At 34.1% G+C, this 288,358-nt stretch overlaps 3 protein-coding genes across 6 annotated transcripts in view; all 3 read right to left on the reverse strand.

Annotated features, from left to right (window-relative positions):
* Window positions 1-6,438: 6,438 nt before the first annotated feature.
* ZNF622 (zinc finger protein 622) lies at window positions 6,439-40,135 on the reverse strand. Its single transcript, XM_031946139.1, has 6 exons — window positions 39,376-40,135; window positions 36,886-37,125; window positions 36,461-36,623; window positions 27,548-27,660; window positions 17,639-17,782; window positions 6,439-8,334 (listed from the first exon to the last, which is right to left on the reverse strand). The coding sequence occupies exons 1-6, from the start codon at window positions 39,989-39,991 to the stop codon at window positions 8,207-8,209; spliced, it is 1,404 nt and encodes a 467-aa protein (XP_031801999.1). The 5' UTR covers window positions 39,992-40,135; the 3' UTR covers window positions 6,439-8,206.
* Window positions 40,136-60,733: 20,598 nt separating this feature from the next.
* RETREG1 (reticulophagy regulator 1) lies at window positions 60,734-234,169 on the reverse strand. Of its 4 annotated transcripts, none has more exons than XM_031946140.1 (10): window positions 233,564-234,169; window positions 192,381-192,487; window positions 188,528-188,558; window positions 109,229-109,270; window positions 70,307-70,433; window positions 67,295-67,379; window positions 66,267-66,404; window positions 65,513-65,577; window positions 65,174-65,300; window positions 60,734-61,481 (listed from the first exon to the last, which is right to left on the reverse strand). In XM_031946140.1, exons 1-10 carry the CDS (start codon window positions 233,899-233,901, stop codon window positions 60,982-60,984), a joined length of 1,560 nt encoding a protein of 519 aa, XP_031802000.1. In that variant the 5' UTR covers window positions 233,902-234,169; the 3' UTR covers window positions 60,734-60,981. The 4 variants fall into 4 exon arrangements, with proteins under 4 accessions (XP_031802000.1, XP_031802002.1, XP_031802003.1 ...); XM_031946142.1 differs by lacking the exon at window positions 233,564-234,169 and adding an exon at window positions 233,147-233,455; XM_031946141.1 differs by lacking the exon at window positions 109,229-109,270 and having other exon boundaries at window positions 60,982-61,481; window positions 233,564-233,901.
* Window positions 234,170-266,346: 32,177 nt separating this feature from the next.
* The window catches only part of MYO10 (myosin X), a 220,568-nt gene continuing 198,556 nt past the window's right edge, over window positions 266,347-288,358 (reverse strand). The window contains exons 29-41 of the mRNA XM_003759635.4: window positions 288,186-288,279; window positions 287,483-287,538; window positions 284,649-284,791; window positions 284,195-284,389; window positions 282,795-282,952; window positions 280,721-280,844; window positions 279,101-279,398; window positions 277,907-278,114; window positions 274,221-274,357; window positions 272,385-272,505; window positions 271,029-271,481; window positions 268,870-269,061; window positions 266,347-267,843 (exon numbers count right to left, since the gene is read on the reverse strand). Coding sequence (XP_003759683.1) covers window positions 267,733-267,843; window positions 268,870-269,061; window positions 271,029-271,481; window positions 272,385-272,505; window positions 274,221-274,357; window positions 277,907-278,114; window positions 279,101-279,398; window positions 280,721-280,844; window positions 282,795-282,952; window positions 284,195-284,389; window positions 284,649-284,791; window positions 287,483-287,538; window positions 288,186-288,279 — 2,290 coding nt within the window. The 3' untranslated portion in view covers window positions 266,347-267,732. The remainder of the gene's footprint in view (window positions 267,844-268,869; window positions 269,062-271,028; window positions 271,482-272,384; window positions 272,506-274,220; window positions 274,358-277,906; window positions 278,115-279,100; window positions 279,399-280,720; window positions 280,845-282,794; window positions 282,953-284,194; window positions 284,390-284,648; window positions 284,792-287,482; window positions 287,539-288,185; window positions 288,280-288,358) is intronic.

Raw genomic sequence — 288,358 nt, forward strand, 5'->3', positions numbered from 1 at the left:
CCGCAACATATACTTCATTGAAAATTATAAACAAATTAGTTATTTTCATCTTTAAACAAAAGAATTCATTGCATCCAAATGATAATCCTTTGATAGAAACATCTACAGACCTTTTTTTTTTTTTTGCCAAAAGCTTTACTCTACAACACAATTATTAAAGGATAATAAAAATGGCTTCATTTGAGGATGCTTAGACAGCTAATCTACCAAAGTGATTTAGATGCCTGATCAATGAGATATTTTCAAATAGCACCCAACACCTACCCTTTTGTCCCAAAGGAATGATGATTTATAACCTTGTCAAATAGAAATTTTATTTTACTTCCTGGTTTTATTGCTGTTCTTTCAGCTATCAAGACACAGCTTAGAGGTCATCCCTTGGGAAAAGGGAGGGAGAAATCTTGGGCCCTCAGAGACCTTTGCTGAAACCAGGAAACACTCAGTATTGACCAGTTTTATTGAAATCAATATGAGGTAGACAGAAAATGGTAGCAGCTGAGAGGAGTAAATTCCAGTCCACATTTTCCTTTAAAATACAATTTGCAAAAAATTTGGTCAAAGCAAAAATTGAGCACGAGAGGTATGAAGACAATTTGTGTTTAATCATAACTTAAATGAATTTCAATTTGCACTATTGAAGTCAAAGGCTGTATAGGAGAGATAGAAGATTGTGGTAATGAAATGCCATACTTTTCTTTCCTTTTGTATCAATGTGACTAGTAAGGACAGAGAATAAAGAAGCCAAAAGGGGGGAAAAAATCTCACTAAAGACCAACTGTGATCATTGTTTAGTGGCTCTTCACTGATTTGAGGGTCTGTTTTCTAGATAGAACCAATCCAAGTATTTTCAGATAGGTTCTGACATGTATGATTAAAAATGCACTTTTGACAAAAATCTAGAGTTATTGGTGGTACCCAACTGATGCTCCTACACATTGAAATACCACACTCCTATTAGAGAGTAGGGTAGTAGTGTAAGGTGGTCTTTAGTCAGGCCAAGGTTTTTTCACTGTTATTTTGAAGGCTAATGATCTATCACAGGTTACCTCCCTCAATGCCCTTTCAGAGGAGGCAACACAAATTATCAACCCGAAATATAGAATAGTTAAAGACCTTGCCAAAAACTTAGATTTCCTTCTATCCAGAACCACTTTAATGTGAAGGGGAACCATAACTCCTGAAAATCAACTACTGCTTAGAACCCTATAACTGGGAAGTTTAAGGTAACTTACCAAAATTAAAATAAAATCTGACAACGTGGTTCACAAAGTATGTTTGAATGGAGCTGAGAAAAATAAGCATTGTTGATAGAATTTACCTATCTGGATCAGGTTAAATAGGATGGGACTTTTTCAGAAGTTAAAAATAAGTCTATCTAATACACTCCAAACCCACATTCCTTAGGAAGGTAGGTGGAGATCTAATTTAAAAGAGGTACTCCATTTTGAAATTACATCAAAAGCCACTATCTAAACAGGGATCAGAACTTGATTAAAAAATAAATAATTGAAGCAACAGAAACTCAGACTTGCATATTGGGCAAACAAGTTCTCTCTATAGGGAAAAAAAAAAAGCAACTCATTTTTTGTAGGTTAGGCAAGATTTTCTTCTCAATTTGACACATTAAAAATTCAGTTAGAGAGATCATTTATAAGTCATAGATGGCTGGAGTTTTTAAGCTGTTGTTTTTGAAACATTGGATGGTCTTATATTCATTCTAGGTAAAAGAAAAGTATTTTTAAAAGGAATTTGGACTAGAATGCCTATTAAATAATTGGTACTAAGTCCCTAAGGGGAAGGCAATCTTTGAGCAAAACACTTCACCTTTGGGGGGGAGGGAAAGTCTTCAGTTTCTTCACATGTAAAATGGTATAATTGACCTAGATGATCTAAGTAAGATCTCTGAAACCCGTAGACCTAGTTCAAAAAGAACTTTTCCCCCTATCCCTGTTGCTAGACATGAAGAACTGTGTGTACTAAGAATGCAATCTCAAGAAATCCCATCCTCTTTCAGAGCTCCAAATAAAAAGAGATGGGTAAGGGATGTTAGCCAGTAGAGAATCATTTCTAGCTTATGAAGGCAAAATCACTTGAGTGTCAAAGGTCTGAAGACTCCCATGGATGATGTAAAGGTGCATATTCAACAATGGCTTGCCAGCAAAGGCATTATTAGATATTAGTGGTAATAGAAAAATGTTAGCACTCTTCAGGTGCTCTTAGCTTGTCCTCTTGCCCTCATCAAACTTACCAGATGTGATAGTCAGTGCCAGGTAGTGCTCTACACATATTAAAATTTCCATTTGCACTAAGGAACCTCCCTTCTTGTGACTTAAAAAGGGGGTTCCAAGTAAATGGTCATGTGCAAAGGGGACTTATCTTTCAGGATGGTCCCTAGTGATATTCACCCCATGTAGATCTTTTTCTTTAGTGGGGACAAGTACCAGACATATTTCCAAGGCTTAAAGTGATATATTAAGGTCTGGATAAGCTATAATGGTACTTTGCCTATACAATTTTATTCTACAAATTTCTACAAAAATGTAGCATATAGGTAGTACAGTGAATTATCATGTTACACTTAAGAGGCTGAATAAAGAGTTCAAATTCTTTCTTGCACATTTAACTGCCTACATGTCCCTGGGCAAGTCATTCAATTTCCTTTAGTTTCATCTACAAAATGACTGTAAAATGTATATATGTGTATATACACATACACATACTATACATGTAATAGCTAGTATTATTAAAAATGGACCAAGTTCCCTCCACAAGCTATCTTTCAGGCTGATGGCAACAATCCCACCTCTCTCTTTTGCTGCTTTGACTTACAACTTGGTCTGACAATCTTGAGTCCACCTGTGGGAAACCAAGCTTTCTACCTTGCTGAACTTGAAAACAGTGCTGATTCTCCTCTTCAGCATTATTTTACACAGGAGATTTTTGGGATACTGTAATGTGGAACTAATTTCAATAGTAGATTTGAGACTATTTCTCATTTTCTTTTCATGAACAGACCAAAACAATGGTATTCCCGGGTACTTGGATGAAGATATGAATTCATTTTGTTGAATTTTTGTAGAAAGGAAGTTTTCTGTTGCAAGGTAAGGTTTCAAGTAAAATATTTCAAACCCCGTCACATACCTGTGTAGACTTGAATCATGGCACCTTGATCCTGTTCTCAGTCCTGTACAATCCTTCAGTCCTCCAATTTTTTGTTTTGTGCCATACTGTATAAGCCCTTTTGTCCTGCGTTTCAGCATTTTTTTATGGCTAGTAATTCTTGCCCTCAACATTTTAAAAATTTGGTTCTATTTTCTCATGGAATTCAAAAAGAGTAGATTGTAGGCACCAAGCAAGGAGAGTATGGGCTCTTAGAAATTTATAACATAGAAACATAATTTATATGCACATCACCTTATGAAACATTGGACTCTACTAATATTAAAAAGCTACCATCTCTTTATCTTAATTATTCAGCAAAGTATGCTACTAGCTAAACTGAGCTAATTATCTGATTTATTTGGATTCACAATATACCTTACTTGGTTTAGTTGTTTATGACTAAGCTTAAATACAACAAGGCTAACAGCAATAATAAAATCCAGTGTTTTTAGTTACTGTAGTACTCCTAATTCCTCTAGGTATATTTTGGTATCATCCTTACCCTGCCACTTTATTTGAATAAAATCTTGGATCAAAGGGTATTGGTGCAGCAGCAGGGAAGGGACAAAATTGAAGGGTGAAACACCAAGGAAATAAGTATGCAAAAATAGTCTGGAGGCAGGAAAAACTGTTGGAGATTTGGGTCTCAGATGTGGATTTAGCTACAGGTAATTGGATTTTCCAATTGTTCAAGGGAAGAAGGGCCTCCCTCCTACTCTTTTTCTCTTAATATTCAATCCAATACTTCAAGGACTTGCGACTTTATCAGAGTACACGCTCTAAAAACACAGATCGCATCTATAACTTAGGCAATCTTGAATAGTTGATTTGGTTATGACCCCACAGCTAAAATGAACTGAACTTAAGCTAGGTTGGCTCTTAAAAGACATACATACATTTTATCAGTGGATCTACGCTTGAAGTCTTTCTAGTTTAGCATGACTTACTAGAGATTATGTTCCACTGCCATGATCTTCTAGAACTTGGCCAGGTTCACCTCCATTGCAACAAGATGTCAGTCAAAGATTTTTGATGAAACTAATAAAAATAATCGCTCCCATTTACATACTTTCAAATTTACCAAATTCCTTCTACAACAATCCTTTGAAATAGGTAAAACAAGCATTATTTTTCTTATAGTTAAGTAAAAATGTGTCCCTTTTGCTCTTCATATTTTCTTCTTTTTTGTAACCCTGGCCACATACTCTCCTTGCTAAGTCTACATTGGCTGATATTTTGTTAACATAACATAACATAACATAACATGTCATGTTATGCAGGATATACTTTTAAGATAGTTCTTTCATCTTTCATTAAGCATCCTTTTATACCAAGAAATATGGTATCAAGGAAAATTTTCTTCATGTTTAACTCAAAAATAAATGTATAAATAGATGAATAAATAAAATGCCCTATTTAATGCCTATGGCCAAATACCTATCAACCATTCTAGGAATACTAAGACAAAAATATAGGTCCTACTCTGAAGAAGTTTATAAAAAGATATGAAGTAACAGAAAAGACTTTACTAGAAGAGCACAAAATCCAAATGCAGCTAGTTTTGATATGTGGAATTTAGGATAGCAATGATGCTAAAATTACTAGATTTCATTTCTCAGTAATAAGTTCAAACTGCACATGTGTCTTGTTATTTTCAGGCCTGAGCAGTGATATGGTTTATTTCCCCTTAAAAGATAGAAGTTGTAATTAGTAAATAACTTGTATGAAGTCATTTCAAAAGTGAAAACAATTTTCTCATTGCAGTTCAAAATGTGATGAACACAGGAGAAAATTAGGAGATAAAATTGAATTCTCTTAACTTTGCTACAAACACTGTGTGTGGTCTTGGACTATTAAAACTACTTTTTCATCTAAATAATGGGAATGGCCTAGATTAACACTTAGATCCCTTGTTCCTCTAAAAAAATTTTTGAAATAAAACTTTCCCCTTTCCCATTTTGTTTAAGATAGTGTGCTTTAACATTTACAAAAACTTTTCGTGATATGTCTGAGGCTAGTATTCCAAATATGATCCATTAGAAATCTCATCAATTTCCCTACCCAATACTGCAAAAGTTCATTTAAATGAGGTGTATAAATACCACATTAATTACAAGTTATTCTTTTGGAATCATTAAGCATTTATAAAATTTTCTCCAGTTGAATACCATCTCCTTAACTTACTTGGAATATTTAGTGTTTTACTATCTGACAGAAAAGCCACTCTGATTATTTTCTTACTCAAAAATGTACACGTTATTGTTAAATTCCATATTGCTGATGACCAAATTTGTAAGATTTTATTGTGCTAAACATAAGAATTCAGGGTGGCTAGGGGGAAGGAAATGGCAAGTTAGGAAAAATAATAGACATTATAGTAAAAGAGAGAGCCATTTCTTTGTATTTGGTAAATGATTTAAGGGTAACATTTGTTTTTATTTACATGATGCAAACTGTAATTTTTTAAAGCTTTATTTACCTAGGATTTCATTAAAACTTTGGGAGATAGGTGATGCAAGGTAAGGAAACTGAGGCGCATGCTTACATAACTTGTCCATGATCACATTAACTAGTATTAATACTAGTATTATTATGGGCCCGGTATTAATACTGATACTAAAGCCTATGTCTTCTGACTTAAAACAAGTCCTCAAAATTCATTATGCCTCATTTGTTTCAACTTAGTAACTAGATTTCCCAGACTTCTATTTTCAGAAACAAACTATGACATCCTTAAAGTGATTTTATTGAGATTTTCAATTTTAGTCAAACCCATGAGCAACAACAGCTAAATGTTCCAAAAGGTCAGCAAAAACGACAAGGAAATCTTAAAAAAAAAAAAAAAAAAAAAAAAATACTGCCAATATTGTTGGCCTCTCCCTTTAAAGCATAAAAGGTCAAGTCAACATTTACTTATGAATGCATTCCTAAAAAAATTTAATTTTCCAAAGCATTCCCTTCTTCTGTTTGGCTCCTACATACAAAGTAAGGTACCTGAGAATTATTATGCAAAGCAGAACATCTTATCCAAAGCTGCTGAAATTTTCCTTCCAGCTTAAGTCCACTCCTGATAGCTGAAACTGTATAGAAGCACTGGGCTTCTTTGGCATGCATGGAAGAAAGCAAAATAATATTCTCACTTCTGATCCTAGTCATGATGTCTCCTGCTAAATGACTGCTGCACTAGCACACCAGGGCCATCTGGTCCCATCCTCAACCCCACCAAAAGAAATGTCACACAATTTATTTTCAGCCAGCTGCAGCAGACAACACTAATTTGGTATTGTCAAAGAATACCTTTTATTGCTACTCCGATATCCAGAGTTTAAATCATTTCTCTCTGCCAATAGATCCAACAGTTTAGTTTTTTTGTTTTCTTTTCTTTTTGGGGGGGAAAAGTGAGGGTAGTGAGGAGGGAAGGAGGAACAACAACAGCAAATATGTTGTATCCAAAGTACATAAGAAAGAAATATAGAAAAATATAATTTCATAATTTCAAAATCAGTTACGTAGTTCTTCAGGTTAAATAATTTAAGAATTGAAAACAAAGCACCTGTAGAAAAGTGAGGTCTAAAGGCAAAATATCAAAATATGAAAAGACAAAGATTTTGGATTTTAAGCACTGAAATAGCTTGTTTATATAATTCTAAGTCCTGAGAAGAGTTTTATCTCCTTTGAATTGCCTGTTGTTCACAAGGCTTCATTTTTCTGTGCAAACATAAGCCCAGGATGAGAGCCTAGGAACTAAAAACAATGCAGAACTTCTCTCAAGCCAAGGAGGTGAAAGTGTTGGGAATCAAAAAAAACAAGAACATATCGACAGAAAAATCTAGTGAGACAAAGAGATATAGAGTCTCCATTCTTCTCCTTTTTACAGTTGAAAAAAAACAAAGTCTAAAAAATCAGTAAGCCAATGAAACTAACACCATCGCCAGTAGTCATTTCCCAGGTTGTTCATTCACTTTTAAGTAGGCAGTACCAATCCACAAAGAGTTATATACTTAGGGTCCTGCCCTCCACAAGAGTGGAACAGGCTAAAAACAGACAGACTCAAGAGAGATTTCAATATAAACATGAACAACAATCATGCTGGAATAACAAAGAAAGTAGGAGAGGCTGGGATACATAATTAACTTTCTGATTTTTAAATCTTGGTACCTCTTGGGTAAGTTTTAGCACTGATTTGTGTGATTCAATTTGGCATTTTCTATATTCCATGAATTGTCTGAATTAAGATTTTGGTTGAAGACAACCACACCTATTTTCTGAAGCAAAGATTTCTTTCGAAAATAAAAATTAGAAATGATACATGTACTTTCCACTTGGGATGTACCACATTAGTGAAAGTTTGAGGGAAAAACCGTCGTTAGCTCCCAATGTTCAAAAGGCTTTGGTACATAGCATTGTCACCTATTTTAAGATGAGCTATAGAAATGAAAACTCTGTAAGCAAAAAAGTTTGAAATGCCTCCTGAAAGATGTTCTAGTTTAATGAAACTACACAGTGCAGTTTTATCTCAGCACCAGCAGAGATAGTCATACAAACTTTATGGAGAGGTGAAAAGTCCAATTCTCTTCATAGAAATTATAAGTCTCAAAACTGCCGTAGATGGCACACAGGTAATTCCACCACACCATGATGTGAAAAACTGTTGTTTTAGAAGTTAAACTAAGATTGGATTTGACAAGTCATCTTGAAAGTCTCTCAATCATTTCTTTCATTGGATATACTGCTCTCTGATACACAAAGTTATCTAAAAGCATAAGCAAACTGCCAAACTAATACATACATGTTACTGAGTACAGTGATCACTCGAGCACATTTCGTTCTGTACATATAAAGCTTTTAGAATTTGACAGAGATGACATTTGAAAACTGGATGATTTTCAGTATTATGATAGGTAAAAGTGGTGGGGGGAATAGTGCAATAGCAGTTGAGGAGGTTTTATCACACTATCAGACATCAAGATTCTCAGAGAAATCAGGAACTTCTGAAGTGATGAGATTGCACTGAACCCTACCCTCCAACACTGCCAAAGGCCACTTAAAACCTCACTTGAGCCCTATAATGCATCTGTTTTGTGGCATTGTTGCTCATTCCTGTCTTTAACATCCATTTTGACTTCATCCTCTGGACATACTGCATGTCACGCTCCCGCAAAAGAGTGGCTCCTGTGAATAAAAACACAAAGCAAAGAAAGAATAACTAAGTATTATCAGTTGCAAAGAAAAACTGTTCTGTACAAAATTCAGTTCTTATGATGCTTATAAAAGCAGTCATACCCTTAAAGATACAAAGAAGGCACAGAAAGTGCCTACTAGAAGAATGAGGAAGAGATGAAATCAGTCTTTGCCATAAACAAATGATTTTGTAACTTATGAATTCCAGCAGAAGAGGAAAACTGCATGTATGTTAGTAGTTTGATATTTTAAAACTGATTTTAATTGCCCAGAGCTTTCTAAGCAATCAAAAAGGTTACTCCTCACTTAGCCTTTTCACTTGCTTGAAATTTTCACTCAATAACTAAAGACAACTAATTTTGCAAAACGGACAAATCAGCAGAACTCTTAAAAAAAAAAAAAAAACAATTTCAAGCAGATAATTTGGCAACTTCTGTTGTTGGCTTTGTCCTGATCTCTTAGAAAATTAAGAAGACTCACAAAAACAAGAGGGACTTTTATCATATAACCTTCAAGAGCAGGACTTACATTTTTTTTTTAAACACAAATGAGCATATGATAGTATCATTAAAAAATTTAAAGGCTATTTGTGCATTTCCATAAGGTGAAAGACAGTTCTAAGCACCTTAAAGTTTACCCTGGTGCTTTAAACAGTCTCTCACTGTCTATTTTTCTCTCTCCATCACCTGAGACATCTCAAGGAAAGTCACTAGGCAAAATAAATTTAAGATGGTGATCTCTGTTAGAAAATAAGACTTAAAAGGAAGTAGGTAAAGCAAATTTTAATCCCTTGCTCATATGGTACCAAACACTTTATACATTAATCAAAGTGTAACACATTCCAAGATCCCCAGACATAAATATCTACACTAACACACACACACACACACACGTATGCACTCACATGCACATGCACATACACACACATACACACACTCACACCCATTGAGTAAAGCTGTAGGTATGCCAGATTAAAAAAAAGACAAATTAGAAATTCAGAGTAGGAGGTTCTCTCCACATTCTATAACTGAATAAAATATAACAAAAAAACTAACTTTTCAAGAAGTGATGCTTCAATATAATTCCCTTTCATCAGTTTTTTAGGGTTAAAAAAATGCATTGTGTTGTAACATACCTTTATCTTTTCAACCAACTAGGAGAAAATGACCCACTTCTCTTACATACAAGTGTCAACTTTTTTCCTTATGTCACTTTTTCCCATCCCCTCTCTACTTCTTCAGGGGTCTCTCACTTAAACCTTAATTACCCCCTTTCTCTCTATCCTTCCCTACAAACACACACACACACACTCAACATTCCTAAAAACAAAACAAACCTGTGAGTTAGGCTATCTCTTTTCAGATGAGCAACATTGAGATGGGAAATGGAATGATTTGTGGGAGAAACAGTAAAGTGAGACTGATTAGACTGCATGAAAAAAAGGAATGTATAGTGAGCTAGAAAGGCAGAACAGAGTCAAGATTTTAAAGATTTAAATCTCAAAGAGGGGGTTTATATTTGATCCTACAGATACAATTAACTGAATAGGGAAATACTATTTATAGTCATATCCTGCTTTAGGACAATCCTTTGGAAGTTGTGTGTAGGATGTACTAGACAGACCAAAGACCAACCTAGAGGCCCTGCAACAGTCCAGGTGAGAGATGAGGAGGAGGGACTGAATGAGGACTGTCACTATGTGAGATGTAAGATAATGAAGAGATGAATGTGAAAGATATTGTGGAGGGAGAAGCAAGATGTCGGGTGATTATATTTACAAGCTTAAAAGAAGAATTAGAAGATGACACCCACAGTGGTTCCTCTGACAATATGAGAGACAGATACTTTATAGAGCCAAACAAAATAGAAAAGTTCATACTAAAGCACAAAAGTTGAAGAATTTCAAGAGAAATAATGGCCAAAAAAAAAAAAAAAAAAGTTGAGAGGCAAAAGGATACCGTTCCAAGATCTCATGTTACAAAGCAGTAATTATCAAAATTATTTAGTGCTGGTTAAAAAAAAAAAACCCTGATACATCAGTGTACACAGATTAGAAAAGGAAAAAAAAACTTAAAGCAAATGAATATAACATTATTTGACAGGAACTGCTAGGTAATTTAGAAAGTTTTTATTTTATAAAATAAGAAAACTGGTTTTAGTCCATTTTATACTATTTAAATGACAAATATAAAAAGTCACATAAAAAATTAAGAAAATAATGACAAGTCATCTCTTTCACAACAATGGCTAAGAGAAGAAGTTATAATCAGAAAAGAGAATAGCGGAAATTAAAAGACAACTGCATTTTTATATAATTTAAGTCTTCTTACACACACATTTGTAGCTAGAATAAGAAAAATATAGATTGGAGGAAAAAAATCTTTGCATCAAACACATCTCACACCACACTTACCATGTATCACGTGCTGTGCTAAATAAATACTTTACAATAATTATCTCGTTTATTCTTCCCAACAAACCCTAGGAGTTAAGAGGTAATTTTCTCATTTTTCAGATGAGGAAACTGAGACAGAGATTAAGTGACTTGCTTAGAGTTACACATCTACTAAGTGCCTAAAACTGGATTTGTGCTTGAATCTTCCTGACTCTAGGTCCAATACTATAGTCACTTCACCTTCTAGATGGCTGATGTCCAAAATCTACTGAAAACTGACTAAAGTTCAACAAGTTTGAGTTGTTCCTCAATGGTAAGTAAGGGATCAGAAGAAATGAATCAACAGTTTTCAAAATAATGAAAATATCAAACACCATATGCAAATTTTATCTCAGGTATATCCATATGTTAAACTAGCAAAGATAATTAGAAAAAAATGAAACTATTCAATACCGAAGGGGCTATGAACAGACCAGCACTAAAATACTGTCAGTGAAGCCAACTGTTCTAAAAAGGAATTTCTAATTGTGGGAGAAAAGTTTTACCTAACATCTTCACTACTGGATCTATATTTCAAGGAAGTCTTCAACATATTTAAAGGGCCCATTTGTACCAAAATATACCAAACTGAACTATAAGCCTATATGAATTATCATCAACAGGTACTTTCATCTGCCCTACCTACTCATAATTTGCACTGTGATGACACCCTCTACTATTTTCAATTTTCTCAGAGGTTCCTGTCAAATCTTTACCCAATAGTTTAACAGTTTTAATAGTTTAATAGTTTTCCCTTGGCATCATCTAACCTATTGATGCTCCTTGAAGACCCTTAGGTCTCTCCATCCTCCCTAAATCAGAGCCCTCTTTTTTTATGTGCTATGTGCATCCTGACAGCAGCAACCATCTTACTTTTCTATTTGTATCCCTAAAGATTACAATAGTGCTTGGCATATGCTAAACACTTAAACGCCTTTTCATACATTTCATTCATTCATCCATCTGTGATCTCATCAACTCCCACAGATTCAGTTATCACCTTTCTGCAGTTTATTCACAGATACATAGTTCCAGCCCTAATCTCGTTCTAAGGAAGAAATCACTGCCTGCCTATCTTACATTTCCAAATAAATGTTTTCTGGAACCTCCAGTTGAATGTATTGAAAATAAAATTCATGATTTTCCCCACAATAGCAGTTTCTTTCTTCCTAAGTTCTCTATTTTTGCTGAGGTTACCATCAACCTCATAATCACCCAAATTTGCAGTCTCAGAGCCATTTGAAATCTCCACTATCTACAGCATATGCAATAAGTTAGTTGAAAAATCTTTTCAATTCCACCTCCAAAATCATCTCTTGCCTTCTCTACAATCTTCAAAATAAACAATCAAGTCTTCTCTTTTTAAAATTGATTTCTATTCCACTATTTTCCTTGCCTTATGGCTATCGTTAGTATTTTGAATATTTTATTAAAAAATAACAATAATAATAATAATGGTGCAGCTAGATGAGAGTGGATAAAATACCAGCCCTAATTCAAATCCAGCTTCAGAAACTAACTAGGTGCATGATCCTTGGCAAGTCACTTAACATCTGCTTCAAGTTTGCTCCTCTGAAAAGTGAAAATAATAATAGTAGCACCAATCTCCCACAGGGTTGTTGTGAAAATCAAATGAGATAAGAATTATAATATGTTTAGCATAATGTATGGCACACAGTAAGTGCTATATAAATTTAGCTACTGTTAGCAACAACTAATTAGTTATTCATGAAGAAAACATGGTTATTAATAATTAATAACAGCAATAATAACAATAAAAGAAAGGACACCTATTACTTCACTTCTTATACAAAAAAATTCTAGTTTTTTGTTTTAGGTACAAGCTTTTGATCATATTTACCAAAAGCCTTACTCTTCCTATTATCATTTTAGCCTTTTAATTAAAAAAAAAAAAAAAGAAAGAAAAAAAATGCGACATTTTTTGGAATGCTGCTTCTGCTTCTACTGATTATAATCACATGTGTTATGTTATTTATAAGATCAATTATGCCAAGGGTTTTCCTAAAATTGAACTATCATCCATGTATCCCTTGGCATAAATCCAACTAGGTCATAAAGAATAATTTTAAGAATATATTGCTGCAAAATAACGTTTTGGTCATGTATACTTATTGTGTATCTAATTTATATTTTAATATATTTAACATCTACTGGTCATCCTGCCATCTAGGGGAAGGGGTGGGGGGGGGGGGGTAAGAGGTGAAAAATTGGAACAAGAGGTTTGGCAATTGTTAATGCTGTAAAGTTACCCATGCATATATCCTGTAAATAAAAGGCTATTAAATTAAAAAAAAAAAAAAGAATATATTGCTGCAGTCTGCCAAATTTTAAAATAACTTTGCATCAAGTGAAAATTTAGTAATATTAGACTTTAATTTTCTTTCCTTGCTTCAGCCTCTGGTTTTAATATTAAAACCATATTTTCTCATGATAAGAAAGTGGTACCCGAATTTTCTATCCTAAATACATGAAGTTTGTTTATAGGATATATATATATATATATACACACGCACCACTGTATTAATACACATTCTAAAACACAATAGCAGACTTTTAAGACCCTGATAAAATATTTGATCACAAAAGTCAATAGGGAAGTTCTGGAGTTTAATGAGTAAAGAAGAAACATGGTCAAACTTGTGCATTAGCAAAATTCATCCATATTTGTTCATGCCAGGCAACTAAAAATGAAAGACAGTGAACAGAGATTTTGTTAGGCCCCTGCCAGGGTATCTGTTGTAGGATACACTAGGATACAAAGGAGGGGGAGATTTGTTTTTTGTTTTGCCTGCACAGACATTGCTGCAGATGTCCTGGTTATATTACAATATAACAACCCTGAAGGAAGTTTGTTTATTAATAGAAAGCCAGAGATCAGAAGAGTACTGATAACCTTAAATGAAGACAGAGTTGCAATTGTATTGATGACATTTTCTTATCCTTTGGCTCATTACAATTTCCTGGGATTATGCCTTAGACCTGATGCCCTAGCTAACAGACCACTGTAATAGAGACTTCTCAAAATTTTGAGAACAATGTACATGGTTTTCAATGATCTAGTTTAGATTTATTAAATTCTTATATTATCTTTTAGTCTTTTAGTTAGCTTTAGATATTAATGCCACTTGGAGAACATACATTTGTGGAGAAGGGAATAAGTATTTTTACAGCACTTACTATTGCAAGACACAGTATTTAATAAGCACATTACAATAATTATCTCATTTGATCTTCACAACCAACCTGTGAGGTAGGTGCTATTATCATTCCCATTTTACAGATGAGGAAACTAAGACAAAAATAAGTTAAGTGACTTGCCAAGACTCAACAATAGTATCTAAAGGCCACATCTGAATTCAGATCTTCCAGAATCCAGGCCCAGTGTTATTTCCACTGCATCATCTAATTGCATCAACAAATATTTAATAATAATGCCATTAGCAAAGGACCTTTAACCATAAAATAGTTTCCATATTTTTAACTCTTGATAGTATCTATTTTTCCATTTTTATACTGCGTCATTTGAAATCATGAATAACTATCCAACTAATTAAAAAAAAGGAATATATAAAATTTTATCCTAGTTCTTCAATTTAATTATGTGCCTTTATGTTTTATATAGGTTTCCTTATATATAAAATCTTCAGGTTCTGTGTTCTGATCCATCCTGTCATTTCATGGGCAATTTAAAGCTATTTTCTGTAAAGACATATTTTTCACCTTTAAAACCAGTACAAGGGTCCCTGAAATTTTACCTTTACCAATTTGATTCCAGTTTCCTTTCACAGGCTACTTCTTTCAAGTATAGATACCCTGAATGCACTTTTTTATTGTTATTCTCTAAGTCTCTAGGGAAACACAGTGATTAAAGCAGCTATCTTGGAGTCAGAGAGACCTGAGAAATAACCTTGCCTCAGACATTTACTAGCTGTGTGTTTCAGGATGTCACTTAATATTTCTCAGACCCACTTCCTCATCTGTAAAATGGTGACAATAAGAACAAACCAGAAAGTACTGTACATATAAATGCTAGCTAGCATCATCCCTTTTTTTGTTTTAATCCTTTTCTTGCCCAGTTTCAGAAGTTAAACCTCACCTCTTTTGTTAGAAAGCCATTGAACTCAGTATCCAACCCAAAAAATGTTTTTCTTCTTTTCTACTCATCACCTCTTCTAGGATGCCCTAAAATATGACTGATCCATTGACTTTGCACATAAATTTATTTCTTAATGATCCAATCAAAGTTGTCGAGACTTCCAAGAAAATGGTTTTTGTTTTCTTATTTATTCAGCCTAGATAAGTTTGTAATACTGAATAATTAATCACCTCCAACCTCAGCCCACCTCAACTCACCCTTTTCTTGGCTTGAGATGTTAAGATCCCATTCCAGGGATATTAATTAAGAAGGCGGTGTAGTAAAAAGAAGTTTTGGATCCAGAACCAGAGCACTAAGGATGAATCCTGCTGTAAGTCCTGAAGGCAAAGAATCTACTCCTCCAGATCTCAGTCCTGATTCCTAAAATGTGGGGATTGAACTAGAAAACCTCCAAAGTCCTCATCCTTGCCTCTTCCTGACTCTTTTCAACCTTTAGAGAAATTCCCTTTTTTAGCAGATAGCATCAAATGTCCTCTTAAGGATCTATAGACACATTTAGATAAAAAGGAAACTGCCCTCAGAGATGAGTATGATCCTGGATGCCCCATATCTTCCCTATGTGACTATGAATGACCTTCAAAGGGCCTTCCAAGAAATAATTCTATTCTTTCTTCTAATTCCTCCTCTAGTGTATTTTTATCCAGCTTCCCATTGTAAGCTCCCCTCATAAATACTCATGTTATTCTATCAGTCCACATAAATCAATGTTTGGCCTTTTTATCCCAAATGACCTAGTTTAACTTTTTAAACATTTCTTTTAATTGATGAATTACCGGCCAAATGTCCTGTCTCTAGTTTATATTTGATGGGATCATGAATATATTTTCCCTTTAGTGAAAATTTATTTTCTTCACCAATGGTTAAAGCTAAGTTTTACAGGATTTGTCATAATATGTTAAGCAAGCCAATTTCAATTATACCCTTCTTTTTTTTCTACCCTTTTTTTCCATTACTCACAGTCAAGGAAAAACTTAAAAGATTTAGCTTGGTACATAAAAGGCCTCCTCTTGGGTATCTGCAAGATTAGCTGTTTATTGGTCTTCCAGAGTTTGACTTTTGAGTGAATTGGGCCTAGAGGTTACTATCTTTGAGCAATGCTATTAATCTGTACTTTTAGATTTCCTCCGTTACACTATTTAGGCTTTCTATTTCACGTTGTCCTAAAAAAACAATAATTCCATCCTCAAGGTAAGATGCTTTAGCTTTGCAGAGGTCTCAGGTGTTCTTTTCATCTTATTGACTTTTGGTTTTATTTTGAGATTTCATTGAGGCCAATCATTTTTCAAAGTCTACTATTTTAGATAGTTTTTCTACCTGTTCTCAACTATCCAAATCTTTTAAAAGAAATCTTAATTTCCTTTGTTTTTTTTCCTCCAGTAAGTCTTAGGGTCTTCTTGAGTATTTTGCCTTTTGGGGTTTTAGCATAATTATTTTTAAAAAACAAAAACAAAATTTGACAGTACAGATTCACTGTACCAGGGACTATTTTTGATTATTCAATTTTTTTGGTCTTCTAGCACCCCACACCCCAGTTCAATTTTCCCTGGGATTGGTTCTTTCCTTTCCACCAAGTGTTTTGTTTTCAATATTTTATTTGATTTTCTTTTTTGAAAGAAAATCTGTTTTGAAATGGGAAGGGTTATCTTACTAGAAGTCAATCATATGCTTTTGAATAAGATTACAAAAATCCTATTTATGGTAATTTTATGATTTATGTATTTTTTTTTTTTTGTATATATATTGTATCACAGATCCCCACAGCAAACCTAGCAAATTGGTATACAATTCAGAATTTCAATGTTCTACCTCTAGCTGCACAAGTTATCAAATGGCAAAGATAGGACTGAACTCAGATCCTCTCACCTCTATTTTCCAAGTCCATTTCTCCTTCTACAGAAAAGAATGCACCGGCTGCTAAAACTACCTGACTCTGTGTTTCAATCAGAATCAACTTCACAGATGGAAACCAGGTTAGAGGTCCTTCTACAAGACTTGATGAATTAAAACCTTTCTACCCTGAGGACAGGGACCAGAGTTTTAAAATTCAGTAGCTGTTACTCAGTTTGTTACTGCCAAAAACAGAGTAAGGGACCTCTGTAATTGAGATTCATCTGTAAACAAAACTCATTTTATTTATACTATGCTAATTAAGGTTGTTTCTATCATAACCTATGTCTTCAGTAACATGGATATAAAGGCAATGGTATGCATTCAGATATTTATACTGACTCAGATATATGGCTTGCGTTATTTTTTCAATGCATGATGAATTCCAGTTTCTTACCTGGGTCTCCTTACAACCAGTAATTCACCCTTAGGAGATAGCTAACTAGGAATAAAGTTATAATTATTTCTCTATAGAATCATTTTTCTCTGTTCAAAGGAAATACATGGAGGACAACTAATAACGTTCTCTATAGGGTTTAAAGCTATTTAGTTATATACAGAATGTATACCAAAAATGCCTGTCCTTAATCCTGCTGGATCTGAAGCTGAATTTTCCTCCGAAATAAAACGTTCTTTGCTAGCTTTTAATAAACTCAGCCTAAAATGCTATCGATGATGACATATTTTTCCCTAAGGAAATTCTAGTACCATACTATGAAAAGAATTAACCAATGACCCTTCCCTTCCCAGGACCCAAAGTCCTCTTCACATTTTTTAATTTTTATCACACCACATACCTGTGCTTCCTGTCCATCCCAGTGCTCTGTATTGCTGGAGCACCTTGACCACTGCTTTCTGATTTTTGGCAGTAGTAATGGCTCTTGACAAACCAAACCGTTGTTTGTAATACCTCATCAAGGAGCGATGACCGACTCTGGCACCTGTAGATTAAGAAGCATTTTATAATCGCAGAGCTGAGGACAGCAATACAATCTCTTAAAGCAATACAGCATAAAGCAATGGAACAAAGCTTAAACAAGCCAGGCTTAGAAGTCTATATGGATGGAAAAGAGATAAGAGTTCTATATCTGCTGAACAAAAGAGGAAGGAGTATGCAAAATAAAAGCAGGACCTCAGAAAGCCAAAGAAAATATACACACACACACACACACACACACACACACACACACACACAAAACCTAGTATCAGAAGTCACTGAGTAAATGAAAAAAACAATTGGTAATATAGAAGAAGTTAACTGTTCCAAAAAAATTCTCACAGCCACTAACTAGTTAAACCTAATGAAATCTCAAGGAAATGAGAATGAGGCAAGTAAATTACTGCCTTATTTTAAAAATGGAAAAAAAGCATAAAGAAAATATTCAGTTAATGTCAAAGATGAAAAATCACCTCCTAAATAAAGGAAACTAACACTGGACCAGAATAAAAGATGACTGATCTTTTAATCACTGGTCTGGTCTTTAATATGGAATCCTGTCACTTTCAGTACACCTTGTGACAGGCAAGTGTATTTGAGGTGGTGGGGTCTTGGAGGAGGGGAGGACCGGAAGAACCACCCAGTGACTGATGTTAGAAGACCTGAGTTTAAATCCTAATGTGAAGTTCATTTTCAATGTGACCTTGAGTAAATCCCTTACCTGGCCTGGGCCTAAATTTCCTTATCTGTAAAATGAACTAGGTTATATGACCTCTTAGACTCCTGGCTCTAGACTGCTAATCAAAAAAAGTTCTAAATATGTACCAGCGTCCATCAGTACACTGATAAACATGTAACCCAACAAACAGCCCTACAAATTACAAAGAAGGAATCTAAGGAATAAGGGCAGGGCTTATACCATCTTGCTCATTCTACTGAAAAATTTAAAATGTGGATATTTAATGAAGAAATTACATTAAAACGATTTTAAAATAAACTAAACGTAATTAAGCATTTGATATAACAATTTAAAGTAATCATATACATAGGAAGAATTAGGAAAAAAACCTGCTTACCACAGAAACATAAGCACATATATGTTGATTATTTCTGTGATCATATTCAGGTAGACTAAATTATAAATTTGAAGTCAGAGATTAGTTCATGTTTAGCACATAGTAGGTGCTTAATAGATTTTTGATGACAATATTCATAGCACTACTACTTTGAGCATACAGCATAGAAGCTTAAAGACAGATGCTGCAATTTAATGTTAAACTTAGATAGTTATTTTTTTAAAATCTTATCACTTATTAAAGAAGGGAAAGGGACCTGTATGTGCAAAAATGTTTGCGGCAGCCCTGTTCATAGTGGCTAGAAACTGGAAATTGAATGGATGCCCATCAATTGGAGAATGGTTGGGTAAATTGTGATATATGAATGTTATGGAATATTATTGTTCTGTAAGTAATGACCAGCAGGATGAATACAGAGAGGCCTGGAGAGATTTACATGAACTGATGCTAAGTGAAATGAGCAGAACCAGGAGATCATTTATACACTTCAACAACAATACTATATGAGGACCAATTCTGATGCAAGTGGCCGTCTTCAACAAGGAGAGGATCCAAATTAGTTCCAATTGATCTGTAATGAACAGAACCAACTACACCCAGCAAAAGAAATGAGTGTGAACCACAACAAAGCATCTCTACTCTTTCTGTTATTGTTTGCTTGCATTTTTGTTTTTCTTCCCAGGTTATTTTTACCTTCTTTCTAAATCCGATTTTTCTTGTGCAGCAAGATAACTGTATAAATATGTATAATTGTATTTATTTAACATGTATGGGACTACCTGCCAGCTAGGGGAGAAGGTGGAGGGAAGAAAGGGAAAAGTTGGAGCAGAAGTTTTTGCAAAGGTCAATGTTGAAAAACTACTCATGCATATGTTTTGTCAATAAAATGCTATAATAAAAAACATATAAATAAATAAACAAAAATTATGGTCCTTACAAAAAAAAAAAAATCTTATCACTGAATTCTTAATCCCAACACAAAGCAGACATTTGGTTTTTTGATGACAATAAGCACGGAAGTATGTTTCACTGATTTTTAGCTACAGAAACAAGAAAAGGGTTAAATAGCAAAGCTGTAAGATCTAAGATGTAATTGACAAGCTATGAAATGAAACCTGAAGAAGGCTTTAGCAGGAAATCCCAGGACTATATGCTGTGGTTTTCATTTCCGATATTCTGTCAGGATGTACTGAGTTTGCTCAGGTGATTATATCCAGATCATTAAGCAGTAAATCGTTAGTATAGTGAATCAATGTATTTCTATTTCAATCAATATTCTGACCTGATATTTGAAAGTAATTTATTAAAAATATATTTAAATTTCTAAAAAACTTCACCAAAAGGTTTTTATTACTCTAGGCCAATGTCTTAAAATACTGTTTTTATTCTTACTGGTTACTGGTTCTGAATGACTATCAAAAAACTTTTAAGATTTCATGACAACCAATTCTATACTACTGCTATAAGAATGGATTCTCTAAAGATAGTAATATCTAAATTTTTACTATTCAAGGTATAATATTCAAAAATCAAATGGCACAGCTTTCAGAGCCTGTTCAAAACATATTAAACATATTATTTTGATGATTTCTTCTGATCAGACAGGACTACAATCTCAGTCTTATCTCTTTCCTTTTCTTCATACCTTTATCCAACTAAATGTCAATTCTAGTTCTACCATATCTCAGATTTGTCCCATTCTCTCTACTCATAAAACTCTCATCACTTTTCAAGTGATCCACATTATCTATTACATCCACGATTTGCAAAATATTCCTAAATCACAAATCTGACCATGCCACCCTCCTACTAAAAATTGTCACTGATACACTATTACTTATAATATAAAATATAAACTCCTAAGGCTGATATTTAAAGCCCTATACAAAATGGCTCCTGCTTACGTCTCCAAGTACATTTCATACTACTTCCTTTCAAATTAGGTTTAATTCATATTACTCCCTTTTAAATTAATCTAGTAGTTATTCTTCATAAACACTGATTTTCTCTTCATCCCTGCCTTCGGAGAGGACATTACTAGAATTAACTCCTTCTCATACCTGAATCTTTTTATAAAGTTTTACTAATGCAATTTATTTTTACAATGCAAACATTTACAGATTACTCCCACTTTGAGAGAGGTCTCATAATAAAAGTAAGTTAAGAAAAAATAATTGAGTGAACTCTTCTGAAAATATATATAACATTTCATATATTTAGTGTTCCTCTCAACTTTTCTTGAAAAAAAAAAGCAAAAAACCAGAAATATTTCTCCAACGCCACTGGGGGGAAAAAAGAATAGAAAAATTACTCATAATAAATATGCACATTCAAAGCAAAAAAAATTCCCTCAATGGCTATATACAAAAATTTGTATTTAGTTCTTTATCTTAAATTCATCTATCTATAAAGGGTAGCATAAATTTCATCATTAGTACAATGGAATCACAAATAGCCATTGCATTGATCTTTGTTCTTAAGAGTTTTCAAAGCTGTTTGTTTTTATACATCTGTTGTTATTGTTGAAATTATCCTCTGGTTCTGCTTGTTTCACTCTTCATCAGTTTATAAACTGTCTTCAAGATTGTTCATTTTTATATTGATGTTATAGTATAAATTGTTCTAGTTTTGTTTACTTCATGCTGTATCAATTAATTTCCATGTCCTTTTTGTATCATCTTTTTCTTTACATAATGGCAATCTCTCTAATTCTAAATATGACCAATGTCACTGGGTGAGAAAATCACGTAAATAAGTATATATGGGTACACACGCATGTGCACACACATATATCCCCTCTTGACAAAGAAGCTGCAGATAACCATTGATTACTTGTAACTACTTCCTCAAGGGAATATCTATATAAATTGTGAGCCTAACTATAATACTAATTTTCAAAAGAACCTTTGAACCTTTCTAATCTCTCCTACCAGCCTAGAAGTTCTTTGTGGGCAACGACCATGGTTTTTATCTTCACAGTTCTCTGTGTTAAGAGCAGACATTTCACTAGTGCTTACTAAATGAATTAGAAGAAAATATTTATATATTATGATGTTCATAAAAAATGAAACCATTGATATTCTGAATCTGTTATTTCATCTGCCTAGTCAATAACTTTAACTCATTAAAGTGTGTGAGCAACAGCAAAATCAAAAAAATTACAAAACTTTTAGATTCAAGACACAGGATTTTACAGAACCTTTCAAAGTGAAGAAATAGCACCATCTGCTGGATATCCTAAAGCAATGACAAGATTATATTATTCCAAAAGCAAATGGCTTTAGCAAAAGTAAAAGCTACTACTGGTTTTCAATACTCCTAGACTACCCAAATCAACAAGCCTGTTACTGTTATTCTATATACTTACTACTTTTCAGATTAGTTTGCATTTGCAAAGTTTCTGATATCCTGAATTTTTTCAGAAACAAGTTAATTCATTCAAGCAGATTCATTATAACACTGAGTACCTGTATGCTAAAGTCAATTTCCCATGTGAAGGTGTTCATTAGGTCCCAGCACAGTAACCAAATGACCCATAATCAGATCCACTTATATGTCCAACTACCATTTAGTAACTAGCTGAATAAATAAATTCTACATAGAAAGCAAATTAATAATATAAGGTAAAGAACGAACCAGTAGAATATAACAGTCATCTCTCATGCTACATATTTTTAACATCAGTTTTTAAAATCTTATGGTTTTCATAGTAAAATGATAAAGGCAAAATAGCTGGTAAAACCACAATGCTTCAGGCTAGCCAACAGCAATCTCAGAATGCTGACAGAATCATTCCCACTGTAAATTACTGTTGTGAGTTTTAGTTTTTCTTACTATGAATTTTAAATAATTCAAAAGTTTACAGAAAAAAAATTTTGAAAATGAAAAAACCCCAAATATACATTGCTTTACCAAGTAATAATGAAGGATGACAATAAGTATATGCCAGTGGAATGGTCAAACAAATTAACTTACTTCCAAATGGAGTTTATAGAATGGCAAAAAGCCAAAAGTGGAATTTAAAAGGTCATCCAAAGGGTAACCATTAAAGTGGTCAAACTATGAGCATTCATTAAATGAACAAAAGGCATATGCAACAACTGTGCTTTATCTCCAGGCAGTGCTTATGAAATTGAGTCTAAGAGTGGAATCTAAAAGTGCACAAGTGACATTCAAATGAATCCAACCAAAAATTAAATTCATGAAGAAAATGAGTAATGTAGATTTGATTCAGGTCATTTCCACTAGAAATTACAGAAAGGATTTTATTTATTTATTATTTTATTTTTTGATTATTTGTTTTATTTATTGATTAATGATGATTAAGATTAATTAACATTAAGTTAATGTTAATTAATTTAATTAAAGTTAAATATTGATTAATGATTAATAATGAAATGATACAAACAGAAAAGATCTCACTGAAGGATAAAAACAATTTTAGCATCTACAAAACAGCTCAAGTCTAGAAGTTCAAAATGGGCAACAAATCCCCACACTTTAAATTAAAGTTCTCAAATGTTTGTTAGAAAGTAACAAAAAAAACCTGCACTGGAAGCTGTGTAGTAAGACAGAATTGTCGCCCTCTGCTGGCCAATACTTCTATTGGGAGTACAGCTTAAAGGTACTGAAGCTGGAAAAGGAAGTTCTTACCATTAAAGTCCTTGGCACTATTAAAAACAACATTTGAATCAAACTGGAAACTAATATGACTTCTGCAAATGATAGATTGATTGAAATGACATTTTAATATGTACTTTCTCACTGTACCATAAGATCACCAGATCTTTCCCTATTATCTCCATTAGATTTCTTTTCTTTAATAAAGGTATTACTTTCAAGATCTAAAAGGAACTGACGTAAATGTGTAAGAGTCATTAGCCATTACCCAAATAATAATGATGAGAAGGCTATAAAAGGCAGTTTTCAAGGGAAGAAATCCAAGCCACCTCTAGTCATATGTTAAACTGCTTCAAATGACTAAAAATTTGAGAAATATAAAGTAAAACAACTATTAGATTGACAAACTTGAGAAAAAATTGAACTGACATCCTGGAGCATGTAGAAACAGTGCATGTAATGCACTGTTGGTGAAACTATGAACTGGTTAAGCCATTCTGAAAAGTAATTTTTAACTGTGCCTCAAAGGTTCCTAAAATGTTACTTAAAAAAAAACTCCTAACCTGAAATACTTTTGCCAAAGAAGAAAAGGACTCAAATGTACAAAAATATTTATGGCAATTTTTTAATAAATATTTATTTATTATATGAATTAATATTATATTATTATTAATATTAATTAATATGTTATTATAAATGTTATATAAATAATATTTATTATATTTATAAATATAAATAAAAATAAAAAAATATTTTAATGACAAAGGACTGGAAACTCAAAGTAAGCCAACAACTGAAGAATGACTGAACAAATTATGGTACATGAAAGCAAAAGACTATTGCCAAAGAAGAAATGATGAAGGAGATGATTTGAGAGAAACTTAAGAAAACACTTATGAACTGATGCAGAGTGAATTTCTGTTCAAAAAAAAAAAAAAAAAAATGACAAAAAAGAGGTGTGATAATAAATATCTTAAGAGGTGTGATAATAAATATCTTACAACCTGTATGAAACATCCATTTTGATTAAAATGGCCCTAAACGGCCTGTTATGGATCTTTTATGTCGTAATGGGCCAAAGATTTTACCTGAGGGGCAAAGTTATCATAATTATTCCTAGCAAAAGACACCTAATTTGCTAATCTGCTTTTACTGACAAATAACTTTTTTTTTTTTTTTTTAATCTAAGAGATAAACCTGTTTGATTTAATGGCATGGAGGATCCTAAAGTGAAAAATGCTAGATATGGAAAGACAAGAGAGGTCCAGATTCTGAGCCTGCTGCTTATTTCCTGGCTGACTGTGGCCAAGACACTAAACCTCTCTAGGCCTCAGCTACCTCATTTGTAAAATGAGTTTTGAACTAAATATCACTAAGCTCCTTTTCAGAAAAGCTTGAAGTCTAGGAATCAATATCAATTATAAAAATCCCACTCATAATATACTTTTGTCAGTATAACCAATGATCTTCAGTCTGAAACACTAACTCTTATTGTTTTAATTCATAAGGAATGGTTTATCTCAGATCACACAGATGGCAAATAGCAGGGCCCATTTCTAACACAGACCTCAATTCCTTTTCAACCCAAGACTCTCTGTGCCACAATGCCTCACAACATTATGCCATTTGAAAATAGACCTTGTAAAGTACTAAATTAGTAAAAGAATTAAGTTTATCAAAAGGTATTCAAAAAACCCCAGAGACAAATTTCAAGGAAAATTTCTACAATTGGGCTTTTCATGTCTAAGCTATTTTAAGATTGACTTCTACTAGGACTTGAATAATTTTCCTATTTTAAATTCCGCCTGAAATAAACTCATACTCATCACTACACAAACACAGATAAACTAATCACATAGCTATTTATGATTTTCTTCCTTAGAGAGAAAGAGAATAAATTTCTTTCTACATACCAAAAAGGATAGATGCCAGGCCATTTAGAGCAGGGTTGTTTTGTTTTGTTTTAAATACCTATACTAGAGGCAACTAGATGGTTCAGTAGATAGAGCACCACCCCTGAAGTCAACAGGACCTGAGTTCAAATTTGTCCTCAGATATTTAATATTTACTAGCTGTCCTGGACAAATCACTTAACTCTAACTGCACTCCACCCCCCCAAAAAAACAAAACAAAACAAAATAACTGTAAACTTTTGAAAAACAGCCACAATTTTCTTCATTTATTCTTAAATCTAATATTTAAAATAATCTAATGTACAAAGTAAAAATGCTGGTTCACACTGGAAATATACATGAGTGTAATAAGATATCTGTGATGCTTTCGACCATTAATATATTTTGGGGGTAATGTATACTTTGTTTCTTTGGAGATACACTGACTATGTAAGAAATTTTACTGTTTTTAGGGATAATTACATCTTAAAGTACCTGTGAAATATAAGATTTTAGGTCAGTTCTTCCATTCTAGGAAGAAAATGGTGGCTATTTTTCAAAAGTATACAGTTGTTCAAAGAGAAGATCTAATTCAGTTCCAATTGATCAATGATGGACAGAAGCAGCTACATCCAAAGAAAGAACACTGGGAAATGAATGCAAACTGTTTGCATTTTTGTTTTTCTTCCCAGGTTATTTTTACCTTCTGAATCCAATTCTTCCTGTGCAACAAGAGAATTGTTCGGTTCTGCACACGTATATTGTATCTAGGATATACTGTGACATATTTAACATGTATAGGACTGCTTGCCATCTGGGGGAGGGGGTGGAAGGAAGGAGGGGAAAAGTCAGAACAGAAGTGAGTGCAAGGGATAATGTTGTAAAAAAATTACCCAGGCATGTGTTCTGTCAATAAAAAGTTTTAATTATTTTAAAAAAAAAGTATACAGTTGTCAAAATAGCAAATATACTCTAAATAGTTTGGTATCTATCTTAGACTTAATACCCAATTAAAAAAAAAAAGAAACTAGTAGACAAAAAAAAAAAAAAAAGGAAAGAAAAAGAAACTAGTCTGTTCAAGTCCATTTAAAAAAAAATACTGTTGTTGTTCAGTCATTTTCAGTCATGTCCATCTCTTCATAAACTCATTTGGGGCTTTTTTGGCAAAGACACTGGAATGGGTTGCCATTTCCTTTTCTAGATTATTTTACAGATAAGGAAACTGAGGCAAACAGGAGCAAGGTTCACACAATTAGCATGTTTCTAAGGGACAGGTGTGAACTCAGTAGGATCAATCTTCTTGACTTCAGGCCCTGCACTCTATCCACTGTGTCATCTAGCTACATACTACACTCAATAGTATATTAGTTAGAGCACTATTTTGGGAGCTGAAGAAACAACAATTAAAAAGGCATAGCCCTTTCCTCTGAATTTAACAAGCACATTCAAACAAACAAAAAAAATGTTTTATGTATATGTACATATTCACATATGTATGCAAGTATGTTTATGTGTACACTACAGGCACTAAGGCAGGTAACAGGTTTACAAAGAAAAGAAGCAAAAATTCCCTGACCTCAAGGAGTCTACATTATATTGGAGGAAAAAACAGAAAAATTAAATACAAGTTCATTTTAGGGAGAAGGACAGCAGTGGTAAGGAATTTGGGAAAGTTTCATGTAAATAGTGGCACTTAAGTTGGATTTCAAAGGAAAAAAAGGATTCTGGGGCAAAAGGGAAGTGAGTGGGCACTCCACAGGTATAAGAAATATCAAAGCAGAGGCATGGAAATGTGGAAGGGAACATACTATGAGAAACAGTAGGAAGATCAGTTTCACTGAACTGAACCAAACTAGCAAGTGAGGAAGTGAAATTATGTATAATAATCAATTCTAAAAATAAAGTACATGGCTGAAATAAAAAGAAGAAAATCAACAAGAAAGGATGCAGCAGAAAATAAGGATAACAGAAATATTACTTAAAGGATCCCCACCATAAAACAGGAAGATATAAAAGAAACAAGCTTTTTCTTTTAAATTTAGCTAGAAGCTTCAGAAGTTAAGAAAATGTAAGTGACATTTACATGTGTTCCTTTTTTTTTTTTTGGAAAAAAAAAAAACCTACTTATGTACTATGTTTGTTAGACCAACATTTAAGATTTTTTTTGAAATATGTATTTACCCGAAGGGAGAATCAGCTCCATGGTTTCATCATCATATTCTAAATTCTTTTCTGAAGGTAACTCCTCAGACACGTCAATGTCCTCACCTTCCTTGTGATCTGGGTAGCTACTCCTATAAATGAACATATTTTAAGAACATTTTGAATTTTTAGAAGTCACACAATTTAATCTAGTTATGTGTCATAGAAAATAGCAAAAGTACACAATTCTTCAAAGTTTTTGTTTTGTTGGTTTTGGTTGGGGTGTTAGGTAATAGGGATGAATGGGAGAAGAAATACAACTTGCTAGCATGAAAAGTAACAGTCAAAGCAATATAGAAGCAGGCCTGAAAACCAAGATATGAATTCTGATATGTGGCAAGTCACATAACCTTCTCAGTGCTCTCAGCAACTTTCTAAGACTTAAGCTGCACAAAGAAATCATTTCTTTTCCTGGTAGTTCTATATGTAAATGTATTCTTAAATCTAGTCCTTCTTCTAATTTTTTATTAGGATTATTATTGGCAGCATGGTATAGTGGAGTTGTCCTGGATAAGAAGTCAGAGGTCTTGAGTTCAATTCCTATCTATCACTTAAAATCTATGTAACTTTAGGCAAATCACTTAAATTCTTGGGATGTGATTTTTCTTTGTAAAATAAAGAAGTTGGAGTGAAAGTCCACCGAGGTCCTTTTCACCTTTAAATCTACGATTCTATCATCTCCTACAGTAAGATAACTATCAGTAGGTCTCTGGGTACACCTGAGGAACTTGGAGCAAAAAGGAAAGAGGCAGGAAGTTGGAGATAGAGAAAAATACTTTAAAAACAACCCTCCCCCCCACAAAAAAAAGAAAAGAGAAACAAAACCTAAGTGCCAGATTTATCACTACCTTCCATGGGAACTCAAGTCTTATTTTTTTAAACTACTTTAGTTTTATTGGCTCTGCAGCATAAGCCAGATTCAATTTTGGAAAATTATTTGCAGTAATCATGTTGGTAAAATATTAAGTGATGAAGTCATCAAAGAACTCATACCCTGTCCTTCATAAAGCAAGGGCTTACAGTGTATGGAAAATTCAACATTAAGGTAAGAATGATATGATATCTGGGGGTGAGGTGGGAAGGGAAGGTGGGAAAAGATCCAAGATGATGAAGAGAAGCCAAGAAAAGTTGCCTGAGCTCTCCCCAGTTTCCCTTAGAAAAAATGTTAAATCAAGCCTCTGAACAGATTCTGGAGCAACAAAACCTACCAAAAAATAATCAATTTTCCAGCCTCAGAAAGCTTGGAAGGACTTCAGGAAAAGTTAGCTTCACTAAGGTAAAAGGAGAGAGTAAGTCCAGCATATTAAATGTCTGAGTAAACCAGTGGAACTGTTAGCTACAGCACAGATCAGCAAAGGACTCCCTGGTCGTGACTTCCCCCCTGACAGTGTCACAGGAGGTTATCAGTGGAAAAGCAGCCCCAGTACAGAAGGCATATTGCCAGCTCCAGAAACCAGGCAACAAGAAGTGTGAATTGGTTGGACTACTTCATAGCACTGATCAAAGAAAGCTACAACTAAAGGACAAAATGCCTACATGTGAAACCTTAAAGGAGGATATAAATTGATCTCAAACCCAAAATACGCTCTTGAAAAATCTCAAAAAAATTTTCAAAAGTTAAACAAGAGGGAGAAGAAAAACTGAGAAAAGAAATCAGATATGAGAGAGTGAACAGCTTGAAAAAGAAAGGATGAAAACTGAAGAAAACAATTCCTTAAAAAATGCAATTGGCCAAATTAGAAGAAAAAAGTTGAAAAAAAAATCTTTTAAAAATACAATTCGCTAAATGGAAAAGGAAGAAACTAATTAAAGAAAATCATTCCTTAAAAATCAGAATTGGGTAATGGGAGCTAATGACTTTATGAGGCATCAAAAATGAGACAAAATCAAAACAATGAAAAAATATAGGTAAATACATCATTGGAAAAACAACCAACCTGGAAAAAGATCCAGAAGAGATTATTTAAGAATCAATGGACCACCTGAAAGCAACTGGACTCCCTGATCAAAAAAGGATCCTAGAAAGCATCTTTCTTTTCTCTGCTGAAGCAATTGGGGTTAATTAAGTGACTTGCCTAGGGTCACACAGCCAGGAAGTGTTAAGTGTCTCAGACCAGATTTGAATTCAGTTTCTCCTGACTTCAGGTCTGGCACTCTATCTATTGCATCACCTAGCTGCTCCCTGGAAAGCATCTTTTAAGAAATTATCAAGGAAAACTGCCCTGATATCCTAGAACTAGAAGGTTAAATTGTCATTGAAAGAATACACAATTATCACCTGAAAGAGATTTCAAAATGTACACTCCAAGGAAATGTATCATAACCAAATCTCAAAATTACCCAGGTCAAGGAAAAAACACTGCAAGCAGCCAGAAAAAAAAAGAAAGAGAGGAAAGAAAGAGAGGAAAGAAAGAGAGGAAAGAAAGAAAGAGAGGAAAGAAAGAAAGAGAGGAAAGAAAGAAAGAGAGGAAAGAAAGAAAGAGAGGAAAGAAAGAAAGAGAGGAAAGAAAGAAAGAGAGGAAAGAAAGAAAGAGGAAAGAAAGAAAGAGAGGAAAGAAAGAAAGAGAGGAAAGAAAGAAAGAAAGAAAGAAAGAAAGAAAGAAAGAAAGAAAGAAAGAAAGAAAGAAAGAAAGAAAGAAAGAAAAAGAAAAACAATCTAAATATTGAGAAAGCCACAATCAGGATTACCCAGACCTTAGCAGCTTCTACATTAAAAAATTGGAGGGCCTGAAATAGGCTATTTCAGAAGGGAAAGGAGCTTGGACCACAACCAAGAATCAACTATCTAGCAAAACTGAGCATAATCTTTGAGGGGAGAAGATTCATTACCATTCATTAAAATTGGGAACTTTCATTCAATCACTTCTGATGAAAATTCCAGAACTAAACAAGAAATTAGATCTTCAAATATAAGACTCAAAAGAAACATTAAAAAAAGTATACAGCAAAGGGAGAAAAAAAAAAAAAAGTTAATCCAAGTTAAACTGTTTACATCTCTCCAGGGAAGATGGTGCTTGTAACTCAGAAGAAAAGTATCTTTTAAAAGGTCAAGAATATGAAGGGAACTAATGGGGAAAAAAAATGCAAATGATAGTACCTTAGCAGTACCAGACCTCAAACTCCATTATAAAGCAACAGTCATCAAAACCATCTGGTACTGCCTAAGAAATAAGAGTGGTGGATCAATGGAACAGGTTAGGCACACAAGATACAATAATTAATGACAATAGTAATCTACTGTTTGGAAAGCTCAAAGATTTTATAGTTTCTGAGATAAGAACTCAATTACTTGACAAAAATTTCCGGGAACACTGGAAAATAGGGTCAGAAACTGCCCAAACAGCCCTTTTTGTAGTGGCTAGAAACTGGAAACTGAATGGATGCCCATCAGTTGGAGAATGGCTGAATAAATTGTGGTATATGAATATTATGGAATATTATTGTTCTGTAAGAAATGACCAACAGGATGATTTCAGAAAGGCCTGGAGAGACTTACACGAACTGATGCTGAATGAAATGAGCAGGACCAGGAGATCATTATATACTTCAACAACAATACTATATGAGGACCAGTTCTGATGGACCTGGCCATCCTCAGCAAGGAGATCAACCAAATCATTTCCAATGGATCAGTAATGAACTGAACCAGCTACGCCCAGAGAAAGAACTCTGGGTGATGACTAAAAACCATTACATTGAACTCCCAATCCCTATATTTATGCCCACCTGCATTTTTGATTTCCTTCACAAGCTAATTGTACAATATTTCAGAGTCTGATTCTTTTTGTACAGCAAAATAACGGTTTGGTCATGTATACTTATTGTGTATCTAATTTATATTTTAATATATTTAACATCTACTGGTCATCCTGCCATCTGGGGGAGGGGGTGGGGAGTAAGAGGTAAAAAATTGGAATAAGAGGTTTGGCAATTGTTAATGCTGTAAAGTTAGCCATGCATATAACCTGTAAATAAAAGGCTATTAAATAAATAAATTAATAATAATAATAAAAAAGAAACTGCCCAAAGACCAACATTTCACACCTCATACATAGCAAGATAATCTCAAAATGGGTTCATGATTTAGACATAAAGGGCAACACTAAAGCAAATTATAAGAACAAGAGATAGTTTACCTGTCAGATCAGTAGGAAAGGAGGAATTTATCACCAAACAAAAAATAGAGGATATTATGAAATGCAAAATGGATAATTTTGATTACATTAAATTTGAAAGGTTTTGCACAAACAAAACCAATGCAACCAAGAACAGAAGGGAGGCAGAAAGCTGGGAAACAATTTTTATAGCTAGTGTTTATGATAAACAGTTCTAAAATTTAAGGAGAACAAAGTCAAATTTATAAGAATGCAGGTCATTCCCCAAATGATAAATGGTCAAAGAATATCAATAAACAATTTTCAGATGAAAACATCTATAGTCAGTCACACAAAAAATATTCTAAGTCACTACTGATCAGAGAAATGCAAAATAAGAAAACATCTGAGATATCATTTCATTCCTCTCAGATTGGCTAAGATGATAGGAAAATCTAATGATAAATCACGGAGGGGATATGGGAAAACTGAGACACTGATACATTGTTGGTGAAGTTGTGAACTGATCCAACCATTCTGGAGAGCAATTTGGAACCAGGCTTAAAGGGCCATCATACTATGTATCCAGTTTAACCTAACAGTACCACTACTGGGTCTTGTATCCCAAAGAAAGAATAAAGAGAAAAAAAGAACCCACGTGTACAAAAATGTTTGTATCAGTTCTTTTTGTGGTGGTAAATAACTGGAAAATGAGTGGAGGCCCAGCAATTGAGGAATGGCTGAAAAAGTTATGGTACATAAAAGTAATGAAACATTACTGTATTATAAAAATTGATAAACAGGCTGACTTTAGAAAAACCTGAAAAGATTTACCCTATATGAAAGCACTGTATATAACAACAGCAAGATTGTGTGAACAATTATGATAAATTTGGATCTTCTTAGCAATTCAGTGATCCAAGGCAATTCCAATAAACTTTGAATGGAAAATGCCATCTGTATTCAGAGAGAGAACTATGGAAATGGAATGTAGATCAAAGCATATTATTTTCACATCTTTTTCTCACGTTTTTTTTTTTTTTCTTTTTGTTCTGATTTTTATTCCCTAATATGATTCATATGGAAATAAATTAAAAATGAATGTACATGCACAATCTTAAAAATAACAAAATAAAAGTAAAGGGGAAAAAAACTGAAAAAGAAATATACCTTTATTAGAGCAGGTAGAAGGGTGTGGGCATAAATTGACTTTGATGTGATGACCTAAAAAAGAAATTAAAGGGTAGAAAATGGATTGTATGGGAGAAAAGAAAAGGGGAGGAAAAAGTGGAGTCATTTATACCACAAAGAGGCACAAAAGACTACAATAGAGGGAAAGAAGGGAAGGGAATGAGCATTGTTTAAACTTTAATTTCATCAGATTTGGCTCAAAGAGTAAATAACATGCATATTTTCATCATTTGGGTATAGAAATTTATCTTACCTGATAGGGAAGTAAGAAGAGAAAGGGGAAAGAAAAGGGAAGGGCTGGATACATAAGGAAGGGCAGATAGAGGGAGAAGGAAAAAAAAATGCTTTTCAATCTTCCAGGGGCAGCCAAACTAACTTATGCATAGCAGTCTAACTCAATACCACCTACCACTGAAACCACATTCCCTAATTCAATGTATAGCTAATTAAAAAACACAAAGGAAAAGGATAACAGGAAGCTTTATAACTGTTCATAGATTCAAAAGGTCATAAACCTGAAGCTGGATGGGGATTCAGAAGCCACTGGATCTAAATCCTTTATTTTTCAGATGAGGAAACTAAGTCCAGAGAAAATAAGTGATTTATCTATGGTCAGGTATGCAGTTAGCATCAAAAGAGGAGGGTGAATGTGATTCTTCTGACTGTAGCTTATTACCTCCTAACACACATCCTTCTTTTCAAGATTCTAATGAGAGGTCAAAACAAGTGATCTTCTTTAATGCATGTAACTTTTATAATTCAAGCTTTTTATGACCATCTCAAATTACCCTTTTAAAAACAACTATCTTAATTGTAGTAGCAACAACACCAAATAAATAAATAAACAAAAATAAAAAACAACAACAAAAAATTGAACAAAACTGTAGTCATAAATAGAATGGATTAAAACTGCCACAAATGTTATTTTTCTATAACCAGTAGGATAAGTGAGAAGAACCAAAAGAACATTGTACACAAGAAGATTATGTGAGCAATTCTGATGATGGATGTGGCTCTTTTCAACAATGAGATGATTCAGGTTAGTTCCAAAGATCTTGTGATGAAGAGAACCATTCATATCCAGAGAGAGGACTATGGGAATTGAGTGTGAATCATAACAAAGCCTTTTCACTCTTTTTGTTGTTGTTTGCTTGCATTTTGTTTTCTTTCTCATTCTTTTTCCTTTTTGATCTGATTTTTCTTGTGTAGCATGATAAATGTGTTAATGTGTATAGAAAAACTTCATATGTTTAACATATATTGGATTGCTTGCAGTCTAGGAGAGGGGATTGGCAGAAAGGAGGGAGAAAAATTTGGAACATTAGGTTTTGCAAGGATTAATGTTGAAAACTATCTGCATATTTTGAAAATAAAAAGCTATTATTAAATTAAAAAAAAAAACAAAAAAGAAAAAACTGTGCCAAAAGAAATTATAAATATTGAAAATTCAAAAAGTTATATGATATAGAATGAAGTATACATAATTAGACTATACCCGACAATAATGTAACAAGAAACAACAATAAAAGTTTCCTAATTGTAATGTCTATACAAACAATGTATATAACATAAGTTCCTTCCCTTAGAAAAAAAGAGTAGTATTTTGAACACAGAATATTATAAAAGTGTCTGATTAATTGTTTTTCTTTTAAAAGCAAAGATTCAATGGGTTGGGAGGGAATGAGAAGTGGAAAAGAGGAACTGATTGTAATGTAACCACAAAAGGGATCAATTTTTAAGAAGTTCTATTGGGAGATATGTTCTAAATCTTTTTTTGTTTGTTTTATTAAAACTTTTTATTTTTCAAAACATATGCATGGACAATTCTTCAACATTAGCCCTTGCAAAACCTTGTGTTCCAATTTTCTCCCCTTCTCCCATGCCCTCCCCTAGATGGCAAGTAGTGCAATATATTTTGAACATGGTAGAAATAAATATATGTTAAATCCAATATATGCATACATATTTATACAATTATTGTGCTTCAATAAGAAAAATCAAATCACACCAGTTTAAAAAAAAAAAAAAAGAAAATGCAAGCAAACAACAACAAAAAGAATGAAAATACTATGTTGTCAACCACACTCAGTTCCCATAGTCCTCTCTTTGGGTGTAGATGGTTCTCTTCGTCACTGAACAATTGGAACTGGTTTGAATCATCTCATTGTTGAAGAGAGCCACATCCATCAGAACTGATCATCCTATTATCTTCTTGTTGCCATGTATAATCTCCTGGTTCTGCTCATTTCACTTGGCATCAGTTCATGTAAGTCTCTCCAGTCCTCTCTGAAATCATCCTGTTGGTCGTTTCTTTTGTCTAAATCTTTTAAATTTGTTGATGAAGCTAACACATTTCAACGTTTTTGTATATGACAAAATCTAAATGAACTTGACAGTGTTACAACTTAACCCATAAAATTGACAGTATAATCAAAGAAATGGTCCCTTTATCAATTTTCTACACAACCCAATCCCATCTCTCTCTACCCTCTCCTACACACAACAGAAAAAGAATCTGAATACATAATATTTCAGCAACTCAACTGATATGAAAATTTTACTTGGAGCACTAGGATTGATTACTGCTAACTCCTCTATTTATCATAATTCCTCCTCATTTATACATATAACCTTTGATATTCCTCTCTTCTCTTTCATTGTATGGATGTTTTCTTAGATAGATGTTTCAATTCTATCCAGCTTAGAATCTGGGACCTAAGCTTCCCAGAAGCCTTTCCACTCCCCTCCACCTCTGCCCATCATTTCCTCTTTTAGACCCTTCTGCTTACTTTCATTTACTATGTACACACTCCTGGAGACAAAAAGACCAAAAAACATTTCCAAAGACCTGCTCTACATTTCCACTGCTACTAACTTAGCTTGGGGACAAATTCTCTGGTCTGGCTACTGTAATCTCTGAACTAATTTCCCCATCTTAAGCTCTTTCCTACTTCCCCTAGGCCCCAACATGATTCATTTTACACACTAAAAACCAGGTAAATATCCCACAAGCAGTTTTGATTATATTATTCCTTGCTTAGAAGGCTTTATATAGCTCCCCACCATCTAATGAATAAAGTTCAAAAAGCTTAAAATTCAAGGCACTCTATCATCTACTTTTCTTATTTCCTATGACTGCTATCCCTCCAGCCAAATTATATTTGTCATTTCTAACTAAACTTTGTGCTTTCCCATTTCCAAACCTTTTCTCATACAGCTCATTCTATCTGCAATGTACTTCTACAACTTTTTTCATAAAGGACAGTCTAATTTTCCCAGCTGAAAATGTTTCCAAGATAGTTTGCTGGCCAGAAGTTACAAAAAGGCACATTCAGGGTTAATGGTATGAAAAACTTCCTAACAAAACTTTTCTAAACTGGATTGAGCTGCCAAGAATTGATGAATTCCCAATCTTATTTTTTCTGGTATTATATTTGTGTACACATTTTATTTCTCCAACAAAGTTTTAAGACTACTGAGGGTAAGAAACATGTTTGATTTTTCTTTGTATCCTCTCCTCAGCATTGTAGATTGCTCGCACACACAAGACCCTCCAAAAATATGTACTTAGTCTAATCTCACAATCCCATATGAGAGCTTTTCCTACCTAAAATCATAGAAGTCTGCAAATTCCAGGGCAGCATCTCCTTCGGTGAAGAGTTTACAATGGCTTTTGTCATTCATATGAGCCTGCACAGCTTCCGTAGAGTAGAAGGATTTCCCTTTCTCATTGCACCACAAACAAATCTTCCCTACACCAACTTTCTCCCCTGGAAAAGAAAAAATGTTTGGGAAGAAAAGTAAAAAGGACCTTTTGGGGCAAACATTTTGATATTTAACTGCCTCAAAGATAACAATCATGTTTGTGGTATCGACAAACAATACATATTAAAAAGCTTGGTAATAGAGAATTAAAAATCTATGTAAAACAAGAGTTAAGTCTGATGCATGTGAAAACAGATCATCCTACTTCCCTACCATCCAGCCCCACACAAGTTATTTTCTTTTTCAAGAAAAAATGATTGAACTTACCCAAATATTTAATCAGTCCCCTAAGATCAGAAAGGTATTCTATATCAGGGATAAAAAAACTATGAAACTTTGTCATGTGAGCCACATTCTTCATGAGTGAGCTCGAGTGATGAGAACAAAACAAGCAGTCTGTTACAAGAATAGCCCCAGGAGGTGGGTTTTCAGTAACGTCATCAACTTCATCTTGTTCTTCAGCACCTTCAGAGTCCATCTCTTCATCTGAATCAATATCTTCCCAATCTTCAAATCAGAATAAAAACAAAGCCAATTTTAGAAATGCAGTAATGAAAACCATAGCTATTGTCTCTATCATTCACAAAAGTAACTTAACATAATACATGTTTTTTCAGGCAGCCAGTAGACCTGTGTTCAAATACCCACCTCTAACATTTATTATCTTTGAAGCTTAGAACAAACCTGGCAAGACCTAATGGATCACAGATCATTCTCTTCCCCAAATAGATGAAACCAGTTCCTTTATTATACTCCAAGAAACTGAGTGCACACAAAGTATATTCACTGAGGCAACTTATTTTATAAAGAAAGAATGGTATTTTATTGTAGTGGCTAGAAACTGGAAAATGAATGGATGCCCATCAATTGGAGAATGGTTGAGTAAATTGTGGTATATGAATGTTATGGAATATTATTGTTCTGTAAGAAATGACCAACAGGACGAATACAGAGAGGATTGGCGAGACTCACATGATCTGATGCTGAGTGAAATGAGCAGAACCAGGAGATCATTATGTACCTCAACAACGATACTGTATGAGGATGTAATCTGATGGAAGTGGATTTCTTCAACAAAGACAAGATCTAACTCAGTTCCAATTGATCAAAGATGGACAGAAGCAGCTACACCCAAAGAAAGAACACTAGGAAATGAATGTAAACTGCTTGCATTTTTGTTCTTCTTTCTGGGTTATTTATACCTTCTAAATCCAATTCTCCCTGAGCAACAAGAGAACTGTTCGGTTCTGCACACATATATTGTATCCAAGATCTACTGTAACCTATTTAACATGCATAGGACTGCTTGCTGTCTGGGGGAGGGGGTGGAGGGAGGGAGAGGAAAAATCGGAACATAAGTGAGTGCAAGGGATAATGTTGTAAAAAATTACCCTGGCATGGGTTCTGTCAATAAAAAGGTATTCAAAATAAATAAATAAATAAAAATAAAGAGCGGTATCATAATTATCATCAAACCACAAAAAAAAAAAAATGGTATTTTATCTCCCAATTTAAAGTTATATATGTATGGCATAATATCTATGAGAAATAACAGCATCTCATAGAGAACTTATCTATCCTGTTTTCTATTAAGAAGCCATCTGTATTGCAAACTTAAAGACCCTGATTTATGATTTACTTTCATTAATTCATTCTTGATTAATTCACAAATTCAAACTATCAGTTCCTTTGCACATCTGAGAACTTGGCATGGTAGGCCACCAACAAATATTTAAGTTAATCTACATATGTAAAAGTCCTTGGGACACCTCAAAAAAAAAAAAAGGTATAGAATCACTTAGTACTTTACAAATGTCAATCCATGAAAAAGTCATAGCAGCTTTCATTTGCATAGTACCTTCAGATCATTTCATGGTCTGAACATTACAAATTTTATAATCCACCCTTCTCCCCAACCAAATCGGAATGTTAGCTTATAAAAATTAACAAGTAGAAGGCTCAAATTCCATTTGGAATAATCAGATTTGCAGAAAGAAGAATTTTGAATGCCTAACTTCATGACTTGGATAAAATGAACATTATTTCCCTGGCACATGCCACTCACAATGAAGTGGCCCAGGCTCAGATGAAACTTGCCACAAATGGGGGAAAATATTAAAAGTACAGGTATCACTGAAGTAATTAGCAACAGCAGTCTCGTGATTACACAGGAAAATTTTGTTGAGTCACTTCAAAATGTCCAACTCTCCCTGACTTCGTTTGGTAAAAAAAAAACCCTTCTCCTGCTCATTTTACAGATTTCTAGGAGCTGAAACAAAACGGAGTAAGTGACTTGCCCAGAGTCGTTCAGCTCCTAGGTATGTGAGATCCAAATTTCATGAACTCAAGTCCTCCTGACTCCAGGCCAGGCAATCTACTCACTGCACCACCTAAAAGCCCAATCATTTAAATGCTAAGGACCATGCAAGCTCAGCTTACCATTTCTGAAAAAGTCAATCAGCGTTAACATATTTTGCATCTTGTACCACTCTGGCAGTCCAGTGAAGCCTATGTGGCCTTTTTCATAATAACGCCCTTAAATGCATAAGTAGAATCACAAAAGAAATCTACTACATAAAAGGTTATCAAAATGTTCTTTGAAAAAAAAACAACGTTACAGACTCCAGGTTAAGCACTCGGTTTTTTTCTGTCCTCTACTCCCACAAACAGAAATGTTGCTACCATTACAAAACTCTGAATTCTGAAAGTTAAACCAAAGGCACAGGAACCGTACAAGTTTTTTTAAAAGCTCATTACCATCCCCTTCCACGTCCTCATCTTCCTCCTCACTCCCTCCCTGCTGCTTGGCGAACTTCTTTGCCTGCTGTTCAAACCACTGTAGTCGGGGCGCCTTCTCAGCGGGGTCCCTGTCCTGGAACTGAGGTCCGCCTGCAGCTGACGCCCGGCTCTTGGACACCCCGGGAACCGGTCCTACTTTTCGCGGGGACATAGAAGGCTGGGCTTTGATGGCCTGCTGGATGGCCGAGTTCATGGCATCCTTGTCTAGGCCGTCGGGGGCCAGCCCCTTCTCCAAGTTCTTCTCGTTTAACATCTCGACTTTCCTGCTCACGGCCTGGACAGCCTTCTTTTCCAGATCCAAGTGCCTGCGGGACTTGAGGTGGTTCTCGTAGGCATTGAAGGTGGCAAACTTTTTGCTGCAAACGGTGCAGTAGGTGGCGGTGCCTTTGCTCTCTTCCTCCGCCACGGCCCGCTGCGCCAGGACCCGCTCCTGGAAGTTCTCGGCCGTAACCGGGGCCATGTCGGCCACCTTCCGCTTCAGGTTGTAGCGGTGCCAGTCGCTCTTGTAGTGGGCGCGCTGAATGTCCGCGTCCTTGAACGCCACCCGGCAGGTGATGCACGTATACGACGCCATCGCGAGACCGACTCGGAGGGCTCCGGTGCCACGGCTCCGCCCCAGTCCGAAGCGGCCACCAACCTAACCACGCTAAGGCCGGGGAGCCGGCCAGCCGAACTCACCACGGGCCTGAGGTTGAAACTTCCTGCTTCCGCCGGAAGCCGGCGATCCTTGTCAGGAAGTTTCACCTAAAACGGAAATATTCAGGGCCAGCTTGTAGCGGATTGGGTGGATTCGGTGGCAGTCAGTGGCTGTAGCTCCGTCCCCTGACACGTGTTTCCAGGACGCTGAGGACGTTTCCTGCCTCTGCTTCTCCAGCCTTTACAAACTTTTTCTGTTTTCTCTGCTCGATTTTTCGGCCTTAGGTGACTAATACAGCGTCTACATGGAACTGATGGAGGCCCACGTAAAGGACAATATTATGTCAATGCATAGAGGAAGGAACTTAAGGGGATATGATGAAGACTCTGAAGCGGGAGAAGATAGAGAGGAAATTTAATAGGGGCAAATGTAAAAAAAAAAAAAAAAGTCAATAAACATTACACATCTATCCTGTACCTGTGCTAAACGCTGGAGATACAAAGACGCCTGATAAGGGAGAAACAAACTCTCAGCGTGGGTCGCTGCTGATGTAGAAGCGCCGAGGGCCGCGAGATAGCGTTGGAGTGGTGCCACAAACCTAATGGCTGGCTAATTTATCACCAGTCAGGCCTTTTTGTGTTGCCTTCGTTTTGTTTCACTTAGAAGGCATTTATTTTCTTTTGCAATTGTTACACTAACGAAAAAAAAGTCTTGCCAAATCATTGCAACGAATATTGCCTAGTCAAGCAAAGCAGAATCTACAATTCAAGGTGTCCAGAAATGTTTCAGTCTTCATATTGGGTCCGGTAGCATTGGAAGATGCTCTAGTGATAGTGTTCTATAATTCCTCTCTGACTTTCTGTACTATCTAGCGGCAAAGAGAAAGAGCTATTTCCTACTCATCTTCATCAGCAAATAAATAAATAAATAAGAAAGATGCTCTAGTGATAGTGTTCTATAATTCCTCTCTGACTTTCTGTACTATCTAGCGGCAAAGAGAAAGAGCTATTTCCTACTCATCTTCATCAATAAATAAATAAATAAATAAGAAAGATGCTCTAGTGATAGTGTTCTATAATTCCTCTCTGACTTTCTGTACTATCTAGCGGCAAAGAGAAAGAGCTATTTCCTACTCATCTTCATCACTAAATAAATAAATAAATAAGAAAGATGCTCTAGTGATAGTGTTCTATAATTCCTCTCTGACTTTCTGTACTATCTAGCGGCAAAGAGAAAGAGCTATTTCCTACTCATCTTCATCACTAAATAAATAAATAAATAAGAAAGATGCTCTAGTGATAGTGTTCTATAATTCCTCTCTGACTTTCTGTACTATCTAGCGGCAAAGAGAAAGAGCTATTTCCTACTCATCTTCATCACTAAATAAATAAATAAAAAAGAAAGATGCTCTAGTGATAGTGTTCTATAATTCCTCTCTGACTTTCTGTAACTATCTAGTGGCAAAGAGAAAGAGCTATTTCCTACTCATCTTCATCACTAAATAAATAAATAAATAAGAAAGATGCTCTAGTGATAGTGTTCTATAATTCCTCTCTGACTTTCTGTACTATCTAGCGGCAAAGAGAAAGAGCTATTTCCTACTCATCTTCATCACTAAATAAATAAGAAAGATGCTCTAGTGATAGTGTTCTATAATTCCTCTCTGACTTTCTGTACTATCTAGCGGCAAAGAGAAAGAGCTATTTCCTACTCATCTTCATCAGCAAATAAATAAATAAATAAGGAAGATGCTCTAGTGATAGTGTTCTATAATTCCTCTCTGACTTTCTGTACTATCTAGTGGCAAAGAGAAAGAGCTATTTCCTACTCATCTTCATCACTAAATAAATAAATAAATAAGAAAGATGCTCTAGTGATAGTGTTCTATAATTCCTCTGACTTTCTATACTATCTAGTGGCAAAGAGAAAGAGCTATTTCCTACTCATCTTCATCACTAAATAAATAAATAAAAAGGAAGATGCTCTACGATAGTGTTCTATAATTCCTCTCTGACTTTCTATACTACCTAGTGGCAAAGAGAAAGAGCTATTTCCTACTCATCTTCATCACTAAATAAATAATAAGGAAGATGCTCTAGTGATAGTGTTCTATAATTCCTCTCTGACTTTCTATACTATCTAGTGGCAAAGAGAAAGAGCTATTTCCTACTCATCTTCATCACTAAATAAATAAATAAATAAGAAAGATGCTCTAGTGATAGTGTTCTATAATTCCTCTCTGACTTTCTGTACTATCTAGCGGCAAAGAGAAAGAGCTATTTCTACCATCTTCATCACTAAATAAATAAATAAATAAGAAAGATGCTCTAAGGATAGTGTTCTATAATTCCTCTCTGACTTTCTGTACTATCTAGTGGCAAAGAGAAAGAGCTATTTCCTACTCATCTTCATCACTAAATAAATAAATAAATAAGAAAGATGCTCTAGTGATAGTGTTCTATAATTCCTCTCTGACTTTCTGTACTATCTAGCGGCAAAGAGAAAGAGCTATTTCCTACTCATCTTCATCACTAAATAAATAATAAGGAAGATGCTCTAGTGATAGTGTTCTATAATTCCTCTCTGACTTTCTGTACTATCTAGCGGCAAAGAGAAAGAGCTATTTCCTACTCATCTTCATCACTAAATAAATAAATAAAAAAGGAAGATGCTCTAGTGATAGTGTTCTATAATTCCTCTCTGACTTTCTATACTATCTAGTGGCAAAGAGAAAGAGCTATTTCCTACTCATCTTCATCACTAAATAAATAAATAAAAAAGGAAGATGCTCTACTGATAGTGTTCTATAATTCCTCTGACTTTCTATACTATCTAGTGGCAAAGAGAAAGAACTATTTCCTACTCATCTTCATCACTAAATAAATAAATAAAGGAAGATGCTCTACTGATAGTGTTCTATAATTCCTCTCTGACTTTCTATACTATCTAGTGGCAAAGAGAAAGAGCTATTTCCTACTCATCTTCATCACTAAATAAATAAATAAAAAAGGAAGATGCTCTAGTGATAGTGTTCTATAATTCCTCTCTGACTTTCTATACTATCTAGTGGCAAAGAGAAAGAGCTATTTCCTACTCATCTTCATCACTAAATAAATAAATAAAAAAGGAAGATGCTCTAGTGATAATGTTCTATAATTCCTCTCTGACTTTCTGTACTATCTAGTGGCAAAGAGAAAGAGCTATTTCCTTCTCATCTTCATCACTAAATAAATAAAGGAAGATGCTCTACTGATAGTGTTCTATAATTCCTCTCTGACTTTCTATACTATCTAGTGGCAAAGAGAAAGAGCTATTTCCTACTCATCTTCATCACTAAATAAATAAATAAATAAGAAAGATGCTCTAGTGATAGTGTTCTATAATTCCTCTCTGACTTTCTGTACTATCTAGCGGCAAAGAGAAAGAGCTATTTTCTACTCATCTTCATCACTAAATAAAGAAAAAAAAAAAGGAAGATGCTCTAGTGAGAGTGTTTTTAGGCCCCCAAAGAAAGAGGAAAAGTTGTATCTCTGCTTCTCCTCTCCCTGATTCTTGGACAAATTTTATCTTCTCCCCGGCTCATTCTCCTTTGCAAAGTGAGTATACTATTTATGCCATAGAATTGTTCTGAGAAAATTGTTTTGTTCATTCAAACAAACATTTCATTATTGATTCGATTTGTGATTTCAAAGGTTTCGATTATAAAACTCCTATCTATGCATGTTGGGCACCCTCCAGTCTGCTTTAGTTTCCAAAGCATTTTGCTTACATCAACCAAGTGATGTGTGTATTCTAAGCAGCATTTATTTCCATTTTACTGGGAATTTGCAAATAGAACATCAACTTATTTATTTGAAGTCATTACTCAATCTGCCGCCATCAAAATCATCAACATTTTGGGCTTTGATTTCACTGATGACAGTAAATCAGGCTGGACTCTTTTTTCCCACATAGGCAAGTATAGAATCTATAGAAAAATATCCTGCATCTACATGAAATGATAACGTTAATGGCCAGAATTTGTGTAGTTTAGGGCCACTAGGCGGCGCAGTGGATAGTGGTGGACAAGACTCAACTTCTTGAGTTCCAACGTAGCCTCAGGCGTGTAATAGGCCCAGGATAGTCAAATAGAGTTGTCCAGGGCTGAAAAACGGATTGATAAACTATCTATCCCCAGTACTTAGTGGTGTCTGGGACTTATAAGCACTTTATGATTGTTGAGTAGCTCTGTAACCTCTCATCTTAGTTTCCACACTTAAAACAGGCTAATAACAGCATCTATTTTAGAACATTACTAGTGGATATTGAATTTAACTATTTATCAGATTAATGATTTATGTTTTACAATCATGTTATGTGAATATTTTGTGTCTGTATTATTTAATTATATTTGCAATTATTGATACTTAAATCCAACACGCAAAATATTAGGGAAAAGTTGAATAAATTGTGATACCATCATGTAAAACAAACAAACAAAAAAAAGCACCTATTTTGCAAAGTTTGAGGGATCCAATGAGATGCCTGTGTTCTCCAAATCCAAAAGCACTATATAAATGCTGGCTATTATAATAGGACTAATACACAGGGCTCCACCCAATCTCCCCATACTTAGAATGCATTTTCTCTTCACCTTTGCTGTTTAGAATCTTTTCCCTAAATGTGGTGTTCTTTTCTTTTCTATAACATATGAGCGCTCTCTGGGAGCAGGTTTCCTCGGGGGCGGTTTTCTGGAGGCAGCCTTAGTTTCGGTTCAGAGTAATAACCACTCCAAATGTAGCCAGGTGTTAAAGTAGTTCTTTATTGTTTCTTCCAAAATAGCCCAGTTAGCTTTCTTTGGTTCCAAGCACTCTTCAGCCTCTCTCTGAATCTTGGTTCTGCCCAACTGCCCATTAGCTTCTCAATCTCCGTGTCAATCTTGGGAAGTGACTTCTGGCTCTAGCTCAACTCCAACTTGTGGCTTCTTCTGAATTGACTAACTGAAGCTCTAAGAGCTGCTTCTATATGATCTCTTAAAGGGGTGAACACAAAGGTTGACTCCTCCTCTGAGAGAGTGGGATTGTGGGTTTCTGATTTGTGAATCTCCCAAACTTGTGAACCCCAACATGTGAGCCAATGTGTGAACTCTCAAAGGTACAAACACAAGCATTGTTTCTATCAATATTAGTGACTTAACACCTTGTAAGGATTTGCTCTAAGGTGTAAATCAATAAGCATTGTATCAATTCCATTGAGTTAACACTAGGATTCTAACACCTCAAAGCTCAACTCACTGCTGTCTTCCAAGCAACAGAAAGCACTTGAACTAGTATCTGTCTACCCCAAGCCACACCATCACTTTATATTTTGAATTTCATTATGTATATTTTGTATTTCTTCCAATTGAATGTTAGGTCCTTGAGCAGAAGGGACTGTTAATTTTTTTTTTTTATTTTTATTTTTTTTTGCTTTTCTAATCCTAGTAAGGTGCCTGACACATTATTGGTATTTTTAATAAATGCTTGGTGGCAGCTAGGTGGCATAATGGATAAAGCTTTCAATTTAGAGTCAGGAAGACCTGATTTTGGACCCTGCCTCAGATACTAGTTAATTGACCATTCGTGTGTCAGCCTTTCAGCTTCAGTTTCCATGTCTAACATTGGAAAATATTTCCTCCCTTATAGGATTATATAAAAGACTTTGCAAATCTTAAAGCTCTTTATGAATGCTCATTATTTTATAATAAAATGAGGATAATAGCACCTTCTTTGCAAGGTTGTTGTGAAGATCAAAAGTGGTGATTTATATGCCAAGCGTTTTGCATAATTTAAAACTATTTAAAAATTAGTTATAGTTTATTGAATTGAGTTCCAAAAAATTCTTGACAAGAGTTGTAATTTTGACATATCTTACCAAATGTATTCTTAGGGGTACTGATCCAGTTTCCATTGCCTTGCACAAAAAGGTCTTATCCAAAAAAGGGAGTGGTAAAAGTTCCTGTTGACATTTAAGAGATTAGTTTGTTTTCTTATCTGCTTATATCTGCCAGAAACAGTCTCTATTTAAAATGGGAACAAGTTACATGAGTAACTTATTAGTAAGGATAAGTATCAGGTCTACCAAAATATCTGCAAGCTGATGTTTGTAGCTAGCAGTGGTCACTAGATTTAAAATGGAGAGGATCAGGTTTATAGCCCCGTACTGCTTCTTATTTTGGAACCTTGAAAAAAAAAATCAGTTCATCTCTCAAAGCCTGTTTCCTAATGAGGGAATGAATTAAAATCTCTAACTATTCCATTCCATTCCTCACTCCTCTGACTCCTTTGTATACATTTGTATGCTCACAATGAAATAAAATGTGTCTTGAATAGGATAGTACAAAGAAGCATGCAGAGGAAGCATATTAAAATTCACGTGGGGAGAGAAATGTTTTCTTACATAGGAGATTCTAAATTCAGTTTCCTCCAAAACGCCAGTAATGTTTAGGGAAAAAAACATCTTGTGAGTTAGCATAGTTCCAAGAGGAGGAGGAAAAGAGGTTTATCTTCAGATAAAGCCCAAGTTTACAGCCTTCCTGATTTTTTCATAAAAGGTCTTAACATCAGGAAACAAAGGAATGGTTGTGTCCTGACTCTAGATTTATGAATCTTTTATGACATGGTTTTGAGTTGTCTCACTTTTCTGGTTGTCCTTTTCTGGATTTGCTCTAGTATATCAACATGCTCTTAATTTGGCACCCAGAACTGGATACCATACTCTGGATGTGATCTGACTAAGGGATAAATGACTCATTCTAGGTAATGTAATGCTATTAATGCAGCTTAATTCAAGAAATGTTCAACAGGGAAAAAAAAAGAAAAATGTTTCTCAGGCACCTCCTATGTTCAAAGCACTATTGTATAAGTACTATTAGAGGCAGCTATAGTGATTGGGGTTAGGAAGATCCAAGTTGGCAAATCATGTTTGCCTCAGTCTTCTAAACTGTACAATTGAAGATATAATAGCACCTACCTTGCAGGATTTGTTGCAGCTCAAATAAGATATTTATAAAGAAATTAGCACAGTGCTTGGCACTAAGTACATGCTACATAAACGCATATTCCTTCCCCTCATCTATTCTAGAAATAAGAGAACTATTTATCTCTTTTTAATGAACTTGCCATTTACAAACTTGATTGTATTAACTTTTGACTGGCAAGTTTGTTTTGACATGTTGGGTTACAATTTACCAAAAAATCCTAGATGCAGTTTGCATAAATTATTGTTCAGCTGTGTTTTCTTTATCCTATGTCAGTAATTTCTTTTTAGTGTGGTATACTACTAATGGTTTGCCTACTTCCTTTTCCTACACTAATGCTTCTTCCATTCAGCTTCAAAATGACTTCCCTGAAGTGCAAGTTCATCCATTGTCATTCTGCTAATAAACTCTAGTCATTCCCTATCACCTCTGGGATTAAATGTAAAATACTATGCTTGATATTCAAAGCCATTCATAAACCTCTCCTTTCCCCTCTTACCATGTTCTCTTTGATCCAATAGCAATGACATCCTTGTTATTCCAAGACTCAGCTCTGGGAATTTTTTCTGGCTGTGCTCCACTTCTGGAAGGCTCTCCTTCCTCATCTCTCTCTCGTGGTTTCCCTGGCTTCCCAAATAAAATCCTATCTTCTAAACCATTTCCAACCTCTCCTACTTTTACTGTTTTTCCTTCATTAATTATTTTCCATGTCTTTTGCCTCTTTGTATCCCCAGTGTTTAGCACAGGTACAGAATTATGGTTATGTTTAAACATAAACAGGTGTGTAATATTTATTGACTTTTTTTTTTTACATTTGCCCCTATTAAATTTCCTCTCTATCTTCTTCCTCTTCAGAATCTTTATCATATCCCCTTAAGTTCCTTCCTCTATGCATTGACATAATATTGTCCTTGGTATTCCTTTTGGGCTGTCACTTTTGCTCTACCTTCACTATCAAAACTTAAAATTTTGGCCCACACTTAAGTGCCATACATTCCTAAAACCATGTAAAATAGGCTTTTTGTCCAAATGCCAGGCCATATAAACTAAAATGTATTAGCTAAATTTAATTTAGCCCTCAATCTTATTTTCAGTTATAATAAATAACTCACCCCTTCCCATGTTTTTCTGACTTTCAAGCAATCCTGGTTCTCTGTCACATTGCTCTAATTGTTTTTTGTCCATCTTGTATTTCCTTAGTTCTTCAGTGATTCAGTTGTTTTCTTGGGTAGAACATTTAGTTTGCATCACACAATTTGGCATCTAATTATACTGCATTCTTCAATTGTTTCTGAAACTTATTTTGCATTTATTTTGTACCATATTTAATATTTTTACTTCACATGTTAGAGAAGCCTAGAGATTTATTTTTGGTCAAATAGAATAATGCATATAAAGCACTTTGTAAACACCTAAGTACTCTACAAATAAGAAAACTCATACTCTTGTTTTTCCCAGTACCCAACAGTGTAAAGTTCTTAATATTCATTAAATTAAGTTTTCAAGAGCATAGTATATCATAAACCCCCCCCCCACTGTATTATACAGCACAAAGTAGTATTCAAATGCTGATTGATCAAAGTAGTATTGTGATCAAACAACTTTGCAATACAACAAGAATAACACTGGGATGCTCAATTCGGTGTTCATTCATGATCGCTGAGACTACTGTTAAAGGCACCTCATTATTTATGAATGATATGGGAATATGCCTGCTGACAAGAGTTTAAATTGACTTTTAAATCATTTTATAAAAGAAAACACAATTTCTTCAGATGTGAATAGGTGGATAAGAACTGTTTTTTTTTTTTGTGATATTCCTTGAGTTATCCTTCATTTTAATAATTTAAGTTGGAATTAGAATATATCTCAATTCCATAAAGAGATAGCATATACAAAGTACTGGCTTCTCACTGTTGCCATATACCAAAGGGAAAGACTGTCAACATTTGACAATGAAAGAATCCAAAATATAAAAACAGAATTCTTAAGAAGTTTACTGTTATCAACTGAATATATCAGAAAATTTAATAAGTAAATCTTTTTTTATAACTTTTTATTGACAAAACATATGCATGGGTAATTTTTTTTTACATTATCCCTTGCACTCACTTCTGTTCTGACTTTTCCCTTCCCTCCCCCTCCACCCCATCCCTTAGATGGCAGGCAGTCTTATACATGTTAAATATGTTATAGTATATCCTAGATACAATATATGTGTGCAAAACCATACAATTCTCTTGTTGCACAAGAGTTGGATTCAGAAGGTAAAAATAACCTGGAAAGAAAAAACAAAAATGCAAGTAAATAGTCCACATTCATTTCCCAGTGTTCCTTCTCTGGGTATAGCTGATTCTGTCAATCATTAATCAATTGGAACTGAATTAGATCTTCTCTTTGTTGAAAATATCCACTTCTATCAGAATACAACCTCCTATATAGTATTGTTGTTGAAGCGTATAATGATCTGCTCATTTCACTCAGCATCAGTTCATGTAAGTCTTTCCAAGCCTCTCTGTATTCATCCTGCTGGTCATTTCTTACAGAACAATAATATTCCATAACATTCATATACCACAATTTATCCAATCATTCTCCAATTGATAGGCATCCATTCATTTTCCAGTTTCTAGCCACTACAAAAAGGGCTGCCACAAACATTTTGGCACATACAGTTCCCTGTTCCCTTTCCCTTCTTTAAGATTTCTTTAAAAGCCCTGTAACACTGCTGGTCAAATTTACTTTATAACTTTTTCAAATTCCAATTCTCTCCAAATGGATGGATTCATTCACAATCCACCAACAAGTTACACTTCCAGTTTTCCCATCCCCCTCAAATTTCTTTTTTTCCCTTTGTAAGTGCGGGGTTGGATTAAAGGGGCATTTCATTTTCTCTTTCAAATGTTTGGAACATTTCAATAAAAATATTTCTTTTTCATCTAAATTTCTTTTTCCTTTGACCATTTACAGGAGAAGTTGTTCTTAAAATTTCAATTTCATTTTTTTAAATGATTTACAAACCTTTGATGTAAAAAGAAATTTTTTTGAAATCGCCATTCTCCAATCAATTTAAAGGCAAATTTCTAATAAATAAACTTTCTTTTGAAAAGGGTTTAACCTTTGATGAAAAAATGAAAATTAATTTGAATACCACTAATCAATAAATGAGAAAAAAATAAGATATTTTAGAAAAAACTGGAAAAACTTGTTGGTGGGAATTAATTAAATTTGGGAGCAATTAAAACTATCTCAAAAGTTATCCAAAGGAACCCTTTGATCCAGCATTTACTGGGCTTTATCAGAGAATAAAGAAGGAAAGGGCCTTATGTGAAAAGTTTGGGCATTTATTAAAAATAAATGGATGCCCATCAGTGGAGAATGGCTGAATAAATTGTGGTATATGAATATTTTTTCTGTGAAATGGCCAACAGGATGATTTCGAAAGGCCTGGAGACCAACAAACTGATTATGAAATGGCAAGGACCAGGGAGATCATTATCTTCACAACGTACTTATGATGACCAGTTCTGATGGACCTGGCCATCCTCGCAATGAGATCAACCAAATCATTTCCAATAGACAACCATAAGAAAGAACGGGTGATTAAAAACCATTACATTGATTCCCAATCCTATATTTATGACCACCTGCATTTTTGATTTCTTTCAACTAATTGCAAATTTCGAGTCTGATTCTTTTGTACAGCAAAATAACGGTTTGGTCATTATACTTTTTTTTATCTAATTTATTTTTAATATATTTAACATCTACGGTTATCCTGCCATCTGGGGGAGGGGTGGAAGGGTAAAAAAAATTGGAACAAGAGGTTTGGCAATTGTTAATGCTGTAAAGTTACCCATGCATATAACCTGTAAATAAAAGGCTATTAAATTAAAAAAAAAATGTTTTCCCAGTTTGTTGCTTCCCTTCTAATCTTGTCTGTATTAGTTTTGTTTGTACAGAAGCTTTTCAATTTGATATAATCAAAATTTTCTATTTTGTGATCAATAATGATCTCTAGTTCTTTTTGGTCACAAATTCCTTCCTCCTCCACAAGTCTGAGAGGTAAACTACCCTATGTTCCTCTAATTTATTTATAATCTCCTTCTTTATGTCTAAATTATGAACCCATTTTGATCTGATCTTGCTGTACAGTGTTAAGTGTGGTCCATGCCTAATTTCTGCCATACTAATTTCTAGTTTTCCCAGCAGTTATTCTCAAATAGTGAATTCTTACCCCAAAAGTTGGGATCTTTGGGTTTTAAACCCAACAATTATATTTTGGAAAACTAACCTATTCCACTGATCAACTAATCTATTTCTTAGCCAATACCAAATGTTTTGGTGACTGTTGCTTTATAATATAGTTTTAGTCAGGTCGCTCCATTATTTTTTTTTTTTTCATTAGTTCCCCTCAAAATTCTTGACCTTTTGTTCTTCCTATAATTTTTTTATTTTCTAGTTCCTTAAAATAGTTCTTGGGGTCTGTTGGTATAACTAAATAAATAAATTAGTCTAAGGGGTATTTATCTTTATTATTTTGCTCAGCCTATCCAAGAGCATTAATTTTTCAATTTTAAATCTGACTTTTTTGTGTAAAGGGAAACTTTTGTAATTTTTCATATAATTCCACCCTTTGGTAGATAGTTAAATATTTTACTATCAAGTTATTTTTTTTTTTTTTTTTAATTTTATTTTTTATTTTATTTTTATTTACAGGATTATACATGGTCTTTGCATTAACTTGCCAAACCTCTTGTTCCAATTTTTCACCTCTTCCCACCTCCCCAGATGGCAGGATGACCATGATGTTAAATATATTAAAATATAAATTAGATACAAAAATATACCCACCAAAACGTTATTTTGCTGTGAAAAGAATCAGACTTAAATATTGTACAATTCGGAAAAATAAAAAGGGTTCATAAATGGTTAAATTCAAGAAAGTCATCTCCCGAGTTTTTTTGGGGGCATAGCTAGTTCAGATTTGTCCATTAGAAAGGTTTTGGTTGTCCTGTTGCTGAATGGCCATCCATCGCTGGTCTCATCTGTTTTTGAAGTATATTGTCCTTCCCATTTCACTAACTATTCATATGTTTAGGCCTTTTGAAATTTTTTCCTGTTGGATTTTTTTACAAAAACAGAATATTATATTTTATTCAATTTATTCAAATTCTAACTGATGGACTCCTTGTTTATCAATTATTTTAAGATTTTTTTGTTTATTTCTTGCTTTGTTTTTTTGGTGCATTAAAAATTTGAAAATTTATGTGGATTTTTTTATCCTGCCCTTTTAAAGTTGAATTATTTTAATGGTTTTAATTTGGGACTTTTGGGTTCTTATCCTATTACTCTCAAAGGTGATTTATTTTCATTCCTACTTAAATCTAAAATTTTTTAATTTTTTGCTAGGGTACATTTCAATACAATTTGAAAATAATTGTATAAATTTTTCCTTGGTCTTTGGGAATTTCCAGTTTTCCCCTTAATTTGCTTTATTTTTAAAGATTTTACTATTTTAGGGAAAAGCCATTTTTCCTTCTTCAATGTTTTATTAGAATGGATGTTGGATTTTATCAAATGTTTTTGCATTTTAATGCATATATTTTTTTAATTTGGTTATTGTCTAAATTATGTAGATTTTCCTATTGAAACCCTGGTTCCTGGGGTTAAATTACTTGGTCTTTTTTTTCCCTGGGGATGATTTTTCTTTCTTTTTGTAATATTTTTTAAGTTTCATCAATATTCATTAGGGGAATTGGCTAATTTTTTCTCTTTTCCCTATTGGTTTGGATCTCCTTTTCATAAAAAATTTGGATCCTTTCCCTTTTTAAATGGTTTTATAGTTATTAAATGTTTTTATAAACCCACATTATTAATTTTCTTTAAAATTTTAAATTCCATTAAATCCATTGGTCCTGGGGTTTTTTTTGGGGTTTTAAAACTTTTTTCTATTTCTTTTTTCTATTGGGACTGTTTCCAATTTACTTCTTCCCTTTTTGGAAGCTATATTTTTTGGGTATTTTATTTTTTTTAAATTTCAAATTTATTGGGAAAGTTAAAAGTTCCAATTTTTTGTCAATTTCCTCTTTTATTAGAGAATTTTTTCATTTTGATTAAAATTTATTTTCCTCTTTTTTTTTTAAATTTTCTAAGGTTTATTTTTTTTGGTTTTCATAGGAAAACTTGGTTTTTATTTTTCTTACTTTCAATTTTACTAATCTCTCCTTTTATTTTTAGAATTTCAAGTTTAGTGTTTGACTGGGGGTTTTTAATTTGTTCCTTTTCTAAAGCATTTTTGGTTGCAAGCCCAATTCACTGACCTTCTCTTCCTCTATTTTATGCAAGTAGACCTCTAGTGATATAAAATTTCCCCTTATTACCACTTTGGCTGCATCCCACACATTTTGGTATGATGTCTCATTGTCATTTTCTTGGGTGAAGTTATTATGTTTATGATTTGCTGTTTCACCCAATCATTCTTTAGTATAAGATTATTTAGTTTCCAAGTATTTTTTGGTCCATTTTTCCCTGGCTTTTTTATTGAATGTAATTTTCATTGCATCGTGATCTGAAAAGGATATTAACTATTTCTGCCTTTCTGCATTTAAATTTGAAGTTTTTATGTTCTAATATATGGTCAATTTTTGTATAACAGGTTCCATGAACTGTGAGAAGTGTACTCCTGTCTCCATTTAGTTTTCTCCAAAGATCTATCATATCTAACTTTGCTAGAATTCTATTTACCTCTGACTTATTTATTTTATGGTTTGATTTATCTAATAATGAGAGTCCAAGGTTGAGATCTCCCACTATTATAGTTTTGCTGTCTATTTCTTCTTGCAGCTCTCTTAATTTCTCTTTTAAGAATTTAGATACTACACCACTTGGTGCATATATGTTTAATATTGATATTTCTTCATTATCTATGCTACCCTTTAGCAAGATATAGTGCCCTTCTTTATCTCTTTTAATTAGATCAGTTTTTGCTTTTGCTTGATCTGAGATCACCTGAAGCATAGTAGATTCTGCTCCAACCTTTTACCTTTACTCTGTATGTATGGCCGTGCTTCAATTGTGTTTCATGTAAACACATTCTGGCTTTCAATCCACTCTGCTGCTTCCTCTTTATGGGGGAGTTTACCCCAATCACATTTATGGTTAAAATTACTAATTCTGTATTACTTGTCATCTTGTTAACCCTTGCTTATGCTTTTCACCTTTCCTTCCTCCTTACCACCCTCCTCCCCAGTATTAAGCTTGTGAGCACCACTTGCTTCTCACAGCCCTCTTTTTAGTATCTCTCCCCCATCTTAAGAGTTTCTCCCCCTTTCTTACTCCTTTTCCTCACAGTTTCTGTATTCCCCTCTGCTTAGCTTACTCCTTCCCTTTTCACTTTTCCCCTTCCACTTTTCAATGCAGTGGGAGAATTTTCACCGTAAATCACATATGTCTAATATTTTTTCTCTTTAAGCCAATTCTGATGAGACTAAGATACACACTCTGTTCATCCCCCTCCATTCTTTCTCTCAGATATAATAGGTTTCCTTTGCCTCTTTGTGAGATGTAGTACCCTCACTTTATCCTTTTTCTGGTACAATTTCCTTCCCCCATCTCTAGTTTCTAGAACAAATTATACATGTATTCTTTATATATCTCTATAATAGAAATATAGTTCTCAAGATTTCTTTTTACCTTTTTAGGTTTCTCTTAAGTCTTATATTTGAAGATCAAACTTTGTTTAGTTCAGGTTTTTTCATCAGAAATAGATGAAATTCACCTATTTATTGAATATCCATCTCCTTCCTTGGAAAAAAATGCTCATTTTGGCTGGGTAAAGTTATTCTTGGCTGCATACCAAGTTCCTTAGCCTTTCGGAATATCAGATCCAGGCCCTTCGATCCTTTAATGTGGATGCTGCTAGATCTGAGTAATCCTTATTTTGGCTCCTCTATATTTGAATTGATTTTTTTCTAGCAACTATTTTTTCCTTGTTCTGATAGTTCTGGAATTTAGTCGCTAAATTTCTTAGGAGTTTTGATTTTAGGGTCCCTTTCAGTAGGTGATCAGTGAATTCTTTCAATGTCTACTTTACCCTCTTTCTATAACCTCTGGGCAGTTCTCTTTGATAATTTCCTGAAAAATAGTGTCCAGGCTCTTTTTTTCATCATATTTTTTCAGGAAGTCCAATAATTCTCAGATTCTCTCTCCTAGATCTATTTTCCAGGTCTGTTTTTTTCCCAAGAAGATATTTGACATTTTTTCCATTTTCATTTTTTTGGTTTTTCTTGACTGATTCTTGGTGTCACCTCAAGTCATTCAATTCCATTTGTTTAATTGATTTTTAATGAATTATTTTCTTCTCTTTTTTTATATCTTTTTCTAATTGTCCAATTGAGTTTTTAAGTGAGTTATTTTGTTCTATGGAATTTTTTTCCCATTTCGTCAATTTTATTTTTTAGAGAGCTATTTTTTTTTTCCAATTCACTGATTCTGTTTTCCTTGGAATTGTGTACCTTTTCCAATTCACTAATTCTGTTTTTCAAGGATTTGATTTCTTTATCCACTTTGTCTTTGAACGAGTGGGATGTCATATCCAGAATCCTCTTGCCAAGCTTCCCTTTCCTTTTCCCATTTTTCTTCTAGCTCTTCTTGTGAGCACCTTTTTAATTTCTTCTATGAGAGTTTTGTGTGTTGAGGACCAATTCATATCCCTTTTTTGGGATTCATCTGGAGATGGTCTATTTTTAGTCTCCTCAGGATTTAAAGTCTGCTCTCTATCCATATAGAAGCTATCAATGTTTAAAGCCCGTTTTAATTTTTTGCTCATTTTGCCAAAGAAGAATCAACTAACAAACAAACAAACAAAAAAAAACAAATGCAGTCTGCTATTTGGGGGGAGGGCAGGGCTGGATGGTATTGCCAAGCTTCCTCTCCAGACTGCAGGGAGCAGCAGTGAGGCACTAGCAGGACAGCAATGGCTGTGCTGCACCTGCACTCTGAGAACATGCTGAAACACTGTGGGTGGGGGTGGCCAGGTCCCAAGAGACCCTAGCTTTTCGGGGTTATAGTCTTTACCCCCTGGGTTTATAGCTTCTTTGCTGATCTATTGGCTTGCTGCCAGGGCAAAGTAGCTACACTATTTCTCCCTGCAACAACAAATGAGATCACACCCCACCCCTCTCAGGTCTGCTCAGTGTGAGCTCCCTGCCATACTCTCACTTCCTGTTGTGCTCTTACTGCCTCAGGCTGCGCCCAATCTAACCATTCCTGCCTGTGAACAAAAACAGACCTTTTCTGGTGAATTTTGAGGATATCTTCTGTTATAATTTGTGGGTTTTTTCAGTCAAGTACTAATACTGAGACCTTGTCATGAAATAAAGTATTCTGACAGCAAAGACGGAGCTTATATAGATGTGTGTCCTGTCTGCCAACTTGGCCGGAAGTCAAAAATCTTAATAAGTAAATCTTGACAAAATCCAAATAAATGTTAGTTCTGTAGAGTAGTTAAAAATAATTTTTTCATAAATACCTATCAGCCATTCTGAGTTTAACAGATGGGCAATATATTGGTTACAGTTTATTTTTGAGGATTTAAAAAAAAAAAAAACACCCATGTGTTGAAAGGTTGAAACTAACAGACATTTATTAAATGGTTTACAAACAATTGCTATCAATTATTCCATGTTTATAAAACATTCATGTTAAGTAAAGTGCTGCAAATGATACTTCCATAAACAGTTTTAAGACATTTTGCAACCTCCAAAATTTCTGGTTATCTGGATATATGAAGTCTACAGGTGATTAGTACGGTACATTCACATTAAACTTAAATTGACACTAAGGTATCTGTCACAGTGTTTGGTTCATAGAGTTTAGTCTGAATGCTCAATTTACATCTGGGGGATTCTTCTTATACCAAGGTTTTTCTCATTCAGTTATGAGTGAATAATGAATCCAAATTAAATAAAAATTTATTTTAACATTTCATATAATTCTACTCAATTATAATAAATTGTCATTTATCCTTCCTTCATAAACATTTAAAAATCAAAACCAAATCAGTATATGAAAGTATGCATTTGTGCAAAGCCATGAAAATCTTATCAGAGTTTTCATTTGAGTAGGCACTTGCATGTTTTGCCTTTATTCTAATTCTCAAAGGAAGACTTCATAAATTATGTTGTGAAATAATAATGAATACCTTGGTTTTACACAGTGCCTTTATCCAAGGAATTAATTTTCTTGTTCTCACAATATCATGGTGAGGTAGAGTGGAAATAAATACTAGAATGCTCATTTTATAGAAGGAGAAACTGAGGCACGTGAGCTGTTAATTGATTTACTTCAAGCCATCATAATAGAACCAGAATCCCAACTTGTTTATTCCCATCTAGCTTAGGTCAGATTTACACAGTAGTGGAAAGAAGAGATAGGAATGCATAAATATCTAATTCTTGGACCTTCTAATATTATCCCTATCATTAATGGTAATTTAGTCAAATATCTCAGAATAATTTTACTTCTACACTAACTAGGTAATTTGAATGGTTCAAATCAGAAATGTTATTTAAAAATCCCAGCCTGAATGTTAAATGTGACAGTAAACTGCATGAAGGGCAGACACTATTCCTAATCTGGTTGGTTTATTCTACAATGCCAAGCACAGTAGTTTTGCAAAAATGTTGGAAAAATGTTAACATTAAGCACTAATTTCTTAAACAAATAATGCTTAATATGAATGTTGACGTTGCTTAGTTTGTTTTACTTCTCTTAGACAAATATTTTTAAAACAATACAAATTTAACATTATTCTTGTGGGTGTGTGGTTTTTTTCCCTCTCAAATGAAGCAAATGGAATTATTTCAACAAAATAAGATTCCTAAAATTTTTTTAATACTAAAAGTTTAATTTCAATAAAGAGCATTGCTTTTCCCCCTCCTCTTATTACACGGCTGTAAAATAGATGTTTCTTTATTAATTCAATTGAATCAGCATTTGTTAAGTGCCTAAAACATTGAAGACACTGTGCTAGGCACTGGGGGGGGGGGAGGAGGGGGGGAGGACAAAGACCAAAAGGAAAAAACAAAACAAAACTCAATGGTCCTGCCCTCAAAGGAGCTTATATTCTGCTTTCTGAGCCTCAGTTTCCTTAACTATAAAATGATAGGCCTGAATTAGAGGACTTTTAAGGTCTCTTTCAGCTTTAATAGTATGATTCTAAAAAAGGTCCTTAGTGTAAAGATTTTATTTTTTAAGCTAACAGAAAAAGGGAGAAACAAAGGTTTTTCAAAAAGGGAAAATAGTCTTTTCTTCAAAGTCCAAATTGATATACCAACATAGAAAACTTCCACTTCTCTAGAATTATTTTGTTATTAAAAAAAAAACATAGTACATAATCACCTAGACTATATTATTACATATTGTTACTCAGAATGGTCTATGTGAAATTAGAGAACAATTACTCTAATATATTTAGTATCAAAAAGGTACACCTGGTTCACTTTGACTGAATATTTTTTGACTTGATAGGAGATTTTAAATCATTTTAAAAGAGATACAGGGGAGAGATACAATGCCATAGTATGTTCTTGTGATACAGCACGTGTAGCAAGATGACTACAGGGAAACTTTTTTTTTAATGTGCCAGATGACACAAATTCTCAAACACAAAGGCAAATGCACAACTGATTTACACCTATATCTCAAAACCAGAAAAAAAAGATTATATACAAAAAGCCTTGACAACTACTCCTTTCATTATATGTTGCTTGGTTTAATTAACGTTTTGAAAAGAGTTCTGTTTTGTTGGATACATAATAATCACATTTATTTTTGAGCAAATAGCATTAAAGTGCACACTTGCTTACAATGCCACTGTTTAAGGAAAGCTAGTGTATATCTGAACTACTGTACTTCCAATCCTGGTTAACACCTTTTCCCAAGCCAACTCCCACCCCACCCCAAGCCCATTTTATTTATTTATTTTTTTAATATTTGACCCTCTAACATTCATTGTTTATCCATCATACATCTCAACTGTTGACAATCTTCTGTTAGGCTTGTCCTTTTTATACTTTTATGACTACCTGGATTGTCTTAAAGGTACACTAAGGGGGGGGGAGGGGAAACCTATACTTTTTCTCAACTGAGAAATTGAAATGGCTTTTACATATGTTTGGACTTCCTGGATAAGAATGTTTTTATGAGGAAGCTCATATGAATAAAGAACCTGTAAACTATTTATTACAATAGTGATATATAACTTTTTCTTCATGTCCAGAAACTTTCATTGAATGGAATTAGGACATATTTCCCCAAGACCACACAATTTGTCCAACAAATAGTTTTCCTTTGTTCCAGAATAGGCAAGATAACAAAGGCACAGACTCACTTTGTACCAAAAGGGACAAGCAAACAATAACCACTAGGCACCTACTGATACAAAAGCACAGCAACCACAAATAGGAAATGTCAAAAGTCTTATGTAACTTTTCTCCCTACAATATTTGGCAAATTCAGTCTAGATTTTTAATACCTCAGAAAGAAAAATAAATAAATAAGGTACACCACATTAAAATGTAGAATTACCTATAATTTTTCTTTAGGAAGATAAGGCAGGTAAACAAAAGGAGAGAAAAATAGGCTTCCTATTTGCTGGGATTATCCTTCCTTTCTGAGGGTTCCAGGTGACCATGTTCATCTTTTAAAATGCCAGCTATATTAGCTGTTTTTGTAATAGCTGACATGGTCCCTCAACCCTTCTCAAAGTTTCACATTAATAAATTGGTTTCATGTCTTCCTTTGTTCCTTAATAACAAATCTGTTCCTTATAACAATTTGAGTTATTTAAAGATTTTCAAAAAAAAGTTTTTGTGATATTTTGATAGTTAAAATCTATTCCAGAACCCAAATCATCAAGAGATTACCATGTGTAGACTTAAAATGACAAATAAATACATTTCCAAACGAAGTGAATTCCTCTTTTACTTAAATTACCCAGACCAGGGGTATAGGACTAAATAATTCTGCTAGGCAGCTGATGTTCACAAATGACAGCAAAGACTAGAGAACTCCACAATTTTAGGGGCTACTGTTTCATCAACTAATGTAGGAGATAAATCAGCCTGTGAAGGAAAAAGGCTTGTTTATGTTAAACGTCAGCACTCACAAAATCCCTATTCACAAGCTTTTGACAAACAGGGAACAAACTACAACAGAAATTTTGTCTGTTTACATCACGATCAGCATCTGCATGACATAGCAATACTTGCTTTTTGATGGCAATCGATTTAGGAGCAGGCCACTTAACACATCTATAAGCCTACTACTGCAGAAATAACCTGGAAATGTATCAGCCTATCCAAAGAGTTTAAAATAATGATTTATGTAAAATCATTTTATTTTCCTAGTTAATTCCTTTTGATAGTGCTGTCCAAGTCCTTAAATTTTAAAAAAATGATGCAAGGATTCTTTAACATCAAAATTTTAAAACTATTTCAAAATACTGAGGGGAAGGATAGCATAAAGCTACACACATATATATTGCAACACCTTTCTCACTGTGTCACAATAAACTGCAGACTTGAAAGATGAAGTATAATGAAAAGGATAGAGAATACTTCGAAGGTTGTATCACTCTCTAACATTTGACCTTTTCCTTTAAAAAAAAAATCTGTAACGTTCTTCTCTGTGGATATAGAATTCGTTTCCATGCTTACTAAGCCTAGGTATAATGATCAGAAATATTAAATTTTCATTTTCAGCTGATATATATCCAGTTAATTCACTGCAGAAGGGAAAATAGGACAACAAATCTAAAGTAATAGTTAAAGCTCACAGCTCATATAATTTTCTATTTTTTTCTTTTTGTTTGTTTTAAATTTTTTTGTGGTTTATTTCTGCTCTGTTGCAAGCTCTGATTCCCAAGTTAATGGCCTCCCAGCAGATTTGAAAGGAAGCCTGAAGATTTCTTTTGCTGTGGTTCTGCTTCCTGGTCTTGTGTAAGTCCCAGTTCACTCTCGATCTGATCGAGCTCTGACTGGTCCAGTAGTTCAAAATCATCACCTTCTTCTGTATCTGTGTCATCCCCTGGGCTAGGTGCAGACTGGGAAGATGCTTTCTGCACTCCCTGCTGCAACTGGTCTTTGATGGCAGCAGACATTGCAGCTACAATGACATCACCAGCCAGATTACCCATCAAGTGAATGGTTTGGTCACTGCTCAGAGGAAGGGAAAGACCAGCTGCTGAATGCCTCTCTTTACTCTGTCTGTGACCACTATCCAGCTGTTCTTTTTTTCTTTTGTACTGGATAGGCAAGCCAAGGCTCAACTCATCTTCATCATTTGTTCCCATGCCATTTTCTAGAGATGGAAATTCTGAAAGATCTCTGGAGAAAGCTTCTTCCTGTTCACTGGGTCGATCGAGATCTATGAGATAATTGAAATATGCAATAAGGAATCTGAAATAAAGTTCTTCAATATAAAGGATGACTTAATTTAGTCTGAACCCTCAAGTTAGTCTACAAAACTGACTCAGCTTTTTCTGCATCATATTGAAGCAGCAGAGCTCTGAGACTGAAATGGATTTCCTAGCTAAATTACAGATTGAATGCTCCTCCTCTACAAATTTTCCAAAATCTGCCGACTCAGAGGGCCTAGGACAGCACAAAATCAGTAACGCTAAGCAACAGGACATGTGCTTAACTTATAATCAACTACATATGTTATAGAACACATCAAACAACTAGCCAATGTTCAATATTTTCTTGAGGGACTGTTTAACATTTAATTTTCAATGCAAATCAGAGCAAGTTCTCTTCTTTATGGTATGAACCACATATACCAATGTCAAACTGGAAATAATTAAAAGTGTTTTCACATGTCAAATAGTTCTGCTTTTCACTGATATCTATGTATTATTAGCCCCTAAGGCAAATATGGCCCTTTGGCCTGTGGCTGAATGTTAATTATGATATACATGAGAAATTTTGAATATCCTCATGTGTGCTTGCTTCTATAGAGAGAAAGATAACAGAGGCCATATCTAACTCAGTTCCATATTCAATATAAAAATCTGTAGAGATATACCTGATACCTAGCTCTCTGACTTTCCACAAAATAAAATTAATCTTATTTTCTTAATCTTAGCTCCTTGCCTACAGGAATACCATATATTTTAAAAAATCCTTTTTCATTAAGCACATAGTAATTACTTAATATTTATATCTTTAGACACATAGTGACTTAATTACTCTTTTGTTAACATAATAAGTCGCTACTAGTATTTAAAAGTCTTTAATTCATTTTAGTATACAGTGGGGACTGGAGACACCAAATGCCATAAAAGTGAACTGAGATGTGGTTAAACTAGTATTTCTATTAAAGTCCTAATCTCATGCTTTACCAAGCATGATTACATGATAGCATAGAAGTGAAGCTGAATTCTCATAAGACTATAGATTTAGAGCTAAAAAGAAATCTTTAAGGATATAAAGGCCAACTTTCTCATTTAACTGAGGAAATTTAGGCAACTCTCCCTCCATCTGACTAAAAAAGGTGGAGGGTGGATATTGAAGAAATCCTCCCTGATCCTCCACATCTAAGAAGGGCTCTCATTTTCCACTCAACTACTTTCCTGGACTTTATTATTATTATTATTATTATATTATTATTATTATTATTATTATTATTATTATTATTATTATTATTATCATCGTCCAAAAAGTCTTCATTCTGCAAGATTAAATCAACTCCAAAACTCTTACCTCCTCAGACCAACTGCTTTCCTGGCTATAGGATTTTATCACAGCCCCTATGCTCCCAGTCTATCAGATTCTATGTGTTGTCCTCCCCTGTTAAATCATGAACTACTTGTGGGCAGGGACTATCTTATAAAACTATCTAAGGATTAACCAGGAGATGATAACTATTTTTAGCTGTAACAACTCAAGACAACTAGATGACTCAAGTGGCCAGTGAGGAAGAGCTGAGTTCAAAACCTTTATCTGACATTGACTAGTTGTGTGACCTATGGCAAGTGACTGAACCTGCTTGCCTCAGTTTCCTCATCTGTAAAATGAGAATAATAATGGCATCTCCCTCCATGTTTGTTATGAGAATAAAATAGTTAAGGCTCTATAAAAGTGCTCAATTATTAGTGTTATTATTATTACTATTACTACCAAGGTGTATAAGGATTTTCATCTGCAATCAGGGAAGAGATTAATTACACTGATAAAAGGATTAAAATAAATGTTACTTGAGATGAGTTTTCTATCAAGTTTTCTGCATCTCTCCAATAAATAATTACTATAAGTGGTACAAGCAGATTGAGTATTTGGGATTTAGGAAGACTTTAGTGTGAATCCTGTTCCAAGTGCTTGTTAGTTATATATTCCTGAGCAAGTCACTTAACCTTTCTCAACTTCAGCTTCCTGATCTGTAAATATAACTTAAATTCTTACAAGGTTATTAAGGAGATCAAATGGGATAATGTGTACAAAATGCTTTACAAACATTGAAGTGCTAAATAAATACTTATTTTTATTGATATTATTTGTTCCCTAACCCCTACCTGAGTGCTGCTACTACCATTCATTTTTGCAAGTATTATTAAGTCTCCAAAGACCTTTTCCCTCTTTCCTTAGTACAGTACCTTAGAGTGAAAAGTTACTTTATTTTGTACTTCAAAATATGACCTCAGTCCTTGAAGATTTGTGGTTATTCCACAATCCATCTCATAGATTAGCAATCATTTGATTACTTTGCATTTCACATATGACAAAGGCTTTGACGCCCAGAAGATGGTGAAATGAGTGACCAGCTTGAGATCATGCAAACAGCAGCCCTCCTGACAGAAGATAGTGATTATTGTGAGGGCTATGCTTATGTTTATCTTGGATTTGTAATTTCTAACAGAAATGGATATTACTCCCTCCTATTGACAGTGATCACAGCCTCTCTCTCTAATTGGGTAGGTCATCTTCAGTAACTGCTGTAGTTTAAAAAAAAAATCAGTTCATGGTCCTGCAGCCACCAAGTAATGAACTTCTCCAAACTTGGTGAGACTATAGGCCTGTACTCAAAACTTTTCTAGTTTGCTGAGATCTAACAAAGCCCTTGCTGCTTTTAAACAGCCATCGTCTTAGAAAAATCTAAGGGTCATACCCATGCCTTGAAATCCAATGAAATATCAAAGCACATACAGTGAAGCAGAGTCCAATGAAGCAAGGACTAATAGTGAAAAGATTCTCCTCTAAGTTTTACTAATAGTCTTAGAGGATAAATATTAAAGAAAACTGTGCTACAGTACTCCAAGTTGATTTATCCAAAATTTATACAATTTATTGTACAATTTGTCACGCTGAATTTATACAAAAACAATTAAAATTTTCATATATTATATAAGGATATGCAAAAAAGGGAGGGGGAAGGAAGGAGTTACCATAACTCATTATATTCAACTATCTTTCTCAAGGATTAAGGGAAAATTGTTCCTGAAAATAGGCAGTGTGGTATATAGAATAGGGACAACTTGATATAAAAGTATTAGGATTTAAAGTCAAAAGGAGCTAATTTCAAATCCCACCTGTCACTTGCATCCTGTATCACTTTGGGGAAATCTAGACTTCACCTTCCCCATCTGTAAAATGAAGAGGTTAAACTGAATGGATTGATGTTCTCTTCTAGCTCTAAATGTATGATCCTATAAGAAAATCGTTGTATCTCCATATATCCACCCCATATACAAAAGATTAATCATTTTGCATGATATATTAATAATAATTTAGACTGTCAAAAGCAATGACATACATTACATTAAAAGACAGCTAAGTGACCCAATGGATATAATGCCAGACCTGCAGCCAGAAAAACCTGAGTTCAAATCCAGCCTCAGATACCAACTAGCTGTGTGATTCTGGGCAAGTCACTTAAAATCTGTTTCATTTTAGTTTCCTCAACAGTAAACTGGGAATAATAATAGTACCTACCCTCCCCAGGTTGTTGTTGCAAGGATCAAATGAGATATTTATAAAGAATTTAGTACAGTGCCTGCAGTAGGCATTATATAAATGCTAATTATTATCATTACCAACATCATCATCATCATCGTTACATACCATCAGAAGTGTCTGTCTGTGGAGTACATCCTTCAGATAGATTGAAGGTCCCATTATCAGTCCAAGATACTTCTGATATATCTGTGTCAGACACAGATAGCTCTTTGGCAACAGTTGTAAGGCTAACCTATGACAAATTAGAAAAGTCAAATATTAATTCCAATCATCTTTTCTTGTGAAAATACTAAGACAAGTAGTTGTGAGATAAAAATGAAAAATAATTTAACAAATGTGCTGAAATGCTGAAATTCCACCATAATGAACATCCAGCTTTGTTGCAGGCAAGTGAATTTACAGTCAAACTCAAAAGACAACAACCAAAAATTAAACACAAAGTACCTTAGGACAAAGGGCTGAAAAGTCTAATTCACTGTCATCTTTGTGATTTTTTTCTTTATCTGCCTCTGTGTAAAAAGAAAATGTACATATGAGTTTTTAGTTTCCTAGCTTTCCTATAAGTATTACATCTTGCCTACCATGGCTTCTTCTTCATGCTCATCCTACATTTCTCAAGTTCTCAAACATTTCCAAATCTTGAATGCTTTCACAGCAGAAACCTCATTGATAAGCAGAATAAATTATTTCTATATCATCATCTCAGATAAGCTGAGTGGAAAATCAGTTTTCCTACTTCTTCCCCCTTACTATGATTATTCTCTTTTCCTAAGATCATTCTATTATTCTGTAGGCTTTTTCAACTTCATAATATCACTATCCTTCTCTCAAGTTAACATAACTTAAACTACGAAATTTAATCAGATATAAAATGTTTAAACCTTTCACCACCATGGCTTCTCCCATTTAAAACTTATTCATTCAATAAATTCAGTGTAAGGCATGAAAATTGAGGTGGACGGGTATAGGGGGGCATATATTAAAACAAATAGTATACAAGGACCTTGCTCTCCTGAGAATTTAGGAAAAAAAACCTTTAAAGTTTCTAAATGAAACAAAATGTGTCTTCTTTTTGTAGTATTAGAAATAGTGGTTAATATAAGGCTTTGCTCACAGAGAAACTTCTTGAATCTAATTCAACAATTCATATATGTATGTCCATTTTATATGTGGCATCTACTTTTCAAACCTTACTTACCAGATCTTTCTCGCCTCTTTTGGTTAATATATTCTCCTATTCCAAAATCTAGTTTCAGCAGAAATGATTTGATCTTGCTGTATACTCTTTGTCCAAATTCATTGCACTTAAACAGTGGACACAAAAAGGCACAGAGTACTAAAGGGATAAAAGGGGGAAAGAAAATATTTATTTTCAAGGGGTCAAATAGAGAAAAAAAAGACACTGAATGTCCCTTACTGTCAAATAAATGTTTATTTCTTAGGAAAAGTACTCTGCACTGGACAGAACAGAAATCATGAACACAAAATAATGAACTTATTTCACAAACAAGGAAACCTTTCACTTTCCCTTCTATCATCTTCATCATTACCACTGTTGCCATAAACAACTTTAACAATAAGCCTTGTTCAAAAGCTGGTGGTAAACCAGAGTTTTATCCATTTATGCCCTTGCAACCTCAAAACTGTAAGGCAAGGTACTTGGATTTGGGCTATTTCATTTTCAGGGAAAATAAATTTCAGAGATTCAATATGACATACTAGAAAGAAGACAGGAAGTGGGGTCAAATGACCAGGAATATAGTTGTAGCTCTGCCACCTAATAGTCTCTTAGTTTCTTCACTGATAAAGTGAGATGTGATAACAGAGTGGATTTTCAACTTTGATTTAGCTCTTCTCAAGAAACCATCAATTCTGATCTAGCTCTTCTTAAGAAACCATCAATCAAAAATTTTAGTAAGCATTTACCATATGCTAAGCATATAGTACTACATGTTGGGAGCTTTTTTAAAAAGAAAAAACAATTCCTGTCTCAAGAAGCTTTTGTCTAATGGGAGTGAAAACATGTATAAATCAGAACATAAAATATGGAACTTAGGAGGTAATAGTAGAAGAGACAACAATAGCAGCTGAAGGATCTAGCAAATCCCTCCTAGAAGTGCCACTTAAGCTGAATCTTAAAGGAAGCTATAAATTCTCACAGAAAATTATATTTACAATTATATTATATCACAAATACAATACAAATTAAAGAGGGTATAAACTTACATACAAAGTAGGAGAGTATGACTCCAGGAATGTAACTTCCTAAGATCGTAAAAAATGTACACACACTGCAGACCAGGAGGCAAAACTAGAAGTTTAACCAAAAAGGGGGGGAAAAAAAAGCTGACAATCAGTATTTATATGATGAAGACATTTTATTATTGCTACATATATGCCACTCCCACTCTCAATTATTTTTTAATAAATTACTTGTGGATTTTTAAAAAAATGTACCCTATTCACCCCTGTCAGGACAGAAGAGTTTTCTAAATCCTGCATGAGTTTTCATGGAGGTTGTTACTTCTCCACTGGTAGTTTTAGAAAGTTACACCTATTTGGTACACAAAAGGAAATTATAATGTGAATCATCCTGTTTGTTTAGGGTCCTAGGTACATTATTTTTCCTATTCCATCATAATTAAATATTTGCTATTTGATTCTTGTATGGTCTAAGAATAGTGTATATTAGAACAAGATTTTGAACTATACTTGTACAATTAGGATAAAAACACTCCCATTGATTTGGAGGAAGCTGGGATTGCCAGAGGTGAAGAAATACCATGGTTAAAAAGGGTTTTCGAAGAAGATATAGGTCAGAAAGGGATATACATACCTTCTGAAAAAGAAGTGATTAAAAGAAGAAAGGCTAAATTTCATGTTCATTTTTTTATATTTAACCTTTGACATGAGAAAAATAAGGGCAATGTGATGAAATATGAAGAAATGAATCTGTTTTTGAAACACCAAGGACCAAAACACATACTACAGAATACTTGTAGTGCTACTCTCTGAAACACAGGACAATCTTCATATTGATAGTTTTTTTTTCAATAATGATGCTATATATGGCTGATAGTCACATTATATGCATCAAGGTCAGTGGAGAAGGCATTTGGGCATATAGCAGCACATCACCAACAAACAATTGGGTGGGAAAAGGGACATAAAAGATTTCAGCAAGGAGATTTATCGCTGGAAAAAAAAAAACATGAGCTGCTCACATAAGAAGAAGTTAAAAGTTTGCTAAAACTTTGTTTTAAGGTTAAAAGTTATTCTATACCATGAATATGCTATAACCTTAATATGACAATAGTTAGCATATATATATATATATAGATATATAGATATATAGATATCTATAGATATATATAGATGTGAACTCTAAATTAGCTTGTTCTCTGGAATTGCTAAAATGAGTCCATCCTGTTCCTATTAATCATATAATCAAGTCAGTTCTCTCAGACTGTCCTGTTTTTATAGAATCATGTGAAGCTGGAGTCCATTATTAATACATCCATCCTGTCTTCAATTTCTGAGTCTGCTTAGATTAGCACATTGGAGACAATCTTCATGGGAACTCAGTTTTCCCAAACTATCCTCAATATCTCAATACACAATCTTGTCATTCCCCAGATCCCACCCTTTATTTCCCCCTTCTCCTTCTGAGCTATAAAAGTCATGTCTCCCCAAAAAGCAAGTTGCTTAATCACCTATGTCTTGCTAAATTGTGATTGATTATGCCTGTAAGCTATTCCATGTTAAAAATGGCACACACCTTTGTAACCGATGATGGATGTCTCTGACAATTTTTTTTATGCTGTGAAATGAACCAATACTATTTTTATAATATTCTTTTGTAATTTTGCTCTCCTAAATCTACTTATAAATCTATTTCATATTATCACTTCTGGTGTCTTTTCTTCTGGTACTATTTTCAAGTTTGCAAAGCACTTAAAAATATCTCATTTCACCCACAAAATCACCCAGGAAATAGATGTCTCATTTTACAGATAAAGAAATGGAGGCAGAAAGAGATTAAGTGATTTTGCTCAATCACACAACTTATAAAATGCCAGAGGCTGAACCTGAACTATGGTGACCTTGAAGGGAAGGTTCCAGAGTACAGTTAATAGCTTAAAAAAAAAAACCTTAAAAAGAAAATCTTTTGGATGATTTAAAGTATTTCAAAATAAAAATAAATATTCTAATACTGGAATAATTAGAGTTATTACAATCTTTAATGCTCAAAGGGAGTGGAAGGCAAGGGAACTTGGAGGGTTTTCTTTTTACAAGGTAGAAAGTCTATTGTCAGTGCTGCCACACCTAAGTGCAGTTCTATTCCCATAAGGCTTAACTTAGAAGTTGCTGAAAAAAGTAAAGGGGGCCTTCTTTAAGGTTGCCTAAGTGACTAGTCTCAAAGGAAGAATTACTGCATTTCCCCATGTGATACCTTTTTGTTATCCTCCTTTTAAAATGGTCAAAGCAGCCCTTCTAACATGAGATACCTTCTTCCCCACAAATTCAATTTGAAAAATATTAAGGTTTATTATTTATTTAGTGTTAAAAAGGATTTCCATTAATATTTTATTTGTTCTATTTTATAATTAGCATTTCTATTAAAAGCTTCCTTAATTTTTGTGTGGAAATGGAAAGAAAGAAAACAGTTTTATTTTTACACAGTAGAAGCCAAAAGAGAATCATATTGAACTCATGATGTGCTTTATGGCTTATATTACTTGAATACAACAAATGATTTTTTAAATCAGGTAGCTTCTTCCTTGATCTGAGTTATAACCAATCTTAAATTCAGAATAAAAACATGGCTAACTTTAAATTAATATGATATAACATCTATACCATTCTCTAAACCCCATTTTTATAATAAACATAATATTCATTTGTATAATACTTTAAACATTTATAATATCCCTTCCTCATAATAACTCTGTGAGAAAGATTATTCAAATATTATCATTCCTAATTTAGAGGTGTGAGAAAGTGGCTCATCCAGGGTAATATTAAATCAGTATAGTGGCAGAATTGGGATTTAAATCCAGGTTGTCTGCCTATTGTTTTAATGCTTTCTTTCAGCATATTATACATTCTTTATAGTCCATTTAGAATGAATACAACCTGATGTGATTTGTAACCTGATATAAGTAAGGCCATCTATTTCCAAATTTGTTGATGCCATAATAAATTTAATTAATGATTACCATGTACAATGAAACTTGCCTTGCCAGGGTTCTGCTGCTTAAAGAGTGCCATTTCTTGAAGAAATAAGCTGAAGTTTATCCATGATTCTGCAATACATTGGCTGAGTCCAGGCTTTTCATCGGCTTTGGAATTTACCACTTCCCAGCTAAAATAGAGAGAAAGAAAACAAGTCATAATCTGGATAATTGATAGTAACATTTAAAGGAATTTCACCTTTGATGTGATATCAATCAAATAAGGAAAGTGTAAATGTCCACAATGGATTTAACATTGGTTGGTCAACGTTACAGAAAATTGGAAAAGCCTAGGCTGAGTAGCCACATACTACACAGCCTCTCTTTCCAACATTAATTGGCATATGTAGTACTGGGAAAATGTAAATGAATCTGAGTATTAATCTAAGAAAACATTACAAGCTTAATAAATTTGGTAAACAAAATTATAATGAGGAAAGTTCAGAGACAGAAACTTCTGAATATCAGAAACTCCTTAGACTGTTCAATTTAACCATATTTTTGTTTACTTTTAAAAATTCTCAATAATTATAAAACTAACAGACTTCATATCAAACTGATGGTTCTAGTAAGCAAAGGAAAATAAATGGGGGGGGGGGAGAAAGAGGAATTAGATATTCAAATCTATTGAAATTCTCTATAGATATCACTTTCATAGCTAAAAGAGTGGCTTTTTAAAAGAGAATAATAGTTCTTATTTTGGGGTAACTTAAAGTTATCATCACAATATTCTTCCTAAAATATTATCATTCTCTGAGAAATGATGAACAAGATGCTCTCAAGAAAAAAAAAATCAGGAAAGTCCTCCATGAACAAAGTGAAATATATTATATATAAAGTAATAACAATGTTCTGGGATGACCATCCGTAAATGACTTTGCTTTTCTTAGTAGTATAATCATCCATAACTACTCTAAAGGATTTATGATGAAAAATCTGAATACAAATGGAAGAATTCTCTCTTTCTCTATCTTCTTGCTTCCTTCTAAACTTAATTTTTCTTGAGGGTTTTCATTTTCATTATAGTGGAAGATCTATGTTTTCTTTCACAACTTGATTTTTATGGAAATGTTCTGCATAATTTCTTATGTGATTTCTTAATTGTGGATGGGTATAAGGGAGAAATTAAATAAAATTAAGCCCCACAAAAACCCCAAAATATCCTTCCTAAGATGGACTATGACATCCAAGAGATCTCTTTTTGGTCAGCAACTTGTTGCTGTCAACAAAAGTTCCTGGCCAGATTAAAGATGGGTTCACTTATTGCAGTGGTTCTCAAACTTTTGTTTTCAATATCTTTATCCTATTAAAAATTATCGAGGATCTCTCCAAAGTGTTTTTGTTTATCTGGGTTATATTTATAGATATTTACCATATTGGAAATAAAAACTATTTTGAATTTGTAGGCCTTCTAAAAGGGTTTCAGAGATCCCCAGGATTCTCTAGACTATACTTTGAGAATCACTGACTTATTGCTTCATCTCTGGACTTGCCTATCTCACTGACCCTTAAGAATCCTGATCCCTATTAATGCCTGATGTTATTTATACTTTCTTTATATAAGCTCAAAAAACTCTTATTAGATTAATATATCATTTTCCCTAGAAAAACAAACCCATTTTCCTGACAATTCTTTTCTGAAATAATATTTTAATTCCTGTTATATTTAGCATAGTAATAGAAGTAGACAGGACATTCAATACTTAAGTAAAAACTACATCAATGAATCATTATCGTTAAATGCTTTCATCTAACAACTTGATTGCTCTAATGTACTTTTGTGTATGATCAGGTTTATTTATGTTATATGACTTAGTTCTTTCTTTATTCTTTTCTCCTGCCTTCCTTCCTCTGATATTTATTAAATAATCTTTATATACTAGACACTGAGGCAAAGATTAAGAAAGGCATAAGGTTCTGATCTCAAGCAGTTTGCAATCCCATAAGGTCATTAAATATAAATATATCTATCTAACATAATATAATAGATAAATAAATATCATAAATAGAATATAAGCACATACAAGAAATACAAAGTTCCATAAGATTAAGTATTGTTGATAGTGTCTATAAGGATATGCTTGAAAATTATGAAATGTAATCACATGGAAAAATTCTTAGATCGAGAAATGGAAGAATAGATCTGGTCTTGGTTTTGTTATAAACTGGCTATGAAACTCTAGATAAATTATCAAGTTCTTTGTACCTCAATTATTTACATATAAAATAAATATTTTAAAGCAAAAATTATTTTTGAGGGAATATCCCATTCTAAAATGCCGGTTTAAATAACTTCAGCATCCCATTTAACAACACTATCTTCCTTTCCTTCCCCACCCTTCCACCTGTTCTCTTTCCTAGTATCAATTGAGTGTTCTACTTTTAGAAGCAGAACTTTCTAGGAAAACTGATTACCTCATTCCTAGAATCTAAAGTCAGAAAGGAAATTTAAGCTACTGATTATTTGACATTTGGAGTGTACTACAGGTAACATGTATGTGATATGTATAGTTACTCAGAAAATCTGATTCTAGAATTTCCTAGAAAGTCCTTTCCTAAAAACATTTAAGTAAGAGAATGGAGTCTGTGTAAATATTAGACTGACTCATAGTAAACACATCTTTTTATGTGTTGTATGATTCTCTTCCTCTCATCCTCGAAAGAAAGATAACATACAACATAAGAGATTGAAATATACATAAAATCTTTGTTTTCAAGTTAGGTTGCTGCAGTTTTTAAAAATAAGACAAAATTCTTCCATTATATTCAAAAACTGAAGGAAAGAAGTTATCCATAGCTTGAATATTGATCAATATCCGAATATTTACTGTTACCTTCCCACTTAGTTTTAGTTCAGTATTTTCTAGATACTTTTCCATTTTCTTGCTTTTACTAGGTTTAAGATTAGGAAAGAACAAGGAACTTTCTCAAGAAATCATGCTGCCTATAGCAAAATATGATACAGCTTAAGGCTTCCCTTCTCTGATGCTGAAAATATTAGACACAAAATATTATTGCAGGTCCTGAATTCTGGTGTTATGTCATCGGATTCTTCCTGATGAAAATGAACTAACCCCCTTATCTGGTCATGCATCAAGGTGAAGTTTCCCCCAAAACCAAATGTATAAAATTTTATCAGATATTTCAAAGGAAAGTCTCTGTGAATAAGACTAGGATAGCTCAACAAATGACCATACTCATGAGGCATAGTGAAGTAGGTACCCCATGACTGTTGAACTTGGGAGTGGGGAAAGATCATACTAGTATGAAAAGATAAAAAATAAAATAAATAATAATAGCTTCTATTTGTACAGTGAAATGACTCAACTAAACAATTAGTATTAAATAGCAAAACTAGGATTGGAATTCACATCTGGTTTCTATTCCTGGCTCTGACTTAAAGAGACAGTGTGATATAAAGAGTCACAGAACCTAGATTTATATTCTAGCTCTACTATCTACTTCCTTGTCCAGAGACCTTCATTTTTTTCCTCTCTGGGACTTCTTTGTAAAATCTGAGAGCTAGTTTAGATAACTTTAAGATTCATTTCAACTCTAAATCTATAACAATGGTAATCCACTCCTTAGGTACTTATCTGATGTAATAGTATATAGTATCAATAGAGATGGAAGAGTCCTTTTTAAGTTATCCAACCCCAAACTCTTAAATGTTTATCATTTAAATAAAAATGAGTAAAGATAGTATTTGTGAAAGGTCCTCCTGATTCATATCCTGCACATTTTCTACTATATTTTCTACTGCCTCACTAAAAAAACTATTAGTAGCTGGACTCAGAATCTAGGTCCTACCATTACTTTGTATTGCCTTCCATCAGAAACAAAAATTCTTCAGAAGACTGCATCATTTTGATCACGAAAAATATTTCTCTTTATTATTCCCAAGAGTAGAATTTTATGCCCTAAATCTTTTCCCTAATCCTACCACATTACCGTGTATTCAGTTCTTATAGGGCTTTGATTTAGTGACAATGACTTCCTGGCTGTTCCATGAACATGCCATTTTATCTCAACTCAACACTTTCTTTGGCTATCCTTCAGTCTGATATGTTCTCCATCCTCTGTTGAGACTACCAGACTCCCTGGTTTCCTTTAAGTTCCAACTTTTATTTGAAACCTTTCCCAATTCCTTAATTCCAGAGCCTTTGTTCTGTTAATTATTTGCTACTGATTCCTTGGTATATATTTATTTTCAACCGTCTTCTCCATTATAGTGCAAGATCCTTAAAGGCAGGAATAATTCTTTTACCTTTTTTTTTTTTTTGGTTTCTCTGGTGCTTATTAGCACAGTGCTATTATTAATAGGTATGGAACAAATATTTATGGATGGATGCCTTTCTGATCCATTTTCTTTTTTGAAAATTTATTAACTGGTTTTTAACATTTACTTTCATAACATTTTGATTTTCACTTTTTTTTCTCTCTTCCTCCTACCTCCACAAAACGGCAATCAATTTGATATAGGTCATATACAGGTACAGTCATATTAAACATTTCCAAATTAAGTCATGTAGTAAAAGAGGAACCAGAACAAAAGGGGGAAACCATGAGAAAGAAAAAAAACAAAAAGTGAATATGCTTTGATGTTCTTTCAGACTCTATAGTTCATTGGATGTAAAGAGGAATTTTCTATCATGAATCTTAGATTAATTGCTTAGAAGAGTCTATCAAAGTCTGTACAATGTTGTTATTATATACAATGTTCTCCTGGTTCTTGAGCTATAATCTTAGTAGCAACCAACCAAATACTTAATCATAAAGTCATGATATCTAATTGTCCTCAATAAATATGGACTGAATTGTTTGAATATCATGTTGTCATTTATTCAATTAATAAACATTTATTCCTGATTGAATTATTTGGCTACTGATCTTAAGCTGATTTTTTTTGCCTATTGAGGAAGTACTGTTTAAGGTCTTTAGATTCTTTGGCAGAATGATTCTTTGATCCAAGACAGCATTGCAACATAGATCAAAGTAGATAAAAAAAAAAAAACCCATAGCATTTTCACTCTGATACAAATCATATCTTTTTCTGAAGTGGAAAACTAAAATGGCTTTCTCTTCAGCTGAGCATAAACTATTCTATTACAAAGTTACAGAGCTACTAAACTCGTATTCCTAATACTAAAACAAAAATAATATTCTAAAATAATGGGGTTTCTTTTCTATACCAGCAAGAGACACAAAATCTGTACCTAACTTTGGAGATCATACTGCTAAAAAACTCACACTAGTTTATGTGTATCAATGTTTTCTTTCTATTTGGATTTTTATGAATAGATCTTATGATAAGGATAGGCTGTTTAGCATGTAAGTGTGGATGTGGAAAGAATGCTGGACTGAACATTCAATCAGAAGTTCTGCATTCTCTTCTGGGCTCTGCACATAACTCTGTATGTGACGGTGGATGAATCACTTCATCCCTTCTAGGCGCCTCAGGTCCTCATGTGGGAAATGAGGCAGCTGGACTAAAATCCATTCCAGTTCCTTGAATTGTTCTTATTATGAGAAATCATTCACTGGACTATAAACAAAAGAAATTAATTCTGAAAGTAACATTAAAAAAAAAAAAGAACAAGATCTCAAGCATACTTGGCTTCTGGTGTGACAGAGACAGATTTAAAAAAAATGAATTCATATTGGAAGCTGAATAGCTTGTAATCATTTATCTTTTTTCATATAGAAAATTAATTGAATCTTCAGGAGAATTCTTTTTCTTTATCAAAAAAAATTTGAATTTTTTTCTAGTGGGAAATTTTTTAAATAATGTATAATTTGGGTTAAAATGATATATCCTTATCCAATATAAATTGCAGGTTATTACAGCAAAAATCTTATTTTAAATAATATACCTTGGATTAAAATGGGGAGATATATTTAACAATTCCAGTTTAGAATTTTTAACCATCTTTAAATTGCTTATAAAACCAAAAACAGATTGTCAAAAGATTCTTTAAGCTGCAACCCATAGTGTTTCTCCATTAGGGGGTTCTACAATCCCAAGAAATGTGATGCCCTAGTGCTTTTTAAAAGTAGAATGGCATTTTTCTCTAACTGAATCCATCCTATCTAATTAATGTGAACATTACAGTGTAGGGACACTGAGGGAAATGGAATATATTCTCAATGCTACACAAACAAATCTGATTGTCTTAATAGGGAAAATAAAACTCCTCAGTCAATCTCTTTAAGCTTATAAAAGAATCTGTATAACAAAAATATTTAAGATTTTTTACCCCTCTCCCACAAAAAAACCATCCTCAAAAAGAAAAATGGCTAAAATTATTTTACAAATTAATAAATAGGGACTAGCCCTAAAAATGTCAAAACAAAGTGGGAAAATGTTAATTACTGTTAGCACTACATGTAAACATTCCCGTCACTTTTTTCATTTTGACACTTTAAACATATAACAATTTTTTTGTCCAATGAATTCCTGGATTTGAAAATAACTATTTTCCCCAATTAAAAACTGTTTGGGGGTAGGATTTTTTTTCCTTAAAAGCTGAGCAAGATTTTTATTTAAATCTTATAATTTCATTTACATACTACAAGATCATACTCTCGTTATATCTGCACTAACCAAGAGGCACCATGGCCAAATACAATGTATCTGAGTTTCATTAAATTCTAGAGCATCCTTCTTGCTTTGTCTTTCCTTATAAAATGTCTGCATTCATTGAGTGGATATTGTAATGAAGCTTGGCAGTAAACCAATACAAACAAAACAGGTCTACAAAGGCACCAGGTCTTTTTTTTTCTCTTCTTAAAGAAGAACTGTTTCTGGACTAGTCATAGATCCCCAGAGTTCAGTTGAGACTGAACTCAGTCCAGTACACAGACACAAAAATAATTAGAGATTTAGGGATTCCTTCCTGAGGCTTAGGTTGTGTGGGACCTTCAAAAAGGAAGATAGTATTTTGTAGGACTCAAGTGGCAGGAAAGCTAAAAATGTCACACTAATAATAACAGTCTGAATAACTTCAGTGGCTTCAGAAACTTGGGTCAGGAAAGTAAGTTTTTTTTTGTTTTTGCTTTTTTTAATAACAAGGTTTTATAAAGTACTGAGTGTATTAAACTAATCTAGTCATAATAATCAGACTAAGATTTAAAAATCCTCTACAAATTAGGCTGCAAACTACAATCCCAGTCTTATTACATGTTGTTGGGTGTCCAGGATAGAATATAAGATAAGATTTCAATTCACAAAGAACTGAGTCAAACCGACTAGTATAAATCCTCACACACTTACTAGTTGTGTGATCAGGGCAAATCATTTAATTTCTCTGTGCTTGGTAAACTTATCCACAAAATACAAATAATAACAGTGCTTCCCTTTCCAGATTCTTGTGAGTAATGAGATAATGTATATAAAAGCATTTGCAAAATATAAACTGCTCTACAAACATTTGATACTATAATTTCACACTTTCTACCTTCTAGTTATCATTCTCCCAATAATACATTTTCAGTCTTCATTTATTTACATTTTCATTTCAACCACATTTACCTTCCTTCAGATTCAAAAGCTCATTTCAATAAAAAACACTTATTAAACACTGATAATATATAAAAATAAAAAAAAGAAATGGTCCCTATCCCTCAAGGAACCTAGAAAGAAAATCTAGCTATTTCTTCCCCATTTTGTCTTTATATTCTTCAATGCCCTCAAAGCCCAGGTATTTAACCAATATTTATTAAAATGAATTGGAGCGGAAATGGAAAGATATGCAGGCAAGTACATGCAAAAGATATAAACAAAGTAATTTCAAAATTAAAAAAGAAAGGAACAAACATTTCAGTTCTAACCATGTTCCAGGCATTGTGCTATGCACTTTACAAATATTATCTTATTTGATCCCTGCAATAACCCTCAGAGGCAGATGCTATTGTTATCAGCACTTGACAGGTGGAGAAACTGAGGCTGAAAGAGGTGAAACTTGCCAAAAGTTAATGAGTATCTGAGACTATTTAAACTTAGGCTTATCAAAGGTCATCACTCTATCCACTGCACTATTTAACTGCCTTTAAAAGAGACAATTCTCATTGCTGAGGTTGTCACAATTCCACATGATGGGCATTCTAGCCATGGAAGAGCATCTGTAAAACACAGAAGTGGATGATGCAGTGTAATACAGAAGGAACACCAAGTAGGCCAATTTCACTAGAAAAGAAAAGCATAAGCAGGAATATTAAGCAGTGAAGACTAACTCAGAGAAGAAATAGGTGGGAAGTCTTATTTTGGAGAGCTTTCAATGATAGGATGAGGATTTTTTTCTATACTTTATTTATCTTAGAGGCAACATGGAGCCACTGATGATTTTTTTCATAGTTACATACAAATCTAAAGAATATCAATCTGGAAGTGTGTGAAGAAAAGGTTAGTAAAGAAAAAAACTGAAAACAAGAAAATGTATTAGAGGGAGATTTTAATGGCACAAGAGAGATAGCAAAAGTCCAAACTATGATAAATATTATATGAGTAGAAAAAAGATGAGAGAGATGTTGTAAAGGTAGAATCAATAATTTATAGGCAATTTGTTATCTCTCTCATACTATTATAATCTCCCTCTAATAGATTTTCTTGTTTTCAGTTTTTTCTTTACTAACCTTTTCTTCACACACTTCCAGATTGATATTCTCTAGATTTGTATGTGACTATGAAAAAAATCATCAGTGGCTCCATGTTGCCTCTAATGAGAGGAAAGAATAAAGAATGATCATTATAAGGTTTATTTAAACCTTGTTAACTAGGAAGGACAGTGTTACCCTGAAGAGAGATAGGGAGACAGTGGGACAAGAATTGAGTTTAGTAAGAAATGTGAATTGCATTTTGGATGTATGAAGTTTAAGATGTCTGCAGAATATTCAAATAGTAATGTCTAGTCTTCAAGTGGTTATGGGAAGTCTTATGAATAAGAGGGCTAGATTTGCAATCAGGAGAATTAGCTAGATATAAGACTTGAACAAATCATTTCACTTCTCTCTTCTCTATAAAATGCAGATAATGAAAGCGTCTACTTCACAGAGGATTTCTGTAGGAATCAAATTAAATAATGTACATATAAATTTTAAATTAATCTAAAATATAAATCAGCATAAGGTATTTTATAAATGTACTTTGTATATGGAATTTGAGTTCAGAAGAAAGATTAAGGCTGTAAACATAAATCTGGGAGTCATTTTCATAGAGATAAATGAACCCAAATGAGTTAAGACTGCTAAGAAAAAGTACAGAGTAAACAGGGACAGAAGCCTAGAATCAGGGCAATCATTTATTAAGAGGTAGAAAACCTTCAGAACAGGAGCTCTTTTTTAATGAAGTCTTCACTGATATTCCAAGTCATGAATGTTCTCTTTCCCCTCCTTAAATTGCTTTATCTTTGGATAAGTATCATGCGTGTTATTCCCAGTAAGATGTGAGTTTTTTGAAGGTTGGGTCTCTTTCGTGTTTTTTTCACACTGTATCCTACATAATCTTGCACATAATAAGTATTTAATAAATGTTTGTTAACACATATTGGTCTCAAGATCTTTTCCATAAAGAAAACTATAATCTATATTATTTATCAAAACAATTATTTCTGAGAACAGTTTCATAGGCTTAGGAGTCATTAGACTAAGAAGACCTCGACCTCATTGGACAAGAATCTGAGATAGCATAGTATGACAGAATGGAGAGAAAACTGGACCTGGAGTCAAGATAGCAAATTAAAGAAAGACATTTAACTAAACTCTCCCAAATTCCCCTTCAAAGAACTTTAAAATAATGCCTCAAAACAAATTCTGGAGCAGCCGAATGAAACAATTTTCCATCCCAAGAAAACTCAGGAGGTAACCAGAGAAGGTCTGTCTCACCAGAGTTGTGGTTGGGCCTTGCCCACACAGTACAGTACAAATAAAGTTATGGCTAGCCTTGACAGGCTTTAGAATCAGTTCTAACAACAGCAACGAGAGCAAGATGATTGTGAGTTCTCAGACCAGTGAGGGTAAACTATCAGAGAACTAATCAAAAGATTACAGGTGATCCTTTGCTTGCAACAGGAGCAGGATCCTGTTGCAATGCCTATATATGATTCTGGATCACAGTCTCAGAGTGAAGAAAAGTGGCCCCAGGGGAGCAGGGACCCTGGTTATATTCTAGAGTAGAATATTATACTAAGGATGGCTCACAGGTCAGCAGAGTAAAAAGAAAAGGATAAATGAGAAAAAACAAAAAGGAGGGAAACACTGAGTAATCATAACTGTGAATATAAAGGTGATGAACCTATCCATAAAATGCAATGGATTAAAAACCATAACTGCAAAATATACTGTTTATAAGAAACACATTTGAAATAGAAAGACACACATACAGTAAAAAATGAGGGGACAGAGCAGAATCTGAGCAGAAGTTTAAAAAAAAAAAAAAAGGCAGAGTTAGCTATCATGATCTCAAACAAACCAAAGGCAAAAATAGATCTAAAAGAGATAACCAGATGGACTCCCATTTTGACCAGGTGGAAGTTATACCAGGAATGCAGGGTTGTTTCAATATTAGGAAAACTATCAACAAAATTGACAATATCAATTACAAGAATAACAAAAATTATATAATGATATGAAGAGATGCAGAAAAAGCTTTTGATAAAGATAAAAAGATGAGGAAATACAGCAATACAAATTGCTTTCCCTTAAACAGATAAGTAGCAACTATCTCAAACCATCAATAAGTATTATCTAATGGGGATAAGCTAGAAGCCTTTCCAGTAAGATTAGGGGTGTAAAACAAAGATGCTCATTATCCCCTGTTCAATATTATGCTAGAAAGGCTACCTATAGCAAAAAGAGAATCAGAAATTAAAGAATTTAGAATATATAATGAGAAAACAAACTATCACACTTAACAGGTAATATAATGGTAAACTAGAGAAGCAATTAAAAACTGTTGAAATAATTAACAACTTCAGCAAAGTTGCAGAATAGAAAATAAACCTAAATAAATCATCAGTATTTCTATATATTACCAACAAAGTCCGTTATCAACAGATAGAAAGACAAATTTCATTTAAAATAACTGCAAACAATATAAAATTCTTGAGTCATTATTCTAAGACAAATTCAGGAACTATGCAAACACAATTATAAAAATTCTTTTCACACAAATGTTCAGATCTAAACAATTGGAGAAATGTTTTTTTTTTTTTTAATTTAATAGCCTTTTATTTACAGGATATATACTTGGGTAACTTTACAGCATTAACAATTGCCAAACCTCTTGTTCCAATTTTTTACCTCTTACCCCCCCACCCCCTCCCCTAGATGGCAGGATGACCAGTAGATGTTAAATATATTAAAATATAAATTAGATACATAATAAGTATACATGACCAAAACGTTATTTTGCTGTACAAAAAGAATCAGACAATTGGAGAAATGTTAACTGTTCATGAATGAATGGAGCCAATATAATAAAAGTGACAATTCTACCTAATTAACTTACCTATTCAGTACCATACCAATCCAATAACCACAAAATTATTTTATAGCATTAGAAAAAGTAATAAAATTCATCTGGAAAAAGAGAAGATCAAGAATATCAAGGTAATCAGTGACAAAAAATAGGAAGGAAGATGGCCTAGTGGTACCAGATCTTAAACTGCATTATAAAATAGTAATCAACAAAACAATTTAGTACTAACTAAAAACCAGAATGACAGTTCAGTGAAAAAAATTAGAAACACAGTAGTAAATGAAAATAGTAATTTAGTGCTTGATAAATGCAAATATTCAATATTTGGGAATAAGAATTCAGTTCTAGGAAAAATGGAAAATAGTTTGCAGAAACCAGATATAGATCAAAGCTTCTTAAACTATGGGTCATGAGCCTATATGGGGTCCCTAACTGAATGTGGGGATTGCGAAAGAGTTGGCAATAGAAAAAGGTTTCCAAATATGCAGTGATCAAAAATTAATTCAAAATCAAATGTGTAATCTGGCAATGTGCCCAAGTTGCATTGCATGACTTCACCACAGCCATGGTTCTAAACACAAGTGCACTTTGTACTGTGTATGCACATCACACAAAGCCAACAAACACTACCAGAAGTACCTCAATTCAAATCTGAGAGTATTGTATATTATGAATGGCACTGTTTTTACTGCACATACAAAGTATTTTGCTATTACAAAAACACAATAGTTTAATTAGGGAAAATAAAAACATTTTCCTACTGTCATTTCTCAACATATAACTATCAAATTAGTATATCTTTGGATTGGATTGTGCTAGAATGTTTGATTTTTTAAATTGCTGCTTCTTTTACAGAAACTTAAGTGTTTGATTGTAGGAAGACAAAAGGCCTTTACTAATATTTCTCCACCATCACTGCTGTATGCATATGTAAATGTGAACATCAATTTTTAAAATTAAGCATAAATAAAATTTCATAAACTAAAGCTAATATTTGAGAAATTATAAATAATACTCATTTATATTTTAAGAAAAAATATTTTTGGCTATGGATAGTTATAGAATAAGTGGCTAAATTTAGACAGAAGAGCTAAAAACACTAATGACAATGCAGCAATCTTTCCAACTAGGCTATACAGTGTATTAATATACCTAAATTGGCAATATATATAAAACATTTTTACAATATGGATTTACTTCTAATAATGATGATGGTATGGGAAAATCTCTTTGGCTGCAGAGAGCATGAAACCAGCCAAATTAAAACAACATCTTATTACCAAACATGCCCAGTACTGCAATAAACCAATAGGATATTTTGAACAACTTTTAAAATTTTCAAATAAAGAAAAACAATATTTTGAGAAATATATTACTGTCATAGGAACAAAAACATTTATACTTGCTCTTTTTATGCTGGCAAAAAAAGGAAATTGAGTGTCTGCCCATCAATTGGGAAATAGCTGAGCAAATTGTGGTATATTAATGTAATGGAATACTATTTTTGTTCTAAGAAATAATGAACAGCATATTTTCAGAAATATCTGGGAAGACATAATTACCCATGCAAAGTGAAGTAAGCAGAACCTGTATACAAAATACTGTATACAGTAACAACTATATTATATAATGATTAACTATGAATGACTTAACTATTCTCAGCAATGGAATGATCTAAGACAATTCTGAAGTAGTTATTATGAAAATATCCATCTCCAGAGAAAGAACTGATGGAGTCAGAATGCAGACTGAAACAACTTTTTTGGCTTTATTTTCTTTTGGGAGAGAGGGGAATTTCTGTATTTTCTTTTACAGCATGGTTAATATGGAAATATTTTATATAAATGCACGTATATAATCTATATCAAACTGCTTGCCTTTTCAAGGATAACAGAGCAGGGAGGGAATTTGAAGCTTAAAAAAATTTTTTTTAATTGAATTTACATGTAATTGAGAAAAATAAAATAGAAAAAATAAACAAAATTTTAAAAATTCACCCCAAACACATATTGGCTATGTGATCATAGGAAAGTTAATTTGCTTCTTGCTTCTTAAAACTATATAAATGTAAGTTATTGCTTTTGTCTTTTAAGCTTTTCTTTAAAAAAAAAAAAAAAAGCCTAATAATTATCCATTAAAATACAGAAATGTGGAGAATTTTACCTAAAACTCTATAAGTTAACAAACCCAAACCAAAATGAATTAACAACAAACTTGTAAATAAGATCCTTTTTATTTCTATCTCCTTTTAAGACTGCCTCAAACTCTCACATCTATAGTTTTTTTTTAAATTAGTTTGCACTATTGCAGTTCTAGTCCTAACTTTTCTCTACCTCAACTTAGATTATCTATAATTCCTTATATTTTATATTTACACATTTCCATTAAAATAATGATTTAAGGTAATTTCAAAAGATAAAGTAGATTACTTTGATTAAATTAAACTGAAAGGGTTCTGAATAGACAAAATTAATGCACTTGGGATAAAAAGGGAAGCAGTTGAATTGGGAAAAAAAAAATCAAATTCCTCAGATCAAGATTTGGTATCTATGCTATATAATCAATTCACACACACATGCACAGAGTTACATACATGTGATTATGTATATGTGAGTATATATACACACACATACATACATAATACATATGTATAAACTATGAATAATTCCAAGAAACAATAATCCTGACCATTAACAAGTAAAGAAATGCAAATCAAAAAGATAATTGGTCAGTGTTGGCAAAATTGTGGAATATAGTAGGCACATTACAGCATTGTTGATAGAGATATAACATCATACAACCATTCTAGAAAGCAATTTGGATTTACAAAAATAAAGTCACGAAAATTATCATAAAAATAATATAATGATTAGAAAATTTTTTTTGCTTTATGTCTTTGCTCTTATGATGATCTTGGAGTTTAATATTTTTCAAGTAAAATCTGCCTTTGTGCCAACTTAACTATATTAAAACAAACCAAAAAAAGATTGGGTGACCAGGGTTCAACTCTCAATCCCATTTGCTAATTTTGTAGTCACAAGAGAGACATATTCTCTCTGATTCTAAATTTCTCATCTGTAAATAATATTAATACATTATGTACTTTAAAAGTTGTTTTAAATAAATAGACATACATTTTGTAAATCTGAATTATTATCAAAATAAAAAATAAATAAAATGGAATTTTTGCAGTAAATTTTAAGGCAAATTACTTAGGCAATTTGCTAAAATTACTAGGATTTAAAATTTTAAGCTGAAAGTATTTTTTAAAAAATTAATAAACAGAAATTATCTAGGGTAGTTAGGTGGCACAGTAGATAGAATGTCAAATTGGAGTCAGGAAGACAAAACTGAAACAAATGAACAGAAACAATCTGAGAACATTAATTTTTATGATATTTAATCACTTTAACATATAGCTTCCTTGAGAATAAGAGACTATTTTGTTTTTCTATTTGTATCACCTTACTTAGCATATTGCTTCACATGTAGCAAATATTTAATAGTTTTAAATTAATTTTATTTTTTCATTTTTCATTTATTAATTTCTAATTTATCAATTTTCTATGAAATTATATAAGACATTCTAAAAACAATAGTGAACAAATTGTTTATTGATTCCTTTCACATGATTAGCACTAAGAGACTGCCTGATACAATAGGAAAAAAAATCCTGATATTTAAATTGGCCTGGGTTCAAATCCCACTTTTGCAACTTTGGAAAACGAATTCTGTCATTTACTATGTAATCTTAGACAAATCAGTTATGTTCCAGGAGCCTTAGTTTCTTTACCTTTAAAAGGCAAATATTAAAGGAACAAAAAAAGCCCTCTAAAAAGACAATATATGAAACACACAAAGAAGAAAAACATACATTTTAATTTTAAACGTAAGTAGAATAAAATTGAAAGCCTGGAATACAATTAACTGTGCATCAAGTGAATCTTTAAAAAAGAGGAGTTACAAGCATGTTATGGGGGAAAGGGATTATTAGACTTGTGATTTCACTAGTATAGAAAATTGTAGTTTAAGAAAAATGCTTCTGCCAATACAAACCCCGCAGATTGCAATGTCCAATATTACAAGAAAACTGCTTGCATAGGGCGAGGTGAGGGAATTTGCCCAAGGTCAAGCATGTCACTTGAGCCCAACTGAGAGCAATTCTTCACCCAATGTGTCATTCTCTCTCCTGTGCCATTTTGGTTTTTTGGGATTCACTTGGCTGGCAGCAAAGTTTGTTACTGTATTTCATTTTGATTATATTTGTATCTTTTTTCAGGGGAGGGAAGAGAAGAGGGAATAGAGGGTTAGTTAATTAGGATTGAAATCCTAGGGATTTCATAAAGAAACTAATTGACATAATTAGCTTCTGTGAAAGCTGAAAAGAAAATCAACAAAAATATTATTCATATAAAACAATAACAAAATCTGAAAGACAATTAACAAAAGAGGAACTATCATTCAAATTAACCAAAAGTGCATAAAATATTTGGGCATCAATCTACCAAATAAATGATGGTATAGTATTGTCTTGAGTACAGAAGGGAGCTAGAGAAGAAATTATATTGAAAAATCACTATCAGCTGAAGTCAACAAGGGATGGTTCATAGAAAAAGTGGCATTTCTACTGTTTTGGAGGACATTTCAAGGAGGAAAATGAGCATAAACAAATACAAAGGAATTAGAACAAGTGACACATGCAGGCAGATACAGGTGGGAGATTAGCTTGGATGAAGCAAAGATTTTTCATATCAAAGTGTAGCAGACCAAAAGGGTGAGAGAGGTAACATAAAGCCAAATTATGGAGAAATTTTGAAAGTTAGAATTTGCAAAGAAATAACATTCAAGTTTTACTCTTATTTATCTATGAAATTTATTTTGAACCATTTATGGGGAACCATAAAGTTAAAATTCTTATTTTCTGTTTCTGATAACAATTCTTATTATATTGGTCTAGTCAAGATGAGAGTGGTACAATAATATTCAATAGCATTTAGGACATTTGCCATCCTCTTGGAAACAAGCATTCTAAACAAGAAACCTACACTTTGCAAAGGCTGTTTGTACAAAACCCAGAATTTTTAAGTTTTTTCTTTTCTATTTGGATCCAAATGCAAAAAAGAATACAATTACAATACTGTAATTTGGAATGTAACAGAGAAACAGATCAGAACACTAAATGAAAAGAACATAAAAACAAGACTGAAACAAATTTCATAGTTTCAAATGAGGTCTGGGGGAAAAAAAAAACAACCATTCTAGGGGGGGCAATTGGCTAAGAATTGCCAGGCCTGTAATGCTTTACTGAATGAGGATAAAGTTTGAAAACACCTCTGACTTTCTGGTCCGTTGTTTGAAAAAACTTAGAACTTTTCTCACTAGTGCATGTTCTTAATCAATGTGCAATTAGATTAAAATTAATACTGAGAGAGACAGACAGCAGACATTCTAGAAACAAGGACTCTTATCACATCACTACTTTCTTTTTATATCTATAGATCTAAAATTAAACAATTAAATTTTGATACAATATTTATTAAGTGCCTACAAGAGTGCTAGGCAATATTTAACCTATTTAAAATGTTTATTTAATTTACAACCTATTCTGTGACACTCTTCAAGCTCTTTTAGACCTTAGTTACTCATCTATGAAATAAATTCAATTAGATGGCCTAAGATCTCTTCTTGCTCCAACTCACATGATCCTAGGAACATTTTTTAAAGAGAAGGTTAACACATAAACTATCACCTAGCAACTGTGACAAGCAGATGCTCCAATTCATCACATTTTTATATATATGTGTTTTGGACCAGAGATCCTGTAGACTTTGTAAGACTTCTCATTCTCTGGAAATGACTAATGATCTCATGTGCTCTGTTGATAGTGGACATCTGTTAAGGCAAAGTCCTGTCAAATTTTTCTTAGAAAGGTCAGTCAATCTCAAGTTACTGACTTTAGAATGTCTTATAGCAATGCGTGGAAATTTTTTTAAACCCACTGGCACTAATATGTCTGTGGCAAGCGCATGCCAAATACTTCTGTGCATATGTCTATATGTACCTAAATAAATGTGCTTAGGGTTTATATGTGCAACTCTCTGGGAGCCAGAGACACAAAACCTATATACAGACACACAAATCATTGTCATGATGGAGCAGAATGAGATGTGTCAACCAAAGGATTATACAAACAAACACAAGATTAAGAAATTACACAACACTCAGCTTTAAGCCTTCACTTTCTCAGACAGCATGTGCCAAGTGGGCAACATTTTCTCCAGGGCCTGAAGAGGAATAGAAGACGCCACTCAGTCTGCTCTTACTTAGGTCTGACAAGCAAAGGGCCATATTCCTTTAAGCAGCAAATTAACATTCCACTGCCAAAACTGAAGTTTATCTCCAGGACCTCTTTTTATACCCTTTCATACTAATCAGAGATAAGTAGTATATTTATGAACTTTTCTTTTTCCATTTTCTTCTTATTTAGATGGATCTCCTTCCCAGATAATCAAGCATACAACCTAACTAGACAACCTAGAAACCTGAAACTGAACTGAACATCAGTTTTTATTTGATTCCAGTTGCACTTTAAGCTTCTGTGAACAAGAAGCCAATTGGAAGTCATTTTAATGTCTGATTTCATTGAAGTTTTAATAGTCTGTAATAAGCCTGAGGCATGAACAATTTAAATTCCACCATCAGAATGGGACAAGCTTCTACTGGAGGCATCCTGATGATTAAATGCCTGTTTCCATTTGTGAATGCCAAGGTTTGTCTTCAATCACTGTCTCTGTGAGGGGAAAAGGATTCTATTTTTTCCCCTGAAGAATATCAGATAGCTAGAAAATAAAACCTTTCTACAACCCCTAAAGCAGAGTTTCCTAATCATTTTAGTGTGTTGTGGACTTATTTGGCAACCTGTTAAAGCCTATAGGACCTCTTCTAAGAATATTTTAAAATGTATACAGTAAAATAAATACACATGATTACAAAAGAAAACAAAGGCTTGTGATAATAAAGATGCATTTTTTTTCCTTATCCAGTTTCAGATTCTCCAAGTTCCCTAAGGAGAATTTAAATAACAAAATATACTTTTGTGAAACAAATTTGCTTCTGTGGGCTTATATAAGCCCTTAGCAGCAAAGCATCCTGCTATGGGGGATCATCTATGAGGATATGATATGGAAAGACTTGTATTTAAATTAGACACAATTTTTTTCTTACATATTTGGCAATATGAAATGTATATGCCTCTAACTACATAAATAGTAGGTATTTAGGCATTAAAACAAGTCATGAATGTATACTTGCTTTGCCTCCTTTTCTGGATTTTTTTAAAGCCCCATCTTTCCATGAGGGTCCAGGTAAAAAAGTATTTTCTCCATGCAGTTTTCCCTGATTTCATCCTCCTCTTTTTGGTGCCCCTTCGGAACATTTAAATTCTACTTCATGTGTGTCATTTTTCTCATACAGAATGTGAGCTCTGTGAAAACAATAACTACTTCTTTTTACTGTCCTGAACAACTGCCAAAGTGCTTTGAAGAAGGCACTCAATAATTTTGTTATATAAGTTTGCTAAAGTATAAATATGGAAATTGTCATGCAGATGCTACTTTTCTCTACAGAAATATGTATATGTGTGTGTGTGTGTGTGTGTGTGTGTGTGTGTGTGTGTATATATATATACACACACATAAATACAGTCAATAATTTTGCTATGCATTTACTAAAGTAAATATGCAAATTGTCATTTAGAAGCTACTTTTCCCCATAGAAATGTATGTGTATATGTATCCATGAATAAACATAAAGAACCTAATCAACAAAATAGCTTCTGTGAAGGCTACAAAGTAAACCAACAAAAATATTATTTCTATAAAACAATAACAAAAATTGAAAGACAATAACAGAAGAGAAACTCATTCAAATTAATTAAAAGTGCATAAAATATTTGGGCATCAACCTACCAAATAATTAAATCATGGTATAGTATTGTCATGAGTACAAAAGGGAAAAGAAATTATATTGAAAAATCAATGTGAGCTTACAGGAAAAATATCAAACACTATATAAATAGAGTAGGGATTCTTAATCTAGGCTCTGTTAACTTGTTTTACTTAATTCTATGAATTTTATTTTGTGAATTAAAAAAAGTTATTTTGAGAAGTAGGGTTCTCCATAGACTTTACTAAAATGCTAAAGGTGTCCATGTTACTTTTAAAACTATACTATATTTCTTAGCAATCTCTGCATCCATTTCTGCCACTTTATCACCATCCTTACATCCTTGCAATTTTTTTTTAATTTTTATTTTTTGGCATAGGCTGCCATAGGAAAAAAAAATTGTCACTAGTTGTCCAGAAGACTAGAGATAAGTCTTTCCATATGTAGTTAGGCTGTTCTTCAGAAAGTAAATATTATTCACTGTGGGGATCTTTCTAATAGTACCTTAATGCAATTCCAATGTGTAGAAACTGCCAGAACTTGCACTAAACTGGCATAGATTTTGAAAACCCAGGATCATGGCAACACCATAACAAGGTATCAGGGGAAGACTTTCTAAATGGGTAATAGATCGAGTGGGCAATAACAAATAAATTCCCACAAGGGCTAAGGAAATGTAACATAAAGGCAAATTTTCAACAACAGACATTTATTTCTTGAAGATGACATCACAAAAATTAATGAATGAGAACTATATGGAAGAAAGATGGTCTGAATTACTGGAAAAGTTTCCATTACGAATTATTAAGTACTGGGTAAGAAATTCAGTTTTGTCTTTTTTTTTTTAAACTTTTAAATATCTATAGGATAACAATAGCAACAATGTGTTGCCAAGTGCTATTCCTTCTTGGACTTTTTTTTTTTTTTTTTTTTTTGATGTACAGGTAAGACATATAATTAGCTTCCTATTGTTTCTCTTTATATTTAAATGGAAGCTTCCAGAGTTGTTTTTCCTAAAGAGTCCAACACAAGAGACAGACTATAAAAAATCATGGATGTGGAAGTAGAAGCTCTCTGCCTCTGTGACTTCATACAAGTCTCTTAAATGATCAGGAATCCCAGTTTCTCCATCTGTAAAATGAAGAGGGCCTGGGGTCCAGGGAGATAACTTCTGTGGTTTCATCCATTCTCAATACTTCCTCTTAAGATGGGGTCTCCATTCTTAATTTGTTGAGTACAACTTTTTCAAAGATTGTCTCAAACTAAAAACAACACCCTCTTCTGGTTATGTATATTTACTAATTTGGAAGTGTAACAGTTTTGCTGTCTCTTCAGCCACAGGTTACTAAAAGATCCAGTTTTTTGACAGTAACAACTCATGAAGACCCCATCCCCCTACTTATCTACATCACCAGAAAAATTACCCTACCTACATAAAACTGATACTTTGACATGTATGTGAAATGGACTTAAGTGAGTCAAAGTTACACAAAGTTATCAGTCTCCCTCTCTACCAGGGTCATCAAAGTCTTGTGGCAAGATAGAAGTCAAGATTTCTGGAGATAGTCCTGTATGCAGTGGATGGTCTCAGCTATTCTATGTCTTTTTTTTTTTAACATCTTTTTTTTTTTAATACATGACCATATCATTATTTTGCTGTACAAAAAAAGAATCAGACTCTGAAATATTATACAATTAGCTTGTGAAGGAAATCAAAAATGCAGGTGGGCATAAATATAGGGATTGGGAATTCAATGTAATGGTTTTTAGTCATCACCCAGAGTTCTTTCTCTGGGCATAGCTGGTTCAGTTCATTACTGCTCCATTGGAAATGATTTGGTTGATCTCATTGCTGAGGATGGCCAGGTCCATCAGAACTGGTCATCATATAGCATTGTTGTTAAACAACAATATGTTTATGCATGTTTATGCAAGGAGATATAATGATCTCCTGGTCCTGTTCATTTCACTCAGCATCAGTTCGTGTAGGTCTCTCCAGGCCTTTCTGAAATCATCCTGTTGGTCATTTCTTACAGAACAATAATATTCCATAATATTCATATACCACAATTTATTCAGCCATTCTCCAACTGATGGGCATCCATTCAGTTTCCAGTTTCTAGCCACTACAAAAAGGGCTGCCACAAACATTCGTGCACATACAGGTCCCTTTCCCTTCTTTATAATCTCTTTGGGATATAATCCCAGTAGTAACACTGCTGGATCAAAGGGTATGCACAGTTTGATAACTTTTTGAGCATAGTTCCAAACTACTCTCCAAAATGGTTGGATTCGTTCACAACTCCACCAACAATGCATCAATGTCCCAGTTTTCCCGCATCCCCTCCAACAATCATCATTATTTTTTCCTGTCATCTTAGCCAATCTGACAGGTGTGTAGTGGTATCTTAGAGTTGTCTTAATTTGCATTTCTCTGATTAATAATGACTTGGAGCATCTTTTCATATGACTAGAAATAGTTTCAATTTCTTCATCTGAGAATTGTCTGTTCATATCCTTTGACCATTTTTCAATTGGAGAATGGCTTGATTTTTTATAAATTAGAGTTAATTCTCTATATATTTTGGAAATGAGGCCTTTATCAGAACCTTTGACTGTAAAAATATTTTCCCAGTTTATTGCTTCCCTTCTAATCTTGTCTGCATTAGTTTTGTTTGTACAAAAACTTTTCAGTTTGGTATAATCGAAATTTTCAATATTGTGATCAGTAATGATCTCTAGTTCTTCTTTGGTCATAAAGTCCTTCCCCTTCCACAGGTCTGAGATGTAAACTATCCTGTGTTCCTCTAATTTATTAATAATTTCATTCTTTATGCCTAGGTCATGAACCCATTTTGACCTTATCTTGGTGTACGGTGTTAAGTGTGGATCAATTCGGCTATTTTATGTCTAACAAAGCTCTAAGCACTCCACAGGGCTGCCCTGGCTATCAGAACAAATTGTTCCCATCCCTCTATTCACATCTTCAGGTACTTGGGGTAGACACCTTCTCTACTTCATCAGTGGGTTTGAGGCTATACATGGTTACTCTCTACCTGCTTTAGACCATCTGCTAAAATGGTTTATCAGAGTATGGCTGCTGGGCATTCTACAGCTTCTTGGAGGCCCAGGTAGACAACCAAAGGGGGATGAGCAGTCTGGCTCACACCAGAGGTGTTAGTCTTCTTGACATCCCATACACCCTGGAAGTAGTAGCAACAAAAATGATCATGAGGTTGATGCCAACTACTAGCATTTTGATATAACTTAAGGATTTGCAAAGTCTTTTATGCATGTTCCTTCATTTGATGCTCACAAAAATACTATGAGATAACTGCTCTTGTCCCCATTTTACAGATTAAGAAATAAAGGCTATTAAATGACTTGCCCAGATTCATCTAGAACTTGGGTTAGGAATTAAATTCAGTTCTTCCTCATTCCAAGTCTAGTACTCTATCTACTATGCCATCTAGCTGTTGAAATATGTTTGTCTAAGTATTACAATAGATTATGATGCATGAGAATTATATAGCAAAAAGAGTACATATGTTCATTTATTCCTTTTCTCTAAGAAAGCAATTACGTCTGACTCCTATCTATAGCTACTTTCAATTCAAACAATGTCTGACTTCTACCTATAGTTATTTTCAATTCATAAGTTATTTTCAACTCAGACTTAATTCTACAAATTGTGTGATACTCTGCAGTAGTGATATTTTAATGTCAATGAAATAATAAGCTTGTTCCCACACCTACCACGAATGGATGGACCATGACTACATGGTCTACTAATAATCACTGTCCTACTGTTAGTGACAGTAAAGTTATTTCAGGTAATTAACTTGCTTATCATACCAAGTCAGCATATATTCTTACTATTAATACCATCATCCTTACAAGTTCTTATGCTTAAACTGTCAATGAATATCCTTCTATGCCAAGAGAGTAAGCTTTTTATAAGAGTATTTTATAAATATTAATTCCCTCTATCTGGTCCTACCAGATTTACCATTTGCTACAAGCCAAGCATTTGTAACCAGTGGCTGGTTCATTATTCTTTGGAAGAAATTTGTGATTTTGCCTGTGTTTCTATTCAGACATAATTATCCTATCTCTTATTTCTATTTTCTAGCTGGATTTTGTTTTCTATTACTTTGGAGTTATTGAGATTTAAAAGTTTTTCCAAAACTTAGTATTGCAGAGTTTTCTCCTTTCTTCCTGAGAATCATAATCAATTTTTCTTATCATATATGAAATGTCTGATTAATACTCATCTATTATCTAAATAATTACTGATTAATTTGTAATAACCATAGTCTATAGAGCTAAAAAAATATTCCCAGTAGACAAAAAATCCCACCAACAGGCTTGCAGTTTTCCACGTAAACCCCATAGTACTTGTACAAAATGAGACTTGAATATATGAAATAATCTTGATTCATTCTTTAATGACAGAGCTCTAACTACCGTCGGCCATAAGCACACTATCTGATTGATAATGCCTATACCTTTGTTTACATCAAAATTTAATAACAAATCTGTTGCTGGATACTAATGAAGTATGCTCTTGCACATCCAAATGATGTGAGCTAAGTAGCCCAGTGGATAGAACCCTTGACCTATAATCAAGAAGACAAATTCAAATACAGCCTTAGACACACTTCTTAGCTATGTGACTCTGGGCAAGTCATCTGATTGCTTCAATCAAAGGCAAAGTAGACAGCATCTACTTCTTAGGCATGCTGTGAGGATCAAATGAGATAATATATGGGGAAAGTAGCCTTGCACAGTATGTTAAGTATTAAGCACTAAATAAATGCTTGTTCTTTCCCTCTCTCCCTCTACAGTTGCACCTAAATAGGTCAATTAAGTGGTATTAAAAATTTTAAGCTACTAAGACTCATAAACTTCACATAAATAAAATATTAAGGCATGGTATGCACAATACTTGCTTTGCATAAGTTGGAGTGATTTCCCTTTAAGGGGGGGTGCGGGGCTGTTTGGTCGAAATCACTCTAACATGCTATGGTAAGCCTATATATAAGAGTCAGTGATCTGAAGGTTTTAGCTGAATTTCAAATGTCCTGTGGCTATGCCTTCTAAGTGTTCCATATTTCAATGTGAATAGACAGGCAGGAGAGTGATGGTTTAATTTAATTAGGAATAATATCCCATTTAAAGTTACCACAAATAAAAGTGGTTGGATTTTGATTTTTTTTTTTTTGCTTTGTTTTGTTTTGTATTTTATGGTTCATCAATGGCTCACTGCTTGCTAACTCTGAGCCTTAATTACTAGACGGCACTGAATTAGACAGCCTGGAATAAAAGGCAATGAGTCACAGGTGAAGCAAACAAGACAAAAACCCAGCTAATGAAGCCTGTGGTGCAAGTTGGTCAACAAAAGATGAGACACTGTTCTATTTTCAATAAACGTCATTTAATGGAACACCATGTGTCTAGGCAGAAATAAAGGCAAAATATAGTTCACTCATTCACTGCCTTGAAATATATTCTGGACTTGGAACTAATTAGGCCATTACCACTCCAACAAGAATTGACTTTTTAAGTCAGATAAAACATCTCTTTTTTAAAAAGTGTTGTTGTATGTTTGTATTCCTTTTCATTAAAAATGGCCTGTTCTTGTTAAAGAATTGACCTATATTATTGAATGTTTGCCATAAATTAGAAGAAAAAGTATCAAGTTTCATTTAAGTTCATTTATAATCAAACCTCCCAATTCTTCTCATTACCAATTCAGGCAACTTGTTATTGCCTGGAGACACCCCATCAGAAAAAAAGAATTTGATTCTATTGTCCCCTTAATTATTTTTTAATGCAAAATCTTCCATAAAAAAGCTTCTTGTTGAGACAGTAGTGGAGGTAATTTTGTGAAGTCCCAAAAGTCAGGAACGTGGCTGGGAAGGGAATAAAAAGCTTACCTGAGCCCTTTCATAAAAATGGAGATTATAGGTGTAACTTCTCCAGTGAGAGACGGGGGACTTCAGAGTTCAAACATATAAGAAAATATAGAAGTATGCTTTGATAAACAGGAAAAATGAAGAATGATTTAAGGAGGCATAGATGGGTGTTTATTCAAAACTAGACGGGATAACTGGACAAGTTAAAATCAGTAAAAATTCTTAAAAGAATAGAACAAATCTAATGAAATAAAAGTTAATAAGAATAAATATTGAAATCTTAAGCTTGAGTTAAAAAAAACTTCCAACATAAAATAGAAAAGGCATGATTAGGCAGAAATTTTATCTGAAAAATATCTGGGGGTTTTAAGTATAAAATCAAAGTGTACCAAGAATGAATTATGGGGGAGAGAATGTCCAAATACAATCTTAGCATGCATTAAGAGAATTATCCTGTCAACAAGTGGAAAATAGTTCTGACATACTATACCTTGCTCAGGCCATTTTTAGAGTACTGTATTTATTTCTGGAATTCATTTTAGTAAATATATTAATAAATTGGAAAATATCCAGAGAAGAGTAACCAGGGTACTAAAGTGCCTTAAGATCATGCCACATGAAAACTGAATGAAAAAAGGAGAGTGTTTCACTTGAAAAAGAGAACACTTATGGGGAACATGGGAACTGTGTTTAAGTATTTGATGGGCTTTCATACAGAAGAGATTATTACCATGAGGCTTGTTCTGTGAGGGAAAAACTAATTCAGATTTGGACATTCTGAGTTTAAGATATTTCCAGGAAATCCAGTTTGAAAAATCCAATAGGCAAAAGATAATGCAAATGTGACAGACTTGGGATGGATGTTTAGGTGAAATTGTTTTCCTAAAAATTAAAGAAACTCTAAAATGGAAAAAGTTGTCCTTGGATTAATAGGCCTTCCTCACTCACTTTTCCCCCAACACTCTCTCATTCTGAAGTTATCAAGCAAAGATTGGATGACCACCTGTTGGTTATGAGAAGTCTTGTTCAGGTATGGAAAGGGCACTAGATAATTTCTCAGGTCCCTTCATTCCCCTGTAGATTGAGATTCTATGACCTTTTCTTTGGTGTAGAGTGAACCAGTGTTTGAAGCATGTAATTCAGTATAGTATTTGTTATTATTATTATTAACTATGTCCCATTGTTCTCTTTCTCTATATGATTCTTTGAAAATAAAATTATGTAAACACATAAGATTGAACTCACATATTAATAACCATAACAATGAGAGCAAGTAGCAGTCATATACTATTTTAAGACTTTCAAATGATTATATATTCCTTTTTAACATAGTGCATATTTAATTCTTCCTGGATTCTCTTCTACTTACCATACTTACCTTCCTCTCATATAATGTCTAATCATTTTTATTCATGTATCTACTAGAAGTTCAGCAAAGAATAAGTTAAATATAGAACATGAGACACAGCAAAGCCCAGATTCAATGAATGGCTGGACTGAGCAACTATAATATTGTAAGTGAAGCAGTTTTTTTGCCATTAAATGTCACAGTCTGATGGGGGAGACACATGTGAAGAACAGTGTACAAATGATGTATACAATTTAAATTAGAGATAATTCAGAAGGGAAGTATTAACATTAAAGGGGCTTCTGCAAAGATAGGATTTCAGCTGAGAGTTGAAAGAAGCCAGAAGGTGGAGATGAGGAAAAGAGAGAGCTTTCCAGGAGAGGGAGAGGGCCACTGAAAATACATGATCCTGGAGAAAGAATGTCTTGAGTGAGTCAGTAGGGAAGACATATTTAATACCTTAAAGTGTGCCTTAATGGCTACAAACACCAACTGAAATAGTAATTCTAATACAACTATTCAACAATGAATGTGATTTCTTCAATTTATCCTGATATACCAACTATTTGCTGATGACATCAAGTGCTAGTATTCTTCCTCTGAAACAATCTTTTATTTAGCTATTCAATATTTATTCTATTTCTGTTTATTCTGCATCTTCTTATACAAGTCCTGGTTGTTTCCCCTGTAAAACTAAGTTCCTTGTGAAGAGGGACTGTTTTATGCATTATATTTCTATCCACAGCACTTGGCACTGAATAAATGATTGCTGATTGATTGCTAGGGTTACCATCTGCCAGATATACACCTGACAGAATCATAGTGACAAGGTTCCCCAAGGGATCCAAGAAGATCTGGACACTCCAGCTTTTGACATTTTCAATCAACCTTCTTTCACTTGGTGCTCTCTTCCACTTTTCTGCAACACTGATCTTTTCTGATTCTCCTTACAATCTGACCTGTCCTTCTTAGTTTCCTCAGCTGAGTTCTTTATCCAGATCATGCCAACTGTGGATGTCTCTCAGTGTACTGCCCTGAGCTCTTTTTGATTCTTCCTCTATACAATTTTGCTTGGAGATCAGCTCCCATGAATGTAAATGTTATCTCTATGCTAAGAATGATTGGATCTACTTATCAAGTCCTACTCTCTTGCCTGACCTGTAGTCTCACATATCCAATTGCCTATTGGACATCTTAAATTGTATGTACCATAAAAATCTAAAATTTGGCTAGTCAAAAGTTGAACTCACTAATTCCCCCAAACTCTCCCTTCTTCCTCACTTAATACTCTTCAAGAACATCACTAACTTCGCGTTCAAGCTCAGAGATATCATCCCCAATTCCTCATTCTCTCTCACACACAGCGCCAATCCCATCTATTTCCAAGTCCCATTGATTCTACCTATCTCTTGTATATGTTACCCACCATGGTATTAGCTTTCACTATTGCAAAAACTTTGCGATTCATCTCCCTGTCCCCCATCTTTCCCCCCTCTCAAGTCCATTTGGTACTCTGATCAAAAATGATCACTTTCATAAGAAATGCATTTCTGACTATATCACTACCAAAATCACTCAATAAAGCCTAGTGGCATATTAATTATAATAATAAATACTAGCATTTGCAATAAATTTTACTTTAATAAATTATTTTATTAAATATTATTTATTTGTATAAATATATAGAATATTTAAAATTAAATAAAGCAAACAAATTAATAAAATTAAATAAATTTCATTTTATTATCTTTGGGATCAAATATAAATCTCTGGCTTTTAAAGCCCTTTATAAAGTTGTCTTATCCAATCTTTACAGTTTTCTTATTCTTTACAATCCAGTGACGCTAGTCCACTGCCTGTTTCTCACACAAGACACTCTTTCTCCAACATCTTGAATGTTCAGTAGCTCTCTTCCATGCCTAGTATGCTTTCCTTCCTTAGATCCAGCTTTTAGTTTCCTCAGCTATTATTCTCCCCTTCTAGAATGTGAGTTCCTTATGCTCAGGGAATGGTTTTTATTGCCTTTCTTGACTATCAGGCAGTTGTTCTTAAGACTAATGCAATAAATGTTAGCAATTCAAACTAAAATCAGTCATTCCACCAGTATTTTTAAATTGTTTCATTGCTTTTTCAGAATAAACTTTAAAAACAATTCCTATTTTTAACCTCGCAAGCGCTGAACTTTTTCTATTAGATATCAAGCAATGGCTACCTCCTTTAACTTGTCCTCGGACATAGCAAAGGATTATCGATTATATTTTATGACCAATGCCAAAGTCTGCTGTATCTTGATTAATTAGGCACTGTTCTCACCTAATTTCTGGCAAGTAGAGTCAGTCCAGGTCTATGACTTACTTGTTTATTTGTTAATTCCACCCATGATAGATTCTGTCACTCAAACTTTTCTTAGAATAATTATGCTTTCAAGAGATGTTTAAAGTAAAATGCCATTGGTTTTATATCAGTTTGCTGGAAAAGTTATCAATCACAGCTCTTATTTAATTTTAATTCATGTTTTATTCATTGTTCTTTAATAACATACATATGCCATACTGCTCAGGATTTTCTATACTTTGTACTCTGTAAGGTGAAGAAAAACATTCAAGACTATTTTCTTGTCCCCATAATTCAAAAACAAAGTGACTTTAATAAGGAATAGGTTAATTTTATGACTTTCGACTATATTATACACACAGTTAATTTTCCCTTTTAAAATAACATATTTGCTGATGCACAACTAAAATACCACCATGAAATGTCAGCCATTAAGCCAGAGGGTATCACTTACACTCAGCTGCCTCTGTTTTTGTTTACATGACTGAGACGGAAGCTTAATCGTGATGATAATTATGTAACATTCATTAAGCACTTATGTGTTGGTGTCTTAGAGAGGAGATGAGAAGTCCATCCTTGCCCTTGAGAAGTTTATCTATCAAGGACACACCAAAATGATAAATCACAATTAAGCAATGTCTCTGAACACACAACACAGGGACTCTCCCCTAGTCATATGCCATTGATCAAGGAACAGGAGGAAATCTTTATGCCAAAGGGACCCATAGGTGCTGGTCAACAATTTGAGCACAACTCTTTCCCCAGATCTCCTTACTGTCTCTCCTTCTACTTCAGGAGGGTAAATATTACACATGTTCCACATATGATCAGGCTGACTGCACAAGACATGACCTAGCTCTACACAAATTAGCAGTCTCATTCCAACAATGAACCTCATTTTGTGAACAATGATTTCCGTTGTGTTTATGCTATTATGCCATTTATGTATTATGCTACAAATAACAATACCACTACCATTTTATACTCATATAACACTTATTTTCAAAGTGCTTTATCCATTATTTCATTTATCTAAGTCACAAAAATATGTATTGTAGCAATCTAAGTTAGAAACATAGAGTTCTAGGCCCTAGAAGGGACCTTGCATCTTAAAGGTCATCCATTCAATCTCTTAATTGAAACATGAAATCCCCTTTCTAGCATCCTCAAGAAACTACCTTATAAGGAAGTCTAATTCATTATTAGACAGTTCAAACTGTTAGTCCATCTTCCATAATCTGAACTTAATTTATGCATTTTCTACCTATCATTTTTATGTATTTATGTATATTCTATCTACCATTTTTAATTCTCTCTATTCAGACCAAGAATTCCTATCGTTCACAACACAACAGCCCTTAAAATGTTCTAAGAGTTCAAGTTTTCATCTCTTATCAATGTAAATATTCCTAGCTCTTTCAGAAATTCTATCATGGTTTGAAGTCCACTTACCATACTATTCCTACTTCTTTGTTTTTCATACTCTTGTTAATTCTGAATCCAGAGGGTGGAGATTAAAGTAAATATTGTAAGGGGGGGTGCAAGGGCATATGAGTCCATGTATATTAAAGGTAGGGAAACTCCCCTTTCTGCTAGCCAGGCAGCCCATGGAAATTGCCACATAAAATGGCATTGCTCTAACACTGTGAAATAATATATTCCTTTCCTATCATTTCCAGATTTTTCTAAGTGCAGCCGACAGCTGACAACTTTTACTCATTTATTCTTGAAGGTCCTCTCCTTCCCAAGACTATTATAGCTCTTATTATATACCATTTCTACTAAGTCCTAACTCCTTCCTCTCCCCTGGGAAAAAAAAAGGAAGGAGTTTCAATTTTAAAATGTGACTTTGATTTACTATGTAGTAATACTTTAACCCCCCCCAATTTTTTTTCTTTTATAACTAATCATAACAGAAATACTGTTGGCTGAAGAGTTTAAAATCCCTTTTATTCATTTTTACAGTGAATAGTAAAATATTTTACAATTCTCCCAAGAAAACATTCAATAAATGAAGAGGTGTTTTTTTTTTTTATTTCCTGTTGTCATTAATATTTTCTATTAATCCACAAACATTTAGAATAAAAGCTTCTCTATCTTCTTACGTGGCTGAATTTTAGGAATGAGAGTAATTGATTATTCAACAAGTATTTATTAAGCATCTACTAAGTGCCAAGCACTGGGATACAAGGAAATTCAAAATTCCCCTGCTCTCAGGAAGCCCATAGTCTAATAAGAAAAGAATATGCAAACAACTATGTGCAAACTGGAGATATTGGAGATAATCAACAGAAGGAAGGTAAAAATATTTTAAAAGGATGGAAAAGACTTCTTGTAGAAGGTGAGCTTTCAGCTGCAAACTGAAGGAAATCAGGGAAACCAGAAGGTAGGGAGAACACAGTCAATGAAAATGTCCCAGAGTAGAGATGGGGCATCTACCTTGGGAAAACCCTGAAGGCCAGGGTTACCTGATTCCAGACTAAATGGAGGTAAGAAAATTGAAGTAACAAAACTAAGGCCAACTAATATAACCCCTTGTCTGAATCAAGATTCAGATCTCCTTTGCAAAATCCCTGAGATGGATATCTTCTTAAAGAATGATGAGAAGACTCTAATGTTTCTCAACTAACTTTACCTGCATGTCATGGGAACATACATGCTTTATTACATTATGTTATATTAGATTATATATATATATATATATTACTGAAATGTGGCAAAATTTTGTCTGATAGGCTAATATACCTATGAATTTACTAAATTTATCAGAAATGTCATAATCATCATTTACCAAAAGTCTAAGGAAGATTTTTTCCTCTCTTTTCCTCTCCAAAGAGTAAAAGTGCCCTTTGCACCTCCAAGGGAAGAACTACAAGTCTAAAGTTTACTTTTGCTTAGTGATGTAAGATAATGAAAAGTAAACAAGAGAATTTAGACTTCTAAATAAGTTTTATTTCAGGAACACCTCATTTAACTAGAAGTCACATCCTTCAATTTTAATCATCAGTAAAATTAAAAAGAACAAGGAAGCAAAAACAGATTTTAAATGGTCATAATATTTCATTCATAAAAGAACATCTTGGATCTTTATTTAGTGACTTCATATTTAAGACATAATTTTTAAAAAGCTTAATTACCTGTTTCCAATCTATATTAGATTATAAGAAACAATACAGAACAAAAATTTAATAGAGACAAACATTATCAGCTAGGACCAAGTGACATCCTAATAATGCTGGAACAAACCAGAAAGCCTATTATAAAAAAACTAGAACTAAAAAAGCCAGTTGTTCAAAGCCATTTAACTTGGGATGATCAAAGACATCTCAAAACAAAACCCCTAAAGAGGTCTGATGCTCTATGAATTTTTAACAAACTGTTATAGAAGGCACTCCTTAATGGTGTGTAGTCTAAACTGGAAAAAAAAAAAACCCCACCAAAAAAAAAAAAAATCTGCCCTTCCTAGTTTCTTCAGTCATTTGATTACTTGAAGTATTACAACAGACATTAATACAATGTTAATGTTTGCAAAGATGACTTATTAAAGAAAAGATTAAATTCTCTTCAGTATGATCTACATTAAAAAAGGCAAGTAAGCAATGCACTTAAGAAAAAAAAAGACAATATCTGTATCAAAATGTTTGAACTTGGCAAACTTTGGTTACTTAAAGGAGTAAGTTTTTGTTTTCTGGAAAAAATCAGTAATATGGAACTCTTCCTTCCTTTATGATGCTGGCAAACTTGAGTTTTGAACATTAACAGGGAAAAAACATTGGGTTTGGAAAGCTAGGTTTAAATTCTGGCCCACATACTTAGGAGCTGTGTAATCATTAATTACTCAGAATCAGTTTCCTCATGTATAAAAAAAAACTGGGACAATAATACACAACCAACAACACAGAGCTATTGTAGAAAAAGTGTCATGTAAATATGTACACACACACACACACACACATATAAACACATAGGAAAAAGAAAATGGCAAATAATTCAGGCAAAATGGATTCTTATTCATTGGATTCCTCAGCTTAGAAGTTGGATTGGGAGAAGGTTTCAGGAAGATCCAGGAAAAACACACACACACACACACACAAATTGCTAAAGTTCTCAGTGATTAATTGGAAATAATATTCTTTCTAATCTTCATCAATTTCACAGAAACACATGAGTTTTAGGTAGTAATGCAAAAGTTAAAATTGTATTTTATTTTACAAATAAAGGGTTGATCTTCCTTTTTCACAAATTCCCAATTGTTAGAGGCCCTTTTAACCTTATAAAGGAAAAGACAGTTTGGTGTGGAAGAGGGAATCTATGATCTTATTCCTATATCCAAGTAAACTATTTTTTATTTCTATTTCCTCAAGACTTTACTTTTTTTTTTGTTGGCCATTTTGGATTACCAAAAAAAAAAAAAAAAAGGAAGTTCCATTTAGGCAAATTCTCAAGGTACTTAACACTAGGCCAATACAATAATTCCATTAGTCTGGTGATACAGCAAAAAATTAAAAAATAAAATAAGACTGGACAAGGTGGCTTTACGAACCAAGCTAATGTCAGAACATATATGTCAGCCTCTTTATCCAAGAAAAAAGTGTACTATTCAACTTCATTTTTATCTTAGTTACCTGAAAGAATTTGTCATTGAAAAGTACAACAAAAATTCTGAAAATCTGGACTACACTAGCCCATAATTTGCAAACTAAAAAATGGATGAGCAAAAATTCTTGAACTTAAAAATTTTAGCAAAAGGTAATATTGTTTTTCAATAAAGGCCAATGTAAATTAATAAAAATCTATCTCGGGATAGTTTCTAAAATTGTTATTTTTAAATATCTTGAACTAATTACTAACAAATACTCTAAAAACTAGCTAAGTTTAAAATACTACCCAGTTCTTAAAAATAGTTACATTTCCCCTTTAATAGAAGGGTACATTTCCGATCTGGAATTCAGCTCCTGAACAAGAACATTATCTTGTAAAAGGGCTAGGAAACAGGATGTATGCAAAAAGAAGAAAAAAAAAAAAAAACCCACTTCCAAACAACTAATATGTATATATCAAGGAAGCATACACGCTAAAGTTTGTGCTGCAACTTTTCTTAGTATTTGGACTTTCATTAAGGAATTCTACTTCTGCACACAATCCCAAAGAGCTTGGAAATGGAAAGACAATTAGAAATTAGAAAGGGAACTTCCACAGGCAGGTAACTAGTAATAGATAGCAAGATGATGCTAGCAAAGGAGACAAATGGGTATCTTTAAAAATTTATTTTGAAAAAAGCAGGCATGTGAGCCAAACCAGAAATGGAGCAGTAGGATGTTTGTACAAGGAGGTGGCCCAGTGAGGGCTAAGAATGCCAAATGCTCAGCCAAACTCTACTGGTACTCTCAACAAGTACCTACGACAAGACCTACAGAAAGGCCTCCAGAATACTGAATGTTATCTTCTGGGGAGAATCTATAGGAGAAACCTAGACAAAAATAGCACAGAATCAGAAGCACAGATGGGTGGTCAATTGCATAGTCATCTGGTTAAACTTAGACAGTGAGTTTGGATTCTTTGAGGAAGGAGAAGCATTTGGAAAGAAGAAGCACCAAGACAATTTATTAGCCTTGCAGGGGAAGTTATAGCATTGGGAATGGCTGGTCAGTCCAGTCCTGTTTCACAGCGCACAATCAAGGAAAGGTGATAGGATGTTGGTCCCTGTGGGAGGAGAGAGAGCATTCATCCCCAAAGGGCTTCAAGGAACCTACTTCCCATGTACAACCAGCTCCAGAAGAACAGCCCTTGGTTACAGGAGTCAGGGCTCACAGAGATTTATCTTCAGAGTGCCTGTCAGGTTTCTTAGCACCACCCATCAGTCTAAGGCTTGCTCCCTCTTCTTATAGGTGAAGGGAGTGGCCACTGATGAGACAAGATTACAACAAATTTGAAGTGTTAAGCAATGAAGCAAATTGAATTTAAGATAATGCATTTATTAAGAGCTATGTGTCAAGTACAGTTGGTTGAAAATACATACACACCACACACACACACACACACACACACACACACACACACACACACACACACTATTAGAGATTAGGATTCACAGATCCAGAGCTGGAAGGGAACTCAAGTCAAAGTTATAATGAGATACATAAATACACATATATGTGTATGAACATATATGTGCAGCTAGAGGAGAAAAAACTGAATTCAGTCCCTTGTTTTACAGATTAAGAATAAGCAGTCCAGAAGAGGGGAAGGGATTCGCCTAAAGTCACACAGTAAAGATTAGTGGTAGGATTCGAACTTAAAATCTCCTGAATCCAGAGTCACTGTCCCTTGCCACTGTCCACTGCCACTTTTCAAAGGTGGAACACAACATTGTAATGGAATATCATTGAACCATATACAATCATGGAGGTAACATATAAGGTGAGAATGGAGAAAGCAGATTATTATTATTATTACTAACTAATACTAATATGATTGCTGCTGCTCTTACTGTAAGAACTGGCATTTATATAGTGCTTTAAGATTTTCAAAACCCCATGTATGAAACCCCAGGTATGTGTGTATACAAATGTATATATACATATATATACACACACATACATTATTCTCAATTTAACCTCACAACACTGAGAGGTAGGGACTTTTATTATTCCAATTTTACAGATGGGGAAATTAAGGCAAATACAAGTTAAGTGACTTACCTAGGACCACTCAGCTAGTAAGTGTCTCAGGATAGATTTGAATCCAGGTTTTCCAGGACAAGCAATAACAATTGGATCATATAATAGGAACCTAATTTATTTTTAATGACACTATGTCCTTCTACATAGAAAGGCACATAATATTGAAGATCAGATGTGTTAAGACGTAATTTTTGTTTTATTGATAAGGGATATTATCATGTTGATGTCTAAAATCTACATTAAGAGTATCTTAAGATTTACAGGCAGACATTACAATAGAAACTATCTAATAAAATCCCCTTTATAAATTGCTAATCCCAAATCCGCCCCCAATCTCCCCGATTACAAATCCAGTTCTTTTTCCAAGTAAAGCTATTTAGTCCAGTTTGACTCACTGTGATCCTATTATAATTATCACTCTGAATAACCACGTACCACTTTAAAAACTGAATCAAGTGCATAAAGTAGTCAGAATTACTTTCAATGTAATCCAGGGGAAAATGTGCTAGACTTAAACATTAGGAAAGAACTAGATTGAAATCCCATGTATGACACTTATTAGCTATGTGGCAAGTCACTTTACCTCTGAGCTTCAGTTTCCTCAACCTGCAAAACTTTACCTATAACACCTAATTAATTCACCAGGTCTTTGTGAAGATCAAATAAAAACACTGCTAGATAAAGCAATTTGCAAACTTTAAATTGTTACATAAAAGAAATGAGAAACAAACTGATTTATAGCATCCCAAACAAACTTAAACAGTGATAGCTATATCTGCACAAATCCATAATTCTTTGTATGCAGAGATCTCTATCCCAACCCCATTACAGAAGCTGGATAAACAGTATCTAACTCGCTCCCAAATTTATTAATGTAATTTACTCTAGACACAATACCAATTCCAAACTCTGAAAAAATCACCCATTGACAATACTCCGTTCTCCTATACAGAGTGATTTTGATAATATTCTGAATGTAAGACAACTACAGAGAATAGGGATGAGGGTGAGAAGGAACTTATGAGAATCATGAAACTTTGGAGCTTGAAAAACATTCATCATTTTCTAAACCTGGAATAGTGAGGTAACTTTGGTAATGATGAATCCATTATATCCCACAAACTAGCAACTGTTTGGACAGACACTAGAGCAGATTATTTCTTGGGTCCTTTTCTGCCCTAGATCCCTATGAGTAACAAAATATTACAGGTGGTTTATTTGGGTCTTTATATGACCAACTCTTTTCCTGGGGGAATTTATGAAAAAGATGAAAATATTCTCTATAGGAATTCAAAGGGAGTTCTTCTCTTTATAAAGTCAAATATATTATCTTTCCCTTCTGGTAATGTTTAAATTGTAATCAAAATTTATTACATTAAAATAATATCATTAACAACCAATTACTCTTTCATTTAAAAAGGACAATGTTGTTAACTCATTAAAATTCTAGTTATACTAACCTTCCCATACTGTCATGGATCTAAAATCCTTCTGATTGTATGTACAAATGCTAATAATTACTGCAGCTGATATACAGCTTATACAATTAGCCACCATACTAGTGTACTTAAGTATCAAATATATTGAGGGCTCAAATGTGTCATCTCAAAGTCAAACCAGTTTTTTATAATTCTTGAAAAATATTTCATAAAATTCTATTTCTGAAATTATATTATGAAAAAAGAAACAGAAGAGAATAATTTATCAGTTTATATTCCTTTATCTAACCATCCAATTCTAAAGTACAACTTCTTAATATTGAATTCCACCTCAGATATTTCAAAAGGTATCTATCTCATTTACATAAATTGACTATTAACCAAAGATTTTCTTTCAATATGTATTGGTGTGGTGGTGTGATACTGAGGGGAGAAAAAGGATGTAAAAACTGAAAGTTATATAGTTGAAAATGAAAGTTATTTATAAGCTAATAATCTCTGATAAGCAACTTGCAAAAAGTCACATTTCCATTTAACAACACAAGCAGTACCTGAATCCAAATAATTATATTTCCTTTTTTAGATCATAGTAAGAAAATCTTTTATAAAAGAGATGATTTGAAAACTTCCTTGGAGTAATAAACCCCTACTTAATTTGAAAGTTAAAGTTAATGAGACCATTCTGCTTAAAATAAGACTGTTTCTATTCATTTTTATTATGCTAAAATCAATTTGCTCAAGTGAGAACTGTAATTAAGATATTTTATTTACCTGGTTAACTTATTTATTTGAAAGATTATCACAGAATGAAAATGTAGAATTTTAGTATGAATGGAAATTGTTGAACCTGGGAGGAGAGTAGGGCGAAAACGTTGCCAAAAAAGAGGAAAGTAAAGATGGTAAATAAAATATTTAAAAGAAAATTTACAAAAAAAACAAAAAAATTAAGTTCCAAAGAAGGCACAAACTTTGAAAGTAATTCACTGAATTTATAATTTTTAAAAGGAGACAACCCATAGAGATTTGCAGTTTTCTATCCAATTATCTTTTTTTCTTTTCTACTTTGTATATAAAAAAGATTCTTTTGTATTTAAGCATAAAATTTTAAAAATAATTTTTTAAAAACTAGTGGATATGACCAAATTGATTGACATGTTGCTTTTTATTCTACCCCACTTCTACAACTGGAGCACAATAAAATCCCCAATATTATTCATTAATATTTATAATTATCAGGATGATCTCTTTCAGAGCTTTAAACTGTCACGAAAAGAAGTTTTTAAAATACAAAAACAAGTAGCTTGATTTATTATCAAATAATTTTTAGCATTTTCAAGAAATCCACAAGTATAAATAGGAAGTCTTATCTAAAAAATGAAAAGTACCTTAGCTTTTAAATAAGAATAATTTAAAGTTAAGCCTCAGAAACCATAAAATTTAATTTTTACATGGAGGACAATAATCTCAACACTTTAAGACAGTAAAATATTCCCCCCCCCATTTTTCAACATAATTCATAGAAATGTTTATATACTATTTTAATTATATTAATGTATAGTTTTAGAAATTGAGGACTATAAATCTCTGCCTTTCAACCATATAAAAATAAACTAACTGATCATTCAATGTTCTTATATTTATAACTTTAAACTTAATATTTTTGCTGGTTATTAAGTTAAAAATCGTCAATCACACATGTCTTTAAAAAGCTAAGAAAAAAAACAATATACATATATACATATATATACACACACACATATATACACACACACACACATCAAGCATACCTTTCGCCTTGTCCAAAGTCTTCACCTTCAGGCATTTCAGCCCTTTAAAAAAATAAAGGAGATACAACTACAGCACTTCTATAGCAGGGTAATTATTCCAAATGATAGACTCTCTTTTCAACTCTGGAGTTATATATGTCAGTAGGAAAAATACCGGGCCAGAGTTCTTCCCCTCTGGAGAAGAGTGCTCCCGGCTCCTCCAGTCAGTGTTTACACACTTCCTGCTGGTCCTGAATGAAGCTCCCAGTGCTGCCTTTGTTATTGGCTCCTTCTATAAATAAACAGGTCTGTCACCTCTTACTCTAAGTACCATGACAGGCAGCTGGGGAGCAAGAGCAGCTCAGCTGCCAGGCATTTCTCCCCAGTCTTGTGAGGAGCATCACCACCCAGTTATTAACCTTTATTTGGATGACTTCACAGAAGCCTGTTCCTTTCTTTTTTTTTCCTTTCTTCTTCTTTTTTTCCCCCCTCTATGTGGCAGGGCCCTAAGCCCTATCCAGGTGACCAGAAGCTTCAGCATATATTATCAAATCCCATATCCCTCAAGTTGAAGCAGGGAGTTTGGAAGCCAAAGGTGTTGTAACTGTGATAGTACCCAGTAATGTTTGCTCGATGTCACAACGACTCACTTGGCAAAAAATGTACCTGGAATTGATTTCCCCCTCTCCCCTTTACTCTAAGAAGTATCAACACTGTACGCTGGTATTTCTTTAAAAGATGGTGTCAGCCATTTTTCCAAGAAAAATTCACCACTGCAGCATCAGCCCCTCAGCTCTCTAATTCAGGTAGACTATGTCCCTGGGAGTCTTGATTTGTTAATTAATCATCACTGCAACATCAGCCCCTCAGCTCTCCAACTCAGATAGACTATGTACTTGGAAGTCTTGATTTGTTAATTGGGACAAATAAAGCTTTCTCTGATGCTGGCAAAGGGCCAAATTGAGAATATGAGTTATTTTTAAGGCCCATAATTGCCCCTCACCCCACTCCCATTCTTTGTTAAAATTTGAAGAGCAGAGCAAAATAATTTAAACTTTTATTTACCAAAGAGAAGAAACAGACAAATGATAGGTGAGAAAGGATGAGACAGAAACATACTTTTTTTAAAGCTGCCTTAGCATGGAAAAAGTAGGTACTATTAGCACCTATTAGGTGCTGCTGGGGAAGGGCTATAACTGGTGGCAAAATCTTTGAAACCGGAAATAGTCTAGAAGGGAATGAAGCATGACTGGTCTGGGCCTATCCCCAAATGGAGATTTCTAAAGAAATCAAGGGTGGGAATTCCCATATGTCAGAAGGCCACTGCAAGGTGAGATGGTCTTAGGTACTGAAAGAAGTTCTAGAGTAAGATGATTTCTTCTGGGTCCTACATCCTAAACTTAACATCCAAATTTATCAAATCCTTTCTTGATGTGCCAAATAGATAAAAATATTTTGTTTTGAAAATGTCTATTTATGTCTTTAAAGCACGGACTACTTCTGTTAATATTAATGTTAATGGATTTCTCAAAAGAACGTGTACCTGCTTCTATTGGCTAATGAAGAGATTCCTATGCTGCAGTACAATGCATGAACCACGTGTATTTTGATGCCGTGGTACTGACAGAAATGCTCTACCTTTCCTTGAAATTTTAAATCACTTCCTGCCCCCAGGAATTCAATTCAAGGGAAATGTTGTTGGTAGTAATTTCTGAGATGTGAAAATAAAAGTGACAAGAAAGTACTTAAAGAGCTTTCATAGAGAAATGAATTAAATAGCTTCTTCATTTTAGCCCCAGATAGCAAAACTAGGAACAATACAGAGTTTGTTTTAAAAATGTTTTTATAAGAATTAAATCTAGTCAAAAGTAAAATGGATTGGCTTGGAAGAGTATGGGTTTTCCTTCTAGTAGTGGCCTTCAGAGAATAGTCAGATAATCTCTTGTATGAGTTGGACTAGATGCTTTCTTAAGTCTCTTTCCAGCATTTAGATTTTGTGTTAAATGTCTTTAAAAAAAAAAACTTGGTACTTGGCCATTATATAAATATATAGATATTTTAATATTATTATAGTAATATCATTACATACTAATATTATTATGTTGTATATTAATCATGTAACATATAACCATATATATATTACATGAATATATAATTATACATATTTTATGCCACAAGGAAAAGAGATTATTTTCTCCCCATTCTTTTGATCTCATTTTCCTAAATGAAGAATCAATAAAAAAGAAATTCAGAATTCTGAAATTCAATTGAAAGTAAAATTTATATGCCCATCAATTGGAGAATGACTGAATAAATTGTGGTATATGAATATTATGGAATATTATTGTTCTGTAAGAAATGACCAGCAGGATGATTTCAAAAAGGCCTGGAGAGACTTACATGAATTGATGCTGAGTAAAACAAGCAGGGCCAGGAGATCATTATATACTTCAACAACAATACTATATGATGAACAATTCTGATGGACCTGGCCATTCTCAGCAATGAGATCAACCAAATCATTTCCAATGGAGCAGTAATGAACTGAACTAGCTATGCCCAGCGAAAGAACTCTAGGAGATGACTAAAAACCATTACATTGAATTCCCAATCCCTTTATTTTTGCCCATCTGCATTTTGGATTTCCTTCACAGGCTAATTGTACAATATATTTCAGAGTCTGATTTTTTTTTGTACAGCAAAATAACGGTTTGGTCATATATACTTATTGTGTATCTAATTTATATTTTAATATATTTAACATCTACTGGTCATCCTGCCATCTGGGGGAGGGGGTGGGAGGGTAAGAGGTGAAAAATTGGAACAAGAGGGTTGGCAATTGTCAATGCTGTAAAGTTACCCATACATATAACCTGTAAATAAAAGGCTATTAAAATTTTTTAAAAAGTACAATTTATACAAAACAGAATTCAAATAATCAATCATGGAATATGAGAATTGGAAGGGAATTAAGCAATCATCTATTTAGTCCAGTCTGTACCCAAATGTTATTCTTATTATCTAACACACCTGTCAGATAACCTTTACTGGAAGACCTCCAGTAAGGGAGGGCCATTGCTTTCTAAGGTAACCCACATAGGAAGTTTTTCCTTCCACCAAACTTAGATTAGACTCTCCCTAGAGTCTAATTGTTTCTATTGTTCCTAATTCTGCCATTTAAGACAAAGAAGAGCAAGTTTAATCATCTCTATTCCACATCAAAGTCCTTCAAATATTTAAAACAGTCATCATACTTCACACCCATTCTTTTCTTCAGCTAAAAATCCCCATTTCCTTCAATCCATCAATTTTCACAGAGAATGTTCTTATCAGTTTTCATATCTTAGGTGCCCACCTCTGCCCTTTTCCCAGCTTATCAATGTCCTTCCTAGAATACTGCATACAGAGCTAACCGTCATATGCCAGATGCAAGGTTCCCAGAGCAGGTGCTCTTTTGTTGGTAAGAATCAGATCTAGATTAGAAGTTCCTCTTACTGGCTCCTCCAACTCAGAAACATGAAATCAAGGAAGAAATTAACAAATATTCCACTTCTGGCAGAGAAATCTCTAAGATTTCAGAGTAATTTAAGTGCCCCATGAAAACTATCCAGAGAACACCTTCATGACAATATTACTCCTGTTTTACCTCTGATGATCTTCAATTTCTTCCCAACCTGCTTCTCTCTAGTCAAAAACCTAGAATTCTTCATATTTTAATAAAAAATATTATTCCATTCCCTTTATACAGATTTTTCCAGTTAGCTCAGATGATGTAGTATGGTATAATATCAAGCTTTTAATCTTAGAGTATTAAGTTCAAACCTCATGTAGAGTACTCATCTCACACAATAATTAACATCTACATAGCACTTTAAAGCATGTGAAGTGCTTCACATACATGATCTCATTTGATACAGCAATCCAGTGAGATAGTTACATCAGACATTATTATTCCCCTTCTATAAATGGGGAAACTGAGATCTAACGAGGTTCAATGATTTCCCATGATTACACAACTCTGGTATAGGTTAGAGGTCCCATTTAAACTCAGGTCTTGCTGACTATGTACAGTGCTCTATTACATACCACACTATATCTCTTACTTCTTAGATTTCACTGTCTCACAAAGTTGTTGCAACAAAGAGCTTTGTTAACTCTAAAGTGCTATATAAATGTAAGCTACAAATATCACACAGATTCAAAGCAACAATCGGTTTGCACAAAACCAATATCTAAAGGCAGGTACATTTTGGCTAACATGGTATCTTTTTTTTCATAAAGAGTAGTAAGATCTTTCAGATGCTGTCACAATCCTTACCTGGGTATGGTTACACATAGTGCTCCTCAATGCCCAAAACTAGTTTGAAAAACCAAGCCTAGATTAAACATGAGATGTATGTATGTGTTTAAACTATTAGTTTGTTCTAATGAGAGACCCTGGAGTTGAAAGATGGAAGAGAAATCATTTAGAAATCATCTAAATAAAAATAAGGAAAAACTGAGACCTACAGAGATGACAAGAATCCCGCGACATTTGAGTCATAAATGAAAGAGGCAGAATTCAACCTTGGGTCTGTAGACTCCAAATCCATTCTACCACATAATGAAAGTTTTATTTCATGATTATGATTTCACAACTGTGGCTAATTATTTATCAGCAACAGTTTGATGATGTCAGTTGAATGTTTAATGAATGAAGAACTGGAAGAACTCAGCATTTAGCAGACAAACAAGAAACATAAAAGTCATTTTCAAATATCTCAGGAGCAAAGAGAGATTAGACTTATGTAGTTCAGTATAGAAGGAAGAATTCAGGACAATTAGGGGAAGTTATAAGAGACTCAATATAAAGAAGAATTTTCTAATAATGAGTGTTGTTCATACAATACAACAGCCTGGAGAACAGAGCCATGAATTTCCTTTAATAGGAAAAGTTTTCAGCTAAGGATGGATAATCAATCATTTGCCAGGGGCTTTACAATTTCAGCATGGGGAAGAAGACTGGATTATATTCAATTCAGTTAATATTTCATTAAGTGCCTACTATGTGCAAGGCTCTGTGCTGGGGGATACAAAAATGGAAAACACCACAAACTAACAGGAGTAAGGGTGGTGAGATTGAGGGCAAAAACAACAACAACCTTAAGACCATAGCATAAAGACCTGGAAATTAGTTAAATCTGTTCATTTTATAGATAGGGAAACTGAGGCCCAAACATTTTGACCTCAAAGATTCCTTTCAATTCTAAAATTCCATAATTCTATTTTTACTAACTTGAAAAATTCAAAGTTGTACTTATAACTCAGAAATAAAGGGATAGCATTTTCTTATACTAGTTACAATTTAATAACATAAAAGATTTTGTGAAACCAGGAATTTTAGCTACCAAATGAACGAAACAAATGTTGTTAAGTGACTCCTAAAGGTTTAATTTCAGTACAATTAGATTATTTGAAACATTGAGTTATACCAAGGAATCAATACTAATGACTTTCTGGAGTAGTTAGAGCATTCAAGGGAAAATTCCAACTCAAACATTCTAATCCAAATTAGAGTGTTTAACAAAGACCAAGCTCTAACTGAGACCCCTCAAAAGAGATGAGGTTTGAAGCTGCCCCATCCACGCATGGCACTCCCTAGAAGCTCCCAACTGCCCCCAATCTGCTTGCTAGGAAGAATTTGGCTCCAGATATAAACATCAGCTACATACCTACACTTCCATTTTCATATTCCTTTTTGGGTTTAGATTATAAAACAAACTAAATTCAACTTCTAGCTTTATGTGATGAACAGGATAATCACAGAACTATTTTGCTTGTGGGTTTCCCCAACCTTGAACTAAGTTCTTAGCTAGTTTTAATTCATATCCTGAAGGATTCTGAGAATTGGACATAAACTTCCCTCTTATGAACTGGAAACTAAGTGTGCAACCTTAATTGAACTCTGAAGATTAACTTTCTTTTTAAATCTTTAAGTGTTTTTTTCTCCAAATACATGTAAAGATAGTTTTCAACATTTCTTTTTGTCAGATTTTGAGTTCCAAATTTTTTTCTCCCTTCCTTACTTCTCTTACCTCCTCTCCTCCCCAAGATAACAAGCAATCTGACATATTATACACATACAATCATTTTACAAAAGTTTGTGTTCTAAATTTTTCTCCCTCTCCCTCCTTCCTCCTTGCAACAACAAGCAATCTGATACAGGTGAAACATGCAATTTAAAGATAACTTTCATCAGGAACTATATGAGCAAAACTACAAAACACTTTCCACACAAATAAAGTCAGACCTAAACAACTGGAAAAATATCAAGTGCTCATGGATAGGTCGAGAAAATATAATAAAGATGACAATACTCCTTAAACTAATCTATTTATTTAGTGCTATACCAATCAAACTCTTAAGAAACTATTTTAATGACCTAGAAAAAATAACAACAAAATTTATCTGGAAGAACAAAAGGTCAAGAATTTCAAGGGAATTAATGGAAAACAAAAAAGAAAAGAAAATGAAGGTGGCCCAGCTGTACCAAATCTAAAACTATATTATAAAGCAGTGGTCATCAAAATCATTTGGTACTGGCTAAGAAATAGATTCGTTGATCAGTGGAATAGGTTATGAGGTTCACAGGACAAAATAGTCAATAACTATAGCAATCTAGTGTTTGACAAACCCAAAAACCACAGTTTTGGGGATAGGAATTCAAGTATTTGAAAAAAACTGCTGAGAAAATTGGAAACTAGTATGGCAGAAACTAGGCATTGATCCATACTTATCATCATACACCAAGATAAGATTGAAATGGATTCATGATCTAGACATATAGAATGAGATTATAAGCAAATTAGAAGTACATAGAATAGTTTGCCTGTCAGATCTGTGGAAGAGGAAGGAATTAATGACAACCAAAGAAGAACTAGAGATCATTATTGATCACAAAACTGATGAACAAAAACAGGTTTTTATTATATTAAATTTAAAAGGTTTTGTACAAATGAAACTAATGCAGACAAGATTAGAAGGGAAGCAATAAACTGGGAAAACAGTTTTACAGTGAAAGGTTCTAATAAAGGCCTCATTTCTAAAATATACAGAAAATACCCTCAAATTTATAAGAATTCAAGCCACTCTCCAACTGATAAATGCTCAAAGGATATGAACAGACAATTTTCTGTCATATGTAGTCATATGACAAGGTGCTCCAAATCACTACTGATCAGAGAAATGCAAATTAAGACAACTTTGAGATAACACTATTTACCTCTCAGATTGGTTAATATGACAGGAAAAGATAATGGTGAATGTTGGAGGGGATGTGAGAAAACAGGGACACTGATACATTGTTAGTGGAATTGTTGAATACATCCAACCATTCTGGAACTATGCTCAAAAAGTTATAGAACTGTGCACATCCTTTGACCCAGCAATGTTACTATTGGGCTTATATCCCAAAAAGATCTTAAAGGAGAGAAAGGGATCCACATGTGCAAAAATGTTTGTGGCAGCCCTCTTTGTAGTGGCAAGAAACTGGAAACTGAGTGGATGCCCATCAATTGGAGAATGGCTGAATAAATTGTGGTATATGAATGTGATGGAATATTACTGTTCTATAAGAAACAACCGGCAGGGTGATTTCAGAGAGGCCTGGAGAGACCTACATGAACTGATATTAAGTGAAATGAGCAGAAACAGGAAATCACTATACACGGCAACAACAAGATTATATGATTATCATTTCCGATGAGTATGATTTTCTTCAACAATGAGAAGAATCAAACCAGTTCCAACTGAATTGTTCAGTGATGAAGAGAGCCATCTACACCCAGAGAGAAGCTTTTGGGAACTGAGTGGAGTACAACATAGCATTTTCCTCTTTCTGTAGTAGTTTGTTTGTATTGTTTTCTTTCTCAGTTTTTTTTCTTGATCTGATTTTTTTAATGCAGCAAGATAACTGTATAACTACGTATACACATATTGGATTTAACATATATTTCAATATATTTAACATGTATTGGACTATCTGTCATCTAGGGGGAGGGGGAAGGAGGGGAAATTTTGGAACAGATTTTGCAGGAGTCAGTGCTGAAAAATTACCCATGCATATGCTTTAAAAAAATAAAGTTAACTTTCTAAAGCCTAAATACAATAGTGTTAACTTCTTATAATTCTCCTTTTTATATTTCTTAACTGATTATCTTCTGTGACAGAAAACATACATTCCCTAGGAGGGGAGAAGAGAATCCTCTCTCTCTGACATTCTCCTTTTCATATACTTGGCATGCTCAGGGGCAGTCCTACAAGAAAGTGGAGGGGAGCCCAAATGATCCCATAACAATTTTTACTCCAGTCATGTTCTCTTTGGGCTATATCCTCTGTGCAACTGATATACTTTGCTTAAATACAGAGGAGAAAAATGACTTCTTAGCCATATAAACTTGAGCTGGCAAAATTAGCATGAGTTATAAATCAGATTCTATTGGAAGGTTAGCTTCTATTTTATATTACTATGACGAATATAAGACCAGTTTTTTTTCTAAGACTGTAATATTATATATCTATTCATACATATAGATACATAATATATATACATACATTTATACATATTCATGTATATGTGTGTATATATATATATATATATATATATATATATATATATAATTATGTGTGTATATATTATATATACCATGACTTTTTGCAAGGGAAGAGTGGTACTCCATTTTCCAAGAACACATATAGTAAAATAATCATCTGGGCTTAGTTAAAAACTTAAAGAGACGCAAGAGACTGGGGAAGCCTCTCGCTAAAAAGCAAGGCAAACAGTTTTTAGGAAATGGCTCATCATAACCCAAGTAGGTCCTATTTGAATTCTGCCTCTGGACAAGTGTCAAGTTTCATGTTTGTTTTGTGCTGCATTTTCTTGACACTGGACTTTATAGGGAGAGGAATGGGATTAAGCAAATACAAAATGAAATTTCTCTCTCTAATCAGACTTTCTAGGCCACTCACCACTTTTTCACCGTAGACAGTTTCTTTCTGAATTTAGAACTTTCTGAATGCTGAGCTTTCTTTATTCAGTCTTGCCATATCCTGTAAGTCAGAGGTGTCAAACATACTGCTGAAAGGTGCTGCAGGAACCAGATTAAAATGTAATTGGGAAATATTTAACCAAATAAATGAAAATACAACAAAAGATACATTAAACTAAGACTCCTGTCCCTTCATAATCTTGATTCAAGGGTTAACCATTTCAAAAGACTTCATATCTTGTGCCTTTGAATACCTTGCTTACTTGTCCTACTATTCACACACTAATCATTAACAGTGGGTCAATCTCATTTATTCACCTTTTCTTTTTTCTACTTAGAGCTCTGCTCCTGATCACTGCTGGATAAAGTGATAAAATAGGGAAGAGCAGATCCACTATACATTTGTCATGTAATTCATCTAGGTCCTGACTAAGGCACAGAAATCTTTTTATTCATCTACTACTGATTCCCAATAACAAAAAATCCAAATCTTTTTCTCTCTCCTCAAGCCCCCAGCTCTACCCACTGTGTCCTCTTTCTTAGGAGACACTAACTTTTTGCTTTACTGAAAAGCCTGAGAAAATCTAATATGACCTCCTGGACCATCTACCTGCCTGCCTCACTCCAAAACTACCTCCATATTCACTAATCCTTTCTTTCCTTTGTTTAATATACCTTTCCAAGTTATCAGACATTTATTAAGCACACCTTTCAAGGGTCAATTAAAGTACCAATTCCTGCATGAGATCTGTTGCTAAAATCACCTCCTGCAAATTACATTTTGTGTACATATGTGTACATGTATATGCATACATGTGTGTATGTATATATGAATTACATAAAATCTGCAATTGTATGTATTGTTTTCAGGGGTAGAATAAAAGTACCTAAAGGAAAGGGGCTGTTTTATTTTCTCTTTGTGTTAATTAACTATTATGTGCCAGAAACTGTGCTAGATGTTTGAGACTCAAAGAATAAAAGAAAAAGGCTCTACTTTCATGGAAATTGCAATTTACTATGAATATATGAAAAATGCATGATATATGATTATACATACATACATACATACATACATACTCATAATAGGATTTTAACTCTAGTTGCTCTTACTTTTCAGGGTATATGATTTGTCATCCTTGACAAATATTTCTTATAAAAAGTATATTACTGTATGTCTCTATTATTTTTGATTATATAAATGTGGCTATTTACCCTATGTACTCAACCAAAAATAGCTTTGTTGAAAGTCATAGTGATTAGTGACTAAACGATAATACTTCCCAACACCACCTCCCTCACAAAAAAGTTTTTAAAATGTGAGTTTTAAAATGTGAAAATAAAAACATTAAGAATGTAGAAATCATATCCAAATGAAAGAAAAGAGCCTATAATGGTGTTTTATACAACTCAACTTTATCTAGTTAAGGAGTGGGAGAAGTTACTCTTTTATTGCATTTGGATTAATCTTTGGAAACGGATTCCAGGCTTTAATTAGCAGCTTGATTCTCTGCGGTTAGGATAAATATTGTGTTGCTATGACTGAAATCATCCTGTGCCATGTAGGTCATCTTCTCATATTATTAGCCTCTTATAATATCATGTGCAAATCAAACTGAGAGCACTAGGTGCTAATATGGAAATTCAACTTACCAAACAATTGTTTTCCTATATCAAAAATGGATTTAATGTAATAAAAAATCTAGACAGAAAATATACAAATCTAACCAGATAGCTCAAATTCTTAAAGACAAAATTTTACTTTCATATATTTCAAAAGCTTTTAAGAACTTAGATATGAGTCTTTTCAAATTATAACTAATTCTATTAATCTACCAATTATATTAATATTTTTATGCAATGCTATGGCATAGACACAGGATAGCATACTGGACAGAGAAGTGGCTTTTATTTAAGTCCCATACTTGGCACATACTAAATAGAAAGCTTATTAACTTCTCAATGATTCAAGCAATTTTCTAAAACTATAAATTGCAAGTGAATTTTTTTCCCCCAAGAAAGGATGTTTTTTCATAAAGGAATTTCCTAAATTAATGAAAACACAGGTCTATCTTTCCCTTATCCCTAATTTAAGTTAAAAGATGTGTATAACTGAAAGCTGAAAACAATGACTTATTTTTGAGTAAAAGGGGCACTTCTACAAATTATAGGGATTCTGCTTTTTCTCATTCACTGCCTCTCACTCATCCTGAATATTTCTGCCATATTAATTCTTAACATTCATCATTTCACTCTCTTGACTTTTTTTTACTGACTACAAAATCAAGTTTAAATTCTGTCTGGACTGCCATAATTCAATTCTACTTATCCAGTGCTGTTTTCCACTATTCCTTCTGAACTAAATTCAGTCCAGATTCTGTCTTTGCCCATAGTGGCTTCCTATTTTTGTTTTTTTGGGTAATGGCTCAGGTTGTATCTATACATTCAAAATTATATGGAAGACTAAAAAGAATTATCCAGAACTGGTAGGAAAAAAAGAAGAATTTGACTTTATTATCTGGATTTTTGAGGGAGGAAAGTCAATTTTTGGTCTGAATCATCTAGGTCTCAGTCAAAGTTTTGCACTTTGTTTATAAAGGCAATCTCAAAGTTACTGTGACATAAATGAGCCTAACTTAGAGACTAAGGAGACACCCTTTTAATGAGACTGAAGAGTAACTTGGAATCCTTTTTTTTTCAGTTATTAATCTAATTTTTTAAAGCATTATATTTCTAAAATATGTGGTTCTTAGACAATCGTGGAGATGAAAAAATTTAGGGTTGGAAAGAACCAAAGAGATCATCTAGTCTATTCCCCTTATTTTACAGATGACGAAATTGAGGACAAAGATCAGGTGACTTGCCTAAAGCCACATTGGTGGTAAGTAAAAAATCAGAAATTAAACCAAGATTCACCAAATCCAGAGTGGTTTGGGTTTTTAGTTTAGTGTTTTGGGACCATAATTGTGATTTCATTGATAAAGTTCCAATGAGGAAATTCCTTCTACAAAACAAATGGACACCTGCTTATCAATTCATAATATCAAAAAGTTGCCTGGGATACACTAAGAATAAGTTAGTAACTCGGTGTAACCTGTGAGAAGTAGAAAACAGATCCAAATGTTTCTGCTTCTGAGACTTTCTCAACCCACTATGTCATCACTCACTTGCTAAAGAGCAAGTTCCTAGCAATCTAGAACCACATGAAAACTCACCTAGAAATTATTCCACCTCACAAATTGCTGTGTACATTCTAACACAAAAGAGATTTCTATACATACACACACACATTCCTTAATTATTCAAGTAGGAGACAATAGACTTTTTCTCCCTCTTTAAAAGACAATTTTAGACATCCAGTGTTTAGAGGAATGAGGAAGGAACTTTCTGAAATCCTTCTAAATTCCCCTACAAAACTAGAAAACTACCCAAAAATTGGTCTAGAAGCTGGGAAGCAGCTTACCAGCCCAGCAGGAAAGCTCATCTCTCTGGGGTGAGAGGAGAATAAGGTCCAAAGAGCAGCAGCTATAACCAGCCCCACAGCAGGGGCCTACCACAGGCCTATAGGCTTGGGACAATCTCCCAGTGGGGACAAAATCCCACCCCAGTGACTCCATCCCTAGCACAAGACAACAGCAAGGACTTGATCCCACTGCTGACCAGCAGTGAACACCTGCTCCAGAGCTGGGCAATAGCAAAACCCCTTGGGACCCACTAGCAGAGAGACCCTGATTCCATAGCAACCCGCAGCAAAGCCCTACCTCTGGAGCAAACCAGCTGCTAAATCCTACACCAAGGAAGGGTCCTTCCCCAAAAAGGAAACCTAGCCTCCAGAGAAAGTAAGCTGCTAAGCCCTGAAACCAAGTGGAAGTCAGCAGTAAGATTCAGAGCCCCAGCACAAAGATAATGGGGCAGTGCAACTCTGACATTAAAAAAAAAAAAGTCACAAAAGAAGGCAGAAAAAAAATAAGGGAAAAAAAGCAGGGCTTAACTATAAAAAGTTACTATGGTGATAGGGAAAATTCAAGACAAACTTAGAAGAGGACAATAATACCAAAATGACTGCATGTAAAGCCTCAAATAAATATGCAATTTGGTTTCAGGCCCCAAAAGAATTCCTGGAAGAGCTTTAAAAGGATTTTTTTTTTTTTTAAATTAAAAGAATCAAAAGAAAACCTGGGTCCTGAAATGAGAGGAATGCAAGAGAATCATGAAAAAAAAAGTCAAATAGCATGGGAAAGATATATAAAAAAATTTGCCAAAGGGAAAAGAAACCCTAAAAAATAGAATTGACCACATGGAAAAGAAAGTACAAAAGTTCATTGAAGAAAATAATTCCTTAAAAGTTATAATTGAACAAATGGAAACTAATGACTCTTTGAACAAATGGAAACTAATGACTCTTTGAGAGATTCAAGATAAAATAAAATCCAAAAAGTTTTTAAAAAATGAAGAAAATGTGAAATTTCTCAATAGAAAAACAAACCTAGAAAATGGATCCAGGACTGAATGTGGATTGAAGCATATTATATATATATATATATAAAACCTTTTGTTTTGTTTGTTTTTTTCTTTCTCATTTTTTTTCTCCCTTTTTGGTCTGATTTTTCTTGCACAACATGACAAATAAGGAAATATGTTTAAAAGGATTGTGCATGTAAAATTATATCAGATTTTTCTTGTGCAGCATGATGGTTGTAGAAATATGTATAGAAGAATTGCACATGTTAATATATATTGGATTACTTGAGGTCTAGGAGAGAGTAGTAAGGGGAAGGGCGGGAGAAAAAAATTTGGAACACAAGATTTTGCAAGGGTGAATGTTGAAAACTATGCATGTGTTTTTGAAGTAAAAAGCTTTTTTAAAAAATTAAATATATCAGATTGCTTGCTGTCTTAGGGATGGAGGAGGTAAGGGAGAAAGAAAAAAATTAAAACACAAAATCTTACAGAAATGAATGCTGAAAACCAAAACAAAAAACAAACAAACAAAAAAAAACCATAGACCTAGAAGATATAAGAATTTGGGGGCTACCTGAAATCTAGGTCCAAAAAAAAGAAAGTAAGAAAAGCGAAAAAAAAAAAAAAAAAAAACAACTGGCCAACATTTTTCTAAAAAATTATCAAAGAGAACAGCCCTGATATATTAGACCCAAAGGGAAAATAGAAATTTAAAGAATCCAACAATTACTCCCTGAAAGAGAACCCAAAATTAAAACTCTCACAAACTTCATAGCCAAATTTCAGAGCTCACAGATCAAGGAAAAAGTATTGCATGCCTCCAAAAAGAAACAATTCAAATACTGTGAAATTACAGTCAGGATTAAACAGGATTTGGCAGCTTCCATATTAAAGATCCAAAGGGTTTGGAATACAATATACCAAAAGGCAAAGGAGTTAGGAATACAATCAAGAATGATCTATCCAGCAAAACTAAATATAATGGGGGAGGGGGGAAGAGGAGGAGGGTAGAGATTAACATTTAATGAAATAGAAGACTTTCAAGCATTTCTAATTAAAAGACCAGAGCTAATCTAAATCATAATTAACTACAGAAAGAAAAATTCACACAAGTCTGAGGTCCTACTTCTTATCTCTCAGAATGTCTAAAATGACAGGAAAAGATAATGATCAATGATGGAAGGGATATGGGAAAACTGGGACATTAATGCATTGTTGGTGGAGTTGTAAAGTGATCCAACCATTCTGGAGAGCAATTTGGGACTATGCCCAAAGGGTTATCAAATTGTGCTATCTCATTACTGGATCTATGTCATAAAAGAAGGCAAAAGACCCACATGTGCAAAAAATGTTTGTAGCAGTCCTCTTTTGTAGTAGCAAGAAACTGAGTAAATGCTTATCAGTTGGAGAATGCTGAATAAGTTATGGTTTATGAAGAAATGTAATATTATTATTCTGTAAGAAATGTTGAACATTATTATTTCAGAAAAGTTTGGAATAATTTACATAATCTAATAATGCTGAGTGAAGCAAGCAGAACTGGGAAAACACTGTACACAGTAATAGCAAGATTATGTGATGACCAACTGATAGACTTGGCTCCTTTTCAACAATGCAGTCATTCAAGGAAATTCCAACAGAATTGGCAGGAAAAATGTTAGCAGCATCTAGATAAAGAACTATGGAAACTAAATATGGATTGAAACATAGTATTTTCACCTATCATTTGTTTGGTTTTTCTTTCTCTTTGCTTTTCCCTTTTTGGTCGGATTTTTCTTACACCACATGACAAATATGAAAATATGTTTAAAGAATTGCACATATTTTACCTATATCAGATTACTTGCTATTTTCTGGAGGAGGGAGCTAAGGGAGAAAAGAAAAAAATCTGGAAAACAAAGTCTTATCAAAAAAAAAAAGGAATACTGAAAATTCTTTACATGTATTTGGTAATAAGGAAAATAAAATATTACTGAAAATTTTCAAATAAAATATTTTTAAGAAAGACCAGAGCTGAATAAAAAAACTGACCTCCAATTGCAAGACTCAAGGGAAATATTAAATGGTAAAAAAGAAACAAGAAAGAGAAAACATAAACGAAATAAGATTAAACTGTTTATATTTATTTTTTAAATTTATTTTATTATAGCTTTTTATTTACAAAACATATGCATGGGTAATTTTTCAACATTGATCCTTGAAAAACCTTCTGTTCCAAAATTTCCCTTCTTCCCCCTCACCCTTCTCCCCTACATGGCAGGCAGTCTAATACATGTTAAATATGTTAAAATATATGTTAAATCCAACATATGTATACATATTTATACAGTTACCAAGGTAACTGCACAAGAAAAATTGAATCTAGAAAGAAAAAAAAAAAAAACCTGAGAAGGAAAACAAAAATGCAAGCAAAAATAACAGAAAGAATGAAAATGCTATTAAATTCCTTATATTTCAATATTACAAGGTAATATTTGTAACCTTTAACAAATTTCTTATAGAAGAACAAGTAGAAGGACTGTATATAGACAGAGTGTATGGATATATGCAACTTTAATAGGAGACCCTCCCAAATAAATAAATGAAAGGGTGAGAAAAAAATTATACTGAAAGAAAGTGGAGGGGGGAATTGAATGGGTTAAATTAACCTATATAAAAGAGGCATGAAAAAGCTATTATAATACAGGGAAAGATGTATTGGCTCAAAGAAGTAATAACATACAATCAGATGGATATAAAAATCTAATATTATAAAGAAATAAAAAAGAAGAGACATAAGAGAAGAGGGAGGGGTACTAATTAAAAAGGAGAGGCTATTGGGGAAGGGAGTGATGAAAAAAACACTTCTGAGGAGGGGAAAAGTGTAAGAGAAAAGGATAAAGAAGCAAAAAATAACATGGAGAAAATACAAAGTTAGCTGTCATAACTATATGTGTGAATAGGATGAACTCAACCAAAACTACAAGAGGTCAAAAATAATCCATATAAACAATTTCATAAAAGAAAATCACAAGACAATATACCAGAATTTAGGGGATACAGTCAAAGCAGTACTTAGGAGGAAATTTCTATCTCTAATTGTTTATATCAATAAAATAGAGGAAAAGGAGATCAAAATGAATTGGGTATGCAATTTAAAAAAAATAGAAAAAAGAACAAATTTAAAATTCCCAGTCTGTTATGGACCAGAACTTGAGACAAGGTGCTAAGTCAGTGGAATTGATAGAGAAAATTGTTGTTTAGCATGGTGCTTAACAGTTCTCTAGTTCAGCACATGTACTTAGTACTTATTATATAGTTCTACAAGATTCACACCTTTGATAAGAGAGTGCATATAAGCTCAGACAAACTCAGCCAGAATCATAACTGGAAGACAGAGATTGTGGTGGTGGGCCTCCTGCCTTACCCACAGAAACCAAGATACATTCAACAGGATCTCAAGAAGCTGGCAGAGGCAGAGAATGCAAAGAATTGGCAGCAGGAGCTCAAGTTCTCAAGCTAACTGGGCCCCAGGAAAGGAGACAAGACTTGGAAAGAGATAATAAAGGATTTGGACTTTAACACCTGGCTGTGCTTGTGGTGATTACTGAACTGAAAGGAAGGCTGCTCCCAGAGACCCCAAGAAAACCCAACAAGAAAACATTACATTTTGGTGAGAACATTACACTAGTTAAACACCAAATTGGAAATCCTAAAAAAGGAGAGATTAATAAAACTGACAACAATGAGACAATATATCATATATTACTAAAATATTTAGGTGTCTACCTATCAAGACAAATCCAAGAACTATATCAGCACAACTATAAATTTTTTTATAGTTTTTATATAAATTTTTCACATAAACAGCAGACCTAAACTATTGGAAAAATATAAATTGTTCATGGATGGGCTGAGTCAATATAATAAAAATAATAATTCTACTTAAATTAATTTATTCAGCTCCATACTAATAAAGGTTTCAAAAAATAATTTTATAGAGCTAGAAAAAATAATAAAAAATTCATCTGGAAAAACAAAAGCCTAAGGATATCAAGGAAATCGGTGAAAAAAAAATTCACAAGAGAAGGTAGTCTACCTATATCAGATCTCAAACTGTATTATAAAGTTGTAAGTATCAAAAGTTCCAGGTACTGCCTAAGAAACAATGGTGGACCAGTGGAACAGATTACAAACAAATTACAACTGAGTAAATGACCAAAGTAATATAGTATATGATTAATTCAAAGATCTAAGCTTTTGGAACAAAAATTCCTTATTTGACAAAAATTGCTATGTATGGCAGAAACTAGATATACACTAACATATCAAGCTGCACAACAAAAGAAAAGTCAAAATGGGTACATGATTTATGCACATAAAGAGTAATGCCATAATCAAAATAAGAAAACTATTCTGGGATAGTTTAACTGCTAGATTTATGAATGTAGGACCAAAGAAGAGACAGAATTAAAAAATGTAACACATAATTTTGATTATATAAAATTTAAAAGCCTTTGACAAATAAAACTAATAAACCGAAATTATAAAGAAAGCAGAAAATTGGGTAAAAATGTGTGCAACAAATATCTATCTCTAATAAAGGCCTCATTTCTTAAATATATAGAGAACTGAGTCAAATTTCTAAAAATACAAGTCATCGCCAAATTGATAAATGATCAAAAGACATGAACAGGCAGTTTTCAGACAAATCAAAATTACCTATTAATCATATAAAAACATGCTCTAAATCACTATACTTCATACCTGTCAGAGTGGCTAAAATGACGAAAGGAAAATAATGGATGTTGACTGTTGGAGGAATTAGGAAAACAGGGGCACTAAATGCAATGTTGGTGGAGTTGTAAACCAAGCCAACCATTCTGGAAAGCAAACTCCCACATCGAGGGAGTTTGGAACTATGTTCAAAAAGTTATCAAACTGTGCATACCCTTTGATCCAGCAGTGTTACTAATGGGCTTATATCCCAAAGAGATCATAAAGAAGGGAAAGGGACTTGTATGTGCATGAATGTTTGTGGCAGCTCTCTTTGTAGTGGCCAGAAACTGGAAACTGAGTGGATGTCCATCAATTGGAGAAAGGCTGAATAAATTGTGGTATATGAATATTATGGAATATTATTGTTCTGGAATTGTTATTGTTATAGAATGTTATTGTTTCGTAAGAAACGACCAGCAGGATGATTTCAGAAAGACCTGGAGAGACTTACACAAACTGATGCTGAGTGAAACGAGCAGGGCCAAGAGATCATTATATACTTCAACAACAATACTATATGATGACCATTCTGATGGACCTGGCCATCCTCAGCAAGGAGATCAACCAAATCACTTCCAATGGAGCAGTAATGAACTGAACCAGCTATGCCCAGAGAAAGAACTCTGGGAGATGACTAAAAACCATTACACTGAATTACCTAGAAGAATGAAAATCAAGAATATCAAGGGAATCAATAAAAAAAGTGAAGACAGGTAGCCTAGCAGTATCAGAACTCAAATTGTATTACAAAGTAGTAATCACCAGAACAATTACTTACTGGCTAAGAAATAGAGGGGTGGATCAATGGATAGATTATATGCACAATATATTGTAGTAAATTACCAAAATAATCTTAGTGTTTGATATATGCAAAGATTCAAACTTTTGAAACAATAATTCACTATTTGATAAAATTTGGGAGGAAAGCTAAAAAGTAATTTGCAGAAACTAAATACAGACCAACAACTCATACCATAAATTAAACTAAAGTTAAAATGAGTACATAATTCAGATATAAAGGATAATATAAGCAAATTAGTTGAGCACAGAATAACTTACCTGTTAGATTTATGGGTAAGGGAAAAATTTATAACCACACAAGTCTAGAAAGCAGTATGGGACTTTGAATGGACAATTTTAATTAGCAAGTCCAAAAAATTTTACACACACACACACACAAAACCCCAGCAGCCAAGATTAGAAGAAAAGCCAGAAACTGGGGGAAAAATTTTATAGTATGTTTCTCTGATAAAGTCCTCATTTCTCAAATATAAAGACAAAACAATATATAAATCATTCTCAAATTGATAATGGTCAAAAGATATGAATAGGCAATTTCCAGAAGAAGAAATTAAAGCCATTTGTACATCCACTGTTATATGCAAAAATTATCTGAATCACTATTGACTAGAAAAATGTAAACTAAAATAACTCTGAGGTATAGCCTTATACCTATTAGGTTGGTTAATATGACAGAAAAGGAAATAAGAAATGTTGTTAGAGATGTGGAAAATTGAGAGCCAACCATTTGGGGGAACAATTTGGAATTATGCCCAAAGAACTATAAAACTGTGCACACCACCCACATGACCCATGTGGTGGCAAACAATCAGAAATTGATGGGATGGCTCATCAGTCTGGGAATGGCTAATCAAGTTATGGTTTCTGATTATGATAGAAGACTATTTTGTTATAAGAAATGACAACCAGGAAGCGATCAGAAAAACCTGGGAAAACATATGAACTGATGCAAAGTGAAGTGAGCAGAACCAAAAGAACTCTGTTCACATTAACAGTAATACTGTATGATTATCAATGGCAAATTACTTAGCTATTCTCCCCAAAACAATGATTCAAGAGAATTCCAAAGGATTTATGATGAAAACGCTATCCACCTCCAAGGTAAGAACTAATGGAGTCTGAATCCAGATTGAAGTAAACTGTTTCTTTTTCTTGAGCTTCCTGGGCCTATTTTCTTTTGCAACATGGCTAATATAGAAATATTATGCATGATTGTTCATGTAAGATGTAAATCAAATTGTTTCCCTTTTGAAGGAAGGGTGTGGGGGAGAAAAAAAGGGAATTCAGAAATTTAAAACTGAAAAAATAAATGCTAAAAATTGCTTTTACTTGTAATTGAAAAAAATGATTTTAAAATATGTGGGTGTGGAACCTGGTTTTGACACATATTAACTATGTGATTGAGAACAAATCATTTTATATGTAGGAAGGAGGGAATAAGCATTTAAGTAGTCCTTATATATGTCAGATACTGTGCCAAACACTTAACAAATATTATTTTTTTTGATCCTCACAATAATCCTGAGAGATATATACTATTATTACCCCCATTTTATAGTTGCAGAAATGGAAGTAAATGGAAGTTAAGTGGCTTGCTCAGAGCCATACAGTTAAATATCTGAGGCCCAATTTGAACTCAAGCTTCAATGGCTCCAGGCTTAATGCTCTATCTATTTCACTCATCCAGATGAGTCTTGACAAATTTACAATTATAAAATGCAGACAGATATCAGTCTAGATGAGTGAAAGGAGTATCTATAGTGAGAATTTCCTTCATCAATGGAGTCACAGGTATGGATAGAAAAAAGTGGATTGGGGAAAACACAACATTGTATACATAAAGATTAAGTTAATTATTATCCAAATAGTTCAAGTCAAGAAATTTATTATTGTATAGTTCTATGCTTGACTTACTCGTTAAGGTACTAAGCTGACATTAGACATTATGTCTATAGACTATATAATGTCTTAGATATTAGATATTAGACATTAGAAAAATTGTCTAGATTTGACTTCCTATGATTGTGTGGCAACATCTGCCCATACTATTATTTATTTAATACTTCAAACATGAGTTAATTACTGATTTAAAGCAATGTAAAGAAACAAGAGTTGCAGAAGACTGGGAATGGAGAAAGGAGAAGGGAGTGTGTTCCACCAAAGGTTTTTTTTCCTGAAGTTTTCTGGCACACATTTCTTGAGTATTCTTGGCTTGAACTATATTCATCACTGGAAAGTATATGGGAAGACTGGAAAAAGTAATACGCCTATTTCAGTCAACTTAATGGAGAGCCCAAAAAAATCATATGCTGATGTGTGAATAAATTATAAAGAGTTGCTCAGATATTTCTACACTTCTGTAGCATCATGAATATTTAAACTTAGTCATATTAGTCTCCTTTCATAATTTTTTAATAATTTGTTCTAAAATGGGAATAATAAATACCAATTTTGTTAATTTATAAATATCAAAAGAATGCATTTCACTTGAACATGCTATTGCTATCTTTTTTTTTCTAAAAAGCAAATATTCTTCTAAATACTTGAGATACTGTGTCATAACAGAATACTAGAAGTGAGTCATAGACTCAAATCTTAACCTGAGACACTAGCTTTTCCTGAAAATAAGACTGGTTACTCACTTAACCTCTCTGACCTTCAATTTACTCAACTGTAAAATGAAACTTAATCAATTTATTTAGTACCCGCTATGTACTAAATATTGGATACAAAAATTAAATGGTCCGCTCTCAACAAACTATCAAGAGAGGCAACGTGTACATATATAAGTATATAAGAAATAAATATATATACAAGGTATTTAAGGAAGTAAATATATTAGCAACTGTGAGGGTTCAGGAAGGTAAAAGTGAAAGATTATTGGATCTGTAATTTGAGACCTGTCTACACTAACTAGTAGCACTAGTCACTGGGTTGTTTTGAGGGTCAAATGAGTCTTACAAAGTTATTTTTATTATTGTTGTTATTCTAGATCTTACTTAGCATTAATAATTAATCTCCTGAAGTAGTAAAGATATTCAAATTCACACTGCATATTTTTACTGAGCTACAATCAATGAGCATATTTAAACATAATTATAACTTCGAATAGTACAAGTTTGAACATATGCAAACACTTGAGGGGAATTCATTATTTGTACTACTCATGACCTAATTGGAGTCTTCAGTCCATTCATTCTACACATGCAATAAAAATAAACAACCTCTTCAAAGAATAGCACTTTATTATCCTCCCTTCTTTCAAGCAATCAATCACACTGATAAAAGATAGTAAACATAGCTCCTTTGTCATGAAATCTACTAATAGTCTTTCTTCTAGTACTTGGAAGTAGCTTCCAGGTTAAAATGCAGTACAAGGGTATAAAAATAATTAAACAAAACAAAACAAATAAAACAAACAATAAGACAAAAAGAAACAAAACAAAAACACTATATAATGGGAAAAGCAGTGGAACGGGAGTACTTGTCTCAGCACTGTCCATTAAAAAAAAAAAGTTATCCATTTGGCCAAGGAACCTTAATGTGTCACTTCGAACAAGCCATTTTTTTCATCTGAACTTCAGTTTCCTTCTCTTTTAAATGATGAGGTTAAATGGAATTATGAGGTTCTATCTAACTCTAATAATCTCTGGTCCTATAAACTGTGGGACGAATTCCTTTGTTCCAAAGAAGGGATTCTTTGCCTTTTTTTTGTGTTATGGGTCTCTGCAGATCTCTGCTGGAATAGAGTTCAATAAACCTGTCTTAGATTCTGCAACTAAATAGAATGAACCCGACGCAAAAATTAATAAGAAATAAGAAATGGAATTAGAAGGAAGATCAGCAAGGAGAATGAGTGCATTAGAACAAAAATAAACCTTAAAAGCTTAAAATGTTCTACAAGAAACAAACATACTGAAAATTAGAATGGCTCAAACAGAAAATGACTTAATGAGAAAATAAATATTAAAATAAAATCTACTTCACCAAACTGTTCTTAATTATGAGGCCTGAATCATTTGTGTAGGGATTATAACTAATGACGAATTTTAAAAACTAAGAAAATCAAAAAGAATTTAATGAATTCTAATTCTGTTAGAAGCTGCCAAGAAAGAAATGATATAGTCCCTGACCTCAGAGGTCTTATATTCTTTTAGGGGAGCAACATGGATATAAGAAGTATATAGAAAACATATAAAGCAAATAAATACAATGTAAATTTTGTCAGAGAGCATTAGAAGTTGGGGGTGGAATGGGGTGGGTGGGAATCAAGAAAGGCTTTATGCAGTTGTCCTTTGAGCAAATTTGAGGGAAACTAAGAATTCTAAAAAGTGGAATTCCATGGGGATCAATCAGTGCAAATGCATTCGGGTATACAACACGTGTGAAAAAGAGCAAGACTGGATCACAGAGCACAAAAAGAGGACTGATGAATAATAAAACTGAGAAAATAGGTAAAGGGCAAGTTGTAAAAGGTTTTAAAATTAAAGCAAACATACTTCTTAAAGGGGGTAGAAAGCAATTGGATTTTACTGATTAGGTTACCGATATGGTCAGACTTGCACTTAAAAAAATATTTTTTGGCATCTCTGAGAAAAATATGTTTGTTTAAGATGAGGTACTTTAGGCAGGGATACCCATTGAGAGGCTACCACAACAGAAAGGTGCCTGAACTTGAGAGATGGCTGTATAAATATCAAGAATGTAGAAATGAAACTTGATTTTGAACATGTTGAATTTGAAATGTCTCTGGGACATGGAGTTTGAAATAGTCACTATTTGCCTTAGTTTCCTCATCTGTAAAATGAGCTGGGAAAGATCATACCAAACCATTTCAGTATTTTTGCCAAGAAAATCTCAAAATGGGGCCATGTAGAGTTGAACATAACTGAAATGACTGAACAAATCTATGGGAGCAGAACTTGAGAGACAAGGACTGCATATAGTAATATGGGAGTTCTCTGTATAAAAATGACAAACTCATTATAGGAAGAATAAAAGAGCCTAAGAATAGGACCTTGGGGTACACCCACAATTAGATTATGTGTGATGATGAAACAAAGGAGATATGTGAAATGGAGTAGTTAGATTGGAAACTGGAGAATCAAGAGGGAGTAGACTATGCTGTAAATGAGTATTACACTAAATAGTTTTGTTTTCTAAGGATTATTATCATATAATTCAGCCAGTCCCTTCACACCAGGAATTGGCAGAATTTGCAATTATCAAACTTCTTAGAATTGACAAAGAGTCTTGAGAGCTTCTAAATTTTTTCCCTTCCCCAAAAGCAAACAGAATTTTACCTCTAGTTTGCTAAGGAAAAGCTTTCAAACATCATTAAATAACAAGAGCTCTTGGGCCCAGAAAACATATGTAATATGACTATTTTAGGTCACAGGGGCTTGATTTCACTCTTACCTTCTAAGAGTTGTTTTCATTTTTAAAAGTTAAAATATTCAAGTACATTAAAATATTTTTTACCTGCCATCATCCTATTAAAAAATGTTAAAAGGAATTGCTTACATATGACATAAAATGTATGTAGTTACATATAATTATAGCACCAAGTATAATTCCATGGGCATTTATTTTAATGAACTTAGTTAATGAACACAATATAATGGACACTATTTTCCTAAAACCTCAGGAACACCAGAGAAAACACAAATATTGAAAGAGAGGCAGAGAGAGACACAGAGAAACAGAGATAGAGAGAAAAGGGGAGTGGGGAAGAAAGGATATATTTATAGAACTTAATACACTCAACATTCTGCTTTCCAAGATTTTTCAGGAGACAACTCAAAACCCCAAGTCTCCTATAGCAGAGTTTAAGGCATCTAAAGATTTCTAATTATACACACCAAAGCTTTATGATTTAGAAGCAGTCCTTTCAATGTGATACAGCATTTTATTTCTCAGATAGCTCCATGGAATAACAAAAATAGGGAAAGACAAAGCGTAAAGGAGGGAAAGGGAAGCCTTTACTGTGTTGAAAAGGGGCCAAAGGAAATCAGCAGTTATTTTTCTGATACACTCACGTGCTCTGTTGGGAAACCAGCCAGGGAATTCCTTAGAACTTAATGACTAATCAGATGATATGCTAGGAAACACACCCCTGAATGTCATCACAATCCAGACATCTGCACTGAACATCCAGAAATAAGCTGTCACTAAAAGGGACTCATGCCCTCTGCAAATAATTTCCAGAACATGTTTTGTAACCTAACACTGGGACTTTGTGGGACAGATAAAAGTAAAGGTCAAAAACTAACCACTCTTCCAGAAGTACTTAGCTCATGTCCTGCTACTTCAAACGGCCTCATCTCCATCAGAGACCCTGTCTACCATGCCATCCCCTGTACACATACATAATGGTACACATTGCACCTGTCCTTAATTATCATGAGCCTAAATTTCAAAGTTACCTCCAGTCAACAAGAAAGGAATGAATTCTGACAGCTATTTCCTAACATATCCTATGATTTGCAACAACAGCTAGTAGACAGCTAATGAAAAAGAATGTTCATTAGTTTCCTGATAAGCCTTTAAAAATTTCTCTCTTTTGTGAAACTATCAAAAATCTTAGTGATTTGTACATTTGTAGGCTGGCAAGACATTGAATATCTAAGATATCTAAGAAGATCTAAGATGTAAATCCAGACTATTTCACCCTAATTAAACCATATTTCAGAATGAATGCTCATATTACTTTGCTCATACTGTTCCTCAAGCTTAGAATATGTTTCCCTTCCCAAACCTCCTGTTACTGAAATCTTCAAGCCCTAACTCAAATACAACCTCCTACATGAAGTCTTCCCATATTCCCCTGACCAGAAATAAGCTCTCATTCTTCTCTTAACTCTTTAACAGTATGATGGTTGTAACTTTCTCATACATATATCTCATTATTTTCTATAATAGTTATTTATGAATTGGAGATAACATTCACCTTGGATAGTTAACTATATGTCCAACAAAAAAAGGTTTATGTCAACCTACACAATATGAAAATTTCTTGAAAAAATTTAAAAATTATTAGTTTTAAATATTTGCAAATAATAGCTATAAGAATACTGACTATATACAAGGTTCTACCTTTATGTAAATGGAGAGTTCTGCAAATATCTAAGAAAGATTTTTATTTAATGACAATTTACTTAAGAGGTGAGGAAGGGAGGCAGAAAGGAAAGGATTCCTGTGGAGGGAGAAGGCCAGCACATAGTTCAAGGACACATAGGGACCTCATACAGATATAAGAGGTGGGATGAAAAACTCTTTCCAGACAGACTCCCTATAAGACTGGGCAAGTCCCTCAGCTGGGTAGCAAAAAGAAGCCCTTCTCAGTGTCCAGGATGTCAAGGCAAGATCCCATCTGTCAGCAGCAGTATCTGTAAAAGTCCATTCTTCTGCTTTCACTTGAAGAGTTTCTTTAGGGCTTTCTGGGGGGTGGAGAGGTGGAAGGCCACAAAGCATTCAAGCCCTAGGGCAGGACCACAGAAAGGAAGAAAGAGACAGAGCTGTACTGTAAACTTAATATAGGAGTTTTTTGGAATGCAGATTTCTTTCAGAATTCTTACATAAAGTCAAATTTGCATAATGTGAATTTATGTAAAGTAAGGTCTGCATATGTCTTGGCTTTCCTAATATAAACAAAATCTTTCAGAGAAAATCTTATCTTCAAATGTTCCTCTAGTCTATTACAATGCCTTGCATGTAACTGGACTTTTGGTAAATATTTAGTTTGTTAAACTATTGAACAATATTTTAAATCAAGTATATAAAGATCTTTTCCAAATGGTACATTCTTCAAAACATTTTAAGTAGTTAAATCTTTTCCAAAAGGTACATTCTTCAAAACATGTTAAGTAGTTTAACAATAATCTTAAATTATATTATTTAAATTCTGTTCTATTGTTTACCCATGTTTACTATCTGACTGCTGAAAATAATTTAAAAATAATTCCTAGTAAACTCTGTGAAGGCAGAGCCTGCTTCTTTTTTTTTCCTCCTTGCATCCCAGGAACCAGTGCAGTACCTTATATAAAGCAGACACTTAAATGATTGAGATCCTTAATTAAAATTCAATATTATTCACAATTTTAAATGTGCTTTCAGAAACCATTGGTATCAAGGTTTCCTGATACAGTTTATGGAATTGTTTTCCATTCTTACTTTGTTATGCCACTGTCTCTTTGAACTGTTCTATCTCAGTTTCCCTGCACTAGTTTCCCTTATTGTCCTAACTGAGTTTCCCTGAATTGTTTTATCTCAGTTTCCTTAACTGTTTTGCTTCAATCCCCTTAGTTGTAAAACCCTGCTCTGGTCCATTAAGACTGAGGACCATTTGCTCTAAGGTTATAAATTGTCAATGTAAGACTCAAGATAAGAGGAAGATCATATTTCCTGACTCCTAACTCCTTCTGCCCTCAAGAATTTATGACACTATCCCTCTAAAATATTCCAAAAGATAAAGACTATACTGGATATCTCATTGATATCTTTACTTCTGTTTATTCAGACATCCAGACTCTAGCTTTTAGTAAGAATTTATGGCCTCCCCCCATCCTGATAGAACCAAATGAGTCTGTGAAAAAGATTCCTGCTTCTGTCCCCTTCTTTGTTTGTAAAAGGTATATAAGGAGTTGGGATTCTCCCATTCATCACTGGATACTTAGAGACAAGAGTCCTGTCCAGTCAATTATGCTCTCCAATTAATAAAATATTAAACTCTCTATTCTCTCTCCTGCCTCAGTTTCTCTGGCATTACAATTTTTCATACTAAGAAGTAAGACTTCAGTTTGAATTTCTTACCATGGCTTAGTCTTGGAGAACTTGCCAATTTGCTGTAAGGAAAATCACTTGTCTTCATTATAACATAATTAATGTCTTCTTTATAGAATAATCACATACATAACATTAAGATGACATAAAATGAATGGGAATGCTAAAGCTTGACTCTAAGCCTATGAATAATTTGCAAATTAATCTTCCCACAAAATGAAAATACTCATGTCTTTTGCAGAAATGAAGTTGAGTTTTGGATATAATTCAGTGCTAATATGTCATCTAGAAGAAAGTTTTTTAAAAACCATTTTAATCTCTAATATAGCACCCCCTTTTTTTTGGCTACTTGGGAAATAAGCCCTAAGATTTGGTTTTTTGGGAGGCAGGAAAAGGGGGAACAATCAGCATTTCTACAACAACTGCTATGTGTCAGTCATTGTATCCAAGTGATTTTTACAACTCTTCTCTCATTTGATCTTCATAACAACTCTGCAAGGAAGACACATTACATTATTATAGGAAACTAAGGCAAACAGATTAAATGACTTGCCCAAATTCTCGGTTACTATAGGTTTGAGCCTATTATTTGAGGTCAAATCTAGGCTCACCATTCTATCCAGTGCACCATCAGCTGCGTATACTTGCACAGTAACTGCCAACTGAAAATAATGCGAAAATTATTCCCTTTATTTCCACCCCATGTGGAAGAGTAAGTTCAGTCTGGACTATAATGCCAATAGAACATAATATATTATTTCGTGTGTATACATTTTTCTCTGAGAATTTGAGGGAACACCTTGCTTTACTGGGGTCATGGCAAATTAAGGGAAAAGGGCATATGAATGAAGATCAATTAAATAAGATCTAATATTCTTAGAAGAAAAAAATGATACTAAGGGAACATCCCTTAATATGATTCTAACATTGCAGTTACTTAAGCACAGGCAACAGAGTCAAATGAAGGATGTAAAAAGCCTCTTTCAGCCAAGCAGGAACCAGATATAATCCCAGAAAGCAACATGCAAAGAGTAGGAAACTTGTTAATATTTTCAATATTGTTTATTTGTCCCTGGTTTCTAAGGAGCTCTCTCTTTTCAATCAATCAGCAAGTCAATAAATACACATGAAGCAACTTTTACATGTGCTCCACTTTGCCAGGTGAAGAGTTGTTAAACTTGGGACTTGCTATGACTGGAGCTGTGGCAAATCTCCCTAGTTTTTGTCAGAACCAGGTGAAAGTCTAATTGGGAAATGTTTTACAAAATAAATAAAAATAAAATATAACAAAAAATTTTAATTTGTGGTTTTCTAAGTTAATATGAGGTCCCAAGAACTGTTTTTAGTTGCGTTTGATACCATTGCGCCAGGTTATGCCCAGGAATGAAAAGTGGGAGCCACCACACACTTCTCCCCAACCTACAAGCTAGGAAGAGAGCCAAAAGGTACATAAATCACCTCTGGTTGGCTGCAGAGCTGGAAGTAGAGTGCATCCAAAAGCCACTAACTAGTCAAAACAAGTCTTCCTTTTTTTCTTGCCAGGCTGCATTTGAGCTAGGAAGCAAGGCCTATTGGAAGACTTAGGTAGGTATTTTCCTACAAGGGTACTGCTAACACATGGCCCTTATGTTACTTCTGTCACAGTTGTGTCATCTTTCCTGTTTTTAAGTGACTACAAGATTATGACCTTTGAAAGGTCATAATACTGAGTGCCAAAAGTCTAGATGTTCAAATCTATTCTGGAATTTTTTGGAGGTCAAGTTTGGATGAGACGGCATCTGAGGCCCTGAAGAGTGACCTACCTGACCCAGAGCAATGGTAGTAGAAACAGGAGTTTATTTTTTCGCTATATCACATTCAGAAGTGAACTTTGTAAAAAGTGCTTTAAGCTTGAATCTGCTCTTTTTTGGGACAAGGTGATAAAAGAGAAAGAATATGAGCCTCTATTTGGGGAAGGATAGAGGAAGGTGTTAAGAGGCAGTGAACAGCAGGAATGATGTTTTGTAATTTCTGTTTTTGCCATATCTTCAAGGTAAATAAAAGTGATTTTAAAAATTAGATTTTTTTTCCTGTTAAAATTAATTAATTAAATGACACTAAGGGACCAATCACTAATAGTTAACACTTGAGAAAACACACCAGAACAGTGGCTTGATCTGACAGCACTAAAAAATTCAAATATTGGAGAGATATAGGATTTATCCCTTTCGGAAACCTCACTCTCATATTAGGCCAATTACTGAAAAGCATTGCTGATAATTAGATTGGATCAACTTTCTCTCAATATAATTCAGACCTCACCCAGGTGGAGAAGCCCATTGTGTTCTTGTGCTGCTTTTGAGGAGATAAAACTTTTGAGTAGACTGCCCAGTGCTTGGGGTAATTTGGAAGTAAAAGACATTCTCAAAGTCACAGCCCTCAGTCTCTCATTTGAAAAAATCTAATGATTAATTACTAAATTTCTCTCTCATTATAATATTCATTCTTTTCATTAATTGTTAACCAATCAGAGTCGATTGGCCACCCTCAGGGAAAACACCCACTCTTCCAAGGGCATATTAGTATTGAGTGAGTTTCATTCAAGATTGTCACTGACCCCTTTTATTAATTGTATGCTAGTACAATTAATAATATAATTAAGTACTCCAAAATCTCAAAACTTTTTTTAAAATCACAGAATAAACACAGGCTCCTTAGGGTACCCTTAGAACACTAAGGAGAGATCTTGCTTAGGGACTGACATCTATGAAAATCAGAGATGGAAACTCCAGCCACATTCTACATTGGTAAACCTAATTTGGTGGTTCTTTATACCAATGAAAGGACAGGTCTATTCCCCATTTATATCTTTGTATTATTCATACACACACACACACACACACACACACACACGCGCGCGTCACTTAATGAGATTCAACAGCATCTTGAAGTAGCAATAGAACATCTTAACTCTCAAGATACAAGTAGATGTTTTGATGAAGGTAATATATGGCAACAAGAAAATGAAGATTTTGGATTCCAGTGAAGTTCCAATTCTTTGAAACCCAGATTCTATTGATAATAGGTTTGTTAGTGATTACCAGCAGGAATGGAGACAATCTCATTCCAGTCCAATCCCATTACCAGGGTACATTCCTATCCTTTGAGTAAGGCCCAGGGAATGTCAAACAGGTGATTGCTCATCTATTGGAAGGGACCTCCAGTGCAATACTCCATTTCATAATCAGTTCTTTTGGTCCACATATATATTCAGGCATTAGGGAAGTAGGTTCACATTGAACTTCAACACCAATTGCCTCATGGCATATGGTATGTGTTTATTCACATATATTTGTGCACTTGTGAGTTGGTTTAACAACTCAGGGAGCAAGGAGCTTGCTATCCCAAGCTTGTATCAAATTTTGGGGAAAGGATATATGGGAGGTCAGTGGTGTGCTGATCAATGTTTAACAACCAGCTTTCCATTTTTAAAAAATTCTATAGAATATGCACCTTTGTTTAGTTTAACTTTCATTATCAAAATTTTCTCTATTACTTTCTTAAGTCTATACAATCAGAAAAAATAAGCAAAGTTCTATTTTATAGCATTTGACAATTTCCAAGGTATAAATGCTCACTATGAAAATTTAACATCTGGTTCTTGCTAACTAGTTCAAGCTGGCTCCAGCTCACTACTGGCAGACAATCAACTAGATAAAATTCAAGAAATAGTTTTAATTAAAGGAAAAAAAATGATCTTGCTCTTCAATTAAGGGATCTGCAGGATCTACATCTAAAAATATAAAACACAGTAGTTTTAACACCATACACCAAGATAAGATCAAAATGGGTTCATGATTTATGCATAAAGAACGAGATTATAAATAAATTAGAGGAACATAGGATAGTTTATCTCTCAGACTTGTGGAGGAGGAAGGAATTTGTGACCAAAGAAGAACTAGAGATTATTATTGATCATAAAATCGAAAATTTTGATTATATCAAGTTAAAAAGCTTTTGTACAAACAAAATTAATGCAAACAAGATTAGAAGGGAAGCAATAAACTGGGAAAACATTTTTACAGTTAAAGGTTCTGATAAAGGCCTCATTTCCAAAATATATAGAGAATTGACTCTAATTTATAAGAAATCAAGCCATTCTCCAATTGATAAATGGTCAAAGGATATGAACAGTTTTCAGATGATGAAATTGAAACTATTACCACTCATATGAAAGAATGTTCCAAATCACTATTGACCAGAGAAATGCAAATTAAGATAACTCTGAGATATCACTGCACACCTGTCAGATTGGCTAAAATGACAGAAAAAGATAATGACGAATGTTGGAGGGGATGCGGGAAAACTGAGACACTGATACATTGTTGGAGTTGTGAACGAATCCAACCATTCTGGAGAGCAATTTGGAACTATGCTCAAAAAGTTATTAAACTGTGCATACTTCCCAAAGAGATCTTAAAGTAGGGAAGGTACCCCCCACAATGCGCAAAAATCTTTGTGGCAGCCCTCTTTGTAATGGCCAGAAACTGGAAAATGAATGGATGCCCATCAATTGGAGAATGGTTGGGTAAATTGTGGTATATGAATGTTATGGAATATTATTGTTCTGTAAGAAATGACCAGCAGGATGAATACAGAGAGGCTTGGAGAGACTTATGTGAACTGATGCTAAGTGAAATGAGCAGAACCAGGAGATGATGATATACTTCAACAATAATACTGTATGAGGCTGTATTCTGATGGAAGTGGATATCTTCAACAAAGAGGAGATCCAATTCAGTTCCAACTGATCAATGATGGACAGAATCAGCTACACCAGAGAAGGAACATTGGGAACGGAATGTGGACTACTTGCATCTTTGTTTTTATTCCCAGGTTATTTTTAACTTCTGAATCCGATTTTTCTTGTGCAACAAGAGAAATGCACAGATCTGCACACATATATTGTATCTAATGTATACTTTAACATGTTTAACATGTATGAGACAGCCTGCCATCTAGGGGAGGGGGTGGAGGGAGGGAAGGGAAAAGTTGGGACAGAAGTGAGTGTAAGGGACAATGTTGAAAAATTACCCATGCACATGTTCTGTCAATAAAAAAACCATAATTAATAAAAAATAAAAAGTAAAGTAGTTTTTCAATATCTTCTTGACTTTTAATTCCATGGCCTTTTCCCTTTTATGTTGATATAATACCCTCTTCCTTCCTCAGAAATTCAATGTTTTTGAACAATATTTTGTTCTGCTCTAGCTCCCTTCCCTACTACCACCAAAACATTCCACCCAGACCTTACTTTCCCCACTAAAAGCCTAAGCTCTGGACCCAGTGAGCGCATTCCTCTTTTACCATTAAAAGCTCACCCATCCTGCAATCCTCTCTAATTAATGTATATAAGATGTTTTTGTACATTGCCTTAATGTCCTCAGAAGACAATAGTAAACTAAAAATTTTAGGTCATCCTAAAAGTTGAGAATAATTAATAACACCAAAGAAAAATAAAAGGACTGCTTTAAGTAAACCAGAAAGAGAAGGAAGTTGAGGATCTGTTCCAATAGAAAAAAAAATCAAGCTAATAATGATTAATATGATATTCCTTTGGAGTGTCCACATTTTAACATGGAAATGGAAAAACTATACTCACAATACTTTCTCTCACCTGAGGGAGAATACTCAAAAGACCATCATTACAAATTAATTTCTTATTGACATATTCAGTGATAAAAATTTGCTTAAAGAATAACAGTGGCATTCCATAAAATTTGATATATGATGTTTGATATATGGTATAATATTATTCATGCATATGTTTTGAAAATAAAGAGCTTTAATAAATACAAATAGATAAATACATGTTATATTAAGAAGACAGATGTGCTTGATTATCCTAAAATTTCAAAAAATTATTTACAACAAAAACAAAACAAAAATCACATTTTGTAGGAAATATTTATGACAATATGATAGCTAAAACGTCTTAATATATATCTCTTTTATCTTAGGGTTGAAGATTTAGAACTGGGAAGAACTTGAGAGATTATCTCGTTCCCCACCCCCATTTTACATAAAAGGAAAATGATGCCCACAGAAGTTAAATGACTTATAGGTTATACAGCAACTCTGAAAATGCAGTCTTTGGCTTTCTTATGGGCAATATAGCTGACAAAAAATTATCTTCCTTCTAGCAAGAAGTCAGGGGATGTAAAGACAAACTACTGAATATAATGGCAGGCCAAGTAACCCAATGGATTTTTTTTCCTTAACTGATTTTTTTTTTTTTTTTTTGGTCACAACAAATGATTCACTTTCCAGGCTTATAAGAGGATGGAAGAAATAACCAATATGTACAAAATCATAACCCATAGAGAAACAATATTGAAAAGAGAATGGGTGAAGATCAAGGGGAAATAGAAGACATTCATTAAGGTAGCCAGGCAAATGGAGTATGACCTAAAGAAATTAGGAAAACAGTTAAAAATATTAACATGGTTCTGCAGCCTAGTGGTTTACTTGGTGACCTTAAAATGTGGAAAAAGTTAACCACATACTTTGTGAAATGGAAGAACTTTTACAACTGTTAGTATTTTTTGAACCTGGAAATAAAAATTTCACAAGTACTCTACAGTTTGTAGATTACATATATTAAGTGTGCAAATCCAATCCCCAGCACTACAGTACCTGGCACATAGTTGATATTTAATAAATGCCTGTTGATTGATTGATGACACTTTTGGGTAATAAAATGCCAACTGTTTGAGTTAACTGCTGGATGATACCACAAGGCTCTGTAAGCAGAAAAGAGGAATGTATTTAGAGAATAATTATCAAAAAATACAAAATGACAGCCTATGAATTATTGTGAACCAGGAATTGAGTAATTACTGATAGTACCCTGAGCACATCTTATAGGCCGGGGAATCTGAAAGTCATACTAACCATTTGAGAGACTAAGTAGTCAAGGAAAATAGTGGTTTTGAGAATAAGATAATTAAAACTTTTTTAAGAATACCAAATTAACTGGATAGTCAATAAGTATTTATTAAATGCTACCTATATGCCAGGCATTGTGCTAAACACTAGAAATCCAAATAGAACTTAGTAGTTCTGCTAGAACACTTGTTTTAAAAACAAGAATTTTTGTTTCAGAAGAATTGCTATATTAGGAAACAACTTGAGCACAACTAAATATTGAGTTTGCTTCTATGCAATTTCATTCAGGAGATTCATTCATCCATTCGGGATTAGCAATATCTCAGAACTTTAGCAATATCTCACAAGCTGCAACCATTCTAAGACCCACTTTCAAAATCAAACTTCAAGTCTTTTTCAAAGTAAATGCCATAATTACTGTATTATCCTCTAGTTCAGGAGGAATTGTTGGAAGAGAAAGATCTCAACACTCCACCAACTTACCACCTGTTCACAGGCCCTATCTAAGCAGAAGCCCTTGACTTTGCCAGCCCAGACCTCATGAGAACTGGGATGCAGGCCAAGCACCAGCCCAATACCACAGGTGCTATCACTATTTATTTTAGTATTTTTATATTTAATCATTTTACATGTATAAAACTATGCTACCATTTTTATTAAGTTCCTTTCTTTTCTCATGTCACAGAAAATTGATTTGAATGTTGCGCCTCTAACCCCATTTTCCCCCAATAAGTCTGTGATTTTTATTTTTATTGTGCAATTTTGCATAGTTTTGTGAATTCTAAGAATTAATTCTATATACATATTCATCAGAACTTCCTGGCCCTGTTGAGTCATTCACTTGAGTCTTGATTCTTTCTGTGCCAGTGAGCCATACCATTTATGAAGGGTTTTCTTGGCAAAGATATTGGAGATGTTTGACATTTTCTACTCTAGTGGATTAAAGAAAATACAGATTAAATATCTTACCCAAAGTCACAAAGTAAATGAGGTCACATTTGAATTCAGGTCCCCTTGACTTCATGCCCAACAGTCTATCCAATCAGTCAGATGACTAGTTAGTTGCCTCTAGAACTGACTGTACAAGTAGGAAAAAAAAAATAAGGCAGTCCCTGGCCAAAAGTAGCTTATAGCTTCATATTCTACTGAGGGGAAATAATAAAGGAAAGCTGAAGCTTGCAGAGGAGACAAAGGCACGCAGCCTGGGGTGCATATTAGAGAAAATTGATTACAACTACTATAGTAGTATCACCAGAAGAATGAGAAGTTGGCTAGCTTGGGCCAGACAGAGGAGCTCTTATGTCGAATGGAGAGGTGTCAGGGGCAGAGGGGACCTTCCAAAGTATGAATTTCAGGGCTACATGGAATTTCCAGATGAAGAGATTTCTAGGTCCATAAACCTGAATGGGGAAAAAAAATTCTAGATTTTTACTAACCTCTAAATGAAATTTACTTCATTTATGATATTTTTTAACTATCCTAGGATTCTGCAGAATACTAGTTTAGGAACGCTCAGATTATAACAAGAGAAAATAAATGAACAGTCCAAATGCTACTAAATAGTATAATGTAAAAAACAATGGATCTAGCCTCCCAAGACTGGAAATTCAAGTACCAGATCCTCTATATTATTCCCCAGGTGGCCATGGGTATTTTCTTTGGGCCTCAGTTTACTCAGATGAAGAAATGAGGGGGTTGAACTTAAATAGTTTCCTATTCTACACCTATAATCCTTTGTTCTTGTGATTCTACTTGCAAAACATTAAAAGAATCAGAGGAAGGCATCCAGTGATTTTCTACAGATAATCCATCATAACTCAAATAGTAGAAAGCACAGAATGGGAAGACCCAAAGAAGTTTCGATTGCTTATGGGTCAGGGAGAGAATAAGTATATATATATAAAACACCTGCTATGTGTCGGGCAGTAAAAGTGTATAGGACTACCAAATCTTATACAAAAATCTCATTTGATCCTCCAAAAAAACTGTGAGAGAAGGTACTATTATTATTCCCATTTTACAGTTCAAGCAATCTGGGCAAGCAGAGGTTGAATTGCTCAGGGTCACACAGCTAGAAATTATCTGAGACTGGATTTGAATTAAGATCTTATGACTCTAGATCCAGTGTATTTTATCTGATACTTAAATCAATGTCATGGAACTGTGAAGAAAAAAATGAAGGCAGACTGTTGCACTCTTCTATCAAAGCACCAGGTTATAACAGGCCTCAATTTCTGGATATTAAAGAAAAATAGGAAAATTTTCTTTAATTACATATATCATACTATGACCATTTCTTCCCCTTTCTTTTACCTCCTCCCCCACTTTCTCTGCCTTCATTTATTTTTAAAGCTATCATTTTCTGAGGTCAGAATCATATCACTATAGAAAGAGTACAATGTTCTTAATTCAAAATATGATCTAAACAATCATATTTTCTTATGATGCTTTAAGTTTTTTTTATTATACCCGTATGAAATAGGCTATCATTCCTTTGGCAGAAGGGAAAAGGATGAAATTTCAAAAGAATCATCATGAAGCTGTTTTCAGGAAACTGCAAGAAAGCCCTAGAAAATACAGCTAATTCAGCAACTTATTATTTCTAACACCTTTCTGGTATTTGAAGTCCATCTACTCTAGTTCCAACATAATACAAATCTATGTGACCAGTTTTCTTTCTTTGTTTTTTTTTTTTTTTTGTAAAATATGTACTTACTTATTAACTTAAAATAATAATAGATTACTTATTAACATAGTATGTTTTCATAAAATTATATTCTCCAAAACAAAATAATTTGGGAGAAAAGTACCATTGTTTTACATATTTCTGAATTTTTTTTTAAATTTCTGACAATAGAATATAGCTGGATTCTTATAGAAGATAAAAGAATCTGTTCTTATTCATTCTGTTGCAGTCAATATGTTGCAATAAGTTGTTTAGAAAATATATGAAGAAAATCCAGCCCCAAGCAGATATATAGTTAAAAAAGGGAAGAGTATTTTAATAGGCAAATAATGTCTTTAATGAAGACATTTTTTTATGAAAAGTTTAAACTTTCAAGCCAAAAACTTGAAGACCTCTCAGGGTCTTTAGGGATCTGTAGAGTTCTATTAATTATATTTTTTTAATTGTAGCTTTTTATTTACAAAACATATGCAACATATGTATGGGTAATTTTTCAATATTGATCCTTGCAAAGCCTACTGTTCCAACTTTTCCCTTCCTTCCCCCTTCCCCCAATCCCCTTCCCTAGATGGCAGGTAATCCAATATATGTTAAATGTGTTAAAGTATATGTTAAATACAATACATGTAAACATATTTATACAGTTATCTTGCTGCACAAGAAAAATAGGATTTAGAAAGAAAGTGAAAATAACCTGAGAAGGAAAACAAAAATGCAAGCAGACAATAACAGAAAAAGTGAAAATGCTATGTTGTGTTTTATACTCATTTCCCTAGTTCTTTCGCTAGATGTTTGCTGGTTCTCTTCATTACTAAACAATTGGAACTGGTTTGAATCATCTCATTGTTGAAGAGCCACATTCATCAGAATTGATCATCATATAGTATTACTGTTTAAGTGTATAATGATTTCCTGGTTCTGCTCATTTCATTTAGCATTAGTTCATGTAAGTTTCTCCAGGCCTCTCTGAAACCATCCTGCTGGTCATTTCTTACAGAACAATAATATTCCATAACATTCATATACCACAATTTACCCAACCATTCTCCAATTGATGGGTATCCATTCAATTTCCAGTTTCTAGCCACTACAAAAAGGGCCGCCACAAACATTTTCGTACATATGGGTATGTGACCAATTTTCAAGGGATTTAAAAGGATAGTGATCCAAAGCAGGAGAGGTTTTATTCCTAACACTACACCACCCATGTTTCCTGTGTGTGAAAAGACACCTCCCTTGTGCCCCTACCTTTTCACTAACCTAGATGAAAAGAGAGAGGGTTAATTAGCTAACATTTTAAAAAATTATTTTATTGTTATCAATGAAACCATAAATTTAGAAAAATTCAAGCACAGAATTACTAACATTCAGGTTCAGTATGAGAGATGTTTTGTTAAGAAAAGCATGAATTTTTAAATCAAATCTAGCATAGACTTATAAGGATTTCTTTTTTTTATATATTTTTAAATTTATTTAATAGCCTTTAATTTACAGGTTATATGCATGAGTAACTTTACAGCATTAACAATTGCCAAACCTCTTGTTCCTATTTTTCACCTCATACCCCCCCATCCCCTCCCCCAGATGGAAGGATGATCAGTAGATGTTAAATATATTAAAATATAAATCAGATACACAATAGGTATACATGAGCAAACCGTTATTTTGCTGTACATAAAGAATCAGATTCTGAAATATTGTACAATTAGCTTGTGAAGGAAATCAAAAATGCAGGTGGGCATAAATATAGGGATTGGGAATTCAATGTAATGGTTTTTAGTCATCTCCCAGAGTTCTTTCTCTGGGCGTAGCTGGTTCAGTTCATTACTGCTCCATTGGAAATGAGTTGGTTGATCTCCTTGCTGAGGATGGCCAGGTCCATCAGAACTGGTCATCATATAGTATTGTTGTTGAAATATATAATGATCTCCTGGTCCTGCTCATTTCACTCAGCATCAGTTCGTGAAGTCTCTCCAGGCCTTTCTGAAATCATCCTGTTGGTCATTTCTTACAGAACAGTAATATTCCATAATTTATTCATATACCACAATTTATTCAGCCATTCTCCAACTGATGGACATCCATTCAGTTTCCAGTTTCTAGCCACTACAAAAAGGGCTGCCACAAACATTCGTGCACATACAGGTCCCTTTCCCTTCTTTATAATCTCTTTGGGATATAAGCCCAGTAGTAACACTGCTGGATCAAAGGGTATGCACAGTTTGATAACTTTAATAAGGATTTCTTAGTAACAAATTAAAAATTTTGTTTTGTCTATCAGCCATGTGATATGTGAATTAATAAATATTATTATTTAACTAATATTAATATGACTGTAGAATATAAAACTAGAGAACTGTGGAACAAAATCAATCAGCCCCCAAAGTGTACTTTCAATTTCTGCAACAAAATATTCAGAATTTTTAAAAAAGATACACAAATGTTAAAAATAGCATACCAGGTATTAAAAAATAAACCCTCTAATTCCATAAATGGCTAAAACAGATACATATCACAATAATGCTAAACACCAAAATAGACACCTGCCACTTAATGTTAAAGTTCTGATCTTTTTTGCATCTTGAATGGGATTAACATCACTTCCTATTTGCACAGGTCCTAGCTGCTAACTAATGATTCCCCCTTTATTCTACAAGAGAGAGAACTACAAAAACTCTCAAGAAATTAATTAAAGTTATTGCCAAATAACTAACAATTATAGTCAAGAACATCCAAAGAAAGGAAGAAAATGAAAGGGAAAAGTGCAAGAAATTTTTAAAAACAGGAACAATTTTGAAAATCCAACAAATCAATTTCAATACCTAAAAAATATTTCACATCTATTTTCAAAGTATCTGTTTTTAAAAACATCAAAAGAATACGATATAATACATCTTAAAATCACATCTTTATGAAAAGCTAATCTAATAAACAGGATAATCTAACTTCCTCTTAGAATCAAGTAACAAGTCTGAAAACAGGTCACTTAAAACAATGGTCAAACTTATTTTGATTTTAAGATATTTATTTTTACATTGAAACCAAAAGTAGGAAAATATAACTTACGCAGTACTTCTCTCCTTTTTATTGAAATTACGAAAATCCATTTTGGTATCATCTAGGAACTTTTTTTTTTCTGTAATAAATAGAAGGCTTAGAATCAGGAGATTCTAAGTTCAAACCTCAGGTTTGTCATTTTGGTTGTTGTTTTAATTACTTTAGGTTTTCCTTAATTTTTAAAAAATATTATTATTGGCATTCTCTTTTTAATTTTTTTATTCTGGACTTAACACCAAATCAGACAAGTATTTACACATTAAAAAGCAAACCCTAAGATTGTACAAGAAGGTAAAAATCTGTTATTTTTATTTCATATATATATAGATATAGATATCTATATATATCTAGTATGTAAATATGTAATTATATATTTTAAAACATATAATAAAGTCAATATTGGTTTTAAATATTTTCTGCTTATTCTTGCCTCACACCTCACCTCCAACCAAACTTTCTTCTGTTGCCTTTGGTAAACTTAAAAATGCTTCAATGACATTTTCTCCTTTTTTTTTTTTTTTTGCATTTTGGTAACTTTAGTGCTATCTTTATTTTACTTCTCAATAGCCCTACTGAAAGAAAAACAAAACACTGACATCAAATATGCAAGTTCAAGAAAAGCAGATCCCCATATTGGCCATACATGTCTCCTCTTGCATTCTTATCTTTTTCAGGAGCTGGATACAATGGTTCATCACCAGTCTTCAGTAGATGGTTGAGCATTGTTAGCATAAGTCTTTCTTAGTTACTTTTCTTTACAAAGGTGGTGGTGTATATGTTGTTCTTTTCATTCTGCACATTTTAATATATAATCAATTCCTACAAGTATTTCCGGCTTTGTCCTTCCCTCTCAGCATTTCTTACAATGCAAAAATATTTTTGTTTTGTTCATAGTCATTTTTTCAGCTATTTCGATGAGCATACTCCTAGCTTCTAACTCTTTGTGACTACAAAGATAACTCCTATAAATATTTGTCTATATGAGTCCTTTTCTTCTTTCTTTGATCTCTTTAGGATATATGCCACTTATTACTATATAATGAGCAATTTACAATGTCTCTGAGTCTCAATTACCTTATCTATAAAATAGGAATAAAGGTTATAATTCTTACCATATAGATCTATTTTATAGGTGCTTAATTAATGAGAAGTTATTTAACTAGGAGTCTAAACTTAGCTATTTCTGCAGAGGAGGGAGTGCCCCCACCCAATTTCAAAATCGTGAAGGTTTCCAACTTTTTACTCCTTGATCCCACATATCCAATCAGCTGCCAAAGTCTGTCAAGTTTTCATCTGCAACATCTTTACATCTAACTTTCTACCTCTCTCCAATGACAAGAGCATCATCTTAGTTCAACCTTTTATCACTGCAATATTATTTTTATTTGCCTTTCTACTTCAAGTTTCTCCCTTCTCCAAACTATCCTCCTCCATAATCTTCCTGAAATGACATCCATAGACCTGGCCCATACGTTGCTCTAGGCTCAAAATGCTCCCATGACACCCAAATGACTAGAATGAAATATAATAGGGCAAACTCCTCTGCTGGCCTCATTCTACCTTTCTAAGCTTATTACATATTACTTATCTTCCCACATTCTATATTCCAGTCTAAATGACATACTTGCTGTTCCTTGTACATGACATTCATTCCATCTCTTTGCTTTCATTTTTTTTGTAAAAGCTGTCCCCCATTCTGGAATGGATTCCTTTTCCATTTCTATCTCTGAGAACCCCTGTTTTCAGAGAACAGTTCAAATTGTCTTTTATACAAGGCCCCTTCCAACTCCATTTTTCCACTGAAAGTACCTTGTGTTTACTTGGTAAGTATTTTGCAGATACATAAACTTATTTAAAAGGAAATATTTTAGAAATCTCCATTATAATAGGATAGTTTACCTCTCAGACCTGTGGAAGAGGAAGGTCTTTATGACCAAAGCAGAACTAGAGATCATTACTGATCACAAAATAGAAAATTTCGATTATACCAAACTGAAAAGCTTTTGTACAAACAAAACTAATGCAGACAAGATTAGAAGGGAAGCAATAAACTGGGAAAATATTTTTACAGTCAAAGGTTCTGATAAAGGCCTCATTTCCAAAATATATAGAGAATTAACTCTAATTTATAAAAAATCAAGCCATTCTCCAATTGAAAAATGGTCAAAGGATATGAACAGACAATTCTCAGATGAAGAAATTGAAACTATTTCTAGTCATATGAAAAGATGCTCCAAGTCATTATTAATCAGAGAAATGCAAATTAAGACAACTCTAAGATACCAGAAATCTCCATTATTTCCCCTGATAGAACACAAATTCTTTGGAGAGCAGGAACTGTTTCTTTTTTTTTTTTTTTTAATGTAATTATTTGGTTTTAGATGATTTTTTTATTTTTTTTAATTTTTATTTTTTTTTATTTAATAGCCTTTTATTTACAGGATATATACATGGGTAACTTTACAGCATTAACAATTGCCAAACCTCTTGTTCCAATTTTTCACCTCTTACCCCCCCACCCCCTCCCCTAAATGGCAGGATGACCAGTAGATGTTAAAAATATTAAAATATAACTTAGATACACAATAAGTATACATGACCAAAACATTATTTTGCTGTACAAAAAGAATCAGACTCTGAATTATTGTACAATTAGCTTGTGAAGGAAATCAAAAATGCAGGTGTGCATAAATATAGGGATTGGGAATTCAATGTAATGGTTTTTAGTCATCTCCCAGAGTTCTTTTTCTGGGTATAGCTAGTTCAGTTCATTACTGCTCCATTAGAAATGATTTGGTTGATCTCGTTGCTGAGGATGGCCTGATCCATCAGAACTGGTCATCATCTAGTATTGTTGTTGAAGTATAGAATGATCTCCTGGGAGCAGGAACTGTTTCATTTTTCTCTTTGTAAACACATTGCCTAACACAGTGTCAAGCAAATAGCAGTTGCTGAATAAATGCTTATTGATTGATATAATAAAATAATAATTGATATAATATTGATATAATAATATAATGAATCATTATAGCCTGAAAAAAGTAAAGGTTGAGGAAATAGGGCAGCTAATTATTCACTTCATTCAATGAGGAAGGTATAGAAATATAATCTGAAGCAATTCAGATAAGTATAAGATGTGTAAGTATAAGATGTATAATAATGATAATCAAGATTTTAAAATAACTTTTAAAATAATATTAAAATAAAATAATAAATATCAGCATTTATAAATTACTATGTGTGCAAGGCATTGTACTAAGGACTTTAAAATGATCACTTTTGATGATCACAACCACCCCATTTTATGGATGAGGAAACTAAGGCAAACAGATTTATCTATCCATCTCAAAAACAGTCAGTGACTGAGATCATATTTGAACTCTGATCTTCCCAATTCCAAGCTTAGTACTTTTATCAATTTCAGCCTTTGATTGACCCAATATTAGAAAGAACTTTTATCTATAGAGATTAAGAGATGCCAAAATGAACTCTAAAGGAATTTCATAATTAGATAACTATCTTTCTATTAAGAATTTCAGTCATTGTAGAGCAGAGGTGCTAAACTCACTACTGAGTGAAAATATAATTGAAAATATTTAACAAAGTAAGTAAAAAAAAAAAGAGAAAAGAAAAAAGAAAAATACAACATAGGTTATGTCATTTTTTTGTTTGTAACCTGTAGAAATCCACTTTTATTTGAGTTTGAAACCATTGGTTTAAAAGACTGAGCTATCTATAAATCCACTCCAACCTTCCCATGTTTTATTTCTCTGAAATGTATCATTATGTATCTAATTCCTTTTTTTTCAACTTTCATTATTATCCAATACATCAATCCTAAACACATGCCTAATTTTCACCTTTCAAGTATCAAACGAATTTATATCCAAGGGTCTTGCTCAATATGTCTATAACTATCCACAGGCTAGGGGTGGGTTGACCATAAAGCCCTCTGAAATTTGTAGCTCTTCCCAATTTGGAAAGAAAGTAAACCAACTGAGATCAGCCCCTGAAATGGGAGTTTGGAGTTTTGACAGAAGGCAAATGCATATCCAACTGTGGAGGACAGACATGTAGAGAGAGGAAAAAAGAAGAGCAGCTGATTGCAGCCGACTGTGAAAGCCAAAGACCAGGACACCTGAGGCTTCTTTTTTCAAAACTCAGAGAGGTAATGTTTGCATAAACCAGTAAAGAGGTAGGTGACTATAGGCTGGTTTATTTTGGGGATCTGGTGCTCATAACAGTAAAAGAAGTGCTGGGAAAAAAAAAACACCTGATAGGAGGAAGGGGTCTATACTACTCCTGTCTTACTTTTCTACTTAATCGTGTTTGGAAAAAAACCCAAAAGTTAAAAGACTACAGTCGCCAGATTTTTTTTTATTCATTCATAAACATACGGAAATGATCTTGTCTTTAACTTGCCTGATATCTTGTTTTACAACAAGAGCATATGAGAGAGAAAAAGGAGGTATGTTCTCCAATTGAGAGCACATGCATGAGCCAAAGTAATGTGTGCACCAATAGGGAAATGATAAACTAGGATCTATGAGATATACCCAGAGAACATGGTTAAAATGAGCAATCTTAAGAGCATCATTAAGGCTCCATAGATCTGTAAAGGATATAGGAGCTGTAATCCTACTCAGGAGTGTAAGCAGTCTTCAGCTCCCCAATTTTAAAGCATGATGCAAATGATGGGGCGTGAAGTCCAAGTGACCTGGCTGACCCACTGTAGCCACAGAGATGCAGGCTCTTCTGCCCACTGGGCACTGAACCCAGAAGTGAACTTGATTGAAGGAATACTGCAAAGTTGTATTAAGTCTATTCTCCCCAGAGATTGGGGAAGTGTGAAGGACAGGGTTTCACTAAGTTTTGGGGAAAACAACTATACTGCTTGTTAATGTATCTCTGTAGCAAGTATTTCTTCATAAAAGTCAATTCCACTGGAGCAGCTAGAAGTAAGGGGAACACACCTGCATGGGAGCTCAAGACAATGACATCAGAGAAAATACATGAACCCCTGAGAGATAACGAACTCTAGGAAAAATTATCTTCACCATATTTTTTAAACCATCCTCTAAGCTGGTTCTGCAGTAGAAACTGTATATGTTACCATTTTAAAAAATGATTTCTGATACTGATTGGTTTTACATTATAATGCACACACAAAATGATTTTACATAATAATGATTTACATTCACATAGCTCTTAAAGATTTTAAAAGCATTATGCATATATAAACTTATTTGATTTTCACAACTTTGTGAGGCAGGTGCTATTATTATCCCCAATTTACAGATTAAGAAACTGAGGCTAAGTGAGGTTCAAATGAGTTCTCCAGGATCACACAGCTAGCAAATATCTGAATACAGATTCAAACACAAATATTCTCAACTAAGAACCCAGTGGTCTATCAATAATGCCACTTAGTTGCCTCACATTAATTTCCAAATATTCCCCTTCCCTACTCATTGAGCCTTTCTTTGTAACAAGGATTTTTTTTAAATAACTGCATAAAGGAAATTAACAAACGCATTTTATCTCACAACATATGCAATATTCCATACCCACAGTCCAGAGAGATGATTATTAAATAACCAATTGTTAATTTGGGGGAGATCCAGGATTTTTTACTTTTCTATTTCCACATTCTCTATTAGGTCAAATCAGCCTCTGAAGAATAGGGAAGACTGGATTTAACATTCTCCTCAGTCTTGTTCAGACCCCACTCAACTAGAAGAAGTTTAGTTTTGATTAAAGAATAAAATCTAATCTAAGTGAATTCTGACTCGGTTTGCTCTACTAAGACCTGGGGATTGGAAAGGGTGGGAAAAACAGATCCTTTGTCCAGATTGCCCAAGTATAGGAATGGTCTTAGAGTAAGAGTGACAAAATCAAAGTGACATTTCCTTAGTCCCTCATTAGAATAAGCCCACCTCTCACTAGAACACACACTCTTCCAAGCGTATAAAAAGGTGTCAAGAGACCTCCAAGAGTGGGTTTTGGTTTACAAGAGACAAACAGATGGCCATCCTTTTATTAATTATTCACTAGCCATAATTAATTTTTTTATTTTAAGTTTTATATAATTTTATAAGATATAAAATTATATAAAAATTATATAATTTTTAAGAAAAAGTATGGCTTTTGAATTTTTGATAACTCATAATCCTCCGAGACTCTTCAGCAAAAGGAGAAAGTGTATTTTTTTTCATCCATCCCCTAAGGCCAAACCTGGTAGGTATAATTATATAGTCTTCAATTCTGTTTTATTGTTCTTTCCATTTATATAGTCATCATCTTTCCTGGCTTTCTTTACAATGATTTGATAATATTTTTATATCAATCCATTTGACTCTCCCTGACAGATCAGCAAATTCAAAGCTGGAATAATCTTGATCATCATCTAATTCAGCATGCATAAGGAAACCTGAGGTAGAGAAAAGAACCAACTTTCTCAAGATACTACAAATATTACATAGCAAAGCCAGGATTTGAATCTAGATCATCTAACTCTAGTTACAGCATTTTTTTTCCCATTGTACCATAGTGTCTCATGAACAGAAAGACAACTATTTTTTTGGTTAGAGGAAAAAACGCATTTTGAAGTCCTGCTTCTACTACTTCCTGACTGCAGTACCTCTGAAGGTGTCTTCCTATTCTCTCTGACCCTCTGTTTCCCCAAATGTAACATGAGAAAATGGAAGTGGATTATCTTGAAGATTGTCAAGCTCTGATAGAGTGCAGCTGGCATATTATCTAGGGAATGCCACTTTCCCTAACTCAGGATTCTTAATTTAGTAGCTTCTTTGTAATGATTAAAGATTGAATCTTAATATTACAACATTCATTAATAAGACAAATTTCTTTCTTTCCAACGGGATGCACTTTTGTTGTTGGAAGATTTTCAAGCACTTAACTGAGAGCCAAGACAAATTTATAAATTCAATCCATTACTCTGAGTGAGCCTTTGATAAAGCACTTGTAAATTTCACAAAAGTAGATCCTTACTAACTCTTTACTCCATCTTATTGTATAACCACACATGGTTAAAAATAAATTAAAAGACTACATGTATCATAAGAAAAAGAATGGACAGTTTTAATTCTAGCTTAATATCTTTATTTTCCAAGTCAAAAAGAACTGAAAACCAAACTATTTCTTCATTTAGTAATCAGTTTCCATTTCTTTAAAAATTCATAAAATTTTTCAATTAAAATTTCATATGTTATATTGTGAGTCGTGAGTGTCCTTTTAATTGCCATCTCTCTTGCTTCCTTATAGTTATACAAACTCATCAACAAGATGAACGTCTTTCCTGTTAAAGTATTTATTTTAAAATATGCAACTTATTCAAAATGATTGATTCAATTCAATTCAAGACTTATTAAAAACTTAATGTGGGTAAAATATTATATCATATATTGGTTAAGGCAGTTAGTTTAAATAGTATAGAAGAATCCTTGGCCTCACAGAACTAATAGCAGCAATAATAATAACAAAAGTTATCAGTTTTGTTATTATAGCATTTATATAACTATGGATTGCAAAGCACTTATATGTGTTATCTCACGAGATCTTTACAACAATTTTGGTAGTAGGTTCTTATTATTGTTTTTGGTTTATAGGAAGCTGATGGAAGTTAGAGGACTTGCTTGGATCACTCAGTTAACAAATGTCTGAAGCAGATTTAAAACCCAAGTATTCCAGACTCAAAGTCCAATAGACCTAGCTTTAACTATAACTATATAACTATAATATACAAAACTCCTTACAAAAATCCTGTGAAGTAGACAGCTCACATCATCATCATTACTATTGCTTCACAGATAAGGAAACGAAGTTTTGCATGATCTACCTAGGGTAAACCTAGAGTATAATTATTAATAATGATCATGATGATGATGACAGCTAACAAGGAGTAAAGCAAGAACTCAAATCTATGTCTCTTAATTATAAATCTTTTTTTCTTTCAACTATAGTATGTGACCACATATAAGAAAAGTACAAACAATGACTTGTGATTTTATAAATGTTTTGGATAACTAGCCAAGGATTTTTATAAGTAAATCAATCAACTAGCATGTATTAAGCTTCTACTAAAAATGGCTGTTGACTTCTATTTGTTGAAAATCGAATCAAGCAGTTTTAAAAATTATTATTGTAATAACCACAATATTGCATGTCAATTTTAAAGGGAAAAATGCTTTAAAATGTTTTTTCAGGGGTAATTGAAAACACTACTTTGGTTGAAAGAAATATTGACACCTAATACAGTCTGTACTCTGGAGATATTAATATTGAAAGTCCTTCTTGTGCTGTAAATGACATGCAGAGACTGAGTGTTATGGTTTAAAAATACTCTCTAAGATGACAAGCCAAATGACTGTAGGATTATAAGTTCTCTCTCCCAGTTGTTCAGGTATTAAAAATGGCAGCAAGTAAGAATAGCTCTCAAAAAAGTCATAAACAGCATACGTGCAATAGAAGGCAGTACAACATGTAATTTTTTCCTTGCTGACTGGGCCTCCTAAGCAACCTTGTGATCTGTTTTCTTTCTTCCTTTATTCTCTTCCCTCCACTTCTTTCATCAACCAAAAAGTGAAGTTCACAAATGAAGGTCATATTCATAGATTCCCCTTTTAAGCAGTAAGAGGGATCAGTACCAATAGTTATTCTGCAACCAAGATCACACTTTCCCAGGAGAAATTTAGACAACTGGTTAATTAGTGGCTTCCAATTAATTAATTAAGCAATTAGTTGTTTGAATTTCTTTCCTTTTTCGGGGGGTGGGGGGGGAGCAGTTCAAAGTCAAGAACAGTGCCATACAACTACCAAGTCTTTTCCCCCCCATCTTCTCACACCCAACTCCACCATCACCAGCCCCTGCCAATCCCATGCCTCAAGAATACGTCCTGATCTGTACCTGGCCACTGGACCCAGATGCTCTGGAGGGAAGTTGAGGCAGGTGACCTTGCCCAGCCCTCCCTCCCTAAATTCTGATTCATTTGCACATTATGGCATTACCTCCTCCCTGGTATCGTGGTCCTCTTCAAAAATGAAGAATAAATGATAACAAGAACAATATTTAAAAGAACCTAGAAAATTTCTGGGTGATTTTTTCTGCCCAGCAAGCCATCCAACTATCTCCTCTCTCTGGCCATACCTCTGAGGGCGTGCAAAATCACACAAATGAATTTCTAGAAATTCCTCTCTCCTTCAGAATCCTCCCACCCCAGTTCAGCACCTCCGGTGATCTGACACCATGAAAACAGACTGATCTCCTAGATAATAGTCTGGTCCTTCTGTTAACATTGCTCCATGCTTCATTCCTTTCAAATTCATGCTATTTCTACTCATCTCAAAAAACAAAAACAAAAACAAGCAAAGGTTCTATATCATCTATTTTCTCTGTAACCCCTATACCACATGGTATCCACAACACTACTGGAGGCTCACTTTTGAAGATTTCCAATGATTTCCATTGCATTTATAAAATGCAGGAGTTGTTTCCCATTCCCCATCCTCTTTGATTTAATCTTTAATATGTGATATGGTTGGTGGTGGACTTGGAGTCAAGAAGTCCAAGGTTCAAGTCCTTCCAACACTAGTTTTGTGGCAAATCACTTAGTCTCTTCTGATCCTCAGTTTCATCATTTCTAAAATAGGGATGATAATACTTGTTTAGTAACAAGAATATATATTACAAAAAAATTTACAAACATTAAGGTTTTAGTTTCCATGGTTTTCCTTCCACCCATCTTTTAACTCCTGTTTCCTTCTCTACACACCTTAATTAATTAATTAATGGCTTATTTATCATTAATTAATTTTTAAATTGTGGGTATTCCAAGGACTCTCTTCTCACTCTTTATCTTGGTGAACTTTATTAATTGAACTAACTTTATTAATTATCTCTACACTAATTACTTCCAAATTTACATATCTATTTTTTACCTTTAACCTGAGCTCCAATTTCACATTTGCAAATGCTTATTGGATATTTTCCTTTAGAATCACTTCAAGTTCAAAATGGCTAAAAGAGAATTCATAATGTTCATCCCTTAAAGGAGATTTCACATTTAATGTTTTTATTCCCATTAATTTGTACACCATTCTTCTAGTAATTCTGGAATAAAACTACTGATTACAATCTTTTAGAGTATTTCCACTTTTCATATACTCTATTCAGCTAGTTACCAAGTATGTTTAATCCTTCATTCAAATGTTTCTTATTTAAACCCTTTCCTCTATTACCAGTCATTTCTATAGTCATTTCTCACCTTGCTCCACAGAACAATTGCTTCCTAACATGTCTCCCTACCTGCACACCATTCTGTCACTGTATTTTCCTTCAATGGATCCAATGTATTTGATTATTCTCTTCAATAATGCAAACTGCAACCATCCAGACCTCATCATTCTTTGTACCTACTAATCATTTACTCCTATAAATACTCCACGAAAGTTCTTTATCTAGTGTTTTAAAATTATTCTGTTGTCAGTGCAGTACTTGGGCTGCCCATCTCTTGCCTCTCATTCTTGCTGAAGTATTTTTACCCTAGATTGTGGTTATCACAGAATACATAATTATAGAATCGATTTTACAGAGGAGGTAATCAAAAAAAATATAAGGTCAGTTTCAGTCTGTACAATGTGAGATGAAGAATTCCAAATTGCTCAAAGAATAATAATATTATAGTAGAAAATAAAAGAAGTATCTAATCTTTTTTTTCTCCTACTCTAGAACTGATTCAACCTAGTTACAGAAGGCAAAATGTAGTAACTTTTAGACATATAGTTGTGACCCCCTTGGGGACCATGCCCTGACTCTGAGGGATATTATGAGTCAAAAGGAAAATGGAAATATGAGTAACATCACACTATCCCATGAAAACAAATCATAAAACTTGTCTCCAACACAGATACAAATACACTTAATCTAATATTCTTCCACTCCCACTCCCACTCTCAACCACCATCCACTACAGCTCACTAGAATAGGTGCACCGGCAATCACAAATTAGACAAATGCTCTTCCTCTCTAAATACATCGACCTTCTGAATCCCAGATCACCCCATGTCTCTACCAGACATCCCTTGAAGGACTAGCTCTGGACTCTGGTAGAGTGATCAGTAAATATATTCTGTGATCTTATAGAAATAGCCACTTAATTAGGCTCCCTGCTTTCCCGTGTCTTTTCTCTCTCTAATCTATCCTCCTTACAAGCTGCCAGTGTTATTCCTTAAAACTTAGATCTGGTCATGTTATTCTCCTACATTCAATAAATAGTTCTCCCTATTGAATCTAGTATAAAATATTTCATTTTTATCTGTTATAATTAGTTACTACTGATGTAATTTAATATTGTTTCTACTTAATATAGTACTGCGCACATATAACTTATAAATAAAAAATTATTTATAAATAAATAAAATATATATTATATAAATAAAAATATATAAATATATATACATGTTGCCCTCACATGCTCAAATATTTTTTACTGATTGGGTCAAAAATGCTAGAGCCCAATGCTCTCTCATCTGTAAGCTCAAAGAAGGGAGACACATTTTCTTTGTTCAGTACATTGTAAAGCTCTTTCTACCTGGCAAAGCACATTCTGATCCAGATAATTAAAAGCAGATGTTCTGCAAGGGTTATATTGAGCTTGTTCTATGAACAAGGGAAATCATTTGACAATACCTCTAACATTTTTCAAATTAAAATGATCTCTTTCACTTTTTATGACATTAAACTTTGTATTCCCATTGAAATTTTTGGGTAAATATTTGTTCCCTATCTCTTCTTCCTCCCTTATCCCCAATTCAGTACCTGATACAGTACTAACCAAATAGGGGCAATCAATAAGTATCTGTTAAATGAAGAAATTGAAGAACAAATTAATAAAGGAAATAAGCACTATTTGTTTTCCTACTAAGCTATTCCACTAATTAAGGCGTGGCCAAGCTATACTGTTCATGAAAATGGTGGTTTTGGAGGAAAAGGAACTGGGTTCAAATTATGTTATGTTTTTGGCATTACAGTCTAGTAGTACTAGTACTAGTACTAGGCGCATTACCTATGTGATCTTGGGCAAATAACTTCAGAGAAGTCCCTAAGGGGTTTTAGTTCTTTGCAGCTTGGGGATACAGTTAGAGCTCCTGAACTAGAGTCTGGAAAAACTCAAGTTCATATGTGGCCTCAGACACTTACCGGCTGTATGACCCTAGGAGTCACTTAATCTGTTTGTCTCAGTTTCCTCAAATGTAAAATAAGGATAATGATAAGATCAAATGAGATAACAGTTATAAAGTGCTTAGGCACTGTGCCAGATATACAATAAGTGCTATATAAGTGCTAGCTATCATTATCATGTACAACAAAATAAGGAGAGGGGGAATTGGATGGCTTCTGAAATTAATTCATTCTAGATTTGTGTTTCTAGGATCTACCCTCAGAGACATGTTAAAAGGAAAGTGCTTTATGATGCATAAAGGCTCCTAAATGAACATAAACTGCTACTCCTATGGAAGTATCCAATACTATATTTATGTATTTATTTTACTATTTTACCATCTGCAGATTTCTGAAGCACAAGCTTCACTTCTGAATGAAAATCCTGACTTAGCTGATAGAGAGCTGGTCTCACAATTGGGAAGATCTGGTTTTAAGTTCTAATTTGTGAAAAATACTAGCTGTGTGATCCTAGAAATGTCTTTTAAAAAAATGCAGAGCAAGTGCCAATTAATTTGTTTTGGTAAAAGGTGTTTTCTCACGTAGGAATCCTTTGCTTCCTTATATCTGCAGTCTCAGGTCTTACCCAAGAGGAATAAAAAACAATTTAATTATAAAAAGGGTCTTACCTTTCAAATGGTCAAGAAAACAACAGAAAAAGGTTGTTGTTCTGGATCCAATTTCCAACATCAAGGAGGAAAACGTTGTCAAAGAAAAACTGACAATTCAGGGGAAGAAGGGAAAACAACATCTTAAGAAGCCAGAGGGGTATTGTCTGTGGAGATTCTGGAGATTAAACATAAAATGCCATTGGCTAATCTGGATGTCAAAAAGACATGCATAAGTGTTTCTTCTGGATCTGGATCCCAAAGAGATTATAAAAAAGGGAGGAGGACCCACATGTGCAAAAATTTTTCTAGCAGCCCTTTTGGTAGTGATAAAGTACTGGAAAATGAATGTTTGCCCATCAGTGAGGGAAGGACTGAATAAGTTATGGTATATAAATGTTATGAAATATTATTGTTCTCTAAGAAATAATCAAAGCAGGATGATTTCAGAGAGGCCTGGAGAGACTACATGAACTGATGCTAAGTGAAATGAGCAGAACCAGGAAATCATTGTACACGACAACAAAAAGATTATACAATGATCAATTCTGATGGATGTGGATCTTTTCAACAATGAGATTATTCAGGCCAGTTCCAATGATCTTGTGAGGGAGAAAGAAATCTGTACCCATTGGAAGGACTATGAGGACTGAATGTGAATCACAACATAATATTTTCACCTATTTTTGGTATTGTTTGCTTTTTTCTCTCTCATTTTTTTTCCTTTTTGACCTGATTTTTCCTGTGCAACATGATAAAATATGGAAATGTGTATAGAAGAAGTGCACATGTTTAATCTACGGATTGGATGACTTGCTGTCTAAGGGAGGGGGATCGAGGGAAAGAAGGGAGAAAAATTTGGAACACAAGGTTTTGCAAGGGTAAATGTTAAAAATAAAAAGCTATTTTTAAAAAGATAGAGAAGACAAAGTACATTGCTGAGGAAGAAGATATAGGTAAAATACTATTAAAATCTTGGGAACACTTGTAATAGGCCAGAACTCTGTACTTGAAACAAGGATTCTTACAAGATGTTAACTCAGTGCAAAGTTATATGGTAATCTAGTTCAGCATGGTGATTAATAGGTCTCTAGTTCAGTATGATTGATTTAATCTTACAACAAATAATGGTTTCTTAGTGATATAATGATTGGTTTGTACTCAGTATACTGCATATAAACTGGGACAAACTCAGCCAGAGAAGGACTCGGAGACAGACTCAGGGAAGACAGAGGACTGGAGACTAGAGCACAAGCTCCTGGCTTCAAGACAGAGACCATCGTGGTGGTCCTCCTGCTTCCTCCACAGAAACCAAGACACATTCCAGGGGACCTACAGATTGCTAACTGAGCCCCAGGCAAGGAGATAATAAAGACTTTTGAACTTTATCCCTGGCTATTCTTGTGGTGATTACTCTGCTGAAACGAAGGCTGGTCCAAAAGACCTCCAGAAAACCAACCAGAATATTGTAAACACTAAAGTCCAGAAGGACTTGAGATTTCCACAGAATGCTAAAGACAATAAAGAGGGCTCTCTATCCACATATACTAGATACAGTATCAATACAGTAACAGTATTGATACTATTACAGTGATAATGAAAAAATCATGCTTGGTATGGATGGGATGAGAAAAAGGATGAGATACCACAAGGATGCTCTTTAATACCTTGATGAGAAAATGTACTCAGAAATATAAGAATTTATAATGAATTGAAATTGATTTAAAGACTAGATCAACCAACCAAAAAGCATTTAGTTATTAAGTGCCACCTATAGTAGTACAGTGGATAGAATGCTAAGCCTGGAGAAAGGAACACCTGATTTCATAACTGATACAGATATTACCTATGTGAACCTGGGCAATTTAACCTATGTTCACTTTCATTCCTCAACTGCAAAATTGGGATAATGCCTACCTCCCAGAGTTGATGTGACAATCGAATAAGATAATATTTGTAAATCACTTATTACAGTGCTTGGCACACAGTAAGTACTAAGAAATACTTCTCCTCTTGACCTTGGTCCCTTCCCTTCACTACCATACACTAGGCACTGAAAATACAAAGTCCCTACAGTTTATCAAGGAGGGTAAGATGTAAACATAATTATATACAGAATAAACAGTGAATCAATCAACCAGCATCCAGTAAGTGCTGACAATGGGCAGGGCAACTGAATCACAAAGAGAAAATATAAACAGTCTGAAGGAGCTTCTGTTCTAATAGAGGAACATGACACAGAAATGGGAACTTTCAAAATACACAGAGTAGATGAAATGGAACTGCAGAGAGAAAGCAGCAGCTGGGGGATCAGGAAAAGACTCGCAGAAAACAGGGTTTGAGCTGTATCTTAGGGGAAATCAGGGAAGCCAAGAGACAGAAGAGTGGAGGGGAGAGACTTACTGCCATTGGGGACACTGTATGCAAAGACAGAGAGAGACAGTTTATAACATGTAAGACAAAGTAGAAAAACCACTACAGCTGTCATACACAGAGCATAGGGAGGGGAGTTATGTGTAAAAAGACTGAAATGCAAAATAAATATGGGGCACTTTTGGGAGGGAGGGCACCAGCAGATTAAGGAAATCAGGAAATGCTTTATGCAGAAGGATATAAACTCAGTCTTCAAAGAGGTAGTCTGTGGCAGAGAGAAAAAAGGAAAGTGTGCATTTCAGACACAGGGGACAGCCAGTACAAAGTGAAGATAACAAAAGATGGGAGGAACCAAAAGAAGGCCAACCTGACTAGACTGCAATGTAAGCAAAGAGAAGTACTGTATAATAAGACTGGAAAGGCAAATTGGGAAAGGTTATAAAAACTTTTAAAAGCCAAACAGAAGTTCATGTTTTATCTTAAAGTAACAGAGCCACCAAAGTTTATTAAAACAGGGGAATGAAATTAAAAGATTTATTTAGACAAAATGGATCAAGATATATGGGACCTCCCATATCCCCACCAGTGCCCTAACAGCATCCTCCAATTTAACTGACAGCAGTGTCTGCATTGGAATACAAGGTCAGGCTGGATTAGATTCATGGTGCTTCCAAAAGCCCAGAAAAGAAATTATAGGGAATTTCTTGAGCAACCTTAGGAATGAGGGAAAAAAGGATTTCCAACAACCAAGTTACCTCTTTGCCCATGTTCTCTTTAAATTTGGGCTGCTTTCCCCTATGTACTTATAGGAAAATGTCACAGACTTTCAGGTAGTAGTTTCTTATCATTCTTATCATACCTAGTATGGCAAATGCCCTTTTCTAAAAGCTACTTAAGTCTATATAACTAAAAATAATTATCAGATGACAATATTAAGAATCATGACTGTGGAGCCTGATGCTGATGACAGGACAAATCCCTGAGATACCCCCTACAACTTTGAGGGGTGGATGCAGCCTTGCTTTGGAATTTGAGTTACCTGATAGAATAGGAATTGGGATAAGGATTCTCAGAGCCTAAAAGGGGTAACAAAGGTACAGGAAAGAGTCAAGGATAATGCTAGTGTCTGGAAAGATGGAAGCATACAGATACAAATAATCAACATAAGAACCAATGGAAATCACATAACCATTGTGACTCAAACATTCACCTACTTTTTGAAGACAGCAGCATATCAATGACTCACAAATTGTCAATGGGTGATTTCTTATGAATGCTCATTTAATTATAAATATCCTAAATGTACAAAGTGCTTACTCTCATATTCTCATTATTTCAGCTCCATCCCCCATTCTCAACTTCCCACAGAAAATAAAAATGTAAGACTGTGGATTTGTGTGTATGTGAATAAAGATAGAATTTACAACATTGACTATACCATGGTTAATAGAGAAGGTCTTGGAACCAGGAAGATTTTGGGTTTAAGTCTCACCTCACTTATTAAATATTTGGCTGTGTGATCCTGGGGGCAAGTCATTTAATGGCTCAGTCTCCCAGGTAATGCTCTAACAGTGTAAGTTGCAGAAAAGGTACTGATTTTCAGTAGTACAAGAAATGTCATCCCTCCTACACTGATTAAATCATGTGAATTATCAAAAAAAAAATTCCAATGGCTCGGATTCCTATTGCCTAGAAGCTAAAACAAAATGCTGTTTGGCATTCAAAGCCCTTCACAGCCTAGTTCCTTTCCTACCTTTCCAGTTCTGCTATATTTTACTCCCTAATATATAATCTTCAATTCAGTGGCACTGACTGCATGTTCCACAAACAAGAGGGCTCCAGTTCTTCGTATAGGGCATTTTCTTTGGCTATCCTCCTTCTCTGGAATGTTCCTCCACTCAAGACTACTGACCTTCCACCTTCCTCTGGCTTCCTTCAATCCCAACTAAAATCTACCTTCTACAGGAAGCCTTCCCTAACCCTCCTTGATTTTAATGCCTTCCCTCTGTTAAATATTTCCTGTTTACCTTGTATATATGGCTTGCTTTGCATGCCCTCTCTTCCCTTTTAGAAACTATCTTTTGCCTCTTTTTGTATTCCCAGAGCATAGCATGGTGCCTGGTACATAGCTGATGCTTAATCAATATTCACTGATAGTTTGCGACTAGAATGTCTTGTTTGTGGAACATGCATCAGGCCAATGTCCCTGAACTGAGAAGTACATATTGGGGAGTGAAGTATAGGAAGACTGGAAATGTAGGAAAGAAGTTAGGTTATGAAGGGCTTTGAATGACAAACACCATGCTTCTAGAGGCAGTAGAGAGTTGAAATTTTGCTCTTAGTAACCTAATCATCATTCATATTATCTCTTTCCAATTTCTACTGGAAATAAATAATAGCTCAGGAATAAGATGAAAGTAACTCCTGAATGTTAAAAGATTATGTCAATGAAACTTAGGTTCTGATAAGTTCTTTCTATCCACCTTAAGATTAGAATAGTTTAAGTAGAAGTAGCTTGAGAGTAGAGATCTGGTGACAGACTGCCTTCTGAGGAACAGGTCAGTAAAGTTCAGAGACACTTGTTATGAGAAATTAGCCTCCAGGAAAGGGATTTTTCTGGGCAGAGCAATCTATGAAAACTGACTACTAAGGCACAATAGGTTGACTGTCTTTTGTATCAATGGAAAAGGTACACACAGTGATAAAATCACTAATGTACAGGATTGTCTTTTATCTCCCCATACCTTTTTTTATATCCTCCAAACTGAGCCAGAAATGTAGAGGCAATGGAATCAGAAGGTCAGAAGATGAGAAGAAATGGAAAATAGCAAAAAACCTTTCTTGAGCCATCTCTCCCACAAGAGATTAAACAAAATCTCTCTCAAGTTCCTTCCAATTTATTACAGTATATTACTCTATTATTTAATAACTCATAAGCCACAGTTTTAGTGGTATGCAGCATCTTCTCTTATTCTGTATGAGATTACATTGGAAATTCTCAGTTACATTTAGGACATATTCAGAAATGGAGCCTAAAGCATGAGGAAGGAATTTACTTAGCATAGGTTCTAAATCCAATGTTATCAATAAGGCTCCAAAATATCTTAGATGATCACTTCACATTAATGTTCTTCCATGTGTCTGCCTGTAAAACAGCAATTCTGCACATTAAATAGGTATGATAACACAATTGATATTAGAAAGCAGACTAAGGACACATGTCATCAGATCTATTCTCACTAGCACAACAAAAAATTAGTGGGAACTTAGTTTTTTGTGTTTTCTTTTTTTAATTTGAAATGCATTTTGCTATTATAGCTATTTCTAATTACATCATTAAAGATGTAAGATCATTACATCATTACAGATAAAGATTAAAGATAATTTTATCAGCAATCAAGTCTCAAAGGAATTTTGTTTAGGTTTTTGCAATTCTGGGTCACAACAGAAAAAAAGTTGACATTCAAAGAAGTGGTGCAGTACAACAAAAGATTATTAGATTTACATTTAAAGGACCAGGGTTCAAATTCCCTCTTCTGCTACTTAAAATGTGACCTAATCTCTTTAAGCCTCAGAACCTTCACCTGCAAAATATGGGGGGTTGGACTAGAATATGACTTTAGAAAAAGCCCCTTCCAGCTCTAAACCTACAATCTTACATATTTTTTAAAATGCAATAAAAAAAATGTCCTTGGTATTTTCTTAAAAGGGATTCTTTTCTAGAGAATTTTAGTTGGAATTTATGTTATAATTTTTTAATCATAAAAGTTACATAACTTTCATTTTCCTGAGTAGGAAGCAACCCAAACAGCAATATGGTTTATTTTTGCTAAATAAATTTGATTTGCAAATACTGATTTCCAATTAAGTATGTAATTTAAACATAAATGCCCAACAGTTTCTGTTCCTAGGGAATCTAATCAATAGGCAGTTTATTCTTCATTGGACGTATGGTCACTATGCCAAGTTTCAACAATGCAAAATTCCTTTTTACCCAATTATTTAAATTTCAGTTAAAGGTCAATGACTAGTTTAACTAAGAACAGAAAAAAATTTAAAACACTTTATTCCAATTTGAAGAATATTTATTTTACAACCAAAAGCAAGCCTCATTAAATTTGGTCTTCATGACCACAGAACAGACCTTTAGCTATATTAAAGAGGAAATAGAAGATGTTAAATAGTATAAGAAAAAACCTTCCAATGTAGCTGAAATATTTATAGAAGACCATAATTATATTGCCAGATAAAACCAAGCATTGCTTAAGTTAAAACTTCGACATTTTAATTATAAATTATTCTTACTAGTCACTAATTTATACTCATTAAATCAGAACTTATAATATACATGGTTAAATAAGTTTTAGTTAATTTATGTAAATGGTTATAAATTATAGAATTGCTCAAGTCTTTGAGGAATCAAAATTTTAGGTCACTCAAAGGTGGGGCAAGATATAGCACCATGTTAAGCAAAAATAAGTTACATAAAATTATGGACATTGAATTGGATGAACTAAGCAGGTAAAACATAGCATCAATAAGATATATAACTAGGGAAAAAAGTAAGTAGAATACTCACATAGAGGCAAAGTATGGGATAAGTTTAATTGTTCAGAGGATGGTGTACCAAGCTTTAATTAAAGAAAACCAGAATTCAATTTGGATTCAGACACTTGCTGTATGATACTGTGCAAGTCACTTTACCTGTATGCCTTGGTTTTTTTTTTATCTGTAAAATAGGAATAATGATGGTATCTATTTTCTAAGGGTGTTGTGAGGATTACATGAAATAATTATCAAGAATTTAGCATGGTGACTGGCAAGTTCTACATAAATGTTAGCTATGGTGATGATGATTATTTTAACGGGCAGACAGTACTCACTGATATACTGGTACACATATAACATTAGGAAAACTAAAGCAAGGGCCCTGGAAAATTTCAGGAATCCCTTTGGAGGATTTATGAAAGAGAATGGGAAGAAGTCATGAAGATGAGAATGTAGACAGGTACAATAGAGAGTAACATTTAATAATAATAACACAAATCTCTTGAAAGATGCATTTTAAAGTAATAAAATTACAATGTATGTATATATGTGGGGGGGGGAGAGAAAGAGAGAGGGGGGGAGAGAGAGAGAGAGAGAGAGAGAGAGAGAGAATATGTTATAAATTGTTTGTATTTTTACTCTTGAGGGATAGAGGCTGGTCTAAACTGTAGACTATAATTTTATTGTAGCCCAAAAAGCCATTTGAAGTTGTCACAATCAGGATTAGATTTTTTTTTCATTGTATTTCTGGTAGCTCCTTGATACCCAAGGCAGTTTCACAAGAATATGCACTGTATTTATTTAATTATATAATGAAACAATCATCAAAATAAGGGAATAAGGTTATTGAACTGATGTCAATCTAGGTTAACATACTAAAGCAATAAATATATAGCATGGCTTTTCCTTTAGTATCTTTAAAACTATCTAGAGCACAGCAGTAAAATCAATGGCAAATTAAATCTGGAAGAGATTCCAAGTTGATAAATGCAGAACAATGATCTCAGAGCCAAAAAACTAAAAAGGCCTTGCTTTGAATTTTGGATCTGTCATTTATTGTGTGGTATGAAGCAAGTCATTTCCACTCTCTGGACATCAGTTTAATTGACCATAAAATTAAAAGTTTAGATTAAAATCACTTTAATTTTCAAATATCTACTGTGTACAAGTCACACTGGTGACTAAGTATCCTGTATAATTACAAAGATAAGAATATAACAGTTCCTCTATCAATGAGAATCCTGGGGTCAATATAGAATGTAAATAAATAAATACAAGAGAATTCAAACTGGGAGGATCAGGAAAAATGTCACAGGGAATGGCACCTAAGTTTTATTTTGAAAAAACAATTCTGAAAGCAATGAAGAACAGCATTCTAGGTAGGAGGGATGGCCTTTGTAAAAAAAAAAAAAAAAAAAAAAAAAAAAAAAAAAAAAAAAAAAAAGATGATGGCAGGATGCAGAATGCTAAATTCAGAGAATAATTAATAATAAAATTTTGTGGAAACATAGCATAATCCTATATGTGAAGAGTGATGTAAAATTAGGCTGGGAAAAAAAAGGACTGGAACCATATTCTAGAAGTCTTTAATTGTTATTGCTTATCTTTCATTCTTGAAGAGGACCATGCCACCAGAAAGGTGATGACAAGACTTGAAAGTGCATTGGATTTAAGTGAGGGAGGGCTGTGCAAGGTCACAGTGGGTCCAGTGGGAAGATACAGATCAAGATGACTGGAGATGATCCTGGATGCAGTAGAAAATTTAGCCCTAAGACCTTAATTACCAGGATGGAGGATGATCCAACAAAAGAGACTGAAGAAAAGTCAGACAAGAGCAGAGGCAGGTGAGAACATCTGTGAGTGATTTTAAATGCTACTTAAATATGATCATGGTGGAGAAGAACTGAGAAAAGGTTACCAAATTCAGCAGTTATATAATATATGGTCATGATGAACAGAGCATTATCAGCACTACTGTAAGCTCCAGAGGCAGATTGCAAGTTTCATGATCTTTCAAGTTCCTTCTAGCTCTAATATCCTATGCAATCTTCTTGAAATGAGTGATATTTTAGACTTGAGAGGTTTTTGAGCTTGCTATACTACCAAATGTTTCATCACAATAAAGAAATTTGCTAATACATAATCATAATAGTCACCTAATGCAATCTCTATCTCATAGTACATATAAATTCTAGTGATTATTTTCTCTCCTTCCCTACCCCCAATCAAAAAAAATTACATTAGAAACCATTCCATTGATCAGAATGTACATTTTGAACTCTGATGTTGTGTCTTTCTTTAGGAGGAATCCTCTTAAAAGTACCAACTGGACTTTTTTCATACAAAACTCAATATAAATTTAAAATAAAACAAAACCTTACTTTGAAGTTTATTGGTCTACTGTTTGCAAAAATCTTTTGATGGGGCTTTTAAAGTTCTTCATGATTCAAATAATGAATTCTATATCTGCTTCAGTAAAAGCAAAAGATTTTGGAAAAGTTAGTTCTTCACTTCATTTCTAAAAAAGGAATGTTTAAAATTACAAATTTCAAGCTGTCCTGCTTCTTCACTTCTTTCTAGTTAATCTAACTTCCAAAGTAAAGTGAAAATTTTTTTTAAAAATTAAAATCAGGATACACAGTATTTTCAGAAGCCTCCCAACTAAATCTCATGTAGCTATTAGCTATTGCTTGAGCTTTTGCTATCATGCAGGTCCAGTCAATGAATAATGTCCAATTATATCTTAAATGGAGAGGAAAAAATACTACAAGTTGCCATTGTGTAATATCAAATGAATCGTGTAATTATATATTCAAACAATTTTGAAAACTGAATAAAAAGATTTGTTCTGAGTTTCATTAAAATTCTGTGACCTTCAGAGTAACTATGATCATGGTCTAGCCCAGGAATTTTCCAACTGCTTTTAAGACAAAGATAATCTTATTTTAAACATTTTTTCCAGCATAATATGAATCAATTAAAAAATAAATTTATAGGAAAAAATAAGTCTTATCTAATATAATGTACTCTTCAAAATGAGGGATTTTCTCCCAAACTTATCATTTATTTAGGTATTTTGCATATATTTCAGGTTTTTTTTACTTTATACTATAAATATTTATATGCATACTTACTGTTTTTATTGGAACATAAGCTCCTTTCAAGGATTGTTTCATTCTTTCTACCTTCAGCACACAGTAGACATTTAATAAATACTGGTCAGCTGATTTATTTCATTTTTAAAATATACTAAGTTCTAGAACACGATAGCTCCAAATGAAAATTATTAGAATAAATGAAGATTTTAAGCATTTTTGCCTCAGTCTTAACACAATACCAATAACATCACCATGAAGAAATACAATTTGACATGGCAAGCATACAATGTGACATGGCAAAAATTTGAAAAATACTTATAGTGAGTTAATAATCTTATACTGTTAATACTTTTATAAAAATACTTATTCCAAGAGTTATAAAGCACAATAAGTAAGCACTTTTTACCCTAATTTTCCCGAATAGCATGCTCACTGGACAACTAAGATTAACCCTTTTAAACCACTAAGCAGTGAATGCATTATTTTATTATAAACCCCCATTAAGTCTTTGAAATTATTAACACCATACTCATCCCAGGATGTATATATCTATACACGAGCTGGAAATGATTTGGAGACGGGATTTTTTAAAGAGAAGCTGGAAGTAAACAGGAAGGGAATGCCCATTGGTGCATGCCATCCATGCAGGCTTTTAAGAAACCAAACACTGACTTTTCCCATTAGGAGGCAGACTTTTGACACTAGAGGTCTGGGTACCATGATATGAGTTTTGTCCCCAGGGCTTAGAATTCAATGTGGTAATACCCTTCTTTCCAGAGCCTGGAAAGACCTCATACTGTTCAATACATAAGAGCAGCCAAATCTTCATCTTTCAGTGATCTGCATAGCAAATTGCAATGGCAATCCAAACACTCAAACACAGCACCTTTTGTGTTCAACTGATGAGTGAGTCTAACACACTCATCTGTTGTCTAGATCACCGCACCAGGAAGCGACTTGGGACCCTGGTATGTTGAGGAGTTAGTCAGGAACCTGGAACAATGTCACTTGGAATGATAATAGCACTTGAAAGATTTAATGTTTTCTTTATATCAAGTTGCTTTCTATTTTAAGAGAATGATAATTATTCTCATTTTGAAATGAAGACATGTAATTAATCCTGAATAATCCAAAAAGGAAGGGATTCAGTTGGCAGGAGCTCATGAGCATTACCATGAGCAAACTGAACCCCAACCAGATTTGAAAAGTCTAAAACTAAAAAATCAATTAATAATTAATTTTAAAAGCCTGAAGGTAACTAATGGACACTACACGACATTTAGACTTCAGCCAGCATGTCTAACTACATAGTTTTCTTGTGAATCACAAATGCAGGAATTGTAGGTTTCCTTTTCCTAAATCAGGAATCATGCAGGTTTTATAACTATAAATATCAGATGTAGTTACGTTCCCATGGAAATTATTCTTATGTTTAATTACATGATACTATAAAGATCCTAGGGTATAAAATGAGGGTACCTAATAAAATTTATTTCTTTAAAGTAGGGATTGATTCATTGTAGTTGTAACCACAGTACCTGGCACATACTAAATGCTTACTAAGTACCTGTTGATTGTTGTTGTTCACTGAATGTACTACTCAATATCAAAAATTTGATAGTGAAGCCTCCTGTTTAAGGCAGAGACGGGATTCAGGATTTGAGATTTATATACTAGGGATAGATTACTCTATTCTCTGAAACATACCCAAACTATGATGATGATTTCCAAAGCTTACAAAAAGTAAAACTATGTCACTCTCTCAGAGGAGAAGGGCAATGATTTTATTCTTCATCAAGTACATTCCAGAGACAATTAACTCCAAAAGATACTGGCTCATTAAAAGCTCCAACAAAGTGATGGAGACTCGCTCCTAATGACCTTATTCATATTTTACAATGCCATTTAAACGGGTCAGGTTGATATAGCCTAAATACAGCTGAGAAAAAAGCAGCTATGTCTAGGGTGCTGATGACATAAAAAGGATGCTATTTTGGTCAGAAGCTTCATGTGAGAAGCTTATTCACTGAAAAGTTGATTTTGTTTCCTCTATAGTGTTAGCATACGTTCCATGCCAACCCTCGCCCAAGACATTAGTCTCCAGCTCCAACCTGAGTTCCATAATACTTCTACCTAGTCCTCTCAATTTAGTGACTCTTTTTTTTTTGGGGGGGGTGGGGGGGTGGAGCTTACATGCAGAACAATATTCTGATTTACTCTTTTGAATCACCAGATGGTCCATATTCTCTAGGGATATTCTCTACCTCAGGACCCATTAATGCGCAAACCATTTGTGTCCTAGAGCTCCCATCTCCTCTACTGTGTAGAGAGTAACAGAGCAGAGAGTAATGCAAACCCTGGTATGCCATTAGAAAGACAAACTTTGGTCAGAAAATGGTGAATCCATTATCTGCAATCCAACCTTTGCATCCCTGGAATTTCTATTTAAAACTCCAAACAGCTTAGCAATAATTTTCATATACCAAACTTTTTAATAACACATTTATATTTGGGATCCTATTCTTGCTAATGCTAAGAAACTGTAATACTATTTGAGAAAAAAAGCTTTCATTCATAAAAATAAAAATGATGATGATGATGATAAAATCATGATTAGGAGAAGACGTGTGTCCTTAGGAAATTTTTTTTTTAGTTTAACCTAATGTTAAAAGGACAAAAATTGACCAAACTAAAAACAATTTTAAAACAAGATGTTTTATCATTTTGGTTATGTATTGAGAACTTTAATCCAAATCATTCACACTAATCTTATACTCAAAAAAAGAAACAATCCTATTGACATTTTCAATAGATACTATGCATATACAGTACTAAAAGAAAGAAACTGTGTGAAACCAAACTGCCTAAAGAAAACTTAAAATTAGCATTACAACTTGGCTCTATAGGCAGACCACTTTGGCTAAGACTACTATAGCCTGCTGTGTTTGCTGCCTATCATTCATAAAAATAGGTCAGTCAGAGCAATACTCAGCATACATACTGAGAACCAAGTTCACATTACACTAATTTTTCAAGCATGAAGATTAATTCTAGGAGTATATTCTATATATGTTAGCTATATTTCTAACAACACAAAAGATTTTCAATAACTTTAACATATTCTAATCTAACAGTTTTCCTCTGTTATCATTTTAAAAAGAAAATACCAACCTTCCAATAGCATTAATTAGATAATATATCTATTTATAATAATTATAAATAATTTATATAAAATTTATAATTATTATAAATAATTATCAATAATAAAGTAGAATATTAACTGTATTATGTTTTTAAAGAATTTTTTATTTCTACAAAATCAAATACACATAAATTAATAATATTAATTAGCATATAAATTACATATCACAAATAAAAATAGTCTTATCTATTCCTTTTCTAATCCACAAAATATTAAATAAAGCCCTAAGATGGTGATAAACTTATACTTAAAATTCTAAAAGTTTATGAATGGTCCAAAACTATATCTTTTTCAAGATATTAATGTTGACTAAATATATCAATCTTAAATCTCCAGAAGCTTCTACTGAAACATGGCCCAGCTCAAATAAAGCCAACGTTTGGGAAACCCTGATTACTCAAGCCAGGATTCTCAGTTGAACTCACTAAGAGAGATTCCAATTATGGCCAAGTCAGTGGGTGATTTCTGAGAGGCATAAAATCGAGAACTATAATATGCCTAAAAATGCTTATCTCACACAGCACACAATACAGACTTTATACATCCATGACATATTTATTTTTGGCACCACACACACACACACACACACACACACACACACTCTCTCTCTCTCTCACACACACACACACACACACACTCTAAAGAGTGTGTGTGTGTGTGTGTGTGTATACACAAACATACAAAGAGATAAAACTTTAGAAAATTAAGTGTATTAAGTGTATACTTACTATACCTACCACAAGATGTCAGAAGTATGATGTAAAAGGAAAAATATAAATCATAAAGGAAGAAGAATGTTTTCATTTTATCTCTAAGGAATTTTATAAGAACAGAACAATATTTAAAATTCTTATAACAAAAATTAACATGATGAAAGATCCTTAGGGGACATCGTTAATTATATATAGTAAGTATTAAGAATATTTTTGAGAGTCATTCAATAAGATACCTTATTACAGATGTTAAAATTTTGTGAGTTCAAATGAATTTTAAAACTGGATCATTTATTCCAAAAGGTGATAACCTAGGAAATTATAACTTGTTCATGACCAATGCAAAAAGTGTGGAAATTTGCTGGGAGTCTAGAAAAGAAGAGATAGAAGGTAAGAATTTGATGGTGTGCTTTCAATTCCATTCTGGTATGACCTGGCAGCAGAAATAAATATCTAATCTGTTTGGGAGATATATTCCTATAATGACATAAAAAGTTTGTCAATTATAGCCTAAGGACATAAAAAGTTTGTCAATTATAGCTTAAGGATGTTATCCCTTAAAATCATCCCATTCCTTTACGATATTAATTTGATTTCATAAAAAGATTGCCTTGCTAGAAAGACAACACAGTTTAGGCAATCAACATAAGTACTCCAAAATTCACATGGCAATACCCTTTCTTAAAACGAATTAAACAAATCAGCATTCCAATTCATTTCTTGTGAGTCTCTGGTTGCTGGAAATCAGTATCTTGGAGTCTGATTATCTCTCGTTGAACTGACAAATCAAGTATATGAATATGCAAAACGGCAAACCCAATCATATTGAACTGTGTAACTCATGGTACTGATATTTCATGGTATCATCTAAGGATAATAAGATCACTTTATTAAAATTTTTCTTTCTAAAGCCATAGCATACAGCTCATTTATATAATTAAAAGAAAAAAGTTCCATTACAAAAGTTTTAGAAAATCTTTCTCTATTTATTATTATTATTATTTACTTTATATTACTAAAATGACTGGGTTGCCTTAAAAAAAAAAAAAAAAAAAAAAAAAGATTGGCCAAGGCTGAGAATTATTTCAAGTTGAGGTCATTTAAAAAAAAAAAAAAAAAAAAAAAAAAAGGAAAAAAGACCTTCGGGTGCAAAAATTTATATAACAGCCCTTTTTGTGATAGCAAAATATTGGAAATTGAGGAGATACATCAACTGGAAAATGGCTAAACAAGCAGTGGTATGTGAATATAATGAAATACTAATATGCAATAAGAAATGATGAACAAGCAAATTTCAGAAAAACCTGGAAAGATTTGTACAAACTGATACACAGTGAAATGAACAGAACAGAACCCAGAAAACATTGTATCAGCATTGTATCAGCAACCTTGTATGATAATCAACTATGACTGACTACTCTATTCAGCAACACAATGATCCAAGGCAAGTATAAAGGATTCATAAAGGAAAATGCTATCCAAAACCAGATAAAGAATTGATGGACTTGGAATAAAGAATGAAATAAAACTTTTCTCAATTTAATCTTGCTTAAGGGTTTTTTTTTCCTTTTGCTCTGTTTCTTCTTTCACAACTGTGACTAATATGGAAATGTGCTTTACATTTTAACACATGAATTAACGATATCAAAATGCCAACCATCTTCAGAAGAAGGGAGAAAGGGAGAAAGCACACAAAATTGGAATTAAAAATATTGTAAAAAAAATGAATGCTAAATTTTTTCTTGACATATAAATAGGAGAAAATAAACATTAAAAAAAAACAATAATAGTAACAAAAAAGAAGCATCTCAAGTATCTTTTTGGATACTTCAAATACTAAGAAAAGAAGGAAAGGGAAAGAATTAAGGAAATAAAAGAAATCATTTGGATCCTTATTCTATTCCAATCAGTATTAATCAATTTGATAGTATCACATCAAGGTTTTGTGTATAAGGCCCCAAAACTGTAAACTACAGATTCTAAGTTCACTTGCTTAACTATAGGGAAGCTAACTAAAGATTTTCCACTCTTATTCTACCTCTTCATTGTGACCAAGTCCGGTGTAACAGAGATCACAACTACATGGAAAATCTCCCAAAATATTTTTGTACCCCTGGACTAATCCCTTGTCCAACAGGAACAGGTGACCATCTTATGACCACTTAGGTCACTGACTGTGATAGCTTTACCCAACTTGTGACCCCGCTGGTATTCATATTTTATTCTATGGATGGAGTATATGTTAACGAGTGAAATCACTATTCTATACTTAGCATAACATTAACCCTATAAAAAGTATAGCTCTAAAAGGAGGTGGCATCTCAGATCCACTCCATTAAAGGGAGCCACGAATACTTTAATAAAGGGCCCCAGCTCAGCTCTGCCTCAGGCTCCCTTATTGTAGGTGGAATAATTTTTAATCCCCATAGAAGAAAGATTCAGCAGGACACTTGCTTCCATTGCCAATCTTCTCAGCTCCTTGCTCAGCCAACATCATTCCACAAATTCTCCTTTTTTGACAGTCCTAAGCATCTCATCAAATCACTGTACCAAGATATACATTTTCATTGCTCATTTATTATTCCATAAGGCCATTCTCCCACCTTCCTCAATAATAGCAGTATCAGAATCACTCCTTCCTCTTCACAACAAGCTCTCCAGCCATGAGCCTTCTCTTACCCTGTCCTCCTAGTTCATGTCCCAGGACTCAGCAAGGATGAAGAAGGTAGTTAGAAGCAAATATCATGAAGAATTTAAGATAGACGCTATCCACAAAAGTTGTCCTTGACCTTCAGATATTGGAAACTGCTCTGCCTTTAAGATCAAATCTCTAACGAGAGGAAAAGTTCAATCTTGTCCTTGCACCTCTTACACTGATTAAAATCGTCCTGAAACAAGACCTTTATCAAAATTTTACTTTACTGCAACCTCTATCATAGCCCATATGTCTTGTTTTTCTCATATTTTACCCCTAGTCTGCCTTTATCTCTCTTTTCCTTCACAATGCCAATTCCTAATAGTTGCCATTTCAATCTAGTTATTGAAACATTTTCTCCCCCATTAGAATATGACACTTCCTGGACTCTTTTTACCTTTCTTTTTATTTACTCCACTTAGCATGAAACCTGGCATAAAGTATTGTAACTGACTCTTGAATGCCCTTTATTTTTTGCTATTCGCATCTTACAACTCTCTAACTCTGGGTTACTTTAATCATTTCATTTCTTTTTACCATACCCCTATTTCTTAGCCACTGAGTAATTCTGGAGCATTTAACAAAACCATGTTTACTGGATCCACCACAAATTTATACTATATAAAACCAACTGAGTCTTCACTACTATAAAGCAATTCGTTTTGATAAAAAGATTTTTGGTGGATTGCTTTCATGCTCACAAAAAAAAAGTCTTTCAAATTGTCTTAATACTTAATTTCATTTTCACATCTATTTCCCTAGATGCACTTTTTGTTTCAGAAGATGACTTTACTTCATACTTTACCAAATATCAGTCTATTTGTTACAGTCTCCTTCACTAGCCTCTGTGTCCCCACTCATGCTCTCTCTCATTCTTCTTTACTGTCCCAAAGAATAAAAGTCCTCTTTGCCAAGGATAACTAAACTGCTCTATTTGTGTCCTCTAGGCCCTGGATGCATCAATCATTCTCTATTTTTTTCCACCTTCAGTCTTTCTAAGCTAACTTGATAACTATAAACATGTCTTTGAAGAATATGTGTGTATATAGATATACATGTACATGCAAGTGTTTATACATATATTTGTAAACACAGGTACATACACAAATGCCAATGTGTAAACTACAAATTTTCATGTATATTAGACATATATAAAGATATATATTTACATATATATGTGATATGTATGATGTATATCTTTTTTTCCTTGATCCTATGACATCTTTTTAAGCTTTTTTAAAAATAACATGCCAGAGTAAAATTTGCATTACTTATGTACAAAAGAATTGGACATATTTAACATATATTGGATTATTTGCCATCTGGGGAGAGGGTAGGGAAAAGAAGGAAAAAAATTTGGAATACAATATTTTGCAAGAGTAAATGTTGAAAATTATCCATGCATATATTTTCAAAATAAAAAGCTTTTAATTAAAATTTTAATTAAAAATTTTAAAAAGCTGCTAAACATTGCATTTTCATTTAAGGTACTAATTAAATGCATGACTTTCTAATATTTTTTCTTGTAAAGAAAAATGTTAGCTATAATAATAAATAACCACATTTACATAAAAAATTATATTATCTAGTAGCTAACCTATAGGTAATGAACCTATCTACACTTAAGTTTAGGCTGATCCATACACACACACACACACACACACGTATATATAACACACGTACACACATACAGAGAGAGATATAGACTATATCCTCAGAATCAAAGGATTTCTGACATGGTTGAACTTAACACAATTACCATCCTCTAATTTGTCATAATATATTGCATTTATTGTTTCTACTCTCTTGCCACATACTCATTTCTCAAACCTCTGTAATCTGGTTTCCATTCCCAGTACTCTACATGAAACCACCCTCTTCCAAATTATTAATATCTTAATCACTAAATCTAACATTCTTTATTCAGACTTCTCTCCATGAATTTATGGTAGCTGTTAACTGTTTGGTTTTCTAGGTTCCCTCTCCTGTTTTTTTTTCTCTCCTATCTATTACTATTCTTCTGCCTCCTTTAAAGGTTCAGCTGCCTTCTTGCCACCCCCATAAAGATGGGTGTCCCTTCAAGGCTTTGTCTTCAGCCTTATATTCTCTCTCTCTCTCTCTTCCCCCTTCCCGCCCTCCCTCCCTATTCTCTCTTATTGTGATCTGACTTATTCTCATGCTTTCAGATAAAGCCTCCATACAAATGGCTCCCAAATATATGTCTCTAATCCAAATCTGGTCCCCAAAATTCTAGAGTCCTGTGTTTCCCAACTAGATGCCCCACTGGCCCTCAAATTCAACACATTCAAAACTGAATTTATCTTTTCCCACTACCCAAGTTTCTTATGTCTACTAATAATACATCACTCTTCTTTCAGTAAGCCATGTTCAAAACCTCAGAACCATCTTGGACTCTTCCATATCCATCCCTGCTCCCCAATATCTCATCAGTTGCCAATTCTGTCAGCTTCTTCTATATTCTCTTTTGAATGTCACTTTATCTATATTCACACCATTCTCATCCCATTTCAGGCTCTCATCACCTCTTGCTGATACTGCTGGAACAGCCTCCTAAATAATCTTTCAGCTCTCTTCAATTTTTCTCCTCTCCAATCCATTCTCCACATAGCTGGCAAAATGATCTCTCTAAAGTGAAGATTTGAACATATTACTTCCCTATCAAGAACTTTCAGAGGCTCCTTCTCACCAGTAAGATAAAATATAAACACCTTAGCCCAGCATTCATGGCCCTTAAAGAAACAGGCTCTCAAGCTAACTTCCAACCTGATTAGACAAATCCCTTTTACATGACACATGTTCCAGACAAATGGAATATTTATACCCTATCTCACCCTGTCTTTCAACTCTAATGGCTACACAGTTACTTTCCTGACTTCATCATCTGCTGAAGTTGATCATTCTGTAAGATGAAATCAACTCAGAAACACAAACTGCCTAAAGTTCTCCTGCTCCAGTCACCCTCTCCCCCTAATTGGAGAGAGGAGAGGATGGATGCTGGGCAGCTTCCTCCCATATCTTTCACAGTTTAAGTGGATCACCAAGAGAATTCTTATCAGTTCCCATTTGGTCAACTTTCTTTCATCCTCTCCAAAAACTCAACATTCCACAAGAGAAATCAACTTGGAAACCGACCACCTCAGATCATTTCCACTTTAGCAGCATGACTTCATGATATCATCCAAATCTCCCATTTTTCAGCTCTTTTATGTGTTCTCTCCCCATTAGACAGGGAAATGTCTGAGAACAGGTACTTATTATACGATATTTTGTATCCCTAGCACTTAGCACCATGGCTGGCACATAAACACAGGCACTTAATAAGTGTTTATCAACTCTCTGAGTTTCCATGGATTCTCACAGTCAGTCGCCTGCTTAGCCCTGCCTACACCCAACCCCATGCCTAAAACACATTCTCTCCCTTGTATTCTGCCGCTGAAATTCTCTACCTGCTGAAATTCTTTGCCTTCAAGTGCAGCTCCTCCCTATATCCCCAACAGAAAGTTTTTTTTCTCCCATCTCAAATTTTTCTAGGACACTTAAATCTGGATCCTTTCCTTTGCCCCTAGGTGACATGGTAGATAGAGCACTAGATTTAGAATTAGAAAAGAATTCACTTCAAATCCTCTTCCATATACTCACTAGATATGTGATCCTGGACAGTTTTCAGTCTCCTAATCTGTAAATCTACTATTATAATAATACCTACACTTCACAATGTTATGAGAATCAATTAGATAACAATTGTAAAAGTGCTTTGCAAAAATTCTAAAATTAACTATAATTTGTTTGCCTTGTCACTCTTAATATCCAGATCTACCTCTTGATGCAATATATTACTTAACTGCACCATTATTTCTAGGAGAGAAGTCAAGAACATTGTAATCAAGGAAAAAAACCTAAAAACTGAATTTTAATATCTGAAATACATCAAGATACTCTCTAAATAAATGTGCAGTTAGACAATGAACACTACTAAAACTACTAGTGCTTCTGAAGTGACATGGTACTACATTGTGGCAGCATCATATAGTTAATATTGATTTCCAACTCTCAACAAACCAAAGATCAAAGTTAAAATTTGGTATTTAAAGCTATATCTTTAGTCTACCTAAAATAGTACTTTTTTTAAATAAGTACAGAATCACTTCAACCTATCAGTAATAGCTCTAAAAGCAGAAAAATCCTGCTTTTCCCCTCAATACAAGTTATTTATTTTATTAATTCACTAGGATTTATTAATGCCAAAATATTCTTTGCATACTAGTAAACAAGCAAAATATTAACACTAAATTTATTTCTTGGTAAAACAACAATGTAAGTTTTACTTTTTACAACTGGTGTAAAAAGTTGCAAAAAATTTTAAAAATAAGTATCTTACAAATACTGGTGATACAATTATTGAGATTTTCTTAATGCAAGAATTATTGCTACGCCAAAATATAGTTCTTGTTCATCAGATTCTGAATAACCTGCAGTTATACTATATGATTTCTTGACAGGTACACAATGTTTTTGGAAAGATCAGATACCACATAAATGCATTTACAATTTTGATAAATTTCTTGGTACAAAATTATCACACCAAGTGAAAATCTGCTACTATACATGCAGGATTTTCTAGGACAAAGGTAAATGTTAACTTAATAAAATCTAATGTTCAACATACTCTGCATTTGCAGACAAACCAAGAAGAATGGATGCTATTTTGTTTGTTTCAAACTAATAGCAAATAAGAAGGTATTATATTTCTATATCTTTATTTCAACTTACTTATTAATTGAAATTCTAAAAATTCTGACATTATGAAAAAATTGCTTTGCAAATCTTACTGCATAGTATGAATGCAAGTTATTATTCTTACCTTCAGTCAGGTTTATTTGTGTGTGTGTGTGTGTGTGTGTGCGCGCGCATGCCTGCGTACGTATGTGTTTGTGTGTGACAGAGAGAGAGAAAGGGAGAGAGAAAGGGGGAAGAGGGAGAGAGAAAAAAGGGGGGAGAGGGAGAAAGAGAAGGGGGGAGGAAGAGAGAGGGGGGAGGAGAAAAAGAAGGGGGGAGGGAGAAGAAAAGAGGGGAGGGAGAGAGAGAAGGGGGGAAGGAGAGAAAAAAGGGGGGAGGCAGAGAGAGAGGAAGGGAGGGAGAAAAAGACAAAGAGAGATGTGTGTGTACATGTACATCTTATATCTCTCACAAAATAAATTTCTTAATTTTTTTCATTTTTCATCTTTATACTCCAGAGCCCACCATAATACTTAGCATATCATCAGTGCTTAGTAAAAGACATGTTTATGCCTTGAGTTTTGCCAAACACTTCATTATAACTAAAGAGACTGGGTACAAACATATTTTTAAATACTTCTTGATAATTTATTCAATACAAATCACTTTAAATATAAGTTTATACATAACAAATTAAAATACATTCTAAATCTCAAGGTAAACCCATTTTCATGTCTAATAGTTATATTATTGCCATTATTAAGTCAGAAATCCATGTCTTTTGTGCTGAAACATATTATGTTTTCACATTTTTTCAATTGTACTTCTCATTCTAACATAACTCCTAGTAAATATTTACTAGTAAAATGAAATTGCCTTTCACACCAAAAATAAGAATTTGACTCAATTTTCAAATTAAAAAGCAAGTGATAATAAAAATCATTCTTAACTCTAAAGGGCAATATTTCTATGTGCATCTCTTATCTAAATTTCTACTGGAGTACAACTGTAATAATGTATTTTGTTTTATATTGTTTCTAACATGTTACAAAATGGAACTAAACATGGGAGCATGGCAATAAAATTCTAATAAATTAAGAGTATATATATATATATATAGAGAGAGAGAGAGAGAGAGAGAGAGAGACATCTGATCAAATGCCATTAATTTGAGTTAAGTTTTACTCATGCATTTTGTTTTATTTTGTTTTTTACATTACAAATATTTACATATTACTCATTTTGTAGGTCACTGTAACAAAATAAAACATAAAACAATTAAGCAAAACTCATGATAGTGACCTCATTTGAAGATGCATGCAACATTTCACATCTGCATCATTCACCTCCCTCTTTATTTTTTTAAATGAACAAAAATATATTTCCTCTTCCTCTCCTTACAAAATTTTGGAAGGGAGGAAAAGATAAAATAAAAAGAAATTTATTTTAACAAATATACAAAATTTTAAAAATTCTCTTATTTCAAATTCCATATATGTCTCATTCTGTACCCTATATCTCTTCCTTTCAAATTACTACCCCTTATTTTTTTCCTGACATTTTTTTCTGTATCCCTTTTACAAGATGTATTTTATTTATGACTAATCGCTCCCTGAAATATCCTCTCCTTTTATTTCTCTTTCTTTTCTTTCTGTCCAATCTAATATCCCTGTTGAGTTGAATATATTTCTATACTAAACTCTTTGGTAAATGTGTGTGTTGTTTCTTTTCAACCAATTCAAGTGATGCTATTCCTCTATTTTTCTATCAAGTTTGTATATGGTTTTGCTTATAGAATCCAAGTATGTGTCTTTAACAAATTCCCCTATTTTTCCTACCATTTTCCCTTTTATCTAACTTCTTTTGCTTTTCTTTTTTTTTCTGACAGCATCTTCAAAAAATAACAAAACTGTTAAGTTTTCTGTCTCAGTTATCTCTATGACCCCTTGTGACATGAGGATTCTAAAAGAATGCTTTTAACATCCCCTCCCCAATTGGAAAATAAACAGTTCATGTTATAAAGTCCCTTCTTTTCCTTAACTTGTAGTAAACCCTTTGAATATTTGTAAAAACATAATGACAAATGAAACAATACAATAGAAAATTATTTTCCAGGAGAGGTGGGATTTTGTAGTATTAATGATATTGCTGTGAAAAATATGCCTGTCTTCTCTAAAAAACAATCCTACCTTTATTCTGCCATTTTGGCTCTGCCTCCCCAAACTCTAAAAAGCAATCCCAAATCACATTCTTGAAGGTAATTATAAAATTTCTTAAAAGCGTACTGAGAGTCAAAGGGTGCTTTAAGCAAGAAAAAGAAATGCTCTAAATGTCTTTCTAGGAAAGTATTAAAATAAAAAATGATAAGGCATTCTCACTTATTGAGGAGAAGTACCCATCTGTTTTAGTGATCCCTCATCAAATATTGTCATCCCCTTACATTCTTCACTACTGAAAGTCATTCAGAACAGATTTTTCTCAATATACCTAGTTATCAGCAGCTATAACTAGCAAAACATGAGGAATAGTTTGGGAGCAACTATAAGGTACTGCCCTTTCATATAAGGGCACTTGGGTTACTGAGGGATAACTTTCTATCTATTCTTCTGACGAATGTTTCTTAACATTTCAAATGAGAGCAATGACTCTCTGGGAAAGTAGAAAGAAGAGGGATACATGAGGAATGTATGTAAATGTAAAAAGAAAATACCATTAAAATTTACTTTAAAAAATTATCTGAAAGACTGTTTCTCAAGTCGCTATTAATAGTTTTCCTTATATAAAGTCACTTTTTCTTAACTTTTTAGCAAGCAAAACATCCATATAGGATAGGCTATGCCCTTACACTTTTTCTCCCAGATTATTTTTCGTGGTTTGTTCATTGTAGTTATAAATTAGTAATGAGTGAAAAAAATAAATAGAGGTTGAAAAGAAAAAAATTTCTCTTTTTTCAAATGAATATTCTAATACTAGATGCAAAAACACAATTTAATTTTTAAAAACCCACTAATGAGATCTGGTGAACCCCTGTGGATTTGGAAAACATATACTGCTATGAAATTTTAAAAGTTTTCATCTAAATTATGTCATGTTAATTTCATAATATCCACTTTACCTTAAGCAAAGTAATAAATATATATGTATATGTATTTGTATCTATGTAAATATATTTGAGTATATGTAGGTGGGTGTATGAACACCCACTTACACATCCAATTTTGTGCATCTAAGTAATGTTCAATTTAATGTAAATATTTATTAAGTCCCTAGGATACAGAAGTCATTTTGTGAAGTTGTGAAGAGACCACAACAAAAATGAAATGACTGCTGCCCTCAAGTAGCTTACATTCTACTGGGTAAAATTAATTTAGATTTGTACAAATAATTATAGGTCTAAAACAGAGCTTTCAAAATTAATCTAAACATGGGTCAGAATATTAATACCATATTAATTGACTACCACTCATTTCTACATTTTCCTAGTTTCCCTTACTCAAATACATTCACAGGAGAAAAACAGGAAATAATTCTTTCCCTGAATAATTTTACTCCATTCTTTCTTTAATGAATAAACAATTATCTGTTATTTATTTAAGTAAGAATAAATTAAAATATTGCTAGGACATTATGTTTTAAGCCATTTTGCCTTATTTGGTCTCATAAGAAAGCGGTTCTACAACAATACTAGATGATGACCAGTTCTGATGGATCAGGCCATCCTCAGCAACGAGATCAACCAAATCATTTCTAATGGAGCAGTAATGAACTGAACTAGCTATGCCCAGAAAAAGAACTCTGGGAGATGACTAAAAACCATTACATTGAATTCCCAGTCCCTATATTTATGCACACCTGCATCTTTGATTTCCTTCACAAGCTAATTGTACAATAATTCAGAGTCTGATTCTTTTTGTACAGCAAAATAATGTTTTGGTCATGTATACTTATTGTGTATCTAAGTTATATTTTAATATATTTAACATCTACTGGTCATCCTGCCATTTAGGGGAAGGGGGGGGGGGGTAAGAGGTGAAAAATTGGAACAAGAGGTTTGGCAATTGTTAATGCTGTAAAGTTACCCATGTATATATCCTGTAAATAAAAGGCTATTAAAAAAAAAAAAAAAGGAACTGTAACAAATATTTAATGAAAAGTACTGAATACTGATGACTTCACAAGCCCTTGTCAATCTATTTCAAAATGATGTTGTTTGATTGGTATAATGGCTGAATTTGAATATATACTATTAAATATTCTTAACTTAGGAAAAAAAAAAAAAGAAAGCGGTTCTAATCAAACTAGCTAAGTTAACCAACATAACTAATCAGTACAGATTATTTTTCCAGGAAAAATATCATGGCTTAATACCATGACTGAAGTGCTTCAAAATGAAACCTTCTTTTTAGAACAGTCTTCATAATCATTTTGTTCCTAAATCAACTGTGTTGTTGAGACATGTACTTTTGGACACTGCCATAGAAACTAAGTCCCTGTCACTGAGACCCTGAACTGTGTAGAGAGAAGAGATGCAGTAGAGATGTCCGTGTCCTTCCCTAGAATCCACACCTGAAGATTAACTATCATATTAGAAAGATTAAAAAGGAAATTCCCTACCTTTCACTGAGGCTCCTCCACAACTGTGCACCTGAAATAAAAAGTACAACAAAAAACTTATGTCAAGTATTTTTCTTTAACCACTTTCTCTTTTAAGTAATTTCCAAACAACTTGCAATTAAGTAATCTTCCAAACAACTTATAAAATTTAAACTTAAAAACAACAACTACCAACTAAAAATTCCAAAAATTGAAAATTTACTTCTCAGGCAAGTTTAGAACTCGAAAATATATGAAAACTACTCAATTTGTCTAAAAAGCTGGGTAGCATTGTGGATAAAAAGCTACCTTAAGGAGTCAGGAAGTCCTATAATGAAGCACTGACAATACAAGCTTTGTTACCAAGTTCCTTTCCCTGTCAAGTGTTCTAGTAAATTCTCTAGGATTATAAATTATAAATGAGTTGCCTGTGTGCAACCATGGAAGCATTTTCCACACCAGGAGTGCTTCATGTAGAGAAGCCCCATATCTACTCCAACACCAGTTTAAAAGATAATAAAAAGTTTTCTATTATAAACTTGTGACACAGTACCAATTATATAAGACAGACTATCTTTCATTTGCTTTCTATTTCATAGTGAAAGTTCAAAATTATTTTAGAAAAATTTAATTTCTAATATTCTTACAATTAAATTTTCTGGGGTAAAACTAATATGAATAATTACAAAATGTGGCAGAAGGGTCAAAGAGGAATAAAGATATATTCTTCATGCTTTAAAATATCAATTTTCTGATTATTGATTATGAGCCAAGATAACTGATTAAAAATTGTTTCTTACATGCAAAGGCATGCTATTGCATTTTCATCTGACTTAGATGTTTGTTTATTTAGTTCCTACTGAAAACCAAATTCATTACAGCAGTAAGACTCGAAGGCTAAGTTGGCTAGATAGATAGTCTCTGTCAGACATTTAGACAGCAAGGATATTTACCACCACTATTCCAAGAATTAATAAGATTTCTTTCCCTCTCCTTAAGAAGCATCGATCTGTGCAGTACCGATTCCTAGTAACACCGAAGGCCTTTTAATTTGCACATACCCTAATAAAACAGATTCTGGATTCATTTTTCTTGCTTCAGAATTTAAGAGATCTACACTATTAATCCTAAAGGAAGAGGCTCTTAGCAGGTTATTTTGCTAAAATCTTCAAATCTACCTATGACAAGAAAATCTGTGAGTATGTAGAAAAGTCAGAAACAGACAAACTAAAGTTAAAAAATTAGTTATTAACTCAGGAAAGGAACTGGCAATTGGTTAGGAGACTATTCCCTAAAGAAACCAAATTCAATAGGCCAATAAAATGTTGTATATCTGTGGACAGCAGCAATCAAGAAAGATACCAAAAGTAAAAAGAAAACTTCATTCTACCATTGAATAAAACCACTGTGCATTTGCACTTGGAACACTATATGCTATTAGGATCCTTGCACCTCAAGACAAACCTAAGTCAGGTGAACATCAGCTAACAGGATCAAAGGGATGGAGGGGTTATCAAATCAGGGTAAATTTTTAAAATTAGGACATATGTCTTAAAATGGAAACAGAAAAGGAATTCTGAATAAAATTTGAGCCAATTTTACTGTATTGTGAAGATATGACTAAAAATGTATAGGTGTTTATCAAATACAAGAATACCAACTCTTAAAGATAGCCTCTAGAGCTTAAAAACAACAAAGTAAAAACAAAGAAGGCCTACTTCATACATATAGTTATGAGTAAATTCCTATTTAAAATTAATCTTCAAACATATTCACTAATGTCATATGCTGGCCTATAAACATAAATCAGAAGAAAGACCTTTCAATATAAATAACATATAATTTTATTCTTCTTTGGTCCCTTCTCTATCACAACTTGGAACTGTTCACATTACTATCACATTTAAAATTTGTATTGTGAGAACATAAAGAATGTGCTTAATTTGAAAAAAAAAAAACCCAATTATTTGCTCTCAGCAGAAAATATGGAATATAGCCATATGTACACATATATAACAGTAGATAAAATTTAGAAATGTGACTTTTTTTTAAAGAAAATTAAAACATTAACTCAATCTGAACTTCTTTAATGCTAATTCATAACTCCATTTACATTCCCCAAGGGAATGGGGAGTAAAAACTGAACATATAGATCCAAAAGAGATCTGGATAAATTAATGGGTGACAGATGCCTAATCTTTGAAGCTGACATCAGCTGCAGCAGCCTTATAAATGCAGATGTTTATATGGCACTTTATGGTTACAAAATGATTTGCAGCCAGGGAGATTGCTAGAGCCAGCTAATATAGGCCTTTCAGTGTTGCTTCTTAAATTTTCAGGGTGAGCAATTTTCACCTCAGAAAATTGGCATAAGCTACAAATTAGGGCTTGAGTTATTGTTTTGTTGATTTTTGCAGCTTAAGAAAATGATGAATAAAATAGTATTAATGCAAAGTCTTTTCAGAGAACTGGTTATGAGTAAATTCTTATTTAAAATTATTCTTCAAACAACTCTATGAGGTAAATAGTATAAGTATTATGCTCATTTTACAGATGCAGAAAGATGCTTAATTGACTAATTAATTGACTAAGAGTGTAGGATTTAGAATTGGAGGGGATCTTAGACATCCAAATTCTTCATAATATAGATTAAGAAGAAACTGAAGGTCCAAAGAGTCATTGGTTCAAAGTCACATACCTAGAAAATGAGAAAAATTCAAATTCAAATTCAAGGCCAATGTCCCTTTTACTGTACACCATGTTGCCTCTATGCCAATGCATCAACAGAATAGCAATGCACTTCCATAAAACATCCTTTAGTGTCATGTCAAAGATGAAGCATGGATGCATGCAACAATCATAGATCAAACAATTTTGGAAAGGACAATAAAGATGGGAAGGACCTTAAAGATTTATCTAATTCCCTCAATTCAGAGAGATTAAAACTCTTGTCTAAGATCAAACAGGTGGTAAAATGGTAGGGATACAAATCTAGGGCTTCAGATCCCAAACACAATGCTCTTTCAACCATACCAGAGATCTGTCTGAATCAATTTTATTTATTTAAATTTAGGTTGGCCACCTTACCCCAATAATTTTCCAATCTTACTACAGTGAAATAAAATGCCGCATACTAAATTCTTTCCTAATTATTCACCAAAGATATTCAATAAGCAACAAAGAATACAGGAAGTTGTCTTCCCAGCATAGACAGCCTTTTGTATCCATGTATCAAACCTGGTTGATTCATTTACAAATTGGTACAAAGTACAGAGAAAGTTTGAATCAGAATTTTAAAATATTAAGCTAAAATATATTTTTAAATTAGTTAAGCAGTGTCTGTTTCAATTTATTAAATCAATTTTCAACAATTTCACTTTTGAAATTTACTATTGATACATTTTCATGAACTAGATTGTTCTTACACTCATTCTTTTGAAATTCAATAAATGACAATTTCTTCCATTAAAGGCTTAACTCTTTTGAAACTGTGATTTAAATGTTACTCCATATTTGGACACATTTTGCTGGCTCACTATCAAAGAGAATGATGCATTAATAAATGGGCAGTTTTTTTCATATGGGTAAAATATGTATTTAATTTATACTCATTAGTAGTTCGTTTAGGAAAGGTAAAAGGTAATAAAAACCAACTGACCCCCTGAACTACAAAAGTAGCAAATATTAAGCACAGTTAACATCTTTTTGCCAGGATCAATAGTGTTTTTAAAAGAGCCATCAGCCATCAGTGAAACCACAATAGGATAGATAATAGGTATATTCTACTAATTTCATAACAGACATAGGAAGGTTAAATCTTGGAGAAAAAGTTCTGGAGAATTAAGAGATTAACTAAATTGATGAGTTTCCTTACCTTTCATTCTAGATAATACCATATCTTTTATTATTTGCAAAATTACACGTCCAAGTATCATGACTGAAATCAGGTGATACACTCTCCAGGGTGTCAGTGCAAGAAACCTAGAATATTAAAAAATGAAAAATCTATTTTAATTTCCATAAAGAATCTTAAAGTTTTTCTTTTAGAATCATCCCCAACACAACATTACTATTGTATGACCAAGTATTATACAAAGAAAATCTTGCTTAGCTCAAAAATACCAAGCAATCCCAAATTTTGTGTTGGATAAATTTCAAAATTATAAACACAATATTAATCAAAATAATAAGCTCCCAGTAAATATTCAGTACAGATGGGGTTATTAGCAAAAGAGTACTTAAAACCTTTGTTTTTTACCTTTTTGACAATCTAATGAGGCCTACAGATCCTTATTCTCAGAATAATATTCTAATGAATTTATCAAAATGAAGAGGATTACACTGAAAAAAGTTATCAAAGTACTTTTTAAAACAAGTTCATGGACCCCAAGTTAAGAATCCTTGGATTAGAAACACAGAGCTGCAGGGTTAATGATAGATAACAAATAATCACCACAGGCAGTATCTAACACAACCTCCCTACTTTTCCTAACCAAAGCAATCTCCAATTCTCCCTGTCTTACCAACTATTAAAACATGTTTAATATAGGATTTAGGGTTGGTAGAAACTTCAGAAATCATCTACAGAACAATCTCATTTTCCAAAGAAGGAACTTGAGGCTTCAAAAAGTTCAATTATTTGCCCAACATCATTTAAAGCAGAGCGGTAATTCAAACCCAAATCTTCTAATTACAAATTAAATTTTCATTTAGCCTATCAACCACTTCCCTCTTCACAATCTGACAACATTTATGAACTTAATTACCAAATCTGACGTCCTTTTCTCAATGCCTGATCTTGTAGACCTCTGAGCATTTTGGATAGCTAACTACTCTTCTGCCTCCTGGGGGCTCTCCACTGTCTGGGATTTTGTGATGCTGCTGTCCCTTGGGTCTCCTCCTACCTTATCTGATATCCTCATTTTCCTTTACTAGTTCATCATTCATATTATGCCTACCTAAGGCTCTATCCTGGGGGTGTTCTCTCTCTCTGTCTCTCTCCCTCTTGCTCCCTCTTTCTTTCCCCTCTCTCTATCTCTCCCCCCTCTTGTCTCCTTCTTTCCCTCTCTCTTCTCCCCTCCCCCTCTCTGTCTCTTGTCTCCCTCCCTCCCTCTCTCTCCCCTCCCTCCCTCTCTCTTTCTCTCTCTTCCTCCCTTCTTTCCTCCATCCCTCTCTTTCTCATCTCTCTGTTGTCTCTGTCTCTCTCTCCCTCTCTCTTTCTCTCCTGATTACCTCATCAGTCCCCATGGGTTTACTTATTTCTCCAATCATGCAGCCACCACCCTAGTTCAAGCCCTAATCATCTCTCGATGATTATTATATCTTCTAACTGGCCTTTGTGACTCCCCACTTCAATCCTTCCTCCACATAGAGCTGACCAGGTCATTCATTTCCCTCTCCAATAAACTCCAGTAGTTCCCTATGTCTAAGATCCAAGAGAAACTTCTTTATTTGGCCTGTCAAACCCTATAGAACCTGGCCTTAACCTCCCTTCCCACTGCCTGCTCCCTGGCCTAACTTTGCTACTGTTTGTCATACCAGGACTTCCATTACCTACCTCTAGGAAATTGTACTTAGGTGTCCCTGTACCTTCAATATATACCTCTTAACACTACTGCTTAGAAGTCCAAGTGACCTTTCAGGTTCAGCTCAGTCACCACTTTTATTGCTAAACCCAAATTCTAATGCCCTATTTCCCCACCACCCTGTATTATTTCTTTTATATAAAACTACATAAGTACATATTGCTTACTCCACTGAAATGTAAACTCTTTGTAGGCAGAAAATGTTTCATTTCTTTCTCTTCTCATCTCTAGGCCCTTATTACATAGGTTTAGTAAATGACTGAACCATAACTAAGAAAGGTAGCCTGAAATAGTGCCTAGAAAGCAGATCTTAGAATCAGCAAGGTCTAGTATCAAGCCCTGACTCTGCCACATAAGAGCTGTGTGACCTTGGCAACTCCCTAAAAATAAAAATTAGAAATGAAATGGTGAACTCCTTTGGTAGAAGAAAGTCCCTACCCTGTAGATACCATAAGAATTTCAGATTTAACATGTCCAAAACAGAACTTGTCTTTTTCCCAAAGCTCACCCACCTTCTGAAAATTCTTATTACTGACAAAGCCACCAACATTCTTCAAGTCATCCAAATTTGTGATATCAGAATCATAGTCAATTTATCATTAAAGGATTAGGACCAGGAGAAATCTTAGAGATCATGTCCAATCCCAATTTTACAGCTGAAGAAACCAAGATCAGAGAGTCCAGATCCAAAAAAAGGTAGGATACTACATGTTTTGGAGACTAGATATATGAATAAGATATATTTCCAGGTCTTAGGAAGCTTACAAATAAAAATGTGATACTACAATAAGAAATATGTATATTCATTGTTGGTGGAATTGTGAATACATCCAACCATTCTGGAGAGCAATTTGGAACTATGCTCAAAAAGTTATCAAACTATACTGTGTATACCCTTTGATCCAGCAGTTACAACTGGGCTTATATCCCAAAGAGATCATAAAGGAGGGAAAGGCACCTGTATGTGCATGAATGTTTGTGGCAGCCCTCTTTGTAGTGGCCAGAAATTGGAAACTAAGTGGATGCCCATCAATTGGAGAATGGCTGAATAAATTGTGGTATATGAATGTGATGGAATATTATTGTTCTGTAAGAAATGACCAACAGGATGATTTCAGAAAGACCTGGAGAGACTTACATGAACTGATGCTGAGTGAAATGAGCAGGACCAGGAGATCATTATATACTTCAACAACAATACTATATGATGACCAATTCTGATAGACCTGGCCATCCTCAGCAATGAGATGAACCAAATCAGTTCCAATGGAGCAGTAATGAACTAAACCAGCTATACCCAGCAAAAGAACTCTGGGAGATGACTAAGAACCATTACATTGAATTCCCAATCCCTATATTTTTGCCCACCTGCATTTTTGATTCCCTTCACAGGCTAAATTGTACAATATTTCAGAGTCCGATTCTCTTTGTACAGCAAAATAACGGTTTGGTCATATATACTTATTGTGTATCTAATTTATATTTTAATATATTTAACACCTACTGGTCATCCTGCCATCTGGGGGAGGAGGTGAGGGGAAGGAGGGGAAAAATCGGAACAAGAGGTTTGGCAATTGTCTGTCAATGCTGTAAAGTTACCCATACATACAACCTGTAAATAAAAGGCTATTAAAATAAAAAATAAAGAAATACATATATTACTGTAGGAATTCAAAGTGAAAAATAACACTCTGGGATAGGAAAAAATAGTCTAGAGGGGAAAATTTTTAATGGGAATCAAACACATGGAGAGTATAGATACAATTCTCAACATGGAGATATAGGAGAGATAGGGATAATCCCAAGGAGGAGGCTGTGAAGCACCTGCACATTTTGCAATTGGTTTCAAATAACTAAACATGATGTTAGGAGTTTTTGTTTTTGTTTTTAAATAGGTCACATAGCCAGAACTGTAAGTGCCATCACAAATGCTTAAGTCAGCTTTAGCTATCTGTTTCATTCATTTCTAGGGGAACTCAATGACTTTCTCACAAGATACCTAATAAGAAAGAGATCATGTGAGTCTCTCTGGACCTTCATCCTCTCTGATGCTATGGCCTCAAGAAATGGGCTTTGATTAATAGCCTTCATGTTTGTTTTCCATTCTAAGTGAAATGAGAGGAGTCTCCTCAATGTTGTGAGTTCAAAAGCTGTTCAGGGGTATCTGGATGTTCCAGAATCCTAGGAGAGGATTTCAATATAGTATCAATACCTTAGGAACAATCTTCAGGCATGACTCTCAGGGGATCCCAAACCAGCAGAAAGATTCATTTGGCACTGATACTACCTTTGGACAAGAACTTATTGAGACCAATGCCATCTAGAAACTGAGTTAATTTTTAAGCCTACCTGCCAGACCAAAACAGTATAGGGGAAAGTATGACCTAGAGGAATAGAGGGAAATGTCTGCACATATTTGCCATTATACCTTTGAAATAAATAAGCTTTGTAAAAGTTAACTGACATTAAATGATTGAATGAAATTGTGATGTTAGCAACATCCCTAAAAATAAAGGAAATACAGCCAATGGAGGCTCAAGCTTGTGAATTGGATAAAAGATTCCTAATCTCTCAGGGAAATCCTGAGGTGATGTAGCCTGACCCATTCTGGGACAGCATCCTGGGCATATTATGTCAAAAATGGTAGGATCCCTGGGTTATTTATACCTTTTGAATCCAATTCTCCCTGAGCAACAAGAGAATTGTTCAGTTCTGCACACATATATTGTATCTAAGATATACTGTAACCTCTTTAACATGTATAGGACCATTTGCCATCTGGGGGAGGAGGTGGAGGGAGGGAGGGGAAAAATCGGAACAGAAGTGAGTGCAAGGGATAATGTTGTAAAAAATTACCCTGGCATGGGTTTTGGCAATAAAAAGTTATTAAAAATAAAAAATAAAAAAAATCATAGATTAAAAAAAGAAAATGGTAAGATCACAGATTTCAAATAGAAGGGATGGTAGAGATTAATTAGTTATGAACTTGGAGATTGGACTTTGGAAATTATCTATTATCAACTTCTGCTTTTACAAATGAGAAAACTTGAAGAGCTCTATTCCAGCTCATAGTTTGAATGAAATGACATTGAAGCTAGATTTTAAAGATCAATATGAAATAAAAGAGGCAAAACTGAGCAAGTGGGGAGATGAGATGTCAGAAGGACATACCATAGAATGAAAAGAATAAGATATACTTAAGAAATAGTGATTGATTCAATTAAACTTTGAACATATGGGACATGAAAGGAACTAGAGGAGAGAATGTTAGAAAGGTAAATGGAAACCAAATGAATATTTTAATCTAAAACCACAAAAGTTTGTGGTCTTTTGAACTTAAGGTTAAGGGTCCTTTAAATCTCAGATGCAGAAAGTCAATGAACTTCTACTGCTTTTTTAGATCTTATTTTTCTTGATTGCACTGCCCTAACTCCGTTCCCTATAAGCTGAACACATTGATCATGCTGACCTCAGGTCTGGACATTGGCCCTGGCTCTGGTTGTTTTCAAGCTTTCTAGTAGTATCTTCATCCCCAACTCTAGTTCTGGACTTCCTTAACCTGTGACTCAAGTGTATCTTGACGCTGCCCCTACTATACCTAGAGGTTTTTCTATAGCCTCGACTTGGCTCCTTCTTTCTGGATTACAATTCAGACTGTCCTTTACTCCTAAGAACCAGATCTGAACCTGGACTCCCCTTTCTCAGCTGGGGACTGTTTCAGAAGTGGACAGCACCTCTCCCTGCTCTCAGATGCCCTCCAGTGGCCTATTTGCCACACTATTATCTCCTGGACCACACAACAAACCCTCATAGGGTACAAACAAGGGGCACCTGACTGGTTTCATTTCCCTGACTCTTCCTGATGGCATTTTTTCTTGATCTAAAGAAAGGAAAAATTACTCTCTCTTCAACACAATAAACAGTTCCACTATAATTAATTTTAAATAGGCCAAATGATGTTACAGGATCACTGATTCCTCAGAGACTTTTTTCTTACTATTTGTTTTCTTTTAGGTTCATTTCTCCCATGCTGACTGAAAATATTTATTACCATAACTATTCATACTTATTTATAAGTATCACTTTGAAGTTTACAAAGCATTTTCTCTTCATCTTAAAACTAAAAAAAAGAAAAGGGGAGAAAAGAATCTTTTATTTTCTCCAAAATTAGCTATATACAATAGGGACTAACTTCTTCTGGGTGCTAATCTCTAGTTTGAAGGGAGGTAAAATACATATAAAAGAATTATACATGATTAACTTATATTGGATTACCTGATATCTGGGGAAAGGGAGAAAGAAAAATCTGGAACACAAGGTCTTGTAAAAGTGAATGTTGAAAACTATCTTTGCATGCATTTTGTAAATAAAAAGCTATTTTTTAAGAAATAATTTTTAAAAAGAGGTCCATTAACAAAAGTGCTTGAATTGTTTTAACCACAGCATTTTCATTTTCCAAATAACATCTACTAAGGCACATTATTATTGCTATCTTTCAATCTTTGTCATATTCAACTCTTCATCACTCCATGTGGGATTTTCCTGGAAAAGGATACTAGAGTGGTTTGCATTCTCTCCTTTAGCTCATTTTATAGATGAGGAAAATCAGGCAAACAGTTAAAATGATTTGCCCAGAGTCATATTTGAACTCAGATGTCCATGACTCCAGATGCAGCACTCTAGCCAGTGAACATTTAGCTGTATCCTACTAACATATAAGGAGGGTCTAATTTCTATCAATGGAAGCTATATCCATAATTATTAAAGCATGGATTCTTGACATGTCAGGCACTATGCTAGGCAAGAGCAATATAAAGATGTATAACAAAATCCTTGCCCTCAATGAAGTTTTGAACCAAAAAATATAAGGACAAAAAATGTTTTTAGAAAACATTTTAATTTGCCCCAGTTATATATCCAAACAATTTTAAAAGATTTTTTTTTAAGTTTGGAGTTCTAAATTCTATCCTTTTCTCCCTTTGTCCCGTTCCAAATTCTATTCTTTTCTCCTGAAATGGTAAGCCACCAAATATAGGTTATACATGTGCAATCATAAAAACATCTCCAACTTATTCACTTTGTAAAAGAAGCCTCAAATAAAAGAAAGAGAATGGAAGAAAGTAAAGAATAGTATACTTTTTGTTCCAATGATACCAGTGCTAGATCTATATTCCAAAGATATGAAAAAAGGAGGGGGAGGAGCTAATTGTACAAAAACACTTAGAGCAGCTTTTTTGTAGTGATTAAGAACTAGAAATTAAAAGTTTGCCCATCAAGTGTGAATGGCTAAACAAGCTGTGGTATATGACTGTGATGGTGACTTAAGAAATGACAAACAGGATGATTCCGGAAGAACCTGGAAAGATTTATATGAACTGACAATTAACCAGGAGAATTCTGGACATAGTAATAGTAATACTATATAAAAAAGAACTGTGAATGACTTAGCTACTCTCAGCAATACAATCATCTAAGACAATCTCAAAGGACTACTGATGAAGTATACCATTTACCTCCAGAGAAAAAACTGATAGTTTAAATAATCATATTCTAATACATTATCATTAAGTACTTAACAGAGGTTAAATGGAGAGACCATAAAATTCAAAGAGTGAAGGATAGACAAAAAGACAACTTCATGGAAAAGGAGCTAGGTCTTGAAAGAAAAGAGATTTTATGTGGCAGAAAAGTAGACATCTATTTTGGGTAAGGGTAATGGGTGTATACAAATAAGGAGAGGCAGGAAAAAGAGAAAGTAGGGAGGGTGGTCTAATTTGGAGTGAAAAAAATCAGTTATATGAAAAATAAGGCTTAAAAGCAAGCTGGTACCAGATTATTGAGAGTTGTGAATATTAAAGGATCTGTACTATATTTGATATTCAATGGTGACCACTTCATTTTTTTGAACGGGTAAGTGATATGGTCACTGTTCCTTAGGATGGTAATTCTAGTAGCATACAAAGAATATACTGAAAAAGATGAGTGGAAATAAAGACATCAGTTAAGATGCTTATACAGAGTTAAGTTTTATAAGAAGGAGAGAGTAGTTCACCCTACTAAACCTCTTTTACAAAGAATTAGAGAATGAATCTGACTAAATATCTAATCACAAAATCCAAGAAATAGAAAGAGAAATTCCATTTAAAATAACTATAAATTATATAAAGTTATTAGTTTCCTTACCAAGACAAACCCAAAAACTATTTAAACACAATTACAAAAAAACTTTTCTCAAAAGTTAGATCTAAAGAACTGGAAAAATATTAATTACTCATGGACAGGATGAGCCAGTATAATAAAAATGACAATACTATCTAAACTAATTTACTTATTCAGTGTCATGTGAATCAGACTACCAAAAACTATAGAAAGCTATAGATAGAGCTAGAAAAAAATAACAAAATTAATCTGGAAAAATAAAGTATCAAAAATATCAAGAGAACTAATGGAAAAAATACAAAGAAAAGTTACTTAACAATTACGGATCTCAAACTATATTATAAAGAAGTAATCATCAAAACTATCCAGTATTAGCTAAGAAATAAGAACGGTGGATCTGTGGAATACACTTGGCACACAAAACACAGTAGTCAATGACCATAGTAACCTAGTGTTTGATAAACCGCAAGAACCTAGCAATTTGACAAAAACTTCTGAAACAACTGGAAAACAACAAAACACAAACGAGGTATAGATCAACATTTTATGCCATATACCATAGGCATATATCATGCCACTGATAATATCAAAATGGGTGCATAGTCTAGACATAAAGGGTGATACCATAAGCAAATTAGATCAAGGAATCATGCACTTGTAAAATCCATGAGAAGGGCAAAAATTCATGACCATACAGAGATAAAGAGTATTACAAAAGGCAAAATAAATAACTTTTGATTATATTAAATTTAAAAGCTTTTCTACAAATAAAACCCATACAACCAAGATTAGAAGGAAATCAGAAAGTTGGGAAACAATCTTTACAGTAACTGTCTCTGATAAAGGTCTCATTTCTCAGATATACAGAAAACTGATAACATAATATAAATGGTCAAAGGATATGAACAGGCAGTTTTCAGATGAAGAACTCAAGGGTGTTTATAGATAAATGAAGAAGTGTTCTAAAAAATTTTTGACTAGAAAAATACAAATTAAAACTATTTTGAGGTACCAGCTCACATCTATCAGATTGTTCAATATGGACAAAAAAAGAAACTGACAAATGTTGGAAAGGATATGGGAAAATTGGGACACTAATGTACTGATGCTGGAGTTGTGAAGTGATTGAACCATTTAGAATTTAGAATTATGCCCAAAGGGCAACCAAACTGTTCATATCCTTTGATCCAGCTAGATACCACTAGAAGGTCTGTATCCCAAAGAGATTATTAAAAAGGGAAAGGAACCTACATATATAAAAATATAGCAGCCCTTTTCATGGTGGCAAAATGTTAGAAAATGAGGAGATGCCCATCAATTAAATGGCTGAACAAGCTCTGGTAATATGAATATAATGGAATACTTATGTAATGGGAAATGATGAACAGAAAGATTTTAGAAAAACCTGGAAAAACTTATACAAACTGATGCAAAGTGAAATGAGCAGAACCAAGAAAACACTATACACAGTAACATTAATATTGTGTGATGACCTACTATGACTGACCCAACTCTCCTCAGCAGCACAATGATCCAAGCCAAGTACAAATGACTCATGATGGAAAAGCTATCCATAACCAGCTAAAGAATGGAAGGACTCAGAATGTAGATCAAAATTTTTTCCCCACTTACTTTATTCTTTCTCATGTTTTTTTTCTTTTGGTAGTTTTTTCTTTTATAACTGTGACTAATGTGGAAATGTGTTTTACATGACAGTGTGTATATAAATACATATGTATATATATATATACACACATACATACATACACACATATCAAACTGCCTACTATCTATTTTGGAAGAAGGTAGGACAGAGGGAGAAGAAAAATATGGAACTCAAAATCTTATAAAAATAAATGCTAAAATTACTTTTTGACATTTAACTGGTGGAAAAAATAAAATAATATTTAAAAATTAAAAAAAGAAAGATAACTATCTAGAACACTTAGAACCACAAGGCAAATAGAAGTTGAAAGAATACACTGATTACCTCCTAAAAAACACCTTGAAATGAAAACTCTCAGCAATCCAGCTTCCAAGTCAAAGAAAAAAATAGTGCAAGAAGACAGAGAGAAAGAATTCAAGTCACGATTAATAAAAGGAATATTTAGGATAAAAGTTGGTTAGCTATAAGGCAGGAAAAGTACAGATTTGGGAGGGTTAAGGGATTAACTTGATTAATGGTTGTAAGAAGAATGTTAGCATAACAGTCTTCAATGCTTCCCTTAGGGATGACTTTCTTTTCTTTTTTTTTTTTAATAGCTTTTTATTTACAAATTATATACATGGGTAATTTTACAACATTGACAATTGCCAAACCTTTTGTTCCAATTTTTCCCCTTCTTCCTCCCATCCCCTCCCCTAGATGGCAGGATGACCAATACATGTTAAATATATTAAAGTATAAATTAAATACAAAATAAGTATATATGACCAAACCATTATTTTGCTGTACAAAAAGAATCGGACTCTGAAATATTGTACAGTTAGCCTGTGAAGGAAATCCAAAATGCAGGTAGGCAAAAATATAGGGATTGGGAATTCAATGTAATGGTTCTTAGTCATCTCCCAGAGTTCTTTCGCTGGGCATAGCTGGTTCAGTTCATTACTGCTCTATTGGAACTGATTTGGTTCATCTCATTGCTGAGAATGGCCAGGTCCATCAGAATTGGTCATCATAGTATTGTTGTTGAAGTATATAATGATCTCCTGGGTCCTGCTCATTTCACTCAGCATCAGTTCGTGTAAGTCTCTCCAGGTCTTTCTGAAATCATCCTGTTGGTCATTTCTTACAGAACAATAATATTCCATCACATTCATATACCACAATTTATTCAGCCATTCTCCAATTGATGGACATCCACTCAGTTTCCAGTTTCTGGCCACTACAAAGAGACCTGCTACAAACATTCGTGCACATACAGGTCCCTTTCCCTCCTTTATGATCTCTTTGGGGGTATAAGCCCAGTAGAAACACTGCTGGATCAAAGGGTATGCACAGTTTGATAACTTTTTGAGCATAGTTCCAAATTGCTCTCCAGAATGGATGAATGTATTCACAATTCCACCAACAATGTATTAATGTCCCTGTTTTCCCACATTAGGGATGACTTTCAAACTCTAACTACAAGTAGAGCTATTGACTTTAATGGGTGCTTCAGGAACAGTATAATCCTAGAGTTTACATCAATATAGTATTACTGTAGTATACCCAGCTGTGAAGATAGGGAAAGAAGAAAAGGGCTTATACTATTAATTAGTACTAACTGAATTGCAAAAATTTCAAAATAGATTTTTTAAATGTAATTCCAGTTTTAGCCTCTTCAAAATGAGATGTCTGAGTTTCTCATAAACGAAAAAAAATTATGTCTAATCTGCCTTTTTTTTCCCCTCTGGAATTTATACAACTCACAGAATTAACTTAAATAGAATCCTTAATCTGAGGACTTTTGTATAACAAATGTTTTCTCTAATCATAGTAGAAAGTACAGCTTCATAAAGCACAAGGATTTATCAGTTCTGTTATATGTATAACAGAACCTTGAATTTTACTGACAATTGATTCTATTTTCTTATCAACTCATGGGAACACTGGCAGTCCCTCATCCAATTTAATACAAGCAAGCCTGGTTTAAACAATGCAGTCTTTAGTCTTTGTCAATCAACCATTTGTAAAGAACTTTGCAAAACATTATTAAAAAAAAAAAAAAAGGCTGCTAGGAAGGAGTTCAGTGTTAAATAGAGCTTCTATGAGATCTGGACCATTTTGTGCCAACTCTCAGTTTTTATACTTTCAAGGAAGTTCTGAATATGAAGTCATACAAAGGGAAGGAAATGACAAAACTAAGGGGGGAATCATATACAAACAAAAAGGACTTTGTATTCTGCAGATGAACCTCAAGACCTTGCTTAAAATATATATATGTGGAAGATCTTTTATCATTAACTAAAAGGGGGAAAGGGATCAAAATAATCCCATATTTTGACAATAATTAGAAAATTATCTCTGGTGAGCAGAATATTTTTGGAAATGATACATGTGTCAGATTTCTTCACTAGACCACCCACACTTTCCTATGCCAACCCCCTCATTACCTCCCTAACTTCCTACCATTTTGCTTGCTCACCCCTCTCAGCTACTTACCACATCATTGAGCTCTGTCTACTGCTAAAGATAGTCAGGCTGCCAAAAAATAGCAATATCCATGAAAATCTAAGGGAGTACTGTTCAAAATTAGAAAGGAAGTATTGGATCAGATAATTATAAGGAATGTTTCAAGGTTATGCATTTTAACATAAGCCAGTAGGAGAGAGGGGGAAAAAAAGATGACAAGAGCAGGGAGACAAAAAGTAAAATCTAGAAGGGAAAAAAGACAGGTTATGAATACAAGGAATCAAGGAAACCAAAATGGGGCTGGGAGAAGAAACAACTAATTAAAATCCTTACTAGATGTACCAACTTATTTAATTTTATTTTAGTTCTTAGGCACTGAAACATAAGATCATTTTTCAGGTAATGAGCTAAATAACAAATTTAAATACTGGGCTCCCCCTTTCCAGAGCAAAATTTTCCAGATGCCCAACCCTTTTCATCCTGCCTACTATCCTATGATTTTATAAACTCCAAGCAACTCTCTTCTATATCCACAGGAATGCTACAAACATTAGAGATTCCCAAGAACGAATTTGAGCAAACATTTGTTGTTAGATGTACAGCACAGTGTTAGTTTCTAAGAATATGAAGGAAATGTGTTGATACATAAAGTCCTTTCCTCCAAGAGTGTACAATCTTGTTGGGAAGACTACACCCTTGCAAATGTGAATTTCCTTACATTATAAAGCAGGCAATATAGCAGAAAGAGAGAGTTGATAGATATTTATTCAGTCATTTTCAGAATCATATTTGCGCATAAATTTGGAATAATATGATACTATTTAAAAATTCAAAAAAAGAGAGTTGAATTATTAATTAGGAAATATAAGGAAACTAGGCAAAGTATTAAACATCTGATTCTTTGTGACCCCATTTGTGGTTCTGTTGGCAAAAATACTAAAATGCCATTCCCTTCTCCAGGTCATTTTACAGATGAGAAAACTGAAGCAAGTAGGATTAAGTGAGTTGCCCAGGATCATACAGCTAGTCAATGAATGAATTCAGATTGTCCTGATTTCAGGCCCAATGGTCTATCCATTCTCCTCTATTGAGATCCTTTATCCCAATATCTTACTCATGAAGAAAAGATGGACAGAAATAGGTATCTGGGTGGTACAATACAGAGTACCAATCCATCCAAATTTTACAAATCCATTCTTTCATAAGACTAGCAGCATTAAAGGCATTAGCTGGCAGTCTTGAGAGTTGAATCATTTGAATATGGAAATACGTTTAGAAAAACTGCACATGTTTAACTAATATCAGATTGCTTGCTGCTTAGGGGAGGGAGAAGGGAAGAGAGAAGAAAAATTTGGAAAACAAGATTTTATGAAGGTGAAAATTGAAAAATATTTGGGCATATATTTGGAAAAATAAAATACTATTTAGTAACTCAAAAAAGATAGTTGAGTTATTAAGTAGGAAATATAAGGAAACCAGGTAAAGTATTAAATAAGACCTCAGTCTCCTTAGCACCCTCATCTAACCGATCAAACTATCAGCAAGGGTATGTTTATAAGAAAACAGAGCTTAAATAGAAGAGGACAATACTAGAAATGGAAATGTCTTCTTACCTGGAAAAAAGGACTGTCAATTTAATAATACTAATAGCAGAAGAAGCTTAACAGACTAAAACTTTGCAGCTACTCAAACCTGCTTATTCTCAAAGTCATTTTTTTCCTGCTCCAGTGATTATATAACTAATATAAAATATCTGCGCAGGAAATGGAAAAGATATGATTTACAGAAGCCATGTTGAAATATTTCACTTAATAAACTGACCCCCCCCAAAAAATATGAAGGTTGCAATGTCTGTGAAAGTTACATAAGGAACTGATTTGATCCAAACAAGAACGATTTTGTAATGAGTCTTACTTCTAAATTAAAATTATGAGCTGATGATCCCTATTTATGGGACATCTGTAATTCTTCAATTAGTGCCTTAGCCTGACTAATATGGCTATTCATCTGAAGACCAAAACTAAATGAAAAGGAAACCAGCTTTTTATCAACATAAGGGGGTAAACAAAGACCTATGCTGTTCAATTGTTTTCAGTTTTGCCCAACTTTCCATGACCCCATTTGGAGTTCTCAGCAAAAATATTGGAAGAGTTTGCCATTTCCTTCTCCAGCTCATTTTATGGATGAGGAAACTGAGGACAAATGGTTTAAGTGACTTGCCCATGTGATACCGGGTTATCACACAGCTAGTGTCTGCAGTCAGGGTTTGAATTAAGGAAGACAATTCCTGACTCCAGGCTTGGCAGTCCATCCCCTGAGCTACCTAGCTACTCCCAAGGAGTTATGTATGTTGTTTATAAACATATACATTAATAGACGATATTAGTGGCATCTAAGTGGCACAGTTAATAGAGCACTGGCCCTGGAATTAGGAGAACCCTGAGTTCAAAAAGCAGTAAAAGGTGTCAAGCATACAGCCTCCTAGAGTCACCTGAACTAGATTATCTACACTGTAACTTGGAAATACTGAACAAAATAAAATATAATAAAATATACATCATTTAAAAAACTAAATCAATTTGTGGCCCAAAGGAATCCTTACATTGTAATCCATATGATCCCCATTTTTATTTTGAGTGTAATACTGCTGACATGAAGAATTGAAAGGCCTGAGTCTGAAAACAAAGTAAAATTAAGAGGCTGTAAACAATAGTTCAAGTGAGAGGTGATAAGGGCCCAAGTTTTGGAAGAGGTGCAAGATATGTAATGAAAGGACAATAAAGAAGAATTGGCAAATGTTGAGATACGGGAGCTGGGTGAAAATGAAGAAATTAACAGCAATTCAGAGGTTGCAAATCTGAGTGACTAGAAAGTTGTTGTTCTCAATGGTATTTTAGTGGCCAAATGTAGCTATTATCAAAATTTATTGTTGGCAAATGTCTAACATTCATGTGAAACGCCTTTATCAAAACAAGGTGTGATGACAGTGAACAGCCCAATAACAGGCAAGGGAAAGTACAGAAATATGGTTAATTCTTACTCACCTATGCCAATGAAAGCAATGAGATAAATAATTCAGAAATGTGAACAGTGTTCCCTTTAGGAATGCTATCATAAGTTAGGCCATAATATTGACTTAGACAAAGAAAATAGTATTTAAGACTTAACTGAAATTAGAACTTGACTATAAATTCAACTGTTTTTGTAACTTTTCTGACAAAGAAAGAATAGTGATAAGCCTTCAGCATTATATACATATGAGAAATTATTATCTGCTGAATCTCTGATACTTGATACTTCTCGTGTACTCCCAAATGACAGAGAGGAAGCATGATAAACTAGAAAGGATAAGTTTTAAGTCAAATAATTCAAGTTCAAGTCTTGACAACTATTAGATGTGTGGCTATAAACTTAACCTCTGAGAGCTCATTTACTAATCTACAAAACAAAAGTATTAATACTTGGACGAGCTATGCTACAGAATTGCAGTAAGAAAAATACTTTGTAATACAATATGTAAAACTAAACTATGATTATGATGAAAAATAATTTCATAAATTTATGTAATCTCAAGAACTGGAAGGAATGCCAAAGGTTTTCTGTTCAAGTCAACAAGAACTTATTGAGTGCCCATCCACTCTTCTTTTGGAATGCATATCCAAAATATACATGCTAAAGAATGAGCTCTTCATGTTGTTGCACCAATGGTACATCTGAATCTAGATAACAGGCATTCTTCATCTACTTGTTTATCAGGGCAGCAGCATGGCACACTCACACTCCTTTTACTAATTCCAGGCATTTTCTCTTCATGCCTGGAATGCTCTCCTCCTCCTCCTTTCCATGTCCTGGCTTCCTTCCTGCTAAAATCCCACCTTCTACAGGAAGCCTTTTCCAATCCCTCATAATCCTAGTGTTTATCCTCTATTGATTTTATCCAATCTATACTATATATAGCTTTTATCTGTATATAGTTGTTTGCACATTGTTCCTTCATTAAACTGTGAGCTCTTTGAGAACAGAAACTTTTACCTTTCATTGTATCCCCAATGTATTAGAACAATGCATTAAATGTTTTATGTAGTCAGAAGACTACAAATTACATCTCTGACATTACTTATATGGCCTTGGGCAAATCAATGAACTTCTCTGGGACTCAGTTTCCCTCATTTATGAAATAAGGCAATTAGATTAAGATGATCTCTGAAGTCCTCCATTTTCAAATTCTGTGATCTCTATTCAATTTCAAATTCAGGTCTATTATCTTTTATAGGGTTCCTTTATCTAACAATTTAATAAATTGTTCAAAAGAGGAATGATATTAGTCCTCACTGGTTTTTTGATGATTGCTTATTGGTTGATGGTAACTAATGTTTCCTGTCTTTAAAGCTTAAAGTCTATGCATTTAAAATAAATCATAAAATTTTGCCAAGAATTGAAGTTAAGGTTCTCTCCTTTTTGAGATAATGTTTACCTCTCCATTTTTGCAGCACCTTTCCCCCATATTCCACAGCATCTTAAAAATATCTAACATGATCTATCATTTATCTAACAAGTTCTTTTAGTATTCAAACATATGGTTCTATAAGTAACTAAAATTCATTAAGAATATCTAGTTGCTCCTCATTTGTCATCATTTTTACATATTTCTCTGAATCATAATCAGCAGTGAAAGGGAGTTCCAGAAACCCCATGGTTTCTGACCAAAATCTTTCCCTCTATGACATCTCAAGAGGAAATGATCTCTTCTTCAATGGAAAACTTTCACTAAAGAAAACCTACAATTTCTCTAGGCTGCCAAATTTAAACTACAGAAAACCCTAAACTAATGACTGGAAAGGGCAGCTAGGAGGTCCACTGTTTCTCTAGAACACTGGATTTGGAATCAGGAAGACTCATCATTATGAGTTCAAATCTGTGTCCTCTAGGCAAATCCTTTAATTCTGTTTGCCTGTTTCCTCATCTGTAAAATAAGGTGGAGAAGAAAATAGCAAACCACTCAGTACTTTTGCCAAGAAAACACCAAGTGCAATCACGAAGGGCCAGATACAACTAAACAATTATTAGGAAGTTTTTCCTTCATGTGGGACCTAAATCAGTTTCTTTACATTTCTGCCCTCTCGGGATAAACAAAATTATCTGAAGATCATTCTTCTTAGAGTAAAAAGAGAAGCATGATTTTTCATAGTTGTTTTCTTTTTGCCTTCTGGTATTATTCCACTTGTACCAAATAGAAAAGTCCTGTCCATCGTTTCATCTTGCTTTTACCTTCAAAGCTAGCTTCCCCCCCCAAAAAAAAACCCAAAACATGTTATTCCTATTGTACTTAACATTCATCAGATTCAGCTCATTTTCTGCTTTAGCATTCCTCACATTCATAAAGGACTGGGCCATTTTTTTTCACATTCATCTTCAGAATCTACTCTGGCTTGCAAATCCTGGCTTGCAAAGATGTACATCTTATAAAAACACTTAATTAGTTGATGAGTTTCCAATACAAATCACTTTTTTCCCTTTCTGGAATATGTTGTGCTTCTGTTCTTAAGATTTAGTTTTGAGAGTTCTTGAGCTGACTTTCTCTGCAGAAATTTAGGCCATGGAATTATATCTGTCCTTTCTATAAACTGTGAAATAGGCCTCCCCAGAATTTAGGGTAAATATCAGACTATGATATTGATGAAGTTCAAGGTTCTCAGAGTGATTTGGAACAGAAAAACTCAAAGGCATTATCACAGCCAGAAAGTGTACTTTTTTTCTCTCAAAGGCCACAGCAGGTAGTTCAAGAGGATCTAGCTATAAGTGATGGGATGCCATTTAAAAGTCAGGGAAAGAAGGTGAGAGAAAGGAAGGGCAGGGTCTAAAGAGTTAGAGGAGTTAGGGAGAGTTCTAGTTGAGAAAAAAACACACAGGCACTTGTCTATGTCAGCAATTGCATGATGGGAATACAGCAAGAGGCATATGGATAATGAGGGTGCTTTTTGCCACAAAGATTACTTATAGGGCAAGAGTACTACCTCTAGTGCACCTACTCTGGGGAAGGAAGGGTTCCTTATCTGCAGGGTCCTTACTGATTTGGTGGTTTGGGCAAAATCTGGTCATTTTAACAAGATAAAACAATTCCAGCCATGCAGCCTCCTTTGTGTGGGACAGGGCTAAAAGAGAATAGGGTGGCCTCAGTTAGGGTTCACATCAATATAACCTTCTCTATCATGGTTTTCCACCCTAAGATATTATAGTAAATTCCCACTATTTGTATGTTAACAATCATTTTTCTATGAATTGCTCAGAATCAGGTCTAGAACACAATTTCATTCAAAGGTTTTCATAAGCTTTTGAAGAATAAAATCATTGACTAAAAACCATTACATTAAATTCCCAATCCCTATATTTATGCACACATGCATTTTTGATTTCCTTCACAAGCTAATTGTACAACAATTCAGAGTCTGATTCTTTTTGTACAGCAAAATAATGTTTTGGTCATGTATACTTATTGTGTATCTAAGTTATATTTTAATATATTTAACATCTACTAGTCATCCTGCCATCTAGGGGAGGGGGTGGGGGGGGGGGTAAGAGGTGAAAAATTGGAACAAGAGGTTTGGCGATTGTTGATGCTGTAAAGTTACCCATGTATAAATCCTGTAAATAAAAGGCTATTAAATAAAAAAAAAAGGGAAAAAAAAAAAAGAATAAAATCATTGAATCAATTCAAATCTGCCCTCAGCCACTTAACACTTCCTAGCTGTGTGACCCTGGACAAGTTATTTAACCCCCAAACACCTCAGCAAAAATAAATAAATGAATAGATAAATAGCTAGATAGATAAATAAATAATAAAGAATTAATCAATTGCCTTATTTTCCCTAGAGACTTCATCCCAGTCCAAATATTTAGAAGTCCCTCGTCCCTACTAGATCTTATCTCCAAAGTACCTCCCTCATTTTACAAGTAACATTAAGTAACACATATGAAGAATTGAAAGAAATATGATATAATTGGTATGATTTTATATTATGGTTGGGGTGGGGGGAATGGAGCCAAAAGAACAATGTATACAATTCCTACATCTGTGTAAATGAATACTTTAAAAACTATGGCCCATACAACGGACATTATTGGGAGTCTCACTTTCCTTTAACAAATGGTAATTATCTAGGACTATTATTACCATATCACACTTGTAAACTACTCTACCTATTTGCTGGGAAGAAATTTAGTTGGGTTTGTCTGCTATATCTTTCAATAAAATAAATCTTCCAACCAAAATCTTTTCCAACCAAAAACCTTTCTTTGATAAAGTTGTATCTCTAGCGTTATTTTTAAAATATTTTAAATTTTTATTATTTATTTAAGTCTTTTCTTTCTAACTTGAGTTCCAAATTCTTTCCTTCCCTCTCCTTGAGGAAGCAAGAAGCAAATCAATTATATGTGTGAAATCATGTAAAACATTTCCATTTTAGCCATCTTTGTTTTTTTAAACCAACTAGGATAAAGTGAAAAATTACACTTCAATTTGTGCTCCGAGTTCATCAGTTCTCTCTCTAAAGGTAGATAATGATGATAATACTACCTAAACAAATTATTTATTTAGTGCTATATCAAACACACTCCCAAGAAACTATTTTACTGACGCAGAAAAAAATAGCAAAATTCATCTGGAAGAACAAAAGATCAAGAATTTCAAGGGAATTAATGAAAAGAAAAGCAAATAAAGGTAGCCTAGCTGTACCAGATCTAAAACTATATTATAAAGCAGTGGTCATCAAAACTATTTGGTACTGGCTAATAAATAAAGAAGTTGATCAGTGAAATAGGTTAGGCTCAGTCAATGACTACAGCAATCTATTATTTGACAAACCCAAAGACCCCAGAATTCACATTTGACAAAAACTGCTGGGAAAATTGGAAACTAGTATGGCAGAAACAAGGAATTGACCCACACCTAACATGATATACTAAGATAAGATCAAAATGGGTTTATGATCTAGATATAAAGTATGATATTATAAACAAATTAGACTCAAATTTGTGGAAGAAGGAACCTGCAACCAAAGAACTAGAGATCATTATTGATTACAAAATAAAAAATTTTGATATATTAAGTTAAAAAGTTTTTGTACAAACAAAACTAATGCAGACAAGATTAAAAGGGAAGCAATAAACTGGGAAAACATTTTTACATTCAAAGGTTCTGATAAAGGCCTCATTTTTAAACCATATAGAGAATTGACTCAAATGTATAATAGTTCAAGTCATTCTCCAATTGATAAATAGTCAAAGGATATGAACAGACAATATTCAGATGAAGAAATTTCAACTATTTGTAGTCATATGACAAGGTGCTCCAAATCACTATTGATCAGAGAAATGCAAATTAAGACAACTCTGAGATACCACTATATACCTCTCAGATTGGCTAAGATGACAGGAAAAGACAATGACGAATGTTGGAGGAAAGTGGGACACTGATACATTGTTGGTGGAACTATGAATGGGATCCAACTATTCTGGAGAGCAATTTGGAACTATGCTCAAAGAGTTATCAAACTGTGCCTACCCTTTGATCCAGCAGTGTTACTACTAGGCTTATATCCCAAAAAGATCTTAAAGAAGGGAAAGAGATCCACATGTACAAAAATGTTTGTGGCAGCCCTTTTTGTAGTGGCAAGAAACTGGAAACGGAGAGGATGCTCATCAGTTGGAGAATGGTTGAATAAATTATGGTATATGAATGCTATGGAATACTACAGTTCTGTAAGAAATCACCAGCAGGATGAATACAGAGAGACTTGGAAAGACTAACATGAACTGATGCTGAGTGAAATGAACAGAACCAGGAAATCATTATACCCTTAATACTGTATGAGGATGTATTCTGATGGAAGTGGATATCTTCAACAAAGAGAAGATCTAATTCAGTTCCAATCGATCAATGATAGACAGAATCAGCTTACACCCAGAGAAGGAACACTGGGAAATGAATGTGGACTACTTGCATTTTTGTTTTTCTTCCCAGGTTATTCTTACCTTCTGAATCCAATTTTTCGTGTGCAACAAGAGAGCTGTATGGTTCTGCACACATATATTGTATCTAGGATCTACTATAACATATTTAACATGTATAAGACTGCCTGCTGTCTAGGGGAGGGAGTGGAGAGAGGGAAGGGAAAAATCAGAACAAAAGTGAGTGCAACTCTTTCTGATCCCATTTAGAGTTTTCTTAGCAAAGATACTGAAGTTGTTTATTATTTCCTTCTCCAGTTTATTTTACATATGAAGAACTAAGAATAGTCAAGGTTAAGTGACTTGCCCAGGATACTTTTAGCAAAATGTAGCTTCCAAGACTATTTTCATTAGATATATTAAGTCTATTTAATTAGATCCATGACTATTTTTAATAATTGTGCATATCCTTTGATCCAGCAATACTACCAATACTAAGGTGATAAGAAAAAGGAATACAAAGACACTCTCAATATCTCTCTTAAGGACTTTACTTCAGCTTTGTCTGAGATCATGATGGCTATAATTTTCTTTTTATAAAAGTACTTCTGATGCATATTCGATTCTACTCCATCCCTTTATTTTAACTGTGTGGCTTTCTGTTTCAAGTGTGACTCTTCTAAACAAAATATTGTCACATTTTGGTTTCTAATCCATTTTGCTACCTGCTTCCAATTTATGGGTGATCTCATCTTATTCACTTTCATAATTAAAATCACTATGAATTTTTCCTTCCACCCTATTTTCTTCTATTTCTTCTTTTTTGTCCTGTCTCTCCTCAAAAGTCTATTTTGTTTCTAAACACTGCCTCCCTTAATTGGTCCTTTCTTTTTTATTCTTCCACTTTTCTCTTTTTCCCCTTTTTTCTTCTATTTCCTTACTAAGTAAGCTATATATACGCAAATTTATATACGCAAATTAATGTGTGTATGTAAAATTATGTATGCATGTATATGTGTATATGTTCTTGCCTTTTTGAACCAAATTCAATCAAAATGAAGTTGTTCCAGCACTGCCTGCCACCTCACCCCCATCTTCCCTTTCCACTCTAAAAACTCTTCCTGACATCTCTTTTATGTGAGAAAATTTCCCTCATTCTACTTCACTTTCTCCCTTCTCCCAGTGAATCTTTCTTTCACTCACCCCTTCAATCCAATATAATAATGCTCTTTGTCTATGTGAACTTCTTTCAACTGTCTTAAAATGATAAAAGTCCATAGGAATTACATGTATCATCTTCCCATAAAAGAATATTATAAACAGTTTAGATTTACTGAGACCCTTATGATTAATCTTTCATGTTTACTTTTTTATACTTTTGTTGAGTCTTACTTAAAAGTTTAAATGTCAAATTTTCTATTCTATTCTTTGCATCAGGAATACTTGAAATTGCCAAATTTTCACTCCTCTCCTTCTTTAGCCTCTAGTACATGACTCCTTCTGGACATTCTTCTCTGGAATTTCAGGATACTACTCTTTCCTGTTTTTCTCCCTATTTCTCTGACCACATCCTCAGTCTCATTTTCTGGCTCTTCATATGTATCATCTCTAAATGTGGCTGGTCCCCAAGTATCTGTTCTTTCTTTCTATCTTCTTTCTCTACACTCTCTCTTGGTGATTTTATCAGCTTCCTACAGATTTGGGATATGGATCCATACATCTACTTCCAGCATCCCCTTTAGTCTCACTAATAAAGAATCTTGCAGGGAGAAAATTCTTTGAACTCCCAAAGAGGAACACGAGTCTTCTCACTGGAAGTTCCTTTTAATGAAGCAATGAAATCACAAGACTGGTGCCATTAATAATTTATATCATATGTATCAAGGAAATAGATCCATAAAGATATATCCAAGTACAGCAGATGAGGAGCTTCCCCGGGCCACATTTATTGCAAACATAATTTATATTTTATATACAAATATTAAATGTAAGTTATATCAAGCCAAAGTCAGCTTCTACCTTCCCAGACAACTCCTGAACAGTTTATAACAGTACTTGGTATTAAAAACACACACACACACACACACACACACACACACACACACACACACAAAAAAAACCCCCACCAAAGTCCTATGGACCAAAACTTACAATAAATATAATAAAACTTAATTTAAAAATATAAAAATTATTCTTAGCTCTAAGCTCATTCTCTTAAAAATATAAAAATCACTATGCAATACAAAAACAGATGGCTAGTTGTAACCCCTTAGATCCAGTCCTTCCCAATGAGCTGCCTTAAGAGATTATTGCGCAAATCAAAGACTTTCATTTATACAAATAAAGAAACTGGGATGCAGAAGTCAAATCCACATTCACTATCCTAAGTGGTCCTAGGCAAAGGTAGGACTAAAATACAAGCCTCCACTTTGCTTATTTATTTCTCTTCCTCTAAACATCTATACATAGAGATAATCCTCTGGTAAGGAGGACCTCACAAGGATAACTCTGAGTTTTACTAAAGCTCTCCCACACTAGCATGACTTTAGAATTAGATTTAGGTTTCTGAGTGGAATGTATTCTCTGAGAAATAAACATTCATAAGTTCAGCAGAAACAAATATCAATGGGAATATGTGTATCTTTGTGAAAAGCATTTCTTAAATATATCAGGCTTAGGTTGGGACAACCAATTCTAAAATAAAACATATTAATAATTGATCATATACAATGTCTTGTTTATTTTTCTACCATCCCTAGAATATAGTAAGCATTAAACATTTATTGAATGAATGCTTTGCATGCGTATGAACACATGCACGCACAAACACACATACAAGGCAGTTCCCACAAACTGACAAGAAAATATATTCTTCCTACTTCAATTTCATAAAAAAAATAAAAACAAGTCTTTAAGACTACCTGTTAAACTTATTATATACTTCAAAAAAAAAAAAGAAGAAGAAGAAGAAGAAGAAGAAGAAGAAGAAGAAGAAGAAGAAGAAGAAGAAGAAGAAGAAGAAGAAGAAGAAGAAGAAGAAGAAGAAGAAGAATTTCTACATAATAGAGATTCAGTCTTCTTCCTTTTTCCCTCTAAAATATGTATGGAAATTCGTGTTTTATTTACTGCTTCTTAGGTTCATGATTTGAAAACAAAAAGCTTTCTTAAACTTAGGGAAGAAGAATAATAAGATTAACATGTACTTTTAAAATATAACTTGACATATGTTAATAAACAATTTTTATATATACTCTGAATTCAAAGATTCTTAACTTGAGGTCCATGAACTTTTTTTTTTGTTTGATAATTATTTTGACATAAGCAATTTCTTCTATTTTTTTTAAATTTAAAAACATTATTCCTGGGAAGGGGGTCATAGAGTTCAACAAATTGTGAAACATGCAACAAAAATGCTGATAATTCCTGCCCTAGATTATTTTAAAACAAACGTGATAAAAATTTTAATTTAATTTTTAAATGTTGTGCATGGTATTTTCTTAAATAAACAGTAAAAAAAATTATTAGTAAAATGTGATCTTTGAAAAGGGAACAACAGTATGATTGATGGCTTCCTCAGAATGAATGCTAATACAGCATTGCTTTCATTAAATAGAAACTCTTCTTGACTCTAGTGGGGAAGACTGTAATTTAGTTAGTGAGTCTCTTCATCCTAATTATGACATGAAATTCAGGATTGGAGATATAAAAATTTTAAAAATAACAAATCTATAAGGATAAATTATTTCAGCAATACAAGGCTACACTAAATAATAAGAAATAAGAATCTGATAGTAGAAATAACTCAAAATTGAGCTAGACAATAGGTTCTTAACCTGGGTCTATGAACACAGATGAGGAAAAAATTACATCTTTACTTCAACAACTGCTTTTCTTTGTAATTCTATGCATTTTTTACATTTGAAAATGTTATACTGATAAATTCATCAGCCTTACCAGATCGCTGAAGACTACCAAGACCTCATAAAAAAGGTTAAGAACTTCTATGTTAATACAGTATAATAATCAACTATGACACCCTTAACTGTTCTCAGCAATACAGTGATCCAAGACAATTACAAAAGACTTGTAATGGAAAATACTATTAACATCCAGAAAAAGAACTATGGAGTCTGAATGAAGATTAAAACATGCTATTTTCACTTTTTTTTTTTTTAAATTGTGTTTTATTCCTCATGGTTTTTCCTTTTTGTTCTGATTCTTCTTTTACAACATGACTAATATGGAAATATATCTAACATGGAGTATTATATATATAGCCTATATGGTGTCTTTGGGAGGGGAGGGGAGAGAAGAAAAAAAATTGGAACTCAAAATCTTACAAAAATAAATGTTGCAAACTACTTTACAAATAATTTGAAAAAATACTATTAGGGAGAGAGAACTTCTGTGTTAGAGAAAAGCTTCTGTATCTTTAATGTAATAGACTATTTTGGGGGGGGGTATTTGTTTTCCCTTTCATTTTTTTAAAGGGGAATATGATATAGTCAGTACAATCAAACTAATGATAAGGAAAGGCTTGCATATTTAGACAATAATATCACCTTTTGCCATCCATTAATTTACTTCCGCTCACCCCAAAGAAAAGATCATCTTTACACAACAGCTTTATCCAGCCTTTTTTCTCTTTGTGTGAATGTAAATGTTATATGTAATGGTACAAAGACAGTAACAACATTCTCTAATTAAGCAAAAGAGACAATGTATTCCCTTAGCACAAGACCTAGCTAGGTTCCAAAAGAAAACATATGTCTCTCCTGGTAATACCACCAGAGAATTCTAGGACCATATTAAGTATTCATGTTAGAAAAATGAAGTACATGATCAACAATACAAAAAAAGGAATGAAAGAAAATGTAACAAGAGAACACAATGTCTCATTAAACTGTAAATGACATAGTTCCAAATTTAGGACCTTTAAAACAATAACAGCAGATTTCCAGATAGTCTTCTTGAAAAAAAGGAGAAAATTACATTTTATAGACTTCTTATATGCAACATTTCCACATTTTTGCATGAGAAGAAATAATTCCATACATAGAATCTCCCTCTATTCTCCCAGGGCACTTTTCTTCATTAAACCCCCAAAGCAGTCTGCATTCTCTCATGGTTGTCCCATTGTGCTTTCCATTTTAGTTATCTACAAACTATTCTTATTTCATCTACTAGACAGAAATCTCTTTGAGAGCAGGTTCAATATATTTTTTCATTTTTTTGATTTCCCACAGTACCCAGCACAAATAGAAGGGTCTTTGAGGGCTGGCTCAAATCACAAAGACCTGAGTATGGAGCCTATAATTGCTGATTTTAAATACTGGTTATGTGACAACATATAAATCACTTTACTTCTTAGTGCCCAAGATAGCCTTCAAAAACAATAAATAACAGAGGAGTTGCCTATATGCATTAATGAAGAGTTTCCACACATGGGCTTCTAATGCTGATAAAAATCATGTCTCTGGAAGGAAAAAAAATAAATCACCACACCCAAGACAGTGACTTGTATATAACAAATACTTAACAAATATTTACTGGCAAATAAATCAAGGATTCAACAATTGAAGGAATTAACATCATAAAAACATAACACTGCAAAACCTATATACAAGTACCAATTATAAGAATGACCAGTTCCCAGGTTATCCTATGCTTTGATTTAATAATTATCTGATAATGATAAAAGACCTTTGTAAAAGTACCTACTCTGAAGTCTCATGGATAAGACTGTGGGCTTTCAAAAGATTTATGCCAGCAGTATGGTGAATAGGTGAAGATGCAAAACACTGGACACTAAAACTAGGAAGACAAAACCAGAAAAACAATGCTGCTCTCAAGGGGGTTATACTCTACACAAAGGAGATACAATATTCAAAATGGCTAAGTGGAAAGCAAACTAAGAAATGAAAGATGGTTAGGGCCTGGAAGAATCAAGGAAATCATCATAGGAAAAAAGCAGGTAAGTATTGAAGGAAGGTGAGGGCTGTGAAAAGAAAGATTAATTGAGAGCAAATTCCAGGCATTACAAAAATCTTGAGCAAATAAATTAAGGTAGAAAATGAAATCCTGAGTTAGGAGAAAAGCTGTTCAGTTTGGCTGGAATGTGAAGTACATGAAGAGAAATAATATGAAAACAGGATAAAAAAGTAGATTGGAATCAAGAGATGGTCTTAAATGTCACTTTGAAGAATTTCTCTTTTATCCTGGAAAAAAACAGGGAGCCCAAGTTGGTTTTTGATTAGTGAAATTACATACTCTGTTGTGTACCTGAGGTAAAAATACTTTGACAGCTGGGTAAAATATGGCTTGGAAGCATGAGAGACTGAAGGCTATGACAATAATACAGGGAAAAGGAAATAAATATCTAAAAGAGGAGGGAGGGGGCTTTATGATTTAAGTGAAAGGGATAGATACTGGAGATTGTGGAGGCTATTAGACCTTGGCACTTGATTGAGAGATAGAAGGAAAGATATAAATGAGGGAAGAATGAAAAATGACTACAAAATTATAAACATGAGTGATTGGGAAAATGTTGAAATCTTTTCAGTAGAAATGGAGACATTTAGAGAAAGGATTTCTTGTTTAGATATTTCAGTTGTGTCCAAATCTTCATGATCCCATCTGGGGTTTTCTTGGCAGAGACAGGGGAGTAGATTGCCATTTCCTTCTCGAGCTCATTTTACAGATGAGAAAACTGAAGCAAATAGGGGTGTTAAGTGGATTACTCAGGATTCACACAGTAAGTTTAATATCTAAGGCCAAATTTGAACCCAGAACTGCACCATTTAGCTGCCCCTTAGAGAAGGCACAAGAAAATTTAAATTCTGTTTTAGATATACTGATTCAGATGCCAAAAGGACATCTACATGGAGGTACACAACAAGCACCTGGAAATGTGCAGTTAGGATTCAGGAATAGAGACAAAAGTTGCTTATCCAGATTTATTAATCATCTCTTCTGTCCATGAAATCACCAAGAAAAGAGAATGCAAATAAAGAAGAATAGAGAGTCCAGGATAAAGTCTTGAGGAACCATGTTGAAGAGGTAGTAGATGGATGATAATCCAAGCAAAGAAGAAATCCATATCAAAAAAAAAAAAAAAAAAAAAAAAAAGACAGATTAGACGTGAGCAAAGGATGGTCATAAGTGTCAAAGATTGAAGAACCAAAAGATGAGGAAGAGTGAAAAAAAAAAGACACTGTTTAGCAGCTAAAAACATTACTAAATCTTTGAAAGAGCAGTTTCATTGGAATGGTCACATTGGAATCCAGATCACAAAAGTTGAGAGGTAAGTAGGTAGTAATTGTAGATGACCAAACAATTGACAATGAAAGGCAAAAGAAATACAGAAAAGTAGTTTAAGGCAGAGGTTCTTAACCTAAGGATCTGTGAACTTAAATGGAAAATAAATACATTTATCTTCACTAAACTCTAACAAATTTATTATTTTCTTCAACTACTTTTAAACATTGTTTTAAGGAGGAGGTCCATAGGCTTTACCACACTGTCAAAGGAGTATGACCTTAAAAAAAAAAAAAGATTTAAAAACCCCTAGTTTATGAGGAAGGCAGGGTCAATTGAAGATTTTTTTATGTTTAGAAGAGACATGAGTACTTTGTTTAAGTAAATCAGGAAAGAGCTAATATGATGGTAGGTGACAGAAAGAGAAGAAAAAAGAGAATGTCCTCAAAATACAGAGAGAGACACTAAAATATACCAAGACAAACAATGAAAGAGTCACACAAGTGACACATATTTAGAATTATTTATGAAACAAGCTCTCAAAGAGGCAGTGGGAATAATGACAACAAGAAGAGAAATTTGTAAGAAAAACAATCACCTCTACTTCAAAGACCAGAGCAAAATTGAAAGAATAGGATGAAGATGGAAAGGGATTATGAGGTTTGAAGTAATGGAAGTGATGGAATTCACAATGGACGGCCTTGAATTTCAGGAAAGTAGAAACTAAGATCATCTGAGAAAGAAGAATGAGAATGGCAGTAAAGGCTGGAAGTGAGAGGATGTTGTAACAATCATTACATATCACAGGACATGAGGGCTGATCAGAAAAGAATACAAAATTTATTGTATATCTGAATGAGGTTAAAGAATATGAATTTGTGATACACCTAGACAACAGAGTTCCATAACTTTCTCCAAAAGAATTCAGCAATTTCGAAGTAGTGGAAGAAACAGATGACTTGGGTAACCAAAGGTGACAGGAAATTATAAATAATCTTGCTTCTGAATGGGACTGACTGGATGAAATTTCCGTTTATAAGACTAGACCTAAGTCACATGATCCTTATTTCCAGAGCCAGAAGATCAGGCCTTGTTACCTTGGGTTGGAGAAAGTCACATGAAGTTAGTGAAGTTACAGGAAGTGATAAGACCCACAGGAAGCAGATAAGATTGGTGACCACTGGTCAAGAATGGTTACTTCCTTTTAGTGTAGCCAATTAAAAGACTTGGGTCTTTTGCTATTTAAATCCGACAAATCAGAAGCTTGTCAGGTATGCTTGGGCCTCGCCATTCAGGGACTAAATGTTTTCTCTTTGTACCTAAAGAGGTCTCTGATTAGTTAATTTGGGAAAGGGGGTCTAGCACCACACACTTCACAAAATAAGAGAAAGCAATGGAGGTGAAGTTGAGACTATAGAAAACTTAGATTAAAAGCAAAGTCATATAACATTCAAAAAACATTTACAGATAAAGTTAGAAAGACAATAAACAGATGCAAAAGAAACAAATCCATCAACATTTTTCTAGTGCTTGTAAGTGATATTGAAAGTCCATGTGACTTGAACCCAACTCTATAAGGAACAAAAGCTGATTTTTTTCATATACAATATACAAGAATATGGGCTAGTTTCCATGAATTATAATGATAAGTTCCACCATATTCTGCTCAGTTCACAACTAAAGCATTGTATTCAGTTTTGGATGCCACATTTTAGAAATAGTGATAAGCAGGAAAACATTCAGAGACCATATCAGAATGATAAAGACCAGAATGACAAAAGGCCCAGGAGATCATGCCAGCTATTGAATGCCCAAGAAAATAGGCATTTTTAACCTAGAGAAAGAGATTGCTTGAGGGAGAAAGAACATAGTTCTCTTCAAGGGCTGTCACAAAAAAAAGGATTACACTTATTTTTCTGGGTCCCAAAGGGCAGAATGAGGAATAATCTACAGAAGTTACAAAGGCACAGATTTGGGCTTCAGGTTAGAAAAACTTTATAACAGTCAGAATTTGTTAGGCTTAGCATACAGCTATCTTGCAAAGTTGTGCATCCCCCCCCTCACCAGGAGGATTCAAGCAAATGTCTTTTGATAGACAGAAGTAGACCTTTGGTCAGAGGTGGGGCGACTTCTAAGATACCTTCCAAATCTATACGGAATTCCATTAAGCCATTACCTCACCCCCAAATAGGAGTTGTTCATCAAGTAAAAAAATAATACCCAAAGAATAAATTGGATGGGTTCAGAGAATACCATAACATTCCAGCATCTTCCTATTATAGAACTCAAAACAAAATTACTGAAAGGGTCTATAAAATCCTATGTCTCAGTGCCAAGAAAAAAACAGGCTTCCTTTCCACTCTTTACAATGAATCCTTAGTATACACTGTGGGATTGCCCTAGGCAATCTACAAGAATGGAATTCTAGAAAGTCAGATTTAAGATTTACAACAATCAAATAAGTCCTACTCCAGATACAGAGTAAGTCTTAGTCTCAAGAAAATTTCCACATGAGTAGGCCAATTCTAATTCATCCTAACTTCTACTCAAGATTTTAAAGTAGGTCCCCAAAAAAATCTACTTTGGTTTGATTTCATTGCACTTCCCCCAGAATGGCTCTGAATCTTCAGACTAGGGGTTCTGTAATGGAAAATTTGGCAAAGTTACATATCATTTCTCAAAATAATGCTTTTTAAATGCAAAAAACAATACATACAAGACATTAAAAGTTTTGAAATTCAATTATCGAAGTAGTTTTAAAACAAGGTCGTGGAATGCAGGTTAGGAACACCTAGACTAAATAGGTGCTCAGAATTATTCTTCCAGATCTTTCAATATAAAATGCAGTTAAGTCTCAAATAAGTCTTTCCAGCAACATCTCCTATTCTCATCACCCAAGATATTACTAGGGAATCCAGAAATGCCCAGGTGAGATTCAGAGACTGAGAACAGCAAAGGCCAGTTTCAGTAACTTACATATACTTCCATCGTGTTTTTTTTTTCTTATTTCATGTAATTTACGTTCCATATGAAAGAATGCCCTTCAGATGTTAAAAATGAGGACTGACTGTTCTGACATTGATAAATATTGCATTTTCCATATTATTCACAGCACAAACATTACTCAATAATTTCAGGCAAAATATCAACTTAAATTTTAAAATTATTTTATGCAATACTTGGGTGGGGAGTCCTCTAGATCCAGAATGAGAAGAAAGGTTTTTTTGGTTTTTGTTTATAAAACTTAAATAAAATAAAAAAGGCTTTGTATGATACAAGCAATTGTAAGTTATGTTTTCGAAATTATCTGAATGAACGGATTAAAAAAACTACACAATTCACTTTTGATTTTTTTTAAAAAATTGCTGAGTTCCTGTACATACTCTTTGATCCAGCAGTATCTCTTCTGGGTCTATTCCAAAGAGATCATAAAAAAGGGAAAAGCCCCAACATGTGCAAAAATGTTGGTAGAAACTCTTTTTGTAATGGCAAGGAACTGGAAACTTAGTGGATGCCCATCAGTAGGAGAATTACTGAATAAGTTATGATATATGAATGTTATAGAATATTATTGTTCTATAAGAAATGAACAGCAGATGCTCAAAAAGTTATCAAACTGTACATATACCCTTTGATCCAGGAATATTACTACTGGGCTTATATCCCAAAGAGATCTTGAAGAAGGGAAAGGAACCTGTATGTGCAAAAAATGTTTGTGGCAACCCTTTTTGTAGTGACTAGAAACTGGAAATTGAATGGATGTCCATCAATTGGAGAATGGCTGCATAAGTTATGGCATATGAATGTTATGGAATATTATTGTTCTGTAAGAAATGACCAGCAGCATGATTTCAGAAAGGCCTGGAGAGAGACTTACACGAACTGATGCTGAGTGAAATGAGCAGGATCAGGAGATCATTATATACCTCAACAACAATACTATATAATGATCAATTCTGATGGACATGGCTCTCTTCAACAATGAGATGAACCAAATCAGTTCCATTTGTTCAATAATGAAGAGAACCGGCTACACCCAGCAAAAGAACTATGGGAAATTCCTTCTGTTTTTGTCCAGTTGCATTTTTGATTTCCTTCTCAGGTTATTTTTACCTTATTTCTAAGTCCGATTTTTCTTGTGCAGCAAAATAACTGTGTGGATACGTTTACATATATTGTGTTTAACATATACTTTAACATATTTAACATGTTTTGGTCTACCTGCCAAGGGGAGAGGGTGGGGCGAAGGAGGGGAAAAGTTGGAACAAAGGCCAATGCTGAAAAATTACCCGTGCATATATCTTGTAAATAAAAAGCTATAATAAAATAAAAGAAATGATCAGCAGGATGATTTCAGAAAAGCTTGGAGAAACTTACACGAACATCATGCTAAGGGAAGTGAGTAGAACCAAGAAAACACTGTACACAGCAAGAAGACTGTGATGATCAGCTGTGATGGACTTGGTTCTTTTCAACAATGAGATGATTCAGGCTATTTCCATTAGACTTGTGATGGAAAGAGTCATCTGCTTCCAGAAAGAAAACTGTGAGAACTAAATGTGGATTCACAGCTTAGTATTTTCACTTTGTTTATTGTTGTTTGCTTGCTTTTTTCTTTCTTTCTCATTATTTTTCCTTTTTGATCTGATTTTTCTTGTGTATCATGATAAATATAGATATATGTAAAGAAAAATTGCACGTTTAACCTATATTGGATTATTTGTTGCTGGGGTGGGGAAAGAGGAACATTTGTAATACAAGATTTTGCAAAGGTGAACGGTGAAAACTATCTTTGCATGTATTTTGAAAATAAAAAGCTATTATTAAAAATATACCGAGCCCCTCTTTATAAAGCATTTCTATGAAAGTTTGTCAAGGACAATTTTTTTATTTTTGAGATTTATGCTAAACTAAAACTTCTTCATATGCATTATAAGAATTCTTTCTTAATAGATATCTTTGTCAAAATATAGGGGATTGCATGACTGTACATGTATAACCTATCAAACTGCTTGCAATTCAAGGAGGGAGAGAATTTAGAACTCAAAAATTTTCAATGTAATTAAAAACATTAAAAGTTAAAATAAATAAATCAAACTCCTATCAACTATAAAAACAAAATGACATAAAGGATTACAAAAATGCCATGCTTTGCCAAAATGTCCCAAAATCATCCCTATTTTAAAAAGTAAAGAAACAGTACTGGAATCTAACACACCACATAAAATATCTATGGAGAATTATGCAGTGCTTCAAACTACATATTAAAAATTTAAATGGAGATATGGCTTAGTGGAGCAGAGGAATGTAAAGACACAAAGTTCTATTTCTGAATTGTAACTTCACCGAGTAACTTTGGGCAAGATCTTTGTTTATCATCTCAGGAAAAGATTCATATTTAATTCATTTGTTGAGCATTTATTAAATGACTACTGATAAAATATATTCAATTATGGGGAATACCAAAAGTAAGGACACCCTCTTCCTTCACAGAGTTTATATTTCAATAGCAAAGACAAGATGCAAACACACAAATAATTCTAACATAAGGCAGAAGATAAAAGAATGACAAAACAAGTATAAAGGGTTATTGAGGTCCCAAATAGAAATGTTGGAAGTGCTTAAGTACAATACTCTGTGCTACTCAAACATAATTAGAAAAGATAATTGGTTTGCTTAACATTTAAAATTTGAATCAAATAGTCGATTTATTTTTTCCCTTCTAGAGCACTATTCCAAATTACTCTATGGAATGGTATGATACCTAAATTCTCTCTACCAACTATAGGCTCAGCTAGACTAGGACTAGCTAAGAATCCAGTAATAAATGCTTGTTAACCTGAATTAAATTCAATAGGGAGCAGAAAGTAGATAGGCAGTTAAGACAAGCAGATTTAAGACAAGACATATAGAGATGAGTAGGGCCAATCAATCAGCAAATGTTTATTAAATGACTACTCTATGCCAGATACTGTGCTAGGCTCTAAAGATACAAATACAAAGAATGAGACAATCCCTTCTCTCAAGAATCTCAGAAAATGGAGGAAGTGACACAAGCTAGTTTTTGAAGGGAGTTAGGATTCCTAAATGACACAGAAAAAAAGGGAGTGCATTCCAGATGAGAATTTTTATTTTACCTGTGCAAAGACATGAAGATGAGATAAAACATCGTGTGTGCAGAGTCAGTTTGGAAATAATGTCTTTTGGTTATTAAAAAAAAAAAAAAAACCAAAGTTTTTCCGATCAGTAAGACAATAGAGAATAGAGTCAATAATATAGTATTATATTTGGAACTCAAGAGTTCAACTTCAGTCTCTGCCACTTAGGAGTTATGTGACAACTAGGCAAGTCATCTAACTAACCTCTTGGTCTCATCTGTAAAAGCACCCACTTTGTAAGGCTGCTGTGAGAATTAATGAGATAATGTAAAGTGTTTTGCAAATCTTAAAGCACTATATAAATGTGAGATTATCATTCAATTTTTTAAAAATATATTCAAAGACTAGAGTAGAAGATAGGCCCCACTCTGAGAGATTACATCCATAAGAATATATAAACAAAGTCTTCTCCCTTTATCTAATACTGTAATAGTCTCACTGTCCTACATACAAAATGATCATTACCTGAAAACAAGGGCAGCGATAATGAGACTTGCAATGAATTATTTTTTAAAGTAAAATGTTCTACCCTAGTTAAAAGTTATACTCTAGCAATATGTCCAGATAAAATAATTTGGCTTATTTGATAAACACAATGACATGTTTAATATTTCATATTCACATTTTAACATACGTATAAATCTACAATAATAAAGAATGTGATCCATGCTTGAGCAAGTCAGAAACCATTTGGGTGATTATCCCCTCAGTTTCAACATAGTCAGAAGGGCCAGGGGTAGAAAGAGGCCCCTCTGCATGCTTTGCACTAATGTTTCACTACTTTCAGCTGCAACTCTGGCATGTAAGTGCTGATAAAATATTTGAAAAATAATTTTTGTCAAAATTTGAAATGTGGCAGAGATTGGAAAACATTAAAACTACACTTTGAAATGTTCCCAAAAAACTATAGAGGAGATTCACACGTTAAAAAATGTCTCTACACTGGCATGTCTGCACTACTGACAGTATCAGGCAAACTTCACAAATGAAGAATTATGCATAAAATCTTCAATCTAAAATAGCACAATGCCAGCTGTAATATTAACTTGGATGCATTTTTATCTAACCTATGCCAAAACAAAAAAAAGTTTTTAGTAGATTAAAGTTAGAATAAGTAAGAATTTAGTACAAAATTGTCTAATGTGAGGTACATCTGACCTAAAATGTCCAGTTAACTGAATTCATATAAAATTCCTTCAGTATTTCACATTTTTTTCAAGCCTGAAATTCTATGTCTAAACTATGTCCTACACAAATAGAAAACTTTGAACTATTTTCTAATTAATTCCTGTGCATTAATTTTATTTCCCCAATTATTTTGCAAGCTCCATGACTGCACAGTGAGTAAATGTTTGGTTACAAACCAATTCATTCACTCAACAAAGTTATTGGTGTTGTGTGTCTATGAAAGAGCACCACACTAGGAGTCAAGAGAACTAGGCTTATATCTCCCAGATATGACTTAAAAGTTGTGCGTATTTGAGCAAATCGGGTCAACCCTATGAACTTCTCACTTGTGGATAATGTCCTATATTTAAAATGTGGACAATAATAACTATACTCATTACACCACAGAGTTCTAGGCAAAAAGCATTTTAATAAACTTTAAGGTGCCACAAAAAGGTGAGCTACTATTATTACTATCATATTATCATTAGTTCTCATAGTACAGAACACAGCATGTACTCCATACTTGCTGATCAGCTGTTATTGCCTTGGACACCCAAGAGATGACAGAACAAAGGTCAAAGATGGATCAACATTAGAAGAGGGAGAACTATATACTGCTTTCAACTGGGGAAGGAACCTATCACTGGACCTAATTAGTCTCTGACAACGAAGTATTCTAGGAAACGACAGAGTCTAATTTTGTTACATGGGTATGATATTTAATTGTTTTAGTTGCTCACTCAAATGATCTTTCACTTTGATTCTTCTATTTACTTATATTACCCTTCAAACAGATTTTTCTGATTCTGGCTTCAAGTTACACTCCAGAAATCACAGATAGTGATCATCAGATGCTCCAGTCATATGGCAGATGGGCACAAGAGCTGTCAACTGGAGTATGGAAAATCAGTTTTATCCGGATAATGCAATGATTGTGTCCATTAATGAAAGTGTAAGTTTCTCGGACAAGGATATCAATAGTCATTCTGTTCAGATCACATTTGAAGGAACGAGTTTAAATCAATGTGAGAACTAAATGTGGATTTTTCATTTATAACACTGAAAACTTGAAGTAAAAACAAGGAAGAGTGAAAGGACCTAGATTATGTCACATAAAGTATGGCTGAAGGAATTCAAAACTGTTAAGACATAGAAGGACATCATAGCTGTCTTCAAATATTAGAAGGCTTCTCATATCATGGAAGGAGGAGATTTTCTGTATAGTTGAATTTGATCACAGGGCTAGAGATTTAAAACTGGAAGAAATTTCAGAAGTCATCAAAGTCCCTTATTTAAAATCAGGAAACTGAGGCCTAGTAAGGTTTAGCAATTTGTCCAGTTATACAAGAAGTAAAGAGAGAACTGGGACTTGAATTCCAGCTAAACTTCTTTTGAGCCGAAGTTCTGAATTTTGGATATGATATTCCTGCACCTTTTAACTTTGGAGTTTCTTCTTTTTTTTGGGGGGGGGGGGTGACCAGTAGATTCTTTCTGTTTTCACTTTGATCTCTGATTCTAAAAAATGTGGTTGTTGTTTTTTTATGACTTCTTCAAATATCTTGTTTAATTAAAATAATTCAATGATTCTTAAAATTAGCTTTTAATCTGTTTCAATTGCTTTTGACAGGAGACAACCTTATATTTTCTTTTATTTGACTATCTTTTGACTTTGTTTTAATATTTCTTATTGTCTTGTATAGTTATTAACTATGGTTTGGTCTATCACAATTTTCAAGGAGCCTGTTACTTGGAGATTTTGTACCTTTTGTGTTAAGCTGTTAAATCTTTTCCCCAAGTCCTACCTCTCAGTCTTTTTCCAAGTCCTATTTCTCTTTTCTTTTCCAGGGTTTAGCATAGTGCTGTTCTTAGATCTTTATTGGAATTGTTGGGAAAGAGTCAATAGGGAGGTGAAATTAAGCTGTTTTCTTTTATCCTACTTAATCATCATAGCTGGAGTCTCCAAGGTCCTAAAGATCCCAAATCCAATACTCCTTCCAAGACATTCATTACCGTATCTCCAAAAGACAGAATTAGTACCAAGAGGTAGAGAAAAATTTGAACTCAGTAGAACTAAGATATATATATATATATATATATATATATATATATATATATATATATAAAAGTAAAACCAACTACTTTATGAAGTAGTGACTCCTTATTAAGAGGGGCAAACAATCATTAAGAATGCTCACAAAATTTCTAACCATCAGTCAAGAATGTTGTAAAAGGGCCTATAATACTGGACAGGAAGTTAAATGAAATGTTTTTCTAAGGTATTTTTCAACTCTAAGTCTATGATTCTGACCATCTCTGGCACCATAGTGCCAGAGAAAAATTGCATGAGTGACAGCAATGAAACTGGAGATCCTAGTTCTAGTGAACAATTTAATTATCTAAAGTGAGTTATTTTCTCTACATGTATTTAGACTTCTTTATAAGCGTAAGGATAATGCTATATTACAAAACTTTGAAGTCTAAGGAAAGATTAAGAAGAAACTGACCTATATAAAATCTTTTTTTCCCCTGAGGCAATTGGGGTTAAGTGACTTGCCCAGAGTCATACAGTCAAGAAGTGTTGTATCTGAGGTCACATTTGAACTCAGGTCCTCCTGATTTCAGGGCTGGTGCTCTATCCACTACACCAACTAGCTGCCCCCAAAACCTTTTTCTTTTGCATTATTTTTTGAAACTAATTACCACTGGATCATGTCAAAGTTATGTGATGAATCAAAAGGCAACAGGCTACAAAAATAATTGCACCTAGTAGGCCATTATACTTTTAGCATTATGGCCAAAAATAAAACTAATACTTATTCCATAGAAATTTTAAATGCATTTTCAATACCATTTGTACAAGACTAATACATGATCAAGATTTATGTTTTAATCAAAACAATACAAATCCAATTAAAAATTGGTTTTAAATCCAGATAAATAGTTATTTCTTAGGATAGCAATAGGCTCTCATCTGTGCCTAGCTTCATCTTTTTTACAGAAAGAGTAAGGATACATAATTGAGGTTGGGAGAAGAAGGAGAAGAAAGTAGAACCACATGAGATGCACCCAAAGAAAGATGAATATTTAAAATCAGTTACTGTCATTAACAACAAAGGCTGAACTTATCCTAACCATAGAATTCTTGATGTAACAAAGAGATAGAAAGAACGAATCACTAAGAAGTCTGGTAAGATGGGTAAAAAATACAAGAGATCATTAACACAGAAAAAAGGAGAAATGATGACTATTGTTTTCAATACTATTGTTTGAGGACTGGGTCAGCTAAGTGTAGAGAGGCTAGTTTTCAACAGATTTTTTTTTCCTTCAGTGCAATTCAGGCTACCTATATTAAGATGCAAAAGGGATGACAACTGTAATTAAAGAATACCCATAAATTCAATCAAATCCAAATTGTGAATTATATTCAGAATGCAATGTCTCTTCTGTAAAAAGAGGAGACTAAATCAGATTATCTAAAATGTTTCTACTCTACCCAAAATACTATAGGTATTCTTAAAATCATGGCTAGCATTTATACAGCAACTGTAGGTTTGCAAAGCATTTTACATTGTGCTTCTTTGATCCTCACAACAATTCTTTGAGGTAAATACTATTTCTTATCCCCATTCTTATACAGGAGGAAACTGAAACTCAATAAGGTTAAGTGACTTGCCAGAATCACCTACCTAAATATGTAAGTCAGGATTTTGAGTCTTCTTGACTCAAAGACCAGCACTATGTCCAACACCCCATAAGTAGCTTGTTTAATAACTTATTTTTTTCTTAATCTAAACTGCTATGGTACATAGTGACAACACTAAGTAAACACTTAAGACTCTGATAGAGAAGAAAAATCTAGAAAAACAGAGCAAAGCACAATATAACTACAATGACATTATCAATATGAAATCTATCAGTTTCTATTTGCAGAAAAATCTCCTTGGCTTTCATGAATATCTAGGAAATGGAAACATGCTTTCACCACACTGATAAACTTGAAAGCTAATTAAGTGCCAATGTACACTGCACTGTTCTGTACATATCTGGAATACTCTGCTCAGCTGGAGTGACACACTTTCTGAGGGGCACTGATAAACTGAAGCAGGGGCAAAATATAAGCAAGATGGTGAAGGATCTGGAAAAAAAATATGTCACATAAAAGAAGAGCTGCAGGAACTGGGGGGTGGTGCAGCTCTGAAAACACTTTTCAAAGGGAAAGGTTCATCCTGTTCCTCCTAGCCGTAGAAGAGCCACACCCTCAGTTTAAAACATGGCATTTTTTATAACAAGACATTTTTAATAACAAATGTTTATGCTGGGTTATATGTATTGTGGTTATTGTGAGAATTCTTTACACAGCAAATGATGGTCACTCTTTTGAGTTTACACTGGCAATTTATGGATGACAAAGCATTTCTATAGATGAAAGAGCTATGTTCTTCATTTGTATGTTTGAAGTTGACCATTTTGGAATTAAACCTGTTGAACAATTCTTAAATAGACCATCAGTATATTTTCCACATTATTTTGAAATATTAAAAAATGTTACACTCTTCTAGATTATGTAGGGTCTATAATCTTCTGGAATTAAACCTGTTGAACAATTCTCAAATAGGCCATCAATGTATTTTCCACTTTATTTTTAAATATTAAAAAAATAGTATACTATTCTAGGCTGTAGGCTCTATAATCTACCTGTTTGCTTGTTTTGTCTGTATTTTCTCATAAGGGAGCAAATCCAGCAAACTAGATTCCCAAGAGAGGAAAAACAAATCATTCAGTCGCTGCCTCAGGTGGATTATGAAAACGGCAGTCCTGAATATATATATATATTTACATAGATATAGATATAATATAGATATATAGATTTATATATATATATAATATATATTTATTATATAAAACTAATAAACATAAATATAAGTAAAAATAAATATATATAGAGATATAATATAGATATATAGATCTATATATATAAATATATAATATATATTTATTATATAAAACTAATAAATATAAATATAAATAAAAATAAATATATATAGAGATATAATATAGATATATAGATCTATATATATAAATATATAATATATATTTATTATATAAAACTAATAAATAAAAAACTAATAAATATATAAATTTAAATAAAAATAAATATATAATATATATAAATATATAGATCTATATATCTATATTATATCTATATATAATATAGATCTATAGATGCCTCCAGGAGTCTGTCTGGATGTACCTGCTGTGATCTGCATTCAGGGACACAAGTTGACGCCTGTTAGTTCACGCACTCAAGGATGAGCAAGTAAGGACATGTATGTTTCTGAAGGCGTTACCAGCGTGTTTCTAACCATCCTGGGCACACAGCAGTGACAGGACGCTTTTTTTAGCCACCGGCCTTTCGGACAGATTTCAGGTAGATATGCGTACAGGTTAATGAAAAACAGGGTGTATGCCCCATGTTCACAGGTTGGGTGCTGAGAAGAGGCAAGTTGGGCAGCACCAGCGAGAGGAGGCGGGGAAGGAAATGGGCCTCGGCGGCCCCTCTTCTCACTTTTCCCGCGCTTCTTCCCAGCCCCGGGAGGGCACACCTGGCCCAGGTGAGCCGCCCCTCCTGCTCCCCCGGCCCCGTCCCCCCGGGCCCGCGCGCGCTCACCAGAACAGCAGGTTGGCGCAGACAAAGCCCATCAGGCTGCGGAGTGGCCTCCGCCAGCTCAAAGCATCCCCGACGCAGCCACTCAGCAGCAGCACCGGCTCCCCCAGCAGCCAAGTCACCGCGGCCGCCGCCTGCTCTTCCCACGGGCGCCGGGGCCCCGCCGGCTCGGCGGCGGTCTTCTCCAAGGGCCGGGGAGCGCCGGCCGCAGCCCCCCGCTCGGTGTCCGCCGCGGGCGCAGCTTCCTCCTCTTCCTCCTCGGCAGCCGGGGCAGCCACGGCGGCTGCCCGCGCACAGCATCCTCCCTCCTGCTTCTCCTCCCGGGGTCCCGGACTCGCCATCTTCTGTTTCCACTAGTGCTTTCTGGGGCCCGGCGGGGACTGTCGAGCCCTGCGGTCTGTGGGGTTGTTGGTGACGGGGAGAGTCGTGGGAGCGTTGGTGATGCTGCCGCTGCTGCTGCTGCCGCTGTCGCTGCTTGCCTCCGCCTCGGCTCCGAGGGCTCCCCGGGGCCGAGAGGGGAGGAGCGTGGGTGGATGCAGCGCGCAGGGCGGCCGGGGGCCGAGGGGGCGGGCGCTAGACTAGCCCGAGGCTGCGGCGGGGGCTGCGGGCGGCGGCCGCGCACGGAACTGCTGATTGGGGGGGGGGGGGACTTGTGACGTCACAGAGCCCGGGCTGGCCGGGAGGCGCGCCGAGCTGGGCTGCGGCGGTCTACCCCACACCGAGCCGGCTGTCGCTGGGGGGGGGCGGACTGAGCCAGTCTGGGGAGGAAGTGGGTGTGGCCAGGTTAGCCTGACACCAGCTGGTAGATGCACGCAGACAGACCGACCGGGAGCGGCGTGCGCGCGTCCTCATCGCGGGTAGCCCGCAAATCGGGTGGGGGAGCGGGTTTGCGAAGGCTGTGGCGGGGGAAGTGGGAGGACTTCCCGGGAAAGTTAGCTTGCGGAGAAAACGGCTGGTGCGCCTGTGAGTATGAGGGAGAAAGCCCGGACCGTCCTTCCCGGGCCCCACCGTGATTCAACACTTTTTACTCTGCTTCCATTCTCAGGGGCGGATTAAACTCAAAGGTGATTCTGTCCCCTTGCTCTTCTCGGTCTCCGTCCCGCTCCCGCCGCTAGGGAACCTGCAGAAAAGGTCGCGCAAGGCGCTGCCTGAGGGTACATCAGGGACCATGGAGGGCACCCATTTATTGGAAAGGGAGAGCAGGCCGAAAGGTGTCAAACCTCCCGCTGATCCCATTGCCCCCTCTGTGTGACACTCTGGGAAGGAAGGCTGTAGGTGATGAGAAGGGCAGGAACCAAACCTAGCACAGGGAGCAGTGATGGAAAGAAGCGAGAGACCCCGAAGGGTATGCGCTTGGGGTTCTGGTCCCTTAATAGGAGAGCCTAACCTTTCTGGTCTTTCTCTGTTCTCGTTTGTTCCGTGCGGGGTCGGATGCAATAGCTTCCTGTATAAAGATACCGGGAGCTACGCTTGTTTCATGGAAAGGGACTGCTTCTGTTAGGGAGGAAGTCAACTTTCCCACCGAAGGTTGGTACCCTCTTAGCAGGACTTGGACCCAGGTCTTCCTGGTTCTATCCGCCGCTAGATCCCCACTGCTCTCATAGACGTCAAATTAATGGCAGAGGCTGCAACATACCCCAATTCCTTCCTCCCCGCCCCAAACCTTGTCGTCCTCTAATGACTGCGTAACGTTACTCTTATATGGCAACTGAGAGAATTATTAGCGGCGTTTTCACCTCAACAGATATACCTCCTTTTCCTTTTCCCTCCATTTCCTTCTCAGTTATTTATGAGGTCCAGAGAGAGATGCTTCCCCAAACTAAAGAGCAAATGGAAGCTTCATTGATTCGGTGAATCTAAGGCTACTGCAATCAGACCATTGGGGAATTAATTAAATCCCATTCAATAAACATTTAATAAGTTTTGAATATGCTAGATACATATGAAACCTTTCTCCTCAAGGTACTTACATTCATTCATTCCATTGGTGGGAACATGATCAGTGATTCCGATGACTCAATGGCAGGGGATAATATTCTTTTGTAGGATTAATATGACTATTAAAAAACAAAGCAATTGAATTATAGTCCTATTTCATCTATTAACATGAAATATTGAATTTTTCTTTTATTATTATTGATACTGTATACATCCCATTTATTTCCAAATATATATCGATACTTCTCAACTCAACCATTCTTTGTAAAAAAAAAAAATCTTTAAAAGAATTTTTTCTTTATTCTGTGTTATTAAGGGCTAGAGACTGCTGTGTAGGAGAGGGATATATTCAAAAATGAAGGTTATATGAAAACAGAAATAAGCAAGAACATTTAAAATAAAAAGGAGGAAAAGAGCAATTCAGCAAAAAAAAAAAAAAAAAAAAAAAGCATGTTAATCATACCTGAGAATATATAATACTCTAGACCCATAGTCCCTTAGTAATGCAATGAAGGGAAGGGAATGAATCTTCTCCCCTTTGCTTGGTCTAAGTTTAGGCATTTAAACTACTATTTAGTTAATTTTTTTCTTTCTGTTGAGGTTGTTGTGGTTCAGTCTATTCCAACTCTATGACCTTGTGGATCCTATTATCCATTGCAAAAATATTGTAGTGATTTGCCATTAAGTGGATTAAGGCAAACTAAGGTTAAGCAACTTGTCCAGGATCACACAGCTAATAAGTGTGTGCGGCTGCATTAGAACTCAGATTTTCCTGACTCTAGGCCCAGTACTCCATGTGCTCAAATTTCTAGGTACTCCAGATATCTTTATACTCACTACATATATTGTTTTCCTCATTTTTTACTCTAAATGAGTTCTTATGTCTTCCATCTCTCTTCAAATTCTTTTTATCATTTTAAATACAGTAATACTTCCCTTACATTCAAATACCACCATCTATTCGCCTCTATCCTCATTCAGTGTTGTTTTCAAATCTTTGCTTCTCAAGTCTTGTTCAGTACTGTTTTCCACTTCAAGATGGTATCTTTGGGAGGCTTACTCTAAAGTTATTGACACTAATCAAACCCTTGTTGGAATTCCTCTCATAATATACCTCCAGAACTATTTCACATTCTTGAGTACTCTTATTCATGACAAATCTTCACTGAAAGTGAATATGATTTTGGAGAAAAGCCAAAAGCCTTTCAGTCAAGTTTTACATAAAATGATAAGACCATTGATTTAGAGACCTTAAGAGTCAATGAATCCAACCCATTCATTTTACAGATGAAGAAATTAAGGCACTGACTGGGCCAAGGCTCCACAGGTAGTAAATAGCAAAGCCATATGTTAAGCAAGCAAGCAACAAGCCCTTATTTAGCCACACTGTGTGTGATGCAGTTAAGTAATACCATCTCTTGTGTTACTTTTGTTTTTAAATTTGACTATAAAATACCAATACTGATTTAGTTTTGTGGGTCATGAATTGGTTGAATATATTCCAAAATAGGTGAAAGGACTTAGTGCTTTAAACATACTTGGAAATTGTTTAGATAAATGATGATTTAAAACCTGATTTAATAACAACACTATCCTTCAAAGCCTGTTTTAATAATTCTTCCCAGAACATTCTTGTCAACATGTATTCTCTCCACAGGCATTCTAAGTTAGTCCAAAATAGTATCTTCTCATTAAGTAAGTTATCTTTCTCCTCTGAATATCTTGTTCAACGCAGATTTACCAATTGTGGCCTAAAATCAGAAATGAGAGGGAAAGTAGCTATAGAGAGAATACAATTACTTTCATTTTTTTTTAAATCAGCATTTTACCATTTAACTGAACCCTGCAAGAAAAGAATGTGTTCAGACATACAGAGAGAGAGAGAGAGAGAGAGAGCGCGCACAAGCAGCCCCTACCAGTTTGAAGAGTTCCTACTGTTAAAGGATTTTTTATAGTGCTATTGTCCTAATTATAACATGCTGATTTCCCCTCCTTCCAAAAACTTCCTTCAGTTCTCATGTTTTATGATTCCTATCTAGGCTATTCATAGTAATCACCTTGACCTGATTTTTGCCTATATAAAAATGTTGGGCATGAGTAGGGGGAAAGCACAAGGTAATTTGCCTTGACCCCAAATCCCTAGGGTTGATCAAGGGATCCAAACATCATCACCACCCCATGGCACCCCAAAGGCAGCCAAACCTGTTTACAGTATTCAGTGAATATTGCCTAACTCTGCTAGTGACTCTGGGGACTAAATAGGTTGCTGATCCCTAGACAAAAGTACTACCATTCACTATTCAATGAGGCATATAATTTATAATCTTAGCAGAATCTTGGACCACTAAGACAAGATTAAATTCTGCACTGTACAATGTAGCAAAGACCACCTTATTTTTAGAGCTATTTCAAAAACAATATATCATTGATTATGTTCAGAAAATTATCACCATAGTCATAAAATTTGATGTTGACAGGCTCTAAATTAACAAATACTCCACTGGATCACCCCAGTGATGTGGATATTCCCTAAAAAGCAAATGACCAACTCATCCATTATTTGCCTTTTCTTTCCAGTTCTGTACTCTATTTTTTTGTTGTGGTGGTCATTTTTTCTGACTCTACTTACTGAGTTTTGTCTGACTTCATGACCTTTTCATGATGTCTTCTTTTCTTTTTTTTTTTTTTTTTTTTTTAATTTAATAGCCTTTTATTTACAGGATATATACATGGGTAACTTTACAGCATTAACAATTGCCAAACCTCTTGTTCCAATTTTTCACCTCTTACCCCCCCACCCCCTCCCCTAAATGGCAGGATGACCAGTAGATGTTAAATATATTAAAATATAACTTAGATACATAATAAGTATACAAGGCCAAAACATTATTTTGCTGTACAAAAAGAATCAGACTCTGAATTATTGTACAATTAGCTTGTGAAGGAAATCAAAAATGCAGGTGTGCATAAATATAGGGATTGGGAATTCAATGTAATGGTTTTTAGTCATCTCCCAGAGTTCTTTTTCTGGGTATAGCTGGTTCAGTTCATTACTGCTCCATTAGAAATGATTTGGTTGATCTTGTTGCTGAGGATGGCCTGATCCATCAGAACTGGTCACATGATGTCTTCTTTTCAAAGAATGGTTTGCCATTTCCTTTTCCAATTCGTTTCAAATAGGGTTAAGTAATCTACCTGATATCACACAGCTGGTAAATGCATGTAAGGGAATATTTGAACTTGTGAAGATGCAAAACTTACCACCCTAACCACTGCACCACCTAGCTGCTCACTAATAAATTTAATACAGGGACTACCCCAAAGAGCTAGAGCACACAAGCTATCGGTCACTTGTCTTTCACTATGGCTAACATCCCCAGCTCTTTTTTTTTTTTTTTTCAGATTTGTAATATCCCTCTCCTGTAGTTATGCAGTTGGGTTTTTAAAGCATTTTGTCATTTTTAAAGTTCTTATTAGGATCATAGGAACAAAGATTCAGATTTGGCTCATTAATCCAGCTTGTTAAGATCTTGTTGGATCCTGACCTTCTCATCCATCTGTTAACAAGGAAAAAAGAACCAAGCACATCCCTTCTAGCTTTGCATCATATGAAAATTTGATAACCTTTTATGCAATTCCTTATCCATCATTAATTAAAATGTTAAATAGAAGTGACTCATAGAAAAATCACCAGGCATCCCTTTCTATGGTGACATCAACATTACTTTAGTAGGGTCATTCAGTTCAGTTTGATAGCCAGTCTAATACTCCTCCTCTCCCACACTTTCCTTTGGACCCTTCCAAACAATGAGTTAACTCTGGCAGTGTGTGCATCACTTTCATCATCTAGATGTGCATCCCTGGAAAGTATATTGCCAAGCTTAGTGAACTTATCCACAGCATTCATAATTTTTCTATTTATTGTAATCGATGGTACCACAGATAAATGGTGTGGAACTGGTAGTGGAGAGGGTATTTACTTGGTGATAATTGTTCAGCCAAAATTACCCTAAGCAGGAGAGGATGAACCCATACTTTGTTTTATCTCAGCTTCAGGGGCTGCTTTGAATGCATAATCCTCTGCAAACAAAAAATCTCATACCAATTCCCCTTCCTCTTTAGTCTTGGCTTATCATCTTTTCAAGTAAAATAATTTACCATTAAAGTGGCAGCTGATCTTGATGCAATTCTTGTCCTGATTGAAGGCATCTGAAAATATTGCTAAACACATTATGCTGTTGTACAAGGCAACAACAAAATTATATTATACAAGAATCAACTCTGATGGACGTGGCTCTCTTCAACAATGAGATGATTCAGGCCAGTTCCAATTGTTCAGTGATGAAGAGAGCCATCTATACCCAGAAAGAAGACTGTGTGAACAGAGTGTGAACCACAGCATAGCATTCTCACTCTCTCTGTTGTTTGCTTTCATTTTGTTTTCTTAATTTTTTTTCCTTCTTGATCTGATTTTTCTTGTGCAGCAAGATAACTATATAAATATGTATACATATATTAGATTTAACATGTATTTTAACATTTAACATGTATTGGGTTACTTGCCATCTAGAGGAAGTGGAGGGGGAAGAAGGATGGGAAAATTTGAAACAAGGTTTTGCAAAGGTCAATGTTGAAAAATTACCCATGCATATATTTTGTAAATAAAGCTTTAATTTTAAAAAAAGAAAGAGAAAAAAATTATGCTAAAAAGAACACTTCCTTCACTCCTTTGGTATCTGGGAAAGTTGACATCATTATCTAAAACCCGGACAAGCATGTCATGAAATGGCATATGATACTGATGAACTTCTCTGAACAGACAGATTTTGACAAATTCCACAAGCCCTCCTGACTGACTGTATCAAAGACCTTGGTCATATTAATGAATGTTGTATACAGATCTCTGTTTTGCTCCTGGCATTTCTCCTGGTGGGTTGGGTATCTAGCACCATGTGAACTGTTCCTCTGCTCTGTCTGAAACAACCTGGGCTTTCGGGTAGATCACCACCTTTCCACTAGCCTGGTAAGGAGGAGATCCCCTTTCTGCCCTGTGATTGTTACAGGAAAATGTATTTTATCTTACTAGAGATGGACAGTGGAGGGAATAACCTACCTCCCTCTTGCCATATAATCTGGAAATTTTCATTCAGCTTTTATATGAGCAGTGGATAACCCTGCTTTATAATTCTCAGCTGGAATAGAATCAGCACTGGCTGGTACAGGAGGGGAGCCTAATGGCATTCAAAACCTCTTCTGTTTGAAATTGAATGGGAGGTATTTGTTCAATGGCTTCAGCATTGATTGATGTTGATCTGTTAACACTATGAAAATGTTCAGCCCATCACTCTTTGATCATGTCCGTATCACCAATCAATGTGGCTCTAGTAGCACTGAATAATTAAGATGCACCATATGTCTTTGACTCATAAATAGCCTTCAGGGTATCATAGAAGCACTTTGGATTGTTACTGTCAGTGTAAAAAATAACTTTCTTCTGCCTTCTTACTAACCTAAGAATCCTGCATATTTCTAAACTTTGCTTGCATTTAACTTTTGATAGAGTTAAACACTGCTTTCTTAGAGACAAATTATCCCGATGATAAACCATGTGAATTTCCCCATCACTTTTGTCAAACCAGTTTGATATTTTTATTCTGGCTTAGGTGAGTAAAAGCAGCAATGGACACTAAATCTCTGAAAGCTACCCACTCCTTTATTGCTCCAGTGTTCCCAACCATGTTTTGGCTCCAAGTTAGAAATGAACTGTTTTCACAAGGAGACTCACTCTAATCTGTTAATATTAAGTCTTTTTGGTAGTTGTTTTGCATTGGAGCTACCACTTTTATTGAATGTGAGAGAAGATAAGTCTATGATCAGTCCAGCACTTTTTGCCACAATCACCTTTGTCACGTTCATTTCCTGTCTCTCTTCTTCTTGCATTAATAGTCTATTAAATGCCATTGTTTGCTGTGAGGGTGCATCCATGAAGTTTTGTTGTGTTTAGCTAAATGGAACAAATTTGGGGAGGGTAATGTCATGCAATGTTCAAGCCTTCAGAAGTTGCCGTTTCTACTTCTTCCAAAGGACTGATGCCATGTCTTGTGTCTCTGCCTATTCTTGCAGTAAAGTCACCCAGAATTGTAAGCTCTTCCTCTTTTGGTTTGTTGACTAGATTAATTTTGATTGCAAAAACCTTCCCAGTGTTCCCCTTCCCTGTGGCCACTCCAAAAAAATGTGCTATTTGGACATAATAGCTGCCACACAACAAAGGCTTCCATCAGTGAGAAGACAATCCTGCAGCTTGGAATGATACCTGTGTGCAGTGTTGTGACTACAGCTCTCAGTGTATCTGCACCCTTTATTGAGGCAAAAGGGGTTAAATAACTTGCAGAGGGTCACAGAGTTCTTAAGTGTCTGAGACTGGATTTGAATTCGAGAAGATGAGTCTTCTGACTCTGGGCCCACTACTCTATCCACTGTACCATCTAGCTGCCCAGGAAAGAAGGAGGGAGGGAGATAAAGAAAAGAAAAAAGATAAGAATTATAGGAAAAGAAAGAAAAAATGGAAGTAACTTTTTTTAATTAAAAAAAATTTAGTTTTTTATTTTCAAAATGCATGCAAATATATTTTTCAACATTCACCCTTGCAAAACCTTGTGTTTCCAATTTTTCTCCTCCCTTCCCTCCACTCCTCTTCCCTAGACAACAAGTAATCCAATCTAGGTTAAACATGTGCAGTTCTTCTGAACATATTTCCACATTTATAATGCTGCACAAGAAAAATCAGATCAAAAAGGGAAAGGGAAAAGTAAAAACAAAGGAACAAAAAAAATTAATCTATATTGTGATCTACATTCAGTCCCTATAGTCCTTTAGATGCAGATGGCTCTCACCATCACAAGTCTATTAGAATTGGCCTGAATCACTTCACTATTGAAGAGAGCCATGTCCATCAGAGTTGATCATCATATAATCTTGTTGTTGCTGTGTACAATGATCTTCTCATTCTGCACATTTCACTTTGCATCAGTTCAAATAAGTCTCTCCAGGTCACTCTGAAATCATCCTGCTGATTGTTTTTTAGAGAACAATAATATTCGATAGCATTAATATACCATAATTTATTTAGCCACTCTCCAATTGATGGGCATCCATTCAGTTTCCAGTTTCTTGCCACTACAAAAAGAGCTGCCACAAACATTTTTGCACATGTAGGTCCCTTTTCCTCTTTTAAGATCTCTTTGGGATATAAACCCAATTGAAACACTGCTGGATCAAAGGGTGTGCACAATTTGATAGCCCTTTTGGCAGCGTTCCATATTGTTCTCCAGAATAGTTGGATCACTAAGGAAATAATTTTTAATACAATTGCCAGCACATTAAAGCTAAAAATGACTTTCATAATTTTAAATTTCATTTTAAAGGTGAGGAAACTGAAGTCTAGGAAAGGGAAGTGATTTGCCCAAAATTGAATTATTAGTTTCAGAGCTTGAAGAAGGAGCCAAGTCTTTTATCCTTGGTCTAATGCTCTTCATTCATACCATATATATATATATATATATATATATATCATACCATATATCTTGAAAACAAATTATCATCATATGATTTGGCTTTTTGTGTAGTAGTGCGTCAGTTAATATTTATATAGTAATCTTACTTTAGTTGTTGAACTTCATCTTATAATAGAAGATTGTGTTGTATTTTATGTGTATATATACACAGATACCTATATCTATCTATCTATTTATATATATATACCTATGCACATAAAGTATGAAGTATTTCCATTACCTTCAAAAATAACAAATGAATTGCCAAAATATGTTTAAAAGAATCTTTTTTCTTTAATCATCCTTTTGGCATGTTAGTTGGGCCTCTCCTCTTGAACTCTACTGCCATCAGTCATTATTACAATAGTGAAAGCTGTTGTCAGCACACAGGTATAAAACCTAAGCTTGTTTGTTTAATTTGCAAGTTATCTCTCCTTTAAAGATAACATATCCCACTATCATAAAATCTTTTCCATTTTAATTTACTTCAGAAAATCTGGTACCAGAATTTTACTTTTTTTTTTTCTTTTTCTTTCTTTCTTTTGTTTTTTTACATAGCAAGATGGATGTTTTTTCCCTTGACTTCTCATACCTGTTGACAAACCAAAACCATAGTAGAGTAAAAGGCACCCTATCACAATTAGAACAATGCTATGAGGTATTTGTCTTTGATTATTGTTTTAACTCTAGAAAAACTTATTTAGCACTGAGACACTATGTTAAAAAAAAAATAATAACACTAAGTGGTTCATTGCTCAGAAGTCCCTGACCAGTCAGTCAGTTGTATATCTTTTCCTCCCCTTCATGATTAAATGCCTTGTGAATTTTATACTTCTCCATTTCCCCTCTCCTTAACTGTCTTCCAAATCTTAGTCATCTAGCTTTTACCCAATATTCAGACAAAATTGCTCTTTGCTAGTGATTTTTAAATTTCTAAGTCTAATGGCCTTTTCTCATTTTTCATCCTTTTTGCCTTTTCAGGATTTCAATTACCTTAATTCCTCCTCTCTAGGTTTTCCTACTTATCTGATTCTCTATGTCTCTTCTACTGGTTTTTTCATCCATGTCTTGCCCTCAAATCATGAGTGTCCCCAAGACTCTTATCTCCTTTTCTTTTTATTCTCTGTGATTTTACTTTCTCCTTTGGTTTCAATTATCTCTAAGTACAAGATTCCCAGATCCATATATCTATTCAAGTGGTTCTCTTGAGCTAAAAAAATCTCCCATCACCAACTGCCTTTTGACTCAAATTAGATGTCCTATTCATTAACTTTTCTTCAAATTCACCCCTTTTCTGAATTCCTCTGCTATAGGTTGCCATCATCATCTTGGTTATCTACGCTCACCATCTCAGTGCATATTCGGCTCCTGATTTTCATTCATCCCACACACATGACTAAACCATTACTAAATCTTCTTTCTACCTTCTCAACATTCCTCATATATGTCCCTGTCTACACACACACAACATCCTTGTTCAGTCTTCCATCATCTCTTGCCTAAATTATTTGCTAAGCCCTAATTTTATTGGTTTCCCTGCTTCAGCTCTTTCCTTGCTCCAAGACATCCTCCACTCAGCTGCCAAAGTGATTTTTCTTAAATGTGAGTTTGACATTAGCCCTCACCATTCAGTAAAGTCCAGCAGCTTTGTATTATCTCAAAGATCAAATACATGCTCCTTTGTCATTTAAAGCTCTTCACAATCTAATTCTTTTCCTACCTTTCAGGCTTTATTACACTTTGTGAATTCTACAATCCAGCTCTATTGGCCAACTTCCTGCTCCTCACAAACAATACTTCTTTCCAAGTCTCCATGCCTTTGAATTGGCCGTCCTCCATGACAAGGATGATCTCCCTCCTCTTTTCTTGTTTCTGTTAGTTCTCTTCAGTATTGCTCAAATGTCATCTTCTATGGAAGGACTTTCTCAGCCCTCCCAGCTTAGTGACTTCCTTTCTGAGATCACCTTAGAATTACTCTATATATACCTAATTATTTATATGCACACTATTTAATAGTCTCACTTATAATTGTATTATTACATATTATGTAATATCACACTATAGCTCTTTGAAAGAAGGTACTGTGCTACCTAGTACCATAGTGTTTCATCCATAGTAAGTTTAATATATGATGATCAAAAGATTCTTTTATGAAGTGCCTAATAATACATACACTGTACTAGGTGCTTAGAAGAACCAAGAGTAAAGCAAAATGGGTCCTGCCCTTAACTTACAATTCAGGCAAAGACATGTATATATAATCACATGCAAACACATACAAAACAAAGACAAGGCACCCTTGGTGGGAGGAAGACACTGGCCATTATGGAGAGCCCCTCTTGGAGCTGATATTTAAGCACAGACTTGAAGGGTTCAGGAACAGAACATTCTAGGTACAGAGAAAATAAAAAGGTTAGAGATGTAGTAAGTGTGAGCAACAGCAAGAAAATATGGCTGGATTACAGAGTGTGCAGAAAGGAATAATGTATTATAAGACTGGGAAAAGCTACTAAAGAGCTTTTTCTGTGTCACTTTATATTGGTAATAATCAGTGGACTGTTTGGTATCACTTGCAACTATGTGAAGGTCTGTTTTTCACAGAATAGTAATTATTTTCATAGAAAACATTCGGTTGTGTAGACTCCAATGGATAATGATGTCATTATCCTCTCTTTTGAGGATCTTCCCTACCTCCATGGAGAAATGTGAAGTGGGTAAACCAATTAGAAAACTATTGCACAAAACTAATGCAGACAAGATTAGAAGGGAAGAAATAAACTGGGAAAACATTTTTACAGTTAAAGGTTCTGATAAAGGCGTCATTTCCAAAATATATAGATAATTGACTCTTAATTTATAAGAAATCAAGCCATTCTCCAATTGATAAATGGTCAAAGGATATGAACAGACAATTTTCCGATGAAGAAATTGAAACTATTTCTAGTCATATGAAAAGGTGCTCTAAATCACTATTAGAGAAATGCAAATTAAGACAACTCTGAGATACCACTACACACCTATCAGATTGGCTAAGATGACAGGAAAAGATAATGATGAATGTTGGAGGGAATGTGGGAAAACTGGGACACTGATGCATTGTTGGTGGGGTTGTGAATGGATCCCATTCTGGAGAGCAATCTGGAATTATGCCCCAAAAGTTATCAAACTGTGCATACCCTTTGACCCAGCAGTGTTACTACCCAAAGAGATCTTAAAGGAGCGAAAGGGACCTGTGTGTGCCAAAATGTTTGTGGCAGCCCTGTTTGTAGTGGCCAGAAACTGGAAAATGAATGGATGTCCATCAATTGGAGAATGGCTGAATAAATTATGGTATATGAATGTTATGGAATATTATTTTTCTGGAAGAAATGACCATCAGGATGAATACAGAGAGGCTTGGAGAGACTTACATGAACTGATGCAAAGTGAAATGAGCAAAACCAGGAGATCATTATACACAGCAACAAGACTATATGAAGATCAATTCTGATGGAACTGGCTCTCTTCAACAATGAGATGATTCAAATCAATTCCAATTGATCAGTGATGAACAGAATCAGCTACACTCAGCAAAACAACACTGGAAAATGAGTATGGACCACAACATAGCATTTACACTGTTATTGTTTGCTTGCATTTCTGTTTATTTTTACCTTCTTTCTAAATCTGATTTTTCTTGTGCAACAAGATAATTGTACAAATATGTATACATATATTGTATTTAACATATACTTTAATATATTTAACACGTATGGGATTACCTGCCATCTAGGGGAGGGGTTGGAAGGAAGGAGGGGAAAAGTTGGAACAGAAGTTTTTGCAAGGGTCAATGTTGAAACATTACCCATGCATATGTTTTGTTAAAAAAAAAAAACTATAATAATATAAAACATAAAAATAAAAAAACTTTAATTTAAAAAAAAGAAAAAAACTGTTGCAGTAATCTAGGCAAAAGGCAATGAGAGCCTGAATCAATCAACATCAAACTTTCTAGTATCTGTTACTCACTTTTGTTTCTTCTTTTTTTCTCTTGTGTAGCCTATTTAGCTTGGAAAATGTATTTGAAGTTGAGCTTTTCATATGTTTTATATCCCAATAATCCTTTATATGGTAGGTGTTCATTCAATACCCTTTTGATTTACTGAAATACTAAATTATTATAATTATTAATATAATTACTACCAAAAAGTTTTAAATTATAGTTATAAATGCATTTAAAATATGTCATTTGGAAATATATTTGTTAATAAACAATAACAAGTTGCTAAATTATTATTAGAAATGCAAATGTCAAAATATATATTTAAAGAAGCTTCAGTGTTCAGATAGTTTTACAAAGAAATTATTCCAAGCATGTCTCTCAAAAGGAAAATCTGTCATCTGAGCTCTCACTAATAGCTACCTGCATCATAATTAAACTTGACTAGTTATTAATTAATCATTAGTCATCAAAAGGTTTTGTACTATTTGTATACATCTTCTAAAAATACACATGTAATTGTTGCTCCTGTCAGCAGTTGGGATTTGTAGGATTTGCACCTGTATTAAGAACCTGGGACAGATGAAGGGAAGTGTCCTATAAGCACATTTTCAATCACCCAGCTCTCAGTTCCTCTCTGTTACTTCCCAGACTCTCTGCAAAGTTATTTTTAAGAAATTATCAGTCATTTGCTGGGCTAGTTCCTGTCCCACTGGCTATTCCCTCTATCAATCAGTGAACAAAAATTTACTATATTCCAGTTACATTTTAGGCGTTGGGGACGGAAAGATAGTCCTTGATCACAAGAAGCTCCACTCAGCTACCATTGAAGTAAAAAAAAAAAAAAAAATCAAACAAAAAACCCCCCAAAAAACAAAAAAAACTTCCATTCCAGTACTGAGGTTAAAAATTCTATAGTATTGGCAGTTCATATGGAAATCTTTCCTAATGAAACTTACTTCCTTTCAACATAGAAATGGAGAACTGAGGGTATGTTATGCTGTGTATACTGCCAGAATGAGTTCACTATGGGGTTTACTTTTGTTTAACTGCTTTTCTTTCCAAACTCATTGGCTAAAGATGGGAGTAGGAGAAACTATGTAGAAGTAACTGTGATAAAATACAAAAGGAGCCAGCACCACTTTTTTTAAGCAAATTAAATCACATGATGGTGTCCTGGGCTGATCTCTTCTTGCTTGTAAGGAGACAGAAATCATACTGGTCCTAGGCTGAATGTTCTGGATTGCAGAGGTCCCTTCCTGTCTGTCAGATTCAGGCTTCTTCCTGCTCATTCACGTATTCCCTGGCCTGGCTCTCCAGAAGGAACAGGAAAGAAACTTTATTCCTTTACCTCCCAGCCCTCATCTTCCTCCTGAGCTGCTCCCAGAGGTCTTTACCCAGAGGCAGAAACCTTAAGTGATGTTAATAGCCCGTCACCAGAACTGATTTATCTGTGCTTAAGACATTAGCAGCCAGTCTTACATCCCCAACTCAGTGACTCATTATTCAAAGGCTGTTAGATATTCTTCACTACCAATTCCCTTATTCCTATCCCTCTTCACCCAAGCCCATCAACATCTCATTCAGCCTCCTGCCCCTTTCACTGAGCTCTTTGAAATGCTTGTCCTAGAGGTAACAAATTTGTTCAGACCACAGATCTTACATTTTCATGCTACCCTCACGCTGTGTCCATATATTTAGCTACTCCACACAAACATATGGGTATACATCCTCCAAGGCAAAAAAAAAAAAAAAAAAGCCTGTATACAACCAAAATATTCATGGCAATGTTGATGTGGAAGACACCCCAATAATGTTAGGGTGCCCAGGTCAGTCTCGCAGGTATGGCAAAAGAATTCGCAAACTCAGTTTGTCTCCAAGTTAAGGGGCAAAGATTTATTACACTCCTTACAGCAGGCTCAGTTCCAAAAGAATTTTAGCAAAGAACCAGAAGCAAGTAGTTAAATTTATAGGAAAAAGTTAGACCAGGTACTTTGTGTCACTGATAGGCTAATTTTATGGCTTGCAGGTGGATTTGAGGAGTGGTCTGGTATACATCTCATTATCTCAGAACCTGTTATTACTGACCAACAGATTGTTATCTGACAGCCAGTAATATTTGTGGAACTATAGCACTCCCAAGGCCAGGGGAACTCAGGGTTATCACTACATCTTCCCTAAAAGCTAGGAGAAGAAATATATAACTACATTACTCTCAAGGCCAAGTGACCTTAAGGTCATTGCTGTATCTCCCTTAGAAGCTACACCCTATCAACAACATACTATATTATTGGGGGAAAAGAAGATGCTTATTGGTTATGAAATGACTAAACAAATTGTGATACTTGGCCCCAGAAAAGAGTTGAGGAAATGTACTTTCCTCATTTTGTTGCAAAGGTATACTCAAGATTTAGAACGTTATATGTGCTATCACACATGCTCAAAATATTGATTAATTATATGGAACTTTCTCTTTTTTTAAAATTATACCTCGTTACCACCAATGCCTTGCTAGTAAGAGGATAGGAGTGATATATTCAGAAATGCATGTGATATAAAAATAAAAAGTCAAAATAAAATTTAAAAAGAAGCAACCAAACCTCCTTGAGTAGTGGGAACTTTGGCTTCCCCTGCAAAGTTCAGAATGTTGGGACCACTTGGCCGATAATTTGCAGATAATTTCTCCTGCGCCTGTTCCAGTCATACATAAGTTCTCCCAACATATTTCTTTTTCAGTAGTTCTGGTCACAAATTCCAGTTACTAAAAGTTAAGTAGCTCTATCTACCTTAGGAAATGTTTTTCTCTAGTTACGGAGATGACATAGAACCCCAAGTATACCCTAATTTCTTCTTAAGCATATGATCTTTGTAGTACCAGCTGAGTTACCAGACCTACCTCAAGTGGGAGCTTTTTCTTCTTCAGTTCCCAATGCTAGACTTCAAGTCTAACCTTTCTCAACTAAATCAATAAAGGAAAAGAAAGGGAAGAAAGATCCTAGAAATAACTACAGTACCATCTACAGGCCAAATGTGAAATCCTGAATGATATGTTAACAACGGCAATTTTGTAATTACTGTGTTAAAACTTAATATATACTTTTCAAACACAAGAAGAATGGAACAAAAGTTCATAATTTTATATGCAATCCTATTTTTGTTCTTTGCGTTTTGAAATGTTTGTTGAAAAGTTAATCAAAATAAAAGAAAACGTTTAAAACATATTAGGGAAAAGTGGATTATGATTTATGGGACTCAATTCTGTGCTTTCATAGGAACATAAATATTGCCTCTGCAGAACCTTTTTTTCAAATGTATTATACTGTTGTTTATTCCAAGGCTTTTCTCTTTTTTTTTCTTTTTCCAAATGCAGGGAGGGGATGGAGGAAGAGAAAATAGATTTTTATTTATTGAAAAAACAAACTTTTTTTTAAAATTTGGCTCTAGCCTCTATACGAAACTTTTGTAGACCACAAGTTAAGTTTTAGGTACTTAAGTAAAATGCTAAGCTACTACTAGGATCAACATCTATACAATATACAATATACAAAAGTAAGAATTGTATTATAATACCCCTTTTCATATCTCATGCCTCCTTTTTTAGTCTTGATGTTTTTAAAAAAGATGGAAAAACTAAGCAGAATAGATAGTATACTAACAAGAAAATTAAAGTGATGAAAAAAAAAAACAATTTTTCTTGGAAAATATAGTCTATATATACAAAACATTAATGGCAACTTCTTCTTTCCAGAAAAGAACTGGAAATTAAAGCCATTTTTGGAAAATGGCTAACTAGATTATAGTATGTGAATTTAATATAATAGTAGGTAATAGAATTCTATTAATTTTGTCACTATAATAATTACTTATTAAGAAATAAGACAATTTATCACCCCATAAGAAATCACAAAATAAATCATTTCAAAGAAACCCAGGAAGATGAACTAATGCAGAGTGAAGCTGGGGACACCAAAGGACAACAGACACATTGTAAAGAAAAAGAACTTTGAAAGACTTGAGAACTCTGATCAATGAAAATTTAACCCCAATTCCAGAGAACTGAGGATGAAGAATGGTACCTACCTGTTGGGCAGGGGGATTCCCAATTCAAGTTTACAGCAGTGATGGTGTTCCTCCATGTGGAAAGAACAAATAGGCCATTTAATTAGATTACAGAGGATGTGGAAGGAAGTAAAGTAATTAAATTTGGAAGATAGAAAGTGTCCAAATTATAAAGAGCTTTATATGCCAAACATGACTTTTATTTTTGATCTTGAAAGTAATAGATAATAATCTTGAATATAGAATAATTTTATAATTATAATAATCTTGAAAAGAAAGAAATTACACTTAAGTGTAAACTTCAAAGGGCTAGTCACATAAGACTCTCTCCAGTCTTAACCAACTATTTGTGACCCCATTTGGGGTTTTCTTAGCAAAGATACCTGTCAATTCCTTCTCTGGTTCATTTTACAGATGAGGAAACTGAGTCAGGGACTTACTCAGGGAGTCACTGCTAGTGTCTGCAGCCAGATTTAAATTTTGGAAGAATCTTTCTGTCCCCAGGCTCAGCAGTCACTATTCCCAGCTCACTACTTTAGAGACTTCAAGGAATGTTCTCTTGGGTAAGATTGAGCTGAGTTAGCCAAATCCTAATAATGAGGTTTAGATTTAGGGAACCAAAATTATTAGGGTTTCTGGTGGTCAGAGAGTTTAAATGATAAGGTCTAGTGGCAGGTTTGGGGTTCAGGGAACCAAATGGAGAGGTTTGGCTCCCCTGCAACCCTTTGAGATTGGGTGCAAGGGTAGGGAGTTTTGGGGACTTCCTCCTGGCGGCATAGAGATTCCCTATAAAGGAATTTACAGACCCGAAAAACTAGATTAATAATAGGTTTATTATGGGTTAAAGTCTGGTTAGGAAAATAGATGAGGGTAAAGAGAGGATGACACTGGAAATAGTATTCCAGTGGACAGAGGCCCTTGGCATCCCAAGCATGGAGCTAGCATGTTTGGAACCTCTGCAAAGAGAGGGTTTTAGTCTGGTTCTTTTATAGTAGGGAACTTTGGCTACAAGCTGAAGGGGGCTCATAGGTGGAGTCCCAAGTTGGCTCCATCTGGAGTTCAGTGAGTTTCAGGACTGAGTCAACCCCAGATAACAAGGGGTCCCTGGGGCAAAGTCTCTCACTGAGACAGAGACAGAGTTGAAGGAGATTTTCTCCTTCAAGGATTTTCAGAGTTGGTGGGGGGTCCCCTCTTCACTAATAGGAAAGCTCACTCACTCTATACATTGTCATGTCTTCATTTGGATACATTTTCTGTTTTCTGTTTGGATAAATGAATTTATTTGCCATTTGTAATGGGTATTTGTTATGAAACTGGCATCTGATGGCAAAGGGGTCAAGCCTTGGATATTTATAATTTGAGACACTCCTTTCCATTAAGGGATAGTGATCAAGAGTATAACTTAAATCTAAAAATTATTTTCTCTGGATTAACAATATTTAAGGAAGCAGATATGGTTCTAGTCCAATATCCTCTCTGTCTCTGAGGAGAACAGAGTAGCCAGTGTCTGGTCCCATTCTCCGGCTTCCCCTCCTGTTCCCTTGGAAAAAGTGTGGGGTAGATTATGGAAGAGATTGTAGAGATATCTGTTCTTGTCTCTCTATAAAACACATCTAGACACACATGTAACTTAATGGGCAAAAACAACCACCCCATACCATATCAGTTTTATAAGTTTATTGTACCACCATATAGGCTAGGATAATTTCTCCCCCCATTAAACAGTAGAAAGCTACCTTTTTCACTTCACTAGTCCAGGGGGCCTAAGACTTAAGTTCTCAATGTAGCTTTCAATTACCTAAGCAGGGGTTCTCAAACTTTTGTTTTCAGTATCTTTATCCTATTAAAAATTATTGAGGATCTCTCCAAAGTGTTTTTATTTATTTGGATTATATTTATAGACATTTACCATATTGGAAATAAAAACTACTTTTGAATTTGTTGACTCTCTAAAAAGGTTTCAGAGATCCCCAGGATTCTCTAGACCATACTTTGAGAACCACCGATTAAGGCATAAGATACTAAGCTGATGCCTTTCAGACTTTGTGGAGGCCTCGCAGTTTTGTGACGCAGTTTTGTGAGTTACTATACCTGATATATATTGCTGACCAGAAATTTCTACCTAAAGATGAGGGGTATCATATTTACCTAAACTAGTACCTGTATAATAGCTGAGCAACCTCTCCATACTATGGATAAATAAACCTTTTATTTACTGATGGAAATCCTGTGAGTATCTCATTTCATTCCAACTGAGAGCCTGGAGCACCAGACAGTCTGAATTAGACCCAGCCTACCACAGCCTCCTTTTGAACTTCCTTTTGTTCTCTTATTGTGTTTTTTAAAATGTCTCATTAATGTTCTTTTCCCTTTTATTTCTCCTTTTGTAACACTCTCTTGCCCCCCTAACTTTGCTTATCTCCATCCTCAAATAGAAGCTCTTTCTCCTAATAAGTATAATCAAACAAAACAAATCAATGCAATGTCTGTAACAATATGTTTCTTTCTGACCTCTAACCCATCACTTCTTTGCCAGGAAATGGAAAGCATGTTTTATTATATCTTCTGAAGTCCTATTGGTCCCTGCATTGATCAGTGTGCTGAAGTCTTTCAAATTTGTTTTCCTTTGCATTATTGTCATCATTTAGTAAATTGTTCTGTTCATTTCGCTCTGCAACAGAGTTTATACAAGTATTCACGTGCCACAATTTGTTTTCCTTCAGAATTTTCATAGCATTTTAAAAATGACTCCAATTCATTCATTGTGTATTATAATTGTTTGTATTATTGTATTGTGTCTTCTCCTATTAGAATGTAAACTCCTTGAGGGTATGACTTCTGTCTTTTCAAAAGTTGCATTTCCTTAGTAGATAAGAGTGCCAGATGACTTCTGTCTTTTCAAAAGTTGCATTTCCTTAGTAGATAAGAGTGCCAGATCTGGAGTCAGAAAGACCTGGTCTCAAACATACTATCTGTATGACCCAGGGCCAGACACTTCACCCCATTTGTCTCAGTTTCCTCATCTATAAAATAAGCTTGAAGAGGAAATATAGATGAGGAAAGTGAATGAAGTGATTTGTTAGTGGTCAAAGAAATAATCACCAAAGGCAGCATCTGAAGCCAGGTCCCCTACCTCCTGTCCTAGTCTGTCTCCCAATGTCCAGGTGAGTCCTAAGCCTTTGCTAATTATTCTAGCCCACAGGATCTTTCTTCCGCTGAATCTTTGATGTCTATGGAACTTTTCCCTTCCTATTGCCTTAAATTGTTATTGAAATACTCATCTATATCTGTCTCTCAGCTAAACTGCTTGTATTGTCAGCACTCAGGACAGGGGCTCATCCTCAGAAGACTTTTAATTGGTTGAGTAAAAGTGATGGGGTTGAGTTAAAGTTAAAAGAGTTGAGTAAAATGATAGTGGTAGGGACCAGATCTATGAAAAGACTGAAAGACAAAAGTAAGAACTTAGTTGAGGTAGATACTGGAGGATTTTAAAGATTTTGAAAGAGTTTTTTGATTTGTGCATAAATAGGATTTAAGTGAGGCAGAATTGCACCAAGTGGTCAGCCTCAAGAGTCAAAGGCAAGACAGAAGTGAATCTAAAAGAGGCAAGCAGTGCTTTTAAAAGCCCTTAATAGGGGTGTAGTGAGACAGTGTCAGAAAAGTGCTTTGAACTTCTTGAAAGGGGGGCCCACAAAATATACTATTATTATACTCACAAAGAAATAATGAGTTGCTTTGACTTCAGTGAACTGGAAAACTGAGTTCTTGAGGCTATAAAACTACAGCCTTTTGAGGACGAGTTACCAAGCCTGCCCAATCACCTTTTCCATGCATCCAACTTATAATTTTAGCTTTTTTTCTTAAGCTTTATACTGTAAATTTTGACTTCTCCCAGGAGAGGATTAGTATAATATTCTGGTTACCTGACAGTCACCCTATATATACTATATACTTATTCACTTGTATGAGTAAAAATAGGCCATAATAGAATACTTATTGCCTTCTGGGTTACTGGTCTCCCTGATTCTTTTGCAAAAATCCCCTCAAGTACCATAAATGCTATGAAGAACAAAAACAATTAAAAATTTTTGAAAGGGTAATCCATGTATAATATATATAGTTTACAAGACAATATATAGTATACATATATAAAACATATATATACATATATATTCATATATATGCACCATATATACATACTATGTGAATAAATTTATATAACTATATATGTATGTAATTACTATATCTCATTACTTCTGCCTAATTTTTTTTCAAAAAGGGTAAGCTGTGAATTCTCTATATAGATATCTATATAGAGAGAGATATCTATAGATAGATGGTAGATAGATAGGTAAGATAGATAGATAAACAGATTATCTTTTCTCCAAAAGAGCAACAGTCCAAGTTCATAATAGCAATTATGAAACTTACAGGCGGTTTAGAAAAGTGTCAGATCAAGGCCATCCTCAGCAACAAGATCAACCAAATCATTTCTAATGGAGCAGTAATGAACTGAACCAGCTATACCCAGAAAAAGAACTCTGGGAGATGACTAAACCATTACATTGAATTCCCAATCCCTATATTTATGCACACCTGCATTTTTGATTTCCTTCACAAGCTAATTGTACAATAATTCAGAGTCTGATTCTTTTTGTACAGCAAAATAATGTTTTGGTCATGTATACTTATTGTGTATCTAAGTTATATTTTAATATATTTAACATCTACTGGTCATCCTGCCATTTAGGGGAGGGGGTGGGGGGGTAAGAGGTGAAAAATTGGAACAAGAGGTTTGGCAATTGTTAATGCTGTAAAGTTACCCATGTATATATCCTGTAAATAAAAGGCTATTAAAAAAAAAAAAAAAAGAAAAAAAAAAGAAAAAAGAAAAGTGTCAGATCAACTTGCCGACTGGTCAAGAAGGGAAGGAAAAAATATTAGAACACAGGGTTTTGTAGGGGTGAATGTCAAAAATTATCCATATATATTTTGAAAATAAAAAGCTATAATTTAAAAAAAGAAAAGTATCAGATCAGTAACACAAAAAGCAATAGATCTTCTATTAGGGCTTAGGCCTACAACCTAGTAGCTGAGGCAAGAGCCTGAAGGAGAAGGCAAAAAGAAGGGATAAAGAGGGAAGAGGAGGTGAAGGCAAAAGTTTCTGTCATTAACTAGAAGGATTGTTCCTTGGACACAAAGGAACTTCAGGACACTTCAGGAGGAGGAAGGGGACGTTAATCATGATTTTCTGGAGAGGCTACACTGAGCTCTTGGAGAGACATTGTGGTACAGTGGAATCAAAGGACTTGAGTTTAAATCAGCTCTGCTACTTCATGTGTAACCTTAAGCAAGTTGTGTGAATTCACTGGAACTCAGTTTTGGTTTTTTTTTTTAATGATTTCTAATGCCCCTTTGTGAAGCCCTTAATTGATTATACTATGACTTTGCATTCCTAGCTTCTCCAATCTCTCCATCACTTTTTCTATCTGGTACCATATACATGAGCTTCATTGCCTTCAGAGCTCACTGAGGCAGATAAGAATTCTTTATAGTATAATGTATGGCCAAGATCCCCTCTAAGAATCCTAGGCTCTCATGGCCTGTGTTCATGGTCCAGAACTGAGAGTCCATGGCCTGAAGGTGAGTTTCTTAAATTGGCCTTTGCCTATATCCTGAAGTAAAATTTCAGGATCATCTCCAAAATTAAATTTAGGTATGGCTTGTTTTTATGTTTTCCCAGATAAATACTTGCTATAAAACTAATTTTTCTATATCACAGATCTAACCATGTCACCCCCTTCAATTAATAATATAAACTCCTCTGTCTGACATTGAAAACTCTTCACAATGTGATTCCTTCCTATAGTTCCAGTTTTTTTAAAAGCACTTTATAGTCCATCTGTAGACACTCTTGCTGCTCCTCATATATCTTCCATCTCTTTGCCTTCCCATTCACCCAATGTCTCCTATGCATGGGACACAACACTTCTGACTCATAGAATATCTGGCTTCCTTTTAGATTTTACCTCTTCCCCCGAGGCATTTCTCAGTCTCCTCCTCCCCTCCACCCCCTTCCCTAGTGCCTTCCCTGCTAAGACTGACTTGAGGCCTCTGCATTTAACTTGTATGTACCAATATACACATCTATGTGGTTATTTCCATTAGAATTAGAGTCATTTTTGCGTAATCTTTGTATTTTCAGCATTTAGTATAATTCCCAGCATATAATAAGAGTTTAATAAATGCTTGCTGATTTATTGATAGGACATTTGATTATGGGACATAATCAAATTGATTATCAATTTTAAAAATAAAGGACATTCCATAATCAATAAGATTATTTTAGTTGTATTTTACCCATGACTGCACAAGAGCCCATGTAGAAATATAGAAAGAGAAAGTGTACAAGCTTATTAGATTTTATCCAGAAGGTAGCAACATTTTATAGAACTTCTAAATTATTCAACTCAGACCTGATTTTTTGGGGCAACTCATAGCAGTATCATGGAAAATTGACAAAGTACAGATCTCTTGGCTCCTCATGGCATGATTGCAGTTCAATAGCATGAAGACCATACTCTTCCTTCTCCAGACTGCACACTGTTGAGAAAATCTTTTCCCTTTAAAATGCTACTGCCAAACTACCAAATTTTCCAACTACCAAAATTCCTCATGTCTTAGGAATGCCAGAACTTGGCAATTCTTGAACTCAGTTACCAAAAAGGTAATCTACCAGGCTGGAATTAACCATTCTCCAAATCATTAGTCTTTGATTTGTCCTCGGGAAAAAAAAAATACAATAACAGAAGTAGGTTTCTAGGAAATAAAAATCTAGGAACTCCCCTATCAGGCTTCTCTGTTCAGTGCTGGATTGATTAGGGTGGGCTTCTTCTGTAACTCTCCATTCCTGTTTCTTTTGGAAGGAGAATAAAGATAACCCCTCCTTACCCTCTGTGCATCATTTTCAAAGGGAAAAAAAAGAAAACTATGGAAAAGACAAGGATAAGTGTTTTATAATGTGATTTTATAGCAGTTCTCAAAAAACAAATTGAGAACTGTTAACAACCATATAAAAGAATGTTCCAAATAGCCAAGAGAAAGCGAAATTAAAATAACTCTGAGGTTTCATTTTATGCTTAGCAAATTGGAAAAAATGACAAAATATGAAGGAGTTGTGGAAAGATGGACACACTAAAATACTTCTAATGGAGCTATAAATTGCTCCAAACATTGTGGAAAAACACTTGGAGAACAGAGGTCTCCTTATTTTATTATCAAAGGAAAGACCAGATTGGTGGCTTAATTCCCCAAAAGACTGAACCCACAGGTTAATCCTGAAGATAAAGGAGCCCTGGCTAAAGTGGTAAAAGCTATCCAGATCAATTATCAATAACATAGGTTGAGATCCATCATCCTTGGGCTCATATTGCCAAGCTAGAAAAGACAAAAACTAAAGAACTTGCAAACTATGTGAAATGTGCCAGTTTGATTGTTCTCTACATAAAAATGGAAATTCCAAAAACAACAAAAAGATAAATACAGAACACTGAAAGACATAATTATAGTAATTGATGCAGAAGGAAGGAAGTAGAACCACAATACACGACCATAAAAATGAAAATGAAAGAACAAAACAACTCAAACTAAGTTCTCTGAGACTGTAGTGATCAAGTTGGGCTCAAACAGGAACATAAAAGGCACTATGAGTGTGGGAGACCATGAGTGTAGAATGTAGTTTTATGATGTCAAACTTTTTTTGTTGATTAGTTTTGCCAAATTTTTTCCCTCCTTTTTTGTTATAAGACCTAGCTCTTGAGTGGGGGGAAGGAAAGAGGATATATAGAAAAATGTAGATGTCATTTAAAAAAAGATATCAATACAATGTATTTTAATAAAGTTTATTAGGAAACTTATCAAATTGATCTGGGATTTTTCTGATCCTCCCCCTTATAATAAACATATGTATGTGTGTGTGTTTTATTTAACTAGAAGTAATTGGGCTTCAGTTATATGCCCAGGACCACACAAGTAGTGTCAGAAATCAGATTTGAATTCAGGTCTCCCTGCCTCCAGGGCTCGTGCTCAATCCACTGTGTCACCTAGCTGTCCCACAATATAGAGGTGGAGGCAAATTTATATGGTTGATAGCAAAAGCAGGAGATGCCGGCTTTGTCAGTGGAGACAGGGAATCAATCAAGGTGTTTGAGTATGGAGTATTGCCACTTTCAATCAATGGCAGGATGGTAGAGTTAGGCAGAAAGAACGGCTTGGCAAGAGTACGTAATAAAGATAACCTAAAGCCAGTGAGCCTCGTTTGCTAGGCTTTTTTTTAGACTGTCAAACAGTAAAATCCAATTAAATGCTAAGAGACTACAGAACATTTCAGTAAATGTCTGTGCTAGCCTATTCACTGCTAAGGTTAGGCTGACACAGTACTGACAAGCTGCACAGATCTATGTTTCAGAGAGAGGAGTTAAAAAGACATTGAGATAAATTATCTCTCTATTGTGCTTCCCCTGCTTCCTTTCCCCAGGTCCAGTTTTTAATAGCCGGATGAGTGATTCACTAGGTCACTAACAGGATAACAAGTTGTGAGGAGGAAGGAATTGTGGCTAAAAAATTCTGAATTTTTAAGGAACTTGGGAAAGATAAGATTTTCATGCTGGATCCCTGAGAGTAGAGCTCTGACCCTGGGAAAGATAATAAAATTAAAAATAGAAGAAATATAGCATGGGGAATGCCAAGCCAGCATAATGGGAAGGGTGAATCGGGGGAGTGGAGCAGACCAATACACATCACTGCCAGTATGGCGGGGAAAATCTTCATGCATGTAAAAGATGTATTGCAATTTTTAAACAGCATCTATATCATACACCTATCATGATCCACTCCTGGAGCAGAATCACCAAAAAGCCTCCTAATTGAAAGATATATCCAAGATAGCTAGTGATGGAAGAGATGCAGCATCTCTTCTCCTGTAGGTCTAGAGCCAAAATGCCTATCTCTTTTGTTTACCATAACTGCCCAATATGATTACTGAAGATTTAGGGGTGGGATCCATTTCCACAAGGCACAATAGCTACTAGAACCAATGGCACATTTGACTAAGTCCTGATTTGTGTGAATAACAAGTCCTTTGAAGTAGTCACATTATTTGAATTAATGCTATTCAAAATTAAAATTTTATGCAAAATATAACACTTGGTTCTAACCTAATGGAAATATGTAATAAATTTAAAAATAAATTACATTATCTTTGAATAACATAATCTAACAGTAAAAGAAAATAAAATATTTCAGATTCAAGATTGCTACAAAGCAGTAGGACAGTTAGAGTAAGCAAAATGTAAAATAATTACTGAATATTGTACCTAAAGGTAAACCTATATTGACAATATGATGAAAACATTATTATAATTGTTTAAAATATTTTAGCTGTGTAGATTGAACCGTCTTCTTTTTTTTTAACTCTTCATTTGCTGGGAAGCCCAAGGAGTTTTATCTAAATCTTACAAAATTGACATGCTGTCTTGATGGTAGAATCAGCATCCATAATTTTTTACTTTACAACTTCTGCAACTCAAAAGAAAACTTTAAATTATTTAAAAATGGACTCCTAGGGGCAGCTAGCTGGTGCAGGGAATAGAGCACCAGCCCTGAAGTCAGGAGGATCTAAATTCAAATGTGGTCTTAGACACTTAACACTTCCTAGCATCATCAGTTGCTTCAAACAGTTGTTTATCTAAATGAAGATCAGCACTAATCAATTCTTCTCAGTGCAAATCTAGCAAGAAATCTGGGAAATGGCATCTTTTCATTATTCAAAACCAAGATTTCTTCTGTTTTTTTTTTTTTTTTTTTTTTGCTATTTCTTCTGTAAATATCTTTTGGAGACAGAAAACTTTAAAAATGACTATTTGCACAATGTGACAAAATGTACTTCTATCCTGCTACATTCTCAACTGTACTGGCTGATTTTTCAGTAATTTTGACATTAATGCAATTGAACTACAATTTTTAAAGCAATTGAACTAATCAGCTTATAGTAAAAGTTCCTTCATTATTAACTTCATTGTCATTTTCTTGCATTTGCTTAAATAAATTTAATGCTTTTATTTGAATGGAAGCTATACCAAAAGAAATGTGATTTTGATTGGGATCTTCAATCCATTCAAGTAAAAAGATACCTCATTTTTATCATTGTAATACTTTTTTTTTTTAAATTTAATAGCCTTTTATTTACAGGATATATATATATGGGTAACTTTACAGCATTAACAATTGCCAAACCTCTTGTTCCAATTTTTCACCTCTTACCCCCCCCACCCCCTCCCCTAAATGGCAGGATGACCAGTAGATGTTTAAATATATTAAAATATAACTTAGATACACAATAAGTATACATGACCAAAACATTATTTTGCTGTACAAAAAGAATCAGACTCTGAATTATTGTACAATTAGCTTGTGAAGGAATTGATATTCTTTTCAAACCATAAAAAGTTGTACAACTTCAGTAATTCTGACATTAATGCAATTGAACTGCAATTTTTAAAGCAATTGAACTAATCAGCTTATACGAAAAGTTTCTTCACTATAAACATCATTGTAATTTTCTTCCATTTTCTTAAATAAACTTAATGCTTTTTTTTGAATGGAAGCTATACCAAGAGAAATGTGCTTTTGATTGGGATTTTCAATCCATTTAAGTAAAAGATACTTCATTTTTATCATTGTAATACTTCCACTCCTTGATATTGTTTTCAAACCATAAAAAGTTGTACAACACTGTTTTTGTTTTTTTCATGCTTTATATGATTTTATAAACTTAATAAAAATTTACATAAAATAAAAATAAATATATGCTCATATATTTATGTTTTATAATATTTTGTATTGATTTAGGCATTTTGACATCTTTGTTGGAATTACTGTGATTCTCCTCATGCTATTCAATTACATCAAATTTTTGTTCTAAATGAAGTTTTTTTTTTTTAATGCTGACAGTGTTTTGATCTGAAGGATTCTTCTTGTTGTGTTAATGGTTCTAATTTTTTAAAATTAATACAACTGTTGGCAATATAGTATTCATCATATGACAATAGTCAAGATTGAAAGCAGTGATGTATTAAAATCCACCTAAAGCTCACTGAACACATCACATTAATTAAATTGCCTCACATTAAATATGATGTTATAATTTTCTATTTCACACTAACTTGAATTTTGCATTTGAATTTGCCTTCATCTTGAATTGTATTAATACTCCCTGACTCAGAGGGAGCAGAGGGATGCAGAATTAGGGTTAGGAGTAAGTGTTCAAGGAAGGTAGCCTAAGATACAATGAGATAGAAGCTTGATGGATTTTTAAAAAATGTTGACCATATCTCCAATTTCAGTTTTGTAGGGAGGTCTAGATGATTAACTCCCTCCATTGAGAAAAATACAAGTCTACTCTGCATAGAATAGTATTAGAGCATTGCCTCAGGCCATTGAGCTACCCAGTGTCATTGCTAAGACTTCTTCCATCAGTTCTGAGGCACTCTTGGGCACCTCTCTTCTTAGGCCCTTAATTCTTTTGTTAAATGAGTATCATTTTTGTGCCAGAAAATTCTATTCCATGGCACATATTTTATTTTGAGATTATTATTACATTACAGTGAAAGGCTTCAGTGGATTGTAAAATATGATGCTGCAATATCCAACCCTTGCTAAATAAAGTCACTTTAAAACACCTTATCTTTTGTTCTCCGATGAAAAGATTTGTTTCTATTAGAGTTGGATTCTCCTTAAGTGAGATTGTGATTTATACCAAAATTTCAGCTTTCAAGGGAAAACGACTTCAGATTCTTTGCAACTAATAAGTCTCCCTCTGGATCAAGTTGGAAACTCAATCTGCAATGATTTATTGGGAGACTTATCATGAACCCCCAAAGATTGAAGGCTAGTGTTTTTCTCAGTTTACTTGTTGCTTTTCTTAGGCTGATCTACAATATGTTTTTGGTAAATGATTTTCTTAGAATAATACCAATCCTTGATAAATAATGAAAGTAATTATTAGCATTTGCCATGAGAAGTAAAAAAAATGTCTTAGGTAGAGAGGGTTCCTTTATATAAAATGCATTTAATCATTCACTGCTAAATGAGGCTTTAAATTAAAAAAAAAAAACAAAAAACCTAGCACCAACATGTACATAGACGTCATTTTGTTTTTATGGGAACTAAGCATTTTTTTCAGGATGACTTTGGTGATAAGGGTTTCCTTACTTGTCTGACTATTCCTTCTCAGTTTCCTTTACTGTATAATCATTTCTGTTCACCTCCTAAGTGTGGGCATCCTTTAGGCAGTTGAACTAGGTCTTCTTCCCACAGTGATTGATTATCTTCTAAGGTGATGACTCCCAACTACATATTTACCCCTTACTTTTCTGTGGAGGCATTTCTTATGCTTATAAAAATCAACATAGTCAATGCAGAATTATCTTTTCTCCGATCCTTAATCTTCCTAACTTTCGTATTTTTGTGGAGGGGATCACCACCTTTCTGTTTATCTGGGTTTCTAAGAAAGATTATTTATTCCCCTATCTAATGGTTTGTCAGCTCTTATAGATTTCAGCTCAACAGTTCTCAAATTTGCCTTCTCTCCCCACATACCCAAAACACTCTTAATTCAAGGCTTCCTCAACCTTCCCCTGGACTATAATTGGTCTCCCTGGTTCCAAGATGTCCCCTTGACATCCCCCATCCTCTACACAGCTACCAGATTGATTCTCCTAAAGCCAAGGCTTGACTGTATCACTCCCCTCCTCAAGTAGCTTCAGTGGCTTCCTCTTATCCTTAAGATAAAAAACAATCTTCTACTTAGCAAATTGAGCCCTTTACCATCTGAATTTAAACTAACTTGCAAGGCTTGTTATCTTTTCTTACACATTTTTATGTTCCAGCTAAGTTGGCCTGATGACTGTACCTCCTACACAACATCCCATTTCTCATCTCTGCGTTTGCCCATGCTCTCTCCCATTCCTGAAATGCAACCCTTTATTTCTACCACATGAAATCCTTCAATGCTAGTTCAGCTAAGCTCTTTCTGATTACCCCAGTTATTAGTGCTGTTTGTCCTCCCCTTCCCATGAAATTACTGTGCATTTATTTTGTATTGATTTAACTGAATACATGTTTTCCCCAGAAAAATGTAAGCTTCCTTGAGAATAAAGCTCATTATTTTTATCTTACTATCGTCAGAACCTACCACACAGTAGCTACTTAATAAATGTTCACTCGCAATGAATAAAAATCAATTTCCTCTGAATCTGAAAGTTTTATTTCCAGTTGGCTTTCCAAGGAAAATATTAAATATATTGATGTCCTTGTTAATGTCCATCAACCAATTAGTGTCTAGGGAAATAGTAAATGAGCAGTTGCAATCATGTGAAACATTATAGAGCTCTGAGAGGGCAAGGTTTGGTTAAAAAACAGATACTAAACAGACGTTAGTCATTAGGCAAGGACATCCTGTTAGTGACTACAAGTTCTGCTGGCTTCTCCTCTTAAAACATTGATTCTTTTAGTCTGTGTTTACTATATATGTGTTTCTGTCTATATACATACATACATGTGTGTACATGTATGTACACAGAAACATGTAACTACAAATGCTATAGTTAACAATAGTGTAGCTAACTATAAACATGTAACTATACTAAAGTTGACTTGATACACATATAATTATATATATATAATATATATATAATATATATATAATATAATATATAAAATATATAATTATATGTATATATTTATAACAAAATGTGTATATATTATACACATGTATTATATAATATATACACACATATGTATATGTTATATATATAATATAGAAAATGTATATATGTATACATACATACATATATATATACACACATATAATATGTATACACACACACACACACACACACACTTTCTTAGAAACCCAGATAAACAGAAAGGTGGTGATTACCTCCACAAAAATAGCTAGGTGGGATAATAGAGTACAGGTCTTGAAGACAGAAAGATTCATCTTCCCGAGGTCAAATATAGCCTCAGACTTTCACTAGCTGTATGGCTACTTAGGCAAGTCACTTAACCTTGTTTGCTGTTATCAGTTTCCTCCTCCATAAAATGAGCTAGAGAATAAAATGGCAAGCCATTCTAGGATCTCCGTCAAAAAAAAAAAAAAAAACCCAAAGGGGTCATGAACATCACTGAAAGCAACGGAACAACACATGTACTAACCTATGTATTAGTACATACATCAGTATATAATTTATGTGATTTACACGTCTTATTAGATTGTGAGCTCAGGGATAGAGATGATCTTTTCTCTGTTATCTCCAGCATTTAGCAAATTGCCTGGCACACAGCAGGTACTTAATAAATGTTTGTACCAGTTTTATTACCAGACAATATTTTAACTTAGTGGACTTTGCTCCTCTCCTTCAACTTGATGCCAAACTTAGCCTTCCAAATTGGGACCCCAGCCCCACCATCTGGTATAGATCTGGGTGGATAGGGAAAACATGAGTCTGAGAACTTAAAAGACTTGGATATAGCTGTAATTTTGATCAAATCACTAAACTTCTGGGTCTCATTTTCTTACCTGTAAATTGAGGCAATTGAACCAGAGGCACTCATCTGATAATTTTTTCCTACTTGCATATTCTACTTATAGCACCGCTGCAGAAACAGAATGAATGAGTCTCAAGAAACAATGGGTAACAAGAGCTTCAAAATATGAAGGTGAAACTGTCTCCACACGGGAGACTTGACTACTATTCTTGGCATTTTTGCTATGATATTGAAGTCAGTTAATCCCCAAATACTGAATATATTATGATTGTTATTTCCCTCCATTAAGATGCTGCAAAGCCCGCCAAGACTGGGATTCTATGCGTGTTTATGCTTAATGTACATACACAATGGTAAAAGGTTTAACTATCATGAACACAGCAGTTTCCAAGCTAAGCAGCAGATGAACAGGGAATACAAATATGCACCTTTCCCTCTGTGCACTTGTGTTTAACATACTGCTCATTCTTGGCATTTCTTCTGCAGATCAACTAGAATTTCACGCAAGGTAGCAAAGCCATGACAACTGCTAATCTAGTACATGTATGAGCACTCTATACCACTGAAATTTTTTAAAAAAACAAAGGATTATTTAAGAATCACTGCAAGTTAGGTGTACTGATGACAAAAGACGAGATATAAAAGAGTCAATAGGTTAACTAGGATCTTTTATTGTCAGACTTTCTTTGAGCAAATATATAACATTTCTTAAAGGCTGTGGTTTGTCATAAAGGCCCAAAATGGCTTTCATTTATTCTCTTAATGCACAGATGCTGTTGATGCATGTTTGCCTTATATTACAACTTTTCCATATAAAAATAAATGTCCCAAACCAGATTCTTCTTTTTTTTCTGGTTATAATTGCAGATTTATTTACAGGTGTTTGTGAGGACCACTATCAAGAACTTGGGATGATGTATTTTAAAAAATTAAAACAATACAATATAATTTCATGCTCCTTTAAAAGGTCTTCCATTTTACAAGAGTTTGATCTTTTCCCCAATCCCAATAGGGTGCTTTTGTAATCTCCAATCAGAGTTTTATAAGATAGTGTCCTTTAGAGTAACATTTAAAACTTTATAAACTAAAGATCCCACATGTATGGCATATTGTATTGAAAACTGCATTTCTGTATGAGAATAATGTATAAATACAATTATCTTAATCAGCTACTTATCTGTATATAATACAGCAGATACAGAATGCAGACTTGCTACATGGAAAATAAAACTGTCAAAACGTAATTTAGAAATACACTAAAGACGTAGGAAAAATCTGGGATTCTGACTTATTAATAAAACTGCCTTATAAAGTAACCATAAAATTGAAACAACTATAACTCTGAACTATTAAAATGTACAGAAGGACTGTTTACACCATTGCACATCATTATTCCCTTTGCTTTTAATGCTCATGAGAAATGAAATAAAATTAGTTTATATAACATGCATGCATATGCAAGCACATCTACTTAGAAGAATAAACAAAACAACTAATGTCTGTGAAGAAGGCTGCCAGCAGCACTCCAAGCAGAATAGACAATTCGGGTTCCTCTCCCTCTCCCTCATCCCCCAGATTCCTCACTGTACCACTAGCAAAGGAAGTCCGGCTGGAAGGTTAGTGCATAATAGATGGATTCACTTCTCCTCTTCCATGAGTTCTTAAAATTCTTCTGTATGGAAAGAAAGGCTCTCTCTCCTCAGGAGCACAGTTAAGGTCAATTAGTGATGGTTTACAAGGTGAAGGCACTTTTTGCCGCCTCCATGGCAGCATACACACACGCACACACACGTAGACACACATATTTAAGGCATGTATCATCTAAAAGTAATAAAGCTTTGGAAATTTTGCAGACTGTGAAGCTGACAGTTTAATACGTGATTTTTCAAGTTGGCATTGGTAAGGACTTGTGGAGAAATCTTCCCCTTGCAAGGGTCTTGCTTTGCTGATGGCTTGAATCAATCAGCACGCCAGAGCCCTTCTAGGCCAGAAGGTGATATGTTCAGACGTGAAGGTCCTAGGGACCGGCCCAGCTTCTATCGGGAGCTCCCTTGACTTTCATGGCTGCTCACAGATCGGGAGGTGCTATAGCGCTTTTTCACAATCATACTGATATAAGCTTTCATCAATTTGGCTACGTCCACTACCTGTCCGGTGAAACAAAGGGAACAGATCATCCCATCAGACCTGATGATGAGTTTTCCACAATGCACAAACACAATGAACAAATGATTTTCCTTATCAAATGAACATTCCAATGCTTGTCATTTAACAAGAAATATTAAGAGGTCTGGAATCACAGACTGACTCTGACTTAGCTTAAGCTTTTACTATCCTATCATCAACTTTTACTATCCTAAGCTGAGATTAAAGGAAAATCATGATCATGCATGATTCTTCCCATTGGTACTATCATCTTTTAAATTAACTTTTGAGCAGATTTTAATACAAAAGAATTAAAATTATTATATTAAAATAAATTATATCAACAAATTATTGTATTATTACATTAAAATTATTATAATTAAAATATCATAGCTCCAATGATATCAAAATACATGGTAAACACTGTGTTAGTGTTAAAATCCCTATTTAATTAAGCAATTAATGTTTCAGAGACATTAACATATGTGTTTCTTTTAACTTCTGAATTAAATTTTAATATTGGTAATAAAAGCACAAAGAGAAACGGTGATCCTGTGAAAATCACTTAACCTGAGGCTCAACTTGGCTGATAAGACAAATTACAGATGGTGATTACAGAAGAATTTCTAGAGTTCTCCATACCCTTGAAATAAGTGCATAGTTTTTTATTTCTTATGTCTTTTTATGAATGTAATTATTTTTTCCCTATTCTCTTTTTGCATTGTTCTTTCTGCTTATAAACTTAACAATGTTTGCTCTTTATATACTAAAGTATATACTAAACAATATAGTATACACTATATATGTAATATATATAGTATATACAAAATATAGTATATACTAAAGTATACACTAAAAGTGATAAAAATCTGGGTAATTAATTAGAGCTTAATGCTGCATATATATTTTTTTAAAGATGAAATATATTAAAATACAATGATCTGGCCAATGCTAACACAAAAAATTAATCGTTACTGTTTGGTTCATCAAGGATGTTTCTAATGTTATTATTTATTGTCAGTTCTTACCTCACTGGTTTCAAATAGCAGTTCCCTCTCATCAACCACTATCTTGTATGTGTTTGCCAGTGGTGCCCCAAAGGACAGGATATGTTCATACTGGAATACTTCTAGAGGCCTGCCCTCTCCACGCTTGTACACAGACACTGCTTCAGCACTGACCCCGAGCCAGAGCTCTTGTGGAAAGCCACCTTCTTTGCACTATTGGAAATGAGAATAAAATGAGAATTATAGAGACAGCACTAATTATTTAAATACTATGATTACCTCCAAAGAGTTTCTAAATTCTTACATACATATGAGCTTGTTTGTACCTCCCTCATTCTCTTAGGGAAAATGGGAAATGAGATGAACTGTGTTTACAAAGAATACTGAATTTGCCATTTTGATGGCCTAGTTAGTCACACAGCCAGCTAATTCAAAGTACTGATCCACATGATTTATTTTTCTTTTTTTTTTTTGGGGGGGGGGTGGTGGTGGCGGTGGCGATATAATTTTGTTTTACTGGATTTAATAGTTATTTGATTAAAATAGCAATTATTTTGGCAACACAACCTGATCTGCCAAGATTCTTCCAATGAATTAAGGAGCCCAAACTGGAATTAGCAGGCAGGGCTTCTTGCACAGACACTGCTCTAGTTTAAGTTTTGCCCCAAGATCCTTGCTTAACCGACTGTTCCTCAAAGATAATATCAACAGGGCTAAGAGCAATTCCCCACTTGGTGGCTTGGGCTTTTCCCTGAAATAAATATTCTAAGTAAACTAAAGTGATATTTTTGTGTCATAATTGGAATGATGAAAGGCTTTTCTCAAATTATCTTCCTGTCAAACTAATAATCCACTCAGTTCATAGTTTAACATTGCTATAACTCCTATAACTAGTTTTCATCTGAAATATACTGGATACAAGTTTTAAAAACAAATTAGAAAGAGTTTTTGAATCCGTAACTCACTTTTACATGCTATTTTTTAGAGACTGTATTATTCTTACATGGAGTTACATAATACTAATTTATTCTGATGATAAACAAGATGATTGAAGATGTTAAGATATTGCAGTTATAAATAACTTGCTTTTGCACTGGATTGATGTTAATGATGAATGACAAAGCTCATGAGAGGAAAAACTATTAAAAAAATGTATAATTATGTAAACATTTAGAGGTAGAGTGTGGTTCAGCTTCCAAACAGTATGAGTATATTGGAACTACTTAAAACTTTAAGAGAAAAAAAGTTATTTTAGTAATCATTTTTCTCCTCATTCTTCACAAATGTTAGAATTTGTTAGAGATATTTAAAAAAAAATTAATTTAGAAAAACACTTACTGGACCTACTAAAAATGTGTAACAGACCAAAATGTCATATGATTTAAAAAAAAAAATCCACTCAAGGGTTATCTTTTATTTGAATCTATTTGATTATCCTTGAATTATTCTTGCCATATTTCAAAGTCTGAAGCTATACATCATCCTAGCTTATACTCTCAACTACATCTCAGTTATCTATACCAAAATTTCTTAATCTGTGGATCACAACACCATAGGGGGTTACAAAATTATTATTTGTCATCAATAATGGTTTGATTCATATACCTATTTTACCTATCTGCATAACGAGGGTCACATAGCATTTCTCAGGCAAAAAGGGTGCATGAGTGGAAAAAAGGTTAAGAAGCCCCAATCTACAATTCTGATGAGCATGGCTCTTCTCAACAATGAGATGATCTAGACCAATTCCAATGATCTTGTGATGAAAAGAGCCATGTGCACCCAGAAAAAGGACTATGGGAACTGAGGGTGGATCGCAACACAGCATTTTCACTTCTTTTGTTGATGTTTGCTTGCATTTTATTTTCTTAATTTTTTTCCCTTTCTGATCCGATTTCTTTTGTGCAACAAGATAATTGTATAAATAAGTATGCTTATATTGGATTTAACATATTTTTGCCATGTTTAACATATACTGCATTACTTGCCATCCAGAGGAGGGGGTGGAGGGAAAAAATTGGAACACAAGGTTTTTCAAGGATCAATGGTGAAAAATTATTCTTGCATGTTTTGAAAATAAAAAGCTTCAATTAAAAAAAAAAAAAGAAGCCCCAATCTACATTATAGTACTTTGTGTAATATATGGAGTACTATCATGTCTCAATTCCAGTCCCCCTTACCTCTACATCAAAGAGTGTAGACCCATATCCTGGCCACTCTTTAATCAAGGCCATGTATTTGGCCATGGCCTGTTCCTGATTCAATCCCTGTAATTTTTTCCACTTATCAATGATACTGGCTCGAGCAGATGAGACTTCTTCCTTAATCCACATATCCAACATCTGCTCTTCTTCCATCTTTTGTCGGCTAATAGACCCCGTGCGGAAGCTTCTTCTCAGCGTTCCTTCTAAAAAGCTAGTGCGCCTTCTTTCCATTCTCTCCAAAGTTGGGAAGGTTTTAGTGGACTGTGTAATACGAGACTTGAGTCTCTGTAAAGGGTAGACTTCTTCTAAGGCTGGGAAAGGTGTGTGCATTGTATAATCTCCCTGAAGGTACTGAAGCCTCAAGGCAGCAAGAACTTGAAGGTTTTCTTCAGGAGCTGGATAATGACCCCGGATAACTGCTTCATGAGCCTAAAAAGAATGAGACTGTAACTTAAGAAGCCCGATATTCAACCGTGACACATTTCTGCTATCTTTCACTATATCCATCTTTGTGCCCCAAGACCAAGCTCTGGAGGACATTACTTTGTTAACTCCAGAACTCTCTCCCTAGGGACTGTGCAGCTTTAATTGGTAAGTGCCTCTTATGTGTCCCACTCTATTCTGGATGGCTAAAGTGATCCTGCTGTCCATCCACAGAAGTCCTCCATCCCTCTAGCTTTTAAACTCTTTAATTGTAATCAAATTAAAAGTACCATCTCTACTAGAAATGTGTTTTTCTAAGGCTCCATTCTCACCTTTATGATCAAAACATCTCTCCCTGGACACAATTCCTTTATTAGTGTTGACTTCTTCTATTAGAATGGAAGTTCCTTGAGAGCAGGGATCATCTTATTTAAGTGCTTGCCATGTGCTAAGGACATAAAAGATTATTTCCTCTCATTCAGCTCAGCCATTAAGTGGTGCAATGGAACAGAGCACTGAGCCTGACAAAAACCTGAATTCAAATGCAGCCTCTGACACTTCCTAGAAGTGTGAGCTTGGCAAGTCACCCTGTTCCTATGTAATAGGAATAATAACAGAACCTACATTGCAGTACTGTTGTGAAGATCAAATAATTTTTGGATAAAGAGCTTAGCATAGTGCTTGACACATAAAGATGCTATATAAATGCTTATTCTCTTCCATTATTTTCTTACTGATCAACAGTTTATTATCTATTATTTTATTTATATTTATAACTTATTTATTGTTTATTAGCTTATTATTCCTCTATATGACAAATTAGCAAAGTTTCTCATTGTTTGCTAGGGGATAAGAACTATTTGAAAACACACACATGCACACACAGATACACCCACAAATACGCTTTACCTGTTCAAACATAAATGCAAACTCCACACTGTCTTTTGGGACATTATCTGTATCCAAGAAACAGTAAAGTTTGAAGTAGAACTTCCAGGGCAAGTCGCCAACCTCTGATGTGGCAGTGAGCCTGCAAATACAAATTATGATGTACTTTAAGAGACTGAAATAATTGTCAACAGCTATTCCACAGAGAACTTCTTTATTTTTGAATTTTCTTAATGCTTTTATTTTTTTACATGACAATCATTTCCTGATATAACTTCTGCAGAATCTAATTCTGGAGGAAGGTCTAGCAAAACTGACCAAAACTGAATCTGAATATTCTCCTCATCCTTACCACTTTGTCCCAAACTCTGCTTTATGGAGGATTTTTTTTCTATTTGTTGCTCTATGGAATATTTGGTTACTTTTAAATCAACTTTATATAGTTAATGTTTACCACAATAATTAAGATTACATCAATATATAGATGTATATTTATGAGATAGATTTTATATACACAATATACAAGTAAATGGTGCAATAGAGAAGATCACCGTTTCTGAAGTTAGGGAAACTTGCGTACTAATCTGGCATTACACACTTCCTAGCTGTGTGACCCTGAAAGTCTATTGGTCTTAGTTTTTGCAAATGTAATATGGGGATCATTATAATATTGTCAGTTGACAATACTGTCATCTGAGTTGATACAGATTGAAAGGCTTGCTTATTAAAGAAAAATAAAGGCATGATGATTGTTGGAGGGGATGCGGAAAACTGGGACATTGATGCATTGTTGGTGGAGTTGTGAACGAATCCAACCATTTTGGAGAGTAGTGCATACCCTTTGATCCAGCAGTGTTACTACTGGGATTATATCCCAAAGAGATTATAAAGAAGGGAAAGGGACCTGTATGTGCACGAATGTTTGTGGCAGCCCTTTTCATAGTGGCTAAAAACTGGAAACTGAATGGATGTCCATCAGTTGGAGAATGGCTGAATAAATTGTGGTATATGAAAATTATGGAATATTACTGTTCTGTAAGAAATGACCAACAGGATAATTTCAGAAAGGCCTGGAGAGACTTACATGAACTGATGCTGAGTGAAATGAGCAGGACCAGGAGATCATTATATACTTCAACAACAATACTATATGATGACCAGTTCTGATGGACCAGGCCATCCTCAGCAACGAGATCAACCAAATCATTTCTAATGGAGCAGTAATGAACTGAACCAGCTATGCCCAGAAAAAGAACTCTGGGAGATGACTAAAAACCATTACATTGAATTCCCAATCCCTATATTTATGCCCACCTGCATTTTTGATTTCCTTCACAAGCTAATTGTACAATATTTCAGAGTCTGATTCTTTTTGTACAGCAAAATAACGTTTTGGTCAGGTATACTTATTGTGTAGCTAATTTATATTTTAATATATTTAACATCTACTGGTCATCCTGCCATCTAGGGGAGGGGGTGGGGGTGGGGGTAAGAGGTGAAAAATTGGGTGGGTGGGGGGTAAGAGGTGAAAAATTGGAACAAGAGGTTTGGCAATTGTTAATGCTGTAAAGTTACCCATGTATATATCCTGTAAATAAAAGGCTATTAAATAAAAAAAAAAAAAAAAGAAAGAAAGAAAAATAAAGGCAGGAGAGAGTTGTTATAGTATCTCAATAAAAATGAGAGTAAATTAATATTTTCTATGTGACAACTTTGCTATATTTTATTTAATGACTAAGGAAATGGGATAATACAAACTAACAAAAACAATGAATAAGAAAAAAGTAAGATAATAGAGATTACTATATATGCTGGTACATTTTAGAATTCCTACTGTGGGATTTTAAGGAGACTTACTTTTCAAACTTGGCTAAGACATCAGCCACTATAGTTCTGCTTTCAATTGCTTTATCAGCAGTTCCATTGTACTCAAAGAGAGCAAACATGTTTCTGCTATCCTCCATGGCTAAACCTCTAATTAATTTTTCAACAACCTGAAAAACAAAAAATTCGACTCGTTAGTTTCATTGAGTTCTCTTAAGTTTTTAAGAAAATTAATTAATAAGCACACCTTTATCTGAAATTAAAATTAACATATCTCAATTCAGAAGCAATAACACTTAATTTTTGTTACAAGGGATCTTTGTTGGATATGGGAAAGGAGAGAAGAATTTTCAGAAATAAAGATGTTTTATGTTGTCAGTCATTCAATTATCTCCCCAATGTCTATCCAAGTTCATGTTAATTGTTTCCATGGTGTTATCTACCCGTCTCTTCTCCTATTCCTTTTTCCTTTTGCCTTCAATTTTCTCCAACATCAGGGTCTTTCCCAATGACTCTCATCTTCTCATTATGAAATCAAAGTATTTAAGCTTCAATAATGACTTTCTAGTGAATAATTTGTATTATTTTTAAAGTATTAACTGATTTAATCCCCTTGCTATCAAAGAGATTTTCAAAAATCTTCTCCAATACGAATTCGAAAGGGTTAGTTAATTCTGTGGTATTGTTTTCCTTCTTTATAGTCCAGCTCTCCTATTGGAAAAAAAACCAAAGCTTTGACAACAAGGCAATAATAGCTTTGCTTTTTTAATATTCTGTCTATCTTTGCTACAGCAACAGACAATTGCTGTCTGCAGTGATCATTGAGCCTAAGAATATAAAGTACTTTCATTTCTTCCCACATTCTTTGCAAGTGCTGGGATTAATTGCGAAGATCTTGGTTGTTTTGATGTTAAGCTTCAAGTCAGCTTTTACATACTCTTATGTTTAACTAGAAGCATTTCAATTCTTTTTCACTTTCTACCATCATACTGGCACTCTACATATCTGAGAGGGTTGATATTTCACCTGACAAGCTTAATTCCAGATTTTGATTCATCCAATCTAGCACTTCGCATGACACATTCTGCATGTAAGTTTAATAAGGTGACAGTATATAATCTTGTCATACTACTTTTCCAATATTAAAACAACCAGCTGTTCTATGTTTCTAATTATTGCTTCTTAACTGTCATACATACAGTACGAGTAAGATGATCTCGTACTCCCATCTCTTTGAGAACCTGCCATGCTGGGGTCTACACATTCAGAGGCTTTAGTGTTGTCAATGAAGCAGAAGTAGATTTTTGTCTGGAACTCATTTGCTTTCTCCAAAATCCATAAAATATTAACAATTTGGTTTCTAGTTCCTCTGTCTCTTCAAAAAGCAATCAGCTCTTCTGGCAATTCTTGTTTCATATAATGCTGAAGTCTAGCTTGCAGAATTTTAGGCAGACCCTTGCTGGTATGTGAAATGAGTTTAATTGTTTGGAAATTTGAAAATTCTTTAGGACTGAGATGTAAACCAATCTTTTCCAATTCAGTAGGCTGAGTTTTCCTAATCTGCTAGCTTATGGAATACAGCACTATAACAGAATCAACATTTAGAGTTTTAAATTACTCAGCTAGAATTCCACCACTTCCACTAGCCTAATTGTCAGCAATGCTTCCTAAGACACATCTGACTTTATTTTCCAGGATGTCTGGCTCTAGATCAGTAACCACACTATCATGGTCATTGGTGATATTGAGACCTTTCTTGTATAGTTCTTCTTTGTATTCTTGTTATTTCATCTACTTCTTTTAAAACCCTACCATTTTTTTGTCTTTTTTGCATGAAGTATTCCCTTGATATCTTGAAATCTTGAAGAGATCTCTTGTTTTTCCCATTCTATTGTTTTCTTTTATGTCTTTACATTCCTCATTTAAGAAAACCTTTTATCTTTCCTTGTTATTCTCTGGAGTTCTACATTAAGTTGGATATATCTTTTCCTTTCTCCTTGACTTTTCACTTTCCCTCTTTCCTCAAATATCTGTAAATTTTCATTGTTTTTCTCTTTCTTAGGAATTTTTGTTGTTACTTTCTGGAGAATTTTGTAAACCTTTATTCAATTCTTCAAGTGCTTTATCTACCCGATTTAAACCCTTAAATCTATTCATTACTTCTACTTTATATTCATATGGCGTGTTATTTATGTTATATCTATATAGTCTGATGATTTTCCTTACTTTCTTCAATTTAAGCCTGATTTTTGTAATAAAAAGCTCATAATCTGAGCCACATTCAGCTCTTGGTCTTGGTTCAACCTACTCTATAGAACCTCTCCACCTCTGGCTGTAAATATAATAAATCTAAATAAATAATTGCTCTGATTTCCATATTGATCATATAATATTGTCTACATGTAGTCAACTTTTATGTTGTAGAAATAACAGTTTGCTATGATCAGCAAGTTATCCTGACAAAACTATTATTCATTGATTGCTCTGCTTCACTGCTTGTACTCCAAGGTCAAACTTGCTTGTTATTTTACTTATCTTTTGATTTCCTACATTAGCATTCCAATTCCCTATAATAAAGAGGACATATTTTTTGATATTGTTTCTAGAAAATCTTGTAGGTTCTTCATTGAACTTTGGTCTCTGGATCTGTGGCTGCAGCATATACTTGCATTATTATTATTATGCTGAATGATTTGTCTTGGAATTGAACACACACAAACAGTCATTTTTGAGATCATACCTCAGCACCACTTTTCTCACTCTTTTACTGATTATGAGGAAGACTCCATTTCTTCTAAAGAATTTTATACTCCCTCTCCATATCTTGCTTATTTTCTAAGTTGTTTTTAAGTTCTAATCAAATCAGTTAAAACCAAATCCTGGAAAAAGTGCATCAACCTATCCTCCCATGGCTCTATTCACTATCCTTGATACTTTCTAATGAAAAGAGTTCTCTCTGGCTATATTCTCTTTTATCAAATGTAAAGCTCCTTAAGGTATGTGACTGCCTCTACTTTACAGTGATGAGCACATAGTAAATATGTATATTCTTCCTTTTTTTTTTTTTTTTCTTCCTTCCTTTTGAGGCAGCTGCTGGCACAGCGTTATAAAATACTGGGCTGGGAGTCAGGAAAATTACAAATTCAATGAGAGACTCCAGAGGGCTGTCTTTTATCTGTTAAAATTTATTAACTCTAAGGAGTATCAATAGTGACTTCAGCAAGTTTCTTGTGGAACATTTCCTGCATGTTGGAAACTACTGTGGATTTTATATTGCTCCATGCTTACTTTAAGATTAAGTGGAAAATGTGGTTATTAGCCCCACACATTTCATAGCTGTGGTCACTGAGATGACAAGCAAATATTTACATTTCTATGCAGATATGATATAATGAAGCTAGGTTACACTGTACGTCTTGTCAGTATTAGTTAGTTCCTTTGTGATTACAGTAATTTAAATTCTCTAAGATACCTACTGACTTGCAAATATATTTTACCAAGAATTTCAGAGAGACATTCTTTCTAAATTATCCTTATCATTTTCTCCCTCCTCCATCTCTAACAAATATTTTGGTTTTACATGCATGTGGTTGACTTTAGGAACTCATTTCTAAATCTGTAAAACTGTTGTTCTATGGATATATGAAAATAATACTTTGACCTATATATGTTAAAGTAAAACAGTAAAATAGGAAAATACCCCCGAAAGAAAATCTCACCTCTCCAGCTGTAGTATGAGAGTTGACTGTGATTTTGCAGGATCCTCCACCATGGCAATAAACAATAGATGTCATTTCCTGCCTATTAATCAGGGCTTCTATTTCATCCCGAGAAGGCACAAACTCTCTGCATTTGGTTTTTTTAAGAGATTCATAAACGAAGGCAGCATATTTTTCCATTTCTGTTCCTGGAAACTGTTCTCGTATCCTAGGAGACAAGCACTGGCCTTTAATTACAAGTTTTAAGGAAAAATCTTAATGGAAGAACTGGTAGTCTGTGTTGCTGGGGACTTCACTTAAGATCCAACAAGGCAAAGGGCCTCCAGAGGCCACCAAAGCCAGGTACAGTGATTCGTTGGCACTGGTCACTGTTTGGGGTACATGCCCATTTTATGTGGATTTTAGTTTAAACAAGAGAAAAAACCGACTAAATGTTTAAAGGAGTACACTTCTTGTTGCCAGTTCAACTTTGACTCATGGTACTTACCCTTTAACACCTGAGGCTCTCATTCAAACTCAAACACTCTTGGGGGGGAAAAAAGGGAAAAAACAAAACCCCAAACATCCTTTACCCACAGCAATGTAAAGTAAATAAAAACAGGAATCTGATTTTTCTCTGTGGAATATAAAATGCCAATTCATTTTTCTTATTAAGTGGCCTAAAGGGCAGGCTACTCTCCCTGATTTAATGTGATGTCTAATGACAGATATGAGCATAAAAATCATGTAGGTGATTTCTAAGACAAGTTCTTCCTGCCCTGGGACCCTACAAAACCTGCCTTTTTAAAGTGGTTTGACTCACCATCTCACCAAGACTTTCCAATCCTAAAAACCTCTGCCCTGGCTACCCATTCTTTATATAGGTTATTTTCCCTTATTAGAATGTAAACTCCTTGAAAGAAGGACCTATCTTTTTTCATCATTTTGTATCCTGATCATTGGTTTAAGTACTTAATAAATATGGGTTTCGTGCCCCCCACCCCACATTCTTCAGGGAACCTTAAAACTTGGCAATAGAGAACTTTAGACATCTTCAGAGTTCTCCATCTTTTTCAATTTGAATGAATTATTGCATAAATGAAATGCATACAACTTTCATTTGGGTGAGGCAACACAGAGATAAAATGAAAATACACCTAATAATAACACCCCCTCCCCCCCAATCATTCTAAAGAAGACTTTTTCTGCCTTTACCTTTTCAGATGAAATTTCAGATATTTAAGAATCCCACGACTGGGCAGGAAGGTGCAGCTCAGGCAAGTCAGAATCTGCCAGCTGTAGAGATTCCCCACACTGCCCGGATGGGGCACTTTGTTGGTTTGTTTGATAAGCTGGCAATAAAGCTCATCACGGAGAGGTCGGAGATCATGTCCAGTCTGAAGGATGCCTTGAATAATAGGGATAGGATCGGACATGGATTCGAGTTGCTGGAGGGAATTGAATATCTTGATAGCTTCATCCTGAAGAGTTGTATAGCCCTTGTCTTTTAGCACTAGGAATACAAGACAAAAAATTAGGGAAAACTTTTTAAAAGCTTTGGGTGAATACATCAATTGAGCAACAGACAAATTATGTGGAAGCTGATATGAGAATAGGTAAGATTACAACAGTGAAAAGCATGTTGGATTTAAAAGTTTAGAGGTTAGGATTCAAAATCTGCCTCTGAGATCACTATATATCGTTTGACCTTGTGCAACTTTCTATTCAGTAAAATGGGGGAACCAGATTAGATGGACTTCTAAGTCTTTTCTAGCCTCAAATCTATGATGCTATTAGATGGTTTAGATTAATTTTAGAGGAAAATGAGAGGAATAAATATTTCATGTGGATTTTACTTTTAAAGATGCATATAACAGATCACATTTAAAAGTGAATTATAAAAGTATTCAATTTCTGTACCATGTAGCTTTATGTAATTCATCTATTTTTCACAGGATCAAATTGAGAGATAGAAGGAATCTTAGAGATCACCTACTTCAACTTGTTCATTTTACAGAGATGGAAACTATGGAAAATTAAGGGAGGTCACACAAGTAGAAATTAGCTTATGTGTAAGACCACTGAGTTCTTCAATCTTTTTTAAAAGAGATTTTGTGTGTCCTTTTAGTTCTCAGCACACCTCAGTCTAATATTGGGAATCTTAACTTGAAGTCTGTAGACTTAATTTTATTTATTATTATTTTTTTTAGGCAATTGAGGTTAAGTGACTTATTCAGGGTCACCCAGCTAGGAAATATTAAATGTCTCATTTGAACCTGGGTCCTCTAGATGTCAGGGCCAGGAGCTCTATTTACTATGCCATCTAGCTACTCCAGTAAACTTAATTTTAAAAAATATTTTTCATTAACTATATTTCAACATAACTTGCTTCTTTTATTATTCTGTCTTTTGTGCATTTACATCATTCTGAGGAGGACTTCACCAAACCAACAAAGGGATCCATAACACAAAAGAATTTAAGAACTCCTGCCAACAGTCTTTCTCCACCTAGTCTAAACTAACCACTGAAAACATCTCTGTGCAGAATTAAGAATTCAACATAAAGACAGTATCACACTGCTATTTAGAAGTGAACCTGTCTACTCCTTTCAGACTGCTTTCTAAGCTATATTAGAAATAAAAATATGAGTCCTATATGAGTCAAGTCTAAAAATGTCCTGTCAGTTCTGAAGAGAGAACCAGTCATCCTTTTGACCTCACAAAAACATTACTCTTTTGGCAGAAAGAGCTGGTTCAAGTGATTAAGTTAGAATTAAACATACCAAGAAAATGTTTTTGAACAGTTTATATTTAAGAATATAAGTCTATACTTACAGTTCAGATTAATGTCCCCATAAGGCAAGGGCAGAAGTGGTGAGTGCAACGGGTGATTGGTGTAACGCAGGATGGGATTTCGCTTGTAAATTTGTTCTACCACATCAGAATTCAGGCAGTTCTCCTTTAAAAATAATTTTCAAAAATTAATTCGAATTTTTTTTTGCATTTTATTGCAAACAAGTACAATAAAGAATGCAATGTATGAACTTTGTGTTTAAAAGAGGATTCATTGCGTAGAAAATCTATGAATGGCCAAAAAATTACTTCTAAAATTAGTATTACTTCTAAAAAATTATTGACAGTTAAAAGCACAAAGAGAGCCAAATTCTCTGCCTTGGAAAACTCTCAGTATGAAGTTCTTCTGAGGGAAACATTTTTCTTAATTTTAACTTGCAAATATTTCCCTAAAGCATTTCTAGCATCATTTCCAGAAAACTGTACCCTTTTAAAAGTGGAATAGTATACTTAGAAATCATTTGATAAGTACCATTTAACCTAATTATGTTTTTTAAAAAATGTACAACTTTCCCTCCCCAAATAAACCCTCCCTAAGCTCCTTAATTTTTGTAATGTGTGCAGAAAGGCCATCAATAAAAATGAATTCAACAAAAATGTAGTTCCTAAAGTAACTAAAAATTACTGTTTCACAATTCATACATTTGCTTACTTTCCTTCTTCCTAGTATGTAACCACTACACAGATATTTTCACCATATATTTATGTTGCTAAAACAGTGTACTTGAAGCAAGAGAAGTCCAGCTATTTTTACTGCTTCAGTTTTTAAAAGTGGAGAAAAACCCAATGAATCACTCCATCACAGTCATTTTAATGTTTTTAATGAAACTTTCTTATTAGTATTCCTTTATAAAACGTTATTTCTTTTATTTAAAAAATGGAATGAAAATCATTGTTTCTCAAATTATTTCAGATTTGAACATTTTTATTTAATTTTCTTAAAAATCAAGAAAAAGGATAAATGGAAAAATTAAATTAAATTCAAGAGATATTCTGCAAAGAGAACTCTGCAAACTTTCATATAACATTTCCTGGCATTTGGGTCATAAAAACTCTTGGACTATTTTGTTACTTTAGAGCTGGCCCACAAGAAAGTTAAACATGGATATAGTAGAAAATTCTTTTAATTTATCCTCTTTAGGTCCATTGAAAGGAATAATTGTTTTAGGAGTTGATAAAGGGAAAAATCCAAGGTTTTCAATATCTCACTAGAATATTGTCTTTATCTTGTTTTTACAAAGCAATTATGTCACAAACTTTGTGTTCATTATTATTTTCATATTTTCCCTTTAATATTTCCCCACTTCAAGAAAAACAATGAAAATAGTTTGTTATTAAAAACAAGAAATGTAATTAATGTTCAATTTTGTTTCAGCAAATAATTTTATGCCTTCTTTGACATCTGGGAAACATGAATAGTGCTGCTTCCATGCTTTTGACCTCACAAAAATATTATACTTTTGGAAGAAAGAGCTGACTCTTTCTTCCATATAATTATGAAAATTTGCTTCTGGCCCTGATAGGTCCCAGAGGTACAGAGGGGTTCTTCTCATAAGTTAACTAATTGCCCATCATCCTAGATTTCTAGATTCAACTGGGAAGAAATACCAGTAGTTGTTTATAAACCAGAGCTGATACAAATATAACTGATAAGCAACAGCTAAAAACAAAAGGCCTACCAAATACCCAGTATGGACTTTTATTCTGAGAAGTCCAGAGAGTACCTACAGTACAATGATAGAAAATTTCACACCTTATTAGATAAGATGTACCTGGCAGAACTCATACTCTGATATCTCTGATATCAAAGGCCAGTTCAGCCAGTTCAGACAAAGTTCAAATTTCCAAAATATGACCATTAAAGTCTAAAGTATATAAACTCTTGGCTGAAAGATGGAAAGTCAGATAAAAAGTAACTTAATTTTCTTGTTTAATCAACGCAATCATCCCAACATTTCTGATAAAAGACTAATAACTGAGCAGTAAGGGTCCTTTGGGCAAATGGATACAAAGATAAGAACAAAAATAAAAATTCGGCTGTATAGTTCTACCTTACCTTGATATCTTGGATCAGTTGCTGGGTAGGAGTATCAATTGGAGCTTTGGTCTCAGTCACATTTTGTATGGCGCTGGACCACCGGGTCGCCTCATTGAGCAATTTGGTGTAGAGCCGGTAACAGTGCTTCCGTCCATATACGGTGACATTCCAGTAGCCTGAAGTATCATGAAACACACACACACAATTACAGACCGCCTGAACCAAGGAGTCTGACTTGAGTTATTTCTTTGTGAAAATCATATCACAAATGTGATTAAAGGTCCTGCTCCCCCTCTCAAGTTGAGGTCTATGCCACTGTGATAGTACTGCTCTTGGGTCACTAGAAGAACTTTTCTTCCAACTTCTTATTCCTTTCCCTTAGACTCACTTTAATAAATGAAAATGGATGGAAGCTGCTTAAGTTTTCTTCCTCTTCCCTTCCACCCACCCTCCTTCAAAATACTACTCTGATGAATTTAAGACAAAAATAATGGGAAAGAAAAAAGATGAAGAAAAATTTTAAGAAAGAAAAAAGAGGATCACCAAAATAAAAAAAAAAAAAAAAAAGAAAAGTTACCAACTCTCCTAGTCCTTTTCAAATTACAATCTATTAAAAACAGAAATGGTTTCTTCTGGATAAGTTTATGCATCTTGCTTTTCTATTAATTTCACTGACAGTTGGGACTGTGCTTTATGTTGCATGTACAACTGATTACAATGGTATACATTTTTAATGAAGATGAAAACACGAATGCAAGATGATTAAATCTCACTGCATCTGTAAGATAATTTACAAACTGTGCCATGTCAATTATTCCTCCTCCCACTAAAAACTAGAGTAACTACAACTAACCGATTCCTAAAGACAGGCAAAACTGCTGTGTATTTTGTTCTCTAGTGGAAAAAGATTTTAACTGCAATTTTTTAATTAAACAATTCTTTGGTCAAGGCACTGTATGAAAATATATTTCTTATATAATAAATAACAAAATGTCCATTCTACCAGTAATGATATATCTAAAGAAAAACTGCCAAAGTTTGTTTCTGAACATCATTTTTACATCAATCTGTTAACTTAAAATTAATTACATCTTATTTGCATCTAGTGGAATATACATAAGCATAATTGTAACTGATGCTTATGAGGAGTGGCTAGAATTTTCAAATCTCAGAAAAATATCATCTACTCCTTTTCTTGCCCTTATATAAACTTTTCTACAACTCAGAAGTATATAGAAAAACTTCAAACTTATTTATATATGTATTTTGAATCTTAAAGTCAATTCCATAGAAAACAGTCTTAAAAAGATACAAAAAGCAATAAAAAAACTGAAGAGAAATGAACAGAGCCATTGAGAATAGAAATACTGTACCATAGTAGTTTTTATGAGAAGTCATAATAGAAACAAACCAGTTACCTGTCTCTTTGAAGATTTTTTCATCAGGTGGGACAACAGAACAGAGGCTATTCAGGACCAGAGTGCCCAGTTTCAGAGCATTCTTTTCTGAGCTTTTGTAATAATCCAAGGAGTTGTGTGTTAGAACAAACCAACGCTTTTTCAGCTTGAGTGAAGACATCTTGGGACTGTTTTTCACCTCCTTGTGCAACCATCCTTGGGAGAAAAAAATATTTACATGACGAGGATTAAATCATACAAAATCTACTAAGAACAAATCAGGTGAAACACATGTGGTTGCATTCTTGCTATATGGTTTAAAACTCCTTGTGCCAAAAAGATAATTTTTAGAAGACGATAAAATGAATGTGAAATTAACTTTTAAACAATGTCACTTATCAAAACACTATCCAAGAATACTCTTACAGCGCACACTACGCTTTGGGAAATATCTTCGCAATCTCTTGATCGTTACCTCTCACGATAAATTCTTGCCCCTCAACTCGGGTATCTCCTTTTGACCTCTGCAGAAGAGTTATCCAGTGGTGCATTTCCTCTGGTGTATCAGCATTGCAGTGAAGGACCCGGTTAGCAGTGATGATCACAAATGAATTAGGCCTGTGCCCAGGGAGGAGAAAGTGGAAAAATCTATTAGCTTGACTGTCAACATAACCTTTGTTTGAACCACAACTAAAATGACTCTTTCCTGGCTTACCAATCATAGGTATAAACACTGCTGTGCTATTTGTATTTTATATTAAAGCAAACACTGCTCACTTTTAGAGCATTTATTTTAAGCTTGATTAACCTTTACACTTGGAGCAACACATTCTCAAAGTTCTGGGAAGGGAAAACATTTTTAATGCAAAATTTTCCAAATGAAAATCTGGCTAGTTCTGGGAAAGCTAAATAAAATGACTTTTTTGGGGGTGGGGGGAATGACTTTCCAAAGTCAACTCTTTTGGGTTATATTAGTGTGGACTAGTAATTTACAACAGGAAAATACTACTGATGTAAGAAATCAGGAAAAAGTTTAAAAAATGAAACATCTTAGAATCTCTTTTCAAAGTTATTTCATATTAGCATTGGAATGAGGGCCAGGAAGACAGGGCAAAGTCACAGATTGTTTCTTTTGTCCCTTTCTGTTCTGAAAAATTTTGATTTCTATAGGACTCTGTTACTACTGGTGGCCTCAGGTTAATATGTTAATTATGACAGCAAATGAGTCTGGACTCAAATAGTTTAAAATATTTTTGGAAAGAAGTTATGGGTTGAAGATATTAGTGTCGAAAGAGACAGAAAATGAGATGCTATGTTGTTTATATCCTTAATAACCTCCATTACTGCTAATTAATTGTAATATACAATTCATTGTTATTTGTTATTATTTTTGTTTTCTTAGTGTATAATTACTATCTCAACTAGCAATGTACAGTTAATAAGGAAGTTTCCTAAAGGGAAAGAAACATGGTATTTCCAAATGTTTGAAGTGAATATGAATAAGGAAATTATTCTAGAATACAATTTGTAACACCAAATTATTCAAATATTCAAAAAAAATACTTTGCTCAAATAAATACTCTAAATGGTCAAAATAATTGACTGAAACCTCCTTAGTGAACAGTGCCTTATGCACAGAGCTTAATAAATATTTGTTGAATAAATGAATGAAAGACATCATAGAAGTCTTGTAATTTCAATTTAGTTAGTTTTTAATGGAGTATTAGAGACTAAACTAGTTCCTTCCTTTAATTACAATCTAATTAGGGAGCTAAAATCATATTTTACAACATAGTAAATTCTATGAAGTTTAAAAAAGGGAGACAGTAAGCTGGAACAGTGGTGGTGATTTTATGAAAGGGTGAAACTACTAGGGCATAAAGTTCCACAAGGGAAGATCTATCTTTATTTATCTTGGTATCTCCAATTCTAAGTATATGCTCAGGATGTAGCATGTACTTAACTGCTGAATGAATTTGACTTGAAATTCAGTATAGTGGAGGGGATTGGAATTGGGTGAAGGCAGAAAGAACTTCATTCAAGATACAAACTGCGTAGGCAATTTCTTAAGAATTTGAGACAACTTTCTAAGAGAATAAATTGTAGAGAAAGTATCTTCATTGGTAGAGAGAGGTTCTTTATCCCTAAGCTCCCTATTCTGAATGTGAAATGAGGACAGATTAAAAAAGTAGACAGGAGCAGGGGAACATTCAACAAGAAGCAAATATACAAAATTATTGAGAAAATTGTGAGATAGTTGGCCTGAGTATTAGGATCTTACTGGGGAACATTAAGTGGGAGATAAGGTTGGATGGATAGAGGGAGCCCATATTTTGGAGACTGCCAGTTCTCATGCCTCAACAGGGTTATTCCAATGTAATTTTTAAATTTTTCTAAAAATATACTGTTTGATAATAAATTATAAAATAAATTCTGATTCATTGTCCTAAAGATATGTTGTTAGAAAAAATAATATCAGTTCATCTTCTTTTATTTAATAGTTTTATTTCCTGAAATTTTATCTATGTACCTAATTTCTAGGAAGTGGGGAAAAAAGCCTATACAATATCTCCTCTAAAGAGTACTTCAGAATGATTACAATTATACAAAGAATTTCATTCTTTAAGGGGATAGAAGAATAAAGAGGTTAGTGTCCTATTTTATATAAACCTTATTATTTGTTCATAGAGTTTTCTTTTTAAAAAATTATTATTAAAGGTGGGTCAGGGAAATCCAAAGTAATATTTCTTCCATAATGGTTTTCAGTGATTTATAAATCCAAATTCAATTACATTCATGACCAAGTGGAGGTTATTTTGATAGCCTTATACTGAAAATCTATAAAAAGTTAATTGCTTCTTCCCTATTTTTTTTTCTATGAACCACAGAAGATTTGCTTAATGACACAAAAAAGACGATGGAAAAAACAGTGAGTGACTCAAGAGGCAGAAGACTTCTAGCTCAATGAGACCAGAAAAATCACAGTATTGTTAAGTCTCAGTTTTCTCACCTACAGAACTGAGATAAAAATACTTGTTACCAACCTCACCAGGTTATTGTGAGGAACATGTTTTGTGAATTTGGAAACTCAAAAGAAATGCAGCCAATACTGTTTGGGACCCCATGCTCTTGATCTTTTGTTTTCAAACAAGTTACATATATTGTATACTGGCCATAACATTATTTTATCATTGAGTGAGAAGAAAAACTGGTCAGATATGAAAAAAAACCAAGAAAGGAAAAAGGAAGCTATATTTTTAAGTTTATTAAGATATGAAAATAGGATGCAAGAAAAATAAATGAAATTACCTATCTGGGTTGTCAGAAGCACACACAGAATCAATCAACCCCACGTCCAAAGTGCCCTGCAAGAGAGTATGAGAGAAGGAATTAGGAAAGCAGTAGTTTGTAAATTTGAAATTATATAGCTCAGCAAAAAGTAAATAAATAAATAAATTAAAAAAAATTAAGAGTTCTCTTTATCCTTTGTTAACTGAAAAATAAAAAGATTTCCCATTCAAGAGGAATTTGCATTTTCAGAAAATACTCATTTCCTCTATTCAGTACTGAACCCAGAGTGAAACTCCTCTCTTTCCAAGGAAAGAAATTCTGGATCTCTTAAAAGCTCACCCTTGAAATCTAACTTTGGGATAAAGAGGAACAATTTAGCTTAAACTGGATACCTCCTCTATGACTAGCCAAAAACAATGGCTAGGGGGTTAACAATGAGGGGATCAAAGTCATCAGTCTAGCCTCTTTGACAAAAAAAGTTTTTCTAGTTCATTCTGATTTTTTTTTCTGGCCTTGAGTTTTACAAATTATTATCTGCTCAAGTTACAGGTTCATCATTAAATATAATGGAAAAGCAACTTTGTCAGCTTTATTTTGTTATTGGCCCTCAATGTTAATCAAATAAAAGATATTATTCTTTTCTCTCCCCCCTCCCCCAGTTTAACTTAGTATTCTTAATTTCTTCAACCTATGTTAGCTGCTAAGTAAAGCTTTCACTTACCACTGCATTTTGTGGATTTGCTTGTTCATCATGCATCTCCCGAATCTCTTGGTCTGTGGATGCATGAACTTGACTCAGCACACTGAACCAGTGACTGTAAGAAGGAAGGAGTGGGTGTCATTTTTTTTTTTAAACAAAAAAAGGTCAAAATCTGAATTTATAAAAAAGGCTGA

This window comes from Sarcophilus harrisii, chromosome 1 (assembly GCF_902635505.1).
Source record: "Sarcophilus harrisii chromosome 1, mSarHar1.11, whole genome shotgun sequence".
Lineage (NCBI taxonomy): Eukaryota > Metazoa > Chordata > Mammalia > Dasyuromorphia > Dasyuridae > Sarcophilus > Sarcophilus harrisii.

Excerpts from the sequence above, each read along its gene's own strand:
- ZNF622 (XM_031946139.1), bottom strand. The coding sequence starts at position 39,991 with ATGGCGTCGTATACGTGCATCACCTGCCGGGTGGCGTTCAAGGACGCG. Across the intron at positions 37,126-39,375 it reads TGAGGACGTGGAAGGGGATG|ATTGGGAAGATATTGATTCA; the intron begins GTAATGAGCTTT and ends TCTGATTTGAAG. Across the intron at positions 17,783-27,547 it reads GGAGCTGATTCTCCCTTCGG|GTGCCAGAGTCGGTCATCGC; the intron begins GTAAATACATAT and ends CTTAATCTACAG.
- RETREG1 (XM_031946140.1), bottom strand. The coding sequence starts at position 233,901 with ATGGCGAGTCCGGGACCCCGGGAGGAGAAGCAGGAGGGAGGATGCTGT. Across the intron at positions 192,488-233,563 it reads TGCGCCAACCTGCTGTTCTG|GTTTCTTGCACTGACACCCT; the intron begins GTGAGCGCGCGC and ends TTAATATTCTAG. Across the intron at positions 61,482-65,173 it reads ACAGACAGACACTTCTGATG|ATCTCGATCGACCCAGTGAA; the intron begins GTATGTAACGAT and ends ATTATCTCATAG.